Raw genomic sequence first — 272,707 nt, 5'->3', positions numbered from 1 at the left:
TTCTTTACTCTAAAAAGAAACCCCATACGTGTTAGAAGCCACTCTCTGCAATGGAGGATGGCCCAAGTGGGAAACGTGTATTGAGTTTCCAGCTCCTGCCATTGTGGGCATTTGGAGGAGTGAACCAATGGATATGAACTGTTTCTGAGTGTCTGCCTTTCAAATAAAAAAATTTAATCTTTTTTGTTAAAGCTTTATTTATTTGGGAGGTAGAGTTACAAACAGAGAGAGGGAGAGACAGAGAGAGAGGTCTTCCATCCACTGATTCCTTCGCCAAATGGCAACAAAGGTCAGAGCTGTGCCAATTTGAAGCCAGAAGCCAGGAGTTTCTTCCAGGTCTCCCATGTGGATGCAGGGGCCCAAGCACTTGGGCCATCTTCCACTGATTTCCCAGGCCATAAGTAGAGAGCTGGATCAGAAGAGGAGCAGCCAAGACACGAACCAGTGCCCATATGGGATGCTGGTGCCACAGGTGGAGGCCTAGCCTACTACACCACAGCTGGCCTGTTTTTTTAATCTTAAAGAAAGAGGGCAGGTATTATGGCACAGCAGGTTAAGCCCATGCTTGGGATACCTGCATCCCATATTGGAGTGTGGATTCAAGTCTGACACCTCTGCTTCTGATCCAGCTTCCTGTTAATGCAACCTGGAAGGCAGCAGATTATGGCTCATGTATGTGGGTGGGAGACCTGGATGGAATTCTAGGCTCCTGGATTTGGCCTGCTTTAGCCCTGGCTGTTGCTGACATTTGGGAAGTGAACCAACAGATGGAAGAGTTGCCTTTCAAATAAATAAAAAATAAATAAGCAATTAAAAAAGACAACTCAGTGAACACCTCCTCTGGGAAGTCTCCAACCTGCTTCTGCTCTTCCAGGATGGGATAAGGGTTCCTCCTCTCTACTCTTATGCATGAAATAACCCATTATCACTGTGGTTTTTTTTGTCTCTATCTCCTGACCTGGGTGGAATTCTTTACATGCAGGAGCTGTAACTTTTTAATCCTTATATCCCTAGTACCTAGCGTACTATCTAGTAACTAATGGCCTTCAAATGAATGACTTCTACAGATATTTAGAAGGAGCCTGTAAAAAGCCAGTATACAAAGAGATCAGTTATTAGACTACTGCAGTAATCAAATATGCACAAGATAGTCCCCGCCTTTAATGGTGACAAGGCCTAGATAATGCAGAAGACTGACACAGACACATTAAACCAAGCAAATACCTGTCTTTAAAAATATTATTAATGAGGATGGCACTGTGGCATAGCAGGTGAAGCTGCCGCCTGCAGTGATGGCATCCCATATGGGCTCCGGTTCGAGTCCTGGCTGCTCCACTTCTGATCCAGCTCTCTGCTATGGCCTGGGAAAGCAGTGAGAGATGGGCCAAGTCCTTGGGCTCCTGCACCTGTGTGGGAGACCCAGAAGAAGCACCTGGCTTCTCGCTTTGGATTGGCACAGCTCTGGCCACTGTGGCCAATTGGGGAGTGAACCAGCGGAGGGAAGACCTCTCTCTCTCTCTCCCTCTCTCTCTCTCGCTTTCTCTCTCTGCCTCTCCTCTCTCTGTAACTCTGCCTTTCAAATAAATAAATAAATGTTTAAAAATATTATTAATTCGGAGGCTCAGATAAATCAAGGAAGAGGAACCTGAAAACACTTCAGTCTCTCTCCTTTCCCCATCTTCTAAAACAGTGGTACTCAACCCTAGCTCAATTAGGATCTCTTGGGGCAGCTTTCAAAAATGTGGCTGTCTGGGACCCTAACTCAGAGATTGATTTCATTTTTTATTTGACAGGCAGAGAGACAGAGACAGACAGGGAACGCCCATCCTGGGTTCACTGCCCCAATGCCAGAGACAGTTGTGTTTGAACCAGGCAGAAGCTGTAAGTGAAGAACACAATCCAGGTCCTCCTGTGAGGCACAGGGACCCAGTTACTTGATTGATTTTGTCTGGTTGCGTTGGCAGGCATTTGGATGGATCCTAGGGTTTTTGTTTTGTTTTTTTCTTCTGAAGCAAGCTCTGAGAATTCTAAGTCAGGATTGAGCAGCTGTTGTATATAGGAAAATTTCATTCTGGCTGTCATTCATTACTCCTAGTTATTTGGCACTAGATTTGCTATTCAATCTTATGTCCAATTGGAGAACGCCTACCTGCTGTGACTTTTGAACCATTAATTCCTACCTTTGTTCACATGTCTTTGTACCCTTGACATGGCTGACCCATCCCCCTCCTCATTCTCCTTACCCATCTGAATTAGTTTTTGTTTTTTTTTTTTTTTTTTTTTTTTTTGTTGTTGTTGTTGTTTTTTTTACAGGCAGAGTTAGACAGTGAGAGATAGAGAGACAGAGAGAAAGGTCTTCCTTTTCCGTTGGTTCACCTCCCAAATGGCCGCTGTGGCTGGCATGCTGTGCTGATCCGAAGCCAGGAACCAGGTACTGAAATGTTTTCAGGTCCCTCTACCTTGATTTATCTGAGCCTCTGAATTAATAATATATTTTTAAAGATTTATTTATTTATTTATTTATTTGAAAGGCAGAGTTACAGAGAGAGGAGAGGCAGAGACAGAGAGAGAGACAGAGACAGAGAGAGAGACAGAGAGAGACAGAGGTCTTCCATCCGCTGGTTCACTCCCCAATTGGCCGCAATGGCCAGAGCTGTGCCAATCCGAAGCCAGGAGCCAGGTGTTTCTTCTGGGTCTCCCACACAGGTACAGGGGCCAAGCACTTGGGCCATCCTCCACTGCACTTCCAGGCCACAGCAGAGAGCTGGACTGGAAGAGGAGCAACCAGGACAGAATCTGGCGCCCCGACCGGAACTAGAACCCAGGATGCTGGCGCCGCAGGCGGAGGATTAGCCAAGTGAGCTGTGGTGCCGGCCTGAATTAGCCCTTCTTGAAATCTCCTCCCCACGTTAATATCCATACTTAACACTCATTTTCCATTTTTTTTTTTTTAAGAAAGATTTACTTAATTGAAGGGCAGAGTTGAGATAATCTTCCATCTGCTGGTTCACTCCCTAGATGTCCGCAGTAGCTGGGGCAGGGCCAGGCCAAAGCTGGAAGCCTGTAACTTCATCTGAGTCTCCCATATGGGTGCAGGAACCCAAATATTTGGGCCATCTTCTGCTGCTTTCCCAGGCACATTAGCAGGGAGCTAGATTGGAAGTGGAACTAGAACCAGTGCTCATATGGGATGCCAATGTTGCAGGTGGTGACCTAATCCACCGCACTACAATTCCAGTCCCAATTTCTCATTTCTCTACCAGATGAAATTTTATAAGGCCTGGTTCTAATACTATCTCTTTGACAAAATAACTTTTCTGACTGCCTCCCCGCCCCCACCAAAAAAAAAAATACAACCTCTCATAGAAGACTTTTTTTTTTTTTTTAGAGATTTTTTTTTTTTTTTTGACAGGCAGAGTGGACAGTGAGAGAGAGAGACAGAGAGAGAAAGGTCTTCCTTTGCCGTTGGTTCACCCTCCAATGGCCGCCGCTGCAGCCGGCGCACCACGCTGATCCGATGGCAGGAGCCAGGATCCAGGTGCTTTTTCCTGGTCTCCCATGGGGTGCAGGGCCCAAGCACCTGGGCCATCCTCCACTGCACTCCCTGGCCATAGCAGAGAGCTGGCCTGGAAGAGGGGCAACCGGGACAGAATCCGGCGCCCCGACCGGGACTAGAACCCGGTGTGCCGGCGCCACAAGGCAGAGGATTAGCCTATTGAGCCACGGCGCCGGCCAGAAGACTTTTTTTTTTTAAGATTTATTTATTTATTTGAAAGTCAGGGTTACTGAGTTAGAGGAGAGGCAGAGGCAGAGAGAAAGAAATCTTCCATCCTCTGGTTCACTCCCCAAATGGCCCCAATGGCCAGAACTGGGCCAGGCTGCAACCAGAAGCCAGGAGCTTCATCTGGGTCTTCCATGTGGGTGCAGGGGCCCAAGGACTTGAATTATCTTCTGTTGCTTTCCCAGGCACCTTAGCAAGGAGCTGGATTGGAATTGGAGCAGCCAGGTCTCAAACTGACACCCATATAGCATGCTGGTGCTGCAGGCAGTAGCTTTTAACTGCTATGCCACAATGCCAGCCCCTCTCATAGAACTCTATAATTTTCCTATGCAGCTATATTCAAATGTATGTTTTGTTTACCTATACTTTTTAAAAAAAAAGAATTTATTTATTTATTTGAAAGGCAGAGTTAGAGAGAGGCAGAGGCAGAAAAGGAGAGGACTTCCATCTGTTGGTTCACTCCCCAAATGGCCACAATAGCCAGGGCTGGGCCAGTCTGAAGCCAGGAGCCAGGAGCTTCTTCTGGATCTCCCATACAGATGTAGGGACCCAAGGCCTTGGGCTACCTTCCACTGCTTTCCCAGGTCATAGCAGAGAGCTGGATCAGAAGTGGAGCAGCTGGGACTCAAACTGGTGCCCATATGGGATGCTGGCACTGCAGGTGGAGGCTTTACCCACTATGCCACAGCACCGGCCCCACCTTTACATTTCTTAAGTAGAATGAAGGCTACTTGGAGGCAAGAACAAACCCTACCTTGGTGATTTATGTTCCTCCAAATATCCTTGTACAATGCTTTTTTTTTTAATATTTTTTAATTTAATTTATGTTATTTTATTTATTTGACAGGTAGAGTTATAGACAGTGAGAGAGAGAAACAGAGAGAAAGGTCTTCCTCCCATTGGTTCACTCCGCAAATGGCCGCTATGGCCAGTGCTGCACAGATCCGAAGCCAAGAGCCAGGTGCTTCCTCCTGGTCTCCCACACGGGTGCAGGGACCCAAGCACTTGGGGCATCCTCCACTGCCTTCTTGGGCCACAGCAGAGAGCGGGACTGGAAGAGGAGCAGCCGGGACTAGAACCAGCGCCCATATGGGATGCTGGTGCCGCAGGCAGAGGATCAACCAAGGGAGCCATGGCACTGGCCCCTGTACAATGCTTATTAAAGGAAAATGTTTTATCCTATTTCCTACCAGAAATAAGATTGTTTTGTCCTTGAAAACAAGAGCTTTGGTATCTTAACAGCATATTTTATACATGGTGTCGAATAACTTTGTTCTTCACTTAGGTTCTACTAAAACATGTAGACATATTCTTCAGAGCACCTTCACTTCAGTCTGAAATATTTCTCTAGTTTAGTAGCACCAAGTCATGTCAAGTATCACAGCCACCTGCACATCACACCGACTTTCTTTTTTCTTTTTTTTTTTTGACAGGCAGAGTGGACAGTGAGAGAGAGAGACAGAGAGAAAGGTCTTCCTTTGCCGTTGGTTCACCCTCCAATGGCCGCCGCGGCCGGCGTGCTGCGGCCGGCGCACCGCGCCGATCAGATGGCAGGAGCCAGGTGCTTCTCCTGGTCTCCCATGGGGTGCAGGGCCCACGCACTTGGGCCATCCTCCACTGCACTCCCTGGCCACAGCAGAGGGCTGGCCTGGAAGAGGGGCAACCGGGACAGAATCCGGCGCCCCGACCGGGACTAGAACCCGGTGTGCCGGCGCCGCAAGGCGGAGGATTAGCCTAGTGAGCCGCGGCGCCGGCCCACACCGACTTTCTCTTCTCTACATAGCTCCTCTCCAGCCACCCCGTGAAAACTCACTCATACACAGCAGGATCATAATAGGCTTTCATTTACCTCTATACCCACCAATCCACTTGTCGTTTAGCAAGTACTTACTAACCAAACCTTTTACTGAGCCTACCAGATGATAAAATCCCAACAAACCATCAGACATTGCCATGGTAGACTGCAAATAGAAGTCTGCCAGGGGCCGGCGCCGCGGCTCACTAGGCTAATCCTCCGCCTTGCAGCGCCGGCACACCGGGTTCTAGTCCCGGTCGGGGCGCCGGATTCTGTCCCGGTTGCCCCCCTTCCAGGCCAGCTCTCTGCTGTGGCCAGGGAGTGCAGTGGAGGATGGCCCAGGTGCTTGGGCCCTGCACCCCATGGGAGACCAGGATAAGTACCTGGCTCCTGCCATCGGATCAGCGCGGTGCGCCGGCCGCAGCGCGCCGACCGCAGCGGCCATTGGAGGGTGAACCAATGGCAAAGGAAGACCTTTCTCTCTGTCTCTCTCTCTCACTGTCCACTCTGCCTGTAAAAAAAAAAAAAAAAAAAGTCTGCCAGCACTGTCTCACATCCCTCTTATTGCGTGCTGTTTCTTTAATAAAAAATAAAAATAAATAGGGGCTGGCACTGTGGCATAGTGGGTAAAGCCGCTGCCTGCAGTGCTGGGGTGCCAGTTGGAGTCCTGGCTGATCCACTTTCGATCCAGCTCTCTGCTATGGACTGGGAAAGCAGTAGAAGATGACCAACGTCCTTGGGCCCCTGCACCCATGTGGGAGACTCAGAAGCTCCTGGCTCCTAGCTTCAGCCTGGCTCAGCCTTGGCCATTGTGGCCATTTGGGGAGGGAACCAGTGGATGGAAGATCTCTGTTTCTCCTCTGTAACTCTGCCTATCAAATAAATACACAAAATCTTTTTAAAAAATTACCCAAAATACATAGATACTCAAGAGTCAGCTCAGCCTACTGATCACCATCTTCAGAGGTTGGGACGAGGACCCAGAAATGTTACACTAGGGGGCCGATCTCATGGCACAACAGTTTGAGCTGCTACAAGTGATGCTGATAAATGATGAGCACAGTTCAAGTCCTGGCTGCTCCACTTCCGATCCAGCTCCCCACTGTCTGGAAAAGCAACAGCACGTGGTCCAAGTCCTTGGGCCTCTGCCACCTACATGGGAGACCCAGATGAGTTCCAGAATTCTGGCTTTGGTTTGACCCAGCCCCAAACATTGCAGCCATTTGGGGAGTGAACCAGCAGATAAAAGCTCGCTGTCAAGTCTGCTTTTCAAATAAGTAAATAAATCTTTTTTGTTGTTGTTGATTTATTTACTTATTTGAAAGTCGGAGTTAAAGAGAGGAAGAAACAGAGATCTTCCATCTTGGGTTCACACCCCAAATGGTCACAACCATCAGAGCTGTGCTAGGCCAAAGTTAGAAGCCAGGAGCTTCATTCAGTTTTCCTATGCGGGTACAGGGGCCCAAGGACTTGGGCTGTCTTCTGCTGCTTTCCTAGCCACATTAGCAGGGAGTTGGATCAGGAGCAAAGCAGTCAGGACTTGAACCAGTGTCCATACGGGATGCTGGCACTGCAGACAGTGGCTTAACCCTGGCGCCACAGCGCCAGCCCCAAAATAAATCTTTTTTAAAAATGTTGGGGCTGTGGCAGTGTGTTAAGCCTACGCCTGCAGCGCTGGCGTCCCACACGGGCGCCGTCTCAAGTAATGGCTGCTTCTCTTCTGATCCAGCTTTCTGCTATGGCCTGGGAAAGCAGTAGATCACCCAACAGGTGCTGTAGTGCAGTGGGTTAATCCTCCACCTGTGGCGCTAGCATCCCATATGAGCGTCAGTTTGAGTCCCGGCTGCTCCACTTCCAATCAAGCTCTCTGCTGTGGCCTGAGAAAGCAGTGGAAGATGGCCCAAGTCCTTAGGCCCCTGCACTCGCATGGGAGACCTGGAAGAAGCTCCTGGCTTCTGGCTTTGGATTGGCGCAGCTCTGGCTCTTGTGGCCATTTGGGGAGTGAACCAGTGGATGGAAGACCTCTCTCTCTCCCTCTCTCAAATAAATAAAATCTTTAAAAAAAAAAAGTTGTTAGATTTATTTTATTTGAAAGTCAGAGTTACACAGAGAGAGGAGAGGCAGAGAGAGAGAGTTCCTCCATCTGCTGGTTCACTCCCCAATTGGCCACAATGACCGGAGTTGCACCGATCTGAAACCCGGAGCCAGGAGCTTCCCCTGGGTCTCCCACGCAGCAGGTGCAGGGGCCCAAGGACTTGGCCCATCTTCTACTGCTTATCAGGCCATAGCAGAGAGTCAGATCGGAAGTGGAGCAGCTGGGTCTCAAACCAGCACCCATATGGGATGCTGGCGCTCCAGGCCAGGGCGTTAACCCACTGTGCCACAACACCAGCCCCGAACAAAAAAAATGTTAAGCTTTCTAGATGATTCTGATGACCAGTCAAGCTTAGGAAATGCCATCTATTTCATTTATACAGTAATTACTGCATGTTAAGTGGAAAGGTTATCTTACACCTCCCACCTCAATAGTTCCTAGACAGAGAAAATACCCAATATTTCTTGATGAAACTATAAATAAAATTCCATTTTTCTATTATATTTCATCCCAGTGGTGAAACTTTAGAAGTACTTTCAATATGATAGCATTATGGGGCAATTAAAAATTGCCACTTTGGGCCGGCGCCGCGGCTCACTACGCTAATCCTCCGCCTAGCGGCGCCGGCACACCGGGTTCTAGTCCCGGTCGGGGCGCCGGATTCTGTCCCGGTTGCCCCCCTTCCAGGCCAGCTCTCTGCTGTGGCCAGGGAGTGCAGTGGAGGATGGCCCAGGTGCTTGGGCCCTGCACCCCATGGGAGACCAGGAAAAGCACCTGGCTCCTGCCATCGGATCAGCGCAGTGCGCCGGCCGCAGCGCGCCGACCGCGGCAGCCATTGGAGGGTGAACCAACGGCAAAGGAAGACCTTTCTCTCTGTCTCTCTCTCTCACTGTCCACTCTGCCTGTCAAAAAAAAAAAAAAAAAAAAAAAAAAATTGCCACTTTGATACACAAAAGGCCAAATGTCAAAAACTGCCACCAATGAAGTATTCTCACCAGTTTTTTCCTTAAGAGGCCACTGATACAGCTAGATTTGAAGGGGCAAGCGGTGAAGTCTAAATCTAACACCCTAAGATTGGAGACGAATCAAACTTGAAGTCTACGTGAATGAGTAGAAGCAGCATCCACAAGAAATCAGTGTTTGAATATCAAATTCCAAAGATATCCCATTTTATTACAGAGCACACACAAAGCCCTTTATAGGGAAAAGTACTGTTCTTCTCCAAGATGACTTAAGTGCCTCTTCTGCAGTTTCCAGCTTTCTCTCCTACCGGTACTTCCCATGTCGGTTAAAGTGTTTGTAGAGATAACGGATGCGTTTGTTAAGATTGTGCAAGTCATCAATGAACATTCGATTTCCAACCATTCTTTTCTTTCGGATACAACGCTGCAATTCATTTCCCTTCCAGCCTCGAAGCCATCTGGGGCCCCTGATCAGTTCTTTTGGGTGCTTTTCAAAGTTTCCTGGGCAATGTGAAAGAATATATGAATTAGTTTCAAGACAAGAGAACCCCGCCCAGACCAGCTAAGCCTTCAACCCACAGTTGTATCTTCCTGAGCAGTGCCTACAAGGGTCCTTCAAAAAGTTGATGGAAAAATGAAATTAAATATACTTTCATGCAAAAAAAAAACATTGAAATACACAGGGGGTCTTTAAAAACATAATAGAAAATTCATATTATTTAAAAAGTATGCATGGATTTCAACATTTTCCACACTCAAACTTATCCTTTAATTCTGTTTGTCAATTAATGTTTCGAAGCCCCCAAGATGCATTACAGTATGGTATTAAGAGCCAGACTGCTTAGAGTTCAAATTCTAATACTACTATTAACTAGTTTTGGAGAAATTACTTAATCTCCTAGCTCCTCGGTTTCTTCACCTGTAAAGTGAAAAGGTCGTTATAAAGATAAAGGTTAAATGAGTTAATACACACAAGGCATTCAGAAAGGTGGTGAACACCCATGAAAACAGGCACATAAACGTTTGCTCTTACTACTGGGCCCCGTACCATTCCCTACACATTAAAGTAGCAGTTGTTACAGCCTAGTCAACCATTCTGAAATGCGGTGCCACGGAGCCAAGTCTTACCGAGGATCCCGATGTTGTCATACACTCCGAACATGGCCCTCTTCTCGTTCCAACGATCCACTATTTTCGGGGGCGGGAGCGTGAGCCTCACACGGGACAATTCAGGCACACCTAGGGATGGAAAGAGAGAATGAATCTAAGCCGACTACTAAGAAGCCGTTCTGGAGGCATCTCAGCCACTTACCCAGAGAGAAGCTTCTACAGGCCAGGGGCACCCAGCCCCACAGCGTCCTCCAAGAGAGGGCCCCTGCCATTGCTCTGGTCCCTCGCCCTTAGCGACACACCAAACGAGCCCAAAAACGAGAACCAGGCGACTGCTACCGGCAAAGGTCTCACGAAGACACTCGGATGGGGGCAGCCATTTTGGACCTTACCCAGAGAGCTCTGCGAGCAGGGCCCGCCTCTGTCCCGCCTTCCCCAGCCAGAGGCCCCGCCCCTCCAGTTCCGGACAGCGGCGATCTTAACAATTCGCGCCTCCCTTGTACTTCCGGTCTGCTCCCCGGAAGTTTCGATGCGCCAAGCAGCTGAGGGAAGTACCGAGTCGCTCTCTAGGGCATCCCAAAACTGGCATTTCAAAATTCACTTTCCTGCTCTGTTGGAGGTTCCTCAACTATGAGGGAGATGAAGGATCAGAACCCGGGATCCGGAACTTGACAGTGTCAAACCAAGCCTGTGCCTCACCACAGTCTTGCGCTGCAGCTGTTTTCATTAACGCCATTTTACAGGGGGGAAAAATTGAGTTTCAGAGAGTAAGTGACTCTGGATGTCACAGCGGAGATGGCGGAACGTGGATTACGGCCCCAGCCTGGACTTGCCTCCAGTCCAGGGAGTGACTGACAGTGTCACTGTTGCAGGGGCAGCACCATTGCCCAGCAAAGGGACGCGACCACTGTGGCAGGCGCTGCTAGGGCCTCCACAGCAAAAGGGGCAACGCAGGACCCGGTCGCGGCGAGCGCGAAGGTGGTGAGGTGGCGGCCCGGCTGCGGCGGTGAACAGGAGCTGGACTCTAGGTCCCGCCCCCGAGGGCGGGGCCGCCGGGCAGCCCCTGCGCTGTGATTGGCTGGCCCTTCCAGGGAGCATCGCGATTGGGCGCCTTGCAGCCGTTGAGTTTTGAACTCCGTTTTTGTGGCTTTGCCCGCGCGGTGCTTGACTCAGAGGCGGGTGTTTGTCGCAGCCCGCCGAGGATTGCCTGATCGCGCTGCCAACTTGAACACTGCCTCGCTGATTGGCGCGCATCGTGCACTCGTGTTTTTTCCTGCCATTTCAGCCCGACTGCGGGAGCCCAAGGATCGGCGAGTGAAGTCCTCAGGTGATGCGTGGTGTACAGGGAGCGGGGAGCAAAAGCCTGGGAAACTCGGGTGCTGTGTTCAGCAGTAGACAGTAGGCAGGGGGATCTAGTACGCACATCCGTGGGGTGCGATTTGAGAGAAACAGACACAGATCCGCGACGAAATGTGTGCAATTTGGGCAAATAGCTATGTCCTTTTTTTTTAAGATTTTTTTTTTAAATTTATTTATTCGAGAGGCAGAGTTACAGAAAGAGAGAGGGAAAGACAGAAAGGTCTTCCATCTAATGGTTCACTCCCCGAATGGCTGCAACAGCTGGAGCTGAGCTGATCCGAAGCCAGGAACTCAGGGCTTCCTCTGAGTCTCCCACGTGGGTGCAGGGGCCCAAGCACTTGGGCCATCTTCCACTGCATTCCCAGAACAGAAGCAGAGAGCAGAGAGCCGGATCGGAAGAGGAGCAGCCAGCATTTGAACGGGTGCCCCTATGGGATGCCGGTGCCTTGGTGCCTCGGCGCCAGCCCCTAGCTATGCCTTTCTCAACCTCAATATCCTCATTTGTAACCTGGGTTGTATAATTATCGTGTGCATGGGATTAAGATTAAGAGAATTGGATCAAATATGCACATTCAAATAGTTTAACAGAACCTGGTGCAGAGTGAACAGATAGTAAATGTTAATGCTCTCTCCTTCTGAAGCTAGGAAACCCACTAGTCCGTGCTTGGCCACTGTTCTGGCCCCAGGTGAGACAATCTTTCTATCCTTAAGGAATCTGGCACATAAAAGTGGAGATAATACTAACTGTACATGTTGACATACCACTTTACAGTTCTTTAAACTCTTTCATAACCCATTTTGATTCTGGAAGCAACTTTGTGAAATAATCAGAAATTAGGAAACCTGTTTTGGGGCAGGCAGTGTGGTGCAATAGGCTAATCCTCCACCTGCGGTGCTGGCATCCCATATGGGCACAGGTTCTAGTCCGTGCTGCCCCTCTTCATATCCAGCTCTCTGCTATGGCCTGGGAAAGCAGTAGAAGATGGCCCAAGTCCTTGGGCCCCTGCACCCACATGGGAGACCCGGAGGAAGCTCCTGGCTTTGGATCAGCTCAGCTCTGGCTGTTGCAGCCATCTGGGGAGTGAACCAGTGGATGGAAGACCTTTATCTCTGTCTCTCCCTTTCACAGTCCGTACCCTACCTCAAATAAATAAATCTTTAAAAAAAAAAAAAAAAGGAAACCTGTTTTACGGATGAGGCCCAAGTTAAGTAACATGATCAAGTGCAGTTACAATTAGAATTAAATTCTTGTCCAGGGTTGACCTCACATCCTCTTAAGATAATGTTATCAGGGGCCGGCGCCGCGGCTCACTAGGCTAATCCTCCGCCTAGCGGCGCCGGCACACCAGGTTCTAGTCCCGGTCGGGGCGCCGGATTCTGTCCCGGTTGCCCCCCTTCCAGGCTAGCTCTCTGCTGTGGCCAGGGAGTGCAGTGGAGGATGGCCCAGGTGCTTGGGCCCTGCACCCCATGGGAGACCAGGAAAAGCACCTGGCTCCTGGCTCCTGCCATCTGATCGGCGCGGTGCGCCGGCAGCGGCGGCCATTGGAGGGTGAACCAACGGCAAAGGAAGACCTTTCTCTCTGTCTCTCTCTCTCACTGTCCACTCTGCCTGTCAAAAAAAAGATAATGTTATCAGTTTGTTGTGAGGCTAAAAGCCATTATTTATTGGAGGTGGGAAAATAATAGAATCAGATAAAAAGGCAAACCTTAGATACAGGCCCTGATCCCTTAACCTGTTTGGTTTTCAGCTCTGTGAGCCGGTGAGTGAAGGATGTCTCCCCAGCTGTTTGAGTTCCATCTGCCCTTATCCCCAGAGGAGCTGTTGAAAAGTGGAGGGGTGAATCAGTATGTTGTGCAAGAGGTACTGTCCGTCAGACACCTTCCGCTGCAGCTCAGAGGTAAGACTCCACACCTGCTGTTGGGCCTCCCACTTCAGAACAGCATCCCATGTACTGTAGTTACCATTCCTGGTGCAGTAGACCCTGGAGCTTCCTGATGGCAAGGCACCTGGCTTTCCTAGTCTCTGCCGTTTTCTCCCTAGCATTGCTTGGAGTGCATGACCCAAAGAGTGCCTAAGCCCATTAACTGCCTTCTCTGGATTATTCAGTAAACAGTCTTGTACATGGTGACTCTTTGGGAGAAAATTATTTTAGATCTTACCTTTTTATATACTAAAATAAACCCTGGTGGGTTTTAAAAGGTACAAGAAAAGAGAGCTTTCTCATGTCTGAAACCTGGCCTGAACTGTTTTATGTGAATGGTTTTTAGAGTCTGGATACCTTGTTTCCAAGATGTGCAATAATGGAAAATACATATGCCTAAAACTGCAACACAATAGAAAAATGCTGGGAGGAATGCAAAAGATATGCAAAAGACATTTTAGGTGATTTTGTCATTGTGTGTCTATGGTAGTGTTTACTCACACAGACCTCAATGGTGTAGCCTACCACACACCTAGGCTATATGGTGGGGGGATGGGGAGGGCATGGTACATAGCCTATTGATCCTAGGGCCACCACGCATAAAACAATACAAGATTAAATCAAGTCCAAGAGAAAATGACTAAATCAAGAGACTTGATAATGCTGGCCTAATGTGTTACTATTACTATTACTAATGTGCATACTATTTATAGTAGATTTTTTAATAAGTAGGAATATAACCTAAAATAAGTATACAAAATACTTATGTATAGAAAATACATAAACCAGTAACATAATTGTTTATTATCAAGTACTATATACTACATCTAATTGTATGTGCTATACTTTTTTTTTAAGCTTTTAATTATTGGCCAGCACCGTGTCTCAATAGGCTAATCCTCCGCCTGCAGCGCCGGCACCCTGGGTTCTAGTCCCGGTCGGGGCGCTGGATTCTGTCCTGGTTGCTCCTCTTCCAGTCCAGCTCTCTGCTGTGGCCCTGGAGTGCAGTGGAGGATGGCCCAAGTCCTTGGGCCCTGCAGCCGCATGGGAGACCAGGAGAAGCACCTGGCTCCTGGCTTTGGATCAGTACGGTGCCCCGGCAACAGCGGCCATTGGGGGTTGAACCAACGAAAAAAAGGAGGACCTTTCTCTCTGTCTCTCTCTCACTGTTCACTCTGCCTGTCCAAAAAAAAAAAAAGATTTTAATTATTTATTTGAGAGGTAGAGTTACAGACAGTGAAAGAGAGAGAGAGACAGAGAGAAACGTCTTCCTTCCGTTGGTTCACTCCCCAAATGTCCACAATAGCCAGAGCTGCACCAATCCGAAGCCAGGAGCCAGGTGCTTCTTCCTGGTCTCCCATGTGGGTGCAATATGGGGTGTATGTGTCATACACACTGTCTTAACAATTGCCTGCCTATATGTGCTATACTTTTTTCTTTCAAAGATTTTATTTATTTGAGAGGTAGAGTTACAGACAGAGAGGGAGAGACAGAGAGAAAGGTCTTCCATTCACTGGTTCATTCCCCAGATGGCTGCAACAGCCGGAGCTGGGCTAATCCAAAGTCAGGGGCTTCTTCCAGGTCTCCCACATGGGTGCAGAGGCCCAAGCACCTGGGCCATCTTCTGCTTTCCCAGGCCATAACAGAGAACTGGGTGGGAAGAGGCAGCTGGGACACAAACTGGCACCCATATGGGATGCTGGCTCCTGGAGGCAGAGGCTTAATTAGCCCACTATCACAGTGCCAGCCCCCAAATGCCGTACTTTTAGATGACTGACAGAAAGTAAGTTTGTTTACCAGCATTACCACAAACACAGGAGTGATGGCTTGCATTATGATATTACTACAGCTACATCATTAGACATATGGGCCAGCATTGACCAAAATGTCATTTATTGTTAGGTGGTGTGTGACTGTATGTACCCATATGTTATCCACAAATCTATAAATAACCTAAATGAATTGCACATTACTAACAAGACCCCACGATGCCACTGTACTTGTTGGAGATAATCTTGTATTAGGTTGATTTGGAGAGGTTACACAGAGTAAAAACTGTGGCCCCAGACTGCCCAGATTTAAGGCCAGGCTCTAGTGCTCTGACCTTGAACAAGTTACCACTCTGTGCCCCAGTTTTCCCATCTGTAGAGATAGGAATAGTAAGCTACTTTACTGTCTCCTATGATAAAGGGGCTGGTTAGTGTGCAGCTTGAGTGTGACTCCAGCCCGTCTCCTCTTGACCTTTATGTCATGGTTCCCAGAGAAAGCTGCTTGATCTGTTGTCTGAAAGTGGAAAAGGAGATTTTCTATTTTTGTGCTTTTTCTTCTTTTGTTTAAAATACTACCAGAAGTTCCTGACAGCCTTAGCCAGAATTGAATCATGTGCCTATGTTGCTAATTATGGGTAAGGGAAATGGAATTACGGATGGGTTACATTGATCAGGCATTACCTTGGAATCTCGCTTGGCCTGAACATGTCACCATTTGATAAACAAGGAAGAAGATAGAGTGTGGAGGTTGACTGATGGGTGGCCAAACAATAACATCCCTATTATGTAGATATGTGTATCACCAATAGTGGGTGCTGCACACTATAGCAAGTTATTCCTCAGTTATTACAATGCATTATTTTTTAAAAGATTTATTTATTTTTTACTTGAGAGTTAGAATTACACATAGGGAGGAAAGGCAGAGAGAGAGAGGTCTTCCATCTGATGGTTTACTCCCCAGTTGGCCACAACAACCAGAACTGTGCCATTCCGGAGCAAGGAGCTTCTTCTGGGTCTCCCACGTGAACACAGAGGCCCAAGGACCCGGGCCATCTTCCACTGCTATCCCAGGCCATAGCAGAGAGCTGGATTCGAAGAGGAGCAGCCAGGACTAGAACCGGTGCCCACGTGGGATGCCAGCACTTCAGGCCAGGGCGTTGACCCACTGTGCCACAGCACCGGCCCCACAATGCATTATTTTTCAAGTGGATGGTCATTATAATCCTTTTTAGAACAACTACATTGTTTTGGTTTTGCTGTTTAGAATCCTCAATACAATTTCTGCTATAAATATACAAGATCAAATGATTTAAGGTATTCACCAACTATTTACTGATCATGTTTTGGGCCAAGCAGTCTTCTAAACACTGGCAATACAACAGTAAACAAAACACAAAATGACAGAGTTCTTTCTCTCAAGGCTCTCAGCAGGAAATAAATGTGAGGTGTGTTGGATGGTTGTAAAGACCAAGGAGACAAATAAAGCAAGATAAAGAGTGTGCCAGTGTAGAGACTGTCGTTTTATGTTGTATGAACACAGAACGGTTGCTCATAAGTGACCTTTTTTCTTAAAGATTTATTTATTTGGGCCGGTGCCGCGGCTCAATAGGCTAATCCTCCGCCTGCGGCGCCGGCGCATCGGGTTCTAGTCCCGGTCGGGGCGCCAGATTCTGTCCCGGTTGCTCCTCTTCCAGTCCAGCTCTCTGCTGTGGCCAGGGAGTGCAGTGGAGGATGGCCCAAGTCCTTGGGCCCTGCATCCCATGGGAGACCAGGAGAAGCACCTGGCTCCTGGCTTCAGATCAGCGCAGTGCACCAGCTGCAGCGCGCCGGCCATTGTGGGGTGAACCAATGGCAAAGGAAGACCTTTCTCTCTGTCTCTCTCTCTCACTGTCCACAAAAATTTTTATTTATTTATTTGAAAGAGTCACAAAAAGAGAGGAAAAGACAGATATTCTGTTCACTGGTTCACTTTCCAAATGATCCCAAAGGCTGGAGCTGGTCTAGGCTAAAGCCAGGCACCTGGGACTACCTGAGTTTCCCATGTGGATGACAGGCTCAAGCATTTGGGCCATCTTTTGCTGCTTTCCCAGGCACGCTAGCAAGGAGCTGAATCAGAAATAGAGCAGCGGGGACTCTAACCTGTGCTCATGTGGTATGATGGCATCACAGGCAGCAGCTTATTTATTTGAAAGGCAGAGTTACAGAGAGGCAGAGAGAGAGATCTTCCATCCGCTGGTTCACTCCCCAAATGGCCACAATGGCTGGAACTGGGCCAATCTGAAACCAGGAGCCAGGAGCTTCTTCTGGGTCTCCCATGCAGGTGCAAGGGCCCAAGGACTTGGGCCATCCTCCACTGCTTTTCCCAGGCCATAGCAGAGAGCTGGATTGGAAATGGAGCTGCCAGATCTCAAACCAGTGCCCATATGGGATGCTGGCACTCTAGGCGGTGGTTTTACCCGCCATACCACAGCACTGGCCCCAAAGTTAATGTTTTGATTTGGAATAAATATTTGCACTACAGTTATATAGGATTTAACAATATTTAGGTGAAAGGTACAGGAACTGTACTGTTACACCACTTTTTCGTAATTTCAAAATAAAAAGTTAATTTAAAAAGTTCTCAGTTTGCTATAACTTGGACAAGTCACATAAGAACTATGAAGACGTAGTTTCTTTTCCCATGAGATAGGCATGAGTGTCTGCTGGATCTAGCTTAGATGTGTAGTGAAACTCAACTGGGGTTTTAATTGTAAAACATATATATCATTATAATTATTGCAGGTTTCAAGGAAAAGTTTTCCATCTGTCTTTTGTGATTCTAGCCATTAAAGCAATAAACCTGGTTTTCTGCCATGAATAGAATTTACCAAAAAGGTCTCTTTTCCCTTCCAAATTGACCAGTTTCTTTGATCCTTTGTAGCATTTCAGGCTGCCTTCCGAGCTCAGGGGCCCCTGGCTATCCTGCAGCACTTTGATACCATCTACAGCATTTTACAGTAAGTGAAACACCCAGTGGCACATGGTGGCTATTGCCCTGACCTCGCATGCTAGTCCTGAAACTCCAGATTCTAAGTGCACGGATAAATGGTCATAGGTGCACATCTCTACTGATCAGCATTTGCCCAATTTGCTGCTGTATGTATTCCGTTGAGCAGTTTCCCATGTTTGTCAAATGTAGGATTCCTCAGGTTCGATCTGAACTACTACAATGGCTCTGCAGGTTCCTGTCTCACCCTCGCACTTTGTTTCCCTTGTAGTCACTTTCGAAGTATAGACGCTGGCCTCAAGGAAGATACTCTGGAATTCCTGATGAAAGGTGTTTATGGGTCAGAGAGTAGGGGGCGGAAGGTTCCTGTGGTTTGTGTGTTTATTATTTCTTCCATTTTGTCAGCCACATGATGATATCAAGGCTGTTGTGATTCAGTTGGTCTGGCTAAGCCCTGGGACCTTTGACATCTTAAGGTCTGTAATCTTGGTGGGCGATACAGAGTAGTGTGCGTTCGCTGTAAGGGCAGACCAACACAAACTACTGTTTCCTACTTTTGAGCTGCCTCTCTTGAATAGAGGTCAATCTTCCAGTTGCCAGGGAGAATTGGGTAACTGGAGTGAGAGAGCAGGAACAGAGCACGTTCGGGTTGTCAGGAGTCAGAGGTCCCAAAGGACTTAGCTTATAGCATGGCCACTGAGAGATGAAACACAGATCTTTGGTAATCTGATGGCTGCAAGTGCTGGATTTCGTGAAGTTGGAATACATGAAGAAAGCGAATGAAACCGACTCCCGGATTCTCCCCTCACAGTGGTGTCGCGCCACTCCCAGGAGCTTCCAGCCATCTTGGATGATGCAACCTTGAGTATATCAGATAGAAATGCCCATCTAAATGCGCTGAAGATGAACTGCTATGTTCTCATACGCCTCCTGGAATCTTTCGAGACCATGGCCAGCCAGACAAACCACATGGACCTGGACCTTGGTGGGAAGGTAATTTGGAGTCCTGGCTCACTTCCTATGAGGTCTAGGGGGATAGGGGAATTGAGAGTAAAGAAGAGAATCCAATGATTCTGAAAATACTTTTGCCCTCTTAGGATTTAGGAAAAGGTACTCAAAAGTATCCTCACATTTCCTTCCCTGATAAGTAGTACCTGTGATCCTTCTCCTATGTTACCTTCTACCTTATCTTGATACTGGATAGTTTGGGCACTCAGACCAGCAGAGTTTGGCCCTCTGTTTCTTTATTTTTTTTCCTAAGTGTGTATTTATGCTCCTTTTAGGGTAAGAAAGCCCGGACCAAGGCAACGCATGGTTTTGATTGGGAGGAAGAGAGACAACCAATTCTTCAGCTTTTAACGCAGCTACTCCAATTAGATATTCGTCACCTGTGGAACCACTCAATCATTGAAGAGGAGTTTGTCAGGTAGGAGTTAGGAGGGCTACAGCTAAGCCAGAGCCATGAGGGCTCTGCTGCCAGAAATGCCTCTCAAATACTTCACTGTACGCCTCGGTTCTGCCTGTAATACATGCTAGTACAATCGCAGCATGGGACTATTGGAAAGTAGATAACAGAGTGTTAGAGACAAATGTGAATCTCTCATCTCTCATGCCCATTTATTCATGAGATGGTATTTACAGAGAATCTCCTCGGTGTGTGCCTGCCATTGTTATTGGCTCTGTAAACAGATGTTCTTGTCCCCCGACCCTGGAGTTTATAGTACACAATAGAAGACAAATTTTAAAACAAGTAAGAAATATATATATGTATGTTTTATGGTTTATTGCTATGAAACAAAGAAGAGCGAGATGGGTAATTTGATGGCAGAGTGTTGTGATTTTATTATTTTTTTAAAAGATTTATTTATTTGTGGGACTGATATGGTGTAGCCAGTAAAGCCTCCAGCTGTTGCACCTACATCCCATACGGGTGCCAGTTCATGCCCCGGCTGCTCCATCTCCAATCTGCTGCTTTCCCAGGCCATTAGCAGGGAGCTGCATCAGAAGCAGAGTGGCTGGGACTTAGCCTGGCTGGATAGGAAGTAAAGCAGCCAGGACATGAACGAGTGCTCATAGGGGACGCCAGCATTGCAGGTGGCAGCTTTACCTACTGTTCTACAGTGCTGGTGATCTTGAAGGCAGGAACGTACCCAGCTGGGATCAGCAAAGCAACTTGATACAGAAGGCGCTTGGAGGGTGAAAATGAGCAGACTCCAACTTTGGGGGCTTTAGTCATTGAACAGAGGCCCTGATAGGAATGAATCCAGACAGCTGATCTGCTTGTCTATTTTCTGCATTTCTCAGTTTGGTTACTGGCTGTTGCTATCGCCTTCTGGAGAACCCCACCATCAATCACCAGAAGAACCGGCCCACACGGGAAGCCATAACACACCTGCTTGGTGTGGCCCTGACACGTTATAACCACATGCTCAGTAAGTTATCCCTCCACCTGCTCTACCTTTTGCATTTTGCCCACCATTTCTCATGCGCGTACATCCACAGGTGCCACTGTGAAGATCATTCAGATGCTGCAGCACTTTGAACACCTGGCACCTGTGCTGGTGGCGGCTGTGAGTCTATGGGCGACAGATTATGGAATGAAGAGCATAGTGGGAGAGATTGTAAGGTGATTCTTCCTTTCTCAAGTTCCTAATTCCCATTTTCCTCAAGGAGGGATAAAGAAAGATAGGAATTACATTCCTGCAGCAGTAGATTCCATCAGACATTAGACACGATTCTTACCTTCCCTTACTGGGAGCTGAATCTCTGAGCTGCCTTGCTGCAGCTGTGTTTCCTTCGTTTCGTAGAGAGATTGGACAGAAATGTCCCCAGGAGCTGAGCCGGGATCCTTCAGGGGCAAAGGGCTTTGCAGCCTTCCTGACAGAACTTGCAGAACGTGTCCCAGCTATCCTGATGTCCAGCATGTGCATTCTGCTCGATCATCTGGACGGAGAGGTAGGTAGACTGCTTGGAAGTGCTGAGGTTCTCTTGGACACATTAAGTCCGTTATTGAAAGGCTATTTCCTTTTTATATTATTTTAACTTTTTAATTTTATTTGGAAGGCAGAGAGAGTTTAATCTCCCATCTATTAGTTCACTCCCCAAATGCCCACAATAGCCAGGCTTGAGCTGGGGGCCAAGAACTTCATGTGGGCCTCATGGTTCCCATGAGTGACAAGGACCCAAGTACGTGGCCCATCACCTGCTACTTTCCAGGGTGTGCACTAGCAGGAATCTAGAATTGGGGGCTGTGCCAGGACTTGAACCCAGACACTCTGATATGGGATGCAGGTATTCCAAGCAGTGCCTCAACCTCTGTGTCAGATACCTGCCCCAGCTATTTCTTAACAGGATGAGAAAACTTTCATAGGAAGCAACGTTGTTCAGGCTTATCACTAGGGCAGTGAAACAGTTCCAGTTTATTGAACAAGGGATCCTTTATTAATCTTATTTCAGTGTTGTGCTGGGTTTATCCAGGTCTAGCGGGTGAAATAACAGTTCCACAGCTTCAGTCTGTTGAAAGTGACTCGGCTTTGATTCTGAGTGCCCTCCTTCCCTCTTCCTACCATCTGGTTTGCCCTGCTTTTGCCAAACCTGGTCCTTTCTCCAATCAACCCTTGTCATCTCTCATTCTCTCATCCCTGAATGCTGACCTGTCTGCTTCCCTAACTGATGCTGGGCACTCCTAGGCGAATGTCAAGGAGAAAAGACAATCCCCCGTTTATCTAATTCACTTTAACTTTGTAGTCCATGTTCTCTATCTCTTGGCTTGGCAAGAACCCTCTACTCCATTCTCCACCAGATGTTGTCAGGGACTTGACTTGCTTGATGCTCTGGAGCTGTTTTCTGCTGGTTTTTTTTTTTTTTTTTTTTTTAAGCTTTACTTATTATTTATTTAGAAGGTAGTGCAACAGAGAGAGAAAGAGAAGTCTTACATCTGCTGGTTCATTTCCCCAAATGACCACAACAGCTAGGTCTGGGCCAGGCCAAAGCCAGGAACCAGGAGCTCCATCCAGGTCTCCGATATGGATGGCAGGGGCCCAAGGACTTGGGCCATCATCTTTTACATTCCCAGTCACATTAGCAGGGAGCTGGATCAGAAGCAGAGCAGGGGCCGGCACTGTGGCGTAGCAGATAAAGCCCCGCCACCTGTGAGCTGGCATCCCACATGGGCGCCGGTTCGAGTCCGGGCTGCTCCACTTCTGATCCAGCTCTCTGCTATGGCCTGGGAAAGCAATAGAAGATGGTCCAAGTCCTTGGGCCCCTGCACCTGTGTGGGAGACCTGGAGAAGGCTCCTGGCTCCTGGCTTCTGGCTTCAGATCAGTGCAGCTCTGGTCATTGCAGCCAACAGGGGAATGAACCAGCGGATGGAGGACTTTCTCTCTCTCTCTCTCTCTCTCTCTCTGCCTCTCCTCCTCTCTCTGTGTAACTCAGACTTTCAAATAAATAATAAATCTTTAAAAAAAAAAAAAAAAGAAGAAGAAGAAGCAGCAGCAGAATGGCTGGACTTGACCTGGCACTCCCATATGTGATACCAGCATTGCAGCCAGTGGCTTAACCTGCCACACCACAATGCTGGCTCTTGATTTCTGCTTTTCTTTGTCTCAGTTTCCATCAGTAAAGTGTAGGAGGAAAGAGGATATTATCGCTTCTCGGCCTTTTGGCTAAAATCAAGTGTGGAAAGAGGATATTTATAAGTAAGAATTAAAGACGGCCAGGTTGTGACACAGCAACGGAAGCTATTGGCTGCGATGCTGGCATTCATATCGGAGCACCAATTCTAGTCCTGACTGCTCCACTTCCAATCCAGCTCCTTGCTGATGTGCCTGGGAAGGCAGCGGAAGATGGCCCAAATACTCGGACCCCTGTCTCCCTATAGGAGACAAAAGATGGAGGACTTGACTTCAGCCTGGCCCCAGCCCTGACCATTGTAGCCATTTGGGAAGTGAACCAGCAGATAGAAGATCTCTTTCTTTCCCTCTCACTCTCTCACTTTCTCTAACTCTGCCTTTCAAGTAAAATAAATAATAAATCTTTAAAAAACAAAAAAAAGAATTTAAGGCTTTAAGACCTCAGGTGGGGGCAAGCAGGCATTTGGCTTAGCAGTTAAGACACTGCCTGAAACGCCCACTTCCCACATTGGTGTACCTTGTTTGAGTCCTCACTCTGTCCTGAGTTCACCTTCTTACTGATGATCACCCTGGCAAGGCAGCAGGTGATGGCTCAAGTATTTTGGTCCCTGCTACCCACACGGGAGACCTGGATTGAGTTTCTAGCTCCTGGCTTTAGCCTAGCCCAGCCTCAGCTGTTGTGGGTATTTAGGGATTAAATCAGCAGATGACAGATCTGTTTGGAGAGGGAGAGACACAGAGAGAGGTCTTCCTTCCATTAGTTCACTCCCCAGATGGTGGCAACAGCCGGAGCTGTGCCGATCCAAAGCCAGAAGCCAGGAGCTTCTTTCAGGTCTCCCATGCGTGTGCAGGGGCCCAAGGACTTAGGCTATCTTCTACTGCTTTCCAAGGCCATAGCAGAGAGCTGGATTGGAAAAGGGGTAGCCAGGATTAGAACCAGCGCCCATATGGGATGCTGGCACCACATGCGGAGGATTAACCCACTGAGCCACGGCGCCGGCCCTGCTCTCTGCCTTTCAAAAAATTAAATAAATTTATAAAAGGACCTCATTGAAATATAGTAGTAAATGCTTCTCAAATGCATCTTGGTGGATGAATGCTATTTCATGTTCAGTTACCACCATGCTTACCTAGGTGAGCCTTTTGGGAACTTGGTTTGAGCTCTTGTTTTGTCCCTGTGTTCTCCTCTGAGCTGACAAGTCTCTGGGATTCAGCTGTGATCTTGGGCATGATTACCTAGGCCGTTGACCAAAAAAGTCATAGCTGAGCACAAGCAAGCTTAACCTTGACTAAAGGTGGCACCATAGCATTATGGGTAAAGCTCCTGCCTGCGGCACCAGCATCCAATACAGGTGCTGGTTCAATTCCCAGCTGCTCCACTTCTGATCCAGCTCCCTGCCAATGGCCTGGGAAAGCAGTGGAAGACATTCCAAGTGCTTGGACCCCTGTACCCATATGGGAGACCCAGAAGAAGGGCCTGGCTCGTGGCTTTGGACCAGCTCAACTCCAGCCTTTGTGATCATTTGGAAAGTGAACCAGCAGATGGAAGATCTCACTGTCTGTCTGTCTCTCTCTGTTAACTCTGCCCTTCAAATAAATAAGTAAATCTTAAAAAAAAAAAAAGGCCTTGCCTCTTCTTTGTGTCTGGATGGGCGCAAGAGTTTCAGGAAATGAGTACAGAGGTTCATACCTACTTGATTTCTCACCCCTAGAATTTCGTGATGCGCAATGCTGTGCTAGCAGCCATGGCAGAGATGGTACTGCAGGTCCTGAATGGCGATCAGCTGGAGGAAGCAGCCCGAGAAACCAGAGACCAGTTCTTGGATACCTTGCAAGCCCACGGCCATGACGTCAACTCCTTTGTGCGGAGCCGGGTTTTGCAGTTGTTCACCCGTATCGTTCAGCAGAAGGTGAGCATGCTTCTGTGTGAGATATACAGCCAAAGATAACGTCTCCCCAAAGGAAGAGCCTAGAGTTCATTTACTACCAGCAGTAAGTCTTCCTCTACTAAGAATAAGGATGCCTGGCTCCATTTAAGGACTGTAATGTGTCTTACCCACCACAGAGAGAATTCTGCACCTATTTTACGTCCCACATAAAGCTTCTTTACAATGAACAAGTAGTTGGTTCAGGGTACACTCCCAGGTCACCTTGGACAGCGTGGATGCTGAGATGGAAACTGATCCTATTCTGCCTTCCTCCTGTAGGCTCTGCCCCTGACCCGGTTCCAGGCTGTGGTGGCCTTAGCAGTGGGACGTCTGGCAGACAAGTCAGTGCTGGTGTGCAAAAATGCCATCCAGCTGCTGGCCAGTTTTCTGGCCAATAATCCCTTTTCCTGCAAGGTAAGTAGACTTGGTCTCTCTAAAAGAGAAAGAATTTAACTAGAAGGATGAAACTGGGTCACTTAGTGACTCTGATGTTCATTTTACCTTGACAGCTTAGTGATACTGACCTTGCTGGACCACTGCAGAAGGAGACCCAGAAATTACAAGAGATGAGAGCCCAGAGGCAAGCTGCAGCTGCCCGTGAGTATTACCGACTAGCAGTCCTCACCCCCACAGCCGGCAGCTCCGGTGAGAGGGACTTACGTGAGACTGTCATGCAGCTGCAGAACTCGACCCCGCGGAGGAGTGGGAAGCCATGCTGCCGGAGCTGAAGTCCACGCTGCAGCAGCTTCTGCAGCCTCCCCAGGAGGAAGAGGAGATTCCTGAGCAAATCGCTAGTACTGAGACTGCTGAAGACGTGGAGAGACGCATCCGTCAGCTGCTTGCCAAAGCCAGCTACAAGTATGTGGAAGAATCAGTATTCTGTGTTTAGGCGTAGAGGTAGCCTTTGAGAATCTTACACAAGATTTCTTTAACATGAACTGTACTTAAGGTATACTGCAATCGGGTGTTAGTAGGTGTTTGTATATAGTGATGGTCTGATCAAGGCATTGGCATGCTTTGCTACTTCCATAAAGGTTTTAAAAGACTACTCAGACAACTAAATATATTTTATTGTAATTAAACATCAGTCCCCTTCATTTGAAGAAGTCCTGTAGATAGAATTCTATTTGTGTAATCTTGAGTAACTTGCTTAACTTTCTGTATCTTACTTTTGCTATCTATAAAAGTAAAGACATCCATTAACTCATCTCTAATGACTTCCTAATTTTGAACTCTGGGCCAACAAATATCGAACTTGCTTAATATAACTACCTTGGTCTTCAAATCAGCCTTGTATGAGCCCTGGTCTTAGAGAAAGGATCCCTCCCAGAGTTCGTGTGCCTGGAACTTCAAAGCAGTTTAGCGAGCCCTTAGTGAGAGCTGTCCTTAACCCTTAGCCACAGTTGCTTCCCTGATTCTTACCAAATTAGGCTGTTGTAGGGGGAGGCTGGTTTACCTTCTGGCTCTACTATCTCTCCAGTGTCTCCGAATTTTGCCAGAGTATGAGCACTGTAGTTTTAGAACTGCTGCTTTCTTCTTCCTCCAAGCATTCTAGTCTTTTCTCCTATCAACTGGCAGATTTCTTCTCATGTTAAAAATGTTCAGGACCTACATTGTGGCACAGTGGGTTAGGCTGCCATCTGCAGTGCAGGCATCCCATGTGGCCACCTGTTGGTGTCCCGGCTGCTCTACTTCCAGTCCAGCTCCCTGCTAATGCACCTGGGAAAGCAGTGGAAGATGGCCCAAGTGCCGGGGCCCCTGTCACCCATGTGGGAGACTGGGATGAAGCTCCTGGCCTGTTGTAGTCACCTGGGTAGTGAGCCAACAGATGGAAGATCTCTTTCTCTCTCTGTCTCCCCCTCTGTTTCTCTTTGTTAACTCTTTCAAAATAAATAAATAAAAAGAGATTGCACCCCCTCCTTCAGAAATGCTTACCAATAGATGCTGGGATAAGATCTTAATGACTAAAATTTGTGGTCTAACAGCCAGCAGCTTTTCTTCTGCTTGTTGTATAATTTGCTTTAAGTTTGTGTAACTTTGGGCAGCTGATGTTATCAGATTGTCTTGCCCATTTTGCAGACAAGGAAACAGATTGGGTTAGTTGGCTCGCCTGTCACACGCACAGCTAGTAAATAGTAGAACTTGACCTAAGGCTTTAGATTATGAAAGCAGAGTTGTTTTGCTTCCAGCTACTATGTTTTAAACATATTACAACAAAACTTTTTTTTTTTTTTTTTTTTTTTTCTGAAAGACAGCTCTCATCTGCTGGTTCACTCCCCAAATGGCCACAACAGCCCTGGCTTGTCCAATCAGAGCCAGGAGCCAAGAAATCAATCCAGGTCTCCCACATGGGTGGCACAGATCCACCTCTACGGAGTCATTTCTGCTGCCTCCCAGAATATGCATCAGCACCAGCAGGAAGCTAGAATTCAGGAGGCGCTCCAGGGCAGAATGTCAGCACTATGCCAAATACCTGCCCCAAGAGCAACATTTATTGAGAATTATCCTAAAGGTAGCACACAGATAGCCAATCAAACCTATGTTCTTTTTCCCCTTTCTGCACAAGTAATAGAATTCTCTATCCATCGTCCTGGCACCTTGCTTTTTTCAATTAAATTTTTTTAAGATTTTTTTTTTTTTTTTTTTTTTTGAAAGGCAGAGTTGTGGAGAAAGGGGGAGAGAGAGAGAGAGAGAGAGAGAGATTGATTGATTGATTCCATCTACTGGTTCACTCTCCAGATGACTGCAACAGCCAGGACTGGATCATTCCAAAACCAGGAACCTGAAACTCCATCTAGGTCTCCCACATGGGTGCAGGGGCCATCTTCTGTTGCTTTTCCCAGGCTATTAGTAGGGAGCTGGATCGGAAGAGGAGCAACCAGGACTCAAACTGGCTCCCATATAGGATGCCAGCTTTGCAGGTAGCAGCTTAACCTGCTGTGCCACAGTGCGACCCCTCAATCATGTATATATACACAGATAGCTTCCTTGGTTTTTTTATGGCTACATAGAATCCCATTGTGTGAATTTACAGTCATTAGGCAACTATTAAATTTTATTTTTTTCTTAATTTCTTTTTAAGATTTATTCATTTATTTGAAAGAGTTACAGAGGGGCCGGTGCTGTGGTGCACTAGGTTAATCCTCCGCCTGCGGTGCCAGCATCCCATATGGGCGCTGGTTCTAGTCCCAGTTGCTTCTCTTCCAGTCCAGCTCTCTGCTGTGGCTTGGGAAAGCAGTGGAGGATGGCCCAGATGCTTGGGCCCCTGCACCTGCATGGGAAACCAGGAAGAAGCACCTGGCTCCTGGCTTTGGATTGGCGCAGCTCTGTCCGTTGCGGCCATTTGCAGAGTGAACCAACTGAAGGAAGACCTTTCTCTCTGTTTCTCTCTCACTGTCTGTAATTCTACCTGTCCAAAAAAAAAAAAAAAAAAAAAAAAAAAAGCCTTGAAAAGAGAGAGAGGAGAGACAGAGATCTTCCATCCACTGGTTGACTTCCCAAATGGTTGCAATGGCCAAGATTGGGCCAGAATGAAGCCAGGAGCCAGGAGCTTCCTCTGGGTCTCCCACATGGGTACAAGGGCCCAGGCACTTGGGCCATCTTCCACTGCTTCCCAGGCACATTAGCAGGGAGCTGGATAAAAAGCGGAGCAGCCAGGACTCGAACTCGTGCCAATGTAGGAAGTTGGTACTACAAAAGGCATCCTAACCCACTATACCACAACACTGGCCCTTTTTCTTAACTTTCAGTTAGCCAAGTTTTTAAATGGGTAATTTTATGGTTTTAAAACTAGGGGCCAGCACTGTGGCATAGTGGGTAAAGCTGCTGCCTGTATCACTGGCATCCTATATGGGCGCCGGTTCAAGTCCCGGCTACTCTACTTCCACCTGGGGAGTAAACCAGCAGATGAAAGACCTCTCTCTCTCTCTCTCTGCCTCTGCCTCTGTAACTCTGCCTTTCAAATAAATAAATAAATCTTAAAAAAAAACTTGTAAAAGCTGGAGCTGGTGTCTAGCCAGGCAGTTGAGACTCTTGCATCCCGCATCAAAGTTCCCAGGTTTAGTTCCTGCCTCCAGCTCCTGCCTCCAACTTCATGCCAGACATTGAAGGCCTCGATCAAGTGTTTTCGTTTATTTGTTTGTTTCAATTTGAGAAAGAGAAAGAATACTCCCATCCACTGGTTCACTCACCCAGTGGCCTGCGTCTGCCAGGGTTGGGCTGATCGGGAGCCAGGCACCCAATCCAGGTCTCCACATGCAGTGACAGTACTTGGGCCATCACCTGCCTCTCAGGATCTGCACTGACAGGAAGTGGAGTCAACCCAGGCACTCTGACATGGGACAAGGGCATCTTCAGGGAGTGTGTGGGTCCCGCCCCTTCGTGTGTCCTGCTCAGCTGTGTAAGCGTGAGGAGTGTTCCTTTTCTTTGGGCATAGGTCCGGGGACTTGATGGAATCATGAGAGGCTCCCTTGCAGAAGGCTGCAGTGACCCTGTGGTGGGGGCCAAGTTGGTGACAGGCTGGCATCCTTTCAGACAGGCCATCATTCTCACCCGCGAAGCCACAGGCCACTTCCCCGAGTCCAAGCCCTTCAGTCATGTAGACCCAGAGGATTCGGAGGAGACCAGGTTCCTGAATGTCTTAGCGACCATCTTCAAAGGTAATCCCTTCTTCAAACAACATCTGTACTCGTGTTTATGGAGCATTTACTTTATACGCCGGACGCTGGCCAGGCTGACAGAACCTGGTCGGAAAGAGGCCAGGAGGCAGTTGGCAGTGCTTTTGCTCTGAATGGAAGCAGCCCCGGGACCTAAGACTGATAATCACAGGGTAGCTCTCCAGACTCCAGAGGTCCTTGGAGGGTCTTTTTTGAGAAATATTTTAGAGTAGGTTCTAATTTTGTACCTTCACATTGTGGAAGAAAATATTGAGGGATCTTGATAGCTATTGGATTCCCCCATTACCCTTGAACAAAAACCACGCTGTCCTTGTGTAACTCCCAGGCCCAGCAGTTGCCACGCAGAAGAATCCCCAGGCAGAGAACACAGGCCCGGAGCAGCCTGTCAGTACGGACAAGACCAGCGCGTCAGAGCTGGAGGAGGCCCGGGGCAGCGATGACCTGGTGAAGCAGGAGATGCTGGTGCAGTACCTGCAGGATGCCTACAACTTCTCTCGCAAAATTACAGAGGCCATCGGCATCATTAGCAAGATGATGTATGAAAACACAACCACAGGTATGCTGGAGCCACTTTCTATGGGGACTGGGTCCTGGGGTTGGAGCCCTGGTCTTGTCCACATTTTAATGATGATCTGACTGCTTATTTAGAAAGCGAGGACACTTCTGTTTGCTTTGTAAAGCCCCTTGTTGATTATATATTGTAACACACAGAGTTCTTCACAATGAGGTGTTGCAGGAAGCCAGCCTTCTCAGGCAAATGACATATTCTTTCTTTAGGTATTAGGAGCGTTTTGCCAAGTAGATGGGTGACATTTGTGTCTGTCCTCTCAGTGGTACAGGAGGTGATTGAATTTTTTGTGATGGTGTTCCAATTTGGGGTACCCCAGGCCCTGTTTGGGGTGCGCCGCATGCTGCCTCTCATCTGGTCTAAGGAGCCTGGTGTCCGGGAAGCTGTGCTTAACGCCTACCGCCAGCTCTACCTCAACACCAAAGGGGACTCGGCCAGGTGCGTGGAGGACTTTCACCTCTGCTGACTGCGCGAGCCCAGCTTCTCATAGGCCCTTCTAGTCTCTAAGGGAACGGGGAGGGCATTCCTGCAGAGGAGGTGCCAGTCCACAGGCGGGTCCACACTGGGGTCAGACTGGGCAGCGTGTCCAGTGACGCCCAGCCTGAGCAGTGATTTGATGCGATGGTGGGAGAGCCCCGACAACCTGTTGGCCAGCCTCAGCCAGTCCATCTTTACGCCCGCATCTCTTCTGTTCCCCTCAGAGCCAAGGCCCAGGCTTTGATTCAGAACCTCTCCTTGCTGCTAGTGGATGCCTCAGTTGGGACCATGCAGTGTCTCGAGGAAATCGTAAGTCTTCTCACGGTTTATGCAGCAGGTGTTAGTGAGGAGCGCCTGGTCAGCCCTGCAGGGGCTGAAGCTGCTCGTTTCCATAGCCCAGCCTTAAAGGAGACGGCGTCCAGCGGGCGACAGGAAACAGAGCACATTCTTACAGCAGTGCAGCAGGTGGACAAGTGCCAGAATTGGGTAGCACAAGTGATGAGTGACGATGATAATTAGACAACAGCAACACCGCTTGCCTGGCATGTAGATGCCAGGCACTGTTGTGGTTTTCTAAAGTAGATTTTAGAATGTTTATTTTTGTGAAAGGCAGAGAGACAGTGGACAAAGCCCAGCTGGTGTCTTCAGCATCGCACCAGACAGACAGCCCAGGCACTGTTGTGAGCACTTGGCTCATATTAACTTGCTTAACTCTCCCAACTACCCCATGAGGTCCTGCTGGCTGAAGTGTGACCCCAGAGTCAGGCAGAACTCGACAACCTTCAGCTTCTGTGCTGTCCTCAGGAGTGCAGAGCGGGAGGGAGAAGGCTGGGGGTGGCGTGGCCACGGGAAGTCTCCTGCAGGTGGAAGGACCTCTGTGGGGGAAGACAGGAGGAAGAACGCTGCAAACAGAACCTAAGCAAGAGCCCTTACTTACTGTAAGCTCAAGGAAAACGCTTTGTTTGCGGCTCAAAATTCTTAGGCAGAAGAGACGATAAAGTTCAGAATGTGAGTTGGAGCTGAACTGTGAGGTCCCTGGATCCCCTCAGGAGTCCAGGATTTCGACTTTGTTAGCCCGCGGTCCCAGCACTTTCACAAGGCCAACTTGCTCTGGAGCGTTTGTGCTGTGGGGACGGAAGTGGAGGAGGTGCTGGCTCGCACAGTGTCCTTGGAGGAGCACTACCACCTGCCACCTTTCCTCCTCAATGGGGTGAGGCAGGAGCCTGGGAGGGAGCTCATGGGCTGGCTCCTAGTCAGGAGCCCCTACGACAGGGCAAGGGGAGCTATTTCAGATCCGTGAGCAGCGGGCGTGTGGCGGGGAGAAACGTGTCTGCAATAGCATCCCGGCTGCTCCGAGAAGCTGAGGACAGGGCAGGAAGGGGGCTGCCGTAGCCGTGCGGTGGCAGGGGCAGGAGGGATCGCTGCAGAGTTGGACTTAAAAGAAGACAGATCCTCAGCGCGGTGCGCCGGCCGCAGCGCGCCGGCCGCGGCGGCCATTGGAGGGTGAACCAACAGCAAAGGAAGACCTTTCTCTCTGTCTCTCTCTCTCACTGTCCACTCTGCCTGTCAAAAAAAAAAAAAAAAAAAAAAAAAAAGAAGACAGATCCTAAAGGCAAAATAGGAATAAGTATCTGATTCCTGAAAAATGAGGTGACTGGGGTAGGCATTGTTTGCAGCAGGTTAGGCTGTGCCTCAGATACCTGCGTCCCATGTTGGAACGCCAGGAGTGCGATCCTGCCTCCACTTCCAGTCCAGCTTTCTGCTAATGTGCACCCTGGAAGCAGCAGTGTTTGGCCCGCTCCAGCCCTAGCTGTTGCAGGCATCTGGGGATTGAACCAGTAGACTTAAAAAAAAAATCAGGTGACTGAGATTGTAAGCATATGTAACTAGCAGAGTGTTGGTACTGTTGGTAACATGTAAAGGCAAAAAAGGATGTTGGCTTCATTTTAGACAGTTTGAGCTTGTAGTAACAGCAGAAAAACCTAGAAATCTCTAGAATGTAGTCAGGACCCACCTGGAATGCATAACAGTCAGTTTTGATGTGTCACTTGAATAAACAGTTTTCAAAGTACAAGAGTAAAAATGTAGAGACCGGAAGTACCTCCTCCTCAGGCCTCCTTGCTCTCCCCTTATCCTAAGTATTGCTTGCCCCCACTTCAGGTCATTAGCGGCATCCTCAGAGACATGGAGCGAGAAAAGGGAATTGTGAGGTTTTGGCCTGAATCTTTTCTCTTTTCTCTTCCAGCTTCGTGAGTTCGTGCAGAAGGACGAGCTGAAGCCAGCGGTGATCCAGCTGCTATGGGAGCGGGCCACCGAGAAGGTCCCCTGCTCGTCCCTGGAGCGCTGCTGCTCTGTCATGCTGCTCGGCATGCTGGCACGGTGAGGCCCAGCCCGCAGGCAGTCGGGCAGACCTGGAGGAGGCTTCTGAGGAAGCTCTCTGCCTGCAGTGACGGCAGGCAGGCTGGCGAGCCCTGCTCCCTGAACGGGAAAGCAAACAAGGAGGGGGCGGCCCCCTGCCTGCTGGGAACAGTGGCATTCAGTAGAGCAAAAGGGACCCCAGGGCTGCCCTGTGTTGGGGGCTGGCATGTACTTCCATCAGCCTTGTGTCCCCCACATAGCCCTGTCCAGGGCTGCCTTTAACTCTGTGGTTTCCTTCCCCCAGAGGAAAGCCAGAAATTGTGGGAAGCAATTTGGACACGCTGGTGAGCCTCGGGCTGGAGGAGAAGGCCCCGCAGGACTACAGGCTGGCCCAGCAGGTGTGCCATGCCATTGCCAACATCTCTGACAGGAGGAAGGTAAGCAGGGGTGGCGGTGTCCAGGGGGAGCAGAGCCGAGGTCTCCCACTGGCCCTCTGCACGCAGCCACTTTGTATCTCTCTTGCTTCCCTCAGCCTTCTCTGGGCAAGCGTCAGCCTCCCTTCCGGCTGCCTCAGGAACACAGGTTATTTGAGCGACTGCAGGACTTGGTCACGAAAGGTGGGCCAGCAAGAAGGGTGCTGGGCAGAACTGGGCCCCTTGTCTGCAGCGCACTGAACAGCTTTCCCCTCCTCTCTGCAGGCTTTGTGCACCCAGACCCACTCTGGATCCCATTCAAAGAGGTGGCCGTGGCCCTCATTTACCAACTGGCTGAGGGCCCCGAGGTGATCTGTGCCCGGATCTTGCAGGGCTGTGCGAAGCAGGCCCTGGAGAAGCTGGAGGAGAAGAGCCCATCCCAGGAGGGCCAGAGTAAGTGAGCAGAGGCACGGAGGGCCCAGCAGGGGGCAGCCAGCTTCTGCTGTTCTTGCGGGGCCAGAAGCCACTGCCACCAGAGCCCACACTGGCAGAAGCTGGGCCAGTCCCCTCCACCCCCAGCCCCACGCCCACACCCACCCCCCCACCTCTTCTTCACGGGTTTGAGCAAGCAGACAATCAGTAAAGACCAGGTTCAGGCTTGAGGGGACTTGGTTATGTCTTTGCTCCAGAGGAGGCCGTCCCAATGCTCCCCACTTTCCTGTTGATGAATCTGCTGTCCCTGGCGGGGGACGTGGCTCTGCAGCAGCTGGTGCACTTGGAACAGGCAGTGAGCGGAGAGCTCTGTCGGCGGCGAGTTCTCCGGGAAGAACAGGAGCACAAGACCAAGGAGCCAAAGGAGAAGGTGAGCGAAGCGTGGGCAGCTGGGCTTACTCCCGAGGCATGCATTTCCCCGTGGCTTCTCGCGGCTCAGGACAGGACAGGACAGGACAGGACGTTTCCTGCGGGGGAGCTGTGCGTCCCTCCAGTGGAGGGATGCTCGGTCTCTGTTGCTACTGTCCCGGGAAAGTCAGTGTGCACAAAGCGGGAACAGTCTCAGGGTGTTAGAGACCCCCGTGTAAGGGGGTCTGACGGCAGCAGCGTTTGTTGGAACATGCTCACACCCGGCCCCCTTCCCTGCCCGTGCTGCCGGCCTGGCACCTGATGGAACCACTCGTCCTCCCTCAGAGCCAGCTGTCTTGCAGACAGGTATGACAGAGCCTTGGGACCTTGAGCCCTTGCCTGGCATGGTCCTTCTGTTGGCCATTTGCAGCACATTCTTTTGTGAGGCTGAATTAAGAGAAGTAGAAACACGGTGGCAACCTGAAAACAAATATAGGGGACCTAGCTCTTTGCCTGTTTGATTCGAGTCCTTTCTCTTCACACAAGTCTGAATGGTTTGGCAGAACTCGCCTCAGCTCAGATGTGCTCACGCAAAGTGGAGTATCAGGCTGAACGCAAAAATGTTGTTTGTGACCCCCCTGTTTGTGACCCGCTTTCAGAACACGGGCTCTGAGACCGCCATGGAGGAGGAGCTGGGACTGGCCGGGGCTACCGCCGACGACACGGAGGCAGAGCTCGTCCGCAGCATCTGCGAGATGGAACTCTTGGACGGTGAGGGAGTAGCCGGGTGGGCACAGCCCCCGCCCACCAGGGAGGTAACCTGCCCTGAACCTCGAGCTGTGCTCCCGACAGGCAAACAAGTGCTGGCTGCCTTCGTCCCGCTGCTGCTCAAAGTCTGCAACAACCCTGGCCTCTACAGCAACCCAGACCTCGCTGCGGCTGCTTCGCTCGCTCTCGGCAAGTTCTGCATGATCAGGTAGATCGTGGGCCGGCCCCGCCTTCTCAAGGGGGACCGAGAGGACAGGGCTTCCCTGATGGCCCTCTCCTCGCCCCTAGTGCCACTTTCTGTGACACCCAGCTGCGTCTTCTGTTCACCATGCTGGAGAAGTCCTCCCTCCCCACGGTGCGGTCTAATCTCATGGTTGCTACCGGGGACCTGGCCATCCGCTTCCCCAACCTGGTGGACCCCTGGACCCCGCACCTCTATGCTCGGTAAGGATCCCTGACGCCGCCCCAGCGGCCTCCGAGCTCTGGCAGTCTGGAGCTGGCGTGGGAATCGCTAAGACTCTCCCCCTAGACTAGCATTACCTTGAACATCTGCTTGCTACTTGACCCTAAAGGGATTTTTTTTAATTTATTTTTTATTTAGTAAATATAAATTTCCAAAGTATAGTTAATGGATTACAATGGCTTCCCCCCCATAATTTCCCTCCCACTCACACCCCTCCCATCTCCTGCTCCCTCTCCCATTCCATTCACATCAAGATTCATTTTCAATTATATACAGAAGATCGATTTAGTATATATTACGTAAAGATTTCATCAGTTTGCACCCACACAGAAACACAAAGTGTAAAATACTGTTTCAGTACTAGTTATAGCATTACTTCACATTGGACAACACATTAAGGACAGATCCCACATGAGAAGTAAGTACACAGTGACTCCTGTTGTTGACTTAACAATTTGACACTCTTGTTTATGGCGTCAGTAATCTCCCTAGCCTAAAGGGATTATTAAAGCTCCTGTCTGGCTTTCAACTCTAGGCAGCTTTCTAAGTGCTTCTAGAATGGCGTGCTGTGAGGTAACAGATGCCTGCCAGGGCCTCCCCTACCAGTATTACAGGGTAACCCAGAGGGCTGGGCTCCAGTGACTTGAGCTTTCATTCCTAGTCTCCGGGACCCAGCTCCCCAAGTGCGCAAGACAGCAGGGCTGGTGATGACCCACCTGATCCTAAAGGACATGGTGAAGGTGAAGGGGCAGGTGAGTGAGATGGCTGTGCTGCTCATCGACCCCGAGCCTCAGATCGCCGCCCTGGCCAAGAACTTCTTCAATGAGCTTTCACATAAGGTACGCGGCCGCGAGGCGGCCTGGGCTCACTGCACGGGGAGTATGTGGGTCACTGCACCTCTTCAGCGCGACTCTCCCTCACAGGGCAACGCTGTCTACAACCTGCTCCCGGACATCATCAGCCGCCTGTCAGACCCCGAGGCTGGGGTGGAGGAGGAGCCTTTCCGCACCATCATGAAGTAGGTTCCCGGCTGGGCACCTTCCTCACGTAGAGCACGGCCCGCTGCCTGCTCTGTAGCTGCGGCAGCTGCACAGCCTTCAGCACTCGCTTGACCTCTCTGTGCCCTCTGGGGATCAGGGCGTTCTGGAGAATGCACTAAGACAGTTGCTCAGGTGGAGGGAGGTGGCTGGCGGACTTCCTGTGCACCTGCATTTCCGCAGGGGTGGGCGCGCCCGTCTGATACAGGGTGAGGGTGAGAGGAGCAGTGAGGCGGGCCGGGGTCACAGCCCAGTCGCTGCCCTAGAGGGGCAAGGGTGTGAGCGGGAAAGTGGTGCTGGGCGGGGCCCAGGGTTGGTCTTGGCTGGCATCGCACACCCTCCCCTCCCCTTCCCGCAGGCAGCTGCTCTCCTACATCACCAAGGACAAGCAGACCGAGAGCTTGGTGGAGAAGCTGTGCCAGCGCTTCCGCACCGCCCGGTACACAGAGGCGCCCTGTGGCATCCCCGGGGCCGCAAGGGGCAGCAGGGGAGGGCAGAGTCGTCACCCCTGGTCTCACTCTCCCCACACGGCCCTTCCCACGTGCAGAACCGAGCGGCAGCACCGGGACCTGGCCTACTGCGTGGCACAGCTGCCCCTCACGGAGCGAGGCCTCCGCAAGATGCTGGACAGCTTTGACTGCTTTGGAGACAAACTGTCAGATGAGTCGGTCTTCAGCGCCTTCTTGTCGGTCGTGGGCAAGCTGCGGCGCGGGGCCAAGCCCGAGAGCAAGGTGCGCGGGCCGGGCGCCACTGTCCCAGTGCTGCTTCGCGGGGTCCGCTCCCCCAGCCGCGGCGGAGGCTCTGTGGTGCCCGACTGCTGCACCTGTCAGTTCCCAGAGCGGCCTCACGCCCCATCGTCCTGTCTCGGGTTCCTGCTTCTTTTCTCTTAAAGACAGCTTTTGTTTTTGAAAGCAGTTTTGTATTGAAAGCAAAATTGAGCCAGAGTATAGAAATGCCGTGTACCCGTGCCCAGCTCCCCGCCTCACCGCCCCGTTACGGCTAGAACCTGTGTGGGTACGCAGCCCCCAGGCCATCATTGCACCGCGGCGCACTCCACGTGACACGTGCCCTCACGACCGCGTCACAGAGGACCGAGCCTGCCTGTCCTCCCTGTCCCAGCGTGTCCAGGGCTCTGCTTTTCACAGCGGGATCCCGTTGGGGTCCTGCAGTGTGCGGGTAGCCCTCGGAGGACCTTTCCCACTCAGTATTGGGCAGTGAAGTTCCTACCATGTCTCTCATGGCCCCGTAACTGTCTCCAGGCCTGCTCCTAATCTCCTTTTCCCTCCAGGCCATGATAGATGAATTTGAGCAGAAGCTTCGGGCCTGTCACACCAGAGGCTTGGATGGAGTAGAGGAGCTTGAGATGGGCCAAGGGGGTAGCCAGAGAGCCCCGTCAGCCAAGAAGCCGGCCCCAGGTATGGTGGGCAGCCCGGGTGCCACCGCTGGGACCGCCCCTCAGGACGCGGTGCCCGGTCCCCTGTCTGAACCCGGCTCCTTGCCCCTTCCAGCCCCCAGGCACCAGGCAGCCTCAGACAGTGACTTCGCCACGCCCATGGCCCGCCGGCCCACCCGTCGCCAGCCACACACCCAGCAGCGAGCTTTCAAAAAGAAACCCAAAATCGTCTTCTCCAGCGACGAGTCCAGCGAGGACGGTAGGGCGCTCTGTGTGGCCCTGGGGGCGGCTGGTCCTGCGCCCGCTGAGTGCAGATCCACCGGACCGCCAGCCTCCCCCGGCGGTGGGGCTTGAGTTCCGTAGCATGGTCCGAAGCTTCCATCTGTTCTCGGACTTATTTTTTCATGTCTGTGACTCAGCGTTTTCTTCCTCCTCTGATTCTCCCTCTAGAGCTGTCAGCAGAGATGACGGAAGAAGAGACACCCAAGAAGACAACCCCCCTCCGCCGAGCCAGCACCCGCAGGCGCAGGTCCTAGGGCGTCGCCTGCCTGTCCCCTCCCTGCTGTGCAGGGATCTTAGGAGATGGCCGGACCTCAGCCCACGCCCCTGGAAAGTACTCTCCTGCCTCCTTGTGTTTTTAACGCTGAAGCAGCCTTCAGGGCACAAACGTTTCTCTTCAACTCGCCTTGCTGGCCTCAGTCCCGCTGCCTGCACTACTTGTTGACTCCCCGTTTCCCTGTGAATAAATGTGGTTTTTATACTTTTAGATGCTTTTCCTCGACTTGTCTTTGGTTCTTTTCCACATCAGACTGAAGCAGCAGATAGAGGCCCACAGTGCAGAGAAGCCGAGGCCCAGGGCCTATCTCGCTCTCAGACGAGTTTCGTGCTCCCTCAGGCCTCACCTCTCCCTTCCCAGCGTCCTCACCGCTGCACACGTGACAGGATGGCCGTCACGGAGACCTGGTGTCCAGGCCTCCTCAGATCAGAGCTTCCCAAGCTGCAGTCTGCCCGGTCCCGCGGGCGAAGGCCAGGGATGTTGCTAAACATCCTACCTTGCGCAGCGAGGGGACAGCCCTCCCAACAATTATTTGGCCCCAAATGTCAATAGTGCTGAGGTTGAGAAACCCTGTTCTAGACCAAGGGTTGGCGTCCCCTGTCTGCCCTACCCACCCACCCACCTTGTGATCCTGCTCCCCTCGCTGAAGCCTGGCCAGGCCCATGGAAGAACAGCTCTGGGAGACAGAGTCTGTCCCCCAAGGACTCCTCGCCCCCATTAAGGGACTGCAGCAGGTGCAGCGCAGCCCATGCAGGCTGCTGCCGCTGTGCTGCCCTCAAGCCTGTGCACCCTTCAGGTTCCCCAAATCTCTGCTGAGTCACCTGTGCCGGGAGGCAGTGAGCAGCAGTCGTGACCATCCTAGTGTCTCTGCTGTCATGACAACAGCACACCATGTCAGTCACGCTCCCGCTGTTGCTGGCAGAGTACAGTAAGGAAAAGCCGCAAGCAGAGGCCAAGAGGCACATGGTAGCTCGGAATCCCGAAGGCCTTGGCGGGAAAGGGTTAATGCTCCCGGGGAGCCACGGCTGGACAGGGAGGCTGAGTGGCTGAGTCCTGGAAGGCCTCTGCTCCCCCCACTGCACTGCAGCGCTGCCACCCCTCACCATCAGCACGCTGCATTGCATTCGCATTGCGGCACCTCCCAGCCCTCTCGCCCGCCTCCTGCTGCTCTCCAACAGCCTGGGCACCGGCCCTGCAGACAGCTGCCAGACGTGGACACAGCCTTGGCTCTAGGGCCCAAGGAGGGAGGGCACTCCCAGAAAGGCCAGGCCGTGGGGTGCAGGACTTCGTGCTCTCTTCCTTTTAAGCAAAGGTTATCACCAGGCCGCAGGCTAAACTTAGCCGCAAGCTTTTAGGCTAGAAGGGCAGGGGGCGGGTGTCAGGTTCCGCTGGGCTAGCAAAGAGGCCCCAGGATCTCCCCTTCCCCTGCACCTGCTGAAGGCAATGTCCACTCCACCCCACCCACCCCTGCTAACCCAGCGCTCAGCCCTTCCTCCATCCTCAGCCCACCAGCCTGGCCCCGCCCAGGCTCTTCACCTGGCTAGAGGGGAACGGATCCCCTCCTCTGCCTCGCAGACGGGGATATTCCCACTTCGTGCTGAGATCTCTGCTCCACCTTCCCTCCTCTGCTGGACTCGCCCTGCCCCCAACATCCCCTGCACACAGCCACCCTGGCTCCTGGGCCTGGCGGCACGTCCCTGGATGGGGAGGGACTTCCGCTCTCACGTCCCGCTCTCCGCCCTGGGCTGGAGGGGCTGAGAGGGGCACATTCTCCCAGCCCGGGCGGCGCAGCCCTCAGGTTCCAAGAGCAACTTTACCCAGCCCCCACCCTCAGTGATGCCGTCCTCCCCCGGGGCCCCCGGCCCCGGCCTGGCGGGGCCCAGCGGGTGCACACAGGGCCTGGTTTGTCTGCTCCAATTATCAGATGTCCAGGCTGCCCAGGCTTGCAGGACATCGTGACCTTCCGTGCAGAAACCGCCCCCACCCCCCCGCAAGCCTCCTTCCTCTCCAGGCCCCCGCTGCCCAGTGCCCAGGCCAGGCCCCTCGCCCAGTGAGGCCGGCAGCCAGGAGGTGGGGAAGGGGGAGTGGGGGCTGGGACGGGCCCGCGGGAGCCCCAGGCCCCTCCGGGGCCAGTTCCTCAGCTGTGTCACTACCAAAAAACCTGGAGAAGTTCCTCAGCTTGCCCGCCTCCCAGCCTTTGAAAGAATAGGGGAAGGGGGTGGCGCGTGCTGTCCCCAGGCGACCGGGCTCAGGCTCCGACTCCCCATGCCAGCCGCTCCCGGGTCGTCCGTGCGGCCCCTTGGCGCGGCCTGGGCTCCTGGACGTCTCTGGTTCCCACCAGGATCCCCATCCCCGAGTCTATAGTGGCTTGCGTGCCCATAGTCCCGTCCCGGGAACCTTTAGCCATCACTGCCCCCGCGGGCCACCTCGGTCCCCTCCCCCTCTCAGGCCTGGGCCCACATGCCTGGTGCGTGCACTGGGGAACAAGGCGGGCCCGCAAAAAGAAAAACGAGGAGGCCCGGCTACTCGCGGGTTTACGGGCGCACGTAGCTCAGGCCTCCTCGCCCTTGGGCTGGGACTGGGCGAGCAGCACGGGAGGCGGGGCGCACGTCACCCACGCCCCGCCGCCCCCAGTCCCTATAAATTGAGGCTGCGGGTTCCTCCGGTGCTCTCTGCTCCGCCCCGTTCGACAGGCAGCCGCTTCTTCTCGTGCAGTGCTAGGTGACCAAGGCAGAGGCCGTGGGGGCTTGGGGGCCGGCGGGAGGAGGGGGCGTGCTGGCCGGGGCTTGGGCAGCCCCGAGGCGGTGCTGGGCCCCCAGAGCGGAGCCGCCGGGCGGGGTCCCGCATTGCAGGGGCGAGCAGAGTACGTGCCGTGCCCTGGGGTGGGAATGGAGGCCGGGGGGAGGGGCGCCGAGGGCTCTGGCCGCTGGGCTTTGCCGACTGCCCTGATGCTCACTCTGCTGTCCCCACAGCGCGTCCCCGAGACACGATGGTGAAGGTCGGAGTGAACGGGTGAGTGAGCAGGGGCTGGGCCCGGGCGGGACTGGGGTCTCCGCAGTGGCGTGGGGAGGCGGGGTGGGGTGGCCGTACCCCGCAAGGAGAGCTCAAGGTCAGCGCCCGGACGCCTCCGAGGGCCTCGTGTCCCTCACCCCTCAGCCGTGGCGCCTCCTGTGACTCCGCCCCTGCGGAGCCGAGCGTCCCCATCCCTCGCTGTGGCTCCATCCCCCTAATCCCCTGGCCCCGCGCCCCTTTCTCTGCTTTCGCGCCCTGCAGGGTCACGTGCCCGCGGGCGCCCCTCCCCCACGGGCTCCGCGGCGCGGGGGTGCGCGGGGCCTGCTGCGTGCACAGCCCGCTGCGAGGCTGGGTGTGCGGGCGCTCGGCCGCCATGTTGCAACCGGGAAGGAAATGAATGAAGCACCGTTAGGAAAGCTGCGTTCTCGCTTCCTCCCCGCCCTGGCGGTGCGATGACTAACCCTCCCGCCCCTGCCCTGGCAGGGCGGGGCGCCCTCGTCCGGGACGCCGCGCTGCGGCCGGGACGCTGGACCTCAGAATCCTAGCCCTGGTCCAGCCCGACGCCCCCCCCGCCGCCGCCATGATGCTCTTTCTAGATCATTCATCCTCAGCTGAATCCGAGTGGGTGTGTGGAGGGCCCGCCGTGCGCCCTCGCCCCAGCAGCAGTGGTAGCTGTGGCTCAGCGCCAGGTTTGGGGGAGCTGAGTCATGGGTGATGAGAAAAGAAATTTTCCACGGCAAAATGGCTCCTGCAGCAGCCACACCTGGCCCTCCTGTGCGCTCACCTCACAGCTGTCTGCAGCCCAGCCCAGCCTAGCGCTGACCCCGCCCCAAGGGCCAGCCTGTAAAGGTCACCGGGGGGATTGGGTGTCCGAGGGCCCAGGAAGCCTGCCCTGCTCCGCCGTCTGCCTTCCAGAAACCAGATCCTGGCTCCACCCCACTCGGGTTAAATTTAGCTGCCTGACCTTTGCTGCGGCGGGGGGCCTCCCTCCAGCCCCCCAGTAACTGCCCCCCCTCGGGTTTCTGGATGGGGAGCTCAGGTAGATTAGCAGGAGAGGGCTGTGGCATTAGGGCCATCTCCCCAGCTCTCTGGAGGAGGGGCCTGCAGAGGGGGTGGGCTTAGCCTGGCCTGCGCCTCTCTGACCTTTACTCCTGCCCTTTGAGCTTGGTGATGCTGAGTGTACAGCTCTTCCCAGGAGCCAGCATAGATAGCGCAGAGAGGTGATGGCTGCCATGTGCCAAGCTCATGCCCAGCCAATGGGTGGCAGTGGCTCCTGGAAAGACTTGGGTGGGGACCGGGGTAAGGTTGGGGCAAGTCTTCGAGCCTGATCTTAACCTCTTGGATGGAAAAGGAGATTCCATTTCACCGAGTGAAGCCAGGCCAGCCTGGCAGGGTGTCTTAAAGGCAACAAGATTAGGCCCCTTGGGGCTCTGGGGCTGGGGAAATCTTAGACAAGCAGCCCTCTGTACCCAGGGGTTCTGCATCCATGGGTTTAGCCAACTGTGGATGGAAAATATTCCTGAGGTTATGAAATTCCAGAACATTCTAAAAAAATCAGTTTACCTCCCACTGAGTCCGGCAGCAAATCCACGCAGATGAAATGACGTGGAAGCATCCGTAGGTAGCATCCGTCACCCAGATGTGGTTCGAAGTCTGCAGGGGGGCGTGCGGAGGAGATGCCTGCCGCTGGCTGCCACAGCACTTTCTACAGGAGGAAGCCGAGTATTTGGGTTTTGTGTCCAGGGGAAGGGCCTGGAGCCACATCCCCTTCAGATAGCGAGGGAACCGGGCTCTGCTCCCTGGAAGGGTTCGGTGGCCTAAGGACTGCATGCATGCATGCGTGCGTGCGTGCCTGCGAGGACACTCTGCTCATTCTTCCTTGCCTCTTGTCTCCCTCAGATTTGGCCGCATTGGGCGCCTGGTCACCAGGGCTGCTTTTAACTCTGGCAAAGTGGATGTTGTCGCCATCAATGATCCATTCATTGACCTCCACTACATGGTGAGTGCTGCCCCCTGGCGCTGGTAGGAGGAACAGCCTGGCTGAAGGCAGCCCCCTTGAGGGCCCTCGCTTGCTCCCCCAGGTCTACATGTTCCAGTATGATTCCACCCACGGCAAGTTCCACGGCACGGTCAAGGCTGAGAACGGGAAGCTGGTCATCAACGGGAAGGCCATCACCATCTTCCAGGAGTGAGTGCGCAAGACGGACCAGCTTTGGGGCGGTGACTAGGACTGGGGGCCGCCTTGGGCATGGGGCACGTCACATCTCTGAGCTCTGTCCTTCCTCCCCCCCCCCAGGCGAGATCCCGCCAACATCAAGTGGGGTGATGCTGGTGCCCAGTACGTGGTGGAATCCACTGGCGTCTTCACCACCATGGAGAAGGCCGGGGTGAGTGGGCTGGGGACGGGGGCCCTGACCCTGGGATGTGGGGGAGGAGGCAGGCAGCTGAGCGAGCTTACAACCAACTCCTCTGCTGCAGGCTCATTTGAAGGGCGGAGCCAAAAGGGTCATCATCTCAGCCCCCTCCGCCGATGCCCCCATGTTTGTGATGGGCGTGAACCACGAGAAGTATGACAACTCTCTCAAGATTGTCAGGTGAGGCTGGCGGGAGGTGGGCGGAGGTGAGAGGCTGAACCCCCGGAGGGGGGGACTGGCCTTGCCCTGACTTACACCCTCCCTCTCTCATGTTGCAGCAACGCATCCTGCACCACCAACTGCTTAGCCCCCCTGGCCAAGGTCATCCACGACCACTTCGGCATTGTGGAGGGGCTCATGACCACGGTGCACGCCATCACTGCCACCCAGAAGACCGTGGACGGGCCCTCTGGGAAGCTGTGGCGTGACGGCCGCGGGGCCGCCCAGAACATCATCCCTGCCTCCACTGGCGCTGCCAAGGCCGTGGGCAAGGTCATCCCCGAGCTGAACGGGAAACTCACTGGCATGGCCTTCCGTGTGCCCACCCCCAACGTGTCGGTCGTGGACCTGACCTGCCGCCTGGAGAAAGCTGTATGTCTGGGTCGGGTGCTGGTGGTGGGCTGGTAGGCCGGCTGCTACAGCGGTGCTCACGCGGAGCTTGGCTGTCTGACCTGTTCTTACCTTCCTAGGCTAAGTATGACGACATCAAGAAGGTGGTGAAGCAGGCATCCGAGGGCCCCCTGAAGGGCATCCTGGGCTACACCGAGGACCAGGTACTGATAGGACGGAGGACAGGGCCTGGGGCCGGTGTGGCCCCGCTCATGAGGGCGGGGTTCCCACACTTAGCCCTCTCCTCCCCAGGTCGTCTCCTGCGACTTCAACAGTGACACCCACTCCTCTACCTTCGATGCTGGGGCTGGCATTGCCCTCAATGACCACTTTGTGAAGCTCATTTCCTGGTATGTGGCTGGGGCAGGGGACAGGACAAGGCTTAAGAAGTCAGTTGGGTTCTGGTGCCCCCCGGTGGCCTTCTCAGAAAATAACCCTTAACAATTCCCTGATCACCTTCTAGGTATGACAACGAATTTGGCTACAGCAACAGGGTGGTGGACCTCATGGTCCACATGGCCTCCAAGGAGTAAGAGCCCTCAAACCACCGGCCCCAGCGAGAGCACCAGAGGAGGACGAGAGGCCCTCAGCCGCTGGGGAGTCCCTGCCCCCACTCAGTCCCCACCACGCTGAGAATCTGCCCCTCTTCACAGTTTCCATCCCAGACCCCCTGGAGGAGGGGAGGGGCTTAGGGAGCCCTACCTTGTCATGAAACCATCAATAAAGTCTTCTGCACCCAGACAACTCTCTTGTTCTGTCCCAGGGCAAAGGGGAGGGTGCTGGGTGGACAGGGCTGAAGGCTGGTTTCAGGTACCCAAGAGGGATCTGGCACACCCACGGGACCGGCCCTAGGCAGCCCCCCTCTGAGGCTCTGTGTGCTGCAAGAACTGCAGCGGGTCACTTGTGCTTGGCTGAACATGGGAAGTCACGGCTGTGACCTTGGCCTCTGATGCGCAGCACACGTGGCAGTGTGCAGGCCGAGCTGTGACTTCACCTGGGCTGCTCAGGTCTTTGGAGATTTGATGAGGCAGATGGCACAGGCCCCTAGCACTTGCCCAATGCACTAAGCACTGTAGAACCTGAAGGAAGGCTGGTGGCCACCCCTGGTAGGTCAGAGGGAGGTGGCAGGGACACCATCTTCAGGTGAGGTGTGGGTTTAGCTGGCAGGAGCCACTTGCAGGCTCTTACTCTGAGCAAGTTCCTGTAACCTGTGCCTTGTACCTTTACAAAAGGACGAAGCAGCACGCAGCGCGGTGGGGGCTGTAGTGAACAGAAAGTGCTTGAAACTGTGACACAGTGCTCAATAAATACTGCCAGCTTCATTATTATTAACGACTCCATTCAGCTCCGCACAGCCACCTGCACTGAGTGAGTCCTCTGTACTGTCTCCAGGAAAGTCAGCCTGTCAGTCTTGGGGTAGGCCACGCCCCCCGGAGGCGGCTCATCCTGGGCGGAGACCCTGAGCGCTCACGCACACACGTGCACAGCCGGAAGCCGTGCCTGGGAGAAGCTTCACTGCCTCCTGGATGCTGCTGTACCCAGTCCCCCGCATGGCAGGGAGGGCGTCCCTTTAGTGCTCGGCGCCAACACGAGGGGAGGGGCCGACACCCACAGCTGACAACGCGGGCCGGAACGGGCCAGAGCACCAAGGCAGGCCTAGGTGTGGCCCACGCCGTGATGGAACCCCAAGCTGAATCCACTTCATACCAGTGCCTGGGCCAGAGCGAGCTGGCTGGAACCCCAGGCGTGGAGGCCAGGGCCCACGTTCACATGCCTCACACAGCGGACACAGGAAGGGGCTGTGCTTGCTCCAGCAGATCAGCGATGGGCGAGTAGCAGACACCCACGTGGGAGGGCAGTGGGCCCAACCGTGGGGGGAGGGGTTGGCTGGGGAGGGCCGGGCCCAGCCTTGCTCCAAACAGTCCAGTAGCCCGGGAAGGCCCAGGCAGGATCACTCCGTCCCCAGGGGCCAGGGACACATCCCTCTGTGCGCCCCCACCCTCTGCCTCGGTGGGCTGCAGGAGTGCCGAGAGGGAGGGCGGCCCCTATCTCATGGAGCTGTCGGATGAGACGTCGCGATCCGAGTCCTCAGTCTCGCTTGGCGGTGGCGGCGGGTCGCTAAGCGGGACCGCAGTGAAAGCAGGAGACTTTCTAGAAAAAAACACCCACCGTCACCAGGGGAAGGCCCAGGTCCCCAGGGGCAGGCGACCCTCGTCCCCGGGCTCATCCTCTGGCAGCTGAGTGACACTCTGGCAAGGGCAGGCAGCAGGTGGGGTGAAGGAGGGGAGGGTGGGAGCAGAGTTCTCCCCCACGCCACCCTGTCTGTATCCTGGGGGCAGGGCCCAAGTGCAGCCCCTGGGGCCGGGCCTGGTTTGCATTTTCCTGACTTTTTGCTTTTCTAAATCTGCTTTGTTAGTAACTGTAACTTCCACGGGGTCAAACGCATGAATCGAGGTTCCAACTTTTAGATAAAAACCAGCCCTCACATCCCCTCTGCTCCTTGCTAGTTTGTCAGATGCTCCCACCAGGGCAAGCATAGAGCTGGTGGGGGGGGGGGAGTGCCTGGGCACCCTCACATCAAGTGCCACCACCACTGCTGGCCATGGGGCTACCCACCCCCCCACTCCAGGGAGGCCCTTACCGGTCCCCCGACTGCGTGATGAGCCGGCGGCAGGTCTCCATCTGCACGTCCAGGCCCCGCTTCATGCTGCACATCTCCATGTACTCGTGCAGGTGTCGGTTCATGTCGTTCTTGGCCGTGGCTAGCTCCAGCTGCGACAGAGCGGGGCAGGGCCACAGGGGTTAGCAGGCCCAGGGCCGGCAGTGCCCGGCTCCCCGTGCCAGAAGGCTGGCACGCCAGGAGCAGCAGCTGGGCCACAGCCAAGGCACCCAATACATTCTCCTCTCAACCGGTCTCCCTCTCAACCGGTCTCCCAGAGTCTCTGCCTACAGGGCAAAGCTAAGGTGTCTGTGTGAGCTGCATTCCTCAAGAACCTGATAAGGGGAAGAGGAGGAAGACAGGAGGGAGCCGCCACCACTCTCCACTGCCCCAGGCCACCTCTGGGAGCCAACAGGACTCCCTGCACGCAGGAGGCAACCTGAGCGTGCAGCGCATAGGGCTCACTTCTCACCATATTCTCTTCCTTACTTATCGTCCAGACGCTAAGAGGACCACCGCCATGCTGAACATCCGGCTGATTAGGAGATGTATCCCGGGTGGCAGCTGTGGCGAAACAGGCAAGCCGCCACCTGGGACACCTGCATCCTCCCTAAGTCGGAGTATGAGCTCCAAATCCTGGCTACTGTGCTTCCGACGCAGCTCCCTGCTAACACGCCTGGGAAAGCGTAGTACCTGGGCCCCTGCCACAGGCGCGGGAGAGCCGGGTGGAACTCCTGGTTCCTCCTGTGGCCTGGCCCAGCCCCAGCTGTCACAAGCGTCTGGGGAATGAACCAGGGGATGGAAGATCTTGTCACTCTGCCATTAAAATAAATAAATCTTTTGAAACAAAAATAAGATGTATCTCAACTTCAGAAATGTTCTATGTAGAAAATGTGGGGCTAGGGGGCTGCTGTTGTGGTGTAGCAGGAAAAGCTGCTACCCGCGGCTCCCGCATCCCATCTGTGCACTGGTTCAAGTCCCGGCCGCTCCACTTCCGATCCAGCTCCCTGCTAATATGCCTGGGAAAGTAGTGGAAGATGGCCCAAATGCTTGGGTCCCTGCACCCATACGGGAGACCCAGAGGCAGCTCCTGGCTCCTGGCTTTGGCCTGGCCCAGCCACGGTCATTGCAGCCATGTGAGGGAGTGAACCAGGGGATGGAAGGTCTCTTTGTCTCTCCCTCTCTCTCTCTCTCTAACTCTGACTTTAAATCTTTAAAAAAGAAAGAAAACGTGGGGCTCATCGGGATAGGCAGGCTCCCTCCCAGAGCCTGATTCTGCGGCAGAGGCTCCGGGCAGGGAGGCGGCGGCTGCGGTGGGAAAGCTCTGGGCCGGCAACAATCTGCAGCCTCTGTTTTGGGTACAAAGGACAGGGGCCAGGACTGGAAGAGAAGCAAACCGCCTGGAAGTGATTTGCTCAACGGCTTGAGAGCAAAGAGAAAGGGGAGGAAGCCGCCCGTGAGCAATCGGCAGAGGGCAGAAGAAGCCACCCGAGTAATGTGCGCTGGCCGGCGAGGGTGGGAACGTGGGAAAGGAGCGGACGGGTCCCAGGGCCACACAAAAGGGGCGGCCAGCACGGCGGCATGGGCATGCGGGTGCGGCGGGGGCTCTCCTGGAGTGGCAGGCCACCCTCAGCTGGGACTGCAGCCGCAGGCCTGGGGCCACGAGCAGAGCAGGAGGTGCTGACCGTTCAAGCCAGGGAGAAAACAGACGCCACCCGCCCGTCCCCCAGCCTCTCCACTTAGGAAGTCAGCGTGGAGGGCGTGCGTTTGGGAACTGGAGGTCCGGGGCACAGGGAAGAAGGAAACAAGCCAAGCACTTGTACCCAAAGGCTAAGCACCGCCACCAGCAGTCTCTACGTATTTCTACGCCCCTTCTCCCACCGCTCCTGAGTTCTGATTTGTGTGGAACACTTGTACATTTCCACGGCTCCGGGGCAATACTTCCACACACGGAAACTGAGCAAAATGATCAGAGCATCCTCATCCTCTCCTGTGTCTGCGGCCTGAGCTCCAGCTCTTTATCCAGAAGTGCAGTCTCCCCGCTGGGCTGCGGAACCGACTGCGCCTGGGTGCGTGCCCCCCTGCACCCACACACTTAAAGCACAGGCAAGGCAAGGACAAGACCGGAAGTTAGGTGCTGAATCCTTGAATCCTCAACAGCCTCTCCGGAAAATTGCAGCATCTGTGCGAGCAGAGGACTGTGGGTGGGGATGAGAAGGTGGGAGGGAGCAACTGGGCTCCACCATCCACTGACGGGAAAGGCCTATGGCCATGTCAGCAACCCTGAGAGATCAAGGTCACAGAGACCCAGCACCTCGGCTGCGCTGGACGGACCACCACAGGCAACACTGCCGCCGAGGCCACCAAGCCAGCTCCCCTAACACTTCCAGGTTTCATTCTGCAGAGAGGAGCGGAGAGACGCACGACTCAGAACACGGCCCAAAAGGCACACCTCCATCTAGAATGTTCTGTCCTTCCTATCAGGGAGTATGTCAGAGCAGGCACTTCCGGTCCAGGGCAAGAGCCCAGCAGAGACAGCAGCCCCATGTCCCCATGTCATTTCAGTGTGGCACTGGAGGGGGGCCCAGGTCAGCTAAGGGGGCGGGGGACATGGGGAGACACAGGCATAAACACAGGCATGGGGACCAGTCCTAGGAGCACCAATCTGGCTGTGCCTTTAAAACTTAGCGTTTGTCTGTGCAGGCAAAGAAAACCCAGGAGCAGGGCCATCTGGTACGTGTCGGGAGAATGAGGAAGTGGGAAAACAGTTTTGCAACTTCCTTCTCAAAGTGCAGGCGGTGTGAGAGCACTGAGCGCAGGCGAGCAGTGTGGGCTGACGAGAGGCCGGGGAGGCGCACAGTGGTGCCTGCGGTGGCTCCTGGGGAACAACCCAACCCTCCACCCAGGGCAACCTCTGTCCTGGCAGCCCCCGAAGGCCTGCAGGTCAAGCTAAAGCACCAGCTGCACCTGCCCCCTCTCAAGGGCTCCCCCAGGCTCGAGAATAAGAATGGAGACTCCTCCACAACCTCCTAGGCTGAGCTGAGTGCTACAGCCCTGACAGTGCTAACGAATGCTGGCCGCAGCCAGCGCGGTGGCGCAGCAGGTTAAGCTGCTGCCAGGGATGCCGGCATGCCCTAACAGAGCACCAGTTCAAGTTCCACTTCCACTCCAGGGCCCTGCGAATGTGCCTGGGAGAGCAGGGGAAGATGGTCCAGGTACTTTGTCACCCACAGGGGAGACGCTGATGGACTTTTTGACTCCTGGCTTTATGGCCCATCCCTGGCTACTGCAGCCATTTAGGGAGTGAACCAGTAGATCTCTGTCTCTCCCTCTCTCTCTGACACTACGCCTTCCAAATGAGTAAGTCTTTAACAACAACAATGGCCACTAGGGTATACTTATAAGCCAGTCTCAGCCCTACATGAGGACCCTTCTAAAAGTGCAGGAAAAAATGAGATTAAAAGTATATGGGGGGGCCCGGCGCCATGGCTCACTAGGCTAACCCTCCGCCTAGCAGCGCCGGCACACCGGGTTCTAGTCCCGGTCGGGGGGCCAGATTCTGTCCCGGTTGCCCCTCTTCCAAGCCAGCTCTCTGCTGTGGCCAGGGAGTGCAGTGCAGGATGGCCCAAGTACTTGGGCCCTGTACCCCATGGGAGACCAGGATAAGTACCTGGCTCCTGCCATCGGCCGCAGCAGCCATTGGAGGGTGAACCAACGGCAAAAGGAAGACCTTTCTCTCTGTCTCTCTCTCTCACTGTCCACTCTGCCTGTCCAAAAAAAAAAAAAAAAAAAAAGTGTATGGTGGTGGGCACTGTGGCGCAGAAGGTTATGCCACCGCTGGGGATGCCCACATGCCATATCAGAACACCTTGCTCTGAGTCCTGGCTCCTCTGCTTCCAATTCTGCTTCCTGTTAATATATCCTGGGAGGTGCCAGCAGCTGCCTCATATACTTGGGACTTGCCACTCTGCGGGAGACCTGGATGTAGCTCTAGGCTCCCGGCTTCAGTTGTGGGCATTTGGGGAGTGCACCAGCTGATGGAAGAGATCCCTCTCTCTCTCTCTCCCTCTCTCTCTCTCTGTCACTCTGCCTTTCAAGTAGATGAAAATAAGTAGACTTCTTAAAATTTACTTATTTACTTGAAAGTCAGAGTTATAGAGAGGGAGAGGAAGAGAGAGATGAGAGAGAGACAGAGAGAGAAGTCTTCCATCTGCTGGTTCACTCCCCAAATGGCTGCCATGGCCAGGGCTGGGCCAGGATGAAGCCAGGAGCCAGGAGCTTCATGCAGGTCTCCCATGTGGGTGCAGGAGCCCAAGGACTTGGGTCATCTTCTGCTTTCCCAGGCGCAACAGCAGGGAGCTGGATCAGAAGTGGAACGGCCAGGACTTGAATCAATGCCCATACAGGATGCCAGCACTGCAGGCAGCAGCTCTACCCACTATACCACAGCACTGGCCCAGTAAACATTTTTTAAAAGATTAAGTCTATGGATTTGATGCCTTCTTCTGGCTTCTGACTCCAGCTTCCTGCTAATGCAGACCCCAGCAGGCAGCGATGGCTCAAGTAATGGGTTTCTGCCATTCCCATGGGAGACTTCATGGAGTTCCCAACTTCCAGTGCCAGCCTTGGCCAGAACCAGCCCACACAGACATTGGGGGACTGAATGAGAGGAGAGGAGAAGGGAGGGGAGGGGAGGGGAGGGGAGGGGAGGGGAGGGGAGGGGAGGGGAGGAGATCTTCCATCCGCTGGTTCACTCCCCAAATGCCCATTGCAGGAGAGGAGAGGAGGGGAGAGGAGGGGAGGGGAGGGGAGGGGAGGGGAGGGGAAGGGAGAGAAAGGGGAGGGAAAGGGGAGGGAAGGGAAAGGGGAGGGAAAGGGGAGGGGAGGGGAGGGAAGGGGAGGGAAGGGGAGGGAGAGAAAGAGAAAAAAAGAAAAAGGAAGGAAGGAAGGAAGGAAGGAAGGAAGGAAGGAAGGAAGGAAGGAAGGAAGGAAGGAGATAAGTTTATTTTGGTTCAGAAAATCTGAGGGCTGTGCATTGGCTTAGTGGTCCCGAAGCCAGTCCAGATGCCCACACCCCACCCTGAGTGCCCAGCTTCCTGCTAATACTCATCCTGGAGGCGGCAGCGATGGCTCCAGGTTAACTGGGTTCCTGCCACCCAGCCTGGGTTGAGTTCCGGGTCTTGGCTCTGCCCTCAGCCAGCCCCAGTCGTCACAGACATCTGGGGAGTGAACGAGCAGACATGTGCTCTCTCTCTCTCTCCCCCAACCCCACTGCCTTTCGTATAAGTAAATAAAAATAAGCTTATTTTAGCACAAACAAAATGTGAGGGGGTGGCATCTGGCTTAGCAGTTGCCAGCTAGGACAGATGCGTCCTACACTGGAGTGCCTGGGTTCGAGTCCTGGCTCCGGACCCCAGCTTCCTGCCAATGCAGGCCTGGGGAGGCAGCAGCGATTGCTCAGTATGTGGGTTCCTGCCGCCCACTTGGGAGACCTGGTTTGGGTTTCTAGCTCCCAATTTCATCCTGTCCCAGACCCAGCAATTGTAGACATCTGGGAAGTGAACCAGTAGATGACAGCTCTGTGTGTGTGGAGGGGGGTCCCTCTCTGTCTCTGTTTCTTTGCCTCTTAAATAAAATACGATATATTTTTTAAAAGTTTATTTGAAATGTACTCATAGGGGCCAGCACTGCAGCACAGTAGGTTAAGCCTCCACCTGCGGCACTGGCATCCCATATGGGTGCCAGTTCAAGTCCTGGTTGCTCCTCTTCTGATCCAGCTCTTTGCTAATGGCCTGGGAAAGCAGTAGAAGATGGCCCAAGTGCTTGGACCCCTGCACCTGCATGGGAGACATGGAAGAAGCTCCTGGCTCCTGGCTTCAGATTGGCCCAGCTCCAACCATTGCGGCCATTTGGGGAACAGATAGAAGACCTCTCTGTCTCTTCCTCTCATTGTCTGTAATTCTACCTCTCAAATAAAAAAAATCTTTTCATAGTTTCTTTATAATAGATTTTTCATGAACTTTTTAAAACAATTGTATTTGAAAGGCAGAATGACAGAGAGCAAAATCTTCCATCTGCTGGTTCAGGTTCACTCCCCAAGTGGCCCCAACAGCTGGAGTTGGGCCAGGCTGAAGCTAGAAGCCTGGAATTCCACCCAGGTCTCCCACACGGTGGCAGGGGCCCGAGCACTTTCACCACCTGCCGCTGTGGTGCACTTCCCAGGTGCATTAGCAGGGCGCTAGATCAGAAGTGGAGCGGCCATGACCTGAATCTGTGCTCTGATATGGGATGTGGACCCACTGGGCCCTCGAGAACTTTTTGAAGTTCCTTATACCTATGTTTTCAAAATTTTCTGCACCAAAATAAACTTATCTTTGGATTCCGTTTTCCACGAGCTTTTGGAGGTCTCCCCGTGTGTGTACTACCTCATTTGCTGTTCAAAGGAGCCCTCTGGGGCAGGTGTTACTAAGCTCCCTGTCTTAGACATCATAAACTGGCCACAGAGAGAACAAGGAGCTTGTTCGAGTTAGACCTGTCCGTCTCCGGAGGTCCTGAGAGCCCTCCCGGGGTACCACAGCTGAGACCACCCCCACCCTCAAGAGAAGGAAAGGCCCGGGCCACCGGGGCCCCCGCTCTGGGGCTGAGCCGCCCAGTGTGCACCCTCACCTCTATCTGGTCAATGGTTTCCTGGTATTCTTTCTCCCGGGTTTTGAACAGAGACTCCGTGTCCTTGATCACCTTCTCCAAGCTGTCTTCCTGCTGCTGGTGGGCCACGGGGAGGGGAGGGTGGGGGGGACAGGGCCAAGGTGCAGAGAGAGAGAGAACATCGGGTTAAAGGCAGCTGCAGAGAGTGGAGGAGGAGGAAAAAGAAAGAGGGAAGAAGCAGGGAGAGGCTGATGACTACACGGGGGACAGAGCGGGGAGGCAGGGAGGCAGGGAGGCGGGGAGGCGGGGAGGCAGGGAGGGGGAGGGCGGGCGCTGAGGGGCCCCGGGCCGGGAGGGGCGTTACCTCTCCCTGGGCCTCTGCCGCTGCCATGGCATAGCCTGAGAAATCCTCCCAGAGCAGCAGAGTCTCCTCGGTCTCCTCCCAAGTCAGGCTGTCACAGTCGTCCTCAAAATCACACTCCCTCCTAGAGACAGGGAGCCCACGGGTCAGGGGCTGCGGGGGCGCCGGCCTCGGGCTGCGTGGGCTGGGGGCGCTGGGGCGCTGGGGCGCTGGGGCGCTGGGGCGCTGGGGCGGCCCGGCACTCACAGCTGGTTGAGCATGCGCTGCATCTCCTCGTTGATGCTGAGGGCCGTGCTCTCCTCCTCGTCCCCAGCGGGCTGGCGGGGCCCGTCACTCTCCGACAGGGAGGGGTCCTCCTCCACAGCGGCCTTGCGCTCCCGCTTCCGCCCCCCCATGGATGGGACCTTAATGGGAGACAAGTGCAGAGACTACAGAGACGAGGCCGGGTGCGTGAGGAGCGAGGGCGGGCGGGGAGGCCGGGGCGAGAAGCGGGGACCAGCGGGGAGGGCAGAGAGAAAAGACACAGTTATGAGGGCAGCAAGAGAAACACGCAGGTCACCGAGAGACAGGCGGACAGACACGGAGCGGGCAGGGCTGCAGGCTGAGCAGGAAGACAAAGGAGAGAGAGAGAGAGAGAGAAAATAGAGCAGTAAGATAAGAGGAGCAATGGCTCGTTAGGGTCACGTCAGATGTGTAGGATGGCCAAGGAGGAATTTGGTTTTCTAGAAGAAAGTCTGTCTGGTGAGAGGAGACTCAATGGCACAGAGCTCTGGGCTGCGAGGAGGATGAGGCTACGGCGTGACAGAGCAGACCTCGCGTCACATCCAGATCTGGAAAGCCGGGGAGGGGGAGACAGAACGGGGGCCGAGAGCCAGGACACGGAGTGCAGAAGAGACCTGCGCTGAGGGCAAACCCGACGGCCAGAGGGCCTGGGACTGGGACACGAACAAGCGTGCGTGAGGTCAGACTAACCAGCTGCCTCTGTGAGGACGGCACGAGAGAAGATGAAGGAAGAGAGGAGAGAAGCAGACAGAGGAGAGAGAGGGAGACGGCGTTAGCTTCCAAACGCTCTCCTGCGGCTGGCGCTGGCCCCCCAGCCTAGTCCCACAGAGGGTCCCAGGGACCAGAATAAGGGCCCCCCAAAGAAGGGGGCAGGGCCCGTGCCCCTCGGGGCCAGTGTGGGGGAGTCTCTCGCCCCGCCCCACCCCCCCCAGCCAGGGGCAGCGGGGTCCTCACCTGGAACATGTGGATCATGTCCTCGCAGTTGCGCTGCTGAGCCACGTCACAGAGCTTGGCGGTGATGTCGATGCGGCGGCAGATGTCCATGTCCACCTTCATGGCCTTCTCCTGGATCTTGGTGTCCAGCTCCGACAGGTTCTGTGCGGGAAATGGGAACAGGACTCCAGACTGGGACTCGTACAGCTGTGGCAAGATCCAAGATCTCCAGCCTTCCCGCACATCACTGTCAGCTCCACCAGGAAGCCCCCAACTCCCTGGGCAGAATGCATCCCTCTTCCTAGCATCCCCCCCATGGCACTGCACCTGCTATAGCGGTGCTGTTGTCTGACTGGCTCCCTGGCCAGGAGGGGGCCCTGGAGGATGTGGCCTGGTGCCTGGGACCTACAGGGGCTGCCTGGGGCCAACAGCAGACCCCACCCTCCTGGAACTGAGGGTGAGGCGCGACTACCGGGAACCCTACAAGCAGGTGCCATACGGGAATAGTAATCACGGCAGCTTACACTCAGTACTAAACACAAGAGGACTTCACAGCATTTAAAAGGAAAATTTGTTTTGGTGCAGGAAATTTTTGAAACCCATGCATACCAGGGGTCTTCAAAGAGTTTATGGGGGGACAGGCACCTGGCACACCAGTTAAGTTGCCACTCAGGGATGCCCGCATCCTATATTGTAGTATCTCTGCCTCAGATTCCAGCCTCCTGCTAATGCACACCCTGGAAGGCAGCAGGTGATGGCTCAAGTACCTGGGCCCTGCTGCCCTTGTGGGAGACCAGGGTGGAGTTCTAGGCTCCTGGCTTCTGCCTGGCCCAGCCCTGGCTGTTGCAGACATTTGGGGACTGAACCTGTAGATGGAAGGAAGATCTCTCCCTGTCTCTTCTGTCTCTATACCTTTCAAAGAAAATGAAAATAATAAAAACTAAAACAAGAGATTATGGAAACTATACATGTTTTTAATGGCATCCTCCATCTTTTTTTTTTTTTTTTTTTTAAAGATCTATTCAGGGCCCTTCAGCAGATAAAGCCGCTGGGGCACTGGCACCCATATAAGTGCTGATTCACGTCCCAGCTGCTCTATTTCTGATCCAGCTTCCTGCACCCATGTGGGAGACCCATTCCTGGTCATTGCAGCCATTTGGGAAGTGAAACAGCAGACGGAGGATCTCCCTCCCCCTCTCTTGCTTCCTTCCTCCCTCCTTCCCTCTCTCTTTGTAACCCTGCCTTTCAAATAAATCTTGAAAAAAAAAAAAAAAAAAAAAGGTTGATCAAGGCCTAGGGCTGGTCCAAGCCAAAGCCAGGAGCCTGAGTCCCACCTGGGGGTCTCATGTGGGTGGCAGAGGCCCCAAGTATTGGGGCCGTCCTCCACTGCCTTCCCATTCACTTCCCAGCAGCCAGGATTCAAACCAGCACTCAGATTTGGGTGTTGGGTTGCAGGCAGCTGCTGAGTTTGCTGGACCACAATGCCAGGCCCCATCTTGGTTTTTGGGTTTCTTAAAAATCTATTTAGAGGGGCCAGCACTGTGGCGTACTGGATGCCACCACTTGCAGTGCCAGCATCCCATTAGGGCAACGGTTCAAATCATGCCTGCTCCACTTCCGATCCAGCTCTCTGCTATGGCCTGGGAAAGCAGCACAGAATGGCACAAGTCCTTGAGCCCCTGCACCCACCTGGGAAACCTGTAAGAAGCTCCTGGCTCCTGGCTTCAGATTAGTGCAGCTCCAGCCCTTGCTGCCAACTGGGGAGTGAACCAGCGGATGGAAGACCTCTCTCTCTCTCTCTCTGTAACTTTAACTCTTTCAAATAACTAAATAAATCTTTAAAAAAAAAAAAAAAAAAAAAAAAAAACCTGTTGTGGCACAGCAGGCTAAGTCATCACCTGTGATGCCAGCATCCCATATGGGCACTGGTTCATGTCCCAACTGTTCTACTTCTGATCCAGCTGCCTGCTAATACACCTGGGAAAGTAGCAAGAGGATGGCCCAAGCCCTTGGGCTCCGCATCCATGAGGGAGATCTGGAAGAAGCTCCTGGCTCCAGGCTTACATCTGGCCCAGACCTGGTTGTTGCAGCCATTTTAGGAATGAACCAGCAGATAGAAGATTTCTCTCTTCTCTGCTCTTCTCTGTCTTTCCCTTTCTCTAACTGGCAGAGTGGACAGTGGACAGTGAGAGAGAGAGACAGAGAGAAAGGTCTTTCTTTTCCATTGGTTCACCCCCCAGTGGCCGCTGTGGCTGGCACGCTGCGCCGATCCGAAGCCAGGAGCCAGGTGCTTCTCCTGGTCTCCCATGGGGTGCAGGGCCCACGCACTTGGGCTATCCTCCACTGCACTCCCGGGCCACAGTAGAGAGCTGGACTGGAAGAGGAGCAACCGGGACAGAATCCGGCGCCCCAGCCAGGACTAGAACCCAGTGTGCTGGCGCCGCAGGTGGAGGATTAGCCTATTGAGCCGCGGCGCCAGCCTCTAACTGGATCTTTCAAATAAATAAAGCTATTTATTTATGGTGGTGTAGTAAGCTAACCCTCTGCCTATGGTGCTGGTGTCTCAGCTGTTACTCTTCCAGTCCAGCTCTCTGCTATGGCCTGGGAAAGTGGTGGAGGATGGCCCAAGTGCTTGGGCCCCTGCACTCACATGAGAGACCCAGAAGAAGCTCCTGGCTCCTGGCTTCAGATTGGCCCAGTTCTGGCTGTTGTAGACATTTGGGGAGTGAACCAGAGGATGGAAGTCCTTTCTCTCCGTCTCTCCCTCTCTCTGTCTATAACTTTACCTCTCAAATAAATAAATCCATTTATATTTACTTGAAAAGCAGACAGACCAAGGGAGAGGCAGACTAAAACCCATTGGTTCACTCCCAAACACCTGCAACAGCTGGAGTTGGGCCAGGCCAAAGCTGAGAGCTAGAAACTCAATCCACAGGGCTGGCACTGGCGTAGTGGGTAAAGCCACCGCCTGCAGTGCCAGCATCCCACATGGGTGCTGGTTCAAGTCCCGGCTGCTCCATTACCAATCCAGCTCTCCGCTATGGCCTGGGAAAACAGTAAAAGATGGCCCAAGTCTTTGGGCCCCTGCACCCATGTGGGAGACCCGGAAGAAGCTCCTGGCTCCTGGCTTCGGATTGGTGCAGCTCTGGTTGTTGCAGCCAATTGTGGAGTGAACTAGTGGATCTCTCTCTCCGCCTCTTAAATAAATAAATAGGAAGATAGGAAGATAGGAAGATAGGAAGATAGGAAGGAAGGAAGGAAGGAAGGAAGGAAGGAAGGAAGGAAGGAAGGAAGGAAGGAAGGAAGGAAGGAAGGAAGGAAGGGAGTCAATCCAGTTCTTCCATGTGGATGGTAGGGACTCAACTACTTGAGCCATCACCTGCTGCCTCCCAGGGTGCACATCAGCAGGAAGCTGAAATCGGAAGCAAATCTGGGACTGGGACCTATCACACTCCAATACGGCATGTGGATATCCTAAGCAGTGTTCTAACCACCAGGGCACACCTGCCTTTAAATACCTCTTTTAATTTGATTTTCCATGCATTTTAAAAACATTTATTTTATTTATTTGAAAGGTAGAGTTACAGAGAAGGGGGGGAGTCTTCCATCTGCTGATTGACTCCCCAAATGGCCACAATGGCCAGGATGGGCCAGAGTGAAGCCAGGAGCCAGGAGCTCCATCTGGGTCTCCAATGTGGGTACAGGGGCCTAAGCACTTGTACCATCCTCTGCTACTTTCCCAGGCACATTAGCAGGGAACTGGATCAGAAGAGGAGCAGTGGGGACTCCAACTGGTGCCCGTATGGGGTGCTGGCACTGCAGGTAGAGGCTTAACCTGCTATGCCACAGTGCGTGTACCTCCATGATTTTTTTTTTAAGATGTATTTATTTATTTGAAAGGCAGACTTATAGAAAGACAGAGAAAGGTAGAGAAGGAGATATCTTCCATCTTCTGGTTCATCCCCCAAATGGCTACCATGGCCAGGGCCCAGCCAGACAGAAGCCAGAACTCCATGGTCTCCCATGTGGGTGCAGGGGCCCAAGCACTTGGACCATCTTCTGCTGCTTTCTCAGATACATCAGCAGGAAGAGGAGTGGCTGGGACTCGAACTGGTGTTCATATGGGATGCTAGTATTGAAGGCTGTGGTTAACCCACTGTACCCCAATGCCGACCTCTCTGTGAATGATCTGAAGGATGCTTGTGCTCGCCAGGCCCTGCCCTGGATACAGAAAACATTCACGTAATTCTCCCAAGTGCAGGTCTTTTTGCCCCCGGCCAAGGCTGAGGTTCCAGCAGCAGATGAATATTCCCAAGCACTGGATTCGCCCAAGGCCACACTCCAAGCTGCAGCGCCTGGACATGAACCTGGCTGCCGGCTCTGAAGCTGCGCTCTTACTAGGGCTGAACAGCCCCAGTAACATGCAGGCCACACTGCCCATGTGACCCAGCACCAGGCCTTACTCCTTCTTCAGCTCTTGCCTGGCAGCCAGTAAGAGGGAAGGAGTGGAGGGCGGCGCTGTGGCCCAGTGGGTTAGTCCCGGCCTGCGGCACTGGCATCCCACATGGGTGCCAGTTGGAGTCCCAGCTGCTCCTCTTCTGATGCAGCTCCCTGCTCATGTGCCTGGGAAAGCACCGGAGGATGGCCCAAGTGCTTGGGTCCCTGCTCCCACATGGGAGACCTAGAGGAGGATCCTGGCTCCTGCCTACCGACTGGCTCAGCTCCGGCCATTGCAGCTATTTGGAGAGTGAACCAGTGGATGGGAGACCTCTCTCTCTGTGTCTCTACCTCTCTGTAACTCTTTCAAGTAAATAAAATAAATAAATAAATCTTTAAAAACAAGAAAGGGCGGGGCTGAGCACAGGCCCACAGCGCAGCGCTCTAGGAAGGGCTGCCCGCCTGGCGCCAGCAGGGTCGGCAGAGGTGCCGCACTCACATTGCTCATGAGCCCCTTGAAGACCACCAGCTCCGCTTTCAGCTGCTCCACTTTCATGGCCAGCTCCTCTTGGCACGCGTCAGCCTCCTGGGCTTCCTATGAGCGGGGAAGACCACGACATCAGTGGCCACGTGGGCAGAAGCTTACGATGACAAGGAGGCACAAGGAGCCGGCACTGGGGCCAAAGGCCCGTGGGGGGACCCCGAGGGGAGCACAGGCAACAGGCCAGCCGCCCTCACCTCCTGGAGCTCGGTCACTCGGTCTTGCAGCTGCATGCGCACCGTGTACTCTTCTTCCCACCTGACACACAAGGCAAGGAGGGGAGAGAACTCAGGCACTGAGGCCTCCCTGGCCTGCAGTTCCCGGGTCAGGCTCAGCCCCCAGGCGGGGGCCAGCAGCAGCTGTTGGCTGCTTACCGGCTGCCTGCCCGGAACTCCGGGCCACGCCCCAGGACTATATTTAAGAGCAGCTGCTGCTGCTCTAGGCCCTGGCACCCCAGCTCCCCCAGCTGTCTGGCCAGCCTCGACACCCACCACCTGCCCACACCAGACTGCCAGGCCCGCCCGGCCCAGTCTCCCACCTTCAGTGGCACAGATCCGGTCTCCCGCCTCCTGCCCGCACCAGAACAGAGCTTGTCTAGCCCGCTGCCCTGTCTCCCGTGGGACCATTTAACCCTGCAAAGCATCTGCAGGACACACACCATATCAACAGGGCTGTCAGGAGCCTGGGAGGGAGGAGATGCTCAGAGTCCTGTTCCCCCCCCCAGTTCCCCCCAAGCCCCCTCTACAGGAGCCGCAGAGAGGAGGCAGGGCCGGCCCAGGGGCCTCAACTCCCCAGCAGCCTGAAAGCAGTAGACAGCAGGAGGCGGACGGAGAGAAATGCCCAAACCCAGGGGGAAAGGGAGATGAGAGCGGCTGCAGTCCCCACGACTCAGAACGCAGACACTAAGGGGGCCACACGTGGGCTCAAGGCACTGGCAGCCACGGGGCAGGGCCCAGGGCCCAGTGGGAAGGGGAGGCGGGAACGACACCACTGTCACCCCAGGACCTATTCACCTGTCACGCTCAGACCCCCCTCGCTGCCTCATCAGAACGGGGGCTGCACCGAGACAGAAAGCTGGTTAGCAAGCAGCGAGGAGGACAGCCAAGAAATCAAAACCAAGAGTGCGCTCCCAGAGCCGGGATTCCGTCTCTTCATGCCCCTCCCTCCGTGGCCCTCTCCAGGCCGGCCCTCCTCGTGCCCTCCTGTGCAGCTCACCCGCAGCCGCACTGCAGTGTTCCTAATAATAACTCCTCGGCAGCACCTCACGCCCCTCCCGGGCAGGCAGGGCCTCCACCCTGGGCGCCTTGGCTCCCGCCTCCTTCCCTGCCGGCCGCCACATGTCCCTCTCCTCTGGCTCTGCATTATCTTTTCTGGGTCTTGCTTTCTTTATCTACAACATAAAAGATTGGGATGTGGTACCCTCCTGTCCCTGGAGTCCCCAGGTCCCTTGGAAAAAGCCAGCAAGACTGCCGAGGGGACATTACCCCTCGTACATCAGGGGAGGCACCAAGTACTGCGTGACAGCGAGATGAACACATTCCGTGAGATTCAGGCTAATGAAAGCTCACAGGGTAAAAACTGAATCACCCGCAAGCTCGCTGGGATTCGATCTGCCCGGGAGCCGGACTTTCTTCCCCCAAGTGGGTTTGTTGTAATCTCCACTTAAATACGGTCTCTCAGGGCTCCCCTGACACGGGCAGACTTGGAGCAATTTCCATGCATCCTGCAGCTACCAAACATCTCTCCTCCAAAGAAATTCTATCCTTGAGTTGAAGAGAGAAGGCAGGGGCCGTTCCTGTACGGGAAAAACTGAGGCCTGGGGGGTGGGGTCACCCGAGGCAGAAGGGCTAAAAATGGAAGCCAGGAGGCCTCAGCTCCTTCCCAGTTTAGTACTCAAGCTATGCGAGGCCTTTCAGGCTAAAGACAGGAGCTACAGTGTTGCTATAAGGAGACCAGAATGAGGGCAGGGGATCTGGGGTGGAAGACCAAGTAAGTGCCAGCAGCACGTACCACATGGTTCTAGCTATGGGCCCTCTGCACGGCAACCCGCTGCAGAGCAATGAGCTAATCAGTCCCCTGGGAATAACTTTGCTGCCCTGGACAGCTGCACCAAGGACAAATACTCTTTCAGCTTAAAAAAAAAAAATGCCCTGAGAAGAGCAGTTGTTCCTGTGGTTGTGGATGTATTCCAGAACCATCATGTTCCACGGCTGACTGCATTAATTAACCCCCCCCGGGGGGGGGGGGCAGGGACAGGGTTCCGGGTGGCACCTGATGGATGGTTTTCGGACAACTGAGACTTATAATGTGGCCTATGATTAAGGAAGCCAGCACGAAGCCTGGACTCAGCCCCAGGAAGCCTGCTGATCTGCGACTTGCCCGGGTCTGGCAGATTATAGATCCCCAAAGGGCGCCCCTCCCCCAGACTCAGCAATAACTTCCCAGAATGGTCAGCTAATCAGCAAAACCACCCACTGCTAACTCAGGCACCAACCCAAAACGGGTTGGGTTGGGTTGCATCCCCAAACTGCAGAGGCAGTTCCCCGGCCTGTCCACAAGGGGTCAGAGTAGCTGGCTTGAGGCTGGAGGCCCCCAAAACCAAAGCTGCCTGTCATCCCCTTCCTCCTCCACCTTGCCCGCATCCCTCAGTCTGCAGGGCCTGGCTCTGCTGCTGCTCCCGTGCTATGGGCCTGGTTACCAGCCACCCAGGGACTCCACATGGTGCCGGGCCACCACTCTGGCCCCTCGTGTCACCAGGTTGGCTCGGCCCCAAGCCAAAGTACAGTCATAGGGTGTGTCCATATTCTCAACTTCTTCCTACCCAGTTGCTTGCTCGTTCCATGCTCACTTCCTCCGCCTTTGGTGCTATATTTACACTTGCCCGGATTCCCCAAGGGCCCTATGATACCCACCCCTCGCCCTAGGAAATCCCCTTCACTCCTCTTTTTCTTGCTCTTTTGACTTACGGCAAGCAGCAAGGGTTTCCTACGGAGGCAGAAGGGGGTCCCTGGCTCCCGGGGGGGACATTCCTTTGGAGAACCCTGGGACTGCTGAGCGCATCCCCTCCCTCACCACCCTCTTCTGATCTCCCTAAAGTCAACCTCCCAAATTAAAGCTTTGGTAGTGTGTGGTGCTTACAGCCCCAAACCACAATACCCCGGATGCAGTATCTCTCGTCTCACGAAACCCCACAGTGGATAAACAGTCCTCCCAACACTGCAGCCCTGGTGAGATGGGGAGACATGCCAGAAGCAAGCATGCACTCCCCAGCGGTCTGTCCCTGGGCCCATCTATTTCCACCTCCTCCTTACACAGCATCAACTTCACCCCTGCTCAGGAACCCGCGCCAAGCCAGCCCCTTGCATGGAGCCGCCACGGAGCCCTGTCCCCACCCTCCCGGCCCCTACCTCCGCTTGTACTCGTCTCGCTCCCGCTTCACTTTAGCCAGCACGTTGTAGAGCGCTCGGATCTCGGGGGTGATGGTGTCGATCTGGACGCCCACCCCGTCGGGGTGCACCCACGACAGGCCAGGCCCTTGCACCAGCGTGGGCTCCAGTCCCGGGCCGAGCCGGCGGGCGTGCGAGAAGGACCAGATGGTGCCGGGCATGAAGCGGGCAGACGAGGAGTAGGCGGCCGAGGCGGAGGTGGCGGGCGCCGCGGGGGACGCCGCGGGGCCGGCCGGCGAGCGCGCGGGCGAGCCCAGCACCCGCGCCGCCGGGGAGCAGACGGCGGCCGGCCGCGCGCTCAGGGGTAGCCCCAGCGGCCGGATGGGGCTGACGAAGCCGGTCTGCACGGCCTGGTCGCGGCGAGCCAGGCCCCTCCGGCCCTGCTTACCCTCCTCCAGAGCCTGCTGCAGCTGCTTCTCCAGCAGCCGGTTCCGGCGCTCCAGCTCGTGCACCTTGGCCAGGAAGCAGCGGAAGCGGAGGTTCAGGGTCTTGAGCACGTTGATGTTGGAGCCCAGGTCGTTGCGGAGCGCCATGGCTGCGGGGGGCGCCGGGCCCGGGCCCGGGCCCGGGCCTGGCGGCGAGAAGGCCGCTGGGCCGGCGGGAGCGAGCGGCGCGGCAGGCAAGTCCCCTCCCCCGGAGAAGTGGTCGCCCCCCAGGGGTTCCCCCAGCGGCCCGGCCAGGCCCTGCTGCTCCTGCTGTAGGAGGAAGAGGTTGGGCCCGAATAACGGATTCATGGCTGCGCCTTCTGCTGGGAGACAGAGCCCGGTGCCAGAGCCGGGATGGAGGGCGAGCGAGAAGAGCCAATGAGGAGGCCGGGGAACGCGGCCGGCCAATCAGGCTGCCGGCGGCGGGGCAGAGGTCAGGGGGGCGGGCAGACAGGAAGCCAATGAAAAGCCTTCACAGGACACGGGGCTCTGGACCCTTCCGGGTCTGAGGCCGAGCCGGAGCGCCAGACCCCAGCTCCGCAGCTGCCTGGAACCCAGCCAGGGTGGCCTGAACCGCAGGACCGCCAGTATCCCACGGGTCCCTGTGGCAGGAGGCCCCTTCCCCCACTGCCTGCCTCTCCCCGCCCTTGCTCGCACTCCACGGTTCTTCCCTGGAGAGGCCAAGGACTGACGGGGCCTGAAGCTGACCCGATTTCTCGGGGGGGGGGGGGGGGGGGGGGCGGGGACCCAGCTGTTCCTTTTTACAGGTTCCCACTCCCGCCCACCCTCCTCTACCCTTCAAACAGCAAAGGCAGTACCCAGTCCCCGGAAGAAACACAGTAGCCAGAGGCTGTGAAATGCATATAATTTCATGAGCGTGCGCAGTGGGGACGCCATCCTCGCAGAGGAAAAAGTTCCAGCCCCGTGCCCACAGCAGCGAGTCAGCCCAGTGTGGTTCGCGGGCATCTGTCTAGGCCAGCAGGGGCTGGCTGTGGCCCCTGGACCGAGATCTCTTCCTCTTTGCAGGTGGGGGCCGGTTGGCAGTGAGGGAAGGTGCGGTGGGAACCGGAGGTCCTTCAGCAGTGCCATTCTGAGTCTGGACGGCAGCCTTCTTCAAAGACTGCTCTTGCAAATGCTGCTTGAGCCTCTTGGCCCCTCTGGCCTTCCCAAGGGGCTGAGCGCCATCCTTGGGCTTGGAGAAGGTGGGCACGGCAGGTGTTTCTGTGTCCGTGCCCTTGGGAGGGGCGTTCTGCTTCAGGGTGGCGCCCTTCTTGGGGATCTGCCGTTTACGTGCCGGTCGCTTGGGCTGCCCTCTCACCTCTGGCTCCCTGATCCCGTCAGCCTTCTCAGCTGGCTGACGGTTCTCCTTGAGCTTGGGGGAGGCCTGGGCCTTTGTGCCCGAAGGTGCAGCGGCCAGTTCTGCGCCTGCCCTTTTGGCGACGCCGTTGAGCTTCTGGAAAGAGGCCTTCTTGGGATGTTGCCGCTTCTGTGCCTGCTGCTTTGCCTTTGCAGCCCCTGCAGCCTTCGGGGCCGGCTGGCTGCTGCTCTCAGACCTGGGGGTGGCCTGACCCTTCACGTCAGACAAGCCTAGGCCTGCAGGCGTGGCTGTGGCAGAATCTCCTGTGGTTAAAATCAAACAGATGGTTTGAGAAAACAGGCCACAGCACTGAAAGATCACGATCACAGTGGAAGAATTAAGTGGAAGTTATGTATGAAAACCGGGAACTGCCGCCTCGCAGCCAAGTACTCCACACAATTAGGACAGTGCCCCAAGAGATTACCTAGGTTCACGTAACTTACCATCACCTGGCCTCCTACTCAAGTGCTCTTTAAACCTGGTGTTAAGAAAAGGAATTGGTGCCATACTGTGGCACAGCAGGTTAGGCTGTCACCGGCAACACCAGCAACCCAAGTGAACACCAGTTTGAATGCCAGCTGCTCCACTTCCAATCCCACTCCCTGCTGCTGAGCCTGGGAAGGCCGAGGAGGATGGGCCCAAGGGTTTGGGCTGACTGACATCCATGTGGGAGACCCCAGACCAAGCTCCTGCCTTTGGCTTGGCCCAGTCCCTGCCATTGCAGCCATCAGGGAGTTGAACCAGCAGATGGAAGATCTGTCTCATCTTCTAATTTTGCTTTTCAAATAAATGTTTTTAAAAGGGAGAAGGTTGGCCGGCGCCGCGGCTCACTAGGCTAATCCTCTGCCTTGCGGCACCGGCACACCGGGGTCTAGTCCCGGTCGGGGCGCCGGATTATGGCCACGGCGGCCATTGGAGGGTGAACCAATGGCAAAGGAAGACCTCTCTGTCTCTCTCTCACTGTCCCCTCTGCCTGTCAAAAATTTTAAAAAAGGGGGAGAAGGTGGGGGAGGGGGAGAGGTAAATCACTGCCCATCTTTGGGTGGAAAGATTTTGAGGAAGCTGTGCCCCCTTGAGGACCGTAGATAGCAAGACACCCTTTTAGCAGGTGACTCCTAGGGGCTCCACAACAAACCGGAAGCACTGTTAAGTCAGACAACTCTTCATAGGGATTTTGATGAAATCCAGAAAAACAAAGGGGCACACCCACAATAACTAGAAACAAACTAGTAAGACACCAATGAAAACTGACATATTAAATATATACTTAAGTTATAGCAAATTTTGCAATTAAGATCCAGCTCTCTGCTATGGCCTGGGAAAGCAGCGAAGGATGACCCAAGTGCTTGGGCCCCTGCACCCATGTGGGAGAGCAGAAGAAGCTCCTGGCTTAGGATCGGCTCAGCTCCAGCAGTTGCAGCCATGTGGGGACTGAACCAGTGGATGGAAGACCTTTCTCCCTGTGTCTGTAACTCTACATCTCAAATAAATAAATAAAAATCTTAAAAATAAAAGGCTTTTTGCTCTGTGTTAACATTCAGATCTGACTTTTGTAAGGAGCATGATGTGAACAGGAAAACATCCACTCAAATGATGCAGTCTGGATTCAGAGCTGCTCTTCCTAGGGTTCTAGCCCAGCATGCAGCGCTCTCGCAAGCCTGTTTCTGAAGCCCCAGCCTCCCCCCCTTGAAAGCAGGGTCAGGCTCAAGATGGCGGACCGCGCCATCAGCAATTAGTGAGATGGGCTTGGAGAGCGGCCGAGAGTTCTGCAGAGCCCTGTGCCAGCCAGTGCTGAGGCCGCTGGACCAGCAGAGGTGAATTACCAGTAAGTCAGCACTGGGCCAAGAAGCGAGAGAAACCACAGCCTGCATTTGGATGCACTTAGCGCTGAAAGACTGAAGCTGCCTGGCAGAAGAGGGAACGGTCCCTTCCGAGCAGACCTCGAACCTACTCAGGTGGGGCCTGGGCCGGAGCTGGGGTGAAGGAGCCTCTCCTAGAGTGCAGAGGCTGGATGAGGAAGCTTAGCTGCTGCCCTCGCCTCCAACCCCACCGCAAAGCCTCTCGAAAGGCACTTACCTGGCTGGGGCTGGGGGACAGAGTTGGAAAATTTCTTGAACTTGGCAATAAAGAAGCCATCCATGTTGTGGGTGTGAGGGTAGAAGCGCCGGGTAGAACGCAGACTAGGATGGAAGCGCCTTTCCCGAAAGCGGGTAAAACCCTCCTGGCCAAAGTCCAGGCCTGTGGGCACCAGCCGCACGTTCCTCTTCTTCAGGGCGTAGTCTACCACCCACTCGTTCTCTTCCACCTGGGTATGTGGCGAGGACGAGACAAACGGAAAAAGCAGAGTTGAAGCTGAAGGGAGCTCTCGGGGCAAACGGCCTCCCCCGCTCAGCCGCGGCAGTGCCTCACCATGACAGAACAGGTGCAGTAGACGAGGTAGCCGCCTGTCTTGGAGGCGGCGTTGACAGAATCGATAGCACTCAGCAGCAACTCCTTCTGAAGGTGGGCACAGCGTAGGATGTCCTTCTCGTCCTGTCCCAGAGACGGGGCCCCGCACGTCACGATTTCAAAAGGCAGCCTCGGGCGGGCAGGTGGGCCCCTGCCTCCCCGAGTGCTCCTCCACCTCCCGCCAACTGCCAGACCCAGCCACCCAGCTCACCTTGTTTGTCTTCACGGCCGGGTCTTTGGAGATGACCCCAGTGCCACTGCAGGGAGCGTCCAGCAGTACTCGGTCAAAACCCCCCACCACCTGGGGAAAGGGATGGGCCAGTCAGATGTTTTCTGCAACCTGCAATGCGCCAGGAATTGCCTATGGGCAAATCTACCTGTTCTGGTATCAGGAAACAGGGAGGTAGCTGGAAGAGCCTCAGCAGAGACACGGGGTGGGGGCGGGGTCCCACCTTGGGGAAATGACGCCCATCGTGGTGGCTGATGATGGTGTTGGTGACTCCCAGCCGGTGCAGGTTGCCCACAACACTCTTGAGCCGCTCGGCGTTGGCATCATTGGCAAGGATCACACCCGTGTTCTTCATCAGTTGGGCTACAGACAGGAGTTCCACGGTGCTGAGCAGTCAGCACCCCCACACCCATCCTCCACCCCAGTCTCAGCCCTTCAGCCTGCTCCCCTCTGCCCACTGTGGAGGCGTGGCCTGACTGCCCCGGCCCTGGCGACCGGCAAGCCTCCCAGTGCGGTTTTCCCATTACGACTAAACATCCCTCTTGCCTCACAGACTCAAAGACTTCCCTGAGTGCTGACAACTCGTACAATGAGGACGAGTGCTTACTAAGGGCTGGGCTTGTCAGTTCGCCATCTTAATGCTCACAACCCAAGTATAACACAACAGCCAACCCGAGCGCAGCTACGCCCACCCCGCGTGTGGATGACACAAGCCCACCAGAGGCCTGCCCGAGGTCAGACGGGTTGCGAGGGGCACTGGTTGACTCTCCTGTGCTCACCGCCGGGCTGGCTGCCCGTACACTGTGCTCCGGGACTCAGGCACCCGACCCCGCCTCTGGACAGCAGCGAGCCACAGGCATCCCAGCCCCGCCTACCCCTCGTACCTATGTAGCTGGTCTTCCCTCCTGGCGCACAACACATGTCGAGGATCCGCTCGTGTTCCTGGGGGGCGAGGGCCATGACAGGTAACATGCTGGAGGCCCCCTGAAGCATGTAGTGCCCTGCCAGGTACTCGGGGGTAGCACCTGTGGAGGGAGACCGTCCTGGGACAAGCTGGGACAAGGATGCGGGCAGAAGGGCGCAGGGCAGGGAACACTTACCAATGGGCACTGAAGAATCATACACCACCAGCCCAGTCTTTGACCACTTGCCCAAGGGGTCCAGGTTAACCCCACGATTGATCAGCGCCTAGGGGCAGGAAGGACAGTAAGGAGAACAGGACTCACAAACATGGTCCTGGCGGCAGGTCCAGGGCACCCCTGCTCCCGGAGCACTCACTCCACAGAACTGGGCAGCCTGCCCCCCTCTCACTGTAACTTTCAAATAAATAAATTAATCTTTAAAAAAAAACATTTGTGTATGTGAGTCTTCCGGGCAGGAATCAGTCTCCCCAGCTTCTCACTGACCTTCCTCCAATTCCCCTGGGAGGCACAGGCCTGCGCCCAGTCTCAGGAAGCACAGGCTGGAGGAACAAGCCTCCCGGGATCGTGCCTAACCAAGACTGGCTCTGTCCTGAGACCCAACCTGTCCCACGGGACCGGGGGACCCTTGAACTAGCAGAAATCGGTCCTTCCCTGGGACAAGCAAACCTCAAAATCTCTCCCTCACCTGGGCCAGGTCTCGGCGGCGGGTTTTCAAGGTGTTGGTCCGGAGGGTGACGGGCCGAGGCACCTCATTGGCCTCTAAGAACTCCACCAGCTGGAGAGGCAAGAGAGCAGGGACAGTCAGGGTGGCCAGGTGGGGCTGACGCCCTCCTCACTCGGGGCGAGGCCGGGAGAAAATGACAGCGGCAGAGGCGCTGGCCGAGCAGCCCAGTACCTCAGACAGAGGGAAGAGGTCCATGAGCTTGCTAAGCAGAAAGTCCCCGTACGAGTAGTAAGTGGCCAGGTCCTTCCGAAGCCGGCTCAGGTACTCCGCCCGAGACCGACCTTCCTCCCGCTGGGCCCCAAAATCACGCAGTACGCCCACAATGTCCTGGATGCGCTTGTGAATTCGCTGCAGGTCTGGGGCCTGGGCATGTGGGCCCATTAAGGAACTGCTCCGTTGAGTCCTTGCCTGGGGTAACCCCCTCCCAATCACCCCCATCCCTCCACCCCCCCCCCCCCGCCCTGGAAGGATATCCTGCTCCATCTGCCCATCAGGGGGCAGCACAAAGGGCTCTTCCTCATCCACATTGATCTGCAGGCTGGAGTCAGCTTCCTGCTCCTTCGTCGGACCTGATGCAGTGGCCATTTCTTCCTCTTCATCAGAATCTTCCTCACTCCACTGGCCCCTAGACGCAGGTCCAGGAACAGTGACTCACAGAGCCACACCGACATCTCCTCCCTCCTCATAACCTCCATCCCGAAGGCTTCCAAACTCACCCTGCAGCTTCCTGGGCCTTCTGCTTCCGAGCCATTTTTTCAATGGGCAGCAACTGAATAGAGAAAGTGGCTTGGGATGCCAGCCTGCCCTCCTGTCATCCCGCCCAGCACTTTTCCCTAAATGCAAACGTAACACTTGCTGGTAGAAGGAAACACCAGGGAACACTGGCACATGGGCCATCACTGTTAGAGCCCGGTGATGGATCAAGAGGGTGCACTACGTGTTCTGTCTGCTTTTGTGTGTTTCCTTTGTCCTTTCAGAAGCATCTGACACACAAACTCATGGAACCAACCATGCCCCTGGGAGCTGTTTTGCCTTATTTCCTTGCAGACTATGTATACTACTCTTTCATATACCTCAAATCGCACGCACCTGCACATTTTGTTTCTTGCTATCTTAAGCTACCAATTAGCTCACAAGCGTTTTCACAGACGTAATGGCCAACGTTATTCAGCATATGCCTGACTATCTCGGAAGTTCTCAGAATCTGGGGCACTGGATCCACGTGATGCCTGTGCACCTGATAACAGTACCTCCAGTTAACGGGGGTGTGGAAAGGAGAACAAAGGGGGATTTTCTCTTTTTAGTCCACACAACCCGCTATGGTTTTAACTTCTCTAACAACACACTCATGCTACCTGTGTAATAAGTAAATGCTTACATTAATTAAATAAACCCTTGCCTACATTTTGAGACATGTTTTCTTAGGGACCAATGCTGTGGCACAGTGGGTTAAGCCATCACCTGCAATCTGCGTGGGCACCCGTAGAGTCCTGGCTGCTTTACTTCCTACCCAGCTCTCTGCTATGGCCTGGGAAAGCAGAGGAAGATGGCCCAGCTGTTTGGGCCCTTGCACCCACGTGGGAGACCCAGATGAAGCTCGTGGCCATCTGGGAAGTGAACCAGTAGATGGTAGATCGATCTCTCTCCCTCTCTGCCTTTACCTCTTTGTAACTCTGCCTTTCAAATAAACAAACACACACATATTTTATGGAAACGTGGAGCAGCTATGTCCCCACCAGTGGGGCAGACGGGCGTCCAACCTCTAGGGGCGCTGTGGCCCAGCACGGTCAGCTGCCCCTTGTGCTGCTGGCAGCCCGTTTCAGAGCACCAGTTTGCATCCCAGCTGCTCCACTTCCAATCCAGCTCCCTGCTAATACACCTGGGAAGGCACTGGAGGATGGCTCAAGGGCTTGGGCCTCTGTACCCACATGGGAAACCCAGACAGAGTCCCAGGCTCCTGGCTTTGGCCTGGACCAGGCCTGGCTATTGCAGCCATTTGGGGAATGAACCAGCAAACAGAAGATCAATCTCTTTCTGTCTCCCCATCACACTCCCCCATGCTCTTTCAAATAAATCAATCTTAAAAAAGAAAAAAATTGCAAGTGCACTGAGTGAGGAGGGAAAGCGGCAGGGAAACAGAGATGGAACAATCCCCTTCCTCAGTCAGGCGTACGCAGCCACAAGGGTCTACAAAGGAACTGAAAGGCAAGGATCCTTTATGAACACCCAGGGAGGCAACTCTCACCTCTTCATCTTCATCCTCTCCCTCGGAGCCGGAGTCGGCCCCGTAGTCGTCTATGACATCAGCATCACTGTCCTCTGAGTCCCAGAGGCCCCTCTGGTTCTCCACACCATCCTCTTCAGACTTTTCCTCCTCCTCTTCCTCATCGCTGCTGTGGGCTGGAGCGGGCCGCTTCTTGCCCCGAGCAGTGTCAAATGAAGGGGGGGCTCCCTTCTTAGCAGGAGTCTGCACGGCTCCTGCAGAGACCCCTGAGAGTTTGAAAGAACCTAAGACTCAGCCGCCTGCCCCACACCCCTGGGGCCTGTACTCGCTGCCCTTCGGAAATGCTGAGTTCCCTGGAACCCAGCCCCCACCTCCTGTGTTCACTGACCTTTGGGGAGCTTTCCGGGCAAGGACTTGGCCCCAGGAGGCTTATTTGTCTTGGGAGTTTCAGCAGAGCTCAACCTCCTCTTGGCTGCCCTGGAAAAACACAGCAGTGAGGTAGAAGGGACACACCTCCGGGCTCTGCCACATCCCCCAGGCGGAAACGCAGGAGTCCACGGTCAGCACTCTCCATTGACCCATCCCACCAGGCTTAAGACGAGCAGGACCCATTCAATCTTGGCAAATCTGGACCCCACACTTACCTCTTTCGGGCACGACTGGATAGTCTCTTGGAATTTTCGTCATCAGCTGAAATAAAAGAAGAGGCAGAAGAGATTATAGGAGAAGTGAAAACGAGAATTGGGAGCAGAAATAAAAGTGGGAAGAGAATTAGTATAGCCCTTAAAAACGAAGAGGTTGTTAACTTTTTTTTAGAAAGAATTTACTGTTTGAAAGGTGGAGTTACAGAGATTAAGAGAAAGAGACAATGTGCACGCAATTTTCTATCCACTGGTTCACTCCCCAAATGGCCACAATGGCCAGGGCTGGCCCAGACCAAAGCCAGGAGCTAGGACCTCCATCCAGGTTTCTCCGGTGAGTTACAGGGGCCCAAGCCTTTGGGCCACCTTCCACTGCTTTCTTAGGCACATTAGCAGGGAGCCGGACCGGAAGTGGAGCAGTTGGGTCTTGAAGTGGGATGTGCCAGCACAGCAAGCAGCAGCATCACCCACTGAGCCGTAACAGCTCGGAGACTGAAGCTCTCACCACAGCCCCTCACTAGGGACTGAGCCCGGCACAGCTGCACTGCAGGCTGAGACGCTTGCACCCCACACTGGAGAGTCGGGGTTCAAGTCCTTGCTCTGCCCCCATCTAGGCTTCCTGCTAACGACACATCTAGAAGGCAGCAGGTCTCTGTCACCCATGTAGGAGACCTTGATTAAGTTCCTGGCTCCCAGCTTTGGCCTTAGCTGCAGCCACTGCAAGAATTTGGGGTGGGGGGTAAACCAGTAGGCAGAAGCAAGATCTCTCTCTGCTTCTCAAATATCTTTAAAAAGATGTAAGGAGACTGTTCAACAACTAAATCCAAAGTGGGCCTCCCCGCAGGCTTCAAGGAACAGCCTCATCACCAGTCTGACCACATGGATTCTCAAGTTTTCTTCCGCCCTTTCTTTCCCAAGTTCAATGCACTTCACTACTGCTGTTTTTCATGCATTCTCCAAGAAATAAAAGGTTTAAACATCACCCCAGTCATTTCATAACTGCAGGTGAGTCACTTAAAACTCTCAACATCCATCGCCTTCCCGGTGCCTCTCTTCCAGGACTTAGGAGGATGAAGCCCAGAGTTGCGCAGAGCACCTGGGACTTGCTAACAAGTCAATAAATCGCATCTTTCAGCCAATGCCCGACACCCGCTCCCCAGGCAGTCTCCGCCCCCCCTTCCTTTCTCAGCTCCATCCCTCCCACGGGGCAGCTCCGACTGGCCCGCCCCTTCCCCAACTTCCACTTGCTAATAGGTAACCTGCTTTCCAAAACCCAGATTCACGACAACTGTCACAACCCCTCGCTTGGCTACCCGAGTCCCCTCGCGTTCCACGCGCCCACGACAGCCTTTCGCTCGCACTCACCTCCCCGTCACTCACACACAGAGGGATCCACGGACGCTAAAACGGGGAAGCGGTTAACACGCAGAACGGCGAACAGACTAGACTGGGGGTTGGGGGGCCCACGCCCTTACCTGCAGGCAAGAAACGGAGGAGCTCCGTCTCCGCACCCTTCTGCTTTCGGGCCTTTCGGCCCGGCCCGCGCTTCGCCTTCTTTGTAGGGTCCAACTTGCGCCCCATGGTGCTGGAAAGAAGAGAAACGGGGAGGAGGTGGCGCTGCGAATATTGCAACGCGGATACGGGTTTCTATCCCGCTGGGAAACGTACCCCCGGCAGCCCGCTCGAGGCCGGCTAAGCCGCCCTGGCATCCCGAGGGCCGGGGCCCGCGCTCCTCTCCCCACGCCCCGGTCCCGGTCCCGGTCCCAGTCGGCGGGCACCTGTTGCCTTCCGCCTCCCTCCAGGGCCACCCGCAGCCTCCGCTCACCCGAAAGCGGGCTCAGCGCGAGCACGGCGCTCCACGTGCACCCGGGGAACCCTCGCAGGCCTCGGTGCGCGGAAACGGCCCGCGCAGGCGCACGGGAAGCACCGCCCGCGGCCCCGCCTCTTCCGGTCCCGCCGGGCCCGGCCGCGCCGCCGGCTGAGGGCTGCCGGAGATGGAGGTACAGCTGTTCTCGGCGTGCCTGACCGTCCCTCGCGGCCAGCTTCAGTCGGAAACGCTGGTGCGCGAATGCCGTCCCATGCTCTCGACTCCGGCACAACGGGTGCCCCAGGTCCCGCCTCCAGATAGTGAAATTCCCTGCCGCCTCTCCCGCATTCCCAAGCCTGTGGCTAGGAAACCGCTTCCTGGGTGGCCCGAGCCCTGATCGCCCCGTCAGTCCACCCGACCCAGTGCCCATCCGGAGGGCGAGGGAGGCATCTTGCATCCTCGTCTCACACAGCTCAATCTCTGGGCTGCTATTATGGCTCATTGGGTCAAGCTGCAGCCTGTGCGCCGGCATCCCATGAGTTCCACTGCAAACCAGCACCGAGGTGCTGCTCAAACGTTCGGAACGGCTCCCCCCAAGCGCCTCGCCGGTTTTTGCTCGCCGCCCTACGAGGCGGCTGGTTTTTTTTTTTTTTTGACAGAGTGGACAGTGAGAGAGAGAGAAAGGTCTTCCTTTGCCGTTGGTTCACCCTCCAATGGCCGCCGCGGCCAGTGCGCTGCGGCCGGCGCACCGCGCTGATCCGATGGCAGGAGCCAGGTACTTATCCTGGTCTCCCATGGGGTGCAGGGCCCAAGCACTTGGGCCATCCTCCACTGCACTCCCGGGCCACAGCAGAGAGCTGGCCTGGAAGAGGGGCAACCGGGACAGAATCAGGCGCCCCGACCGGCAGTCTGAAGCCCGAAGTGGACTTCGGCGCAGCCACAGCGCCACCAGGCGGCGGTGCCGGGGACTGCGCGTCCGGAGGCACCCCGGGACGGTGCTGGGGGCTCCGGTCTCTTCTGAGAGGGGATGGGGGGATGGCTCGAAGCAGCCCTTAAATATCCGATGAGTTTCAGGGGGGCTCCTGCCTTTCACCTTCACCCAGCTGCGCCTACACCCACACTGAACCAGAGGACTAAAATACAAGGAAACTTTTATTTTCAATTTTGATCAAGAAATTTGTTGCGGTTTTTTATGCTTTTGGTTCTTTTTCCTTTTTTTTTTTTTCCACTTTATTTCACTCTAGCCGCACAGTGGCTGGAGCCGCTGGGTTCCTGGTATTAAAAAGATGCCAACAGAGGTAGCTGTGTCTCACCCAGGGGCCCGGCCCACTCTTGAATACCCCAAAAAGGAGAAAACACAAAATAAACCAGCAAAATAAAACCAAAAGGAGGAAGAAATTCAGATCATTTTCTTCAAGCCCGGCAGGAACCCACAACAGTTTGTGTGTAACAGACGTTACAGTGGGGGAAGCCAGGGTCCAGAAGGCCAGCCCGCCAGCTCCCTGCAGATGGCGCCGGCGCTACTGCTGCTGCTGCCCGAATCTCCAGCAGGAAGGGCACCACTGCCCCGCACTCCCTCCCCTCCCCAGTGCACGGGGGCTGTTCCTTTACAACATGGAAGATGGGCAGGAGGAAGGCGAGGGTCTCTCGGGCCCCCGGGGGAGAAGCCGGGACAAGAGGAAGTGAGGAAGGTCACTGCTCAGCGGTGGAGGTGGTGTCAGGCTGGCTCTTCATTGCTGCTGGGCTACCTGGAGGAGACAAGACAGGGGGTCAGAACTTCACAGGCCACAGGGACCCAGCCTGACAGCAAAGTTACAGCTTCAGAACGGGTCTGTGGGAAGCGCTGGCGTGGAGAACCAATGATCCCACCTGCTGTGGCGGAGGCTCCGGTGCCCGGTTGGCCAGGCGGCTGAGAATGTTACGCTCTGACATCTGTAACCTCACAGCCACAGGAGGAATCCGGGCAATGGTCGCTGGGAGTCGAGTCACATCGGCTTTCATGTCACTGAGCAGCTCTTCCAGCTGTTTGAGAACTGCAGAGGGAAAACGGGTTGAGCTGTGCTGGGCAAGAAAGATGCTCTGGGGCCGGTGCTATGATGGGGCAGGTCAAGTCGCCACCCACGACGCTGGCATCCCACATGGGCACCGGTTCAAGTCCCTGCTGCCCCACTTCCGATCCAGCTCCCTGCTAATGCACCTGGGAAAGCAGCAGAGGCCAGCCCAGCATGGGAGACCTGGATGAATCTCTTGGGTCCTGGCTTCAGCCTTGGCTTTTGCAGCCATTTGGGAGATGGAAGATCTCTGTCTCTCCCTCTAAACTCTGCATTTCAAATAAATAATTTTTTTAAAAAAATGATCTCCCTGGCCGGCACCGCAGCTCACTAGGCTAATCCTCTGCCTGCGGTGCCGGCACACCGGGTTCTAGTGCCGGTTGGAGAGCCGGTTCTGTCCCAGTTGCTCCTCTTCCAGGCCAGCTCTCTGCTGTGGCCCAGGAAGGCAGTGGAGGATGGCCCGAGTGCTTAGGCCCTGCACCTGCATGGGTCCAGGAGAAGCACCTGGCTCCTGGCTTCAGATCAGCACGGTGCTGGCTGCAGAGGCCATTTGGGGGGTGAACCAAGGAAAGGAAGACCTTTCTCTCTGTCCTTCTAACTCTGCCTGTCCAAAAAAAAAAAAAAAAAAAAAAAATCTCCCTTAGTGGACTAGCCCTCACACCCCCTGCTCGCGACTGTCTGCACTTCCTCCACTCGAGAGGAGTTTATTCCTGCTGTTTGCCTTCTGGATCTGTCCCCCACTTCCTTTATGACAGCTGCCTTTTCCTCACTTCACCCTCCACCTCCTCATGCTGTTTTACTTTAAATAGAAGCGAAGTTGGAAAGGGTCTAGAATCTGCAGCGATCTGAAGATGACATCCTAAGGTTCCCAAGTGACACTGGGTGTCTCTGTGCCACTCTGCACCTCAAGAACCTGAATGCACTAAGAGGCCAGCAATGGCCGTCCTTGACTGCCTCTCAGACCTCAGCTTCCCAAGGAGGATGGCAAAGATCCTTGGTACGACCTGTGCTCCCAAAGGGCTCTGAAAAAGGCTTCCACACGCTCTGGGTCGAGGCTGAATGAGCAGGAGGCAGGGGAGCCACTGGCTACCTTTGTGCAGGACTGCATTGGCTGGCTTGTTTCCTGCCATGGACTCCTTGGACAAGTGCTGATGACTTTCCGCTAAACACTCCACTTCCGCAAAGCGAGTGTTCAGGGCCATGGAAGGGTGAGAAGGGTCCTCTGACATGTTCAGGTAGGCAGCTCGGCGTAGCTGTTCCTCAATCACCAAGGCTTGTTCCAAGAGCTGGACAGGGGATAAAGAGACAGAGTTGGAATGACACTTACTTTGCTCATTGTTAACGGACCCCTCAGCTCACCGCTTCCTGTAGGTAATGAGAACTTAGGAAGAACGTCATGGCTGGCTCCCCAACACCACTCCTCACACCCCAGCAGTTCAACATTGCATTGCCGCCTTCCTCCTGTTTGGAAGGACATGCTTTTAAAACCTTTACCTGTTGGGTTCTCTCTTAGACAAAAAGGGTAAAAACACAGAGCTATTAATAATTCATGTTTGTTTTGAGGTTCCATGCACATTTTTTTACATAACTGATATCATACTAAATACATATCCACGTTATATTTTCAGAGTAAGCACCCAACTCCCTTTTACATTAACAACTCTTCAAAAACACACATAATGGTTACATGGTCATCCATCCTATGGATACACCTGTATCATTTAGGGTTTTTTACTTTATAAAAATATTTTTGGTTATCTCCATCTCAATACCATTCCTTCCACCCCCAAAAGGCAAACCTCCTGTAGATTTACTGTGACTTTTGCATGTGCTTTTGAAGATTGGGTGTTGTTTCATATGCACATATCTGATGATGTTTTTATGGGTATAAAATGCTTTTTAATATTTTCCTAATATTTTTAAAGGTCCCTTTGTGGTGTTAAGTGAACATGCATTTTGTTGCTTCTGCTAACGTTCTATGATGTCAAGCCACATTTTACCTATCCACTTTCCCAATGTCAAACATTTAAACTGCCTCCAGGCAACCCCTCTCCCCCATCATACTGCAATGATACTCTTCCACCTGTTGCCTGATGGAGCCACGGGCAAGGTTCTTTAAAATATATTCCAGAGGCCAGCACTGTGGTACAGCCCACCATTTAAAATGCTGACACCTGCTCCACTTCCGATCTAGCCCCCTGCTAAACAGCCGGGAAGGCAGCTCAAGTGCCTGGGCCCCTGCCACTACGTGGGAGACCTGGATGGAGTTTCTGGCTCCGGGTTTCAGCCTGACTCAGCTCCAGTGCTTGTGGCCAGTTGAGGAGCAAACCAGCAAATAGAAGCTATCTCTCCCCTACCACCCACTACCTTTCAAATAAATAATTTTTCAAAATAAACAGGCAGAATATTGGTTTTTTTTGTTTGTTTTTTTTTTTTTTTTTTTGACAGGCAGAGTGGACAGTGAGAGAGAGAGAGACAGAGAGAAAGGTCTTCCTTTTGCCGTTGGTTCACCCTCCAATGGCCGCTGCGGCTGGCGCGCTGCGGCCGGCGCACCGCGCTGATCCGATGGCAGGAGCCAGGAGCCAGGTGCTTTTCCTGGTCTCCCATGGGGTGCAGGGCCCAAGCACCTGGGCCATCCTCCACTGCACTCCCGGGCCACGGCAGAGAGCTGGCCTGGAAGAGGGGCAACCGGGACAGAATCCGGCGCCCCGACCGGGACTAGAACCCGGTGTGCCGGCGCTGCTAGGCGGAGGATTAGCCTAGTGAGCCGCGGCGCCGGCCATAGAATATTGGTTCTTAACTTATGAGAATTATCTTAGAGTCAGTCTATGAGAAGCCAAGAAAAAGTATGGTATGAGAATGGGTTTTTGTTTCTTCCACAAGATCTGACTCTCTCTCCTTCTCTTTCTGTAACTCTGTCTTTCAAACAAATAAATCAGTCTTTAAAAAAATAAAATAAGGGGAGGCCGGCGCTGTGTTGCAGCAGGTTAACATCCTGGCCTGAAGCGCAGGCATCCCATAAGGGCGCTGGTTCGAGACCCGGCTGCTCCACTTCTGATCCAGCTCTCTGCTGTGGCCTGGGAAAGCAGTAGAAGATGGCTCAAATGCTTGGCCCTCCACACTCGTGTGAGAGACCTGGAAAAAGCTCCTGGCTCCTGCTTCGGATTGGCGCAGCTCTGGCCGTTGCAGTCAACTCTCTCTCTGCCTCTCTCTCCCTCTCTGCGTCTCCTCTCTCTGCTTCTCCTCTCTGTGTAACTCTGACTTTCAAATAAATAAATAAATCTTTAGTCCCGGTTGGGGCGCCAGATTCTGTCCCGGTTGCTCCTCTTCCAGTCCAGCTCTCTGCTGTGGCCCGGGAAGGCAGTGGAGAATGGCTCAAGTGCTTGGGCCCTGCACCCGCATGGGAGACCTGGAGGAAGCTCCAGGCTCCTGGCTTCAGATCGGCACAGCTCCAGCCGTTGTGGCCAACTGGGGAGTGAACCAGAGGATGGAAGGCTTCTCTCTCTCTTTCTGCTTCTCCTTCTCTAACTGACTTTAAAATAAATAAATCAATCTTAGAAAAATAAATAAGAAGCTGGCACTGTGATGTAGCGAGTAAAGCCACCGCCTGCAGTGCTGGCATCCCATACGTGTGCAGGTTCGAGTCCTGGCTGCTCCACCTTTAATCCACTTCCCTAATAGCTTTGGAAAGCAGTGGAAGATGGACCAAGTCCCTGTACCCCGACACCCACATGGGAGACCTGGATGAAGCTCCTGGCTCCAGGCCTCAGTCTGGCTGAGCCCTGGTCATTGCAGCCATCTGGGGAATAAACCAGCAGATGCAAGACCTCTGTCTCTCCTTCTCTCTCTGTAACTCCGCCTTTCAAATAAATAAGTAAATCTAAGGGAGAAAAGAGATGCAGCTCCACTGGGGCCTAGTCATTCACCCCAACAGTCTCCTTCACCAACTGCCTCTTTATGCCCTAACCAGTGAGCATATTTCAGGTTCAGCCTTTGGCCCAAAGCTCTTCTGTTAGAACAGTCTCCCACAGTCTCTCCTCTGCCAGCGCCAGCCAGCACCTCTATGCAGCTGCTTCTCAAGCATGCATCTGGAGCACGGATGACTGGCCCCACTCACAGATGGTGCGGGAGCCAGTGGGAAACTACTGACTTGTAAGAAACACTGAACGATTTGTCTAAAACTGAACTTATCATTCTCTTCAAACCACTCCCTCTCCTCTAAAATGGCCATTTAGGGGCTGGCACTGTGGCATAGAGGGTAAAGCCACTACTTGCAGCACTGGCATCCCATATATGCACCAGTTAGCATCCTGGCTACTCCACTTCTAATCCAGCTCCTTGCTATTGTGGCTGGGAAAGCAGCAAAATATGGCCCAAGTACTTGGCCCTCTGCACCCACATGAGAGACCTGACAAAGCTCCTGCTCCTGGCTCTGGCCTGGGTCAGCACTGGCTGTTGTGGCCATTTGGGGAGTGAACCAGCGGATGAAGATCTCTCTTTCTGTGCTTCTCTATAACTCTGCCTTTTGAATAAATAAATCTTTTTTAAAAATAATAAAATAAAAATAAATTGATCATTTAACTTTCTGACTCAGGTTCAAAACACCAGTTATTTTTGGAGTCTCACTCCTTTGTACCTCAAATCCACGAAATCAGGAGTTGACAAACTATAGCTTGGGAGCCAAATCTGCCCCACTGTCAGTTTTGTAGGGCTCAAGAGATGACTCTGGGTTGCATATCTTTAAATGGTGGGAAGAAAGATGATTCCATGCCTTGTGAAAATTACATGAGGGCTGGCGTTGTGCAGTGGGTCACGGTGCTGCTTGTAGACATTAGCCGGCCATATGGGAGTTCTGGTTCCTACCTCGGCTGCTCCACTTCTGATCCAGCTCCCTGCTAATGTGCCTGGGAAAGCAGTGGAGGACGGCTCAAGTGCTTGGGTCCTGCCATCATGTGGGAGACCTGGATGGAGTTCTAGGCTCTTGGCTTTGGCCTGGCCCAGCCCCACCTGCTGCAGCCATTTGGGGAGTCAAAACAGCAGTTGAAAGATCTGACTTCCCCTCTTCTCTCTCTGTCACTCTGCCTTTCAAATAAATAAATAAATCTTTATAGAAAAAAAAATTACATGAAATTCAAATTTTAGTGTCCATATACAAACTTTTACTGGGACACACTCGTACTGATTTGTCTGTGAAAATCACCCATAGCTAGTCACACAACGAGAGTTGAGTATTTGCAGTTTTAATTGTACATCCCACAAAACCTGGAAATATTTAGTATCTAGGCCTATTAATAGCAAAGTTTGCTAATCCGTACAGTAAATCATTCAGTCTTATAAATTCTTCAGTGCTTTGTTTCCTGTAACCTTATCGTTTCATTCATTTCCCTACAACCAGCACAACAGCCCAGGCCCTTAACACCTTGTGAGTTCATCATCTCATGACCGCATTTCCACTTCCCTGGGTCCTACCAAAACTCAGCCCACCAATGGCTCAACCTCCAATGGCTGCCCATTAACTACACGGCAAAGGCCAAGCTCTCATATGCTGCCAACAACCCACCTACTGATTCCTAGCCCTTCCCCCTCTCTTTCCAACAACCTACCTCCCACTGTTAACATAAATGTTTTCTACAGCGCAGCTGGGCTATCTACTACTCACGAACACCTAAGCTTCCTGTCTCCACAGCTCTGTCCAAACTCATCCCTTTGCTTCCAACAGCCACCCATTTCTACCTAACAATCTCCAGCCCATTCCTCAAAACCCAATGGCAACACCAAAATCTCCATAAGCCCATTTGTGTACTCCCTCCCTGCTTCTCCAGTCCCTCAGGGGACCTTCTTAGAGCATTCAGCAGTAGCCCCCCTGAAACACAGGAAGGCAATCACTCAACCACACATTTGCTTCCCCTGGAAACCGAGAGCCCCCTGAGAAAAGGCACCTGCCCTATCTGTCTCTGTACCCCTGTACCAATCATTGTTTGGCACATAACCTCTGAGGGGACGCTGGTGTGTATTTTTTATTTCCCCAATTAAACTCACACTCAGCTTAAGAGACATGTGTCTTGTCCTCATGACACTCCATTTCTCTGCACATACGATGCCCTCAACAAACATCCGGATTCCCAAGTGAGGCTCCCTTCAGTGGCCATAGGCCTTGAGGTTCTGAAAATGGAGCTTAGGGCTGGTGGTGTGGTGTGGCGGGTAAGTGCAGTGCCAGCATCCCATATGGGCACTGGTTTGAGTTCCGGTTGCTCCACTTCTTAACCAGCTCCCTGCTAATGCGCCTGGGAAAGCAGTGGAAGATGGCCCAAGTGCTTGAGCCCCTGCACCCACACGGGAGACCGGGAAGAAGCTCCTGGCTTCAGACCGGTCCAGCTCCGGCCATTGTGGCCATTTGGGGTGAACCAGTGGATGGAAGATCTCTCTCTTTCTCTCTTTCCCTCTGTAACCCTTTCAAATAAATAAATAAATCTTTAAAAAAAGGAAGGGAGGAAGATGGAGCTCTACTTTCACATTTCCACTTCACACCCAGTCCTCTGCTTTATCCACACAGTAGGCACTCTTTGACCCAGAAAAAAAGGGCAATAGCCCCCGACAGCTCTACCTCTTCAGAGATGAAATTCAACACCACCTCTGTATCTCTCCCAAACACTGCAGCCTGCAGGGCTCCCATGACAACCCCCTGCACTAGTCTGCATCACTCACGGACACACGGTCATCTACAGCTCTTTTGCAGTTGGCAGTCAAGTCTGTGCATCTCCCACTTGATATTTAAGGTACTTGGGAGCAAAGCCTTTCATGGGATACAGAAAACTATTGCTCAGTAAATACTGTTGAGTGTGGCTGAATGAACCAACTCTCTTCCCTCACCGACCATTCTTCATGTTAAAGTTCTGTCCCTTAAATGCCACACTCCTCCCCATCCTGCTCACCTTGAACCTTCGAGCTAGGAACTTATTCTTGATTTCTAAGAAATTGCCACGATTCATTTCACCCTTGAAAGGCTCATTGAGGATGGCATAGCGTGGGTCATTCTGGATGTCCTGCCACCGGGCATAGCCGTGGCTATTAGCAAAGTGCTCAGGAAAAACAAAACAAGGAAACTCAGAGCCTCATACTAAGGGACCTTCAGAACCCTTCACCAAAACCTCAGTGCACACTCAGGCAAAGGATACTTGATGATGCCAGCCAGTAGCCAGTAGTCATGCCGCCGATGCCAGATCTCATAGGTCTTCTTGGTGACAGTGGCTGCCCGCTCCTCATTCTGCCAAAGGGAGTGCAACTCTGAGGAGGAATTTAGGGGAGGTGGGAGAGCAGGAAAAGACGAACACCTGTGAGAAGTCAGCCCTCTGTGTACTGCTGCCCTCCCCCCGGGTACCACCCCAGTAGACTTTGCTTCTGGCTAACAAAGAACCCGGAGGGGGCACGATCAGCCTGGCATCCCTCCCGGAGGACAGGTCCAGTTTCTGACACCAGCCCCCACGGCACCTCTGATCCCTCTGACCCCAGCAGGCTCTGCATTTCCGTACCAGTAAAACCACCATCCGCAATATTGAACATGAAGCGCTGCTTAATATTTTTCTTCTGCTTCTCATCATTCAGTTCCTTAGGGGTCTCTCCATTCTGAAGCATCACTTCCTTTTTCTCTTCTTCTTCCTTCTTCTCTTCTACAGGAGATGCGGAAGGAAAACATCAGCTCCGCACTACAGACTACAAGACACTCAGCCCCCTCCACCCTCCTCCTCACAGGTGTCTCTGCAGACCCAGAAAAGGTACCAGCAGCTCCCTGACAATCAAATGCAGGGACGGAGAGAGAGCCTCTTACTTGGGGATAAAAACAGCCACGTAGCTGTGGAAGGGCAGACAGGGGAAAATAAACTCGCTGCCTCTGGTTTTAGAGTCCTTCTGCCCCACCATCAGTTTCCGCACTCACCTTTGTCCTCCACCACAATAGGGGTCAGATCTATTGCTGCCTTCTCCTCCACCTTCTCCACATCAGCAACCCCTGAAGGAGCAGACACAGAGATCCACATGAATGAGGAGCGCTCCCCTCTGTTCCACACTACTATCCAACCACAGCCGTCCCACACCTCAATCTCTGGCATGAAGGTCATGAAGCAGGGCCAATGCTATGGCATAGGAGGTTAGTGCTGCGGCACCAGCACGCCCTATCAGTGCCAGTTCAAGTCCCGGCTGCTCCACTTCCCATCCAGCTCCCGCAATGGCCTGGGAAAGCAGTGGAAGATGGCCCAACTCCTTGGGCCCCTGCACATGGGAAAGACCCGGAAGAAGCTCCAGCTCCCGGCTTCGGATCGGCCCAATTCTAGCCCATATGGCCATTTGGGGAGTGAATCATAGGATGAAAGACCTCTCTCTCTCTGTCTCTCTGTAACTCTGCCTTTCAAATAAATAAATAAATCTTAAAAAAAAGAAAAGAAAATGGGGTTACCTTTGGGCTCCATCTCCATAGGCTCCTCTGTTCTCTCCTTCACCTCTGCCTTTTCTACTTTCTCCTCTCCCTCAGGAGGTTCACCAACGACCTTCTCATCCTCTGAGGCAGGGGCAGAGGGCTGTGCACACTTCAAAAGAAACAGAGACAGAAGATGAAGCAGACAGGCTAGCGTCCATCCGCCTGTAGCGTGGCACCGGCCACCCCGCCTCTCACCTCCATGGGGGCCTCGGGGGCTGCAGGTTTAACCTCCTTTTCACCTTCTGTGCTCTCTTCTTCTTTGACGCTATTTTCCTCTATCTTTATCCCATCCTCTGCAGACCAACAGGAGACAATCAATTAGGAAGGAAGTCGTAGATCAGAGAGGTGGCCACGCCTTCCCCATCTGTCTCATCTTAAATTGTCCTCTCGTGCCTTTAAGAACCAGCCCCATTCTTAGGACGGCCTCCTAAACTGAGAGGGAGAGTACTGTGTGTCCCGCCGGACTCCCCTGTGAGAACTGGGCACAGGTGAGGAGAGGCACAGGCCAGGACAGAGACAGGGACAAAGCGACACGACAGGCAGACTTACCAGCAGGTGGGGCAGGTGCAGGAGTATTGGGTTGTGTGTCCCCAGGAGTAGAGGGTGTAGGAGTCTTTGGGGAGGGCGACCCAGGCTGGGACATTTTCTTGTTTTCCTCTACTTCAGCCAGTTCGGGCATGCTCCAGCGCCCATTAACATGTTCAAATTCCTGAACCTGTGACCACAGGACAAGACACTGAAGACCCAAGTCCAGCCCTAGGCTCCTCTCCTGCTGGCCCCCAGTTTCCCTTGAAACCTTTACTAATGGAGAGAAGTTCGACGCTCACCTTCTTGCGAATCAAGGACATCACACCGATTCTAGTGAGGACATGCTGACGGGACAGGCCTTCTCGGGGCACACCATCGGCAAAGGTCTCAGCCCCATCTGCTCCCGGCTCGCACAAATGCCGCATAAATAGAGAGACATAGGCCCTGTAGCAATGCAGAGAAACGAGTTAAACAGGGAGTGCAGCAACTCCTAGATCAGACCTTTGCCAACCAGTTAGGCCTTGACAGGCAATGACCCGGCTCCCCCTTGAAGTAAAGCCCACCAGCACGGGGAGGGGGGCTGGTCTGCAGGCTCTGTATAGCCCCCCAGGTTCTCTTCCAGGAAAGCTACAAAAACCAGGAACTCCCATTACAAACAGCTTCACCTGCCAACGTCAGCAAAGCAAAGAGCCTGTTTCCCTGGACAGCCCAGACCAGTACCATGCAAAGACCCAACAGTAGAAGTCCTTGCTCTAGACTGGTTGTCCTGGCCTTCAACTCACTTGAACTCTTTCTCTGACTTGCCTCGCAGATCTCTCACGAGCCACTGGGTGGTAAAAGCATCCTGAGGTGGCATCCCATAGCGCATAATTGCATTAAGAAAGGCTTTTCGCTGACGAGCATTAAAACCAAGTACCTGGGGGGAAAGGAAATCCAGGTGAATGGGAGCAGGTCTCACTTCATGGAAGACACAATACCAGCACTTGGCACCCCAATAGAATTGTACAGCACTTACTTCAATATTCCCCCCAACTCGGGCCAACAGAGGAGGCAATGGCTTATCTTTATCGTTCCGCAGGCCCTTGCGACTGGGCCTGCGGGGAGCTGCAAGAACAAAGGGGTGTGTGAGTGACACTGGTGGGATAGCACACAAAGCACTACTGAGCCAACTAGCAAAGCACAGCCCTCACCTTCTGAGCGTTCATCAAAGTCTTCATCACCTTCCTCTGAGGCCACCGAGTAATCGGACTGGTTGTCGGACTGGTCGTCCTGCCAATCTGGAGGGAGAGAGGGCAGATGAGCGGGGCCCACTGCTCTAGTGGAACGGCCCATGGGTGGGGGGCGGGGCCGGCCACACACACCTCGGTCCTCCTGGGAGCCATCATTGTAGTTGACCTGTTTACGGATTCTTTTTCCTTTGCCCAGATTTCGGGCTAGATCTTCTTGCTGCTGCTCATAATGGTGCCGCAGCAATTTCTCCCAGTAGTCAGGATCCACACTTTCTTCCTGTTTTATGATTTCCCGTTCTACCTCCTCTTCCTCCTGGGACAGAGGGTGGGCCAGGACTCAGGGGTGCTGAATTCAGCACCACCAGCTACCCCTGGCCCTCACGGTTCCCATTCTGCTAGCTCCTTTTCACAACTGGCCTCTCGAGTACTTGGCATGCCTGCTGGGACCTAAGAACTTAGAACAGATTAAATGGACAGCACACGGCGCCTCATAATTACGTGGAGTAGGAGTCAACACACTGAAGAAGCACACGTGTCACAGCTGTGATCTCAAGAGAGGGAGGAAGGGACAGTGTGCTTTCTTCTGGCCCTTTCCACTGAGACGCATAGAGTTGGGAGGCACAAGAGGAAGGAAAGAAAGGTTAGCAAGGCAGAGCGGGGAGGCTTCTGTAATACTGCAAAAGAGCTTCAGAGAGAAAACTGAAGGGCCACAAGCCCTGCGCTCTTCATAAACTTCACAGAAGTTTACCAACTATCTGCAAAAACAAAACAACAAGATTATATATATCCTCTCATGCTTCTCGGAAAGTCTTATAGAAGTTGTAATTTTCAGACATTTCATGATCGCTGATTAATTCCTAATCTTTTATACTAGAATTAAGCTAGTGCTAATAGCATAATATTAAAAACAAACCAGGTGGTCCATCATTATGCAACTAACTGAAACCCAAAATACAAATTTATCCAAAATCCAAAACTTGATTCTCAAGAAGATTCAGATCTCAGAGCATTTCAGACTTCTGACTTTCCAATCAGGCAGGCTCAGCTGCGAAGTCCACACAAATATTCCAAGATCTGAGAGCTCCAGCATCTGGAACACTTCTGGTCCCGAGCATTTCAGGGAAGTAACACTGTCCTTCCAAACAAGGACATAATATTCAGCGAGAAATAAGGGGGAGGCGGGTCTTTATGTTCTGATTCCTGTTTATCTCCAAGATCCACTAAGTATACAAAAGCAAGGTGAAAACATTACATACCATGAATTACTTTTGTGCTTGAAAGTAAACAAGGTGTTTGTGTGTATACAGATGTGTGCATATGTGTACATATGGTATGAACATGTGCATGTATAATTTGTAGGCACATAAAATATTTTTGGCGAGACAGGTAAGAAGCTGAACATCAGCTTCCCCTCCCCCCAGAGACGGAAAGGAGGCAGGCAGAGCACAGAGTGAGATACTTTTGTGTCTTCTGAAACTGAGCCATGTGACCACCTTGTATCTGTTGAGATTTAAACCATATGAATTACTACTTATTCAAACAATAAAACTGAAAACTATTTTCAAAGTACACGGCAGCTGTGGTCACTACCCCGACAATAACTTGTACTCTCGTGCAGTCACGAGCAGAGATGACCAAGTGGGCACTCGCTGTCCCAGTCAAGCATGCCCAGGTGCACGCACTGCTGCGGAAAGGCATGCAGGGCGATTCTGATTGAGTGCCGCTGGTCTAGAGAGCTACGTCAGGCTTTTCAGCCACAGGCACACATAAACTGAGGTTAGTAGCATCACCTTCAAGAGCAAAGACAACAGTTATAAATGAGAAAAACACAAGAATGTTTCTGGGTCCAAAGGATGAGAAAAGATGTCAGAGATAACCAAATGCCTCTTTCTGCCAATTCAAAGAACCCCAAGTTCAATGGTTTAACGGAGACCAGAGGAGAAAGCAAACTTTATTTTTCAATAAATATTTTAAATATTTATTTATTTGAGAGGCAAAGGGAGAGACAGAGGGAGAGAGAAGAGATTAGCCATCTGCTGGTTCACTCACCAGTGCCCACAACCAGACCAGGCTGAAACCAGGAGCCAAGATCTCCATATGGGTCTCCCACACCAGTGGTCAGGACACAAGTACTTGGATCATCTTCTGCTGCCTCCCAGCACATTAAAAGGAGCTGAATCAGAAACAGTGCAGCCGGGACTCAGCTGGCACTCTGCTGTGGGATGGCGGTATTGCAAGGGGCCGCTTATCCTGCTGCACCACAACGGCAGCCCCTCATTCTTCACTGTAATACTCTATCATTTATGGAGGGAAAAGATCACCACCTGTGCATTGTTTCTTGGTTTTTACTAAAAAAGACCAAGAAATGGAAAAGAAGTTAAAAAAAAAAAAAAGAGAGATTCTACTCTTTCAAACAAATAAGGGGAGCGGTAGTGTCTGAGGCACTGGGTAGGGAAGCTTGGGCACCCAGGCACAGTATCACAGCACCTGGTTTGAGTGCTGGCTCCTCCGCTTCACATGCAGCTTCCTGCTAATCCAGTCCCTGGGAGGCAGCAGGTGACAGCTCAACACATCAAGATCTCCCCCAACGGGGGAGATGTGGATCGAGTGATGGGCTCCTGGCTTCAGACAGGTCCAACCCTGACTGTTGCAGACATTTGGGAATGATGAGGGCTCTGTCTGTCTGTCTCTGTCTCTCTGCCTTTCAGATAAACAAACACTGGAGAACACTGCGGCAGAGCAGGTTAACGCATCACCTATGATGCCAGCATCCCATATAGGAGTGCTGGTTTCGATCTCTCTTGCTCTGCTTTCAATCCAGGTTGCCTCTAATGTGCCTAAAAAGGCAGCGGAAGATGGCAGCAGTACTTGGACCCTGCCACCCATGTGAGAGACCAAGATGAGATTCCTGGCATCTGGCTTTTACTTGGCCCAGATCTGGCTGTTGCAGCCATTTGGGGAATAAATCAGCTAAGGAAGATCTCTGTCTCCCTCTGTCATGCTGGGGACCAGCAGGTTCATCTGCAGCGCGTGACACCAGCATCCTTTATCAGAGCACCACAGCACCAGTTTAAGTCCTGGCTGCTCTGCTTCCAATCCAGCTTCCTGCTAATGAACCTGGAAAAGCAGCAGCAGATGGCCCAAGTATCTGAGCCCCTGCCACCCACGCGGGAGACCCAAGACGGAGTTCCTGGCTCCGGACCCAGCAAATGCAACCATTTGGGGAATGAACCAGTGGACAGAAGCTCTGTCTCTCCCTCTCTTTCAAATAAACAACTCTTTAAAAACTAGCAAATCAAAATAAAATAAAAAACCCACAATAAGATATTACCTAGGTATATATCTTACCTCTTCCTTTTGTTCCAAAGAGACTTGAGGTAGTATTTGAAACACTTTTTTTAAAAAAACAGAGTAATAGAATGCTTAAGAAAAAATGAAATTCTGGGGTTGGCACTGTGGCACAGTAGGTTAAGCCTCTGCCTGCAGTGCCAGCATCCCATATAGGTGCCAGTTTATGTCCTGGCTGCTCTTCTGATCCAGCTCTCTACTTTGCCCTGGGAAAGCAGAGATGGCCCAACTGCTTGGGCCCCTGTACCCAAGTGGGAGACCCAGAAGAACCTCCTGGCTCTAGCTCCTGATGGGCCCAACTCCAGCCATTGCTGTCATTTGGGGAGTGAACCAGTGAACGCAAATCGGTCTCTAACTCTGCCTCTCAAATAAATAAAATCTTAAAAAAAAAAAAAAAAATGAGATTCTGGAGAAGAGCCAATGTAACTGTTCTGAGTGTGAAATCTGGCTGTCAATTTCCTGAGAGCCAAGCCACAGATACTGCTGCAGCACACCTGTCCCCACCCCAAGGCACAAATGATGCATTTCCAGGCCCAACCCAGGACGTGGCTGCGCAGCCCCTCGTTCCTGAGTGGTGCCTGACACCAGCGCCCTCAGAAGCGCTGGCAGCACCTCCTGCCACCAACCACAGCACGCGGTGGGCTCTCCCAGCTGGCTCTCCCAGATGCTGAGAACCTCGCTTTTGCACACGGGCTGACACCATGCTCCACCTCACAGACGTTCTTGAGCTACTTCACTTCACTGATACAAAACTTCCTTTAACAAAAAGTCTCTGTTTTCAAAGGAAAAGGTATACCAATTCACACGTGAATTTGCATATAGGTATTTTCCTCATCTCGAGTACCGTCCTGGACTCAGTCCAACTTCCAGACCAGTCACCAAGCCCGGCACTGCCCTGGACTCGTACTCACCCCCATCTCTTCTTCCCGCACCACATACTGGGCCACTTTGAATGAGCTCAGATATTCATTCATGCCCTGCAACTCTGTGTCTTCTGTCTCATCCTGGTTGCGGTCCAGCAGTCGCTCAATGGCCTTATCATCATAGTGGATAACACTGCTATCTTCTCCTTCTTTGTTGTCTCCTCCTGTAAGAATCAGGGCCGTAACCCCCAAGTCAGCTTCAGCAACTGCCGTGGAAAAAGCAGGTCCCATGGGAGACCCTCGGCATCAGACACTCCCATCCCTTAGAGGCTGAAATTCAAGTTTGTCTGACCAGCTCACCTCCATCTGTGGCTTCGTCCTTAAACAGTTCCTCAGTGCCAAATTTGAGGATATCATCAAGCTCCTGCTTGGACATGGATCCAGTCTTGGAGCCCAGCCCAGGCCGCACCACAAGATGCGTCAGCATCATCTTCTTCTTTGCCACCTGCGTGATGCGCTCCTCCACTGACGCTCGGGTCACAAATCGGTAGATCATCACCTTTTTATTTTGTCCAATGCGGTGCGCGCGGCTGAAAGCCTGGAGATGAGCAGGAAACAAAGCCAGAGACCTATTTTCCTGCTGCCACATTTGCCTTCATGTGAAACTTCCTTTCACACTCCTGCCCCCAGACACTGCCCTCTATTATCATGTTGCCCAAAATAGGGCCATAGCTAACCCAAGTCTCTAGCTCACAGTAGGGTAAATGACATAAAAAGAATCTGGTATTTCTCACTTAAACAACTAATTCCAGCTGTGGAGTCCTCACAAAGAATCCAGCATTTCCAGCAAGTTAATGCATGCCACTGCTGTGGCCTCTGCTCACCTGGATATCATTATGAGGGTTCCAGTCAGAGTCATAGATGATAACTGTGTCTGCAGTGGCCAGGTTGATTCCAAGGCCCCCGGCTCGAGTGGAAAGCAAGAAGCAGAACTGCTGAGCACCCGGTGCTAAAAAAAAGAACAACAACAACAACAAAAGGATGAGAAACGTGTCCAAATTTCAATTAATGAAAGTAGAAGGAAGTCAGAAACACAAAACTTCATTAGTCAAATACCACAGGAACAATGGTTGCAAGCAAGGTCCACCAGTGGACACTGAAATCCATGTGCAAGTTCAAGAAACTGAGTATAAGCATAGTCTCTACCATCTCAAGACACTTATCACTTGCAACGGAAAGAAGAGGAACTTGTTAAACAGCACCTTAACCAACTGTCATCCAATAATGAGACGTAAGAACATGGTGTCCATCCCCCAAACACAGCATCACTTTCGCAGCCCTCTTGCCTTAATCTAATCAAGAGAAGCCATCAGACAAAACCAAATTAGAGATATTCTACAAAACAAGTGACCAGCATTCACAAGCATTACATCAGGTTGTTGCATAAAGGTTAAGGTGCTGCTCTGGGCTGCCCACATCCCTTCTCAGACTGCCTGGGTTCAAGTCTTGGCTCTGCTCCAGCTCCCAGCGTCCTGCTAATGCACACCCTGGAAGTAACCGATGACAGCTCAAGCGGCTGCATCTCTGCCACCCATGTGGAAAACCTGGACCGAGTTCCTGCCTCCTGGCTTTGCCATGGCCCACCCCAGGATGTTACAGGCATCGGAGTCAGAGTCCAGCTTTCTCTTTGCCCCTCAAATAAATCAATCAAATTTTTTAGATTTAGGAGCTCGCATTTGGCCTAGGTTAAGGCACCAGTTGGGACTTCTGCATCACATTCTGTAGTGTCTGCATGCAAGTCCCAGCTCTCCAGCTTTCTCATCATGCACCTGAACTACAGTTCACTCACTTTCTGACAAATAAAAAAATATACTTTTTAATTCACAGAAAAGCATCTAGAGGCTGGTATTGCAGCATAGTGGGTAAAGCCGCAAACTGCGAAACTGGCATCCCCTGCCACCCACCTGACTCTCCCTAACTCTGACTTTCAAATAAATAAATCTTAAAAAAAAAAAGAAGAAGAAGAAAGAACGGCCGGCACTGTGGCACAGCAGGTTAAAGCCCTGGCCTGAAGCACCAGCATCCCAAATGGGTGCCAGTTCTAGTCCCAGCTGCTCCTCTTCCAATCCAACTCTCTGCTATGGCCTGGGAAAGCAGCAGAAGATGGCCCAAGTCCTTGGGCCCCTGCACCCACTTGGGAGACCCGGAAGAAGCTCCTGGCTCCTGGCTTTGGATCAGCACAGCTCCAGCCATTGCAGCCATCTGGGGAGTGAACCCGCGGATGAAAGACCTCTCTCTCTGTGTCTACCTCTCTCTGTAACTCTTTCAAATAAATAAAATAAATCTTAAAAGAAAAAAAGAATGAATGAATGAATGAATATCTAGCACTGGCATTGGCACTGTGGTGCAATAGTTTAAGCTGCCATCTACAACATCGGCATCCCATATGGGCTCCAGTTTGAGTCTCAGCTATTCCACTTCCAGTCTAGCTCCCTACTAATGTACCTGGGTAAGCAGCACAAGATGGCCCAAATGTTTGGGCCCTTGCTACTCACATGGGAGACTCAGTTGCATTTCCAGGTTCTGCCTTTGACCTGGCCCAGCCCTGGCCACTGTGGCCACTTGGGGAGTAAGCCAGTGGATGGAAGATCAGTATCTTTCTCACTCTCTCACTCTCGCTCTCTCGCTCTCGCACTCTCACTCTTGCTCTGCCATCCCCCCCTTTTCAAATGGAAGGGAGGGAGGGGTGGAGGGAGGGAGGGAAAGGGAGAACAAAAAAGAAAAAAAGTATCAGAATCCTAAAACAAAGGAGAAAAATCAAGAACATCACAGGAGGAGGCATAATAACTCAATGCAATGTAGGATCTGGGACTGGATGATCCTGGAAAAGAAAAAGAACATTAAGGGAAAAAGTGATGACATGCACTTATTTTAGTTTAAAATGTAATTCCAAAATTAACTTCCTGTGTCCATAATTGTATTTTTGCTATACAAGGAATCTTCAAAAAGTACACAAAAATTCGTTTTATGGAAATAAGCATTTAGCCTAACATTTGTTAAAAAGTCCACATCCCTGAGCCAGTGCTGTAGCTTAGTAGGTTAAGCATCCACTTGTGGCGCCAGCATCCCATACAGGCACCAGTTGGAGCCCCAGCTGCTCTACTTCCAATCCAACTTCCTGCTGATGGCCTGGGAAAACAGTGGAAGATGGCCCAGGTACTTGGGCCCCTGCACCCATATGGGTAGACCCAGAGGAAGCTCCTGGATCCTGGCTTCAGATCGGCCCATCTCCAGCCATTATGGCCATTTGGGGAATGAACCAGTGGGTAGAAGACCTCCCTCTCTGTCTCTCCCTCTCTCTAACTCTGTTTCTCAAGTAAATAAATTAAAAAGTTTATTTAAAAAAAAAAAAAAAAAAGTCCACATCCCCCAGAGTACCTAGGGTCAATAACCACCTTTTTTTTTTTTTTTTTTTTTTTGACAGGCAGAGTTATACAGTGAGAGAGAGACAGACCAAGAGAACGGTCTTCCTTTTTCTGTTGGTTCATCCCCCAAGCGGCTGCTACGGCCAGCGCGCTGCACCGATCCGGAGCCAGGAGCCAGGTGCTTTCTCCTGGTCTCCCATGCGGGTGCAGGGCCCAAGGACTTGGGCCATCCTCCACTGCACTTCTGGGCCACAGCAGAGAGCTGGACTGGAAGAGGAGCAACCAGGACAGAATCTGGCACCCCAACTAGGACTAGAACCCAGGGTGCCAGCACCATAGGCGGAGGATTAGTCTAGTAAGCTGTGGCGCCGGCCAACCACTTCTGATTCCTGACTCCAGCTTCCTACTAAAGCAGATCCTGGGAGACAGCAGGTGATGGCTAAAGTAATTGGGTTCCTGCTACCCACATGGGAGATCTGGTCCCAATTCCAGGCTTTCACCTTGGCTTACCACTAGATGCCATGGGCATTTGGGAAGTGAACCAAGATAGAATCACTCTCCTGCCTTTCGAATAATATTTTAAATGGGTATTATGAAAAAACTATGCATAGATTTAAATTTTTGTATCAATAAACTTACCTATTAATTTCATTTTCCATAAACTTTTTTTTTTAAAGATTCATTTTAATTTATTTGGAAGACAGAGTCACAGAGAAAGGTAGAGACACAGAGAGGTCTTCCATCCACTAGGTTAGCCCCAAATGGCCACAACAGCCAGAGCTGAGTGGATCCGAAGCCAGGAGCTCATTCTGGATCTCCCACATGGGTGCAGGGGCCCAAGGACTTGAGCCATCCTCTGCTGCTTTCCAAGGCACATTAGCAGGGAGCTGGACTATAAGTGGAGCAGTCAGGGCTCAAACTGGCGCCCAAATGGGAAGCTGGTGCTACAGGCAGCAGCTTTAACCTACCGTGCCACAGGGCTGGCCCCTTCTTTTGCTTTTTAAAAGAATTATTTATTTGAAAGCCAGAGTGACAGAGAAGAAGACAGAGAGAAAGACCTTCCATCCATAGCTCACGCATTCAAATGCTTGCAACAGCTAGCACTGGGCCAAGGCTGAAGCCAGGAACTCCATGGAGCCTACCACCCCTAAGTAGCAGGAACCCAAGCACCTGGGTCATCATCCGCTGCCTCCCAGGCCCATCAACAGGAAGCTGAAGCAGAAGTGAAGAGTAACCAGGACTGGAATTTGCACTCCAGTACTGGATGTGGGCATCCCAAGCAGTGGTTTAGCCTACTGCACCATAATGCCCACCCCTCCACAAACTCTTTTAAGTAGACACATATAAGTTATTACTAATGGAAGACGGAAGGGTATAACGAACTCTTTGTACTGCTTTTACAACTTTTAAGTACAACATGACTTCAAAATAAAGTTTAAAAAAGTAAGCAGCATCATCTACCTAGACAGGTGAGTCTGCCACTAACTTGTTACTTGAGCTTGAAAAAGTCATGATCCTTCTCAACCTTCAGATACAGTGAGGGACAGATAAAATGCTCTCTTCTTTCTAGCAGAAAGAACAAAGGCTTGACAGGAAAAAAAAAAAAAATCTCCCAGGAATAGTCTACCTCATTCCTCCAACTGAGACATTCAACAACTTTACTCATCCACCTCAACTGACAAAGACCCAGAAGTAAGAGTAGGAAGAAACACAGGAGTACAAGTAATCGGTGCACAGACAGAAGGGGATGAGGATGCCTGAAGTCACACCGCCCCTCTCTTACCATTGAAGCGGTCAATGGCCTCCTGACGCATGTTCCCAGTGATTCCACCATCAATCCGTTCGTATTTGTAACCTTCATGTTCCAAGAAATCCTCTAACAGGTCCAGCATCTTGGTCATCTGTTAAATGAGCAGTTTATGGAGGAGTCGGACGTCATCCTTCTCCTCGTGTCCCTGACAGCTGTGTGAACAGCGCTGTTGTCCAAGCTCCCGGCCTGGCCCACGTAATACCTGAGAGAAGATGAGGACACGATGTCCGCCCTCCTTGAGGTTCTTAAGCATCTTCTGCAGCAGCAGCAATTTCCCAGATGCTCTGATGAGGGCACTGCCGTCGTACATGCCATTGGGCATCTTAGGGGCTTCCTGCGGACAGAAGCAGAGAAAACCCTGAGAGAAGCCCACCTGGAGGATTTCCAATGCGGGAAGGACCAGGAGGCGGCACCAACAACCTACCATGGCAGCCACAGGGAAGAGGTACGGGTGGTTGCAGCACTTTTTAAGATCCATTACCACATTCAGCAGAGAGACCTGGTTGCCACCACCGCGAGCATTGAGTGCTTCAAAGTTTCGAGTGAGGATGTACTTGTAGTATTTCCTACATGGCGAGACAGACAGGTCAGCTGCGAGGGCATTCAGATGCCTGATCACGCAGTCTCCAGACTGAGATCTTCCAACGTGTCTCACTCTGGGGTTAGAAAACCTAACAAGCACCACGACCCGCACCGTCATTTAAATAAGGGAAGGCATAACTCAGAAAGAACTGTGTGCCCAGGTTCCCTGGCGTCAGGTTGCTTTAGGCCTGGCTTGCTCCTGTCACCGGATGCCAGGAAGCTGAGTGGGGGCAGGAGGAAGAAACACCGCAGACTGGCAGATGCCTAACTGTACTCGCAAAATGGACTCAGTGCCTCCTGTCCCTTCCAACTCACTTCTGCATAGGACTCAGCTCCACACGCACAATCAGTTCTGTCTTGGATGGCATATTCTTGAACACGTCAGCTTTGAGCCGCCGCAACATGTGAGGCCCCAGCATGTCATGAAGTTTTTTAATCTGGTCCTCTTTGGCAATGTCCGCAAACTCCTCCAAAAAACCCTCCAAGTTGCTGCAGAAAGAAAGGAGAGAAACTGTTGGAGAAGGAGAAAGACAGGACACCAGAACCACCAGAGTGAGAAGAATTTCAGTCTGCTGACGGAGACGCACTTACTGGAACCTCTCGGGGGTGAGGAAGTTGAGCAGATGAAACAGCTCTTCCAGGTTGTTCTGCAGCGGAGTTCCCGTCAGCAATAGCTTGTGCTGCAGTGAGTAACCATTCAAGACCCGGAAGAACTGGGGGAGCAGATGGAGAGAGGTGCGATTCAGTGATATCTCTGCAAAATTCCAGGCTGTTCCACTGCCCAACAGTCAGGCCTCCCACTCCGTCATCCTTTGCAAAGGCCTGGCCACCAACGGCTGTCACATGTGAGGAAGGCAGAGGAAGACAAAGGCAGACAGACAGCATTCTCCCTTTTCCTCTTCTGAAAGGGTTCCCTTAATGAGCAGGTGGCGCTAGGAGACACAGACCCTCTCTGACCTCTCACCTTAGACTGATTGTTCTTCAGCCGATGGGCTTCGTCCACAATGAGGCAGGCCCAGTCAATAGAACCCAAAATAGCCATGTCGATGGTGATCAACTCATAGGATGTCAGCAGCACATGGAATTTCACAGATGCCTCTTTCTGTGTGCGAAAGTAACCTGGTCACTACTGGGCAGCTCCAGTGTAACCACAGCCAGGGATCTGGCACGGCTCTCCCCTCCCAGGCTTATCCTCTTGCCTCACCCAAGGACTAGGTCACAAGCAGACAAACTAAGCCCAAAGCAGCAACTCTCCATGGAGGGCAGCCCCCTCCCACTGAGATACCTTCATGCGAGAGGCCTTCTTGCCGCCACGGATGGCATTGTCTTCAAAGGAGAACTCATTCTCCCGGATGATGGCACGGCTGTCCTTGTCACCCACGTAGGTTACCACATACATATCTGGAGCCCACATTTCAAACTCTCGCTCCCAGTTGATGATGGTAGAAAGAGGAGCACTCACTAGGAAGGGGCCTTTGGAGTGACCCTTTGAAGAAGAGAAGCAGAGTCACAACCAAGGGCCTCATCAAGCAGAGCCACAGACTGGTACCTGTGCCGCTCCTACTCTCACCGTATCTGTGAAGCACCCTGCCACTCCTTTCCAAAATGCGAAGGTCCACCTTGATGGAGACCTTGAAACCACACTTCTTCAATGAAGTCTTTCCATACTAATTCCACCTTTGATTCTGCTCACCTCCACACAGATTCATTCCCCTGGGACTGAGGCTCTGCACCCATTGCTAGTTCTAGCCATGGCTCCATTCCCTTGAGTCTCTGCTGTATACATGTCTATCTTGCTATCATTCAAGTGTTTTTCAAGGTCAGAGACTGACTGTTCCTCCTTTCTGACTCTCCTCAGTATGCAAAGAAAGACTATAAACACAAAACACCCTCACACAAATCTAACAGCCCAGCTTTCTCACCTCCTTATAAAGGGAGTAGAGGAAGACAGCCGTCTGCACAGTTTTCCCAAGGCCCATCTCATCAGCCAAGATGGTGTCGGTGCCTTGAGCCCAAGAGAATCGCAGCCAATTCAAGCCCTCCATTTGATAGGGATGCAGGGTTCCCCCCGTGGCGTCCAGGTACTCTGGCTGTCGCTCGTACTTCACTGTTGGCTGAAGGATGAAATTATAGAAGTCAGGAGCTGGCAAGGAATTCCCTTCCTCCCATGACAAAGCAGCTGCTTTCTCTGTATCTTCACTAGATCCTCCCAGGAGAGCCACAAAACGTACTGGCAAGAAAGCGCCTCATTGGTTGCTGCCATTTGGTGTTTGATTTTGGATCTAACACAACTAGACAACTAACCTATTCAGTAGCCCTGATCTTGGCCCTACCCTGATCACTGAGGAAAAACCCCTCATCAGATTCCTTAGCAATACTAGAATTCAACTGCTCAGGATCCACTCAGCAAGTATCACACGTCCCTCCTAGATTTATTCTCTTGTCCTTACCTGTCCTCACACTGTGGCACACAAACAGAAATCAGATGAACTGAGCCATGAAGACCCAGGCTGCAACACAAGTTTCAAAGAAACTCAGTTGTGTGACCCGCTCCCCAGGTAATGCTTCCTCACTCACATAAAATACATCATCTATATTGTTTGTGCTTTTTTTCTGATGATGAAAAGGGAGAGTGATCCTAGTGTTTTCTGATTTCCAGAGATGTAGGGAAGCGGCCCTCAAGAAGCACTCTCGGCTCCATTACTTGCTCTAGCGCCACCGAGAGGTGAGAGCAGGTAACAAACAGCCCATCCAGCACTCTCTGCCCCTTCTGCTGACTCACGTCAACTGTCGGAGTCTCAGGAGGCCGCTCCAACTTCCTCAGCTTCACTTTCTTGAGCTTCTTGCCTGGTCGTCCTTCCTCACCCCTCATCAGCTCCCTAAAGCAGACAGACATCACACAGCTGCCCAGGGTCCTTTCAACAAGAAGCAACTTGACTCCTCTCCCCAAATCACTCACCTGTGATTCCAGTAGCTCTGCTTGAACAGGTCATAGTCCTGTATCTCCACATCCTCACTCTCCCAAGACGCCTGATCATAGGGTAAGTCCCGCCACTTGATCAAGTAGTGGACGTGGCCCTTCTTGTCCACACTGCAAGGTCATGGAGAGAAAGTTCTCAGAGCCAGGAGGCAACCCTCCTCCCCTTCTAAGTCAGACTTGCTCTCAAAACAACAGGGGCTGCCGGCATTGTGGCATAACAGGTTAGGCTGCCACCTGCAACACTGGCATTGGTTCGAGTCGTGGCTGCTCCCTTTCTGATCTACCTCTCTGCTAATGCACCTGGGAAGGCAGCAGAAGACAATCCAAGTCCTTGGACCCCTGTACCCACACAGGAGACCCGGAAGAAGCTCCTGGCTCTTGGCTTCAGCCTGGCCCAGCCCCAGCTGTTATGGCCATTTAGGGAGTTAACCAACAGATGGAAGATCTCTCTCTCTCTCCCTCTCTCTTACTCTAACTCTTTCAAATAAATAAAATAAATCTTTAAAAAAAAGGAAAAAACTGACAACAATGTACATTCCAAACCAGACCTGAAAGTATACCAGAGGCCCAAGCTTTTCAGAACCTCCGGTATACCAGTCTTTGGACCAAAAACTACCTCTAATCTATAATCCACTATGGTTCACTCTATCAGGATTCAGTCGGTTAATAATAAAGTGCCTTCCTAGTGTAGGTTACTGGTGACAAAGATTTCCTTTTGTCTTTTAAAATTTTTATTTGTTTATTTGAAAGACAGACAGCCAGCCATTCCTTGATTCACTCCCCAAACTTTGCCTTCAACAGCCAGAGGTAGGCCAGATGAAAGCTAAGAGCTGGGAACTCAATCTGGGTTTCCTATATGGGTGGCAAGGACCCAACCACTTCAGCCACCATCACCTGCTGCCTTCCAAAGTGTGCACTGACAGGAAGCTGCAATTGGGAGGACAGCCAGGGCTTGAACTCAGGCTCCCCAATATGGGATGCAGGTGTCATAACCACTAGGCCAAATGCCGCTCTCACATCATTTTCTTAATCCCTCTGGCACAAGTCCCATAAATGTCCTGTGCACCTCCAAGGTGCCCATCTTGATACCTGTGGTTGAGGATTCGATGGATCATCATCCACTCAGGTTTTATCCCATAGCGATAGAAGCGTTCCTCCATCTCTGCAAATTTGGGGTCCTTGTTCTTTCGCTTCCGGCTCTTCTCTTCATCACCACCAAAGTCCCCAGAGGGTGGCTCATCCATATCATTCTTCCGCTGATAGTTCCGGAACATCACCTGACAATGTAGCTCCAACTGTGTGCAGAGAGAGAAAAGTCAGCCCCCAAGGAGCTGTGTTCATTCCTTCTCCTAAAAGGCTCTTGTTTTCTCACCACCCTCTTCATTATGGCTTCCGCCTCACCAGCCTATCACAGACATACCTGCAGTTCAGACACCCAGGAGCAGTGCCAGTAAGACATGCCTTGCCACTTCACAAAGAACTGCCGCTCTGGCCGCCCCTCCAAGGGCTTGGGTGAAGGAGTGTTGGGATCAGCATCTGGGGGCCGAGGCACCGGAGTGGGAGATGGTGGCTGGCCCCACTTCCAGATTAGGATCTTCTGCACTTTACCCTTCAGAGCTGGACACTGAGGAAAAAGAGAGATAACTCAACCCCGAATCTCAAACAGGGAGGACACGGGACGGCCCACAGCCTCAATCTCATCACAGGATTACTAAATCTCATTTCAAGTAAGACCTAATCCCAGGGCCCTTCTGGAGAGGGAATGCCAGAATTCCCTCTCCTTTCTGAACTTCACCACCACTCCTACTTGCCTAACAGATCCTGTAGCTGGACTTCAGCAATTACCCAGAAGTCCACACAGAAAAATCAGACCTCAAGCCCAGGGACCCTCCCACAAGCGACCTAAAAGCAGTAAGCAGCCCCATTAAACAATCCAAGCACCCAAGACCCAAGTCAGGCGTCAAGGCAAGGACAGACAGAAGCTCTCAGCTAAAGAAGCAGCTCTGTCCCTCTTGGGCAGCTGACAAAACAACAACTCCTCTGTTCAAAGTTAGTCCTACATTTTCCCAAAACAAAGGTATCCTGAGACCACAGGAGGAAGGAAATACCTGTCTCAGGCTGAAAGTCTCAAATTCTCCAATGACCCCCGACACACACACACACACACACACACACACAAACACACACCTCCGCCTCACAACAGCTACACACAGCAGTGGGAAATCCTTCCGCTAGAATGCTCTTCCCAGCTCGCCCACCCCGGCTGAAGTTGGTCACTCACTGTACAGCGGGGGCAGAGCCACTCTCCATTGGGAATCTCGGGCAGCGGCGGGTTGAGGCAGTGGATGTGGTACGACGAAGGACAGGTGTCGCAGCACAGCAGCTCCCCGCCATCCTTGCACACCCGGCAGAACTCCATGTGGTGGTCATCCTCCTCTTCGGGGTCTCCCCCCACCTCTTCCAGGATCTCTTCGCCTTCCGAATTGTCCTCTTTGGCCTCCCACTGGATGCCCTCCTTCTCCTGTAGTCAAGGACCACAGACTCCCATTATTACCACCCCACCCACCCAGGTCCCAACCCCCGCCCATCACCCTTAGGATGTTTCCCAGAGCTCAGGGCCAGCAGCACAACCATTTCCATCTCCACCCTAGCCCCGAAGGGTTAACCCGCCCACCCCCACCTCCACGGGTGCCCAGAGGCCACAGTGGCCAGACACTCACGCAATGTGGGCAGCTCCACTTGCCCTCCGGAGCCTTCTCCATATCCGGATCCAGGCAGACCATGTGGTAGGCGCGGGGACAGGTATCACACAGGATGATCTCGCCGCCTTGCTGGCACACCTCGCAATAGTCCTGGTGGTCTGTCTCATAACCATCCACAGCAGTCACCTCCTCCTCGCCTGGGCAAGGAAGAGGGAAAGCCCAGTTATTAGAAAAAAACCACCTCCCCCCACCCCATCTCCTAAGGGAGATTCTGCCCCAGTCACTCCCACGTCACCCCTCCACAGACAGATGCAGACAGGAAACACACCTTTCTTTTTCTTTTTAGTGGTTCGGAGTTTCTTGCGGCTCCGGCTGCTGCGGCTGGTGGAACCATCAGAAACAGAATAGCTATTGATACTGGCATCATCGAAGTCAGATTCCACATCTAAGTCATCATCCTCACTCTAGAGAATGAAAAGAATGAGTCAGGTTAGAAATGCCAGCCAAGAGGAAGGAGAGTGGTGGAGAGGGGTGCACTCTTTCACCAGGGCCATCAGCAGCCATTAAGGACTCTTAGACAGGGAGCCCAGCTACATGCCGTTCTGTGGCCAAATCCCCACATTCTACGTGAAGGGCGGGTCCCAACATGAGGCAGCACCTTTCTATTAGACACGGCACCTTGGGCAAAGGGATGGGCTGGGGACTCACCGAAGATCTCTTACGCTTGGAACCAAAGCCTCCCAGCTTAATTTTCAGGGGTGCTACTTTCTTGGGTTTAGGCTTCTTGGCATCAGGTACACGAGGGCTACCCTTGGGCTTCCTCCGAGCATTGGGACCTAAAAATCAGAATGCATCCAAGTAGATATCTCACAGGGGTAAAAGAGTACGGAAAATCAAATCTCTCCCTTAGCTTGCTTCACGTGTCGGGCTTCCCCAATCTCCTTCCTAAACTCAAGACCCAGTGCGCCCTCCCATCTGCTACCTCAGGGCCAACAGGGCAGTCCATGCTCTGTCTGACATCCTAAGTCCACACCAGGCCCCTCTCCCACTGCATCCCATCTCACCTTTGCCCTCCTTGGTCTTGGCTTTGCGGATAGGCACCTCCACAGGGGGAGGTGGTGGTGCCACTTCGGTGGCTGTCACCATGCTCTCCACCACAGCCACTGCAGCCGCTGCCGCCGCTGCCACCGAAGCCCCAGAACTCCCTTTGAAGGGGTTGTTGGTACTGAACTCCCGCCACTTAGCACCCAAAACCATCATCATCTTGGAGACAGCAATCTTGGGGTTTTTGGCTGCAATGAGGGGTCTGGTAGAGGAATGGAAGAAAAAAAAAAAAAACACAGAAAAGAGAAAATGTTTAAGAGTAAAAAAAGAGAAAGAGAAGAGAGATCATAGAAGAAGTCTCCTCCCACCAAGCCCCTGCTGGTTTACCGGACAAACTGGCTGAAGGCCTTGTAGTTGGTGAGGGTGCGATAATCCTCCTCCGAGAACACATGGTCAATGTCTTCCATGCCCCAATCTTCTAGGAGCTGAGCGGATGATTTAGGCTCCTGCAGAAGAGAGCAAGGTCAAGGTCCTGCCACCCGGTGCCCACACTTGCTAAGGGAATTTGAGTTCAAACTATGGCTCGTGAGACCCGGGTAACAGAGTTAACAGGAAATAAATAGAAAGAGGTGGACAGAGAACGTTCCAGGGGGCTGCAAGGACAGAAGTTAACAGCTAAGAAAAGGTGACAGAGGTCCAGCACCTTGGAATCATCGTCATCGTCATCTTCCTCCTCCTCCTCCTTCCGTTTGGATTTGTTCTTCTTCTCTTTCTTAGGCCCAAGCTTCTTCTTCTTCTTCTTGCCAGGGGTATAGTCGCTGCCCTCACTGTCTGAGCGCAGAGCCACCTCTTCCTCCTCCTCCACAAACTCCGGCCCCTCCCCAGAGCTGTCCCCCAGCTGCCGGCATAAGAGCAAACGCTGGAGCAGGGAAGGGGGAGAGGGAGACAGACACGCACATGCTACACACATGCTGACCTCAGGACAGCCCTGAGGCTCATCGCCAAGACCCAGCCCGCCACTCCAGAGGAGCCAAGGACCCCGAACCTTCCCAGAGCTCCCCCTCTTCCTGCCGTCCCAGTAACATTCAATCACCCACTCACCTCCTTTTTTTGGCGCTTGCTCTTGGGGATTTTAGGGTCCCGAGGTTTCTTAGGCTTTTTCTTCTTCTTGAGCTTTGGAGTCTCTGCTTCTGATAAATCCTCTTCTGGGTCCTCTTCGTTCTCTGCATACATTGGCCAACAGCGATGCGCAGCGAAGAGATCAATAGCAAAAGGTCAGGCCCTAATCCAGAGGCTTCCGACTTCATTCCCCACCTCCTGCCCCAGATTTTCCTGAAGAGAACTGCTATGCTCTCCGCAGAAGGCCGCTGATCCTCAGGACAAAAACACCGAGAGAGCTGGAGATACCCAAAACAGGCCTGGCAGCTCAGAGCAGGCCCACCTCAGGCCGCTGGCCAGAGCCCAGTCCCTCTTCCCCGTTTCTCCAGCAGACCTCAGGTGCTCACCAGTGCAACTGAACCGAGATGCCTACAGCTCACCAAACAAGAGAACTAGGCCCAAGCCTCCTGCAGCTGGCCACCAAGCACTCTATACACCAGGGAGTGAGAATGAAAGGTCTACCCAAAGGCAAACACTACAGAGCGGAGGCTCAGCGCATGCCCAGAACACCATCAGCTTCGGGGTCCCAGACACCACACCTTTCTGGAATCCCTCTGGGATCATCACTGCTCAAAACAACCAGACTCCACGCCCCAGGTTCAGTTGCCAGCCCAACCTCGTGTCCTCTACCACACACAATTTCCTTCCCCCATCTCAGCCCTACTCTTCTTCCCCAGCTCCTCCTGGGTCAGTAGCCTCTTCTCTCTAGGGGCCCAAATCAGCCCAGCTGTCACCATCTCCCCCTCAGCCAATCCTCCTCCCATCTGGCTCCACCTCCTCCCCTGGCTGGAAGCACACACAAAGCCTGGGGTAATACTGAGAGCTCCTGGGCAGGGATAGGTGGGAAGGGGCACAGAGGGGGAGGAGAGGCCAGGAGGCAGCTCCCTTTGTAGCAGACATTCACACCAGCACACCAGCTCCCTCCTCCCCCCTCCCTCCCTCTTCCCAAGCCACCCCCGCTGGGGGGGGGGGGGGGCGGGGAGTGGAGAAGGGAGTGGAGAGAAGAAGGGAGTGCCTCACCCACTGAGGAAAGGGAAAATGGCTCCTGACCGCAGAAGCCGGCCCAGGGCACCCAGCTGCCAACATAGGACAGACAGGAAGTGGCAGGGGAGGGGGGCGGGGTTGACAGAGGTAGCCAGGAGAGACTGCCCTCACAGGAGACTTCCCAAATAGCTACCTGGCCCCAGGTCCAAATGCAACCCATCTTTAACACCTACTCTGGGATGACCCAGTTCTTGAGAGGTCACACCTATGTCCTAGGCAAGGAAACCCAAGGACACCAACACACACATGAAGGGTCAAACTCTGGGAGGGACTGGACCACTCCTCCAACCATCATCAGGTTTTCCGTCACCAGGGACAGAGCTGAAGTCTGCAAGCGCTCGGCTTCCTCCTTGACCCCATCCAAAGTCCCAGCAGGAACACCGGGAGCCATGTCCAAAGCCCCCAAATTTTAAGAAGGTAGACAGTGATAGGAAACAATGTTTCCTTCAATACCACAAGGAGCTTAGCTCCTGACCCTCCCCCTTCTCCCCCCTAAATGCTTCTGGCTCCGCCCTTCTGGAGTTAACCATATACTAGGGAACATAAGACATTAGGCTGGACAAAGCCCCATCAGCCTCCCCCTCTGACTCAGCCCAGGATCAGGCCAGGTACAAAAAAGCCCCTCACATTCCCATGGGAATAGGACACCAGCCCCAATCATTTTCTTAAGGGCTTCTCTCCAGTAATCCCCAGGTCATCACTCCATCACCACCCACATCTCAGAGACAAGGACAAAGCCACGGAGGCAAGGGGGACATCCTCCCATCCACAGACGACTCCCAGACCTCTCAGACACCACGCTGAAATGGCGAGCGGCAACCCGGCTGAGATACAGAGATTTGGGAAAGGGGCAGGAATGGGGTGTGGCAAGTGGAAAAACTGGGTCATGCTGCAGCTTGGGGCAGAGTTCACCCTGGAAGCCTGCACAACTGCTAGCAATTTGGGGGACAGTCCCAGACCAAGGGCCCAATGGGAGGCCAAGATGCAGAACCAACCGTGGCCAGACAGCACCACTACTCCTCCCAGCACAGAAAAGATAGGCTCTTCTCACCTCGCTGCCACCCACCCCCAGCACCCAGCCCCCACCCTGGGCAAAGGCAAACCCCGCTCTGCACAGCAATGAACCTCAAGCCTAAGTTTCTGACCCAATACCGGGAAACCCAGTAACAAGACTGACCCCTCTCCTAAATGACCTGCTCGATGTGAAGAATTCCAACTCAGAAAATGCCAGATACGAAAGCATCTCTCCCGGACCACCTCAACTTCCAGCTGCAGCTGAGAGAGAAGGCAGAAGTGGAAAACGATTGATGGGAAATAAAACAGGACCAGTGGGCTCCACAGTCAGAAAAGTAGAAGCAGAGAGGATGAAACATGGCCCTCAAGGGAAAAAAGAGGTCAAGAAAACAAGCAGGTGCATTAGATAGGGGCTCTGAAGAGGACGAGGGAGACAGCGCCGAGGTCCATGACATCAGCCCTCATCTGAGGGCAGAGAAGGGCTATTCCAATTGGGCAGGCTGGTTATAACCATACGGGTTTGGCCAGTTCACGGAGCCACCCCAAAACACAGATAGCGCAACCCCTAACACACCCACACAAACATTAGACACTGCCAGCACAAACCCCAGGCTACATCACAGGCAAAAAGCAGCCTCTAGGGAAAAAAGCCAGCCTCATGGCCACTGGGCAGAGAAGAGAGGGGCCCTAACTCCTCCTGCCCCCTCATGGGAGGCTCCTCAGGCTACTAAATCCCCCCCCCAAGGCCCCATCACAGCCCCACTCAAAACATTCCAGCAATTTGCCAGAAGCACTGTAGATCCTGCTAGGGAGCGAGATTCAAACTTCACACAGTTGAAACAGCACAGAAAACCGGTAACTGATCAGAAGCTAAAAATAATCAGATAGCAAGCAACCAACACTCCCTCTGTCTTTCCCACAGCAGTGACCACAGGCTCCTCCGACTGCACCCTCCAACGCCTCCACTACCCCCAAAGAGCCCCCCCCCCCGCAGGGTCCCAGCGACCTGCGGTGCTCCCCAGACCCACGCAAGGGAACGCCTGCCAGTCGGGAGAGCTCCCTCAGCCGGGAACTGCACGGCATTCCTCCAGACAAGCGGGTGCAGCAAGCTCGCATCTGGGCCCGTGGTGCCCGGGAGGCGCATGGCTGCCACCCCCCTCACACAAGAGCTCCTCAAAGGGAACCACTCCCTTCGGATGCCCTTCCACCTCGGGCTCTGCACAGCCAGCCACAACGCCCTGCCTTCGCAGTCACTAGGGAGGGCACAAAGGCCTCCTTCCTGCCCCCGGGCCCCTGGGAAGGTGTTACCTGGGTGGGGTGGGGGCAGGCTGTTGTTCAAAAGTGCATCCATATCCTCCTCCTCACTGCCCGCTGAGCAGGGGGACGGTGAGCCCAGGCCCGACGCCATCCCCTTCCGCTGCTCCCGGCCAGGGAATCGGCCCAGCTGCTCCTGCCTGCGGCCTGGGGCCCTCTACACTGGCCCGAGTCACTGTGCGGGGGAGGGGGGAGAAAGAGAACAGTCAGTGACGCGCACCGGCCCCCTCCCCCACCCCCACCCGTTCTTTCCGCCACCCCCCCAACCCCAGCCACCCCGGCAGGGCACCCGAACCACTCAGGCTGAACTTAGTTCCACACTCCTCGGGGGCAGCCCGGAAGCCGGCGCCCCAACAAGCGCCCCCGCGAAGAGAGGCAGCGACGCCCCCGAGGACAGACTGGTGCAGGCGTGGGGAGGGGAGCAGCCGGCCCGGCCCAAGCAGGGTGTGACGGGGGAGGGGGTCCGAGTGACCGCGGCGCGGGCTGGGGGGGCGGCGAGGCGGCCGGCGGCGAGGCGCTCGGGGACACAAGGTCACTTGGGGGTGGGGGGGCGCCTCCCTGCGCCCTGGGAGGGGCCAGTTCCCAGACAGGGCAGCTCTCCAAGGGCTGTCCTCTGGGACAACTCAGGTTCTGCTCCGGAGCCGCGGGGACCAGGGGGGCGTGGAGGCTCGGGTGCGCCGGGGGGTGGGGGGGTCCGGAGGCAGGGACGTGGGGGGCAGGAGAGCGCCCACCCGGAAGGGGGCCGGGCCACGTGTCCCGGGGGGCAAGTGAGCAAAGGGCGAGGGGGCGGGCGCCGGGCATTGTGGGAGACCCAGCCCGAGCCGGGGGTCGCGGGGAGCGGGGCGGGGGTGGGGGGAAGCCAGGCACCCTGCAGGGAAGGGAAGGGAAGAGTCGGCCCCTCAGGGCAGGGGGCGGTCCGCGGGTCTGAGGAGCCCGAGGAAGGAGCGGCTGAGGGGATGGCTCTCGGGGTTTGTCGGGCTGAGGGGAGCGTCCCTGCGGAAAACCGGCACTCTCCTCACCCTCGAGCCGCCGCAGGTCGTGCTGGGTCCGGCCGGTTGTCACTCCCGCTCCGGCTCCTCCTCGCCGCGGCCGAAGGGGGGAAAATGGCTCCGGCTCCGGCGTCGCCTCTTAAAGGGCCCGAAACACCGGCCGGGAAATCCCACCGCACAGGCCCCGCCCCCCCACGGACAGCCCATAATAACCTCAACCAACTCCAACCCCCCCTCCACTACCGCCACCCTCCTCCCTAGGTCTCCCGGGCAACCCCCGCCCCCTCGTCGCTCAGGCAACCATTGGCCACGCCCCCTCAGAGCGCGCGAGCGCGCGCGCGTCACCCGGGCAACCGCCCACCTCCTGGCCATCCCATAATACACACGGACACCCCACATACACTCACACACACCGATTTCCCCCCCACACTCCTTATACATATATGCGGTGGGGGGGCGGCTGACATAATACTACCGGCCTTTTGCAACTAACCCTCTCCTCTCTCTGACATCCCATAATAACCATCCTTTGCCAACTTCTTCACTCTTGGCTCTAATGCTAACATCCCATAATAATTCATCACCTCTCCCTCCCCAGGGCCATCCCATAATAAGCACCCCTCCCAGTACTTCAGCCTCATATCCCATAATACTCATCCCCACCCCCCCACAGACATCCCATAATAACCACCCTTCATCCACCCCCAGCTTGATATCCCATAATAATCAGAAACTCACCCCCCACACACACATACTACAACGGACACTCGGCCTCCTCCCACACACATCCCATAATAATCAGTCTCCCACTTTCTATACTGACATCCCATAATAACCAACCCCCTAGAGCTGCCCTCAGTCCCAGAAGGCTAGGGTCTAGAATGCTTACAACTCCACGCCCAGCCTTCATGCTCTCCTTCTAGCTCCACTCCCCCCCTGTCAAAAAGATATCCCATAATGATCAGCAGCCCCACTGTCACCCCCCCAGATGAACATCTAACCTTTCCTAACACTGCAAAAACATCCCATAATAATTTTACTCCCCCACCCACACCCTGACATCCCATAATTTCAAGGAACCTGTGGTCAAGCAGACATACCATAATACTCCCAGCACAACCCAGTGTCACATCCCATAATGCTCCATCTCCACTCAGCCAGGCATCCCATAATACTCCTGTGCCTACCTCCCCCACCTGCAGAAGCTGTCAGTCTGTTCTAACACCCAGAGCTGGGAGAGACAGGCTACCCACACTGCCCTGTACCCGCCCCCACTTGCACACACCTTATTCCCTTCCTCGGCCAGAGCAGTATCCTGGCATAAACAGTTTCTTGATGTCTAGATGTCTAAGACCCTATTTTCCCTCATCCGGTCATTTCCAGACACTCAGCAGCTGAGCACCACCAACCTAGGGCTCCACCCCAGTCTCACCAAAATCCAAGTATTTTCCAGATGTTTACTTCCAGCTCATAGTTTTGAGTAAGACTAACCAGATACCATGCTGATCAGATGAAACATTTACATAAAGTTTAATTTGCCCCAGAACACCCCAGTAATCACAAATTGCCATCCAAAGACTACTTCTCAACATTCCAGCCGTCCTGTCTCCACCCCTCTCAGGTCCGGGATCTTTGACCAACACTCTCAGTCCACTCCTATGGGTGGAATACCATCACGTTGTGACCTGAGGGTCCTGCCATATTAACACACCAAGACCCCAGTGAGACCCGTTCTCCCTCCTCTCCCCACTATTCACATCCTTTCAACATTTATTGACAGAGTACCTAGCAAGGCACAGAGCTGGCACCATTAAGAACCCAAAGAAACACAAACTGTGATACAAGTTAGAATGCCCTTGTGTCAAGAGAGAACTACCAACTGCCATTTCCCAATTTCCTGTTCGGAGGATAAAACAAATCCCAACTGGTCTCAGCATAGATCATGTATCAGCAAAGTTCTTGGAGGTCCTTCTAGAAAAGGCTAGAAAGTATTCCAAAAGGACTTACAGATGACTGCTCCAGATAATCTCCTATCTGTTCCCTACATCCTAAGAGACTTCAACTGGAAAGCAATGTTGCTTCTTCCAGCGTTCTTAATACTGAAACCTAGGGTGCCAGTGCTAAAACCTAGGGGGCAGCTGGAAGAAGCTCCTGCCTCCTGGCTTCAGATCAGCCAATCGAGGCCAACTGGGGAGTGAACCAGCAGATGGAAGACCCCCCCACCTCTTCTCTCTCTGTGTAACTCTGATTTTCAAATAAATAAATAAATCTTTATTTTAAAAAAAAAACTCTGAAACGTATACCACATCCTCCCTTCTTAAGGGATTTATCAGCATGCCAGAATTTTACTCTATTCTTGAACACCAAATCTTGCTTATTTATCCTCAATATCTCATATTTTTCAGACACTTTCTTCTTTCTATCTCCTGAAGTCTCATAATACTTTCAATTGCCCCCGTCTTCTTCCTGTTGAGCTCCTTCCTTTTGAGCAAAACCGTGCTTATGGGCTGGAGTTTGTGTTGCCTGCCTGCCATGTCAGAGTCCCTGGGTTCAAGTCCCAGCTCCACCACCAGTACAGTTCCTGTTAATGCACACTCTGGGAGACAGCAAGTGATGGCCCAAGTAGTTGGGTCCCTGCTACCCATCTTGAGTTCTGGGTTCCTGGCTTCAGCCTGACCCAGCCCTGGCTGTTGTGGGCATTTGGGAAGTGAACCAGCAGATAGAAGATCTGTCTCTTTTTGTCTCTTTGCCTTTCAAAAACATTAACAAAAAAAAATTTTTTTAATCTTACTTGTACACTGTTCGCTATCTTCCCCTCCCCATCTGTAGTCAACATTCCAAAATGCCTTCATTCAGTTAGGCTACAAGGTAGCCTTCCAACATAAACAACCCCCCCCCAACTGTGCTTTCTCTCCTGTCACCCTGAGAACCCAGCCCTGGAGTTGAAAGAAACCAATCTTAAAACTCTTTGGTCCTCAGTCTATCCATTTTTCCTTCTTCCTGACCTGGGGAGAATCAGGACCTGCATGAAAACTAACGTCCCAACACCACTGCCTGGCTGCCCCTGACCCCTAAGCCAAGAGAAGGAGTCCCTTGGCTCTCCTATGCCTTTTGCCCTGCAGGAGTGGGGAAGATGGAAAAGAACCCTGAACGTGCTCATGGGAAGGGCCCTTCCTGGCCAGAAGCGGGTGACCTGACCCTCACAACCATCTCTGTGCTCAATTTCCCAGAGAACGGGCTTTTCCAGATGGTCCTCACCTCTTCAGGACCCAAAGGACTGGAGAACTGACAAGAAGCGAGTTCAGGGGAGACAAGAACTTGCTTTCAGCATTCCCAGTCCCGTTCCCCCAAGCAGAGCACCAGGGATGCATCTGACAGGTCTCTGCACCAGCTCCTGCCTGACTGTATTCCCCATGGAACTGTCTTCTTAGGACCAGAGTTTGCAGCATCAAAGACCTCAGGTCTCGCCAGAAGTTCCCACTGTCACCTTTGAAGTTCGTGTTTTCTTTTTCCAACATCCACTCCAACTTCCTGGACCACCCTCTTGCTGCCGTCGCTGTGGTGTGTGGCCATTTCCCGTATTCTGCAAGGCTGCCGTAGTGTCCCTCACTAAATTCTCCTGCCATCGATATTGGGCCCCTCCCTTGCGCAGACCCTCCCCCGTGCACAGAGGACTAGAGGTGACATGTATGCCCTGCAATGAGGGAGAGGAGACATACAACGTGGGTGTGTCTCCTCCCAATGAGTTTCTTCTGCCTACATGGAGTTTCCAGACACCCATTATGGCTTTTTCTGTCCACATTTCCCTAGGGGCTCCAGTCTGTCACTGGACCTCAAATTCCCTTGTGTCGATTTCTGCATCTGCCCCAAACCCTTCCTGTCTTCCACATACCACATTACCACAATGACTCCTAAGGAGTTCTAAGTAGGTAGTCCCTGCATCTTGTCTGTGATGTACAATACTGGCACCTTTTGCCCATCACATTCTCTCTGGCCCCCATCCCTAAGGTTCCACCCCTGTATTCCCTTACTTCTCCTCCCCCCCCTTTCCCTGGTCCCCCCACAAGGACAAGGTCAAATCCCTTCCTCTCTGCTTGAGTTCCAGAGAACCAGGATGTATGCCTGCTGCTTTTGTGGTCTTCATACTTCCAGGGCTCCCCTTCCTACTCTAGCCCCATGCTACCCTACCAGATAAGTTTAATAAATAAATAAATAAATAATAAATAAGTTTAATAAATAAACACTGACATGATTGGCCCACAGAGACTGAGGGTAGGATAATCTCCTAATTAATGCATCCAGGAGGACGCCTCCCCCCCCCCCCAGCCAATTGCCTTAGATTTTTAAAAAAATATTTATTTATTTGAAAGGCAGAGTTACAAAGAGGAAGAGGCAGAGAGAGAGAGGTCTTCCATCCACTGGTTCACCCCACAAAAGGCCACAGCCGTGGGCCGCTGGATCTGAAGCCAGGAGCTAGAAGCCAGGCGCTTCCTCTGGGTCTCCCGTGCAGGTGCAGGGCCCAAGCACTTGGGCCATATTCTCTGGCTTTCCCCAGGCCATAGCAGAGAGCTGGATCAGATGTGGAGCAGCCGGGACTCGAACCAGTGCCCATATGGGATGCTGGCACTACAGGAGGCAGCACCCTGCCTCAGAATTCTGTTTCCATCCCATGGTACAAAAGAACCTTGAATAACAGGTTGTCCATGAAATTTCTGGCATATGCTGTACAATGCCTCTCCTTGCATCCCTGTTCTCTGTGAGCCAGAGAAACCCTGCTCCTAAGAGGTCCGAGGGACCACAGTGTTATGCTCCATTAGAGACGGGGACCAGAAAGACAACACAAGGAAGTCCCAATGACATGACCCTGCACTGGACAGGATGCACAGCCTGTGGGGTCTGGGGACGGGCTGCATGGAAGCAAAGCAACCTGTGCACACCCCCTGCCCGAGTGTTTGTCCTAAGCCTCAAACCCCAGAAGTGAGAGAGGAACAGGAGTCCTTGGGCCCTGTGGTCCCCTTGGTGTACCACCCAGCAAGCACATGGAAGGTCTTGCTTCCAGCAGGCACTGCAGGTCCTGGGCTGGCATCCTGTAAGCTCACCAAGTGGTGAAAAGGACCCAGGTGGCCCAGGGTTCAGATTTGGCTCCCTTGAGCCTGCCCCAGGGGCCCCTTCAAACAGCTGTCACCAAAGAAACCTCTCCAGCCAGTTACTCCTGCCAGGCCTCAGGTCTGGCTCCAGGGCTCACCCCACCCTCCCCAGCGCCTTCCTTCCTTTCCTTCCCCCTCCTCCTCCCCAGAGCTTCACCTACCCTGGACAGCCCCACCCAGCTGTGCAGGGCACATCCCATAATAATCCTCCTCGCTAGCCCCCACCCCCCCCAAAAGAGAGGCGGCCATCCCATAATAGCCACCCACAAGAGACATTCCGCGGTGACCGCCCCCTCCCTGCAGAGCTGCTGGGAGCAGCCATCCCATAATAGCCGGCCGCCTGTTTTACTGGTTACGGCTGTGGAGGGAGCTGGAGAGGAAATGGAGGGGAGGGGGAGGGGAGGTGGCTCTAGGGCCCCCACTTGTGGAAGGGCGGGAGAAGGAGAGGGAGAGTGCAGCAGGGGTTAGAAAGCCAGAGAGGACGTCGTGCAGGTGGGAGGAAGGAGCCCCTGGCCACCCCAGCCCCACCTCGGGGCTTTCGGGACTTTCTCCCCGGTCCCCAGGGGCTGCCTTTGCCCATCGGCACCCGGAGGAGGCTGCTAGTCAGGGAGATGCCAGGATGAGTCGGGGCGCCCAGGGGGTGCGCCCGGAAGGAGATGGCTTTCAGGTGTCCCTCTGAAAGAGAGGCGAGAGGAGGCTGACCTTGGAGAGGCTGGGAAAGGAGTGAGGGGTGAGGGGTGGGGGGCTAGAGAAGAGCTCCTCGGGCCCTCCCCACCCTGCACCACCATCCCATAATAATCCCCCCAGCCCCACTCCCCCTCCCATACGCGACATCCCATAATATCTTCTGGAGAAGCAGTCCCCGCAGTAGGTACAAAGAGCTATCCCATAATAAGCTTCCCCACCCCCACTCGCCACCCCCCCAACCTGGCCCCCCCCTCCGTCACATGCAGCCGGTGCCATCCCCCGCTGCTCCCCCCTCTGGCCACCGAAGGCCTTGCCAGCCCATAATACTCTTGCCTCTGGTCGCAGGAGGCCTCCAGCCCATAATACTCCCTTCCACCACCACCCCCCCTTCCCGCCCCGCACCCCTTCCTCCCGCCTCCAGTTGGAGCCGGGCCTCACCAGCCCATAATATTTCCCAGTCTCCTAAGGCTGTTCCAGCCCATAATACTCTCCCTGTCTCCTAAGGCCTCTCCATCCCATAATACTGCCAGACGCCTGACCTGTGGGCCAAACCCCAGCCCGTTCCACACATCGAGGCTGTGTCAGCGCCGCCGGTCTCCCTCCCCGTCCCTCCTCCCCCAGCCGGCGCGCTCCCTCGCGGGCGCTCTCCCGCCCCGCTGCCCCGGGCCCCTCGCCCGGCCCCACCCCGTGCCTGCCTGGGCCCTTGCTTCCCCTCCAGCCGCCTCCCTTGCCCTTCTCCTCACGACTGGGTTCTTCCGCGAACCCCCTCTTCTTCCAACTGCGCTTCTCCACCTAGCCCTTAGGCCCGTGGGGTGGACCTCAGGCTGGTGGGGCGGGCGGCCCCTGGAGACCGCTTGACCTGGCGCCCTGGCGCCGTGCCCAGCCTGGCTCGGGCCCCAGCCCCCGGCCCTGGTTGCGAGTGGTGGTGGCGGCAGCCCAGCCCCGGGTGAGGCGTCACCTGGAGTCCTGCAGCCTTCCAGCTTGCCTTGGGCATCACAAGCAGACTCTGCCCATGGCATCTCCTCCCATACCCTCCTTGGACAAAGACCACACGTCTTTGGGCCCCTAAAGAGACTTTCAGAGGTGATCTCGTTGACCCAGGACGTGGGGATTAGAAGCCCCATTTCACAGAGGCGAAGAAAGAGGCTCCCGGGAGTTTCAGTAGTGGCTGAAATGGCCCTGCCAAGAAGTGACAGCTGAAATTAGTACTCAAGATGGTCTGACTCCAGTCCTCCCAGCCTTGAGAGCTCCCAGACTTCCTGTGACAAACTCCACCTTCGCTCCCGTCCACTCAGAGTTCCTCTAGAGAGGAGAGCGCGGGGAGAATACACCCATCGCTCTTGGCCCCCAGGGCTCCCCCTGAAAGAATGGAGGAGCAAGGCTCCGTGAGAGATCTGCCCCATTTCTTCCCAGGCACCCAAGTGGCAGGGATTTCCCTCAGGATGGCCAGGACCGAGAAGGAAGCATCTCCGCCCTGCTTCAGGACCCCTCGCCTCTGCCCTCGTTCTCTGAGCCGGTTCCTATTTCCCAAACCGATGATTGTTCCTCTTCCAACACGAGGCATGATGTATCCTGCAAGGAGACAGATGTCCAGGAACTAGAGAACCAGGAGACAGCCTGCTCCCCCATTTTAGCTGATGGGCAGTGGGAGGACTGCCTGGGAGCTCGGGGGGGGGGTGCTGGAAGGAAGCCTGAGCCCCCCTGCCTGTGTGCCACCCACAGGCTACTTCTCCCTGAGCCCTCTATGGGGTGCAGCCTGCCTGTGTCCCCGGGAAGGGCAGGGCAGGGAAATGGATTAGGAACATGGGAAGAGGGGGCAGAGGTGATACAGCACAGGGACACGGGCAGTCGGGAGAGGTGGCCTTGCCTGAGGGGCAAAGAAGAAACCAGCGGTGGTACAGAATGGAGCCAGGAATGAGGAAGGGAGAAATACCAGGAAAAGCAGGCGGCAAAGAGTGGGAGTGTGGGAGCCACTTCCTCCTGGGGGACCTTAAGACCTCAGATTCTCCAAGGTGGAACAGTGTCCCCAACTCAGAGGGTTTGTGTAGTAATTAAATAAGATCTTGCACCGTACGCATTACGTTGAAGTCTTGCCATACAGGAGCATATTTTAAAATCCTGTTAGCCCTCTGACTCTGGCCCTGCCTCTCAAATGTTTCTTCTTCCCCTCCTTTGGGTTTTCCCGCAGCTCACAGGAGGCAGCTCCAGGACCTGGATTTTCTGCATCTTGCCTCCCTCATACAGCTCGCTCAGGAATTGTGGGGAACCCTGGGAAAGTGATGACTGCGACAGATCTTAACCCTCCCCAGCCTGTTCCCTGTAGGGTTCTGTTCAGTCCTCCTCTGCCTACAACCTCTTCTCGCCTCTCTGTTCTCACAGGGGAACCCTTTGCAAATGAATGTGGGTAACAACCCAGCAGCGCTTTAACGCCAGAGATGTCACACTGGACGCAGCCACTCCCATCAGCGTCTCCCATCCACCATGGCACACTTCTCCCAGCTGGTGCAGGAGCTCCAAGGACAGCCCTTCTCCTTAAAGCCGGCCCACCTCGCTTCCCTACACGCAGCGTCCGTGTGAGCAAAAGCCTACCCAGAACCTTCAGGGGCTGCCCATTGTCCTCTAAATTAAGGGCCAGCGCCTTCCCCTGCGCTTCAGCATCTTCTGTCTTGCATAACTGTTATCACTGTCTTTTCTGTGGTCCCTGCTAGATTGCACACTACTTCACAGCAAGAGATGACTGTCCATTCATGCAACAAATATTTATTGAGCACTTCCTCTGTGCCAGGCACTGTTCTAGGTGTTAGGGGGCAGGGGTCTGGGAGGGGATCTCATTAGAAAACCGAAACACAAACATTCTGCCCCCACGGAGCTCACATTCTACCTAGGGAGATGGGTGGGAGGAGACAGGCGAGAAGCTGTGAAAGGGGAAATAAATAAATAAGTACATTACGTGGTATGTTAGAAGGTGACACATGTGGTGAGTTTGAGTTACTTTGGAATTCACTCGTGTAACCTGCACATAAGAGTACTCGAGTAATTGTGGAAAATTGTGTTCAGTTCAGTTTGGATAGGGCAAAGTGCTGAGAGTTGGGACCACAATGAGATCTGAAACTATTGGTGTTCTCAGGGTAGAAAGAGCACTAGTCTTGACCCCTGAGGATGAAGCAGGATGGAGCAGGTGCGACCCATCAGGCCTCTTTCTAGTGCAGGGCGAGTTAAGGGCCTGGCTCAGGCGTCTAACTTCCACCCAGGTGAGAAAGGACCCAGCTGGGAGGTTACCGTCTGAGGAATCTGGGTCAGTTCCTGGGTTTGGCCACCAGGGGTCATTTTACCCCAGTAAATCTCCAACTGTGGCACTCCCAGAAACACACAGGCGCGCGCGCGCGCGTGTGCACACACACACACACACACACACACACACACAAAAGGCTTATTCTGAACTAAAACACACAGAGAGGAGAAGCACACAGCATTGAGAGACAGGAACAGAAATGCATACAGGACCGGTGTGCAGCAACAAGTGCCCTCGCCACCCTCAGAATCTGAAGGTGTCGAAGCAGCAGCTCTACAGCCCCTCCCAGCGCCCCACTTGGGTGAGGAGAAAAGGAAACAGTAGATGGCCCGGTTCCCTTGCCTCCAGCTCGCCAAGAACAGCCCAGCGGTTCCTGTGCTCCCGTCGTGTCTCCCCCTTACTTCCCTGTGAGCTGTCTCCTGGCTGTGGCAGAGAGGCCCCCTCCCTCCCCTCCTAGCTTCACCCCGTCCCAGGGCTCGTAGGTAGTGTTCCACTGGGGGTGCCAGCCCCAGCAGCTCTCAGGAAACCCCAGGCCTTAGGGCCTCTGATTAGCACATACTTTGCTGAGCACTGCCCTCTGCCCGCACAAATGAAGACTGCAAATGTCTGCGATGGCCTGGGAGAAGTTGGACATGAACTCGAACACTAAGGCAAGCGGTTCTCAAAGCATAATCCAGAGACCAACTCTTTGATGAAGCCCCTGAGGTCACCAGATCACGTGTGCCTTCATCCTCACTCCTCACAAGTGGAGCCTCCAGAGGCCTCACGAGGTGCGATGGCACTGTCGCTCTCACAGTTATTGGAACGTGCGTTTGTGTATTTCTGTGTTCCAAGTACCTGTTTCACATCTAATATGGCTAAGTACTCAAAGAACAAAGAATAAGCGAAAGCTATCTGGGATTCTCAGTTTTAAGACGGTGAAAAGGGTCTGAGACTAAAAATTTTGAGTTCTGATGCTTTAGTACAAAAAAATTTCTCCTTACTCTGGACAAAGCAGGTGGAGAAGAAGAGAGAGAAAATTAAGAACCCAGAGTTGAGACGCCCTGAAAGGGTGGTGGTGCCAGAATGGACGACCTAGAAGAGGGAGCAGGGACTAGGATTTGGGGGGGAGCTCTGGCCCAAGTCCCCGTGTAGGGTGTCAGGCCTAAATTGTTACAAGTCCCTAAGAAAGAGGGAACACGATCCTGTCCACGTCGAATAAACAAACCCTGGTGTGTTGCTCAACGCTGAGCACAGGAAGCCTAGGTGGAAAGGAGAGCAGGTGGCCACGCTGGCCCTCGGGTTGGCCCGGAGCAAAGGAAAGAACCTCTCGGGAGCTTGGTGCCAAAGCCCGGAGGCCCTTCAGCTCTCAGACCCTCCAGCCATCCAACTCTGAGGTCCCCATTTTCTGTCCTGCCTGCCAGCTCTTAGCCAGTGCCTGGCTCAAGGTTATGTTTCCCTCCAATGGGAGAAGGGGTCCTCAGCTGTACCCCTGCTGAAAGAAGCCATCCCCAGCAGCACTCTTCCTTTCCTGGGACCCTTGAGCTTCCACACCAACGTGTTTCTGCATTCCAGAGCTGACGTTGGGACCCGGAAGTCCAAGTGCCAGGTCCACGTGCACAGACTGCCAGCCTGCACCCAGGGCTCTGGGGGCCGGGCGGCGTGCATTAAGATGCATTGTCCTTTCAGAGGGCTGAATCCTGGGGACACTGGGTGAGGGGCGCCCCGGGGCCGGACGGCTGGAGAAGCCCCTGACTGGTGGTATCCAGCCTGGTGATGTGGATCTCTGAAGGCCGTTCAGCGAGCGCCCCTCGATCCCCGTTGGTGGCCAAGGTCCTGGCACCGCGCTGAGTGCGCAGGCCGCGCAGGGTGTTGCGAAAACCCTCGGCGCTGAAGTAGTACACCAGCGGGTCCAGCACGCAGTTGGCGCCGGCCAGCAGCACCATCACCATGAGCACCCCGCGCACCTGATCGCGGGCCGCCTGGCTGGCCACCACCAGGTGGCTCCGCAACAGCCCGTAGACGGCCAGCGTGGTGTTGTAGGGCACGAAGCACAGCAGGAAGATGACGAGGTTGGCCAGCAGGAGGCGCACGGTCTTCCGTCGCCGCTGGCTGTGCGTGGAGTCGGGCCGCGCCAGCGTGCAAAAGACCCGGCCCGACGAGCACGCCACGGCCACGAGCGGCAGCCCGAAGCCCAGCGCCTCGGCCAGCAGCACGAGCGGCAGCAGCCTGCCTTTCCACAGCTCGTCGCTGAAGCTCTCGAAGCACAGGCGCACCTCGTGGCCCTGGTAGGTGCAGCGCGAAGGCCTGTGCACGCGGGCGGCGGGCACGGCGAACACCAGGATGAGCACCCACACGCACAAGCACAGCAGGCGCGCCACGCGGGGCCGCCGCAGGTGGCGCAGCCGCAGCGGGTGCACGATGGCGACGTAGCGGTCCACGTTGATGAGCATTAGGAAGATGCAGCTGCCGTACATGTTCATCTGGAAGATAGCGCCCGCCGTCTGGCACAGCAGATCGGGGAAGGGCCAGTAGTGCAGCGCGTAGTAGGAGAGGCGCACGGGCAGCGAGAGGGTGAAGAGCAGGTCGCTGGCGGCCAGGTTGCACATGTATATGCTCACCACCGAGTGCACGCGCAGCGCGCGCAGGAAGACCCAGAGGGCCAGGGCGTTGAGGGGGAACCCGGCTGCCAGGACCAGGCTGTAGACCACCAGGTGCAGGCGGTGAGTGGGCCGGTAGTCAGGGCACGGTGCCGAGCTGTTGGCAGAAGTGTTGGCGGAGGAGTTGGCCAACATCCTGCCCAGGTGGGAAGGGGAGCTAGGCTGGAGGCGTCATGGGGCGCACCAAGGGCCCGGCATCACATTCACCTCCAGCAGGAGGGTCTGCAGGCTGCAGCGAGAGGGTCCCAAAGGCGGCAGGGGCAGGGCATGGAGAGGTGGGCCGTGGCAGCAGGGGCCGGCGACCGCCCCGGCTAGGACGCCTTGGTCACAGCGTCATCAGCAGTGAAGACCTGGAGGAGGAAAGCAAACCAGGAGTCAGAGTTAGGCGGGGACAGGGCCACAGACATAACACACATTTGTCTCACTGACCTGCCTGACGACCTGAATCTTTTTCTTAGGCTCAAGTTTTTCATCGCCTAACCATCTGGCCAAAATAACTTCCCCACAGCACAACTAAATAGCACAAGGTTACATACACGGATTCTAGAGGCTGCCTGGGGTTGTCTCTTTTGTTTTTTAAAATAATGTGAGAGGCAGAGAGAGCAGGGGTCACTTAGCAAATGCCAGGAGCTGAGATTCAACCCAGGTCTCCCTTGTGGGTGGCAGGGACTCAAGTCATTACTGGTGCCTCCCAGGGTCTGCATTAGTGGGAAGCTGGAGTCAGGAGCCGGAGCCAGGAACCAAACCCAGGAGTCCAGGGTAGAACATGGGCATGTTAAGTGCTAGGGTAACCGCCTGCCCCTGCCTGGCTTTAAAGATTTACTTATTTATTAGTTTTTTTTTTAAAGATTTATTTTTTTATTTATTTGAAAGTCAGAATTACAAACACAGAGAGAGAGAGGCCTTCCATCCAATGGTTCACTCCCCAATTGGCTGCAACAGCCAGAGCTGTGCCAATCCAAAGCCAGGAGCCTCCCCTGAGTCTTCCACGCAGGTGCAGAGGCCCAAGGACTTGGGCCATCTTCTACTGTTTTCCCAGGCCATAGCAGAGAGCTGGATAGGAGGTGGAGCAGCCGGGACTTGAACCAGCACCCATATGGGATTCCAGCGCTTCAGGCCAGAGCATTAACCCACTGTGCCACAGCGCCGGCCCCTACTTATTTATTTGTAAAAGAGTTACAGAGAGAGAGAGAGAGGCAGGTGTCGGGGGGTCTTCCATCTGCTGGTTCACTCCCCAAATGGCTGCAATGGCCAGAGCTGGGTTGATCCGAAGCCAGAAGTGAGGAGCTTCTTCCGGGTCTCCACATAGGTGCAGGGGCCCAAACACTTGGTCCATCCTCCACTGCTTTCCCAGGCACATTAGCAAGGAGCTGGGTCAGAAGAGGAGCAGCCGGGACTCAAACCAGCGCCCATATGGGATGCGGGCACCACAGACGGTGGCTTTACCAGCTACACCACAGTAGTGGTCCTGCCTGGGGTTAAATGTTGGCTGTGGAACTGTTGTTGTGGTTAAGCAGGTTAAGCCAACCACTTGCAGTGCTCGTATCGCATATCAGAGTGCCAGTTCCATTCCTGGCTGCTCCACTTCAAATCCAGCCTCTTGCTGATGCACCTGGAAAGGCAGTGGAAGATGGCCCAAGTAGTTGGACCTCTGCCACCCGTGTGAGAGACCGGGGTGGAGTTCCTGGCTTCTAGCTTCTGCTTGACCCAGATGTGGCTGTTGCAGCCATTTGGGGAATAAACCAGCCAACAGAGGGTCAGAGTCTTTCTCTCTCCCCTTCTCTTTCTGTCATTCTGCTTTTCAACTAGATCTTAAAAATAAATAAATAAATGTATGTTGGCTCTCCTGGGGCAGAGGTTGAGATGCAACGGGGTTGAGCCACTGCTTGGGATGCCCGTATCCCAGTGGGATCCTATATCACAGTGCCTGGTTTGAGTCCCAGCTACTCTGTTTCTGATCCAATTTCCTGATAATGCACCTGGGAGGCAGATGATGATGGCACAAGTACAGGTTCCTGTCATCCACATGGGAGACCCAGATGGAGTTCCGCACCCCTGGCTTCAGCTTTGCCCGGCCTTAGCTATGGCAGGCACCTGGGGGTGTGAACCAGGAGATGGAAGACCTCTCTCTCTCTCTCTCTCTCTCTCTCTCTTTCACTCTCTCTCTCCCTCCCTCCCTCCCTCCCTCTTTCTGTTGCTCTGCCTTTCGAATAAATAAATCTTAAGAAAAGGAGAAGAAGAAGTACCATGGAGCACTCCCCTGGACCTGGTGCTCGGCTGGCTCCCCGTTATCTAAAGAATAAAGTTCAAACTCCTGAGTACAGTACACAAGCCCAGCCTCACTCATCACATCCACCCTTGCTCCTGGGTGTCCTGGGTTTGTGGTCACAGCAGCCCGGGCCAGCTTGATTGTTTGATCTAACCCCACTTCTTCATCTATAAAATAGGAATATGTAAGAGTGCTTGTCTGGGCTGACTGCACCCCAGCCTCGGGCAGGCCACATCAGAGTGACCTTGACCGTGCAGTCTTGCCAGGCGGGGGAAGCCCTGTGGGTTGACCTTTTCCAGGTGCTTCCCTAGAGGTTGTAACTAGAAAGTTTCCCAGAGAAGGGTTCTGTGTGGAGGGGAGATGATGGCTTGGTAATGAGGGTTTAAAGGGGACCCTAAGGGGCCGGTGCTGTGGCGTAGCAGGTAAAGCTGCTGCCTGCAGTGCTGGCATCCCATATGGGCGCTGGTTCAAGTCCTGGCTTCTCCACTTCCGATCCAGCTCTCTGCTATGGCCTGGGAAAGCAGAAGAAGATGGCCCAAGTCCTTGGGCCCCTGCACCTTATGTGGGAGACCCGGAAGAAGCTCCTGGCTCCTGGCTAAGGATTGTCACAGCTCTGGTCGTTGCAGCTAATTGGAGAGTGAACCAGTGGATGGAAGACCTCTCTCTCTTTCTGCCTCTCCTCTCTGACTTCCAAATAAATTTTCTTCTTCTTCTTCTTCTTCTTTTTTTTTTTTTTGGACAGGCAGAGTGGACAGTGAGAGAGACAGAGAGAAAGGTCTTCCTTTTGCCGTTGGTTCACCCTCCAATGGCTGCCGCGGCCAGTGCGCTGCAGCTGGTGCACCGCGCTGATCCGAAGCTAGGAGCCAGGTGCTTCTCCTGGTCTCCCATGGGGTGCAGGGCCCAAGCACTTGGGCCATCGTCCACTGCACTCCCGGGCCACAGCAGAGAGCTGGCCTGGAAGAGGGGCAACCGGGAAAGAATCCGGTGCCCTGACTGGGACTAGAACCCGGTGTGCCAGCGCTGCTAGGCGGAGGATTAGCCTAGTGAGCTGTGGCGCCGGCCCCAAATAAATTTTCAATGGGGAACCTAGACCCAGAGAGGGTGGAGGGAGGTGAGGAAGTAGGACCACAAAGGTATTGATGAGGTTCCCAGTGAGAGAGCATGGTAGCCACAGTCCTCATGCAAAAGTTGGCAGATGGGTGAGTGGTTAGCCTAGCGCTTAAGCCACTAGTAACAATGCTTGTGTCCCACCTTGCAGTGCCTGGTTCAATTCCTGCCTCTGGCTCCTGATTCCAGCTTCCTGCTAATGTGGATTCTGAGAGGCAGCAGGTGATAGCTTAAGTACTTGAGCCCCTACCACCCATAGGAGACCTGGGTTGAGTTCCCAGCTCCTGGCTGGCTTTGGCCTGACTCAGCCCCAGTTGCTACAGGCATCTGGGGACTGAACCAGCAGAAGGGAGATTTCTCTCTCTCTCTCTCTCTCTCTCTCTCTCTCTCTCTCCCTCTCCCTCTCTCTTTCTCTGTCAAATGAATCAAAACTTTTTAAGGAGAAAGAGAGAGAGAGAGAGCTATATTGAGCTCCTGGCTCCTAGATTTGCCTTCCCAGCTGTTGCAAGCATTTGGGGGGTCGGGGGTGAACTAGCTGATGGGAGTTCTGTAAGTGTGTCTGTCTACCTCTCAAGTAAATAAATATTTTTTAAGTTGGCAGACAAAGGATATGACTAAGCAGTACAGGAGACAGAGGACAGGACGTGGTTTGAGGAAGACACCTTCCTCAGCCCAGCAAGGCCACAGAAGCTACCCCTCCAGTGCAGCCCGTGATGTTATCTGTTGTTTGTATGTGGGGCACAGTACACACAACGAAAGTACCATTTTTAAAAAGATTTTATAAGAATATATTTGAAGGGCAGAGAGTGAAAGAGACAGAAAAATCATCCATCCTCTGATTCATTTCCCAAATGGCTGCACAGCCAGGGCTGGACTAGGCCAAAGCCAGGAGCCGGGAACTCCATCCAGGTCTCCCACATGAGTGGCAGGCGCCCAAGCACTTGGACCCTCTTCCACTCTCCTCCCAGGCACATTAGCAGGGAGCTGTTATCAGGAGCAGAGCAGCCGGGACTCAAACCTGCACTCCAGTATGGGATGCTACGGTAGCAAGGGACAGCTTTACCTGCTGCATGACAATGCCTGCCCTCCAGTTACCATTCTTAAGTGTAGTAATTCGGTGTCATTAAATACATTCATACTGTTGCATAATCACCATGATAACAGTTTCCAAAAATAGAACTTTTTCATTATCCCAAACAACTGTATACCCTTGAAGCAACACTGCACACCCCACCCCACCCTGTCAGCCCAGCCCAAGTACTTTCTGTCTCTGAGTTTGCCTAGTCCAGATGCCTCATGGGAAGTGTACAATGTTTGTCCTTTTGTGTGGTCCTTATTGTGCTTAGTATAGTGCTTCTAGGGCCCATCCATGTTTGCGGCATGTGACAGAATTTTATTCTTTTCATAGCTGCAAAATGTGTTCAGGGGCAGGCATTTGGTGCAATGCTGGAGACACTGCTTGGGATGCCCACTTCCCACATCAGAGTCTTGGGGCTTGAGTCTGAGCTCCATTCCAATTTCGGCTTCCTGCTATTGCGCACCCTGGGAGGTAGGAGGTGACAGCTCAACTGATTGGTTCCCAGCCACCCAAATGCTGTTGAAAGCATCTGGGGAGTCAGCCAGTGGGTGGGAGATCTCTGTCTGTCTGTCTGCCTTTCAAGTTAAACAAATTAATTGGGGCTGGCATTGTGGCACAGCAGGTTAAGTTGCCACTATGGCCCAGCATCCCATATCAGAGTTCCAGTTTGAGTTCGACTGCTCCAGTTCTGATCCAGCTCCCTGCTAATATGCCCAGGAAAACAGTGGAAGACGGCCGGAGTACTTGGCCCCCGTGCTCACATGGAAGACGTAGGTGGAGTAGCAGGCTCCTGGCTTCTGCTTGGCCCAGCCCCTGCCATGATGACCATTTGGGTAGTGAACCAGCAGGTGGAAGCTCTCTTTTCTGTCTGTCTCTTCCTTTCTGTCTGTCACTCTATATTCCAAGGAAATAAAAATATTTTAAAAATAAAAATTTAAATGATTAATTAATAAAAAAGACAATATTCCATTCATGTATAAACCACATTTTGCCTCTCCATTCATCTGTCAGGGGACATAGGGCTGTTTCCACGTTTTGGCTAATAGAGTCATGCTGCTTGATGATTGTGGCTAGAGGCATCAGGGAGAGAAGCTGTCAGAAGCCCTGAGCCATTACCCAAGACACATGCTGTTCCTTTCTAAAGGCACTCTTGGAATCCTTGCATGTAAACCTGGCTGGCAACAGTTTTCTTGTGGGTTTTTGGTTTGTTCCTCCAACCACCACAACCAGCAGTTTGAGATTTGCAAGAGGTACAATAGGACAATTAAAGGGAAGAAACATCTCCTCCGCGAAACACCAGCGTCAGCAACAAAATACAGTTGGCCCTCTGAATCCACAAGTTCCCCATTCACAGATTCACCCAACTGGGGATCACAGACATTTGGCAAAAAACTGTGCCTGGGCTGAACATGGACAGACTGTCTACCCATCCTTATTCCCTAAACAATACAATCTAACAGCATTTACCTTGTATTAGGTATCCCAAGTAATAAAAAGATGGCTTAAACTATACGGCAGGATGTGGGTGAGTTATATGCAAGCACCAGGCCTCCTTATACAAAAGACTTCAGCGTGCGTGCTGTCTGCGGAGGGCCCTTGGAATCCGTATCCCACGGACACTGAGACATGAAGGTCCCCCGCAATGGGACTTAAAAATCATGCTGAAAAGCAAATAAAAGCAGGCTCCCTGGCCCCAGTCACAGCAAACTCGTCCTGAGTTTGCACATACCTTAGGTTTTCAGGATTCTGCCTTCACGCTCGCTCTTCCACTCCTCTGCATGCCTTTCCTCCCCAGTCATCTCTCTGCAGCCTCTCCTGACCCCCTCCCCAGCCCCTCGGGCAGTGTGCAGCTTCCTCCAAGCTGTTCCTTCGTGTGTGCGGTGATTAGCTGCTCTCAGGCCGCCTTTCCCAGTAGTCTGTGGGCTCCTGGAGGGCGGGGCCGTGGACTGTGGCATTTGCATTCCCCCAGCACCTACCTCAATACACGCTGAGTGAGAAGGAATACACAACTGTCACTGCCCAGTCCCTGTGTCCCAGGGTGCTTTATAGACTTTGTCTCTAATCTTCAAACAGGTGGGTGTTTGTCCTCGTTTTTAGAGGAAAGGAAACAAGCTAAAGAGCTCGCCCCAAGGAGCAGTGAAGTCCAGGGCCAAACCCCGGACCGCCAGGCTCCAAAGTTCGAGCCGTACCCTGCTGTTTGCCACAAGAGTGGGTGGTGAACTGTGTGGACTGAGCTGGACAGAGCACCTGCTCTTTTACAGTTGCCTATAAGAAATCTGTGCCTGCAGTTATTTTACTTCCTTTTTGTTTTCTTTAAGATTTACTTATTGAAGGGGAGAGTGAAAGAGAAAGGGGACAGAGAGAGACCGCACACACACCGCCACTAACCCCTTCAAATGGCCACAACTCCCAGGTCTGGCCCAGGCCAAAACCAGGATCCTAAAACTCCATCCAGGTCTCCCGTATGAGTGGCAGGGGCCCAAGCACTTGGGCCATCTTCTGCTGCTTTCCCAGGCGCATTAGCTGGGAGCTGAATGGGAAGTGGAGCAGCCGGGATCCTTCCCGGCACTGTGATGGGGGGTGCTGGCATTGCACCCCACCTCGTTGCACTTAGCTTACTGTGCCACAATGCCAGCCCCTACTTCCTCTTTTGTGCAACTGAAACAGATACTTTTTTTTTCTTATTTTGTAGATACCCCTTTACAGGTTCAAGAACTTCCTGCTTGCTGAGAGTTGGTTTTATCACAAGGGAGTGCTGAGTTTTGTTGTTTGTTTGAAAGGCAGAGAGAGAGGGACAGAGTTACCATCTGATGGTTGACTCTCAAACGCAAACAGCAGCCTGGACTGGGCCAGGCCGAAGCCAAAATCTAAGCATGGTGTCTAGGTCTCCCACACAGTGGCAGGAACTCTACTACCTGAACCATCACTACAGCCTCCCAGGGTCTGCATTAGCAGAAAGTTGGAGTCAGGAGCCAGAGTCATCGGTAATAAACCCACGAACTCTGATGTGGGATGTGGGCATCTTAATCACTTAGGCCAGACGCCTATGCAAAACACAGACTTTTAAAGATTTATTTATTTATTTACTTGAAAGGCAGAGTTACAGAAATGCAGAGAGAGAGAGAGAGAGAGAGTCTTCCATTGCTGGTTTACTCCCCAGATGGCCACAACAGCCTGGAGCTGCACTGATCCAAAGCCAGGAGGCAGAAGCTTCCTTCGGGTCTCCCATGTGGACTTGGGCCATCTTCTACTGCTTTCCCAGGCCACAGCAGAGAGCTGGATCGGAAGTGGAGCAGCCAGGACTTGAACCGGCGCCCATATGGGATGTCAGCATTGCTTGCAGATCAGTAACACTAACTTATCCTTTTTTTTTTTTTTTTTTTGACAGGCAGAGTGGAGAGTGAGAGAGAGAGAGACAGAGAGAGAGAGAAAGGTCTTCCTTTTGCCGTTGGTTCACCCTCCAATGGCCGCCACGTCCAGCGCGCTGCGGCCGGCGCGCCGCACTGATCCGATGGCAGGAGCCAGGTACTTATCCTGGTCTCCCATGGGGTGAAGGGCCCAAGCACTTGGGCCATCGTCCACTGCACTCCCGGGCCACAGCAGAGAGCTGGCCTGGAAGAGGGGCAACCGGGACAGAATCTGGCGCCCCGACCGGGACTAGAACCCGGAGTGCCGGCGCCGCAAGGCGGGGGATTAGCCTAGTGAGCCACGGCGCCGGCCTTCCATCTTTTCCATGCACACAAATATACCCCGTTATGACTTCCCCTTGAGTTTTTTATTTATTTGGACATGCAGAGTTAGACAGTGAGAGAGAGAGAGAGAGAGAGAGAGAGAGAGAGAGAAAGAAAGGTCTTCTTTCCGTTGGTTCACCCCACAAATGGCCGCTACGGCCGGCGTGCTGCACCGATCCAAAGCCAGGAGCCAGGTGCTTCCTCCTGGTCTCCAGGACCCCAAGCACTCGGGTCATCCTCCACTGCACTCCTGGGTCACAGCAAAGAGCTGGACTGGAAGAGGAGCAACCGGGACAGAATCCGGCGCCTCAACCGGGACTAGAACCTGGGGTGCCGGCGCCGCAGGTGGGGGATTAGCCAAGTGAGCCGCAGCGCTGGCCTCCCCTTGAGTTCTTAAGCACTCAGTTTGAACCCTTCAGTTGTTTCGTGTGTATTCGCTCCACCTCCCCTACTGGATGAGGAGGTTTTGGAGTGGGGACTGCATCCTGCAGGCCCTCACACTTCAGTCTGCACTAGCAGGTCCCAAATGATACTCAACTGGGTGCCTGGTGGGAAACCTGTGCCCCCACCCCAACACACACAGGTGCGTTAGCCCACCTTGCAATCCTGTTACAACAGCTACTGTGTCCCTGCAGTCACATAACCCATTCTTAGCACATTCCTGACTAGTCAAAGACCTTGTACCTTGAAAGAGCTGTCTAAAAACAGCTTGCACGAAGATTTCAGTAACAATTTACAGTCATCACACTGACAGTCCAACGTTCTTAACAATTACTCGTAGGAGCAGCGGCTGCTTACACTTAGGATGCGCAGAGTGAATGAGTGGACAGAGGGATTCTTGGAAAAGAAGTCTGCCTGTTAAAAAGGTGATTACAAGGGGGAGGTGTGGCCACAGCAGGTGAAGCGCCACTTGGGACGCCCACATCCTACATCAGAGTGCCTGGGATTGAGTCCAGCCTCCTTCTGATCCAGCTTCCCGGTAATGCACCAGGGAAGTAGCAGACAATGGCAGTATGGCCCAAGTCCCTGACACCCATGTGGGAGACCCACGTGGAGTTCCTGGTGCCTGACTTCGGGCTAGCCCAGTCATGGCTGTTGGGGGCATTTGGGGAGTGAACCAGCAGATGAAGATCTCTCTCTCTCTCTCTCTCTTTTTCCCTTTGTCACTCTGCCTTTCAGATAGGTAAGGAAACAGCTAACTCATTTGGAAAATATCACAGGAGGCAGGCGTTCAGTGCAGTGGTTAAGACTCTGCTTGGGATGCCACATCCCACACTGGAGTGCCTGGGATTGAGACCAAACTCAGCTCCCTGCAAATGCATGCCTGGGAGACAGCAGGTCATGGTAGACCTGGTTGGAGTTCCTGGCTCCTGGCCTCAGCCTAGCCTGGGCTCAGCTGTTGCAAGCATTTAGGAAGTGAACCAGCCAATGGGAGATGTCTCTGTGTCTGTCTCTCTGCTTTTCAAATAAAGAAAAAAAGAAAAATTTTTTTTTCTAATATACAAATTGCAGTGTGAAACAAACCAAGCGGGACTAAGTGAGCTGCTGCCAAAAGGTAAAGCCGGGAATCCTTTAGCAATGGACGTGGCAATGCTCTTACTCTGTTCCCAAGGGGAGAAGTCCTTGGGCTGCTTTAGAGTGGAGCTGATTTGTCAGAAATCCCACTTCTTTCTGCTAGGACTGCACAAAATGGCCCAAGCTAAGCACTGAGAGCTGCCAGGCCCCTGCCCTTGGTCCCCACCCTGCTCCTCTGCTTCCCGAGCCCTGGGGCTCCCATCCATGGAGCTGAGTGGGCCCAGTGCCAGGCCAGATGGCAAAGATGGAAAAACTGCCAAAGAGGAGGCAAACAGGAAACGGGGGGGGGGGGTGAGTTGGTGTGGGGGAGGGGCAGCCCAGACCCTCGCCCCCAGTCCTGCCTTGAGGAAGAGGTCAGGCTGTTAAAGCAGGAATCAAAGCAACAGCAGCTGCCTTAGGAGAGAGCGAACACTAGGGTCTTCAGTTCACCAGGGAGAAGGAGGCATGGGGGCCCTCGTAGGCTCAGTAACGTCACGCACACCGCCACAAAGGCACACAGAGGTGAGTGCACACTGGGAGTTGTGCACACAGCTCGTGAGCGTGGTGCACGCCAAGATGTGCACGCAGCCTGTAGAACACACATCTGTGCAGCATCAGGCCGGAGGAGGAAGAGAAGGAGATGATCTCCTTTTGCACACACAGACCTACAGAGCCAGACAGATGTGCACTAACAGATCAGAACCTCAGGGCACGGAGAGGCCGACAGAGCACCGTCCACACTGAGGCACCAGCACCAGCTCACTCCACATCAGCGCCCCCGACCCGCACCCCGGGGCCTGCAGCCACCCTCCAGCTGCCCGTGTGCACACCCGCGGGCACCAGGTTGCTTACCTCTCCCGGGTCTCCAGGACCTGAACCATTGCCCTCTGAGCTGGGCTGGGCTCTGCTCTTGGCTGAGATAAGCCAGGGGGGCAGGGCTTTTTCTGCCACAGGCAGGAAGTAAGAACAAGGGAGTAAAAGTGGGCAGGAGGCGAGCTCATGATCATTCCCTCACTCATCCACACACCCTGCCCGTGGTAGCCTCCCCCTTGGCAAGAGGCCACAGGGCAGACAGGAGCCAAGGAGAAAGGACGGGGACAGTGGTGGGTCAGGAAGGGGGAGAAAAATTCTTCCTCCTGGTCCCGCCTATGTGCACCTCCTCTCCACGCTTCCCCGCCCCCGCGCCCCCCCATGTAGGGAGGGAAGGCTTTTTTTTTTTTTTTTTTTTTTTTTTTTTTTTGACAGGCAGAGTGGACAGTGAGAGTGAGAGAGACAGAGAGAAAGGTCTTCCTTTGCCATTGGTTCACCCTCCAATGGCCGCCGCAGCCAGCGCGCTGCAGCCGGCGCACCACGCTGATCCAATGGCAGGAGCCAGGTACTTATCCTGGTCTCCCATGGGGTGCAGGGCCCAAGCACTTGGGCCATCCTCCACTGCACTCCCGGGCCACAGCAGAGAGCTGGCCTGGAAGAGGGGCAACCGGGACAGAATCCGACGCCCGGACCGGGACTAGAACCCAGTGTGCCGGCGCCGCAAGGTGGAGGATTAGCCTAGTGAGCCGCGGCTCCGGCCTGGGAAGGCTTTTTAGTCATTCCCATCCTTCTGTCTCCTTGGACCCCAATTCCTGAGGGCAGGAAGTTGAAAAGAAGGATTCTGGGATCTCTCCATCCTCCTTACCCCTGAAGATCAGCTCTGGGAAGCCCTAACCTCACCGTATTTATTATCACTATTGTTATTTTAAATATTTATTTATATGAAAGAGTTAGAGAGAGAGAGAGAGAGAGACAGAAAGAGAGATCTTCCATCTACTGGTTTACCCCGCAGATGGCTGCAATGGCCAAGGTTGGGCCAGGCTGAAGCCGGGAACTTCTTCCATGTCTCGCACGTGGATGCAGGGGCCAATGGACTTGGGACATCCTCTGCTGCTTTCCCAGGCACATTAACAGGGGAGCTGGATTGGAATGGAGCAGTGAGGACACAAACCAGCGCCCATATGGGATGCTGGCGCCTGGGCGGCAGCTTTACCCATTGCACCACAACACTGGACCCTATTACTGATTTTTGAACATTTATATTTATCTATTTCTATTTTATTTTGGAAGACAGAGAGACAGAGGCAGACAGAGATCTTCTATCTGTTGATTCACTCTCCAGATTGCTCCCAACAGCCAGGGCTGGGCCAGGTGGAACCCAGGAGCCAGAACTCCATCTGGGTCTCCCACCTGGATTGGAAGGACTTAGGCACTTGTAGGAAGTACCTACAGTAGTACAGTACAGTAGTACTGTAGTGGGAAGCGGGGTGGAAATCAGAAGAGCCAGGACAAGAACGGGCACTCTGATAGGGGATGCAGGTGTCCTGGGTGTGGCTTAGCTGCTCAGCCCCTGTAACCTCATTGGAGATGCTCATGGTCACTCAAGGTTTCGCCCCAGACACAAGAAATGCCCCTTCAGTGTGAGTTCTGACCCTCTAGCTGAATTAGCTAAGACCTCTCCCTCTGCCTCTGTGTTCAGGCAACGTTGCCCCTGCTGCACCCTTTCCACACAGACTCAGGTTTGTTTTTTGTTTGTTTGTTTGTTTGTTTTAATTTTTATTTGTTTATTTGACAGGTAGAGTTACAGACAGTGAGAGAGAGACAGAGAGAAAGGTTTTCCTTCTGTTGGTTCACTCCCCAAATGGCTGCCATGGCCGGAGCTACGCCGATCTGAAGCCAGGAGCCAGGTGCTTCCTCCTGGTCTCCCATGCAAGTGCAGGAGCCCAAGCACTTGGGCCATCCTCCATTGCCCTCCTGGGTCACAGCAGAGAGCTGGACTGAAAGAGGAGCAAGCGGGACTAGAACCCGGTGCCTATATGAGATGCCAGCACTGCAGGCGGAGGATTAACTAAGTGAGCCATGGTGCCGGCCCCCACAGATTCAGTTATAAAGGACCCAGGGCCGGGTCTGTGGCACAGCCGTGTAAGCTGCCACTTGCAATGCCAGCATCCCATACCAGATCACTGGTTCAAGTCCCAGCTGCCTCACTTCCAATTCAGCTCCTTGCTAATGAACCTGGGAAGGCAGCAGAAGATGGCACAAGTACATGGGCTCCTACCACCCACCTGGGAGACCCAGACGGAGTTCCAGGCTCCTGGCTTCAGTCTGGCCCAGCCCCAGTGATTACAGCCATTCGAGGAGTGAACCAGCGGATGGAAGATCTCTCTCTCCCACCCCCACCCCCATCTCGCCCTCTGTAACTCTGCCTTTAAAATATATAAATCTTGGCCAGTGCCGCGGCTCACTAGGCTAATCCTTCGCCTTGCGGCGCCGGCACTCCGGGTTCTAGTCCCGGTCGGGGCGCCGGATTCTGTCCCGGTTGCCCCTCTTCCAGGCCAGCTCTCTGCTGTGGCCCGGGAGTGCAGTGGAGGATGGCCCAAGTACTTGGACCCTGCACCCCATGGGAGACCAGGATAAGTACCTGGCTCCTGCCATCGGATCAGTGCGGCGCGCCGGCTGCAGCGCACTGGCCGCAGCGGCCATTGGAGGGTGAACCAATGGCAAAGGAAGACCTTTCTCTCTGTCTCTCTCTCTCTCACTGTCCACTCTGCCTGTCAAAAAAAAATATATATATATATAAATCTTTTTTAAAATTATAAAAATCCCCTCTTATCTGCATATTCAGGGGCCTCAAACAGATCCAAATATGCCAAGCCTCCAGCAGAAGCTTAGCTCACCCTAGAGGCTCTGGGATAGTTCCTCCTGCAGCTTCTTGGGGAGCCCGAATGAATCCTGCTCATCAGCTTCCCCATTCAGAGGGGCAGACGCAATGCGGAGGCGCAAGTGACACAGGGTCAGAGGGCCAGGAGGAGGCCTCCCTGTGGCCCGGGGCCACTTTTCTTCCCAGGCAGGGCAGGCCGGCCAGGCCCAGGTACCTGTCTTATTGCCTGCCTCCCTCCTCCCTCCTCCCTGCCCGGGCCTGCCGCCTTTCCTCCAGCCAACATTCCTGCTGCCGCCGCTCCCTCCCCTCCTGCACCTGAGCCTGTCTCTTCCTGCGTTTCCAACATCACCGACAGCCACGTCTTCTCCCTCCCGGGGGACGCTGACCGCATCCCTCTCCACATTTTCCTGGGACAAGCCAAGGAAGCCAGCCTGGTCTCCAGCCTGCTAATTAGCTTTCCCAGGTGTGTGATCGGATGTCACCTTGCCACCTGCCTATTTCCCTCTACCCTGTTTTCAAGAGCTGGAAAAACAGGAAACAAAGTCCCAACCCAGAGAAGCCGCTGAGACAGGCTGGGCTCCCCTCTGACCTGTGGCCCGCGTCGGTCTCACTCTCTCCCTGTGGACCTGGCAGGGCCAGCCTCTTGGGGACAGATCTGCTGGAGGCCTCTGGACACAGTGACCTCACTTTGAACTTCATGTGCACCACTGGCTTCAGCCCTCTCCTTACTGCTGTCTCCTCTTTGGTTTGCATTTTGTTTTCAATGTCCCTGAACTTATAAAAGTTCTCTGTGTGGGTGGGGTGTACCCGGCAACAGGATGGGGAGGGCCGAGGCAGCAGACATGCAGCTGGGCTCTGGTGTGTCTGGGTGGCCGGGAGGGGAGGCTCACACACACTAGTCAGTTTCCCCATCCCCTCAGTCTTTGCCTCCATCTGCCCTGAGAGCTTCAACTTCGAAGTAGCCCTGGAGACAGGGCCTGGGGGAGGCCGCCACCTTCATGGGTATGACACACAGCCCTCTGGCCCCCAGATATTCCTGTGTTCGACTTCTCAAAGATCCTCATCGCCTTCATGCCTCCATGAGCTACACCCTAGCAGTGCATGGGGGACACCAGAGACCATCCGGTGGAGTCCCTGTTGCGGGAGACTCCTCGGGGTGAAGGCGGTGCTTCTAGAAGATCCCGTTTGGATCCACCTTGGATGGCTGGGAAGATGAACAGTGAGAACCCATCTGTGCCACTGAACCCATTAGCTGAGTTTAACCAGATCAGCTCCTGGTTCAGTAGCAGAGGGCCTGGCCCTGGGGGATGCGTGGGGTATGTGTGGGGTGGGCCCTCCTGGGGAAGCCCAGGGTCCAGCATGACAGTGGGGGTGGAGAGAAAGACCCTTGGAGAGGCTCCGGAGTGGGGGGCCTCCAGCTTCAGGAGGGCACCCAGGGTTAGGCGTGCCAGCTGCCTCAGCCCGCGTGGGGAAAGATGCCTGCTCACGGAAGCCCCTTTGGGCCTTTTACTCTATTCAGACAGAGTTCCAAGGGACGCCCCTCATCTCCATCCCCACCAAGTGCCCCATTTCTCCAGGAGAGCTGCTGCCCCTGGTGCCCCCTCTGCGGTTCAGCCCATCCGTGACACCCCCGTACCTGCGCTCCCTGTCGCTCTGCCGCTGCCCCGAGCTGCCTTCCCCTGCCTGCTCCGGCTGGGCTGGGCTGGGCTGGGCTGGGCTGGGCTGGGCTGGTAGGACCTGCTCCTGGGCAGGAGGGGCACGCCTACCTCCTCAGGTCACGGCACATCCCTCCCAGCTCCTTGCACTCACACACTCAGGCCACGGAGGGAGTGAAGAGCAATTATCGATCTCAGAGGACTTCAGGGACTGGCCAGAGAAGAAACTCCCGCAGCTAATGACTTCATCCAGCCGAGTCGTAAGTCTCCCCCAACCCCTCCGCCCCAAGTCATTCACACACTCCCCACAGTTTCCGGGAACTCTTTCTGGCACACCCAGCTGCCAGAGCCAGATGACTAACCCACTAGCCTCTTGCTGTTCTCACCAGTTCCGGGCTAGCTTTCTTCCTCCCTTGGGTATGGCAGGTGGTTTAGCCCATAGTCCTGCTCAGGACTCCCCTGCAGGCCCGGGCTCTGCTGGACACCTCTGCAGAAGCCACTCAGTTCCTCCAGTACAGCAGCTACCAGGCTGGATGGTTCCTCTTTGCTCATGGCCATTTCCCGTGGGCTCAGAGCTCTGGGAGACACAGGGAGCTCAGGTACCACTTTGCCATAGCAAACACTGTTTTAAATGCTATTAATTCCTGTGAGCCACAGAGCAGGGAGAGAGCCTGGTTTCTCAAGATGCTTGGGGAGAGCCCAGGTGACCCAAGGCCAATACCGGATATTGTCATCTCAACATGCGAATTCCTGCACGTGAAAAGCAAGGGTTTCCTAGCGCTGGGCTGCAGCTCTGCCTTGCTCTGTCCTGGTGAAGTGCAAGCTACACTCTCCCTCCCAGGGACTGGGTCAGGCTCTGGCGCTTACGCTGCAGAGGGGGCGTCCTCCACGCACTTCTGAGGTCCTGGGCTGCAGGACTTCTGCAGCGAGGCGCCCACACTCTCTGGTCTGTGTGACCCCTGAGGCCAGCTCCCTTTCTCCTCCCGGCAGCCGGGTGCTTCCCGGAGTCCCATTGCCATGAGGCTCTCAGGGGGATGGGGCAAGGGCGCAGTGCTGAGGGTAGGGATCATAACCCAAACAGGCCACACCAGCTTAAAAGAAATACTTTATGGAAAGATAGCTCTTTGGGGCGGGGGGGGGGGGGTGTAGAGCGCCCCTCACAGGCTTCTCTGGGAACTGCTGCCCCAACCCAAGGAAAATGTGAGTAAGGGTAGGTAGTGAGGTAAGAGACCCTAACAGGCAGCCTGGAAGCAAGCTGACAGATGGGGTCTCAAAGCGATGGAGAACGTGGAGAGGTCGGGCTGGGGTGGGGGGGCCACAGCACAGACTGCAGCTCATCCAAATTGGCCCAGGGTCAAGGTGCTGAACTCCTGGCTCCAGCGAAGCACCACGTCCTCACTCTTACCCGGGGTCAGCACACTGTAGGTCTCGTTCTGCAGGCACCTCATGCGGGACACCTAGGCAGGGGACACCATGTCACTGCCGGGTGGGGTCAGGAGCCCCGCAGGACAAGGTGGAGGGGAGTGCTGGCATGGGCGCAGGGCAGCAGAGGTGGGGTGCTTGTCACCCAGGAGCCCCACCTCCTTTTTTCAGAAACAAGAGGCTGAAGCCCAAAGGGGAAGTGACTTACCCTGGGCTACCTGGTGAGTAAGACTGGGAGACTCAACACCTCCTGTGGGGCCCCTCGCAGGCCCGCCCTTCGCTCCCAACACCACCACCACAGCCCAGTCCCCAGCCCCTCCCACCTGGGAGGGCCTGGCTGAGGCTGCCTCCTTGGAGGGAGGCGCTGGGTGTGTGTGTGGGGGGGGATGCAAGCAGAGCTTCCTGGCTGCTCTGAGTGGCTCACGTTCACATGTGCGCATGCAGGCTGGGGCCGGTGAGAGGAAGAGGGGCCAGGGGCGGGGTTCACCTTCCTGTTCCGGTTTCTCATCAGGCACTGCTGGCTTTTGAAGGAGCAGTAGTTTGGATACTGGATGTAGTCTGTGTCGCAAACCTGCGGCGCAAGCCAGGAACCGAGAGGGGTGAGATTTCAGAAACCACACAAGACAGTAGCCCTGCGGGGAAGCCGCGGTGGCAGAGCCAGGGACGCGGTATGGCCCGTGAGAAGCAGGCCTTGGACACTGGGCAGCTCTCTCCTCCCTGAGGCGGGGGCCTCCGTGCCCTCTCCCCCTACCCCAGTCACAGATTGCTGGGAAGAATCAGGGAGCCTGGGAGAGGAAGAGGCTGCCCTGTTGGTCAGCTTGCGGGGAAAGGGACTGAGGAATGGGCTGGTTCAGGGTCCAGGTGAGGGATTCTTCTGGTGATGGTGAGAGCATGCTGCCCGGGGTGGGGTGGGGGGCGCTGAGACGACCTCTGACACTCCCTCCACGTCTGGGCTCTCAGCTCGGCCACCACGACTTTCCTGAGCAAGCCCCTCCCTTTGCCTTGCCTTGGTTTTGGGGGACCTGGCCCTCTGCAGCTGCAGGTGATCCCACCTCATGCATCACCTGGCCTTTCACTGGCCAAGAGAGGCGAGTGACTTGACCAAAGTCACCTGGCAGGTGACTGGTGGGGCTGGGGGCAGAACACCCCTCTCCTGCCTATGGCTCCTGTGTTTTCTCGTCACCCGGGGCTCCCACTCCTTCGCTCTGTGGAGTGTATGTGTGTGTGCGGTGGTCTCTTGGAGAGCAGCAGGAGGCTGGGCGAGGACTGCTCCTCACAAGCCAGGGGCCCAAGCCCCCTCCCACTTCTGAGAGCAAGTTAACTGGGAGACGTGGTGGTGAGGGGCATGGGGCTGAGCGTGGGGGAAAGGCTCTGACCTTGGTGGGGTAATCGCCGTCCTGGAAGCTGAGGAACTCGGTCTGGAGCCAACCAGAGACTCGACTGTCCTCGCAGCCCTTTGTGGCCAGCCGCGCGCACCAGAAGTCCATGCGCAGCCCGCCGTACAGCTCCAGCCCATAAAAGCGGCCTCTTTCCGTGGCCCCGACCTGTGGTGCAGGAGATGCGAGAGGCGTGCCCTGCAGGCCTGCCCTGCCTGGTCCTGCCTCCCCCGCTGCAGGCCACCTGCCGGGTACCTGGGTGCCCACGGACACGCTCTGTGCTGTGAGCAGGGGGCTGACGAAGGCCGTCTTGTGGGAGTTGTCACACTGCTGCCGCTGCAGGTTGACCTCTGAGTGGCACTGCTCCAATTTCAGGGAGCAGAAGTCGCAGAGCGGACAGGTGGACGTGTGGCGCCGGCCAAGGCTGTCACAGACCTGGGGCGGGAGGCTTTGATGAGGCCAAGGCCGGCTCCTTCCCCAGCCCTCAGCCCCCCGGTGTTTGCATCCCGGCTCTTCCAGCAGCTTCTCTCCCACGAGTTCCTCAAGGACCTCCCCCCCCCACCCCCGCTCCATGATTTCTTGTCATTTTTATTTATTGTTCATTTGTTTGAAAGGGAGAGAGACAGTTAAGGACAGAGACAGAGGCAAACAGACAAAGATTTTCTATCTGCCAGTTCACTCCCCCCAAATGCCATCAACAGCCAGGACTGGGCCAGGCCAAAGCGGAAACCAGCAACCCAATCTGGGTCCCCCATGTGGCTGGCAGGAACCCAGAGACTTGGAACACCACCTCCCAGGGTGCCCACTAGCAGGAAGCTGGAATCAGAAGCAGCACCAGGATCTGAGTCCAGCACTCCCATGTGAACTGTAGGTATCCCTAGTGACATCTTCATTGCTGCACAAAATTCTCACTCCCAACTCTGTTTCTTCACCCACTTCCTGGCAGATGATCTACACCTATGTAAACCTTGCCTATCCATGGATAACACCTAAATCTTTATTGCCAGCTCTGATCTCTTTCTGAAGCTGCGAAACTTCATTGCCAAGTGCCTGACAGGCATCAGCCATGGCCGACACTTCCCCCCTAACTAGCCCATCTGGAAAGAACTCATGCCCCTCCCCACTTCTCTGTCTCTGCTCACTGTAATGCTACCATTTACAAAGAGGTGACCCGGTGCTGGCACTGGCTACAAACACTCATCTCTTTCTTGGTCATCACAAGGACACTGTAGCAATGGGTGCTGACAACATCCCACTCCCTGCTACCTGAGGCTCAGTGAGGCTAAGGAAGTCACTCAAAGTCACCTGTCTAATAGATGGTGGCAGGCGTGGGGGTGGGACATGGACCCACATCCTCAAACTCAAAAACTATGTTGCCCCAAGTGCCTTGGTTTGAAACCTTCATGTTCTAGAGGGATCCCCTACAGAGAAGAGGTGCCCAGGTGCTTGCTGCCCATACTGAGGGTCCTGAGGTCTGTCAGGAAGATCTTCCTAGGTAGCATTGAACCCTGGGGGCAGCTTGTTAAGCTGCCACCCCTTATCAGAGCACCAGTTCGAGTCCTGGCTGCTCCACTTCTAATCCAGCTCCTTGCTAATGCACCTGGGTAAGCAATGGAAGATGGCCCAAGTGCTTGGGCCCCTGCTGCCTATGTGGGAGATCTGGATGGAGTTCCAGGTTCCTGGTTTTGGCCTGGCGCAGCCCCGTTTGTCATGGTCATTTGGGGAGTGAACCAGCAATATAGAATATCACTTTCTCCGTCTCTCTCTTTCTGAATAAATAAATAAATAATTTGGGGCCAGTGCTGTGGCATAGGTTATGCCTCTGTTTGCACTGCTGGCATCCCATATGGGTACTGGTTCAAGTCCCAGCTGCTCCACTTCCAATCCAGGTCTGCTATGGCCTGGGAAGGCAGAAGAAGATGGCCCAAGTCCTTGGGTCCCTGCACCCATGTGGGAGACCCGGAAGAAGCTCCTGGCTCCTGGCTTCGGATTGGCACAGCTCTGGCCATTGTGGCTATCTGGGGAGTGAACCATCAGATAGAAGACCTCTCTTTCTCTCTCTGCCTCTCTGTAATTCTGCCTTTCAAATAAATAAATAAATCTTTAAAAAAATACAAATGCTTAAGACTGCCATTCAGGATTTCCACATTATATCCTTGACTGTCTCTATCTCCTGCTGCTCTGCTTCAGGTGAAATGGACCAAGCACCCAGCAAGCTCTCCCTGTGACCTCTGAACTTCTCAGCTGTTTTAAATACAACCCTTGCCGCCACCTACCACACTCCCCTACAATACCACTGTACCCAGAGTACCCCTGACCCCTCTACCTGAGCGGCCCCTTAATAAGGGCATAAACAGTGTACTCACCCCATCCTAGCCCCTCCCAAAACTTCTGCCCCTGCTGGCCCGTGCCATGTCCTCTGCCAAGAACCTCCTGCCAGGCCTCTTCTTTTGCCTGGTTAACTTCTTTAACCTACAGGTCTCAGCTCCTCTAAGAAGCAGTCTCCCACCCTCAAAACATGGGAAGCTGCCCCCCACTTCACCTGTTATCTTTGATATTTTGTCAAGAGTTTATTTATTTATTTGAAAGGCAGAGAGAGAGAGAGAGAGAGAGAGAGAGAGAGAGAACGCTTGGAACCACTGTTCACGCCTGGCTGAAGCCAGGAGCCCAGAACTCCATCTGGGTCTCCCGTGTACTTGTCATCCGCTGCTGCCTCTCAGCAGGAAGTCAGAAGCAGAGGAGCTGGGACGTGAACCAGGCTCTCTGATACAGCAGCTTAATCGCTCTGCTCAATGTGTGTGTCTCTGCACTTTGTGCTCATCTCTTTTGCAGAACTGATCCTACCACACTGTCCTGCCTGTTTCGTCTTCTCCGCTTCTAGGTCCCAGGACGACAGAAGGATTGGGCTCACGGTATGTAGTACCAGCATCTCAAATACCTGCTCGAGACTAGTGCCCACTCAATTTGTTGAAGAAACTGGGGAATGCTGACCACGGTAGCCGCCACATTCCATTTTTAAGCTGCATTCTTTGGAATAGACTTGTTGGGTGTTAGGGACACAATGAGACTGCGGTCCCTTGACGGATGCCCTGGGATGGTTTCTGTGAATGCTCTGGGCAAAGGAGAGCCGTGTCTAAGACAAGTTAGGTCCTGGAGGTGCAGACAGGATCAAGAGGTGGCTCAAAGCCTAACAACTCAGGGAGCTAAAGAACGAATCCAGACTGGACTGCTGGATCCCAGACTACGTTTTGGAACTTCCTGCTTTAAGGTTGGCTGGAGAGACCCTTCAAAGAAGGGTGTTCCACTTGGGCAGAATCTCTCTAACCAAGCCTCACGCCTTCTGTTCACCTCCACTCTTATGGCTGGCCTAGAGATCTGCACCAGGCCTGCCAGGCCCCTAGGGTACCCAGTGGCCTGTACCCATCAGATAGCGTGGCAGGCATACCGGCTTCCCGAACCCGAGGACCTCATCCTCGATGTACTTCCAGACCTTGGCTGTGGGGGTTATGATGCAGTTGTTCTCCACAATTGAGTAGCACAGCACCAGCAACGCCTCCGTGTGCGGCAGCTGCAGGAGGCTGCAAGAAGACGGCACTGGCTGCGGGAGGGGCCGGAGGGCTGGGCAGGAGGCCCCCTCCGCTCCTGCTTCCCCTCCCCTGGCCATCTGGTCTTGGTCACACACACTCAGCACGCTTCCTTAGCGTGGGGCCTGTGAGGCCCTCAGATCCGACTGCTTCCTTTGACAGATGAGGAACTGAAAGGAGAAATAGCTTTCTCAAGGCTCCGTGCTAACCAGGGCGAGAGAGAAGACCAGAGCCCAAGCATGGCGGTTCCAGCGCTCATTTTACTACAGCACACAGAGAAACGAACACCCAGGGCCATGACTAAGTCAGCCCTAGGCACTGAACAGGAATGGCTGTGCTTGAGGCACCCCCCCACCCCGCCCCCGCCCCAGCTCTGGGCGAGTCTGGAGGCTGAGGCTGGGGCAAGGGAACCTGGCATCCCCCAAGCCGCAGCAGGACCGGCAGGGCCCAGGAGGAGTCAGAACTTCTTGTACCTCCCGGAGTTCTGGCTCCTCCAGTAGCTGTCTTCATCGTACATTTCATTCATTTCATCCATTTCCTGGGCTGACCGGATGAGCTGCTGGATGTTCTCCATCATCATGGGAGTCGACTCCACTTCCCGCACGTGGGGAGGGAGGGAGGGCGGGTTGGAGGACAAAGCCGTGTCCGGGTCTGTCTGCAGGCTGGACGCGGCCCCCAGGCCCTCCTCGGTGCCCTGCCCCTCTTCCTGCTTCCCTTCCTCCTCTTGTTCCTCCTGTTCTTCCTCCTCCTGCGCTTCCTCCTGCTTGTGTTCTTGTCCTTGCCCCTGCTTGTGCTGCTCCTGCCCTTGGTCCTGCTTGTGATCAGGCGCTTGCTCCTGGCCCCCCAGGGACAAGGAAGACTGCAGCAGCTCCTCCACGTTGTTGCTGAGTCGCTCAGGCCAGGGCTGGAAGGCCTGGCGCTCCGTGGCTACAGCAGGGTTTGGCAGGCACCGAGAAAGAGAAGAGAAAAGAGCCAGTAAGGGGGCAGGTGCGTGGCGAGGTGGTTCAGACGCTGCGTGGAGGCTCACGTCCCACAGCTGAGTCCCTGGGTTTGGGCCCCAGCTGTACCCCTGATCTCAGCTTCTTGCTATTGTGCACTCCAAGAGGCAGTAGGTGATGACTCATGTACCTGGGTCCCGTTCACTCACGTGGGAAAGCCGGGTGGAGTTCCTGGCTCCTGGCTTCAACCTGCCTTAGCCCTGGTTGTTGCAGACATTTGTGGAGTGAACCAGCAATTGGAAAATCTCTATCTCTCCTTTAAATAAAACTAAATAGATAACATGTTTTTATTTTCTTAATTTTATTTTTATTTATTTATGTTTTTGACAGGCAGAGTTAGACAGTGAGAGAGACAGAGAGAAAGGTCTTCCTTCCATTGGTTCAACCCCCAAATGGCCGCTATGGCCACTGCTGCGCCAATCCAAAGCCAGGAGCCAAGTGCTTCCTCCTGGTCTCCCATGGGGTGCAGGGCCCAAGCACTTGGGCCATCCTCCACTGCCCTCCTGGGCCACAGCAGAGAGCTGGACTGGAAGAGGAGCAACCAGGACAGAATCCGGCGCCCAAACCGGGACTAGAACCCGGGGTGCCGGCGCCGCAGGCGGAAGATTAGCCTAGTGAGCCGCGGCACCAGCCTAACATGTTTTTAAAAATTAGAGACAGGTTCTGTGTCCTAGTTCACAGAGGGCTAAACACAGAAAGGCAGAAGCAAACACAGTTCAATTAAAAAAAAAAAAAAGCCAGAAGAGAATGTGCATATAAAAATAAAGGTATATTTCCAGTGTCAGTGTTGGAGTGCAGTAGGTTAAGCCACTCCTTGTGACACCAGCAACCCATCCAGCCTGGAGTCATGGATGCTCCACTTCCCATCCAGCTCCTGCTTTCTTTTTCTTTATCTGAGAGGCAGAACTACAGAGAGAGGAAAGACAGATTTTCCAGCTGTTGGTTCACTCTCCAAATGGCTGCAATGGCTGGAGCTGAGCCAGTCTGAAGCCAGGAGCCAGGAGCTTCTTCCAGGTCTCCCATGCAGTTGTAGGAGCTCAAGCACTTGGGCCATCTTCCACTGCTTTCCCAGGCCACAGCAGAGATCTGGATTAGAAGAGGAGCAGCCAGGATCATACAGGATGCCAGCACTGCAGGTGGAGGCTTAGCCTACTATACCACAGTGCCGGCCCCAGCTCCCTGCTAATGAACCTGGAAAAGCAACAGAAGATGGCTCAAGTGCTTGGGCCTCTGCTGCCCATGTAGGAGACCTGGGACGGAGTTCCTGGCTCCTGGCTCTGGCCTGGCTCAGCTCTGTCTGTTGTGGCCATCTGGGGAGTGAACCAGTGGATGGAAGATCTCTCTCTCTCTTTCTGTCTTTCACAGAAGTAAATTAAATCTTTAAAAACAAGCACTCTTGGGCCGGTGCCGCAGCTCAATAGGCTAATCCTCCACCTGCAGCGCTGGCACACCGGGTTCTAGTCCTGGTTGGGGCGCCAGATTCTGTCCCGGTTGCCCCTCTTCTAGGCCAGCCCTCTGCTGTGGCCAGGGAGTGCAGTGGAGGATGGCCCAAGTGCTTGGGTCCTGTACCCCATGGGAGACCAGGATAAGCACCGGGCTCCTGGCTTCGGATCAGCGCAGTGCACCGGCTGCAGCGCGCCGGCTGCAGCGGCCATTGGAGAGTAAACCAACGACAAAGGAAGACCTTTCTCTCTGTCTCTCTCACTGTCCACTCTGCCTGTCAAAAAAAAAAAAAAAAAAAAAAAAAAAAAAAAGGAAAAGAAAAAGAAAAAGCACTCTTGGGGCCGGCTCCATGGCGCAGCAGGTTAATTCTCCGCCTGCAGTGGCAGCATCCCATATAGGCGCTGGTTCTAGTCCCGGCTGCTCCACTTCCAATCCAGCTCTCTGCTATGGCCTGGAATAGCAGTAGAAGATGACCCAAGTCCTTGAGTCCCTGCACCTGCATGGGAGACCGGGAAGAAGCTCCTGGCTTCTGGCTTCGGATCGGCGCAGCTCCGGCTGTTGCAGCCAACTGGGGAATGACCATCATATGGAAGACCCCTCTTTCTCTTTCTCTTTCTCTTTCTCTTTCTCTTTCTCTTTCTCTTTCTCTTTCTCTTTCTCTTTCTCTTTCTCTTTCTCTTTCTCTTTCTCTTTCTCTTTCTCTTTCTCTTTCTCTTTCTCTCTCTCTCTCTCTCTCTCTCTCTCTCTCTCTCTCTGCCTCTCCTCTCTCTGTGTAACTCAAATAAATAATAAATAAATCTTTTTTTTTTTTTTTTTTTTTTGACAGGCAGAGTGGACAGTGTGAGAGAGAGACAGAGAGAAAGGTCTTCCTTTTTGCCGTTGGTTCACCCTCCAATGGCCGCCGCTGCAGCCGGCGCACCGCGCTGATCCGATGGCAGGAGCCAGGAGCCAGGTGCTTTTCCTGGTCTCCCATGGGGTGCAGGGCCCAAGCACCTGGGCCATCCTCCACTGCACTCCCTGGCCATAGCAGAGAGCTGGCCTGGAAGAGGGGCAACCGGGACAGAATCCGGCACCCTGACCGGGACTAGAACCCGGTGTGCCGGCGCCGCAAGGCGGAGGATTAGCCTATTGAGCCACGGCGCCGGCTCTATAAATAAATCTTAAAAAAAAAACAAAGACTTTCCATGGCAACTGTGGTGCTGTAGGCACGGGTCTTCTTCCCACCTCCCCAGAAGAAGCTGTTCTTCCCCAACTGATGCCCCCAGGGCCACCCCCGGCCCTCTCCCTGCAGAAACACCAGGAATTCTACGTGGCCGGCAACTCATCCTTCGAACAGCAAAGTTGTTAGCTCCGAAAGTCCCAGAGGCCGTCCAGTGCGGGAGTGCCAGGGCAGCAGAAGTCCTGCCACAGGAGGGCTGTCCCTTGAGTGCCCCTTTCCCCACCACCCTCGCCCCAGGGATTGTGGAAGGAGCAAAGGGCGGTCTGCCAGATGCCAGGAGATCTCTCACCTGTGATGTGGGATGCAAGGGAGGAGGCCACGGTGGTGGGTGGGACCTCAGCTGAAGATTCTACTTCCTTGAGACTGCTAGGCGAGAGGATGGACACTGGCTGGGAGCACCGGACTCTCTGCAAGGAGAGAAGGAAAAGTGGGCACACCACGGCCGAGGGAGACCTCTGCTGCAGCCGATCCCTCAGCACCTTCTCCAGCATGCCCGTCTCTCACGGTTCCTGGGTACACAGGAAGGCGCATGGTCCCGGCTGGACACCCCTAAACTGAGGAGCTGTTCCTCTGGAACAGAAAGCCTGCTTCTCTCTGGACCCCACCTTAGACTCCGCTCTTTTTCTTTAATTATTTTTTAATGATTTATTTATTTGAAAGAGTTACAAAGAAAGGTAGAGACAGAGAGAGAGGTCTTCCATCCGCTGGTTCATTCCCCAGATGGCCACAACGGCCAGAGCTGCACTGATCTGAAGCCAGGAGCCAGGAGCTTCTTCTGGGTCTCCCACATGGGTGCAGAGGCCCTACATTGGGCCATCCTCTACTGCTTTCCAAGGCCATAGCAGAGAGCTAGATCGGAAGAGGAGCAGCCGGGACTAGAACCGGTGCCCATATGGATGCCAGCACTTCAGGCCAGGGCTTTAACTTGCTGCGCCACAGCATTGCCCTGGCCTCCACTCTTGTATTGGACTTCAATCACATCCCTGACCTTTAAGAAGAGAGGGAATGGCTAATCTCTGCCTTTTTCCTCCTTTTCTCATAGTACCAGGATTGTTAAGACTCCTGAACGCCTAAGGTGAGACTGTATTGATGACTCCTCTGGGTGAATGACTGGCATGGAGGCACTGAGGGTGGCCCTACTGGAGCCCTGGAGCCGTGGCGCGGCCTCCAGCTCTGCCTTGGTCCCGGGACACTGATCCAGCCCTTGTGCTGGCCTCACCTTGGCATAGTAGACGTGGTTGGAGCACCGGTACTGAGTGAACTGGCAGAACGACTCAAACCAGGAGGCGTAAGGGAGGTCAGAGCAGACGGCGCCTGAGGAAGGGCAGGGGTGAAGGTGAGCACGCGGACCTCCCAGGGCGGGCGGGGGTGGAGGTCCAGCACCCCCTTGGTGTCTGCAGAGTGGAGAACATGGCTTCCAGGTGCGGGGCCAGCCAGACCCTTCCCCGGACTCGCCGACTCACGAGAGCACAGGGAGTCTGCTTTGACCTGTCTCCCCACGAGTGCGGCCCTCACCGTCAGGCACCAAGCCGTGGTTTTCATACTGGTCCAGCTGGACGAGTGTGGGATTCCGGCAGCCATGGGTTGCTCGGAGACGGCAGGTGGTTTCTGCCTTCCAGGTTGGGGTCAGCAGCGCAAAGAAGCGTTCATATTCGGTGGGAGAAAGAGGGCTGCCTGGGGTGGAGGCTGAGGTCGAGTCCTGGGCTGGAGCAGGTGCCAGAGGCAGCAGCAGTACTGTGGAGGGGCAGGGGAATAGAGGGATGGATGGGCCGGTCCGAACCGGCAACCTGCTTTTGGCCAAGGTCACAGCCAGACTGGCAAGCGGGTCCCCCCGTAACTTAGGAGCTGGAGGTGATCCCCGTGGAACTGGGTGAGATTGGGAGACAGAGGCAAAGGTTAGACCCCCGTGTTAAAAAAGCAGGCCCCAAAGAGACCGCCCCAGGAACCGCAGAGGAGGGGCTCTCGGGAGGGCAGAAGACTGGGCCGCGGGAGGTCTGTTCAGCAGGTGCGCGCCTCTCACCCTTGAGGAGGGAGGGAAGGAAACGAGCAGCTAGCTTCCTCATGGTCCCGAAGCTTCGCCGGAGCTTCTCGACCCAAGCGTCCTCTAACGGGCCACAGTCACAGGGAGCGCCGGGCGCGGGGTCAGAGGCGAAGCACAAAGGAGACGTGCCCGGACGTCATAAAGAGCCGAGGGCTGGGGGCGGGGCCTCGGAAACCGCCGCGGAGCGGCTGTGCAGGTCCTCGCGAGTGACCTCAGCTGATCCATGCGCAGCGGGCGGCATTCGCGGCTCCAGTAGCGTAGGCCTTGCGTGGTTCTCCACGCGTACCCCCATTATTTAATTTGCACTCTAAGCCCAGAAAGTGGGTTCTCTATCATCCGAGCATACCGGGGAGGGCACCCGGGCCCAGGGGAGCAGCGTGCCCAGATGGCGGTCTTGCGACCTGCTTGTGAGCACGGACAAGGTTCTGGGGCGAGCAGACAATGTCCGAAACAGAGGAACTAGAGAGAACACCTTCATGCAAGGAGCGGGCTGATGGGCAAGACCAGAGCAGGGTTCACGGTGGGAGAGCTCGGCAGAAAGCCCAGGGAAGGGGGCCCCCAGAGGCCAGGGAGCAATACAGTCCATCAAGGTATGGTAAGAAAAACCCCTGCCTTTTTGTCTGTTTTGCGATAAGAAATCGAGCTAATAATTAGTATAATCGTACACATATATACCACACACGCCCATCATTCATTAGCCACTGAGTGAAAGATGTTTTATGGAGAAAAGAGGCACAGTTGATAACGTTTTTGGAGACCCCAGTGTGAGGCACTCCCTCCCGCCAGCTTTGTCTCCCTCAGCCGAGAAGCTGTGGATTCTGGTACAGAAACTTCTGGTCTCGGGTCTTGCCCTACTTCTGGCATGCCAGCCTCCTACACCTCTTATCCAACCCGCGGGATACACAAAGAATGCTCCCCCATGGATTAGCGCCTCTACAATAAACACAGCAGGCCAACATGTACAGCTTTTATTTACCCACCCAGATGCCTTTAACACGTAAGCCTTCTCCCACTCACAAGGCGAGGATAAATCCCCTTGGCACGGAGGAAAGGGGAGGCCCCAAAAGTAGGGCCCAAGCCCAGATGATGTGCGGCATACCCCCATGAAGAAAGCAGGAAGAGAAGGGAGAAGCAAGTTCGTCACACCTAGCCCCCGAAAAGGGGTAGGGGAATTAAGAGGGCTGGGGCAACTGCCCCGGTCTTTATATACAAAACAAGGGGAACAAAGTGGACCCTCCCTCGGAAATACAGCACCGACGCCAGCACGGGGGCGAAGGACAGTGGGCAAGACCACTTCCCCCGGAGGGGAGGCCAAACGAGAGCACATCTGTTGGCGGCTGTGGCACCCTCCCCTGCTGGGCTTGGGTGCAGCCCGGGCACCAGGAGTCGGGAGTAGAGTAGGGGAAGAAGGGATGACAGCGTGGTGCCATCCACTTCTCCCTGAACCCCTGGCCCCAGCACAGGCATTCCTCTGCCCACGAGCCCAGGGCAGGGGATGTGAAAGAAACTGTTGGAATCCAAGGCCCTTATCTATTTCTTCTTCCGTTCTTGCGAACAGCGTGGGCAAAACCTACGAAGGAACAGGAGAAAAGAGAGGGCGGGCAAAAGTGAGCGACAGGGAGACCACTCTGGACCACTGGGCTCAGGGCAGCTAGCTCCTGCCACATCCTCTCTTACCATTTTCCCCGAGGCTTGGTGGTCAGCCCCACACAGGCAAAGTGGAACCACTCAATGGAACACTGGAAAAAGAGGAAGAGGGACGCGGTCAGAGGCCAGGGTGAGACAGAGCCCCCCCCACACACTGCCTGGGAGTAGCCCTTTAGTCCATCCCACTGGGGGAGTTCTTGGAGGTCCCATGCCCAGCCAGCCCCAACCACCATCCTCCTGTGCTGAATTACCACTATTCAACCATAGGCACCCCCTCACCGCTTGTGCCCACTCCCTTTACGCCCCTCAGCACCCCCATCTGAAGCAAAATGGTTCTCACATCAGGGTTGTCACAGCCAATCATCTCTCCATAGGAGACCTGGTGACAAAGGCAATAGGTGGGTTCGTTGGGATCCACAGGCATATCCAACACATCAGAGGGGTGGACACTGCCAAAGGTCACTGAGGGCATCCCATACTCAGGACTTCTGCATGCCAAGAGGAAGAGAAAGTGTCATCTGCAGAAAGGGAAGCTACAACCTGAGGCGCTCAGAGGTGGCAGGAGGAGACCCCGGTGGGGCCAAGGGCTCAGAGCTTCTCCTCTCTAACGAGCAGAAGCCTAAACGCTAAGGAAGAGAGTTTCTGGCACAGAAGCCAGAGAAAACGGCAAGCGGCAGTGCTGGGGGCGAGTGGGGCCTGGGGACAGAAGAAGAGTGTGCCATCTGGAGAAGGGCGCCCTGCCTCACTCACGTGCGCACTAGTTTTAGCTTCTTCTGGGCGGCCTTGGGGGTTTCCTCGTCTGAGTTTTTCCCTTTGGAACGAGCGCGGGCAGCTTTCTTCTCCTTCTGAGTCCGACCTTCCGGGGGAGAAGTGGGGGAGCCAGAGGCGGGGAGACAGGAAGATGGGTTAAGTCCTCCTTCTCCCCCCTCTTTCCAAACCTGTGCCCCGCCCTCGGGGGTGAAAAGCTGGCTGCTTCTCCCTTGGACTCCTGGCCCCAGGCCTCGTAGCCCCGCCCCCCTCCTCACTCTTTTTGCCTTTGCTGGAAGAGCTGTCATAGTCACTTGACTCAATCTGTTTCTCCTTCAGATCAGCCTCAAAACGGGCCAGGTCCGTGTCCAGTCGCCGAATGTGTTTGTCCACCTGCGTGGGAAGGAAAGAGAAGAGAACCGTGTAAGGCTGGTTCCAATAAAAAGCTAGGCGAAGGCAGATTCTACGGTTCTCCCAGACCCCAAACAGAGCCCAGTACAGCTGAAGGCGGGGTCTAAGACCCTGAGGACTAGACGGGAGGTAAGGTGGGGGGCCATGAACAGGGCCATACCATCTCATAGGTCTGCATGGCAAGCTGCACCTTGTCGTCACCAAACTCCTTGCACTTGCCATAGGCCTCCTGGATCTGTTTGAGAAGGGCCAATTTTTCCTCGGAGCTCAGGCTGCGGGCGCTACTCATATACTCAGTGGCCAACTTGTCAATTTCAGCCTTCAGGTCTACAACAGAGACAGAGGCCAGGTCACAATGGCCCCTGAGTGGCTGGGTGAAACACACTTCTTCTCTTGTTCCTTGGACCTTTGTCACTGACCAAAACTCTCAGACTAAAGCGGGTGAACGTTCACAGGCCCTGTGCCACGTACTCAAGTAATGCAACACAAGAACAATATGCATTTGACAGGAGCCTTCGAGGTGTGGAAAACACTGCTATTATAGTTGAAACTTAAATTACTGAAACTCATCCAGGGAGCCTTTGCACACATTAATAAGCAGCATACTGGCCGGCGCTGTGGCATAGTAGGCTGAGCCTGCTGCATCGGCATCCCACATAGGCGCCGGTTCATGTCCCAGCTGCTCCACTTCCGATCCAGCTCTCTGCTAATGGCCTGGGAAAGCAGCAGTAGATGACCCAAGTGCTTGGGCCCCTGCACCCGCGTGGGAGACCCAGAAGCAGCTCCTGGCTCCTGATCGGCCCAGCTCCGGTCGTTGGGGTCATTTGGAGAGTGAACCAGCAGATGGAAGACCTCTCTCTGTCTCTCCCTCTCTCTGTCTGTAACTCTACCTCTCAAATAAATAAAACCTTTCAAAAAATATGCAGTATTCTTTTGTGGAAGTCTGAAGATGCTTCTTTGCAGGCGTGCTGCTCCTTAACCATGAATTTTGTCTCCAAAGATGCCTTGTTTCTTGTCTCAAGAACATCCCACAGCAGCTCTGACTGCCAGCGGCACGCCAGGCTGGGGCACCTGCAGCTGCTGGCTTGCCAGGTCTGTGCTCGCTCCCTCCCGAGGCGGCACCAGGCCCTACCCCGTCTGGGCAGCAGTTCTCCTGCTCACCTTGCTGCCCACACACGATTCTGCTTGTCGTCAGCCTTCCCATTGTGCTGTTTCTCTTTGTGTGCCTTTGATACTGCTCTGAACATTCTGATACTGGAAAGCCGCTGGTGTCCCAGCACATCCAGACTGTAGATGTTTACTCCCTCAGAAAAAAAGTCCCAGGAAGAGACAAAGTCTGACTCTAACAGATCACAGGCAGGCTCTGTGAACACACCATGTTTATACCCTACTTCACGCCAGGCCCTTGGACGAAGCTGCAAAAGCAGGCAGTTCCATAATCTCCCAGTGCTCCTTCCGTGCATAAACTCAGAGGCACATCTGTGTTATAAAGCAAGCAAGCTGGTTCTCAAGGCTTGGCAGGCAGTGCTCAGGGGTCTGTGTCCAGGACCATAGATGATGTCTCTTTTCATGAGTAAACTTACCCAGAGTAACTCTGGACACAGCTGCGTGTACCCCAACACCAGCTTGTCACATCCGTGAGTGTGCTTACGCGGGATGGAAGACCTGCACAGCCCTCAGTGGGTGTGAGGACAGCTCCAACAGGGACCTTTGATCTTGAAGAGACCAACCTGACCACTGCAGTAGCCTTTCTCTGGCTCCAAGTGAACGTCTCAATGCAGCCAAATTTGCTCAATGTCCAAGGCCAGAGACAGAATCTAATGCTTCTAGGAGGTTGAAGAATATGGTACAGAGATCTTGACATTAATTTCTGCTTTCCTTTCCTTTCCTTCTTCTTTTTTCTCTTTTTAAGAATTTCTTATAGAGCAAAGCTCCTGTCTCCCAAGACGAGTTGCAATCTAAAGCCACACTGATTTCTGTCACAGTGCATTAATAAGCGGTCATCCCATACACATACTGACATACTGAACATGGAGAGTAGAAATGACTCTAGACTCTCAACTTTGTTAACTTGAATTCTTCTTGAGAAAAGTATAAGCAATGTGACATCTTTGAGTTCTCCAGTACTGCCTACATACTCCATTTGTTATGGAGAAACTCATGGAGGAAGGAGGTTCATCATTATCTTTGCTCAGGAATTACGAGAGTAAAAAAAGAGAGAGCAAAGCCACATTTCTCCAGATCATACCAGATGGCCTGGCGACACCAAGCAGAGAAGCAAACGATGGCACACACTCCCCATACTTGTACGCACCTTCTGTTCTCTGGTCCAGGTCCCTCATGAGCTGAAAGTTTCTCTGTAACTCAAAGGGCAGGTTTTCGATGCCTAGGGAAGAGAAGGAAGCCGAGCATCACTGGGCTGTGCACTGCCCTGAAAGCTCCTTTCCAAGTGCAGTTGGGTTTCTGGGATCCATCTGTGACAGCTTTATTCTTTTTAAAGACTTTATTTATTTGGGGGCCACCACTGTGGTGTGGCAGATAAAACTGCTGCCTGCAGTGCCGACATTCCATATGGGCACTGGTTCAAGTCCTGGCTGTTCCACTTCCTTTCCAGCTCCCTGCTGATGCACCTGGGAAAACAGCAGAGGATGGCCCAAATCCTTGCGCCCCTGCACCCACACGGGAGACCTAGATGAAGCTTCTGGCTTTGGCCTGGTCTAGCCCTGGCCATTGCAGCCATTTGGGGAGTGAACCAGTGGACAGAAGACCTCTCTCTCTGCCTCTGCCTCTTTGTAACTCTTTCAAATAAAACAAATAAATATTTTTTTTTTAAAAATTTATTTATTTGAAAGGCAAAGTGACAGAGGAAGACACACAGAGAGAAAGAGATCTTAGATCTGCTAGTTCACTCCCCAAATGGTCACAATGGCCGGGGCTGGGCCAGGCCAAAGCCAGAAGCCCAGAAGTCCATCGTGGACTCCACATGAGTGGCAGGGCCCCAAGTATTTGGGCATTCTCTGCTGCCTTCCAAGTGTGTTAGCAGGCAGGTGGATCAGAAGTAGAAAAGCCAGGACTCAAACCTGTGCTCCTATATGGGATGCAGGCACCACAGGAAACAGCTTAACCCACTGTGCCACAACACCAGTCCCCACTGTTCCTTTCAAACATGAGGCTGTGTTCACCTCCCTCCCCGTCCCAAGCTCATCTCTTCAAATATCCATGGCTATCCCACCATTTTCCTCTCTGGTGACCTTACTCTACTAATAACTCCTGCCTTTTCCTTATTTTATTTAAGATATATTTATTTGAAAGGCACAGTTAGAGAGAGACAGACAGGTCTTCTATCCGCTGATTCACTCCTCAAATGGCCACAATGGCCAGGGCTGAGCCAGGAGCCTGACTCCACCCATATCACCCAAGTGGGTGGCAGGGGTCCAAGCGCTTTGGCCACAATGCCAATCCTGTCCCTTATTCTCAGTCTCTGCCTCCAAACCCTTTACTTACAACCTCCAACTTTCTTTTCTTTTTAAAGGACTTATTTATTTATTTATTTGAAAGGCAGAGCAACAGAGACAGAGATCTTCCATCTGCTGGTTCACTGAGCCAGGAGCCTAGAAACTCCATCCTGGTCCCCATGATGGGTGGCAGGGGCCCAAGTACTTGAGCCACCTTCCACTGCTTTCCTGGGCACATCAGCAGGGAGCTAGATCAGAAGTGGAACAGCTGGGACTTGAATCAGCATTTCTATATGAAACACTGGTATTGTAAGCAGTGGCTAAAACCCACTGTACCACAATGCTGGCCCCACCCTCAACTTGCAAATGTCTTCCTTGTCTCCTAGGACTACTGCTCCTCACCATACACATACCTCCAAGCTACTGTCCATATAGCAGCCTAAATGTTCTTTCTGAAAATGCAAACTGGGGCTTGGCATCTGGTAGCTGTTAAGATGCCAACTGGGGGGCCGGTGCTATGAAGCAGTAGGTTAATCCTCTGCCTGGGGCGCTGGCATCCCATATCGGTGCTGGTTCTAGTCTTGGCAGCTCCTCTTCCTATCCAACTCTCTGCTATAGCCTGGGAAAGCAGTAGAAGATGGCCCAAGTGGTTGGGCCCCTGCACCCACGTGGGAGACCCAGAGGAAGCTCCTGGCTCCAGATCAGCTCGGCTCTGGCTGTTGCAGCCATCTGGGGAGTGAATCAGCGGACAGAAGACCTCTCTGTCTCTCCCTTTCACTATCTATAACTCTGCCTCTCAAATAAGTAAATAAAATCTTTAAAAAAAAAAAAAAAAAAATAAAAAAGGCCAACCGGGTCACCCGTATGCCGTCTTGGAACACCCAGGCTCAAGTCCCAGCTCTATTCCTGATTCTGGCTTCCTGCTGATGGGAACCCTGAGAGGCAGCAGGTGACGACTCAAGCAGCTGGGGCCCTGCCACCTGCATGAGAGATCCAGATGGAGTTCCTGGCTTCTAGCATTAGCCTGGCCCAGCCCTGGCTGTTGCAGGCATTTGAGGAGTCATTCAGTGGATGGATCGTCTCTCTGCCCTTCAAATAAATAATGACAATTAAAAAAAATTGACAACCTGATCAAGTCATTCTCCTCCTTAAGCCTTCCAGTATCTCCTGATTGTTCTTGGAAGCTCTCTACTTTGAGGTCCTTGCACACCTCCCAGCAGCCTCAGCTCATCCTGGTGTCTCTTCACACTCTCTGCTCTGGCTACACTGGCCATCCCTGAGTTGTGCAAACTCACCAGGGCTGCTCCTGCAACACAGACTTCCACACGCTGTTCTCTCTGCCTGCACACACTGCTGGGTTTTCCTCACCCCCCCCCCCCTACGTCTCTTGGGCTTCTTCCTGTTCACTGCTCAGAGGTCAGCTCAAATCTGACTTGCCCAGACTCTCATGAGCAAGTGTCCAGATGCATACTATCAAGGTACTGTATCTCAATTAAAAAAAAAGATTTATTTTATTTGAAAGGCAGAGTTAGAGAGAGGCAGAGGCAGAGAGACAGAGAGAGGGGTCTTCCTTCCATTGGTTCACTCCTCAGATGGCCACAATGGACAGAGCTGTGCTGATCCGAAGCCAGGAGCCAAGAGCATCTTCTGGGTCTCCCACACAGGTGCAGGGGCCCAAGGACTTGGGCCATCTTATACTGCTTTCCCAGGCCTAGCAGAGAGCTGGAATGAAGTGGAGCAGCAGGGACACGAGCCAGCACCCATATGAGATGCCTGCACTGCAGGCAGTGGCTTAACCTGCTAAGCCACAGCACTGGCCCCTATACCTCAAAATTTTTTTTTTTTTTTTTTTTGACAGGCAGAGCTAGACATTGAGAGACAGAGAGAAAAGCCTTCCTTCCGTTGATTCACCCCCTAAATGGCCACAACGGCTGGCGTGCTGCGCCGATCCGAAGCCAAGAGCCAGGTGCTTCCTCCTGGTCTCCCATGGGGGTGCAGGGCCCAAGCACTTGGGCCATCCTCCACTGCCTTCCCGGGACACAGCAGAGAGCTAGACTGGAAGAAGAGCAACTGGGACAGAATCCGGCACCCCAACCGGCACTAGAACCCGGGGTGCCGGTGCCGCAGGCGGAGGATTAGCCAAGTGAGCTGCGGCGCCAGCCTACTTCAATTTTTTTAAAACACTTATCCAGCTTTAGTAACTACACAATTAGTTATTTGGTATCTGTCTCCCTAGCTCTCCACAAGAGCAGAGACAAGTCTGTCTCGTTCACCTATTTCCCTAGTGTTTAGAATTATGCCTTGCATACAGAAGGTACTCAATAAATACTTGTAATAATTTATTTTTCCATAAAGGAACATTTTTTTCTCTTCCCATGACTCTACCTCAAACTTTCAAAATGCCTCTACTGCTTTAACGCACCTCAGGCCTGCTATTGCCAAGTCACTTAGTGCTTCAAATCAAAAATGACTTAGCCAATCAAACGATCTCTTATTACTTCTATTCTAAAAAAAAAAAAAAAAAAAAAATCTGTGCAGGGGTAGATGTTTGGCCTAACAATTAAAATGCAATTCTGGACTCACACACCTGTGTGGGAACGCCTGGGGTGGAGTCCAAGCTCTGCTTCCGCTCCCACACTCCTGCTAACGTGCACCCTGGAAGGCAGTGGTGATGCTGCAAGCAGCCGGATCTTTGACACTCGATGGGGGACCCATAGTGAGCTCCTGGCCCTGGTTTTGGCTTTGACTCGCTCCAGCCGTTGCTGGCATTTGGGAAGTGAACCAGCGGAGGGCAGATTGCCTTCTCTACAATTCAAAAATAACCGAAAAATAAATGTCATGCAGCAGCTGGCACCATCTTCCCTCCTTGGAGTAACTTCCTGCCTCTCAGGATTCACATCTGATTATACACCTCCTGGTGATTTCAACACTGACATGTCTTGGTCTGTCCTTTCAATGTGAATGTTTTCTTGAGATTACACTTCAGTCCTCTCATTTTCTCACTTTGTTTTCCTGAAAAATCTTGTTTGCCCTCATAGCTATAATAACCAGTCCTATGCTTACCTCTAAATGGAATTAAACACACTGTTGTTTCTGCTGGATTTCCCATCTTGCTGATGGTACACATCAGCCTCACTTTCCAGCAGGAAGAAGTCACCGGAAATTCTCCCTTCTTGCTCAACCCCTCGTTCAGTCAGCATATTTAACTCCTGGCATATTTAACTTCTACTCTCTGAGATCAGGCCCACATCTCTGACCCAGACTGTTTTCACTAACTGATCCCCACGTTACCAAATTTATCTGGATCCAATTTATCATACGTAGCTTATTTTCCTTTATAAAAATAACACTGAGGGCCAGCATTGTGGCACAGTGCTGCCTGTGATCCAGCATCCCAAATCAGAGCACGAGTTCCAGCCCCAGCTGCTCCACTTCTGATCCAGCTCCCTGCTAATGTGCCTGGGAAAGCAGCAGAAGACGGCCCAGGTGCTTGAGTCACTGACACCCACGTAGGAGACCCAGATGGCCCAGCCCTAGCCACTGAAGCCACTTGCTGGAATGAACCAGGAAGATCTCATTCTCTCTCTCTCTGCTTTCAGATAAATAAATAAATAAATCTTAAAACAACAAAAATAATAAAAAACCCACAAAGCATTATTCTCAAAATAATCACTGGAGTTTAAATCCAAACTTCTTAGCTTGGATGAAAAAACCTGGCCCAGGGGCCAGCGATGGCGTAGCAGGTTAAGTTGCTGCCTGCAGTGCTGGCATCACATATGAGCACTGGTTTGAGTCATGGCCCCCCACTTCCCGTCCAGCTCCCTGCTAATGCACTTGGGAAAGCAGCAGAAGATGGCCCAAGTGCTTGGGCTCCTGCACCCATGTGGGAGATTGGAGGTTCCAGGTTCCTGGCTTTAGCTTGCCCAGCCTTGGCTGTTGTGGCCCTTTGGGGAGTGAACCAGTAGATGGAAGATTGCTCTCGCTCACTCTCTCTGTCTCTCCCTCTCTGTAACCCCGCCTCTCAGATAAAAAATAAAATAAATCTTTAGGAAAAAAAAAAAAAAAAGAGCTTGCCCAATCTAGCTCTAGCCTCCTCCTTTAGTCTCATTTCCCAAGCTCTCTTTTTAGGGTCATGTGACAGTACTTTAACACATTAATGGAAAAACAGAATACAGAAAAATCGGGTTGAGGCTGGCACTGCAGCACAGCAGGTTAAAGCCACGCCTGCAGGACTGGCATCCCGTATGGGCACCAGGTTGTTCCAGCTGCCCCACTTCCGCTCCAGCTCTACACCATGTGGGAGAGCCAGAAGAAGCTCCTGGCTCTGGCCTGGCCCAGCCCCAGTTGTTGCAGCTATTTATTTGGGGGAGTGATGGAAGACCTTTTTCTCTGTCTCTCCCTCTCTGTAACTCCAACTCTCAAATAAATAAATAAATCTTCAAAAAAAGTTCTGGTCCAGAAAAGACTGAATTCAATGCATATATTTTTCAGAATATGCACTTGCCATGAGCCTTCTGAGGATCTCATATACGCCAGGATTTTAAAAAATAATTGGGTCGGGGCAGTGTTTTGGTGCAGCAGGTTAAGCAGCCTTTTGCAATGCCAGCATCCCATATCAGAGGGCCAGTTCAAGTCCCAGCTACTCCACTTCCAATCCAGCTTCCTGCTAATGTGCCTGGGAAGGAAACAGAAGATGGCCCAAGTCCTTGGGTTCCAGCCACCCATGGGGGAGACCTGGATGGAGCTCTTGGATCCTGGCTTCAGCTGGCCCAGCCCTGGCTGTTGCAGGGATTTGGGCAGTGAACCAGAGAGTGGAAGACCTCTTTCTCTCCCTCTCTGTCACCCAGCCTTTCAAGTAAATAAATGTTTCAAATAAAAAACCTGGACCAAAATAAACACCTTTTAATTCTATTCTCCATGAGCTTTGGGATGTCTCCTTGTATATATCAGACTCTGACCTCATCGTCCCATGATCTTGCGACAAGCACATCACACAATACCTTTGCCACAGCATTACCTTTCCTTCCCCATACAGCAAGTAAACAGTTAAATCTTCAAGATTCTGTTCAAATATTGCCTCCTCTGCAAAGCCTCACCTACATCCCGAGGTAATTAGCCCCTTTCTCTCTACTGTTAACCACTGTACTTATATCTGTAATATTTCCTGCCACACTTTTATAAATATATATATATATATATATATATATGAGTGTTTGCAACATCTGACTTCTACTAGATCACGTGCTTCTTGAGGGCAGGGCCTGTGTCTTCCTCATTTTAAAAAATATCCTCATGAGGCCAGCGCTGTGGCTCAGCAGGTTAAAGCTCTGATCTGCGTGCCAGCATCCCATATGGGAGCTGGTTCAAGTCCTGGCTGCTCCACTTCCAATCCAGCTCTCTGCTATGGCCTGGGAAAGCAGTAGAAGATGGCCCAAGTCCTTGGGCCCCTGCACCCTACTGGGAGACTTGGAAGAAGCTCCAGATTCCTGGCTTTGGATAGGCCCAGCTCTGGCCATTGTGGCCATTTGGGGAGTGAACCAGTGGATGGAAGCCCTCTCCCTCTCTGCCTCTGCCTTTCAAATAAATAAATTAAAAAAAAAATCCTCACTATGTCTGACCCATAGCAGGAACTCAGTATTTGTCGAATGAATGACTGGTGACACTAAGACAAACGTAAGTGCAGCAGGGGCCAGGCTTTGTGAAGGGGTGGGTTACACTAACGGCATAAACAGCACTAATCTCCATTTGAAGGGAATCAGACCTTTACTCCCTGAAGCGTTCCGGTTCACCATCTGATAGCGGTCACTCAACACCACCCCAGCCTCAAGAGAAACCACTTGGGAAAGAACCAGGAGACTAGAGCAGGTCTTGGCCGTTGCTCCAAAAGGCAGTGGGTGACACCGACTCTGAACCACCCCCGGGGGGAACCAATCTACCCCGAGGCTGGGGACCCTAAAGAACTGGAGCGGCAAAATCTTCCGTGTTTCGTCGACCAGCCATTTAAGACAAATCCTGAGACCCTCCGCGCAAGTCCTCCCTCGCCGACCCTCAACCCAGAGGCCTCGACCCTACTGCCCCGCCCCCTCTTTCTTGACACCGTTCAGTATTGCCTCCCACGGAACCCCTGCACAATTAGGAGCTGCTCACCGCCGGGACTTCGGGACCACAGATCCTCTCAGCCCCAATCCCCACACCACTCTACGACCCCTGACCCCCTCCTCCAGCCTGCTCTTACTGTCCAGATAATGTTCCAAATACATCCCCGCAGCCATCTTGGAGCAAAACAAAGCAACTTCCGATTCGCCCCGGAAGCTATTCTTGGGTCATAGTATTTCCGCCCTTAAAAGAACTTCCGCCCTTAGTAAATTACCTGCCCGGACACATCCGCCCGACGTTGGATGTTTTCCTTTTGCGTGAGTAGCCACGAGCGCCCGAAGTGAGGCGGCTGTGGCCGACTTCCGCCCTTACTGAGACTCCAGTACGCGACCGAGACAGGTATGACGTCACTGGAGGTCGCCATTTTGCATTCTCTTGCAAATTTTTTTTTTTTTTTTTCCCCTCCAAAACGGCGATGTGTGGTAATGGGGATAGAAGCTTCTCTTTAGGATTGGGCCCGTAAAGGTCTCTTTTCTTCAAGAAGGGAGGCCAACTTTTTTCTTTTGCAGAGTCTGAGTCTGGTAAGCAGAGGAGGTCCCGGCTGAAACAGGACTTTTAGGCAAGCTAGGAAGTTGGAAAGCAGTATGAGGCTCTGAGATTTAAACGCTCCGTATTTGTGTTCACACGAACACCATCTCCCCTGGATTATTTCTCAAGTTGATTCATTATTTATAAACTTCCTGCTTTTAAATACAATTAGAAAATAAAGGTAATTTTGCACAGCGTTTATCAGCAGCACAAATGTAGTGCTTCTGACCTTACCCTCGTGTCACTGAGGAAATCTCACGTTTTGCTTCCCTTCTGAGTTCTTATGTGATGTTAACATAATTATGAAGGGGTTGGGGCATGGAACTCTTACCACAATTAGGCCAGTTAAATGCCAGCCATCGCCCTGGTCAGCTATAGTCTAGTGATCTCAATGTTTTCCATCAGGGCTGTACCTCATGGGAGAATCAGAACTCAAAACCCGTAACCAACTAGTGGTGTTATATAGTCACCCCGTCCATCGCAATTACTATCAATGCCATGTGGCAGGTTTCTAATATTTTCAGTCACGTAATATAAGTACGTGGAAGGGCAAGGTGGACCCCCAAGTTGGCCACTGAGCAGTGGTAGGGTACAGGATCTCCCCTCTGAAGTTACAGGTGCCTTGCCCTTAGACAAGTAATCTGTGCACTTTTCACTTTCTATACAGTAGGAACAGTACCTACCTCACAGGGTTGTTGCAGTGTCTGTGTATCCTTAAAAAGGTTCCTGTTCTAATATTGGTGAAGACCATCACGCCCTTTTCTGCCGTGAGTAGAGGCAGTAAATGCTCAGGAAGCGACCAAACACTGGCATATTTGGTCACCAAATATACTTGCTAATTGCTCAGTATTGCAGCAGTAGCCATTATCTTGCCTGCCCAGCAAATCAAGTGGGCATTATTGAATAACCAAGGATCTGTGCCATGCCAAACACTGTTTGCCAAGTAGTCCCAGAGATCCACCAGTTGTCAGGTGTTGGAGTTTGGTCACAACTCTCTGTTTAGTCTTCAATTCTTGAAAGTAAATCTTGGAAATTACCAAATTCCTTCATTAACAGCTCCAAGAGGCACTGGGGCCAACACTGGAGGTGGTGGGGTCCGGACCCAGGTATGAGCTTCCAGACCATGCTCACTCCTCAGAACTCCATTCTGCATTGTTAATCCTGCACCCATGAGGGTTCCCACCACTGGGAGCCTCTGGTTGAAGGTGCACAGGGTGTGTGTGTACACGCTTTGCCAACTGCAATTCCTGGAGCCCATCATAGGTCCTTTGGAGAGGCCATTTCTCTTTTTTTTTGATGGTGAGAACTGAAACCCTATTCTCACATATTTAGGCAATGCAAACCTCATGACAGAATTAGTGTGTAGAAACCCTCATAAACCAAGATCTCACTTAAGAGATAATGAAAGGGCATCCTTTTCTGGCTGGGGAATTACACACATGGAGCCTCGTCACACAAGCACTCACTCTTCATACACCCACTGGCGTAAACCCTCAGCACTGGCCTTGAACATGTCCCCAGAGCTTTGTCCCACTTGCTCACATCAGTAGCTCCACTGCCTCTGATCCTTTTACATGAATTTATTTCTATACAATGTTCTAAAAACACCCCTTAGTTTGTACATAAGTTTCTTTTTTTCTTCATTTTTAAACTGCTTTATAACAACTTGTTTCCTGATTTTTTTAAAATTTTCTCTTTTCTCTGAAATCTGCCATGATTTTTTTTTTAAAAAGTCAAAAGGAAACAAAAATGTCATGGCCAGAAGACAGGGTGGAGGAAAAAAAGACAAAAATAAACAAAACATCAAATATGAAAATTCTCAGAGATAATGCATTTATAAACACAGAAATGGTTACAACAAAGATGGCCGTGATGAGTGGGTATATATATATTTATATATAAATCCGTGTCCGGCATCTGACCGTGGCACCTGGGGAGCTAAGTCCAGTCCGTGTGTTTGCCCTGTCTCTCCCCTTCTCTGCAACACCCTTTGTTTTGGAGTTTCAGAGAACACAAAATCCCACAGCTCCTTGGGGTTTGGGATAGGTAGACTGAGTGTATAGGGCCTTGGCTGGCTGAGAATGGGGAGAGGCTCCAAGGAAAACCATAACCCACACTTCCAAGCCACCCTTCACGTCTGGCCCCTTGGAGACCACATCTCAGCCCCTGCCCCCTTAGAAAGAAAAGGTCTAATTCCCCCCCCAAATCGTGAAGTGAGATCATGGAAGGAAGAGAATGCCCTCAGGGATTCGGGCACATGAAAAGCCTCTGTTCTTTTGCCGGCAAGGACAGAACAGGAGGCTGGTTGCAGCTAGGGCTCCCTCTTCTCTGTGATCAGGAAGGGCCAGCCTCTAGTCCACATCAGCCCAAATTTTGAGGATGAGGAGGGTGAGGAGAGGGCAAATACCCACAAAGGGCAAGTTCTTTTGAGGTCATAGCAAATCCTTCCCTTGAGCACCAACCCCCAATTTAAAAGCTTTGCTTGGGAGGGGAAGCTGCTGGATTCACCATCAGCTCAGTATTCCTTTGCCAATCAGGAAGGCTGATGTTCCTTTTGAAGAGTAGAGAATAAGGATGATGTCTTATGATGAAAAAGCCGTGCCTGAGGCCCAAGGAGACGTAGCCAAGGCTTGTCAAGAAGAAGAGGACTTCTTCTACCAAGAGGAGTTGGAGAAAGCAGGGACCAGAGCTTCCTCCTCCTCTTCCCAGTGGGCGGCAGCACGGATCTCTAGGAGCTGGCCAGGTGCTCCACCTGGATGGTGCTGGTGGTGACAGTGAGGCAGATGTCCTTATGATGCTCCGCCGTCTTATAGGGGGTCAGGTCAAATGAACACTGGGGTGGAGGGTTAGGGTTGCTGTCCCCACCACCCCCACCCTGGGGGGCTGCCCCAGGAGACTGGAAGTGTGGTGGTTGTGGCTGCTGCTGTTGCTGCTGCTGCTGTTGCTGTTGTTGCTGCTGCTGCGATGCCTGGGAGGCCTGGGCCTGGGCCTGGGCTTGGGCCTGGGCCTGGGCTTGTGCCTGGGCCTGGGCCTGGGCCTGAGCCTGGGCTACTGCTGCTGCCGCCGCTGCCGCCTGCACTTGCTGCTGGAGATCAGGAGGGTTGTGTTTGCGCATGTGTTTCATAAGGTATGTTTCCTGAGAGAGATGGTAAAAACAAGCTGAGGGATGAGAGACACACAGGTTCCTCACACCTAGCATCTGGGCTGCTATGCATTAGGCTGAGTAATATTTACAAACATTCTGGAGCCAGGAGTCAGCAGAACTCAAGCAGCACTTCCAGGGCTCAGCACCAGACACAGGCAGAAGGCGACCTTTAAAAGTCACTATGGACACTGAAAAGGAAACGCTGCCATTTTTCTTAAAGAGTTCTGAATGGGACAAATTTACAACATTTTTCCAGAATCTACTGGGAAAAACCAAGTCTCTTTCTCCCCCAGATTTCAGGTGGTTTTGTTTTGCCTTATATTTAAGTCAAACGAACAAAGATGATTTATCTATCTCTACAGGCTTAGGGGATTAGGCATCTCCTAAATTCAACTGTAAATCTAATTAATTTCTGAATCTTTAACGATTCTGCCAAGTTGGAGCCAGGGAGATGGGGTATTTGCTGCAACCTGAAAGACTGGGGTGGGGTGGCATCTTGCAGGACTGCGGGAGGAAAGAGAAGAAGCTGAGCACTCACTGATGTATACGCCCGGCTACAGATAGTGCAGGTGTACACCTTGGCGTGCTTCACTGTATGCGTAGATAGGTGGACCTCTAGTGAGGCTGCATCTGTGTACGCCCGATGACAGTTGTGGCACTTGAAAGGTTTATCTTTGTTGTGTTGCCGTCTGTGGGACTGAAAAAATTGGGAGAAACCTGTTGAGTGCACTGCACGCTTTCCTCCTGCCTCCTTGATCTTTACAGAAAGCCCTAAGGTGCGTGTCAGGCCTCCGAGCTTCTTGTTCCATCTGAAAGCAGCAGAAACTGTTTCAAAAGGAACTTCAGGAGCTAGAGGCTAAGGGAGAAAACATGTCATGCAGCCCAGACCAGGATGGAGACAGAATGACAGTTTATGCCAGTTCTCCAAGTGAGGCATGGACGACACAAGAGGGCTTTATCTAGGGGGCCACAAAGCCAAAACTCTTCGAAATGACATGAGAGGGGTCCAGTGCTGTGGCTTAGTAGGTAAGCCTCCGCCTGCAGTGCCAGCATCCCTATGGGCACCGGTTCATGTCCTAGCTGCTCCACTTCCGATCCAGCTCTCTGCTATGGCCTGGGAAAGCAGCAGCAGAAGACCCAAGTGCTTAGGCCCCTGCACCTGTGTGGGAGACCCAGAAGAAGCTCCTGGCTCCTGGCTTCGGATCAGCACAGCTCCGGCCGTTGCGACCATTTGGGGAGTGAACCAGCAATAGAAGACCTTTCTGTCTGTCTCTCCCTCTCTCTCTGTAGCTCTACTTCTTCTTCTTCTTCTTTTTTAAATTTATTTGAAAGATAGAGTTACAGAGACGTAGAGACAGAGAGAGGTCTTCCATCTGCTGGTTCACTCCCAAATTGGCCGCAACGGCCGGAGCTGCGCTGATCCGAAGCCAGGAGCCAGGAGCTTCTTCTGGGTCTTCTACGTGGGTGCAGGGACCCAAGGACTTAGGCCATCTTCTACTGCTATCCCAGGCAATAGCAGAGAGCTGGATCGGAAGAGGAGCAGCTGGGACTAGAACTGGTGCCCATATGCGATGCTGGCACTTCAGGCCAGGGCATTAACCCGCTGTGCCACAGCGCCGGCTCCTATAGCTCTACTTCTTAAATACATAAATAAAATCTTTTTAAAAAATACTAAGAGATCATGCTTTTATGACTGTACAGAGATCACATGATGTGTGTGATCTTGCAACAAACTGAATGCATCAGTTAAGAGAATCTATTAATCTTCTGTTAAGCCAGACATTAAAGAGACACAAACTATTAAACAGGGGTCGGTAGTGTGGGACGCAGGCATCCCATATGGGCGCCAGTTTGAGACCCAGCTGCTCCACTTCCAATTCAGCTCCCTGCTAATGTTCCTGGGAAAGCAGAGGAAGATGGCCCAAGTGCTTGGGCCCCTGCACTCACGTGGGAGACTTGGAAGAAGCTCAAGGCTCAGGCTTCAGTCTGGACAAGCCCTGGCCATTGTGGCCATTTGGGGAGTGGATTAGCAGATAGAAGAACTTGCTCTCTCTGTGTGTCTGCCTCTGCCTTTCAAATAGATTTTCAAAAATAAATAAATTACTCTTCCCGGGGCCGGCACTGTGGTGTAGCGGCTAAAACTGCCGCCTGCTGTGCCAGCATCCCATATAGGTGCCAGTTCAAGTCCCAGCTGCTCCACTTCCAATCCAGCTCCCTACTATGGCCTGGGAAAACAGATGAAGATGGCCCAAGTGCTTGGGCCCCTGCACCCGAGTGGGAAACCCAGAAGAAGCTCCTGGCTCCTGATCAGTGCAGCTCCAGCCATTGTGACCAAATGAGGGGTGAACCAGCAGATGGAAGACCTCTCTCTCTCTGCTTCTCCTTCTGTCTCTGTGTAACTCTGACTTTCAAATAAATAAATCATTATAAAAAATTACTCTTCCCATTAAGTTTTTTTTTTGACATTTGGGAATATATCATATAAGTTAACATGCAATGAATTTATAGTTATTTTTTAAACAGATCACTAAGTACCTTTCAAGTTTCTCAGTTTATGACATCTATGTAGACAGATACAAGGGGTGTTCAAGTTCATGGAAAACATGAAAAAATTACGAGAAAATAAAGAATATTTTCTCTAAAAAACAAAGTTTATGTATATTTACTTGAGAAGAAGTGACAGAGATATTTTCCATCTTTCTGGTTCACTCCTCAAATGCCTGCAGCAGCCAAGGGCAGGCAGGCAGGCTGATGCCCCAAGTCTGGAGCTCCATCAAGTCTACCATGTGGTGACACAAGTACCCAAGTACTTCAGCCACCATCCACTGCCTCCCATGATACATGGACGGGAAGTCAGACCAGAAACGGAGGAAAACAGGACTCCAACTGACACTCTGATATGGGATGTGCTTCCCCAGCAGTGCCAAAATGTCTGCCCCTAAACTTATCTCATAATTCTATTTTTCCATGACTTTTTGAAGCACCCTCATAATTACATAAAACAAAAACTCTTTTGGTTCTTCAGTAACTTCTAGAATGTAAAGGAGTGCTAACAAAGAGAACCACTGAACTAGTCCAGTGTCACTCTGAACCCACGTCTCAGACTCAAGGTCTTCTGCGGAGGGTAGAACATTTACCTGTAGGTTGGAGAGCTGTGTGAAGGCTTTCTCACAGCCTGGGTGTGCACATTTGTACGGCCTATCACCGGTGTGGATTCTGCACAGGATGAGAAGAGAGGGAGAGATGTCAGCAATGTCACTTAGGGACTGGCTCCTTACTAAACCTCCATGAGGCCTCCTGAGGAAGCACACCAGATGGGCCTCCAGAGCTGCAGGCTCAGGCCCTCTCTGATCCCCACCAGGCTGTAATGCCCGGCTTCTGGCCACCACCTGCACCACACAGCTCAAGCTAAGCCTTCTCTCGCCGGTGAAGGAAGAACTGCACCTTGGCACCCAAGAGACAGACAGTTCACAAATTAGCATACAAGTCAGCTCCCGTATTAATTGTCCTAAGGAACATTCAGAAACACAAGGCAAACACGACAGCAAGGAAAAAGAAAAACACAACATTGCTTTCTTGGCCCCTCTATAGTCAGAACCTAGCCCTTCAGCCTTGAACATCGCTTGCAGGGTAAGTTCTGGTATCAAAGAAAAGCAGAGTTATGCTAACTGATGAGGGTAGCAGTGATAGTAAAGGAAACTCAAAGAAACTCCTTGAGACTTTTCCCAGTTTCACTCCCTGATGGCAGGAAATACCTAGTTTCATACCAATTTGACCTCTTGCCCCAGTGCTACAGAGCCCTCTGCTAAGGTGACCCAAGGACCCAAGGATGCACTGACTCCTGCTCCTCATGAGGGTTTCAGAGCCTTCTCTGTGACCAGATCCTTTTCTGGACCTCTGGTAGAAAATCTCAAGGACATCACAGGCCAGGTCTTGTCTCTGTGAAGAAAGTCTGACTTCTCGTTGAAAAGCAGGACGTCTGTTCACTTTAAGGTGACATCACTGGGTCTACAAGAAGCTGGGTGTGAAGGCCTACGGCCAGCAGGAAGCTGGGCTGTGGTCGAACTTGACATGTCACGAAGGAAACCATCAGCTCTCCCAGTCGGCAGGATCACTTCCTCCCAGTCAGTCACTGCAGATCCACGGGGTCAACAGTGGCCACGCTTGACGAGGTGAGCTTTTCCATTTTCTGTTTGCCAGCTTTTGGTGAATATTTAGCAGACTTTGTCTTGGTCTCTTCTCCTGGCATCCTTCAGAGCCTTGCCTGTTGCGTTGTCACCAGGCTGGGGCCTGGCGATGTCTGATTTTATCTCCTGTTTACAGCTGATGCCTCAAGGCCTATAGGTATGGTCTTCATTCAAATGTGTCTGCTTTGGCATCAAGTAGAGAATCTTGCAAGGTGTGTGCATGGATAGTTTCAGGGAGGAAAATGCGTGAACAAAAAGTTGTCTTTGTTCCAGGCGTGTTTCATGTTTCTGCCTCCCACTGATCCATCAATCAGGGAATATTACACAGTCGACCATCTCCCCACTGTAGCTCTGGTCCCAGAAAGGCTATTTCTGTTAGCGTCCACTTTGCGTTGCCAGTGTTGTTGCTTGGTCTTCTTTGTTCCAGATGCCAGCCAGGTCTCTCCCCCGCCCCCCGCATGCGGGTTGTTGTGTGTGTCCGGGGCGGGGGTGGGGAGGGCATGCCAGCGGGGCAGGGTCAGTGGCCCGCCACTCTCCCTTACCGTGTGTGCTGCTGGAGGTGGGAGAGCTGGCGGAAGGCCTTCTGGCAGTAGGAACAGTTGTAGGGCTTGGCCCCCGAGTGGATACGGAGGTGCTGGGCCAGGTAGGAGGTGTTGGCGAAGGTCTTGGAGCAGTGCGGGCACTTGTGGGGCTTGATGGTCTCCGTGTGCATCTTGGAGTGGATCCTGCCGGAGAGGAGAGGAGGGAAGGGGGGAGGAGGAAGCAGTTCGACACCACGGGCTCAGCTCTCTGCTGGGTGAAATGATGTTGCTTGACGGATGAGAGCACCCCTCCTCCCTCCTCCCAAACACACTCCGGCCTGGAGAGGCTAATGAAGAGGACACCCAGAGCTAGGTTGTTGCTGATCAGAAGTCGGTGGCTAGAATGGCAGTGAGATGATGAAGAGCTGTAACCCAGGGCTCCTGGTAATCTTAAAGCATCCAGTCTCGTCAACCCTCTGCTTTTTCCTAAGGTTACACACTCACCACAGTTACCCTGCTTCCAAATAGCAATCTGAACAAAGACCAATACCGCCTGGTCCCCATGGACCTGAAGTTGAATGCACACCTTGGCTCTGAACTGAAGCAAATAGTAAAAGCAGGGCCTGCTCTGCAGAAGATTTCCAAACACAGACACAGAGAGAAACCACAAAAATTGTTCCAGACTTTGGGATTGAAGACCACAATTTTCAAGGCCCCCCCCAATTGCTAGGATACAGTTTATTTTTCAGGCAGTAATAGGAGAGATTTGAGGCTCCCAAAGGGAAAGGTGAAAGGGAAAAAAGAATACATGTGGAGACAGGAGTAGGTGCAGGCATCATGGCCTTGGGGTGGGGATCATGGCCAGGTGGTGGGGTAGAACCAAGAGCAGCCTTACCGGGTGTGCTGCTGAAGGTGAGAGAGCTGGCGGAAGGATTTCTCACAGAAGTTACAACTGTAGGGTTTAGCCCCTGAGTGGATACGGATATGCTGGGCCAGGTAGGAGCTGTTGGCGAAGGTCTTGGAACAATGTGGGCACTTGTGGGGCTTGGTCTCGGTGTGTGACTTGGAGTGGATCTGCATCTCCGACTTTGAGTAGAATGTCAGGGAGCACATCCGGCACCTGGGCCAAACGAGGGCAGCGGTTAGAATCGTCCCCACCACCAAGGCGTTGCTGAGCCCTCCCCTCCATTTCCAAGAGAAGCCTTCCTATCTGATCTCTCTCCTACTCCTAACTACATTGCGAGCGAGGCCCTTGAGAGCAGGAGCTCTCTTTTATTTACTTCTATAGCCTGAGCCTCTTACATGGTGCCCTGAACATTATAAACAATGTTTGCTGAATGCCTGGATTCCCTAAAATGTGCAAAAACAAGAATTCAACCAGATGAGGCCAACACGCATGATGGGCTCTGGGAGGATGTGGATTTCACTGAAACAGAGTACCAGCTAACGTCTGTTTCCCTCCTGCCTATAACCTGATTTCAAACTTTCAAAGAACTCCACTCCCCAGTTTCCCCATGTATAAGGCACATCCTTTGGTATTTCTCAAGCCCCCTTGGAGATGAGGAACAACTGACTAGATTCTCTCCTATCTTCAAAGTTTGCTTCTCTCAGTTTCCTTTACTTTCTGTTTGGCAGTAATTCCTAGAGGGGTGGGGGTGAGGAACTGTCAGGATTATTTGAAGTGACTTTTCCCAACCCACGGATGTCTGCTCTCCACCATTCATCTACCACCCTCCTATAGCCCCTTGGTGATCAAGGGGAGAAGTACTCTTCCAAAGAGTTCAGGTATCTGTTGGGAGTGGGTTACATCCCTTAAGTATCTAGGACAAAAGGTTTGTGAAACAACAGTCTTCCATACTTTCCTCTTTCCTAGCACAAGGAGTCAAGGTCAGCACGTGAATGTACTTTCAGTTGTCACCTGAGTTGGTAATCCTTCTTCCTTCTCTGACGCTGTCCAACAATATCAAATAAGGAGGCTTCTGTGTAAATTAAGGCATGACTATTTAGTCTCTGCTGGGTAAAAGCTCTCTATATGGGTGCTGGAACCTTGTCATTTTCATAAACAACCCAGCAGGTCTCAACGTGAGCAAGTAAGACAGGGGCCTGGAAGCCAGGCAGCTACAGGTCTCTTTTCTGTAGGTTCTCCTAACTTATCTTGCAGCAGGGTCTTGGGATGGTGTGGGGTGTTGACTTTTCATCCCAGGAAAATTTTTTTTACAGAATAACCAGATTCAAGATTAAACAGAATACAGAGTTCCTTGGAGAAACTGGTATCACTGTTAGTTGGGGTATGGACCCTGCATTAATGCCTTAACTGAAATTTCAATCATTCACATCAATTTCTACTTCTTTGGTCACCTGTTAACTCTGAAGGAAATCCCTGCTGTTGTATGAGAAGCCTCATCACCACACCAGAGGAGGAGACGTTCTGTTTAGATGCAGCATGGTCCAATGGGAGTCTAGACACCTAGGTTCTACTCACAGTTCAGTTACAGACTTGCTCATTAACCTAGACCTCAATTTTCTGGTCTGTAAAATGGAGAGCTAAATTCTTGCCCCTGAAATACCCAGCAAGCCAGACAGTCAAAGGCTTACCAAGTGTTCTCGAGTAGTAAAAATCCACTAGTGCTAACAGCATCAGCGCTGACAGATAAGCTCATTCTACTAATATTTTACTAAGACTAAGGCTAGAAACTGGACACACTGTCACTTGGAAAGCAACGCTATTAAAGTTGCAAAATAACTTCCCTTGATTGCTAAAATTTCTCAAATGGGTAGAACATGTTCTCAAATAAAATCTCATTAGTTTATGTATGAGGATGTCAACATACAACTGTGCCCTTAACATGAAAGTTAACTAATAAGAAAGGGATCGGCATTGTGGTGCAGCAGATTAAGCCACTACCTGGGACACCAGCATCCCATACGGGTGCCAGTTCAAGTCCCGGCTGTTCCATTTCCAATCAAGCTCCCTGCCAATGTGCCTGGAAAGCAGATGTCCCAAGCACTTAGGCCCCTGCAACCAATGTGGGAGACCAAGATGGAGTTCCAGGCTCTTAGCTTCGGCCTGGCCCAGCCCCAATCATTGCAGCCACCTAGGGAGTGAACCAGTGAATGGAAGCTCGCTTTCTCTGTAAATCTCAAGTTCACTGACAGCAGACTGACGACAGAACAAGCAGTCTCAAAAGGTACTTGGTGTAATGGTGATGGTTAGAATAATGACAATGATAGTAACTGCTGTCTGCTATCTGGTGTTGCCAGGCTCTGGGTTAAGAGCTTTAAATACATTATTTCACTCCTCACAACAACCTGGCGAGTATCATTCCTGTTTGACAGAAGCAAACACAAAGGCACAGAAAGCAAGTGAACTGTCAGAGGGCGACGGACTACGAAGTCATGACACCTCACTGAAGGCATCTGACAAGCACAGGCCGGACAGTCATCTGCCAATGAACGTAACCAGTGAACGACTCCAACTCTTAAATCCCATGAAGCCAAACCACAGGGTCAAAGTCCTTAAATGCAACGTGTTAGGTGGTCAGAAAGACGCTGATTTTGGAGTTGTGGCAGCAGGCAGCTAGCAGGGGACAGAAAAGCCAGCACCCCTTATCACTGTGTGCATTACTCCAGGGAACACCATTCACACCCAGCACAATGAGAACAGTGCCCCTTGGAGGCAAGTAACAGGATGGCCTTGGTCTCAGAGACAACTTTGAATTAACATCCCATTTATCCCCTCCCTAAAGATATTCAAAACAATTTTAAATACTCTGAATTTTTCCTTAAAACATTTCCACATGATAAATGAGGTGACTGATCTTCCCATTTCATAGATGGGAACAGATACAAACATTGTCTTCTCAAAGTAACAGAACTTCTTGCCAGAAGTAACTCAACACCCAGGCAAATGCTAGTGATCACTGGAATGGATGTGGTTGACCTGGCTGACCCACACATGCATCAAAATAGATTCTTTGTGATCAAGAAACATTCCTTTGGAACTCCAGTTCTGAGTTTCTGAAGAAATTCTGTTTACTATGATACAATTAGTCAGCCTTAAACTGCTGTCACCAGGGCATAGGATCTTCCAAGGATTTCCAAAGCACTGAAGGTATGGAAAGTCCTTTAAGACTTCCTTCCAATAGCACATTCACATTTCTTTTCATATCTGGGAAGTCCAGAGATAGCTTTAATGTGGGTCCAGAAACAAAGTCAGCAGAACCAGAGGACCCTGAGGTAAGTACAAGGACTCCAGTGAGTGTCACAAAACCCTCCCACTACTCCTGCAGCCCTGCATTTCATATAGGTGTATCTCCAGGTCACAGTGACCTCACGGGAAGCAGACACATAAAAACCCAGACCTCTACAAAATCACCTTAACAAAGTAGATTTTCATTTTATGAAGTGATATATTTACAAAGGCCTTTAAATGAATCAAACTGTTCAGATACCTTTATTATATGACATGATGTAAACATTTTCCAGGAACACTTTTATTGTATAAAGTGGGGTACACCTGTAATAATAAAGCTGCAATGAACTTTGGGATTATGAGCTGGAATTCTGCAGTGCTCAATACTTTCTGCATAGCATCACTGTCCTCATTTCACTAATAAAGAGGGATTTAAACACTATAGTCATGACTGTTCTCCACAGAGAAACTGGTACAACAAAAATAAAAATCAAGACTACATGCTGACTATTTATCTTGCTTTAGAAGTTCCCAACATTTCAAATCTTATCTGATATATACTCCCAACAAATGGGAGGCATAAACAGAATTCTCCCCATTTCACAGATGAGGAAACTGAGGCCCAGAGAGGGGGGAAAAGGACTTGCCCAGGGTCACACAGCAAGTTCGTGGTGGAGCCAGGAACTGAATCCATGAGCCCAAGGCTCTGTCCATTTCCTGTGCCGCAGTTCCCTTCGCTCCTAAAATGGGAACAACATTGCCCATCTCGGTACACTAAGGACAGACCCATCTCCCAGCCATGCACATCTGCCCCTGTCTGTATCAAAGCTGTGACAGCAGTAATCCCACTCTGTCCTGGGACCAAACCCACAAGGGCCCAAAAGCTCTCAAGGGGATGAAAAGATTTTCAGCTTTCAAAGAGCAGGGAGCTTACTTATGTAATTACAGCACCACATGCAAATATGCATGTAATGCTTTTTTGGTCATGGACAACTTCGAATAAGTGAAGAACTGAAATGACTTCCAAGAATTAGAAGGTAAATAAATAGTCATTTTATAAACATATATTCCAAAAAGGGGGAGGTATCCTATTCCTCCCACCTTTGTATGTAAACCCCTCCCATCACCCCAGCCATGCAGGGTCAGGCAGGCTCAGTGCTCCAATATGGCCCAAGAACCAGTGGACGGCACACAAGTTACATGAGGTGCTTACCAGAAAGATTTCTTGGAAAAATAAGAATGGAGAATGGAGAAAGCAAAACGGAGCCGAAGACAGTCTCAAACCCAGTCTAGAGCCTTATTGCAAAAGAGAAATTTCTACTCTGTCACTCTAAAACAAGTCCATGCTGATGGTCACCAAAACCGGGGCTTACAAATGGAAGGGGTCCAAAGGGCCTGCCCTGTGGGGGACCAGGCACGGGAGGCATGCCAGCAGCTCTGCCTCCCGACCCCATGACAGAACAGCTGACATGCAAGTGGCTCTGCGGCGGAAAGCTCCGGAGTGTGGAGCCTGACTGGGGCCGGACATGAAGATGGCAGGGGAGGTCGAGGCAGTGATCCTCACCTGCGTCTTGCCCCTGGCTCTGAGTCTTACCTGTAGGTCTTGCCGTCCTTCTGATGGTCATCGTCATCCTCAGGGGAGAGGACATAAGGGTCATTCATCTCAGGCAACCCCGACTCCAGCATCCGCTTCTTCTTTCGACCCCGGGGGGGCTTGGGAGCCACACTGCCACCTCCACCTCCGCCTCCACCTCCTTCCTCTGTTAGGGTTGATGCTACCTTCTTGGAGAGATCAGGGACCACCTGCAGGGCTTGTGAGCCAGGGGGAAGAGCTGAGACAATCATGGGAGCCGAAATGGGGAAGGTCTGAGCTGATGAGGCTGTGGTCACAAGAGAGCCTGAGGGGGACGTGATTACCAAACCCGGACCTAGGATTGGGAGAAAAAGGAGATGGTGTCACGTTGTTCAGTTCTGACGCTGTCTTTTTCATTTCCCCCAGAGCATTGTCTAAAAAACCCCTCACCACCACCCCCAGCCCACAGTATGTAGGAAACCCCAAGCCCTGTAGAAAAAGAACGGTCTCCTAACCCCTGTCCCCGCCCCACCCCCAGTAACAGTGAGATTTACCCCTTGATTGACTCCCTTCTCTTCTCCACCTCTGAGAACAGGAGACTCCTTGATTCAGAGAAGGAAAGAATGTCACCTCCTCAAAGGCAGGGACCGCATCTTCTACTTCTTTGTATCCCCCACAATGCCTAGCACAGTGCTAGGCACACAGTAGGCACTTAATAAAAATTTGAGTAATCAAACACATATCCCACTCCCCACGTGCTTGGAGCCCTCCAGCCTGGGGTACTGATCATGGAAGATCAACACCTCAGATTGGAGTTGGCGGAGTCGCTCACCAGCAGTCATGAGTCCTGTAGACGGCACAGGGACCACCGTGATGTTCTGGGTCACGGACGCCTGACTGTGTGGAGTCAGCTGGTCTGACTTGGACTCTGTCTCCATACTGATGCCCGAGGGCAAGGACACCGAGGCAGGCACCGTCAGCAAGGTGGGATAGTGAGGCGGAGCCAGCCCGCAGCCCTTCTCCGGCAACAGCTGATCCTTCATCTTGTTGATGAACATTGTGTTCTCAATCTGAAAGAGCAGAAGGGGTCTTCAGACCGATCGAGTCTGCTTTCATCTGTTCCCTAAGCACTCTTCAGTGTTTGCCCTCCTTACAGATCAAGGAATGGGTAGTTTACGCCTTTCTTTCTAGAAAGAAGTCAGCGAAAGGGGATCCAGTGAACAGCATGTGTTTTAGCTCGCTTGTCACCGCAGCAACAGAACTCACTACTCCGAACTGAAGAAAGTAAATGATGGGGAAGAGCAAAAAGTGAGTACCACTTACCTGTCCTGAGACCGTGGGGATGGAAGGCCAGAAGTATGGGTTAGAATTGAAGTGAGATTCTTCCATTCTACCTGCAGACAGACAGACCATATCACACATTGAATAAATGTGAAACTCAGCCATGGAGAAAGCGTGTTGGGAGCTCCTGGTCTCTTCTTTGGCACAAGACCACCCGGCTAGGAATCAGCAGCCAAGGTCCTTGTGTCCACCTGTCTGTCCTCTTTGTCAGAGCCACTCAGCACTATATCCTAATCCAACAGAGAGAATCTGAGTTAACCCTTATGAAAGACCTTAAACACATCTCATTGGTCCATGCAATGCTTCTCTCACCCTGAAGAAATAGAATTGATATGACTTTCCTTTGTTGACAGGAGAAGCTGGTCCTAAGAGGGGAAGGGATGTACCCACAGTCACAGGCAGCAAATCACTGACTGACTTGAAAACAGCCAGAGTATCTCTCACTGTTCCTCTTTTCCCCTTATCCCTCAAATCCACCTTCCTCGAAACAAAAATGTCCAGATCCAGTCAACACATGTGTGCTTCTGTACAACTTGGTACCACAATTGCTGGGCTGAGCAATGAGACCTGGAAGATGGCCAGTTTAAAAAGCAGTGTTTTGGGGGGCCGGCCCCGTGGCACAGTAGGTTAATCCTCCGCCTGCTGCGCCGGCATCCCATATGAGCGCCAGGTTCTAGTCCCGGTTGCTCCTCTTCCAGTCCAGCTCTCTGCTGTGGCCTGGGATGGCAGTGGAGGATGGCCCAAGTGTTTGGGCCCCTGCACCCACATGGGAGACCAGGAAGAAACTCCTGGCTCTTGGCTTTGGATCTGCGCAGCTCCGGCCATTGCGGCCATTTGGAGAGTGAACCAATGGAAGGAAGACCTTTCTCTCTGTCTCTCTCTCTCTCACTGTCTGTAAACTCTACCTGTCAAATAAATAAATAAAAAATCTTAAACAAACAAACAAACAAAAACAGTGTTTTGGGGGCCAGTGCTATGGTGCAGTGGGTAAAGCCAGCACTTGCAGTGCCAGCATCCCATACGAGTGCCGGTTCGAGTCCCGGCTGCTCCACTTATGATCCAGCTCTCTGCTATGACTTGGGAAAATAGCAGAAGATGGCCCAAGTATCTGGGCCCCTGCACCTGCGTAAGAGACCCAGAAGAAGCTCCTGGCTCCTGGCTTTGGATAGGCCCAGTTCTGGCCATTGCAGCCATTTGGGGAGTGTATCAGTAGATAGAAAACTTCTCTCTTGCTTTCTCTCTACCTCTCATGTAAATACATAAATCTTAAAAAACAAACAAAAAAACATGCTTTGGCACCAGACTTAGCACCCAGATTTCCACCTAAAGGGTTTTGGAATAGGGAATGGTAGGCCAGGACACATACATAGTACTATACTCCTGCTTTCTTTCTTTCTTAATATTTTATTTATTTATTTGAAAGAGTTACAGAGAGTGAGAGGGAGAGACAGGTCTTCCATCTGCTGGTTCACTCCCCAAATGGCTGCAATGGCTGGAGCTGCGCTCATCTGGAGCCAGGAACCAGGAGCTTCTTCTGGGCCTCCCACTTGGGTACAGGGGCCCAAGGACTGAGCCATCTTCTACTGCTTTATCAGGCCACAGCAGGGAGCTGGTTCAGAAGAGGAGCAGCTGGGACTAGAACCAGCGCCCATATGGGAAGCCCACACTACAGGCACAGGATTAGCCTACTGCCCTGGCCCCTCTATTTATTTTTTAATTTTTATTTATTTACTTTCTATTTAAAAGGCAGAGAGAGAGAGAGATCTTCCATCTACTGGTTCACTCCCCAGATGCCTGCAACAGACATGGCTGGGCAGGCAGAAGCCAGAAACTCCATTTGTACCTCTCACATGGCTGACAGGGATCCAAGTACTTGAGCCATCACCTGCTGCCGACCCAGGTAGGCACCAGCAGGAAGCTGGGTCAGAATTAGAAGAGTCAGGAATCGAACCAGGCACTCCACTACGGCATGCAGGCATCCCACACGGTAACTAAACTGCCACCCAAATGCCTGCTTTTGCTTTTTGTTTCTTAAACACTGCTTCCAAGAGTTCAAACTCTTCTAAGTGTGGATGATAATTAAGCTAAATGTTCTGCATGAGGAGTAAGCTGCAGGAAAAGTAATCCCTCAGTCGTGTTGTCAAGCCACATGTGGGTACAGAATCCAGGCATCCCACCACTGGTGTTCACACTGCCATCACTTCTAGCAAGCCTTTACTGGTAGTAAGTGGGTAATGAGCAGCTTCCCAAAATCCTGGACTCGTAGGAAAAGATCCAGCCTGCCTAAGGCAGGTAAGAAGGAGTATGAGATGAGGGGAAAGGGAAAATGAAGAACGGCAGGAAATCAACATGATGCTGCTACTCTGAGCCAAGATCAACCACAGTCTGGGTGGGAGGAAAGAGCCGTGACTAACAACGTGTTAGAATCACCCCTAGGTTAGAGCCTTGGAGAATATGCTGGAGGCAAGCACCAGTCGCACTAAGAGTTAGAGGGAAGAATGCCTCTAGTGGCGAAGGCAATTAGGCAATACCTTCAACGAAGGTGATGCCGAAAGGATAGCGCCCTAAACGTCACTCTACTTCTTGTCTTTCCCCAGAAGGCTCCTCACACTTTTTCCTCTATTAAACGGCCCTCTCAATTTCCCTAAAACCTACAAAAGGGAGAACTGATTTCAGCCTACTTTAAAAACAGTAGCAAGAGGAATGCTCTGATACAAATAACAGCTTTGCAGAATTAAGTTCAATGTTAAGTGACTGAGGATCAACAACAGGGAAGTCCTATTCAGAGTTATAAAATATAGGGGCCGGTGCTGTGGCGCAGCAGGTTAACGCCCTGGCCTGAAGCACTGGCATTCCATATGGGCGCCGGTTCTAGTCCCAGCTGCTCCTCTTCTGAACCAGCTCTCTGCTATGGCCTGGGAAAGCAGTAGAAGATGGCCCAAGTCCTTGGGCCCCTGCACCCGAGTGGGAGACCTGGAAGATGCTCCTGGCTCCTGATCAGCGCAGTTCTAGCTGTTGCAGCCAACTGGGGAGTGAACCATTGGATGGAAGACCTCTCTCTCTCTCTCTCTCTCCCTCTCTCCCTCTGCCTAACTCTGACTTTCAAATAAATAAATCTTAAAAAAAGGGCCAGTGCCACAGCTCAATAGGCTAATCTACTCCGCCTGTGGCACCGGCACCCCAGGTTCTAGTCCCGGTTGGGGAGCCAGATTCTGTCCCGGTTGCTCCTCTTCCAGTCCAGCTCGCTGCTGTGACCTGCGAGGGCAGTGGAGGATGGCCTAAGTGCTTGGGCCCTGCACCTGCATGGGAGACCAGGAGAAGCACCTGGCTCCTAGCTTCGGATCAGCGCGGTGCACTGGCTGCAGCGGCCATTGTGGGGTGAACCAACGGAAAAAGGAAGACCTTTCTCTCTGTCTCTCTCTCACTGTCCACTCTGCCTGTCAAAAAAAAAAAAGAAAAAAAAATATATATAGTCATCCCCCAGTATCCACGGGGCACTGGTCCAAGGCACACCCATGCTGTGGACACCAAAATTTGCAGATTCTCAAGTCCCTTACATAAAATGTTGTGGTATTTACACAAAATCTAGGCACACTCTTCCATATACTTTATTTTTCTTAACTAAATAAATAATAATAATAAATAATAATAATAAATAATAAAATAATAAAATCTATGTATGTATTTATTTGAAAAGCAGAAAGATACATAGTGCAGGGGGGCAGATTTTCCATCTACTAGTTTACTCCCCAAATGCCTTCAACAGCTGGGGCTGGGTCTGGTCAAATCTAAGAGCCAGGAACTCAATGGTGGGGACCCAAGTATCTGAGCCATCATCTGCTGCTTCCCAGGGTACTCATTAACAGGAAGCTGGATTAGAAGTGGAGCCAGCACTTGAACCTGGTGACTGGGATGCAGGTGTCCCAAGTGGTATCTTAATCAAATGACCCCCCTATATAATTTAATTCACCTCTAGATTACATATAATGCCTAATACAATGTAAATGCTATGTAAATTGTTTTTATACTATGTTGTTCAGGGAGTAATTACAAAGAAATAAAGTCTGTAAGCCTACTACATAATATACAACAGCAATTTAAGACTGTTTTAGTTGAGTCTGTTGATCGGAACCCAAGATAACTAGACAGTAAAACTAGACAGTTTTGGACACAGATGCAAACTTAGCCTTTGTAGCCCTAGTTTTGTGGGGATTTTTTTTTTTTTTTGGTCTTTACAGGGTTCAGCCCTGCAAAAAAAAAAAAAAAAAAAAAAAGTTAGAGTCACAGAGAGAGAAGGAAAGACATGCACTGGTTCACTCCACAGATGGCAATGGTCAGGGCTGGGCCAGGCCAAACCCAGGAGCTTCTTCTAGGTCTCCCACATGGGTAGCAGGGGCCCAAGCACTGGCGTTGTCCTCCACTGCTTTCCCAGGCCATTAGCAGGGAGCTGGATCGGAAGTGGAGCAGCAGCCAGGACACGAACTGGTGCCATATGGGATGTCAGTATTGCAGGTGGCAGCTTCACCTGCTAAGCTACAATGCTGTCCCCATAGCCCTACCTTTATTTTTTTTTTTTTTAAGATGTATTTATTCATTTGAAAGTCAGAGTTACACAGAGAGAGGAGAGGCAGAGAGAGAGAGCAGGAGAGAGAGAGAGAGAGAGAGAGAGAGGTCTTCCATCTGCTGGTTCACTCCCCAATTGGCCGCAACAGCCAGAACTTGCCAACCCAAAGCCAGAAGCCAGGGTCTCCCATGTGCGTGCAGGGGCCCAAGGACCTGGGCCATCTTCTACTGCCTTCCCAGGTCATAGCAGAGAGCTGGATCAGAAGTGGAACAGCTGGGTCTCGAACCGGTGCCCATATGGGATGCCAGCACTTCAGGCCAGAGTATTAACCCACTGTGCCACAGTGCTGGCCCCAGCCCTAGCTTTATAAAGGGGTCTCAGGTCCTCCTGAGGCAACAGAATCAAGAAAAGATCAGTCTGAGGAGATCCAATCTTGCCCAGCTTTTTGGGAGGGATGACTTCTACACGTTTCTTCCCTTTGTCCCTAACTAAGGCTCATCATCCAAGAAGCAATATGTAATGAACCAAACAACAGTGTGCTCTACACACGAGAAGTAAAATAGACGAGAAGGTTGATGGATGGTGGAAATGAAGTAGAAAGTTACACTAGAATGTAAAAGGAAGGCCTAGCATATAATTTCTTCCTAAAGAATGTTGGAAATAAATGCATTATGGTTGTGAAAATTTAGGAGGGAAGAACAGAAAATCTGAAAATAAGAACAGTCCCATATAAGATTCTAGTGAACAAACTGCCTTCTTCTATCCCAAAAGACAGCATCCATTCATACTGTCCTACAGGTGGGTCAGCTGAAACAGGCTTTCTGAGGGGTTCTGAGGCTACCCTTGTAAATTTTTTTAAAAGATTTATTTATTTATTTGTAAAGCAGAGTTAGAGAGAGAAAAGGAGAGAAAGAGCTCGTCCATCCCCTGGGTCACTCCCCAAATGGCCACAATGGCCAGGCTGAAGCCAGGAGCTTCTTCTGGGTCTCCCACATGGGTACAGGAGCCCAAGCACTTGGGCCATCTTCTGCTGCTTTCCCAGGCACATTAGCAGGGAACTGGACAGGAAGTGGAGCCGCCAGGACTCAAACCAGTGCCGACATGGATGGTGGCCTTGCAGGTGGCAGCTTAATGCACTGCACCACGATGCCAGCCCACCCTTATAAAGTCTTACAGAGAGGACGTACAAAGTGATGTGGTGGACAACATCACCACTACCATCATCATGAATATTTATTATGTGCTTACTGTCTTCAAGGTAGTGTTCTAAGTACTTTCTAACTTCATCATTTAATCTCCCAAACAGCTCTATATGGTAGACACTATAACCCCATTTTTCAAATGAGAAAATTGAAGGCACAGAGTCAAACAGTAAATAGCAATGCAAAGATCTCAACCCGGATACCAAACAGCACGTTAAGGAAAAGGGTTCACAAGGGACCAAAACAGCTGAAGGACATACTTTCTGACCTTATAGTTTGACCCAGGAATTAAAATTTAGAATATTTCCAGGAACTAACTATACATTCTTCAGGAAGGCCACAATTAAGTATTTTTAAAATTGAAGTCCTGATAACAGCAAAATGACAAGCAGCTCAAGATCATATTCTCTGTCCACATCCTGTGAAACCTCTCTTGGCTCAAGATAAGTGATTTTAAAATGATGGGGTCTGGACAAAAAGGCCATTCACAGGAAAATAAATAAAAGGCTCTCCATTTCCTTGGATACCCAGTCCATCACTCTGCTTTGGTTTGTTTTACTTTTAAATTTTTTGTTTTCTAGTTATTTAAAGGGAAAAGAGACACAAAGAGTAAGGCAGACATACAGAGAGAGATCTTCCATCTGCTGGGTCACTCCCAAATACCCCCCAACAGCCAGGGCTGCTGAAGCCAGGAGCCAGGAGCTTCACCCAGATCTCCCACATACGTGGCACAGACCCAAGTACTGAGCACTCATCTGAGCCTAGCAGGAAGCTGGAATTGGGAGCAGAGCAGGGACTCGAACCTGGGCACTCTGATAGGGAACGCAGGTATCCCAAGCAGTGTCTTAACCACCACACCAAATACCTGTCCCTGCTTTGGTTCTTAACAGAAAAAAGCTAAATGTCAGAACCACAGCTGGTCCTGGGCCAAGATAAGACAATATATGTGCCTTATGGGCTTTTGACAAACAGGTCAGCCCAAAAGCAGAGCACATGGAAAGTACTGCTCAACCAACCATAAGCAATATTTACCTACAAAAGGACATCTGAGAAATGCTGTAGCACTGTGCTACTGGTAAGCTTGACTCAATCTCTGTACTCCTCAAAATGGGCTCAGGTGAAAAGCCAAGAATGAAGGCTATTGTCAGAACACAATGTAAATGGTGCTCCCTGGAGTTGTGCAGCAGTGCGCCCAGGTGCCCAATCACTCAACCACCCACTTACTGTCCATTTTACCACTTACCCTCTCACCCTATCTTTCACACAGGAAAGCTCACCTTCCCAACACACCAGCATTCGTACAACTCAAACCCAAACTCATCTCTATACAGAATGCTGGCTTTGATGATTATGCCAATTCTCAGAAGGGGAAAAAACAAACTGGTTGACTCTACTCTGAGCAGAGGAAGACTTTCATTATAGCCCCAAAAAGCAAGCAAGAAATATATAATAGAAAGAAGAGGCCAGCGCCGCGGCTCACTAGGCTAATCCTCCACCTTGCGGCGCCAGCACACCGGGTTCTAGTCCCGGTCAGGGCGCCGGATTCTGTCCCGGTTGCCCCTCTTCCAAGCCAGCTCTCTGCTGTGGCCAGGGAGTGCAGTGGAGGATGGCCCAAGTACTTGGGTCCTGCACCCCATGGGAGACCAGGAGAAGCACCTGGCTCCTGCCATTGGATTGGCATGGTGCGCCGGCTGCAGTGCGCCGGCTGGGGCAACCATTGGAGGGTGAACCAACGGCAAAGGAAGACCTTTCTTTCGGTCTCTCTCTGTCCACTCTGCCTGTCAAAAAAAAAAAAAAGAATGCTGACAGATTGAAAATATGGGTTCTAATTTCAACTTCACTATTGCACCAAGTCTCAACTGTGCTGTTAATAAGGAGGGGCATTTACTATAATTAGGTTGGATGATACTCTTCTTTCTAGAGGTTTAAGGAACTACGTATTTTCTCCAGTTTCAAAAGAAATATTGGAAGACCGGGGAGGTGAAGAAGAGAGAATATTAAAGTAACACATGCAAAACACATAGTAGGACTTGAATTCTGGCACCAGAGCTTTGCTCACCTACCCAGTCTTCCACGGTACTACAACCAACCAAGGGTAAAGGTATCATGGCTTCTAGTTGGTTTTGGCAGATATGGTAAAGATCACCACTTATTTGCCACTTGCAACTACTGTTTTTTTACTGCTGCTTTTCAAGTAAAGCATTTTTTTCTCAATTTCCTTAATACAACCAATCTTTAGAAAACTCATGAAATATATGCACCCATTAAATTTGCATGAATCAAGTTCAGTAGCTAGAGAAGAGACCTAGGAATCAAAATGTGGATTCTAATTCTAGGTCCAGCACAATAATTAGCTATCCCTCTATGCTTCTAGGTATTTATCAGCGTGGAGAATGGAGGTGAATGAACTCTTTACAGCCAGTTCATACGGTTTCTTGTGAGGAGATGGACGCAGCAGAAAAAAGAGAAAGAATAAAATGCTCAAAGTGCTCATAAAAAGAGTCAGAGAAATTCTTCCACATGATGAGGGTGATCAGTTACAATTAGTGAAAATTACATGAAGACTACATAATTACAAAGGAACGACCCCCAAAGTAATGGGTCTATAGCCTCTAGCTTAGTAATCATCTATAAGTAGCATCAGTTATAAAAAGATGCAAAAAAACAATCAATTTGAATTCAACTGTAAGATCTTAAGACACTCTACTGAGAGAAATAGTTCCAGAATGAACAACTGTAGAAGGGCTGCAATATTAGCTAAGGACACGAAATGAGGAAACATAGAAAACCATTGGCTTCAGTGCCAGTGCTATGGCATAGCTGGTAAAGCCACCGCCTGCAGTGCCGGCATCCCATATAGGTGCAGGTTCAAGTCCAGCTGATCCACTTCTGATCCAACTCTCTACTATGGCCTGGGAAGGCAGTAGAAGATGGCCCAAGTCCTTGGGCCCCTGCACCTCCATGGAAGACCTGGATGAAGCTCCCGGCTTCTGGATTCGGATCGGCACAGCTCCCGCCATTTCAGCCATCTGGGCAGTGAACCAGCAGATGGAAGACCTCTCTCTCTCTGCTTCTGCTTCTTTATAACCCTGCCTTTTAAATAAATAAATAAATCTTTTAAAAAAATCAATTTTTTTTCTCAATAAGGAGACAAATCTTTCAGGATCCTACTACAGGTCGAGCACCTCTAATACATAAATCCAAAATTTTAAATGCTCCAAAACTCAACACTTTTTGTATGCTAACATCATGCTCAAAATGTTTCAGATTTGCTAGATGAGTAATATCAACAGGTTAACGTCTAGGCAAATATTCCAAAATCTTAAAAACTCTCAAACCAATTATTTCTGACAAGGGATCTTCAACTCAGCCTGTACTATCTGTGAACTCTTCCAAGTGCAAAATAACTCAGAACACGTTTACTTCAATGATACTGGGAAAGACCATCACACAACACACAAACAAATCAACAGATCCATGAGTATCAGGCAGCTCCTACACTGCTACCACTGGACCATCGTACCCTGTACCCTGGTGAAAGGCAGCATCGTGGTTCTTCCCGACCTGCTCTGCTAGCAATAATCTGCCAAATGTAAGGCAAAATACAATGGGCATTTGGCTCACCTGCATACAGTATCAGAGTACCATGGTTCAAGTCCAGGCCCCACTCCCTATTCCAGTTTGCGGCTAATGTAAACCCTAGGAGGTCAGAGGTGATGGCTTAAATAGTTGGGTACCTGCCAACCTATGTGGGAGACCTGGATTGAGCTCCTAGATCCCGGCACTGGCCTGGCCCAGCCCCAGCTACAGGAGGCACTTGGGGAGTGAACCAGCAGATGAGGAATCTCTATCAGATAAAATGAAAAAATAAACAAGGAGGAAAGAGGAAATATGCACCTAGTATTTAATCATAAACTTGCCTCAGAAACCTATGGGGAACAGATTTTATACCAATCCGGAATTGGTTCTTACACACTATCTCCGGGGCATGGGCACTGTGGTGGAGCGGGTTAAGCTGCCACCTGGGATGCCTACATACCCTATCCATGTGCCTGGGATGGAGTGCTATCTCTGCTGCCAATCCACTTTCCTGCTAAAGCACCTAGGAGGCAGCAGAAGATGGCCCAAAGTACTTGGGTTCCAGCCACTCATACAGGAGACCCAGATGGAGTTCCTGGGTCCCGACTTCAGGCTGGCCTAATCCCAGCTGTTGTGGGCATGTGAGGAGTAAACCAGGGGATGGAAGATATTTCTCTGTCACTCTGCCTTGCAAATAAATCTTTTTTTTTAATTTTTAAAGATTTATTTATTTATTTGAAAGTCAGAGTTACAGAAAGAGAAGAGGCAGAGAGAGAGAGAGGTCTTCCATCTGATGGTTCACTCCCCAATTGGCTGCAACAGCTGGAGCTGCACCGATCTGAAGCCAGGAGCCAGGAGCTTCTTCTGGGTCTCCCACTCGGGTGCAGGGGCCCAAGGACTCAGGCCATCTTCTACTGCTTTCCCAGGCCATAGCAGAGAGCTGGATTAGAAGAGGAGCAGTAAGGACTAGAACCGGCACCCATATGGGATGCTGGCACTTCAGGCCAGGGCGTTAACCCACTGTGCCACAGCGCCGGCCCCTGCAAATGAATCTTACATAAATTCTTTTTTTTTTTTTTAATTTATTTTTTTGACAGGCAGAGTGGACAGTGAGAGAGAGAGACAGAGAGAAAGGTCTTCCTTTGGCGTTGGTTCACCCTCCAATGGCTGCCGCGGCCGGTGCGCTGCGGCCGGCGCACCGCGCCAATCCGATGGCAGGAGCCAGGTGCTTCTCCTGGTCTCCCATGGGGTGCAGAGCCCAAGCACTTGGGCCATCCTCCACTGCACTCCCTGGCCACAGCAGAGAGCTGGCCTGGAAGAGGGGCAACCGGGACAGAATCCAGCGCCCTGACCGGGACTAGAACCCAGTGTGCCGGCGCCGCAAGGCAGAGGATTAGCCTAGTGAGCCACGGCCAATCTTAAATAAATTCTTTAAAAATTACAAGATATCTCTAGGATTACAGCTTTGAAGCCTTTTAGGTCTGTACATTGTTATTTTCAGGCAACCTAAAACTCTATCACTACTAGGCTTCATAATTTGAATTCTTCTAGACCCATTCCTGGGGTTCAGTCCATACAGTTTTATCTTCTTTACCTGAAACATGCAGTAAAAACCTCACCCTGCCACACCAAATTCAAATAATCCTTTGTCTCGGATTCTCATCATTCAAGAGATGCACTTCAAACACGCCACTGGGATATTAAGAATAGGAACCCCCCTCTGAACTCAGCACTGCTTGTTCTAACTACAGGAACCCCTAAGCTCTGCCATAAGGACTGCATCCGCAGTTAGGGCCCATGTGCTCCAAAGCAGAACGAATTTCTCCTTGGGACACAACACAAAACTCCTCAGTGGTTTCACTTGAACATTTCACCTTGCACTCCCGATGAGTGCTAGTGGGAAAGGAAAGTGACAGGAGTTTAATGCCAACTTCTTAGCCACAACTTCCTGGGACCCCTCAAAAGTTAAGAGGAAAAGGCTAATTTTCCCTCCCACCACAACACCAGTATTACAACTGCCGTTACTTGAAGTCTGTCATACTGTCCAAAAAGAAAAAAAAAATTCATCTTTTCATAACCCCTTCTCCCCCAAAACCAGAAAAGCCATTAGCCCAAAGATTGTCTTACCCTCTCTCTCTCTTCCTCCTCCTGTCGTCTTATTCCTTCTCCTTTCCAGGGCTCCTGAACTTTCTGTAAACAAATTCTCTAGGTTACAGGGGCCAGTCAGGGTGCAGTCGCCAGAGGACTGTGAAGAACCTCAGGAATTCTTTGTCGGCAGTGGGTCTGGAAGGCAGGCACACCCCTGACCACCCGACAATTCAAGAAGGGAAAGATACAGTAGCAGAAGCCTAGTGCCACCCAGTATCTGCATACAAGGGAAATACATTTGATTCCCAGAACTAAGATCAATCCTATCCCCCGGGTTTGGCTTCCACTCCTAGGCTCAGGCACTGGGTCTTCCTTTCCCGGCCACAGGTAACCAGGGGTCAGAGAACAGAACAGTTGGGAGAAGAGGAGAGTCCCCGCCCCCGGGCAGGGGCTTCAGGAGGTAGGCTGAGGACAGGGGGGATGCACGGGCCCTTGTGTCAGGCACAGTGCCAGTTCAGGCCCAGCCACTTCCTCCAGCCTCCCCTCCACACTTCTGCTAGGACTTCGCCCCCTGCCTACCCAAGGCCTTGTGCCAAGAAGTACCTCGCTCAGTCTGCACAGCGGTCTACCTACTGGAGACCCCAACTGTCCCCCCCAGAACCTTCGTTCCCCTGAGAGCGCCCCTGGGAGCCTCCTCCTGATGTCGCCCCCCACTCTTTTCTCAAAGACCCTGCCTTGGGACGACCCTCCTTCCCCTCCAGGGAGCTGAACTCTGCCACCCACCAGACAGGCACCCGCCCCCTAAAACCCCCCCATTCCTCCCCATCGCCCGCTCCTCCACAACCACTTCCGGTTCCGGGACGGACACACATACAGTCACATCGTGTCCCCCCCCCTCCTCGCCCTCCCAAGGAAAAGGGGAGGGGGGAGGAGCAGGGAGCTTGGCGCGCGCCGGCTGCAGCGGCGCGAGACTCACCCGGCGGCGACGGCTGCGGCGGCGCCAGCGCCTGAGCCAGAGCGCGGGAGGGGCGGCGTTTGATGGGAAAGGAGGGAGCCGAGTGGGGTGGGAGGACCAGGAGGGGGCGAGGGAGGGGGGGAAAGCGCGAGGCGGAGCGCGCGGGCACGCACTTGAGGCGCGAGACAGACCCACACACTCACACGCACGGAATGCGCGCGAGACACCCGCAGGGCGGGGGCGCGAGGCAGTGGGTGGCCCCCCTCCCTCCCGCCCCTAACACTCACCCGGAAGTGGTGCTGCAGCTCGTGCTCCCGAGAACCCCAATTCCTCCACGCCCCCCTCCCTCCCTCCCCCCCACAGGCTCAGAGAAGACTGCAGCCGAGAGAAGGCGGGAGCGCCGGAAACGAAAAGGGGGGGAGGGAGGGAAATAGCAGCGTGTGGGGGGGCGGTAAGGGGGAAGGGGGGGAGTGCAAAGGCCGAGTCACTTCCGGGAGCGGCGAGATCACATCCGGCGCTCCTCTAGCTTCGGGATACTCAGGGCGGAAGTGACGACAAGTAGGGGCGGAAATAGCTTCTGCCACAGGACTCCGGAGAGCCCTAAGTGTATGTGACGCCAGAGCGGAAATGAAGGCGGGTTCTTCTCAGGGGTAGAAGCTGAACCTGCAGAAGTGCGGTTCCGGGCTTTCGGAAGGGACTTCAGGGGAAGTGGGAGGGTGGGAACGCGACAGGTTCATGAATTATGCATCAAGGTACGGAGGAAGGTTTGGATTTTTAAAAGACTAGGGTCCCGTTTTCCTTCCCTGAGGGTGGAATAGGCTGTTATGGGAAGTTAGCATTATTTTTTCTTGTATGTTGGAGAATGTCTCGATGCTTTGAATATGTAGGATGAGATAAAAAGGTTCAGTAGTTTTCTGAGGTCCGTGGAAGACCTAAAAAGTGACAGTATCTCCCAGCCATTAAAACCTTGCTGACGGCCGCCTTTACTTTCTGTGCTTGGATCTTACTGTCCTCATCCACACCTATATCCCTTCACCCTGCTTTACTTTTAGGAATTCCATCCTGGTCTCCCACCTGGGTGGCAGGGATCCAAGTACCTGAGCCATCACCCGCTCCCTCCCAGGTGCACATGAGCTGGAAGCTGGCATTGGAAGCAGAGCCACAACTCCAAACCAGGCACTAGGTGTGGCATGTAGGTGTGTTAGCCACGGTGCCAAAGGCCATGCCTGCTGCCTGCCTGCTGTTCACTGCTCCCACTAAAGTATTGTCTCCATGAGGGCGAGGACTTTGAATTCTTCCCTGTGTACCTTCAGAGCCTAGCACATAGTAAGTGGTCAGTAAACTTTTGTGGTTTTTTTTTCCCTAAGTGAACTAGTTTATGGTGTACACCTAATGTGAACTCTTTGAGGAAGAAGTTTCCCCGATTACTTTAGCCCATAATGGTCCCTTTATTTCTCTTTATTCCACAGCATTTAGCTTGTACTTTTTATTTCTACTTTATTTGATATATGTGATTCCCCAGCTCCTCAAGGAAGAAACTACTCACATGGTTTTACTGAGCTCATAGTAAATGCTGAATGAATATGTTGTCTGAGTCAGTGAAGTTGCCACACCGACTGATCTGGCTGGAATTCCTCTGTGCTCAGCTCTGTTTTGGCTGAAGCAAAATTGAGATCTCGGCCGGCGCCGCGGCTCACTAGGCTAATCCTCTGCCTAGCGGCGCCGGCACACCGGGTTCTAGTCCCGGTCGGGGCGCCGGATTCTGTCCCGGTTGCCCCTCTTCCAGGCCAGCCCTCTGCTGTGGCCAGGGAGTGCAGTGGAGGATGGCCCAGGTGCTTGGGCCCTGCACCCCATGGGAGACCAGGAAAAGCACCTGGCTCCTGGCTCCTGCCATCGGATCAGCGCGGTGCACCGGCCGCAGCGCGCCGGCCGCGGCGGCCATTGGAGGGTGAACCAACGGCAAAAGGAAGACCTTTCTCTCTGTCTCTCTCTCTCACTGTCCACTCTGCCTGTCAAAAAAAGGGAAAAAAAAAAATTGAGATCTCTCCTCTTAACGGTAATAGCCCTTGCTGAGGAAGAGAAATAAACCCTCACAGAGATAATTATAATGGTCATTTTACAGATACGAGAATAACACTGAAGGTTTAAGGGGATTTTTCCAAGGTCACAGCAAATGACATTTTTTTACTTTTTTTTTAATTTTTATTTTTTATTTTTTATTTTTATTTTTTGACAGGCAGAGTGGACAGTGAGAGAGAGAGAGAGAGAGAGAAAGGTCTTCCTTTGCCGTTGGTTCACCCTCCAATGGCCGCCACGGCCGGCGTGCTGCAGCGGGCGCACCGAGCTGATCCGAAGGCAGGAGCCAGGTGCTTCTCCTGGTCTCCCATGGGGTGCAGGGCCCAAGCACTTGGGCCATCCTCCACTGCACTCCCTGGCCACAGCAGAGAGCTAGCCTGGAAGAGGGGCAACCGGGACAGAATCCAGTGCCCCAACCGGGACTAGAACCTGGTGTGCCGGCACCGCAAGGCGGAGGATTAGCCTGTTGAGCTGCAGCGCTGGCCGCAAATGACATTTTTAAATTAAATGTTTAGTAGGTGATGCACAATCTTACATTGCTGAACAATGGGAGACATTCTGGGAATCACATTTTGTGAACAACAAAGAGTACACAAACTAAGAGGGTTATGTCACTAAGTGTGGTGGAATGAGAAGGCCATGCCAAGATGGCCGCTGGCAACGGAAACTGCCTGGCAGCAGGCTGTGATTGGATGGCTTCGGATACAGCCTGGCAACAGGCTGTGATTGGTTAGGGCATAAACCGCCCCTTGACCGGATTGGCTGCCTTGGCTATTTAAGCTGATATATCAACTGAAATAAATGAGTCTGCAGGCTGCTTGCCTCAAGCCTGTTTTCACTCGGCTCCCGGGGTCTGTGTGGTGACTCCGCGCCTCTTGCCCCCACCACGCTCTTCCTCTCAGAGCAAATGAACAGCAACAACTAAGCATTATAATCCTATGGATCCATCATTGGTATATGAAGTCCATCACTGGCCCAGATGTTCTTTTTTTATTTTTTAAAGATTGATTGATTTGAAAAGCAGATTTACAGAGAGAGAGAGGTCTTACAGCTGCTGGCTCATTCTCCAAACAGCTGGAGCTGGGCCAGGCTGAACCCAAGAGCCAGGAGTTTCTTCTAGGTCTCCCATTTGGGTGCAGGTGCCCAAGCACCTGGGCCATCTTCCACTGCTTTCCCAGGCCATTAGCAGGGAGCTGGATCAGAAGTGGAGCAGCTGGGACTTGAACCCATATGGGATGGTGGCACTGCAGGAGGCTGCTTAACCTGCTCCACCACAGCACCGGCCCCACCCCTGTCTCTTTTTCTTTTCTTATTTTTTAAAGATTTATTTATTTATTTGAAGGAGTTATACAGAGAAGGAGAGGCAGAGAGAGAGAGAGGTCTTCCATCTGTTGGTTCACTCCCCAGATGGCCACAGTGGCTGGAGCTGCACCAGGAGCTTTTTCCAGGTCTCCCACAGAGTGGAGGGGCCCAAGGACTTGGGTCATCTTCTACTGTTTTCCCAGGCCATAGCAGAGAGCTGGATAGGAAGTGCAGCAGCCAGGACTCGAACCGGTGCCCATTTGGGATGCCGGCACTGCAGGCGGTGGCCTTACCCACAGCTACGCCACAGCACCAGCCCCATCCGTCTCTTTAAAAGCATCTGCTCACTTTATCCCATTTTGAGGCTCAACACTAAACCTGTGTGAACTGAGTGGCGACAGTTGACAGAACAAGGGACTTGATGGCCCAGACGTGCCCAGAACTGATTGCTGCACAGGTTGGAGATTGCCGACTTGAGAAACCTTAACTTTGAAGGCTCATAGGGAAAAGGGGGAGCAAAGTGGTAGTAATCGTTCTAAGCCCTGGTTCGCCTCCTCTGCTTACATCAACTGGCCACTTTCCGTGCCACAATGTCTGTCAGCCCTCTGCTGCCCTTGCTATAAGAAATATTTTTTAAAATCTTAGAGGCAGACAGGTCCCAACCATTGGTTTACTCCCCAAATGCCCTCAACATCAGGAACTGAGGCTGGCCAGGAGCCAGAATGCAGTTCAGGTCTTCCATGTGTTGGCAGAAACCCAATAACTGGAGCCCTCACTGCTGCCTCCCAGGGTCCGCGTTAGCAGGAAGCTGGGAGTCAGGAGCTGGAGTCAAGACTAGAACTCAGGCTCTGGGATGCGGAACTCAGGCATCTTAACTGCTGGGCTGAACACCCACTCCAGAAGGGAGTTTTAAGTGCTTTGAACTCCTTAGAAGCTTTAGAGCCAAAAATGTGGGGCGGAGGGGGAGGAGGGTTGTTAATTTTAGCCTAGGGGTCTCCAGCTGGCACACAGTTTCCATCTTGAATCACTTCCACACTCTGAGCTATATCCAGGAGATCCTCCTCCTGGGCGCCTTCCCCATTCCCAGGTTTGGTCAGAGTGACAGTGGTGAGCATTCTGGAAAAATGCTTAAGAGAAGCCTACCTGAGTAATTGGCTTTACAGCCCAAGAGGCAAAGAAAGCATGGTGTTGAGAGACTGCTTCCAAAGGTGCCCGTAATGTGTGGTCCCCGATTAGAGGTGCAGTCTGGCTGCTGCTTTGTTCTTGGTCAGTGACTGCTCTGTGATGCACAGCTTTCCGAGGGCCTCATGGTCTCTGCAGCAACTCCAGGAGAGAGAAAGTGAGGGCTCTTCCCTAGGTCCTGAGCTCTTCATGGTTAGCATGACCTGTGACTTCCTCATGGGACAGTTCGGAAGTCTCGCACCGTCTCCTTTCTCCTTCTTTCTTTGCCATATGACTTCCCATGGATAAGTAGGGCATTTAGGGAGACAGAATGAGTGAGGATTTCCAGTCTTCTTGGTGTATTTTAATTTATTTAAATTTGTAGAAACAGCAGTCTAATCAGGCAGTAATTAATTCCCTCTGCATTAGGGCCTTCATGTGTGCCTTTTGCATATGGATGAGCCTCGAGGTCACAGTGTCCCTCTGAAGGTGACAGCCCAGTGTGCTCTCCGGGCAGTCGAGCGCCTCCCCACTTCTGTGCCAGTGCCATTCCTCTATCCCCTCTCAGCCCCCAAAGACTAGAAGCCTGTGGGATCCCAGCAACAGCACGCCCTGCCCCCTCCCTCCCACCAGTTGCCTCTTCCGGCCCCCTGTTAACTCAGGCTGTCCTCAGCAGCTTGTTTGCCTGGCAGCTCTGCTTTCAACTGGGTCCTCACTGTGGCCCCTGTCTGCTGCTTCCGGCTACAGCTGTCTATTTCTTAGGGAGGCGGATGCCCTAGACACACACTCTGCCCTGCTCCTGAGATACCCGCCCCCTCCTCCTCGCCATCACCATTATGTTCTGCATGGACTCAGCCACGCATCCCTGGGCACGCAGTAAAGCTCCCGGCCCCTCAGGCACACAGCACACACACACAGAGTCCTGGTTCTAGCTCCCAGGCTGGATACCCGGAGGCACACAGTCCAGGGTGCCCCAGACTGCCCTCTGGCCCCCGGCACTGCCTTCTGTCCTCCTTGGGGCTACCCCACTTCCAGGGAACAAGTGAGGCACCGATGGGGGTGGTGAGAAATGGGACCTGGGTGGTTACCATGGCAACAGGGCCTAGCTACAGCTGAGAGGCTGCGCATTGCTGTGCTGGCCTTTACAGAGCTGTTATAAGAGCCAGACCTAGAACTGGGGTCTCAGAGGTGACGGGTCCCAGCTGGGCAGCCTGTTCCCTCCCCCACACCGTGGCCATGATGCTTTCTCGGAGACAGCAGAGAGAGGAAAGCTGATGAGTTAACCACAGGGCTTCTCGGGCTGCCCGGCTTTTGAGGGGCAGCTGTGGGTGGGGGCAGGTCAGGGAACAAGGCTGAAAATAAACCAAGCAAGGCTGCCTCTTCCCTGCAGCTCCCACTCAGCTCCCTCTCTCTCCTTTCACCCTTTATCCTCTGCCTGTGTCCTGAGCCCTCTTCGTCTGTCTCTTGCTTGCTTCCCTGCCTGTCCTACCTGGTTTTCCGTCTTCCCATCTCCTTTGTCATGGGCTCTTGTGACCTTAGCCAGTGAGGAACAAGCGATGCCGGTTTCTCTCTTGCACCAGCCGCTCCTCAGGACTGCTTCCTTCCATCCATTCTCTGCCTTTCCTCCCCCTTCCATTCTGTCCCAAGGTGAGGCCTTTTGTTGATCCCCAGCTCCAGGTCACAGCAGACCAGGTCCCATGGGGTCTGGAGGGGTCCTACCTCCTCTGTTCCGCCCTCCAGGCTGTCCACCCCACTCCCCTTGTCCTCTCTACAGGGGTCACAAGGCAGAGCCAGGGACTCTAGTATCTTGCAAAGGCTTTATTTGAAAATTTTGAAACTTACATCCCACAAGAATTCAAGATTATCACCACAAGAAGAAGAAAGAGATAATACAAAAATATATATCACAGCATAGGAGCCAGGGAAGAAGGGAGGTGGAAAAACTGGTGAGAAGTAGGGAAGAACCTGAGGAGCCGTGAAGGGAGGAGAGTGGAGGAAGGGGGGACAAAGGAGGGGCATGAGGAGGGAGCCCAGGAAGGAGAGGGGTGGATTTGGAGGCAGAGCTCCTGATGGCCTTGAACCAGCTGGCTCCAGTCCCGGCAGCCTAGGTGGAGTTAGGGAGGCCCCAAGGAAGGCTGGGAAGGGGAGAACAGGCTCAGGGGCTCTGAATTCCAGAAAGTCTCACACACACGCACACACACACACACACACACAGGACAGGACAAGAGGGGCCTGGGAGGAAGGGAAGGACACGGGGAGTCCCTTTCTCATGTAGTGCAGCAGGCGGTGCCCCAAACCCATCTCTCAGACAACAGAATTTAGCAGTGGGGCAGGGGAGACACTGAGAGGTCTCACCACCCCATTCCCAGGGGGGAGCCCTGAGGGCCCTTGGAGTGGGACAGAACAGACAGACATGACATGGGGTGGATGGGACTGTGACAGACGAGGGCACGAGGGGCCCCCAGCTCACCTCCCACCCACCTCTGGGTCAGCATGCAGGGACCACAGAAACAATTAGTGGGAGTCCCGCAGGGCCAGGATGAGCATCACGCAACACCACCACACTGGGCCAGGAGATGCACGAGAGAGAGAGGTAAGGTGTGCCTGGGCTCGGGTCACCGAGGGGCCGAGCCGCGCACAGAATGGCGGGGGAGAACGTGGACGTGTGCCACAAGAGGGTAACCATAAGAGGTCCACTGAGCAGACAGGTGTGGATTGGGAGAGGGTGCAGGAGACGGGCCACACAGGAGCACGAGTATACGCAGCGGCCTGCGAGGGTGGAGGTGAGTGTGCAAGGCTTTCATGTGAGTGTGCAAGGGTGGAGATGGGGACCCAAAGCCACAGGTATGCGAAGCCCCCACCTACAGGAGGGCAAGTAGGCTTGCCCCCGGGGCCAATGAGTGTTTCAGGGTGGTGAGCAAGGGCAGAAGGCGGGGGCACCTGTGGCCCCAGTCCCCCACAGTGGCCCCACGTCAGTGGGATGAGGGCTGTGCCGGCCCCTTGGCCTCCTGCTTGGCAGCACCCCAACATTGGGGAGCATCACAGATTCACCAGGGGAATCCTGAGAGGAAGAGGGAAAGGGAACAGTCAGGAACCAAGGGGGAGGCCAGAACCAAAGGGGAAGTCCAAGACAAAGCAAGGGCATTGAGGTTAAGAGGGCAGAGTCGGAGTTTGGGGCAGTGTGAGAACAGGACGCAGATCTTGAGACGATGGGAGAAGGAAGCCTCCCATCCCTGGCTTCAGGAGGGCCTGGGACTGTGGGAAGACCAGACCTGCCCTCCTTGCCACCCACCCAAGTAGGACCCCCACCCCAGTTCTGGATACCTTAAGTCACCTTCCCTCCTCACCCTCCCTTCCCATTGCCCCTGCCCTCACCGGTTCAACTGGAAGGCTGGAGCCCCCTTGGACTGGGGCATCCCAGGCCGGGGTCCCCCTCGGGGTTCCTCGTGGTCAGGGGTGGGGGTAGGCGAGTCCCCGAAGGCCCCCAGCACAGTGACTCCAGCCGGGGACAGGTCTGTCAGTGGCTGCTGGCTCTCCTCCTGCCTCAGGGCACCTTGCTGCCCCGAGGGCCGGCGCCGCTTCTGGCTGCGGTCCCAGCTGGTGCACAGAAGAAAGGAGATTCCCTCACGTGCTCCCGTAGCCCTTGCCCTGCCCCCCCCCCCCTCCAGCTAAGGACTCCCAGCATCCTCCAGCAAAGAAACTGGCCTCCAGCATTTCCCTACGCCACATCTCCTGGGGGTCTGAGTCCATAAAACTCTTCCCTCATTCCCCAGGGGACTCAGGGATCTGAACCAGCCTCCCAGCCCCATCCGGATTCCCCCACCACCTCTACTGCCCGCCCTCATGCAGATCCAGAAGAGCCATTTCTGTCCTCAGCAGGCTCCTGGCAGCTTGAGTTCTAGTTCAAAGTCAGCTAATGACCTGGACACCTGAGTCTAATAGTCTCTCGGTAAGGTGTGAAGGACTGAGTGACCCACCATCAGATGTGTGCAAAGAAAGCTCCAACTTCCTTCCTCCGTCCCACCCACTGGCAGCCCTAAGAAGGGCTCTGCAGACTTGAGTCAGTTCTCCATGTCTTGGAGGAAGTGGGGAGGCAGGATGACCACCAAAGCCCCTGGTACACACAAATAATTCTCCTTCCCCTGCTACTACTCTTGACCTTTTTTGGGAGAGGGGATGTGCCCTGACTTCTGGCAATCCTCCCCAAGTCTTGCTTCCATCCACCCCTTCCTACCCCAGCCCCAGCCCCAGCCCCATCGCTGCCTTTGCCCCCTCCCTGCCTGCAGCCTTAATTGCCCAACACTTGGTGTCCAGCTGCCAGCACCTCCTCCCCACAGCTTACCAGAACTTGAAGATGATACCGGTGGCAACCAGAACAATGATGATGGAGATGGTGATTGTGACATAGAGCTGGGGGTCCACACCTGATTGAGGCAGGGAGAGAGTCTGAGGGAGCGGGAGGTGGTAGGAGCCAAGAGTGGGAGGTGGGGCTAGGTCTGGGTTCAGGTCTTGCCATGTGATTTCACACTGCCCAGCTCTGCATCTCTAGAACCTCTCTGTCCTTACCGCCAGTTTGCCCCCTGAGGTTTCTGCTCTTTTCTGTCACCTTCCCAAATGCATTTCAACATAGCCATGAGAACAAGCCTCCAAAATCAGAACTGGTCTGTGTACAGAACCTAAGGGTGATGAGACTTAGTCTCTGCCCTGGCCCAAGCCCCAAACTACTGGCCCTGATCTTCCAGTCACCCTGCCAGTCCCCTTCCTCCACTGTGTTTTCAAGGCCCTGCTCCAACGTCAGTTCTTTGAAGTTGTCACGATCTCTAGGCAGGTCTCGCCTCTATTTTCCTGAAAACGAGCTGCCCGTGCCCCAGTCGGAGCATCTGTGAGGTTGCCTCATGCTGGAGTGTTCACACATCTGTCTCTGTTAGGGAACTTGAACTCTGGGAGGGCTCCCACGGCATCTCCATCCTGCCTGACGCATTTGCTGAGGAAGCTAACACAGAGGCCTCTACTCCTGCCCCTGGGGGTCCTCAACCAGCCACCCCCGCCCTCAGCCCTCCCAGCCTCTACTGCTCACCTTCCCCACGGCCCCCGAACAGGAATGGCCGCAGGGTGGCAGGTGCTTCTCCAAGGATGAGCCCATCTCCATCACCCCGCATGGAATCTGAGTTGGGGTGTGGGGTAGCCAGCCCATGAGGGGCTGCAAAACCATAGTCCAGGGGCAGGAATCCAGGATTGGCAGAGTTGGGGTCACCTCCATCCTCTCGAGACACCGTGGGGCCCCACACAATAGCCCAGGGGTACTGGGATGAGGGCGGCCCCTCCTCAAAGCCAGATGGGGTGGCAGGGGGCGCAGTGCCCGGCAGGACTTGCCGACGTGATCTTGGGACCCTAGGGGATCGGCTTGGAGGAGGTGCCCGCTCCCACACACACACGTGGCGTGGGGCCGAGGGGCCTCCCCGGGCACATGGGGGGCGGGCTGGGGCCGGTGGGGTTCGAGGGGAAGAAGAGGAGCCCTGAGCAGGCGGCGGCAGAGGCAGCAACAGCAGAGGCCAGAGAGGGAGGAGATGGGAGAGCAGCAGCACAGGCCTGAAAGAAGGAGAGAGAGTGGGTGGGCTTATGCGGAGGAGGGCATGCTCCTACAGGGCTGCTTCCCTCCAGGGGTCTCAGTGAAAGCAGGTGGGCCTTGGGGAGACTCTGGCCTCTTTTCCTGTCTTGGCTGAGGCCTAACCCTTGGGATGGAAGGCCCTGGGTGGGGGCCTAGGAAGGAGAGGGCCAAGACCCCAGGGGGAAGGTGGGCTCCAGGCTCCCTCTGCTGGGCCAGACTTACCACATCCTGTACTCCATGTCTGAGGTCTTCCTCAGCTGTGACCCAGATTTTCAGCCTTCACTGGGGGAAAAGGGGGCTGTCACATGGTCACATCGCAGCCCTACCCCTGTGCACCTCCCCACTCCTTCACCACCAGCCTAGCCCAGCCTCTCTCCCAGGCCACGCAGCTGCCAGCCAGGAGCCACTGCTCCTCAGCACCCTATTGGGAGAAAAACTCCCCTAGGGGTTCCCTGCCTAGCCCCCAGCCCCGCCTACAACTTCCCAGGTCCCTGTCACCTTCCCACCCAGGGTCTACCCTTGCTTCCCTGGCTTCCTTCCTTTTCACTTCCTCTGCCCACAGCACCCGGGCTTCTCTTGATCTTAATTTAGAGCCAAGAACCTTGTGATTCCTTGAGCACCCACCGCGAGGGAGGGGGAGGGGAGGGGGGGAGGGAAAGTCAAGCTGGGTGAGTGTGCAGGGGCCTGCCTGCCAGCCCTGCCGCTTGCCCTGACACTGACAGGGACGCTAGTCCCTGGTGTCCCTGGCGTTCCTCTTAGGATTGGCCCCAGGAGTCTGCCTCTTCAGGAGAAAGGAAAGACGAGATGGAGGAATGGAAGGAAAGAAGCAGAGGGGGCGGGTTGAAGACACACACAATATAATGTTCGCTTTCAGTGTGCAACCATCCAAATGCATAGGTACCCTTCGAAAGAAGGTGCAGTGGGAAGAGGCCACCCCCTCAGATGTAGTTCTCCTGGGCACAGACAGCCGGGGGAGTCTGCGTGTCGGGGGAGTCTGCGTGTCGGCTCTGAGCAGGTCCTCAGAGCCAGGGATGGCGGACTCCCTGGAGGGAATGAGGAGGGGGCAATTCTGGGTCCCTGGATTTGCACCTGAATGCTCCCAGTGGAGTAAAATAGGCGAGTCTGGGGGAACAGGATGAGGGGGCTGGCAGGGGGGAGGTTGGTTCAGGTGAGAAGGGGAGGGAGAGGTGAAGGGGCAGGGGGCTCAGCGTGCCCGGTGAGGAAAGAGGCAGTCCTGAGAGTGTGGGCTGGCCAGAGGAGAGAGGGCGCAGGGAGATGGGAACTGGCGGAGGCGGAGGCCGAAGGGAGACAGAGCCAGGAAGGGGCCAGGCTGGAAAGGCAGCCAAGTGGAGAGAGTGGAGGCCAGGGGAGAGGTGGGGAGGGGTACAGCAAGCACCACACAGATGACAGAATGAGAAGAGAAAAGGGACCCGCGAAGATGGAGGGGTGGAAATCATCTCCAATTTGCAGGGAGAAGGAGCTGGGGATGGGGGCACGGTGGGGACAGGGAGGCTGCAGGAGGGAGGAAGCACCGCTAGAGCAAACCGGTGACGCGGAGAAGGGCTCCCAGGGACATCTGTGGCCCTCTGGCTCCTGGACTCACTTGCCGCTCCGCCTTGTGCCTCCCCAGCCGCCAGCGTCACCTCCAGCCCCTGGACCCCGCAGTCCCCCGGCTGGCGCGCCACCCCCCAGCCTCTCCCCGCCGCTCACCGACCTGTTGTGCGCAGGAGACGCGCGGGGGGTGGGGCGGGAGCCTCGCGGTGGGGGAACCAGGCCCCATCCCCGACGTGGCCCCCATCCCGCCCATCCCACGGGCCCGCACTCCCCGGGCAGGGCTGGAAAGCGGCGAGAGTGCGGGGAAACGCGGAAAGGGAGGCAGCGGCGAGAGCAGAAGAGGGACCGGAGCAGAGGATGCTGAGCCGAAGGCGGGGATGGCGACTGCCGCACCGAGGAGGGCAGGGTGCAGGCGGGACCGGCAGAGGGAAGGCGCGCTTGCGGCTGCAGGCTCGACCACCGGGGTAGGGCGCGGAGTCGGTGAGAGGGCAGGGCCGAGCTCCCTGCGGGATGGGGTACGGGGGTGGGCGTCCCTGTCACTCACCTGCATATCTGGCGCGGTGGTGAGATGGCTGCGGGCGGCCAGGGCTGCGCGAGGCTGGGGGGTCGCGGCAGCGCGTGGAGCGCGGGGCATGGTCGGGAGGTTTGGCCCGCGGCTGGGAGCGGGAGCTGGTGGGGGGCGGGCGCCTGGGGAGCGGGGCGGCGGCGGCGGGAGATGCTCGGCTCGGCTCGGCTCGGCTCGGCTCGGCTGAGCTCGGCGCGGTCTCCGCCTCTCGCGCTCCCGCCCGTGGGCTGCGCGCGGTTTAACTCTCTCGCCGCCGCACTGCAGGAGTCGCGCCGAGCTCTGTCCTTGGTGGAGGGCTGGAGAAGGCGGCCGGGAGGGCGAGGACCACCTGCCTCGCTAAGTTCTGACCGCGGAAGTCTCTACCGTCTGCGCCGCAACGCCGTGGGCACCCGCGGTCGCCCGATGAGTCTTCCAAGCTCTGCGTCTCCTACTCTGTTGTGCCCTCACCCCCGGTGGAGATCCGTGCCCGAGGTCAAGGCCGGGAGCCGGGGGTAGGGGTGGGGTGTGTGTGTGTGGAGCAGAAGACTCCTCGGCGACAACGGATTGCCCCAACAGCCTGAATCCTTTATTCCCCTCTGACCCTGCTACAGAGCGTTTTCCTCCGAAGCAACCCAAATGGTCTTTAAAACAGGGAGATGGAGTCGCAATTACTCAGCTCAGAAGATCCAGGCCTAGCTCCTAGGCAGCCTTCTACCTCCTTCCTGAACACGTCTATGCCTCAGCCACAGCCGACCTGAGAGGTGGCCTAGGAGACAAACCTAGCCTGCCTCTGCGCCTTTGCACTTGGCGTTCCCGTCAGAAATGCTCTCTCCTGGGCTCGCACAGTGATGCCCTCGGTTTTTCCCAGAGCTCCAGGGGCCTCTCCCCAGTCCCTGCCCACCGAATGACTCCGTGATCCCAGGCTGCACTGCTGGGACCCGGCACTGCCCTGCTTTCCTTCAGCCTCACCGACTTCTTTCCCAGGCTTGACCTCTAAATGTTGGCGCCTCCCAGGGCTCAGTCTTGGCGCTCTTCTCTTTCCACATTCTCTGTCCAGTGATCTCATCCGGTCCCAGGGCTTAAATACTATGTAAATGTCAGTGAGTCCTAAATTTATATCCAGAGCGCCAGACTCATTTATCCAACAGCTACTTGACATCTCCACTTGGATGTCTAATAGCCATGCATAGCAAACGTGACTAAAATGGATGTGTTGCATTCCCCCACTCCCGACCCATTTCTCTCCCTGTCTTCCCCATCCTGGAAAATAACAACTCCTAGCTGTTCTGCCTGGAAACCTGCGAAGCAGCCTCCCTTTTCCCCCTTTCGCTGATTCCCTTGCTGGTATTCACCAGCAAGTCCTACAGGCTTTGCATCCAAAATCCATCTACTTTATTGCCGAAACTCAGACTCACAGCGTCGTCTCACAAGTGGAGTATTGCAATAGCTCCCACGCTGGTCCCTCACTTCCACCCTGCCTTTACAAACCAGCCTTCACAGTATCAGTTATATTTTCTGTGTTTAAATCGAATCATGATGTTCCCATTTAAAATAGTTGAGTGGCAGGGGCAGTGTTGTGGCACAGCGGGTGAAGCCTCAGCTTGCGACACTAGGGAACACAGTGGAGGATGATGGCCCAAGTGCTTGAGTTCCTGCCACCTTTATAGGAATCCCAGATGGAGTTCTGGACTCCTGGCTTCAACATGACCTGGCCCAGGCTGTTGTTGGTATTTGGGAGAAAACCAGCAGATGGAAGATCTCTCTCTCTCTCTCTCCCCCACCCCCAACACTCTGCCCTTCAAATACATAAATGAATCTTTTTTTTTTAAAGAAAAAAGATTTATTTATTTTACTTGAAAGTACAGAGAGAAGGAGAGGCAGAGAGAGAGAGGGAGAGAGGTCTTCCATGCTCTGGTTAACTCCCCAATTGGCCGCAACAGCCGGAGCCTTGCCGATCCGAAGCCAGGAGCCAGGAGCTTCTTCCAGGTCTCCCACATGGTGCAGGGGCCCAAGGACTTGGGCCATCTTCTACTGCTTTCCCAGGTCATAGCAGAGAGCTGGAGCAGAAGTGGAGCAGCCAGGTCTCCAACCAGCACCCATATGGGATGCTGGCACTGCAGGTGGCAGCTTTACCTGCTATGCTACAGTGCCAGACCCAAATAAATCTTTTCTTTAAAAAAAAAAATAGTCAAAGAGCTGGCGCTGTGGTGTAGTAGGCTAAACCTCTGCCTGCAGTTCTGGTATCCCATATGTGCACTGGTTCATGTCCCAGCTGCTCCTCTTCTGCTCCAGCTCTCTGCCATGGGCTGGGAAAGCAGTAGAGGATGACCCAAGCGCTTGGGCCCCTGCACCCATGTGAGAGACCCAGAAGAAGCTCCTGGATCCTGGCTTTGGATTGGCCCAGCTCTGGCCATTGTGGCCATTTGGGGAGTGAAGCAGTGGATGGAAGACCTTTCTCTCTGTCTTTCCCTCTCTCTGTAACTCTATGTCTCAAATAATCTTGAAAAATAAAGAAAAAATAGTCAAGTTTTCATCGTACTTGTAGTGATTTTAACTTCTTGTAAGGAGAAGCCCTCCAATTTGTGTCCTGCTTCATGCACAGGGCTCCCGCCAGACTGGACTTCCTCTTCTAGGACATCAGAGACCATCCTCCCAGCATCCCTCTCCTTTGATCCCCCTCCTGGAATGCTTCGCCACCCCTTGCCTGGCTGACTTCTTCATGTCACTCAAGTGTCTGCTCAGAATCTCCAGCGGCCCCCACTCTATTTCATTACCCAATTTTGTTGCCTTTCCTACTTATCCCTTCTGTTTGTGCAGTGTCTATTGTCTGCGTCCTGTCCCCACATATCCTGGAGTGCCCGGACCTCACTGGCCTACTTCACTACTACATCCCAACTCCTGCCACAGTGCCTTGGGACACAGAAAAGTGACCACTGTTTATTATGTAGTGAACCTCTCCTGGGCCCCCTGCCCGCTCTGAGCTGTTTGCGTTTCTGTCCTCTGCTCTCCACCTCTCCACCTGCCTTTCCTCCCTGGCCTCTGCCCCTCCCAGCACTCCCTTCCCATGTGCTGCGTTAGTACTGCCATTAGCCCTGCACTCCCGCCTCCCGGAAGGAAGCATCCGCAGTGCCGCCCTCCGCTTGCCTCTCCCTGACAGCCCTTCATCTGAGGTCAGAGCAGCAGTGTGAGAGCCGTCCTCCCATCGGCAGGAGAGAGCCGGCACACGCAGGAAGGAATCTGGCCACAGGGCCGTGTGAGGCATGGTGCATAGCTCCTGCCATATTCTGGCCCTGGTGAGCCTTGGTGCATCCTGAGGAGGCGAGACAATGAAGTACAGAGTGATGAACGTGTCTTCAGATGCGTTTCCAGACCTTCCCACGCTCCACAGTCTCCACGTCCTTGCCGGGTCTCCAGCTCTGCTGGGATCTCCACCACTACCTCTGGACTTGCTCAGGGTTCCTGGCATTTGTCAGGGAACATTTCCGTCTGTCCTCAAATGTCCAGTGTCCTTTCTCTGAACTCTCTCTCAGTTCACAATCTTGTTGCTTTTCTGAGAATACACAAGTAAGCTGAGGCACACGTGTCCATCCCACCATCACGTCCCAGCCCCACTGATCCCCCTGTGGGGCACCTCTGCCCCTGCCACCTGCCCAGGGCCATCACTCCAGGGGCTGTCGTCCCCTGCATCTGATACTCACTGCCAGCTGCACACGAGCACGCTGTGGTCCTCCCGTGGAAGCCAGGTCCCCTTATGCCCACCTCCAGCATCTGCCCTTCTCTGCCTCCTTGTACAGCAAAGCTGTCTCAAAGGATGATTTCCAGCCATTGTCTCCTGGACGTCTCTGCCTGTTCCTTCTCCATGATCAACTGGAGTCTAAGTATTTAATTTCTGTGGTTCTTTTCTTTTCTTTCTTTATTTTTTAATAAGATTTTATTTATTTATTTGAGAGGTAGAGTCACAGACAGTGAGAGGAGAGAGGTGAGAGGAGAGAGGAGAGAGAGAAAGTGAGAGAGAGAGAGAAAGGTCTTCCATCCACTGGTTCACTCCCCAGATGGCCACAGTGGCTGGAGCCGGGCTAATCCAAAGCCAGGAGCTTCTTCCAGTCTCCCACGCAGGTACAGGGGCCATCTTCTACTGCTTTCCCAAGCCATAGCAGAGAGCTGGATTGGAAATGGAGCAGCCGGGACTTGAACCAGCACCCATATGGGATGCCGGCACTGCAGGCAGAGGATTAACCTGTACCACAGCGCTGGCCCCAGTTCTTTTCTTTTTTAGCAATTTATTTATTTGAAAGGCAGGGTGACAAAGAGAGGGAGAGAGATATACCATTTGCTAGTTCACTCCCCAGATGACCGCAATGTCTGAGGGTGGGCCAGGCTGAAGCCAGGAACCAGGAGCTTCTTCCAGGTCTCCCACGTGGGTGCAGGGGCCCACACATTTGGGCCATCTTCTGTTGTCTTTCCAGGCACAAAGCAGGGAACTGGATTGGAAGTGGAGCAGTCAGGTCTCCAACCGGTGGCCACACGGGATGTTGGTGTTGCAGGTGGCACTTAAAGTCTCTCTCTCTCTTTCTTAAATAGAACTGTTTTATGAAAGTGACAAAATTTTATTTATTTGAAAGGAAGGGAGGGAGAGAGAGAGAGGAAGAGAGAGGTCCTCTATTTGCTTGTTCATTCTTCAAATGCCCTCAACAGCCAGGGAGGACTAGGCCAGGCTGAAGTCAGGAGCCCCACATGGCAGCAGGGTTCCAAGTAAGTACTTGGGCCATCATCTGCTGCCTCCCAGGTTGCACACCAGCAGGAAGCTGGAGTTGGAAGCAGAGAGAGGACATAAACCCAGCACTTATATATGGGATGCAAGTGTGCTGAGCAGATCTCAATCACTGTGCCAAAGCTCACCCCTCTGTTTTCTTTGTCAATTCCTCCTCCTTCTTTTTTTTAAGATTTTATTTTTAAAATGTTTTAAGTCAGAGTTACACAGAGAAGAAAGGCAGAGAGAGAGAGAGAAAGGTCTTCCATCTGCTGGTTCACTCCCAACTGGCCACAACGGCCGGAACTGCGCCTACCCAGAGCCAGGAGCTTCTTCTGGATCTCTCACTTGGGTTCAGGGGCACAAGGACTTGGGCCATCTTCGACTGCTTTCCCAGGCCATAGCAGAGAGCTGGATTGGAAGTGGAGTAGCCAGGTCTTGAACCGACGCCTTTATGGGATGCCAGCGCTCTAGGCAAGGGTGTTAACCCGCTGTGCCACAGCGCTGGCCCCAAAAGAGAGGCCTTCTGTTTGCTGGTTCACTCCCCAAAAGGCCACAACAGCCAGTACTCAGCCAGGGTGAAGCTAGGAGCTAGGAACCCCCCATTTGGGTCTCCCATGTGGGTGGCAGGGACCCAAGCACATGAGCCATCATCTTCTGCCTCCCAGGTTCATGTAGTAAGAAGCTGGGCTGGAGTGTGGAGTAGTGGGGACTCAAACCAGACACTCCGGGCCAGTGCCAGGGTTCTCTAGGCTAATCCTCTGCCTGCGGTGCCGGCACCCTGGGTTCTACTTCCAGTTGCTCCTCTTCCAGTCCAGCTCTTTGCTGTGGCCTGGGAGGGCACCAGAGGATGGCCCAAGTGCTTGGGTCCCTGCACCCACATGGGAGACTGGGAGGAAGCACCTGGCTCCTGGCTTCGGATCGGCACAGCACTGCAGCAGTAGTGGCCATTAGGGGAGTGAACCAACGGAAGGAAGACTTTTCTCTCTGTCTCTCTCACTGTCTAACTCTGCCTGTAAAAAAGAAAAAGAAAAAAAAAAAAGCCAGATACTCCGATGTGGAATGCAGGCTTTCTAAGCACCAGCTTAACCTGCTGCACCACAGTGCTTGCCCCCCAGCCTCATTTACTAACTAGTCCTTCACTCTGCCTTATTTGTTTTGCTATCTCTGTTACATATCAAAGTCCTGTTATATATGATGATATATTTGTTCCATTGGCCAACTTTTGTAAACTTGCACTAATAACACATTCTGTAAAAATCTGTAACTGTAAAATAAATCTTGGTATCTCTCTTAGTAAAGATCACTTTGCTGATAATATACTCTCCTTCAGTAGTATCTTGTCATTTCTCAACCCTTTCTCTATTTGAAAATCAGTTTGCAAAGTTCTGCAGGATTTGTACTGGAATTGCATTGAATCTAAAGTCCAATTTGAGGCAAATTGATATCTTTAAAACTTTTAAAACTAAAAATTGATATCTTTAAAATCTTAAAACTTTAGGTCTTCTTTAACATCTTTCAATGGATATGTATAATTTTCTGCATACAGATGATACATGTCTTCTGTTTTAATTATTCACATGAATTTTTTCTGCTCTGGTATTTTTTTTCTTTCATTTCATTTGAAAGGCAGAGAGACAGAGAGATATCTTCCTCGGGCTCATTCCCCAGATGCCTGCAGTGAGGGGGCTGGACCAGGCCAAAGTCAGAAGGCAGGGACTCCATCATGTCTTTCACATGGGTGGCAGAGACCCAAGTACTTGAGTTTTCATTAGTTGCTGCCTCCCGGGTGTACATTAGCAGGAAGCTGGGATCAGAAATGAAACAGGGGGGCTGGGGCTGTGGCACAATAGGTTAATCCTTCACCTGCAGCGCTGGCGTCCCATATGGGTGCCGGGTTCTAGTCCCGGTTGCTCCTCTTCCAATCCAGCTCTCTGCTGTGGCCTGGGAAGGCAGTAGAAGATGGCCCAAGTGCTTGGGCCCCTGCACCCACATGGGAGACCAGGAAGAAGTTCCTGGCTCCTGGCTTCGGAATGGCACAGTTCCAGCCATTGTGGCCATTTGGGGAATGAACCAGTGGAAGGAAGACCTTTCTCTGTGTATCTCTCTCAGTGCCTGTAACTCTACCTCTCAAATAAATAAATCAATCAATAAAATCTTAAAAAAAAAAAAGAAATGAAACTGGGGCTCAAACCCAGGCACTCCTATATGGAATGGGGCGTCTGAATGGCATGTTTACCACCACACTAAATACCTACCCCATAAATGGTTCTCGTTCTTTTTAAAGATTTGATTTTATTTATGTTTAAAGAGTTATAGAGAAGGAGAGACAGAGAGAAGTCTTCTAAATGTTGTTTCACTCCCCAAATGGCTTAGTCAGCGCTGGGCCAGGAGCTTCCTCCAGGTCTCTCACTTGGGTTACAGGGTCCCTACCACTTGGGCGATCTTATGCTACTTTTTCAGGCCATTAGCAGAGCACTGGACTGGAAGTGGAGCAGCTGGGACATGAACCAGCTTCCACATGGGATGCTGGCATCGCAGGCGGAGGCTGTACCCACTACGCCACAATGCCAGTCCCATAAATAGTACTTTTTGAAGATTACATTTTCCAAGTGCTTTTTGCTGGCACACAGAAATACAATTGCTTTGAGAGGCAAGCACATCCCCACACAACATCATTCATTTTGTGTGTGCTTCCAGGTGTGGGGGCATCTGACAAATGTTATCAATTCACCTAGGCTAATTGTGTGTTTCAGAACAAAGGACAATAAATAAATACACACCCACATAAAAAAGAAGAAATGCAATTAATTTGCATTATTTATTATAGAGCCAATAACTTTGACAAGCTCTCTATTCTGTGTGATAATTTTTCTATAGACTTTATGAAGCTCTACAAACCAGTCATGGAATCTGCAAGTGGCAGTGGTTTGCTTTCTTCTTTTCTTCTTCTTCTTTTTTTTTAAGATTTATTTATTTGAAAGGCAGGGTTGCAGAGAGATTGAGGGGGAGAGAGAGAGAGAGAGAGAGAGAGAGAGAGAGAGAGAGTCTTCCATCCACTGGTTCATTTCCCAAATGGCTGAAATAACCAAGGCTGTGCCAGGCTGAAGCCAGGAGCCAGGAGCTTCTTCCATTCCCATGTGGGTACAGGGGCCCAAGCACTTGGGCCATCCTCTACTGCTTTCCCAGGTGCGTTAGCAGAGAACTGGATCAGAAGTGGAGCAGGGGAGACTCGAACAGCCCATTTGGGATGCTGGTGCTGCAGTCTGGAATTTTAACCAGCTGTACTACAGTGCCCGCTACACACACACACACACACACACACACACCTTTTTTTAAGATTTACTTATTTATTTGAAAGGCAGAGTTACAGAGAGAAAGAGGGAGAGACAGAAAGAGAGAGATCTTCTATCTGCTGGTTCATTCCCCAAATGGCCACAAAGGCCAGGGCTGTGCTAGGCTGAAGCCAGGAGCCAGGAGCTTCATCTGGGTCTCCCACGTGGGTGACAGGGTCCCAACACCTGGGCCATCCTCTGCTGCTTTTCCCAGGCCATTAGCAGGGAGCTGAATCATAAGTGGAGCAACCAGAACTCAAACTGGCACCCATATGGGATGCTGGCACTGCAGAGGGTGGCTTTACCTGCTGTGCCGCAGCACTGACCCCTAAGTTCTTTTTATTTTATTTTATTTTATTTTATTTTATTTTATTTTATTTGTAATAACTGTTATGGGGGCAGGATTTTGGCCTAGTGGTGGAGATGCTCCCGCCCCACATCAGATTGCCTGCTTTGCTACCCAGCTGCAGCTCCCGATTCCAGCTTCCTGCTGATGCAGACCTCAGGAGACAGCAGCAATGGCTCAAATGATTATGTTCCCATCACCCACATGGAAGATCTACATTGAGTTCTGAGCTTCTGGCTTGGGTCCCTGCCCAGTCCTGGCCATTATGAGCAGCCTGAGAGGGAACCAATAGACAGGAGCTCTCTGTCTCTCTGCCTCTTAAATAAACAAATATAAATTTAAAAATTATAAAAGGGGGCTGAGTTGTGACACTGCAGATTGCTACATTGCTGGTTATGTCTGCATCCCACCTCAGTGTGCCTAGGAGTGAGTCCCAACTTCAAATCCAGCTTCAAATCCAGCTTCCTGACCGCTGGCTTTGGCCTGGCTCAGCCCTCTCTGTTGTTGAGGTGAACCTAGGATGGAAGATCTCTCTCTCTCTCTCTCTGTCTCCCTCAATCTCAATCAGAGAGAAAGGTCTTCCTTCCGTTGGTTCACCCCCCAAGTGGCCACTACAGCCGACGTGTTGTGGCCAGTGTGCTGTGCCGATCTGAAGCCAGGAGCCAGGTGCTTCCTCCTGGTCTCCTATGTGGGTGCAGGGCCCTAGGACTTGGGCCATCCTCCACTACCTTCCCGGGCCATAGCAGAGAGCTGGCCTGGAAGAGGAGCAACCGGGACAGAATCCGGCACCCCAACTGGGACTAGAACCTGGGGCGCTGGTGCTGCAGGCGGAGGATTAGCCTAGTGAGCCATGGCGCCAGCCCTCTCTCTCTCCCTTTCTAAGCATATTACTTTGCCTTTTCAATAAATAAAATAAATTAAAAATTTTTTTGAAAGCTTAACTACTACATTCTAAGGAAGACACCTCTTATCACTAATTTGCTAAGAGTTTTATCATATATGGGTGTTGAAATTTACACTTTATAAAATGCCTTTTATTATGAAATAAAGCACACATAATGAGAAGTGCAGCAAAATGTAAAGCATAATGAGTATTTACAGGGAAAACACACATAAAGGGAATATAAGCACCGTCCAGGCCTTGCCTGTCCTCCAAAGGGACCCACGTGTCTCTGTCCACTGACATGCCATTCTCACCTCGCCAGAGACAAGCCGAAGACTGATTTTAGGACAGTAACTTCCTTCCTTCTTTTTCATAATTTTTTTTTTTTTGGACAGGCAGAGTTAGACAGTGAGAGACAGAGAGAAAGGCCCTCCTTCCGTTGGTTAACCCCCCAAATGGCCGCTATGGCTGGCATGCTGTGCTGATCCAAAGCCAGGAGCCAGGTGCTTCCTCCTGGTCTCCCATGCAGGTGCAGGGGCCCAAGCACTTGGGCCATCCTTCACTGCCTTCCCGGGCCACAGCAGAGAGCCGGCCTGGAAGAGGAGCAACCGGGACAGAATCCAGCGCCCCAACCGGGACTAGAACCTGGGATGCCAGAGCCGCAGGTGGAGGATTAGCCTAGTGAGTCGCAGTGCCAAAAGATTTATTTATTTTATTTATTTATTTGTGTTAATGTTGTCATTATTTCATTTGAAAGAGGGAAAGAGGAGAGAGGGAGACAGGAAGAGAGAGAGAGGGAAAGAGAGAGAGGAAGAAGTAGAGGGGGAAAGAGGGAGAAAGCTATTTTATTTATTTGAAAGGCAGAGTTACAGAGAGAGAGAGAGAGAGAGCGAAATCTTGCATCCTCTGGTTCACACCCCAAATGGCCACAACGGCTGGAGCTGAGCTAAGCCAAAGCTAGGAGCCAGGACCCTCTTCCAGTTCTCCCACATGGGTGCAAGGGACCAAGAACCTGGGCCATTCTCTGCCACTTTCCCAGGCCATAGCAGAGCTGGATCAGAAGAGGAGCAGCCAGGACTTGAACTGGCGCCCATATGGGATGCCTGTGTCTAAAGCAGCAGCTTAACCCTCTGCACCACAATGTTGGCCCTATTTTTGTTTTTCTTATTGATAGAGACACATCTGGACATATCCTTTGTCACTTATATGCGTTCCATACTGTGCTTTGTCTTTTGAATAGAGGTCACCAAATTTGTCAATCTTTTCCTTTATAGTCAGTGTATTTGAATTCTAAGAAATATTTCCCCATTCTAAATTCCTGATGTTATGGATTGAATTGCACTTAGCTCCCAAATTCATGGAGGTGTTTAAACCTTGAAGTCTATGTTGCTGGTTGACACATTAAAGGTAGAGACTGATCTGTGATGGCCTCTGGAGGTCAGTACGTCACTGGGGCTGGCCCTGTGCAGATCATTCGTGCTGGTGGGTTACTTCTCTGAGCCAGCCTGGTTTCTTGTGTCTGCTTTGCTACCTGCTCATCTCTTGATTGTTCTTCTGCACCTGCTCCACCACGGCCAGCCTCCACCACATGCCAGACTAATGAGGCGACCTGATCTTGAGCTGGGAATCTCCAAAAATGTAAGCCCAAATAAACCTTCCGCTACACAAGAAGTTCTCCTGTATTTTATTTCAATTAACAAAGAGCTGATAATACACGTGAATATATTCTTCCATATTATGTTACAATGCCTTTTAAGCTGCCTTTTACATTTAGTCTATCATGTAGTGGGAATCATTTTTGCATGTGGCTTAACTTGGGGGTTCAGTTTAAATTTGTTTCTTGTCGATACCTAATTGTCACAGTGTCATTGAAATGTGCTTTTTCTCCTGCTCAAAAGTGCAAACTCTGTCATAAGCCATGTACTATGCACATGCATATATGTTTCTGAACTATGTATTATGTTCCAAGGGTTAGTTTATCTTTGCGTTGTACCATACATCTTAATTATTATGGCTTTGTAATTGTGTCCTGGAATCTGATAAAACAACTCTTTCCTCCTTGTTTATCTTCAAGAGGCTATTCATAGTCTTTTACAGGAATCTATTTATTGGTTCCACACACTCACAAACACCTTGCTTATATTTAAAAAAATGCCTAATATTAGATAGGTGGATTGCTGGCCTGGGTAACTGAGAGGAAAGTTTGGGACAAAAGCCTGGATTTGAGAATGGGTGGGCAGAACGCCTCACGCCGTCGTCCGCTGCTCCCCAGGATGCACCAGCAGAAAGCTGAGTCACAGGTGGAGCAGCTGGCACTCTGGTGTGCAGTGCAGGTGTTCCACACAGCAGCTCAACCCACTGTACCACACCCGTGCCCGCCTTGTTCAGCTCTGACAACAGTTATACTGAACCTATAAATCACTCCGTGGAAAAGTGACTCCCTCATGATACAGTCTTCTAATCTAAAGGCATGATATCTTTCTCTTTTTTTAATATTTATTTTATTTATTTGAAAGACAGAGTTACAGAGAGAGGTAGAGACACAGAGAGAGGTCTTCCATCCGCTGGTTCACTCCTCAGATGGCCGCAACGGCCAGAGCTGCACCGATCCGATGCCCGGAGCCAGGAGCTTCCTCCAGATCTCCCACACGGGTGCAGGGGCCCAAGGACTTGGGCCATCTTCTACTGCTTTCCCAGGCCATAGAAGAGAGCTGGATCAGAAGAGGAGCAGCCAGGACTAGAACCGGCGCCCATATGGGATGCTGACACTTCAGGCCAGATGTTTAACCCACTGGGCCACAGTGCTGGCCCCCACATGATATCTTTCCATTTGTTAGGTCTCCTTCTGTGTCTCACAATAAATTATAATTTGCTTCAGATATATCTTACACATGTTCTACCATAAACATATATCAGTATTTGGTATTTTTAATGCTATTAAATACTTTTTTTTTAAACAGGCAGAGTTAGACAGTGAGAAAGAGAAAGAGAGAGACAGAGAGAAAGGTCTTCACCCCCCCCAAGTGGCCGCTACGGCCAGCGCGTTGCAGCCAGCGCACTGCACTGATCTGAAACCAGGAGCCAGGTGCTTCCTCCTGGTCTCCCATGCAGGTGCAGGACCCAAGGACCTGGGCCATCCTCCACTGCACTCCTGGGCCACAGCAGAGAGCTGGACTGGAAGAGGAGCAACCGGGACAGAACCTGGCACCCCAACCGGGACTAGAACTGGAGCTGAGCTGAGCTATTCCAAAGCCAGGAGCTGCTTCTGGGTCTCCCACGGAGGTGCAGGGGTCCAAGGACTTAGACCATCTTCAGTGGAAGGCCATAGCAGAGAGCTGGATCAGAAGTGGAGTAGTCGGATTCAATCCAGCACCCATTTGGGATGCCAGCGCTGCAGGTGGAGGTTTTACCCGCTATGCCACAGCACCAGCCCCCCTCTCTCCCTTTCAAATAAATATCTTTTTAAAAAGAGTTAAATAAATAAACACTGGCACACAATAAAACAAATATTGGTCCTACTCCCATTCTTTCCTCTTAATTTTTCTTTCTTTTTAAATATTTATTTGACAGGTACAGTGAGACAGAGACATCTTCCATCTACCGTTGAAAGGCCGTAACGGCCGGCGCTGCAGCTCACTAGGCTAATCCTCCGCCTTGTGGCGCCGGCACACCGGGTTTTAGTCCCGGTCGGGGTGCCAGATTCTGTCCCGGTTGCCCCTCTTCCAGGCCAGCTCTCTGCTGTGGCCAGGGAGTGCAGTGGAGGATGGCCCAGGTGCTTGGGCCCTGCACCCCATGGGAGACCAGGAGAAGCACCTGGCTCCTGCCATCAGATCAGTGTGGTGTGCCGGCCACAGCGCGCTGGCCGCGGCAGCCATTGTAGGGTGAACCAATGGCAAAGGAAGACCTTTCTCTCTGTCTCTCTGTCTCTCTCTCTCTCTCTCTCACTATCCACTCTGCCTGTAAAAAAAAAAAAAAAAAAAAAAAAGCCAGGCTGAAGCCAGGAGCCAAGAACTGCATCTGGGTCTCCATGTGGGTGGAAGGAGCTCAAGTACTGGGCTGTCATTAGCTGCTTCCCGGGCACATTAGCAGGGAGCTGGGTGGGAAGTGAGAGAGCAGCGGGCACTCCAGCCAGTGCTCTGGTATGGGATAGGAAGTCCCAAGAGTTGCTTAACTTGCTGCACCACAGTGTGTGCCTGCTTAGATTTTTCTTTTTCCTACCCTCTTTTAAAATGATAAGCTTGGGGGCCAGCCAGTGCTGTGGCATAGCAGGTAAAGCCACCACCTCCAGTGCTTGCATCCCATATGGACACCGGTTCTAGTCCCGGCTGCTCCACTTCTGATCCAGCTCTCGCTATGGCCTGGGAAAGCAGTAGAAGATGGCCCAAGTCCTTGGGCCCTTGTACCCATGTGGGAAACCCGGAAGAAGCTCCTGGCTCCTGGCTTTGGATTGCTGCAGCTCCGGACATTGCGGCCAATTGGGGAGTGAACCAGCTGTAGTATTTTGTTATGCCTTTGACTCCTTCTCACTTCCGTTTTCTCTCTTCCACTCACTTCTCCTCCCCTCCCCCTCCTTCCTGCTCTCTCTCCCTTCTGTGTTTATGCTTCGCATTTTTCTACCACAAACCAAGGGATAATGACCATAAGCTCTTTATTTTTTTAAAAAAGGTTTATTTATGTATTTGAAAGGGAGAGTTACAGAAAGGCAGAGGCAGAGAAAGAGGGGAAAGTCTTCCATCCTCTGGTTCACTCGCCCAGTGACCACAACGGCCTGAGCAGGGCCAATCTGAGCCATCTGAGCCAGGAGCCAGGAGCCTCTTCTGGGTCTCCCGCGTGGGTGGTTGCACTTGGGCCATTGCCTACTGCTTTCCCAGGCCATAGCAGAGAGCTGGATCAGAAGTGGAGCAGCCGGCGTTGGAACCGGAGCGCATATGGGATGCTGGCACTGCAGGCGGCGGCTTTGCCCACCACACCACAGCAGCAGCCCCATAAGCTCTAGTATTTAAACCCTTCAGCCCTAGCGGCCCACCAGTCCTAGGATTTTGTCTGGTTTTGCACTTTCTCATCTTTCCCCTTCTTGTGCGTTACTTAACTCGGCTGGTCCTCAGTTTTTCCATCTGCAAAGTGGAGATAACTACTAGATTGTTGTGAGAATCGAATGAATTAGGTAAAGCTCATAGTTCAGTGCTTAATATAACAAGCAGCCTCTAAATTTTTTAAAGTGTCAGAGGTGACGTGGAGAGATGATTTTGAATTCAAAAAGACCTAAATTCCAAGTTAATCTGATTTTTACGAGCCTCAACTTACTTATGTAAAAATAGGAAAGATGACATTCGGCTCTCTTCCACCTAGGGTTTTCTCCCTCTCGCCTCTTGAATTAAGTCAGTGAGCCAGAAACATCACTGAGTACATGACGTCATCACGGTAGGGGAGTCCAGGAGTCAAACGGGGTGCAGAACAGCTGTCCGCACGCACAAGTGATAAAGATGCCTGCTATCTCTCCTGCTCCTCCAACAGGTGAGCGGTTGGCCTCCCCACGTGCTCTCGGCCGCAGAGCTTCTACGATTGCCTACTGTTTCCTCCTCCACCTCCCTGTCTCCTGCCATCACCGTTTTCCTCTCGCCCCGGCCACGCGGCGCTGCCCGGATGCCCAGACCGCCAACCACAGCCAGGGACCAGGGGTCCCCTCGGTATTCAGTCCCTAGCAGTCTTCCACTCATAAAGTTTTATTGAAACAGAGCAGAAAAAAAGGCTCCCGTCATTCTTTCCCCGGCAACCAATCCAAAGAGCAGGCTCTCGGCGGCCGGCGGGGCGGGGCGGGGCGCGTCTCCTCCGACACCTGCGTCGCCGGAGCGGAAGTACGGCCGGAAGCCGGCCATCGAGTTCAGTGGCCAGAGCGGCCCTGCAGGGAGGTGGCAGGAAAGGCTTGGAACAGCTGCCGGAGGTGACGGAACGACGGCCCCGCCCGGTGCGCTGGAAGACGAAGCTTCCAGGTAGTGGCCCGCAGAGTCTGGCCCAGGGTACGACGGGACAGTCGGCGGGAGCCCATGGTCCCTGGGCGGCCTCTTTAAGGGAGGAGGTGGAGCCACGTGTAAGGATCGTGGGGGTGAGGTCACGTGGTTGGGGGCACGTGTGGGAGCGAGTGGAGAACCGAGGGGTGCGTTGTCGTTGGGGTGCATGACCTGTGACCCCAGCCGTCGCCGCGCTGCATCCTGTGCCTTGGGGTTCACGTGGTGTGCCTTGGGAGTTAGTCCCAGGGGCAGGGGGAGAGGGTGGGCGTGGCAGCCCTGTGAGGCGGCTGCCTTTAGGGTCCACGTTCCCCACTGCTCCTGCTCCGATTCCTCCCTGCAGAAATGGCTTGTTGCTTCTACGGTCCGGCCCCTTGCCCTCGCCTTTGCCATCCCGCCAGTGCTCAGGGACCTGCAGTTTCACGTCCTCTTTCCTTGCAGCTCCAGACATCCTGAGCCCAGGTCCCCCAGCTCAGTACAGCCATGAGTGCGGAGGTGAAGGTGACAGGGCAGAACCAGGAGCAGTTTTTGCTGCTGGCCAAGTCGGCTAAGGGGGCAGCGCTGGCCACACTCATCCACCAGGTGTTGGAGGCCCCTGGTGTCTACGTATTTGGGGAACTGCTGGATATGCCTAATGTTAGAGAGGTGGGTTGCTGGCCTGGGTAGCCCCTCAGGGAAGCATGGGGCATAAGTCTGGCTTTGAGAATGGACTCATTTCGCAACCCCACGAAACCATTTTGTTGAACAAGAACACAGTGATGATTAACTGGCGCGTTGCAAAAGTAAATAATAAGCAAATAAACGTCTTAGTTTGTCTGTCGTTGTAACAGAAAATGCAGTATTTACATTTGTAAGCAAAAGAGCATGTCATTGCAAATAGGAAGGTTGGGTTCCAGTCTGTCCCCCCCAGTGTAATACCTCCTGACAATCGGGGCGTCTCGTTGAGGGCCTCGGTTTCCTCTTTTAAAGATGGAGATGATACTTTTCTCGACGGTCACTGTAGGAATCCAGTAAGATCATGGGAAAGTGTTAGGTCTGATGCAGATGGAATGAACAGGTTAAATTAGCAGACAGTACTCTCCCTGGGCAGCCTGTGCTAATGCACCTGAGAAAGGAAAGAAAGGAGGTGTCTTTTCCCCCCAGAGACACATGGCAGACTGTTGGAACACAGCAGAGACTTTCACACAGAAGTGGCAAGGTTCAAAGTCCAGGGCGGATGAGTCACCAAGATGTGTGATCCCCACCCATGCCCTGAGACGCTGTGACAGCAATGTGTAGGTAAACTGTTAGCCAGTTTGTGAGGGCTTGTGATTGAGTCAGTGGATATGGCTTTTTGAGGTCACTGTGATATGGAAAAAATTGGGGCTTTTTTCCCCTTACTTTCATCTGCAGTGGGTCCAAAAAAGTATCCGTTAAGGGGAACACAGAGAAGCACTGAGTGCCCGTGTGGCCCTCTGCTGGTGTTCAGTACCAAACAGGAGTCTTAGGAACCAGTGGAAGAGATGAGATGATGGATAGTGCCATATAAATCATTGGTTCAGCAAGCATGTACTGAAGGGCTGACCACACGCAGAGGTCTGTTTTCTCTTAGAGGGATACCAGACTTGGTCTGGAATCCTATTGAAAGAGATTCTAATTTCAGACCCTTCTGCAGGGATTGATGGCTTAAATGCCCAAATGAGTGATCAGATAGAAGAGGAGGTATGGGTAGGCTGGACTGGGTGATGGAAGACCACCTCCCACCGATGCAGGGCTGCGACAGAGACCACAGCTCAGATGCCTGTTGGGTGTGCAGCTGTCAACAAGGGACTCTGGTGAACGGAGGGGTCGGAGACGACTGCAGAGGGATGCTCAGATTCAGGAAGGGCAGACACGCCCACAGCCAGACAGTACAGCTGGCCGCTTCTGGTGGCTGTGTCTTACAGTTGGAACACTGAATGTTTTCAACCTTGAGTTTACTGGAGGGTGTGTATGCATTGGGAAATAGTCCAAGCAAAGGTGGAAATGAGCCCTACCTGTGAGGAGAGTGATCAGAGAGCCCCTCTTGGTGAGCTGGGGGGAGGGGCGACATTTTCCAGGAAAGGTGGGGCTGGAAAGAGTGAGGGTGTCGAGGGAAGCCCTTGCCATCACCACGTCTCTTGCCTCACCTTGCAGCTCGCCGAAAGTGACTTTGCTTCCACGTTCCGGCTGCTCACCGTGTTTGCTTATGGGACGTACGCTGACTACTTAGGTAACCAGGGGGGCTGGAGCTGTGCAGTGATGGGAGTGGAAGAAGGGCGGTTTTTGGAGGCACTTTAAGAGAAAATTCCTGGGATACCCCACATAGGTCCCCTGGGTGCACAGTTTCAGGGTCAAGACCTGAATCAGATTGAAAAACTCAGAACAAAACAAAAAACAAGGGTGAAGGAAGTGTAGGCTTCCCACAAAACTGCAGTCGATTTCCTCCACTTTGTCCTCTTCCCCAGCTGAAGCCCGGAACCTGCCCCCACTCACAGAGGCTCAGAAGAATAAGCTTCGACACCTCTCCGTGGTCACGCTGGCTGCTAAAGTCAAGGTGAGTGGCAGTCTCCCAGGTCTAGGCATCCTTCTCTGTGTCTGGGAGGTGACACTAGGATGTCCCAGGACCAGACTTGCCTCGTCCTGCCCCCCTCAGGGTCTGTCTGGAGTCCATCACCGAGCCATTTAGGCTGAGCCTTCTCTTAGTTTTCTCTTTGTAAGTTTTCAGTCACCTTAAGTTCTAAGTAAATATCTTTTGTATGCTGCTGAAAGTGGCAACGAGGGTGCCATGCATGTGTTGTACAATTACTTCCGTTCCCACGGCCTCAGCTGGAATAGGCTCTCTTCTGACAAGGTGCCAGGCTTCTGTTTGGTGGAGTAAGACATGCATATAACGCAGAAGGATCTCTGTATTCCTGCTGGCCTCAGTTTCCTGCCACACCCCCCAAGCTGAGGTTTCCCAGTTGTTATTTGACTGTCTTGTTACTGTCCTGACTTGATTTAAACCGAGCTCTGCATTGTGCAATGCCTGTGCAGAGGTCAGACTTCTCCCCTGCCGCATATTCCCACCGTGCCAGGGTGATCTTGATGCAGGGCTGCCTGAGCTCCTGAGCTGTGGCCAGAGGAATGACCCCAGACAGGTGTCGCTTGCTTGCTCGCTCTGGTCTGGAGAAATAGGGTGGTAAGGGAGCTTAAGTCTTGTGTTTTATTTAAGATTGGCCTTCTCATGCTGTTTTCTTGAGGTGGGAATACATTTACTTATTCTGCCCTAGAGGAAGTGGTATAGGAACAGAGCGGAGGGCAGATGAGCCAGGGCGGAGGGAAGATGATTTCTGGAAACCCCTTCCTGCTGCGGCTCCTCACAAATCCTGGCCTCCCGGGCCCAGTGCATCCCATACGCAGTGTTGCTGGAGGCGCTGGCCCTGCGGAACGTGCGGCAGCTGGAGGACCTGGTGATCGAGGCCGTGTACGCGGATGTGCTCCGCGGCTCCCTGGACCAGCGCAATCAGCGGCTGGAGGTGGACTACAGCATCGGGCGAGACATCCAGCGCCAGGACCTCAGCGCCATCGCCCGAACCCTGCAGGAGTGGTGAGAGCCGAGGGCGGCACTGTCCCTCCCCTCCTCACCCCAAGAAAGGGAGAGGTACTTCAGGGCAGGAGAGAGCAGGGGCTGGGCTGGGCTGCGACCCAGGAGGCTGAAGCAAAGTGAGCCATCCCTCCAAAGGCGTCTGAGGCAGGGATGGAGGCGGCCCAGGGAGGCAGGAGGCAGTGTCCTTGGTAAAGTGCATGGGGAGGGAGCGGGGATGCTACCCACGTCGGTCTTCTGTCTAGGCTGGATTCAACTCATTGGTTTGTGACCGCCGTTGGCCACAGGCCTCTGCTTTGCTCCTGTCTAACCTCACTGTCCGTCCTCATTCATCCCCCACCCCTTTGGTTTTCCGCTTCTCCTCCGACTTGCCCAGCACTTGCGGCACTTCCCTGCCACTCTCCTGTCCCACCTGAGGGTCTGTCTCACTGGGGGGACTGCTGTAGGTGGTTGCCAAGGCCCAGCTCGGACAGGGGTTAGATGCTGGGAGCTACGGGTCTTTTGGAGTCTGTCTGTCATGAGTGTGCTCGCAGCCCTCTGTGCTGACGCGTCTCCTCGTCCCACCCTGCAGGTGTGTGGGCTGTGAGGTTGTGCTGTCAGGCATTGAGGAGCAAGTGAGCCGGGCCAACCAGCACAAGGAGCAGCAGCTGGGCCTGAAGCAGCAGATTGAGAGTGAGGTGAGCAGGGCTCACCCACACTGCCCCAGCCTGGGCCACTTGTCTTGTGCAGAGGCGTTTGGACCATGGCTGTAGCAGACAGGTCAGATGGGCAGAGTCTATCATGTTCCGGAAACTTCTTTGCTCCCCCCTATGGCTTTCATCCTGGTAGGTTGCCAACCTTAAGAAAACCATTAAAGTTACCACTGCGGCAGCGGCTGCAGCCACATCTCAGGACCCTGAGCAACACCTGACTGAGCTGAGAGAACCTGCCGCAGGCACCAACCAGCGCCAGCCCAGCAAGAAGGCCTCAAAGGGCAAAGGGTGAGCCGGGCAGCGGAGCTCTTGCCCTGGGGCACTCCACTCAGCTCGGGGCCCCAGCTGCTCTTACATCCTCTCCTTTCATCCTTTGCATGGGGATAGGGAGTTGGGGGAGGCTTTGGGGGTAGGGAGTCCCTGCACCCATTCTCTTTCTCTTCCCCTTGCCAGGCTCCGAGGGAGTGCCAAGATTTGGTCCAAGTCGAACTGAAGGGACTGTCATTTCTTCCTTGGGACTGTGGGTCCCAGCTGCCTGCCTGCCCTTAGGAGTTCTCAGAGAGCTTTCCTGTGCCCCTGGCCAGCTGATAATCCTCAGTTCATGACCTTTCACCCCCACCCCCCACCCCCAAGCATAGATCACACCTTCTCTGGGGAGGAGGCAAGTACAGGTCACATTTTTATTGGTACTTTTGTTTTATGTGACTTTCTAATGTGTTGCATTGCCCCCTTCCCCATCGTGCTCTGTTTCTTTAAGAGCTCGACATCTATCCTGTTCCTTACATCTGTCGCCAGGTAAGGGGCTAGCTCTGACGGGGCTTGCTCTGTCTCCAGCATAACCCACAGGTGTTCCTTCTCCTGCCATGTTGCTGCATGCCTGTCCCCCCCATCACTCCCTACCCCCACCTATGGGTGGCATCTCAAGGGCCATGGGCCCTTACCTTTATGCCCACCCTGAGAGTTTGGGAGCCGGCTTACCATTCTGAATGACTGGACACTTTCATCCTAGAATTCTCTCACACTACGGTTGTCTCCTCTCCTCCTTCTTCCCCTTGGATCCTGGGAGTGCTGCAGCTTCAGTAACCCCAGAGCCCAAGGAGGGCAGCTGTTATTAGGATGCTGAGAGATGGTTCTGTGGGCCCTGACCATCTTGGGAAGCCTGGTGGCAGTCTTGCAAGGCTTTATGTCCCCTGTTGTGACTTTGGTGGGGAAGGGAGGGCATATAGATTGTATTTAAAAAGGTGTATATGCATATATCTATATATAACATGACACAGAAATAAATCTATGAGAAGTCTATCTACACACATGTCCTGCACTGGGTATCTTCTGTGTTTGATATTTGTGGATGGGAAGAAGACTCATTCCCAGTCTACTCTAAAAAAGGGCTGGAAAATGATGAGAACCAGATTCTAAATCCCGAGTCCTGGTGCCCTGTGACTTTGGACAGACTGCTTCATACCTGAGCACTCCTTCCTGAGCACCCACGTGTGCCGGTCACGCTCCCTGCCTCCTGCATCATCAGAGAATCCTCAGGGGAAGAGTTGATGACGAACTTGGATTTCACATCACAGTCACAGCCATCGTATCTGGCAGGAGCACGCAGTTGGGCTCCTGCCCTTCTTCCAAGTTAGGACTTCGCAGGAAGTCTGCTAGCCTGGCCCAGAGTGCTGCCGTGAACGCCTCGGAACCGGGAGGCTGTGGCGGAGGCGGCAGGGAGCCCTCTCTGCAGAGCTGGTGCTGGTTGTCTAGGTGGAGGCTGAAGAGAGACCACTCCACACCGGCCCTGCAGCTGTCAGTCATGGAGCCAGCAAGTAGGAGTGGGGTCTTGAGGTTTTGATTAAAAGTAGACTGGGTGAGCTTAGTGGGTTTTTTGTTGTGTTTTATGTTTATTGTCACCTACTTGACAAGCAGAGCTAGAGAGGGAGCTTGATCTCCATTTGTTAGTCTGCTCCCCAGATGCCCTCAATAGCCATGACAGCGCCACGACAAAGCCAGGAGCCCAGAACTCCATCCAGGTCTCCCACAGGGGTGCTAGGGACCCACGTACTGGGCCATCATCGGCTGCCTCTCAGGCGCATCAGCAGGAGGCCGTTTTGGAAGCACAGAGTAGCCAGGACTGGATTCAAGCACTCTGATTATGGGATGTGAGCATCCCGTGCAGCCGTTCAACACAACTCCCACCCCAGGCTTCCTGTCCTGTGAGGGGAATGAAGACCTAACGGGACCCGTGCAGTGAGCCTCATTTCAGCACACTTGGCTTCTCAACTTTGCCCTAGACAAGCTGTTTTGAATCGGGTTTGAACCTGTTTTGCATTGGTTCTCAGCGTCTGCCTCTGAAATCAACCCCGTCTTCCTCTCCCACTCAAGTGTAGGAATTGTGAGTTCCTGGTACTTTCAACCTGCGCCTATCGTCCCCTTTTCCTGTGAGCTGCCCCCAGCTGAAGGCCCCGTAACTCTCTAGACCCCTGGTTCCAGACTCCAGTGCGTGGCTCTGAAGGCCTCACTAGAGGCTGGCCTCTGACTGTTTGGCTTTATACCCAGAGAGGGAGAGGAATCGTTCTCATTGCCAGGGCCATGCAAATGCAATTTGATTTACAAAGAACAAGCTCTTGGCTATCAAGAATGGAGGAGAGTCAGCAGGTTATTTGGAAAGTAGTGAAGGCACAGTTTTTGACCAGGAAATTTGGTTCAAGATTTAGGGATTCGAGAGCTGGCATTGTAGCATGGCACTTTAAGCCTCTGCTGGCAAAACCAGCATCCCATATCTGCGCTCCGTTTGAAGTCCCAGCTACTGTTTTCCATCCAGCTCTCTGCTAATGTGCCTGTGAGAACAGTGGGAGACAGCCCAAGTTTTTGGGCCCCTGCCACCCAAGTGGGAAAACCAGATGGAATTCCAGGCTTCTGGCTTTGGGGAATGAACCAGTGGATGGAAGATCCCTTTGTTCCTACTCTCTGTCATTCTGCTTTTCAAATAAATAAATTTTTAAGTTGCCTACCCAAGTGGGTGTTGTGGTGCAGTGGGTTAAGTCTCCGCTCAGAACAAACACAAATCATAAAGAGTGCCTGGGCCGGTGTCCTGCCCCTGCTCCTGATCCACCTTCTGTTAAAGTTCACCTTGAGAGGCTTCTGTTAAAGTTCACCTTGAGAGGTAGCAGGTCCTGGCCACCCACTTAGGAAACCTGAGAGATGTTCCTGGCCACTGGAACCAGTTCTAGCCCATTATTTGGGGAGTAAACGAGCAGATGAAAGCTCATTTCTCTTTGTCTATCACAGACAGTGTTTCTATCACAGACAGTGTTTCTCTGGGCCACTAGCATCAAAATCATTGGGGTTAGTTGTCTGGTGCAGTGGTCGGGACCCCCACATGTCCTGTCAGAGTGCCTGGGTTCAAGTCCTGGCTCCACTTCCACTGCTGATGGGCACCTTGGGAAGCAGCAAGTGATGGCCCAAGTGCTCAAGTCCCCACCACCCTCACGGGAGACCTGGATTGACTTCTGGGCTCCTGGCTTTGCCTGGCCCAGCCCTTGATTGTTGCAGGCATTTGGGGAGTGAACCAACACAAAGAAGATCTCATCTCTGTCTTTCATATAGAAATAAAAATTCAAAATTATTAGAGTTTTGGAAAATGTGTCAATTTTGTCATTTGACCCTGCCCGCACCCTAGTTCCCAGCAGATTAGATTGTCCAGGATGTGAACTGGAAATGCACTGTCATGGATCTCAGTCACTTAGCTCTGAGCTGTGACACCCCTTGTACGTAAGCACCCTGGCCCGGATTGGTGCCTACTTGGGTCAGCTGACAAGGCTTCTGCAGGGCCTGGAGGCTGGGGAAGGGGCCCCGGTCACCATATGGAAGAGGAGAGTGAGCAAAGGCAAAATGGTACAGGGCAAGAAAGGACTTGTCCTGTCCTCTGAGGTCCTGCGTGCTGAGTGCTCGGAAGTACTGGGGGACACGAAAGCATTCCGTTGGGGGTGTCTACGTCTTGCTTGAGGTTGGAAAAACCTCTGAAGACATGATCTTGAAACAGCCTAGAAGCCCAAGTAGGAGTTTGCTTGGGGATAAGGGTGAGCTGAAGGCCTGGAGGAGCAGACTGCACCCCGCGTCTGCCTGCCTCTCCCCTAACAGGACGGGCATAATTTGGGGGATGGGACCAGCTGTCAAGTCCTGTACATATGGGTCACTTGTCATCCAACCAAATGGTATATGTATCTTGACTGAAAGTCTGAAATGTAAACCATAATGATTGCGTTACACTATTTAGGCATTCATTTTTATTTTTATTTTTTTGACAGGCAGAGTGGATAGTGAGAGAGAGAGAGACAGAGAGAAAGGTCTTCCTTTTCCATTGGTTCACCCCCAAACAGCCGCTGCGGCTGGCGCGCTGCGGCCAGCGCACCACGCTGATCTGAAGCCAGGAGCCAGGTGCCTCTCCTGGTCTCCCAAGGACTTGGGCCATCCTCTACTGCACTCCCAGGCCATAGCAGAGAGCTGGCCTGGAAGAGGAGTGACTGGGACAGAACCTGGTGCCCCAGCTGGGACTAGAACTTGGGGTGCCGGCGCTGCAGGCAGAGGATTAGCCTATTGAGCCGCGGTACCAGCCTAGGTATTCAGTTTTGAGTGACATTTGTCTGTTGTTTCTGCAATTGTTAATAAAAGCTAATATTTATTGGGTGGTTAACTGTGGTCAGGCCATATTCTAAGTGCTTTAGATGTATAAATTTATTTAATGCTTCTGAGATTGGTACCACTATTATCCTCTTCTAAAAATGACAAGGTAGGGGCAGGCGCTATGGTGTAGTAAGTTAAAGCACCAGCCTACAGCACTGGCATCCCATATGGGGACCAGTCCGAATCTCAGCTGCTCCACTTTCAATTCGGCTCCCTGCTAGTGCACCTGGGAAAGCAGCAGAGCATGGCCCAAGTATTTGGGCCCTTGCACCCACATGGGAGACACAGAAAAAACTCCTGGCTTTGGCCTGGCCTAGTTCTGACCATTGCTGCCATTCGGGGAGTGAACCAGCTGATGGAGGACTTCCCTCTCCCTCTCTCTGTAGCTCTGCCTTTAAAATAAATATAATCAATCTTTAAAAAAGGTTGGGGGGGGGGGGCGGCACTGTGGCACAGCAGTTTAAAGCAGCCTGAAACGCCGGCATCCCATATGGGCACTGGTTCAAGTCCCGGCTGCTCCTTTTCTGATCCAGTTCTCTGCTATGGCCTGGGATAGCAGTAGAAGATGGCCCAAGCCCAATTCCCACGTGGGAGACCTAGAAGAAGCTCCTGGCTCCTGGCTTTGGATTGGTGCAGCTCTGGCCATTGAAGCCATCCGGGGAGTGAACCAACGGAAGAAAGACCTCTCTCTCTGTCTCTACCTCTCTCTGTAACTCTGTCTTAAAAAAAAAAAAAAAAAAAAAGCTGGCACCGCGGCTCACTAAGCTAATCCTCTGCCTTGTGGCGCCGGCACACTAGGTTCTAGTCCCGGTCGGGGCACCGGATTCTGTCCCGGTTGCCCCTCTTCCAGGCCAGCTCTCTGCTGTGGCCAGGGAGTGCAGTGGAGGATGGCCCAAGTGCTTGGGCCCTGCACCCCATGGGAGACCAGGAGAAGCACCTGGCTCCTGCCATCAGATCAGCGCGGTGCGCCGGCCGCAGCGCGCTGGCCGCGGCGGCCATTGGAGGGTGAACCAACGGCAAAGGAAGACCTTTCTCTCTCTCTCTCTCTCTCTCTCTGTTCACTCTGACTGTCAAAAAAAAAAAAAAAAAAAAAAAAAAGAAATAATGACTCTTCTTGCCTGGAAGCAGAGAGCAAGGGTCAGTGTGGTCTCAGCTGAAGTTAGCTACCACAGATTAAAGCTGTTAAAATTACCCCCACCCAAAAAAAAGATCCCTACATTCTATGCTGGAGTACATAAAATTCTGAACCCAGTGAAAATAGCAATAAGGAATCAATGTGAAATAGAAATATTCTCAGGTGGGGGAAAAGTAAAAGAAATTGTCACCAGCAAACCTGCTGTAAAACGCTAAAGGAGGGGCAGTTTTTTGACATAGCAGTTAAGACGCCAATGGGACGCCTGTATCCCCATCAGAGTGCCCAGGTTCAAATACAGCTTCTGCCGATGTACACCCTGGGAGGCAGCAAATCCTGGCAAGCAGCTGTGTATTTCCTCCGCATGTCAGAGACCTGGACTGAGTCTCCAGTGTCTGGCATCAGGCTGGCTCAGCCCATCACTGCAGACATTTAGGGAGTGAACCAGTGACTGGGAGAGATCTGTTTGCCTGTCTCTCTTTCAAAATGAATAAATCACAATTTTTAATGCTGGAATAGTCTTTGTCACAGGGTTAGGGCACCATTCGGATACCTAGGCATCATCTCAGAGTGCCTCACTGGAGTCCCGGATCTACTTCTGATTCCAGCTTCCTGCTCAGGCACACCCTGGGAGGCAGTGGTGATGACTCAAGTACTCGGGTCCTCGCCACCGACCTGGATTGATTTTAAGGCTCATGGCTTTAGTCTGGTCCAGGCTACACTGTTAGGGCATTTGAGGAGTAAGCCAGCAGATGGAAGATTGCTCCCTCGAGTGCATGCTCTCTCTAATAAACTGAAAAATTTTAAAAAGGTATAGTCAACTCAAATTTAAAATATAATTAATACTAAAGAATTCCTACAGACCTAAGGGAAATGACACCAGAGGAAATTTCAGACGTCACCAATGAAGGAACAGGGATAGGCATTGTGGCGCAGTGGGATAAGCCACCACTTAGGACACCCGCATCCTATATTGGAGGGCTGGTTTGAATCTCAGCTACTCTGCTTCCAGTACAGCTTCCTGCTAACGCATCTGGGGAGGCAGCAGGTGATGGCTCAAGTGCCTGAGCCCCTGACATCCACGTGGGAGACCTGAATGGAGTTCTGGGCTCCTGACTTTGGCCTGGTCCAGCCCTGGTTGTTGTAAGCATTTGGGCAGTGAACCAGCTGATGGAAGATTCTCTCTCTCTCTTCCCCTCTCCATGTCCGTATATGTCTGTCTCAGTCTTTCAAGTAGATGAAATTAAACATTTAAAAAAAGGCGGGGGGGGGGGGGGTTGGCTGACGCTGTGGCGCAGTGGGTTAAAATCCCAGCCTGCAGTGCTGGCATCACATATGGGCACCAGTTCTAGTTCCAGTTACTCCACTTCTGATCCAGCTCTGACGTGGCCTGGGAAAGCAGCAGAGGATGGCCCAAGTCCTGGGGCCCCTGTACCTGTATGGGAGACCCAGAAGAAGCTCCTGGCTCCTGGCTCTGGATTGGCTCAGCTCCAGCAGTTGCAGCCATTTGGGGTTGGGGAGTGAACTAGTGGATGGAAGACCCCCTTTCTGTCTCTACCTCTCTCAGTAACTGTCTTCCAAATAAATAAAATAAATCTTTAAAAAAATGTTTCTTACAGTTGAAAATAAAAATTATAAATTTGATGTTTGTTTCCTTAAGAGGAAATTCTCGTTATAATGTTTCAATGTACTTATAACTTTGTCTACAACTAAGAATTCTAAGCTTTCAGTAAGCGAAGTTTCAGTATTTGTTATTTGTATGACAATAATGTATAAGGAGAAAAAGTAAAGGGGCCAACATGGCAACAAAATATCCGTGTTTCACTTGAAGAGGGAAAACAAATTCTAAGTCGACTGTGGCAAGTACACATTTTGTAATCTTTAGAATAGGGCTTAGGAAACCATACGCCTCGGGCCAAATCCAGCCCACTGTCTGTTTATGTAAATATAATCTTGCTGGAAGGTAGGTAGGTCTTGTTCAGTTACATATTATACATGGTTGCTTTTCATGAGGAGTGTTGCTGCAGAGCCCAGCATGGTTATTATCTGGCCCTGTATGGAGAAAACTTGCCAGTCAAGAACACGACACAGGGATTTAGTGAAAAACAATTCATAGCAAAAGTGGACTCAATAACATCAACTAACCCAAAGCAAGGCTGGAAAGTGCAGAGGAATTATAGAGGGAGCAGAGAGAAAATAATTTTAAAATGACAAATCCAAACATTAATAATAATGTTAAATGTAAAGAGACTTAGGCAGGCAGTGTGGTGCAGTGGGTTGAGCCCCTTCTTGGGACACCCGCATCCCCTATTGGGGTATCTGGGTTTGGGTCCCTTCTACTCTGCTTCCAATCCAGCTAGCAGCTGATGAGTCAAGTGCTTGGGATCATCCACCTATACGGGAGACCTGGACGGCTCATGGCTTCACCCGGTCCTACCCTTGACTGTTGCAGGCATTTGGGGGTGAATGAGCAGAGAGAGAATCTATTGGGTCAGTGTTGTGGCATACTGGGTTAAGCCACTGCTTGCGATGCTACCATTCCATATGGGTGTGGGTTCAATTCCTGGCTTCTCCACTTCCCATCCAGCTCCCTACTGGATGCACCTGGGAAACAGTGAAAGGAGTGGCCCAAGTACTTGGGTTGCTGCACCCACAGAGAAGACCTGGATTAAGCTCTTGGCTCCTGTCTTTGGCCTGGACCAGCCCTGGCTGTTGTGGCCATTTGGGGAGTGAACCAGCAGATGGAAGATCTCTCTGTCTCTCTTCTCTAACTCTGCCTTTCAAATAAATGAGTCTTAAAAAAAAAAAAAACACCTTTCTCTGCCTTTCAAGTAGATAAAAATAAACATTTAAATGTAAATGGACCAAATATACATTTAAAATACAGGAATTATTAAGGTAATTTAAAAAAAAAATTAAGGCCAGTGCCGCGGCTCAATAGGCTAATTCTCCACCTAGCAGCACCGGCACACTGGGTTCTAGTCCCGGTTGGGGCGCCGGATTCTTTCCCGGTTGCCCCTCTTCCTGGCCAGCTCTCTGCTGTGGCCCGGGAAGGCAGTGGAGGATGGCCTAGGTGCTTGGGCCCTGCACCCCATGGGAGACCAGGAGAAGCACCTGGCTCCTGCCTTCGGATCAGCGCGGTGCGCTGGTCGCAGCGCGCCAGCTGTGGCAGCCATTGGAGGGTGAACCAACGGCAAAAAGGAAGACCTTTCTCTCTGTCTCTCTCACTATCCACCCTGCCTGTCAAAAAAATAAATATATAAATAAATAAAAAATCCAAGAGGCCTGTGTTGTGGTGTAATGGGTTAAACTACCAGTTGCAACACAGGCATCCCATAAAGACACCAGTTGGAGTTTTAACTGCTCCACTTCCAATTCAGCTCCCTGCTAATGCACCTGGGAAAGCAGCAGCAGATGACCCAACTCCTTGGGTCCCTGCACCTATGTGGGAGACCTGGAAGAAACTCCTGGCTCCTGGCTTTGGCCTGGCACAGCTCTAGTTGTTGCAGCCATCTGGGGCATGAACCAGTGGATAGAAGACTCTTTTCCTCTCTCCTTCTCTCTCCTCTCCCTCTCTATAACTCTGCCTTTTGAATAAATATTTTTTTTAAAAAAGATCCAACATGTGCTATCTTCAAAAAACCCTCTTTAAGGGGTAAGCAATTTGATGCACACCAGGGCAGCAGTTAATACACACTAGGAATGCCTGCATCCCTTACTGGAGTTCCTGGGTCCAAGTCCCAGGTCTACTTCCCATTCCAGCTTTCTGCCAATGCATCCTGGGAGGCAGCAGATAATGGCTCAAGTAGTTGGGTCCCTGCCATTCAAGTGGTAGGCCTGCACTGAGTTCCTGGTTCTTGGGTTTGGCCCGAATGTGAAATGTGGAGTAGCCAGGACTCAAATTAGGCACTCTGACATGGGATGCTGGCATCCTAAGTGTCAGCTTAACTCACCAAAACACCATACGTGTTCCAGAGCGAAGAAAATTATCAGTGATAAAGAGGGACATTACACAATGATAAAAGGTTGTTTTTTCTTTTTTAAAATACTTATTTATTTAAAAGGCAGAGTTACAGAGAGGCAGAGGCACAGAGAGAGAGAGAGAGAGAGAGAGAGAGAATTTCCCATCTGCTGGTTCACTCCCTAAAAGGCCACAATGGCTGGAGCTGGGCCGATCCAAAGCCAGGAGCCAAGAGCTTCTTCTAGATCTCCCACATGGGTGCAGGGGCCCAAGGACTTGGACATCTTCCACTGCTTTCCCAGGCACATTATAGAGATCTGGATTGGAAGTGTTTCAGCTGGGACTGGAATCAGAGCCCATATGGAATGCCAGCACTGCAGGTGGCTGCTTTACCCGCTATGCCCAGCGACATCCCCACCCTGCCTTTTCTTTTTTTAAGATTTATTTATTTTACTTGAAAGGCAGAGTTAGAGAGAGAGAGGAAGAGAGAGATCCATCCACTGGTTCACTCCCTAGATGGCCGCAACAGCTAGGACTGGGCCAGGCTGAAGCCAAGAGCCAGGAGCTTTCTCTGGGTCTCCCACATGCGTGCAGCAGCCCAAGCACTTGGGCTATTTTTCACGGCTTTCTCAGGCCATTAGCAGGGAGCTGGACTGGAAGTGGAGCAGCAGGGACTCGAACCGGCATCCCTGAGATGCTGGCAGCATCGCAGGCAGTGGCTTTACCTGCTGCTGGCACCCCACCAGTGGCCTTCTAAGAATACAGCTTTGTTTCCTTTCACCAAAGCATTCCCTGCTCCAAATCACCTTGACCTTTCCCTGCCATCCCTTTTTCAGAGACCCAACCCCACCCCTGCAGTCATTTCCCAGGCCCCTTCCCCCAACCCCCCAGCTTCAAGTGGCCCAGTGTGCTTGCCCCAGGCCCCTCAGAGACTGGGTTGGCCATGTCTTGAGGATGATGATGGTCTGGAATTGCAAATTCTGCAGGTGGCAGAGGGAGAGGAAGGGATGGATGTGGGAGAAACCAGGAGCCCCTCACTCTTCCCATCCAAAAGGCAAGGACCTCAGGGCAGAGAAGAATCCCAAAGCAGGGCAGGCGATGTGGTGTAGCAAGTTACGCTGCTGCCTGGGATGCCTGCATCACTCATCAGAGTGCCTAGGATCACATCCTGCCTCCACTTCCCATCTATCTTCCTGTTAACATACCTGGGAGGCAGCAGATGATGGCCCAAGTACTTGAGTTCCTGTCAACCAACATGGAGGCTCAGTTGAAGTTCCAAGCTCCTGGCTTCTGCCTGGCCTACCCAAAGCTGTTGCAGACATTTGGGGGAATGAACCAGCAGATGGAAGTTTTGTCTCCTCCTCTATCACTTCCTTTTTAATTAAGTAAATCTCCTTTTTTGAAAGGCAGAGTTACAGAGTGAGAAAGGAAGAAAGATCTTCCATCTGCTGGTTCACTCTCCAAATGGCCACAACAACTGGGGCTGGGTCAGGTCAAACCAGGAGCCTGGAGCTTCATCCAGGTCTCCACATGAGTGCAGGGAACCAAGCACTTGGGCCATCTTCTACTGCTTCCCAGGCCATAGCAGAGAACTAGATCGGAAGTGGAGTGGCCGGGACTTGAACTGGCGCCCATTATGGCCCAAGTACTTAGATCACCTTCTGCTGCTTTCCTAGGCACATTAGCAGGGAGCTGGATCAGAAGTGGAGCAACCAGGACTCGAACTGGCATCCAGAGGACGCTAATGTCATAGGCTGTGGCTTAACCCAGTGCACAACGCTGGCCATGAAGTAAATAAGTCTTAGAATCTCAAAGGACAGAGGAATCTCAAAGGGAAGGAACCCTCAATGTGGATCCAGCTCACCTCAACTCAGGAATAGTCCAAGGAGTTTGAGCCTAGAGACCTGGTTTAAGAGCAGACCCTGGGGCTGGGTAGGCTCAGAGCCATCGCCGGCCCTCCATGGTGGAGAGGGCTATTCTGCACCCCCACCCCACCCCTGCCTGCTAGCCCTCTGCATCCCCAGGTCCCTTGTGCCACCCTTACAGTCAGCTGTGCTGGCTCCACGGTTCCCACCTGCTGAGGCTCACCCAGACCAGCTGGGAGGCTCCTTAGCAGAACCAGCGACACCAGCTCCTCCCAGTCTAACCAACCTCCTCTTCGCGGCCCTCTCCCAGGGCCGCCTCACCTGGCTCCCACCTCTTCAATCCAAAGACCCTGTCACGCATAAGCGCAAGAGAAGTACAGGCTGCTTTCTTATCCCAGCCCAACTGCGATGGCCTGAGAAGGAACCCTTGACCCGTGCTGCCCCTTCAGCCCCTGGAACGACATTTCCCGGACTGGGAGCCCACAGGAGCTAGACATGGACTATGTGTGGGTTAGGCAGCCAGAGCACTGGGTTCTGGGTGGCTTTACCCTATCTGGCCTGGTTATGGGTAGGAAAAAGGGAGAAGGGGAATGGCTAGGACCTGGGTCTCTTAAAACAGTTGGGGAACAACTGTGTGGGGCTGAAGCAGTGACAGGACAAAAGACGTCCTGCGGCCCGAACACCAGGAGAACGGAAAGAATAAGGAAAAAGTAACTGGGGAGGAATTCCAGCAATGCACTGCGCTCTCGGGTGCGCTCACTCCCTGCTCACATTCTGGTGCCAATGCCAGAAGGGCCCAGCGTAGAAAGTAGGGAGCCGATGTTGAGCGAGATTAAGAATCTTCCCTAGACAGGGTGAATGCTTCATGCAATGGTTAAGAACTCCTTGGGATGCCCACACGACACAGCTCCACCACTTCTGATCCAGCTTCCTATCATGTGCACCCTGGGGAGCGGCAGGTGATGGTTCAAGCACTTGGTTCCCTGCCATCCACATGAGATACCCAGATTGAGTTCCATGCTCCTGGCTTCAGCTTGGCCCAGCTCTTGCTGTTAGTATGCATTTGGGGAGTGAACCAGAGGATGCAAGACCTGTCTCTGCCTTTTAAGTAAAATGGGAATAAAATGAAAAGCATTACTTTAAAGGGAAAGAAAAAGCTTTGCTACTGTCATTGCTACTACATGGGGGAGTCGGGCCTTGCTCTTGCCAATGAGCATGCATGAAGTCACTGCTGTCACTCTGCTTTGTCTCAGCCCAAATACCAGCTTCTTCCCACCAGTAATTATCTGGGGCAGGGGAAATAACGTGAGCCTGCCCACGTCCTCCACCCACGTGCTGGGCTAGGACTGAGGGGCGGAGCTGGGAGCCTGCCTTCCCTCTCTCTGCTCCCTCATCCTCACCCCGCAGTGGCAGACAGGTGAGCAAATGCCAGGGGCTGGTTCCTGGGCATCTTGCCCCACCACTGCCAGCACCTGACCCCCACATGTATCCATGCTGAGAACCAGTCACAGGCCCCAGGCTGAAGTGTGGGCCTCACCAGAGTTGGGGGGCAGGGGTGAAAATTAGTCCACGTGTACTAACAAGAAAACTTAGAGCACCCAGGCCCGCCCACTGAGACTGAGGTGGGAGCTGCTACCCTGCCCCAACCCCCACTCAGAACTGTGCCTCAGTGTGGGCCCTGGGACAGAAACCAAGCTGATAGGCTGGGCATGAACTTTTTTTTTAATTTTTTTTATTTTTTTATTTTTTTTATTTTTGACAGGCAGAGTGGACAGTGAGAGAGAGAGACAGAGAGAGAAAGGTCTTCCTTTGCCGTTGGTTCACTCTCCAATGGCCGCCGCTGCAGCCGGCGCACCGCGCTGATCCGATGGCAGGAGCCAGGATCCAGGTGCTTTTCCTGATCTCCCATGGGGTGCAGGGCCCAAGCACCTGGGCCATCCTCCACTGCACTCCCTGGCCATAGCAGAGAGCTGGCCTGGAAGAGGGGCAACCGGGACAGAATCCGGCGCCCCAACCGGGACTAGAACCCGGTGTGCCGGCGCCGCAAGGTGGAGGATTAGCCTATTGAGCCACGGTGCTGGCACTTCTTTTTTTTTTTTTTTAATAAAGACTTGTTTATTTGAAAGGCAGACTGACAAAATTAGAGTATTAGGAGAATCTTCTAGCTGATGGTTTGCTTTCCATATGGCTGCAACAGCTAGGGCTGGGGCCAGGTTGAAATCAGGAGCCAGGCATGGCTTCGGATGGGCACAGCTCCGGCTGTTGCAGCCATCTGAGTGAACCAGCAGATGGAAGACCTCTCTGTCTCTACCTCTCTCTGTAACTCTTTCAAATAAATTAAGTCAAGAAAGGAGAGGAGGCCGGCGCCGTGGCTCACTAGGCTAATCCTCCGCCTTGCGGCACCAGCATACCAGGTTCTAGTCCCGGTCGGGGCGCCGGATTCTGTCCCGGTTGCCCCTCTTCCAGGCCAGCTCTCTGCTGTGGCCAGGGAGTGCAGTGGAGGATGGTCCAAGTGCTTGGGCCCTGCATCCCATGGGAGACCAGGAGAAGCACCTGGCTCCTGCCATCGGATCAGTGCGGTGTGCCGGCCGCAGCGCGCTGGCCATGGCGGCCATTGGAGGGTGAACCAACGGCAAAGGAAGACCTTTCTCTCTGTCTCTTTCTCTCACTGTCCACTCTGTCAAAAAAGAAAAAGAAAAAAAGAAAGGAGAGGAGCTGAGGGGAGCGGAGGGGAGCAGAGGGGAGGGGAGGGGAAGGGAGGAGAAAAAAAAGGGGCGGGGGAGGAAGGAAGGAAGGTTGGTCAGGAGCCAGGAACTTTATCCTGGTCTCTCCAAGTACCTAGCCCATCTTCCACCGCCTTCCCAGGCACATTAGCAGGAAGCTGGATCTGAGCCAAGGCTCAAATTGGCACTCTAGTAAGGGCAGTTGGTGTTGCAAGTGGCCGTTTAACCCATTGTGCCACAGAGCCAGCTCCATAGCCTAAAATGTTGTACTAGAAGGATCCTAAGGAACAGGTTAGTGGCAGGGCTGGGGCCCAGGCCCCTGGTCTCCCACCGCGTCCTCCTCACAGGGGACTGCTGACAGCTACTAGCTCCCAGAGGAAGTAGTTCTTGCCTATCCAGACAGAACACACAGCTGCCACTTCAAGAGAGGCCTGTGGATGCCTTCAGCCCTGCCGTCCACAATTCAGAACGCAGGGGGAGCACCTCGACCTGTCTGACTTCTGGGACTCCTCATTCCTTTGCGCCACTGGGTTCCCCTGACCCAGTCCATGCATGGTCAGCAGCACTGTCTAAAGAGCTTCAGGAACTGCACTGAGCTAGACAGGCTCAGTTTCGCCTCTGCTGGCTGAGGACTGGCCATCTACTCAGCCATCAGAATGGGAAAACCCACCCTGCCCTGAGGACCCAAAGCTGTAAGCATCCTTCTGTCTTTATCAACTAAAGAACTGGACTCCCTTCAAGAGGGAGTCCCTGGACTCTCGTACACAGGCACTGGGATTAAGTAGCCACCCGAGAGGAGCGGGGCGACCCATTTGGCCGGCATCACGGGAGCAAGCACCTTCAGAAACCCGAGCTCCTCTGGCTCTGCCAGGACCGCTCAGGTTCCAGCTTGCTGATCTTTTCCGTCTCCTTCCCTGGGCTCAAATTCTCCACAAGTGGGGATGTGGGGTTTGTAGAACACTCCTGACCCCAGAATTCTCTCCAGCCCCCTCAAAGGCCTGTGTAGGGTTATCTGGGCTCCTGCCCACTCTGAGGAATGTTCTTGCCACAGTCCTTGGGAGAGACTCTGCTGAGGACAAGGGGCAGTCAATCTCTCAGACACCGGTGACATGGGCCCTTGTCCCCTAAGAGGGCCACATTCTTGCCTAACCCTGAGCGCAGCCTGCCCCACCTGCCAGTGCTCTGACGGCCCCCTTGTTCTGACCCTTGAGGTCCTGGGCTTGAATTCAGTCAAGGAGGTCACGCATGGAGACAGGAGGGGGACACAGGGAGGTGACCAGACTCCAACTGAACGGGAGGAGATCAAAGCGCAGCCAGACCCTACTTGGTCTTTTTTCCCATTCTCCTTTATTCCATAACCACCTAGTTACAAGTTGCACAAATCAAAAAATAAAGGCAGAGAAGGGTGGAGGGAAGATTTCTGTGATGTGTGCGTGGGCGGGAGGGGGAGGGAGAAAGAGTCGGGAAGCAGTCCCTGGTTCCACAGCCCTGGACAGGGCTATGTACGGCCCCTGCCATGCGGGCTCGGAGCAGGAGCTGGGCGAAGATCCAGGGTGGCTGAGAGATGGAGGAGGCCCCTGAACCTAGAGCTCACCCCCAAAGACCCTCGGATGCACAGCAAGGGTGGAATGGGAGCGTGAGGAGCTTCGGAGATGGAGCAGCGATGTGGAAAGTCAAGTTAGATCCAGGGCGGGTGCAGCGGCCGTGGGAAGGGATGAGAAGCAAGAAGTAGGTCGAGGGGGCCGTGAAAGGCTCTCCCTGAGACCCCCAGGGGGAGGTGGGGGCCAGCCTGCCTGTTAATTTAATATTAAATTGGGGGTGGGGGTTGGAGAGGAAAAAGTAATTTCAGGGGATGGTTTCTCAGCCTCTCAGCCTGCACCTGGATGGGGAAGAGAGGAGCACAGGTCAAAAGGAAAGAACGCTAGGAAAGCCGGGGGCTGGTGCAGTGAACGCAGCTCCTCTCTCCCGCCAACTGGAACGTGCTCTACCCGAGGGGCAGCACAGCGGGGCCCCAGCGCCCCTGTGCCAGCCCCTGTGCGGCTCGCCTCGCGCAGCACTGTCCCTCCCTCCCTCCCCACTACTTACAAGAGAGGCCGAGGGCCCGGGGCCCTCACCAGTCGTAGCGGCGGGACTGTCGGGAAGGGGAGTCCTCAGGTCCCTGGATGGCCAGGCGAGGCGGCCCCTCGGCCCTCCGGCCGCCAGCCGCTGAAGCCTCATGCCGTCGGAATTCCAGTGGGCGCTGCTGCCGGAATCGCGACGTCTCCCGCCGCCACTCATCATCAAACGCGGCGGCCTCGCCTGCGGAGCACACAGAGCGCAGCTATGACGCTATGACGCCATGACGCTGGCACGCAGCAGGGCTGCTGGACGCACATGCGCAGAGGGAGCCCCAGCCTTTCAGCGGGTGAAAGGCCCTGTGCTTGGGGGAGGGGAAGCAGCAACTTCCTTTAGCGATTTCGCTTCCACGTGGTCCCTGGCGGCCACTGGCAGGCCTAAGACAGAAGGAAATCGGGAATGGGATAATTACTGAGTTGGGGATCCAATGGTATTTCATAACTGTTTTTATTTTAAATAAGATGAAATCAAGGGAGGAGAAAGAAATCCTGATCCAAATGAAAACGGGTAGAATGGTATCGACACCATTCTGGTTGGCATCAGTGACCAAGCCGGCCCTTCCCTCCTTGGGAGGCGGCTGCCAGCACTCGACTCAGTCCCTGGGCTGACACCAAGGCTCCCAGCCAGAGCAGATCCCCACAGCTCTGCCGGAGGAATCTCACTGGGGAGGGCCAGCTGGCATCCCCTAGGAAGCAGACCAGGGCTGCTGGCCAGCCAGCGGGGAGAAAGGCTCACTCTCGTCCAGGTTGATGTAGTCCTGCCGCTCCTCCTGGTCGCCTGTGCGGTGGTTTCGGGAGCGCTGCAGGATGTGAGCCCTGTCCCGGATGTGATGCCCAATGGACATCTGCTCAAGTCCGCTGTCCGAGTCCCGGACGGTCCTCCGTGTCTCCCGGATCTGGGGAGAACAGAGCCTGCTTGGTTAGCCTCGACAGAGCCCTGGCCAGACCGTCCCGGGATACACACAGCAGCCACACAACCCAAGCCTGAAGAGAGACGGTAGGGCTTCTCCAGGTGTTCTTCAACCCCGCTCCTCCCACACTTACCCCGCCTGGCGCTGAGCGCATCTCCGATGTCTCTTGGTAGACCTTGGGGGCCCCGTCACCCGTGTTGGAGTAGGAAATGACAGTGGAGGACGAAAAGGTCTGGCAATTGCCTCCAGCTGTCATGTGTTCCTGGGGAGGAGAGGGGGCAGTCGGACAGAACGGAGGGGCAGGGGCTTGGCGCCTACATCCCATCAGGGTGCCTGGGCTCCCATCCCAGCTCTGCATGTTCCCAGCTTCCTGCTCATGCACTCCCTGGGAGGCAGCAGGTGATGGCCCATGTAGTGGGGTTCCTACCACCTACATGGGAGACTCAGTTTCTGCCTCTGGCTTTGGCCTGGCCCAGCCATGGCTGGTGTGGGCATTTGGGAAGTGAGCCAGTGAATGGAAGATCTGCCTCAGTCTCTCTGCCTTTCAAATAAGTGACAGTGCATAGTTTTTTAAAAAGGGGGAGAGTGTTTTAGCACAGTGGGTTAAGCCTTGGCTTCAAATGCTCACATTCCATATCAGAGTACCTGGGATCTAATCCTGCCTCCTCTTCCAATCCAGGTTCCTGCTAACACACATGGGAGGCGGCAGACAATGGCCCTAATACTTGAGTCCCAGCCATCTACTGGGAGACCCAGAGAGAGTTCCTGGCTCCTGGTTTCAGCCTGGCCCAGCCCCATCTGCAGGCATTTGAGGGGGTGGATGTAAGATAACTCACTCTCTCTCCATCTCTGTCACTCTGCCTTTCAAATTAGAGGGAAAAAAGAGAGAGAGAAAGAGAATGGGGAGGATTCCAGGCCAGAAAAGAGATTTCACTCTTCAGCTGCCCCTAACTTCCTCTGAGCTCAACATAAGCAAGAACGCTGGTAAGAGGCAGAGCTGTCACTGCCTACTTAAGAATGCTGCTGCTGCCGCTTCCCACTCAGGCCTGAGGGCAGACCGGCTCCCAGCGTGCTGGGTTCCATCACACTCTCCAGTGCCAGCCCTTCACAGCACCCTCTCCTCCCGCAGCCCCAGAGGACTTGGGGGCCCCCAGTCATCACCGAGAACGAGGCTGGCGAGGGCCAGGGGGCGAGAATCTCACCATGTTTCCAATCATGTCATTCATCATCCCAAACATGTCCATGAAGCCACCAGACTAGAGAAAGAGACGGAAAACAGGACTTCAGGGTCAGTGCTCGGAGATGACCCGTAGGCACCCCCCGGCCACATGGCCCCCGTCCCCCTGCTCCTCTTCTTTCACACCCAGCAGCTGCTTTCTCTCCATCAGAGTGACCAAAATGCTCAGGTTTCTCCCGTAGACTGCTGACCTCCTTCTCCGTCCCCCTGGCTGCTCTGATCCAATGCCCTTCTCCTGACTGCCACTTCAGCCCCTATCTTTAAGAAGCAAGCCGAAGTTAATGGGAGTCTAACTGCTAAGAAATTATTAGAATCTACTGAAAACCAAATCTCGTCAGCCATTCCACAGTTGCCCCCTCCTCTAAAGACCAAACTTGGCAAGATAACTCCATCTTCCTAAGGGTATGGAGTTCCAGGAGCACAGGGGTAGGCACAGAACTGGCTCAGAGTTCTGTGAACTCAGAGATGCAGGGCCTGGCGCTGTGCTGTAGAAGCCTAAGCCTCTGCCTGTGGCTGGTGCCACATCCCATGTGGGCACTGGTTTGGGTCCCAGCTGCTCCACTTCCAGTCCAGCTCCTTGTTAATGTGCCTGGGAAAGCAGTGAAAGATGGTCCAAGTGTTTTGGCCCCTGAACCCACATAACAGACCTGAAGAAGCTCTTGGCTCCTGGCTTCAGCTCAGCTCAGCTCTAGCTGTTGTAGCAATTTGGGGAGTGAACTAGCAGATGGAAGACCTCTCTGTCTCTCTTCTCTATATCTATAACTCTACCGCTCAAATAAATAAACCTCTAAAAAAAAGAGAGAGAGAAGATCCTGGGGTTACCTGTGAGACTACTCCAAAGCAACAGATTTGGAATGATACCTAAGGTTACAGAATGAACGAGACAGAAGGCCACCAGGAGACAGGCACTCACCATTCCCAACATCCCGAAGGGGGAGACAGCCCCAGCCTACAGGAAACATGGGAGGAACCAAAGTGAGACAGCCACATCCTGTCGTGGTACAATCCCCAACTTTCAACCCTCCTCTCAAAAGGGGTCAAGCAGCCTTTTTCCACACCCCTCCCCCACCTCCTCTAAGATCATTTCGTTTGCTAGGCTGGCTGTGGTGCAAGAAAAATAAAGTGCCGCGTGGGCATCTGGTGCAGCGGGTCAGCTGCCGTTTGGGAGGTCTGCGTCTGTATCCCACGCTGGAGGGCCTGGGTTTGGGTCCTGGCTCTGCTTTCCATTCAAGCTTCCTGCCAATGCACAGCCTGGGAGACAGCAGGTGACAGCCTAAGTAGCTGGGTCCCTGCTGCCCAGGTGAGAGACCTGCCCTGGCTCCTCGCTGTGGCAGGCATTTGGGGAGTGAAGCAAGCAGTGGGTAGGGGATCTGTCTCTCTGCCCTTGAAATAACAAGCAAATGCACACAGTGAATAGAAAATCAAGTGCGCTCCCGCCCGCCCTCTGGCCTCCCCGGGGTCTGGGGTATGTTTCACACGGTCACCTGCATCCTGCGGCTGGCAGGCCTGGCCCCCGGCACGCTGCCATCTGTGATGCTCAGGAAGGGGCTGTATCCGAAGCCGCCGGACAACATCCGGCTCATGTGCTGGCGGTGAATGGCGAAGGGGTCCCTGTGGAGTGAGGATTCTGTAGGACCGGCACAAGGGCCGCGCTGTCAGCCCACAGTCACAGGGCGCAACTGGAGCACGCAGACCCCACTGCCCTGAGTCAGAGCTGGTGCTGAGCGCCCAGGGGCCTGTCTGCCCTGTTCCCAGCGGAAGCCGAGCCGGCAGTACTCACATCAGGAACATGGGATCCTCGGGCTCCACGTCCCTCATGAAGCGGAACATGCTGATCTGAGCTCCAGGGGGCTCCCCGCTGTAAAGATGCCCACGCTCGGTTACTCAGAGGTGACCAGGCTGCCGCACGTTCGCACAATGTAGTACTCTCAGCGCACCGTCCCTTCCACATACTGACGCTGACCCCCAACTCCCGGTACTCCACACAACCCCCTTCAAACCTCACACTCTCGGTGAGGGCCATGGAAAATTTTCCGAAGCCCTCAGTCTTCTGCCTCCCCCGCCCAGGGCCATCTTCTTCCCAAAGCCCGAGGCAGGAACACCCTCCCTCTCCCATCCGTGCCCCGGACGACAACCCCAAGTGCTGGCCCTCCGCCCCACTACTGACCCCAACCAGCTCGGCCTCCCTTCCCCCCCCCCTCCATCTGCGGCCGGGCCTGGCCCGGGCGGACCTCCTGCGCCCCCCGCGCCTGTCGGCTGCCCCCAGCGCCTGCCTCCCCGCCGGGCGACCCGGAGAGATAGGCCCGACCCTCTCCCCCGTCCGCACCGCCGGCCCCTCGCACCCTGCAGTCCGCGGGCGCGCTCCCGCCCTGCCCGGGCTGCCTGCTCTGCTCTAGCCTCACCGGTCCCCGGCTCGGGCTCAGCGGCCCATCCGGCCGGTTTCGCTTCTCGGTGCGATGCAGGCTCAGGGTCGCGGCCCGGGACGTGGGGATTGGTCGGGGCTGGAGCTCCTCGGCCGCCCGCACCGCCTCCTCCCACAGCTGCCACCTCCGTACCCCCGCCCTCGGCCAGGCCCGGGCGGAAGTGACGTCACGGAGGGACAGCCCACTCGGGCCGGGCGGCGGGAGCTCCGCCCGCTGGGGTTGGGGGAGGGCAGGGCCGCGTCCCCGGGGCTAGCGAGGGGGGAGTCAGGTCTGGGGCCGCGCGGGGTCCGCTGGGAACGAGGGGCGGGGAGGCCTCATTAATAACCTGGATTTGGGTCCCGGTAAGGGTGGGGGGTGAGGAAGAGGAGTCCTTTCCTCGGCAGGGGACAGGGCACTGAAGCTCGTTCCCTTGGGGGCCGGAGGAGGACGCGGGCAGACACCCCTGGGCCAGGGGCGGGCGCTCTGTGGGCGACTAGGTGTGGCAGATCCCTGCGGGGAGCTTTAAGCAGACTTTCTGCAGAGGCGTTCAGGCCTCGAGGAAGGAAGGGCAGCGTTTCTCAGGCGGGAGGCGCCCGCGCCTGCCCCCCCCCCGAGGGAGGAGCTTTCCTGACAGGGCGGGGTCCCTGGAGTGACGTAAAAGCTCTCCAGCCCAGGTCTGGTTCACGCTTGGGAAAGTCGGACTGGGGCATAGAGGCCAAGGTTGAGGGGCTGGCCGCCAGGGGGCGCTGGTGGGCCAGGCTGGAGCTGTAGCGGAGGCGGCTCCTGGACCCCCTAGTTATCCCCTCCGTGAAGGGTCGGACTGGGCAAAGTCTAGTTCTGAAGTCCTTCAGTTATGTGCTGATCTTCCCTAGCTGTTGTATCCTTACAAGCTCCTGATCCTGCACGGATCATTTTTGCCTCTAGTTAGACAGGTAGGTCAAGGGTTTCAAGTTTGGGAGCAGAACGGGGTGGAGGGGATTACTCGGAGGCGGGGCTCCAGACAGGGCCCAGGAGACCTGACTCCAAGGCTAGTGGCTGATACTTTGACATATTAAATGTCTTGCATAAAATCTGGCTCTCCTGGAGACAAGGGCCCTCCCCTGTGGTGTCAGAAGATTTGGACTTTCTAGGGTGGACTTTAGACCAGACTCATCCAAACTCCAGCTCTCCCTGGTTCTTTACTCTGGCTGTTAGTCATATTAGTGCTGTGGAGCCTGACCTGTTCCCAATAACTCCCTGGGGGAGATGGAGGAGAGGGTCGTTGGTGACTCGGAAAAGGAGCTGGGAGCAGGGCTTCTCAGGTTTCTTTGGACCCATCACTGTGAAAGAGGAAGAAACAGTAGTGGGGATGGGCGCAGGGGCAGATAAGAGGTAAACCAGCAGACTGGCAAAGTCCAAGGAAAACAGAAAAAAGAAATTTTGTCATTACTATTTCTAGGGAAGAGAAGTCATAATATCTTTTAAGTTTTTAATCATCCAGATGCCAGTCTGTTTAATCTGTGACAACCCTGAACACCACCTATGGTAACATACATGACAAAAGTAGCCCAGATGGCTTTAATCTCGACAGCCAACATGCAACCATCCCTTTTCCTCTTGCACCAAACAAAAGCGGTTTGACATGTGACCAAAGGATTCTGGGCCCAGCCTTAACTAGGGAGATCCTATCCGATTTTTTTTGTCCTCTCTTCCTTCCAAAGGAAGTTCTTTATTGACCATTGACAATGTTTAATGAGGCCTTGCACTGACCTAGGTGCACTGTACTGAGCATAAATACAAAATTATAAGACACAATTCCTACTAATTTAAGGCATACAAATCTCCTAGCCTCTTTTGCATTCTCTATTAAAAAAATTATTCAGGCAGGGGCTCACTTGGCTAATCCTCTGCCTGCGGCGCCGGCACCCAGGGTTCTAGTCCCCTGGTTGGGGCACCAGATTCTGTCCCAGTTGCTCCTCTTCCAGTCCAGCTTTCTGCTGTGTCCTGGGAAGGCAGTGGAGGATGGCCCAAGTCTTGGGCCCCTGCATCCGCATGGGAGACCAGGAGGAAGCACCTGGCTCCTGGCTTTGGATCGGTGTAGCGCGCCGGCTGTGGCAGCCATTTGGGGGGTGAACCAATGGAAAAGGAAGACCTTTCTGTCTCTCTCTCTAACTCTGCCTGTCAAAAAAAAAAAAAAAAAAAATCATCCATTGAAAGGCAGAGCAAGAGTGAGAGAGAGAGGGGGAGAGAAAAATATCTTCTGTGCGCTGGTTTCCTCCCCAACTAGGCCAGGCCAAAACCAGGAGCCAGGAACTCCATCTGGGTCTCCAACCCAGGCAGCAGGGGTCCCAGTACTTGGGCCAACCCCCACTGCCTCCCAGGTGCAGGAAGCTGGATCGTGGAGCCAGTGCTCTGATATGGAATGGCAGCATGGAAAGCAGCGGCTGAACCCACTGAGCCACGACAACGGCCATACTTGCTGCCTTGGCTTCTCTCCATAGCCCAAGATTCTAATATCAGGCATCTTGACCTCTGTGTGATGTTTAACCAGTGTATTAACTTCTCCTAGGAGACAAAACTCAAAACCTGGGTTTTGTTCCAGATTTAAAAATTGTTCAGCAGGTGAGAAAGGAGGAGGAGAAGCAAGAGTTCATTGTCAAAGCCCCTGGAGACAGCCTGTGGGCAGCTGCCTGCTCCTGCAATTGAAGGGGGTGTTATCTTACAAGAAACCAGAGTTTCTGTCTTCCACCTCTTCTTTCCTCTCTTCCTCCCTCTTCCCTTCCCCTCTCTCCCCACCTATCGCCCTTTTCTGTCCAGTAAGTCGTCATGAATGGGAATTCCTCAGTCTAGAGTATCCCATAGCTCCCAGATGCTAAGACACAGGAGGAAGCAGGCCCTACCAGCGATGAGGCTGACAACCAGGAGGATGAGGACTGCTGGGAACGCAGAGAAACAGAGTGACTTCTGCCTTCACTGCTTTGTCTGATGGGGCCCAAGTGGGGAAGTCCTTGCGAGGGTGGAGCTGGGCCAGAAGAAAGGGCCCTCTTTAGATGTGAGGTCACGCATCTGGAGCAGTCCCAGGGCACTTGGATATGTGAACAGAGCGAGGGTGGAGCAATGGTGTTGGAAGTAGGGAGACTATAACAGTCCAGCTATATTTTAGATGCATTTCAGGAAGCATTTTTAAACTTCTAGAATATGCCAGGTATGGAAATGGGTAATATGAAAATTCTCAAAATCATGATTAAAAACCTTAAGAACTTAAAGTCAGTGAGGGATGCTGATGCTTTGAGTAGATGCAGGGGTATGCTTGGAGAGGGGCCTTCAAGGAATAAGAAGGAGCTAGTGAGGGAAAGAAAAGTCCACGTGAGGGTCCGGCACTACAGCCCAGCCACTTAGGCCACCTCTGGGGACACCAGCTTCCCATGTCAGAGTGCCAGTTCGAGTCCTGGCTACTGAGTGGCAGCAGATGATGGCTTGGATGCTTGAACCCCTGCCACCCATGTGGGAGACCAGGATGGAGTTCTGAGCTCCTGGCTTCAGCCTGGCCCACCCCTGGCTATTGCAGGCATTTGGAGAGTGAACCCCCACTCCTTGTCTCTCCGTTGTGCACAAAAGTGGAGATGAGGATCACTCTTTTGCCTGAATGAATGGGTGGAGGTGAGCACCATAATGGAAATAGGAAACACGAGGGGCTTTCAGTGGGAACATCAAGGAGCTGGGCTGCGTTCAGGGAAGCAGAATGGAATGAGGGCCATGACTCGGGCTCAGGAGTTAAGTCAGTGTGAGAGAACTGAGTCATCAGTGTTTGCTGTATGTTTTGGCAACACAACTTAAAACCACTGAAGTGTGTGATAGAACACCCTTTTTATTTGAAAGGCAGAGTTAGAGAGAGCGAGAAGAGATACAGAGAGAGGTCTTCCATCCATTGGTTCACTCCTCAAATGGCTGCAACAGCTGGGGCTGGGCCAGTCTGAAGCCTGGAGCCTGGAACTTCTTCCAGGTCTCCCACATGGGTGCAGGGGCCCAAGGACTTGGGCCATCTCCACTGTGTTCCCAGGCGCATTAGCAGTGAGCTGGATTGGAAGTGGAGCAGCCAGAACTCAAACCAGAGCTCATAAGGGATGCCGGCACTTCAGGCCATGGCTTTAACCTGCTGTGCCACAGTGATGGCCCCAATTAATTAATTTGAAAGACAAAGTGACAGACAGATCTTCCCTTTACTGGTTCACTCCCTAAATGGCTGCAACAGCTGGCGCTGGGCCAGACTGAAGGTAAGAGCCTGGAACCCTATCTGGGTCTCCCACACAGGTATCAGGGGCCCAAGCAACTGGGCCATCTTCCACTATCTTCCCAGGCACATTAATGGGAAACCAGATCAGAAGCTGAGTGGCTGGAACTCAAACCAACAGTGTGATATGGGATGCCAGCATGATAAGCAGCTGCTGAACCCACCACCCCACAGTACCAGCTCCTCCTGGTTATTAAGTCTTCCCTTCTGGGCAAGACAAGACCTTAGCTCTCCTTCCTGGTGTCATTTTCCCTAGCCTTTTCATGTTGACTTTCCTGGTCCTCTGGATCAACCACACTGTTTAAACTACAAAAAGATCAAAACTCTGTGATAATGTATGTGACGACAGTGGATCAAATGATATGAAACACAGCCGCCAGGGTTGCTCTCTGCCTTTCTACTCACAGATCCGTGGAAGTGAGAAAAGAGGTAGAAAAAGAGAAAGTTGAGGGCCAAGGTCTAAGTAGTGATGTCCAGCATGGCAGCTGTCAGCCACACGGAGCACTGAAAGGTGATCAAAATAAAATCAAATCCAGCTGCCTAGGTTGCACTAGCCACAAATTCAAGTGTTCAATATCCTGACAGGGCTGTGGCTATTACATTAGAAAGTACAAGGGCACTTCCAAATGTCCATGGAAAAATGGAATTAATACATACATTTATTTGGTTGTAAAAAACTTAAAATTCATGTTTTTTCATAATATGCCATTTTCCTGAGCTTTCGGAGACCCCCATATAAATAACATTTCCATCATCATGGAAAGTTTTATTTGACGGAGCTGGAAAACAACTTCTGGACTTTTTTTTTTTTTTAATAAAAGATCTATTTATTTGAAAGGCAGGGTGACAGATGTAGGGACAGAGACAGCGAGAGAGAGAGAGAGAGAATCATCCATCTACTGGTTCACTCCCCCAAATGGCTGGGCCAGGACCTCCATCTGGGTCTTCTACATGGACGCAGGGGCACAAGTACTTGGACTATCTTCTGCTCCTTTCCCAGCCCGTCAGCAGGAAGCTGGCTCAGATGCTGGCCACCCAAGCAGGGGCTTAACCTGCTGCACCACAACACCAGGCCCCTGCGTCTGGACATTTTAAGGGCCCTTGAAGGCTTTTTTAAGCACACATGTAGGGGAGAGAAACTGGAGGGAGGACAGGGGAAGGCTGGGCAATAGAAAACTATTCTAGGTGTAAAAGCAAAGGAGGTCATAAACTCACAGAGAATAGAAAAGCCAAGCAAAGAATCTGAAGGAGGTATAATGGTGAAACCAACTGTTCTTGCTGGAGAGAAGGCTCATGGAGAAGCAGAAGAAGAGAGGCCACAGAAAGTTCAGTTGTGGGCTGGCAGTGTGGCACAGCAGGGTAAGCCACTGCCTGAGCTCTGGTTCAAGTCCTGGCTGCTCCACCTCCAATCCAGCTCCCTATGTAATGCCTGGGAGAGCAGCTGAAGATGGTTCAAATGCCTGGAGCCCTGCTACCCTTGTGGGAGACCCAGGCGGAGTTCCAGGCTCCTGGCTTCAGCCTGACACAGCCCCAGTTGTTGGGGCCATCTGGAGAGTGAAATGGCAGATGGAAGATCTCTCTCTCTCTCTCTCTGCAGTTGCCTTTCAAATGCATAAATAAATCTTAACAAAATTTCAGTTATGATGTTCAAACCACAAAAGACAGCGACCACCAGGACACCAGTAGTTAATGAGATCTCCAACGAGACACCGACAACAAACAGGCTGTGTTCTCCCAGCCTATTTAAAGAACTCAGGTTGACTCTGAAATTTCTAGCCCAAAATGGTATCTCAGGCTAGTGAGGGCTTCCTCTTTTGTGCCTAGCATTGTGCTAGGTATTTACTGTGCCACAGGGGGAGTTGTCAGTGACAGCAGAATGCCGACCGAGGAAGGCGGTTTGGTGTCAAGGAAGCTACAGCAACAGATGCGTGGTCTTCGGAGCGCCGTGAGATCAGGGAGGTATTCTGGATCCTCAGGGAGACCACACAGTGCGTTGTCCAGCAAACAGTCCTGGATGCGTGGCCCTTATCACTCTGTACTTTGATCTACTGAGCTCTCCCCATCGATTCCTTCAGTGCAAGGACCATGTTTTTCATTTACTTTTATTTCCATCAGAGTCCAGTGCCCAACACCTAACAGGAGCTTAATAAAAGCTGAAATGCCAGAGCTCGAGTTGCACGTGGAGGGCAAAAAGGCACATCTTTATTTTTAACTTAGACGTGAGCAGAAGTGGCCCTGGCCATGATGGGCTATACTGACTAGTAGTGCAGTACGCATGGTGTTTATGCCTTACTGGGATCACCACAAACAGGTCAAAGTTGGGTGGCTCAGGTCCCTAGCAATCCCATCTCCACTGACCTGAGTTTTGAAAAGATTGAAGCGGGCAGTGGGGAGGGGGAATAGAAAACAAGTCACTAGGAGTGGAATGGAGCTACAAAGTATAATGAAGAGGGAAGATGGCCCCACACTCAGGGCTCTTTCTCAGCACCTAGTCTATCAAAAAACAAAACAAAAACAAAAACAAACAAACAAAAAAAACAGGCACGCTGAAAAAAGTGTAGGAAGCTGGAGGGAGTGAAGGACTCCCCAGGAAGGGCTGCAGGTACCACCGCAGTGAGGTTCCTTTCTAGGCTGTCGGGCCAGAAGTCAGAGTTCCCAGGGGCTCAGGCCGCCCTTCTCGCCTGCTCGCCTCTTTCCCACCTCCAGAAGACGTGTAAGCAGCACAGGCGACTAGAGGGAGAATTTCTCAATTGGACTGTGGAGTAACTGAATTCTAGGAACAGGCAAGCCTCCACAAAGCCTCAGAAACAGTTCTACGGAAAGCACAGGCATTTGGCACCATTGGCCGGGGACACTAACCCCGGCGGCTGCGGGGGTGGGGGGAGGGGGCAGCTAGCTTAGCATCGCACTAGCTCCAAAGTCATGCTAAGTCTCACTTTCAGCTGCTTTCTCACGAAGAAGCCAAGACTTCCAGGCCCCAGTCTGTTGTCCAACCAGGTAGGTTGGACCACAGCCCAGCCCCTTAGCTTGTGCGGGACAAGGATCCGATCCAGGCCTCTATCTTCCCAGGTCTTTTCCCAGGGGTCCCTGTGGACCCTGGTGTCCCGGCTCTGATTCCCAGTGCGCTCTCCCTTGGGCCTCGGGACAGGATTCTCATTCTCTGCCTCTCCATCTCCCTGGAATTTTCCACTGCAGCTGCCTCTGCTCCCAGACACCCCTCCCCGGGAAAAATTCCCGGCTCCCTCCGCCTCCCCTTCCCTAATCACACCTCATTCCCACCCCCAGCCCAGAGGCCCAGCCCACAGCCCGGCCCACCCCACACTAACCCCAGTGGTCCCAGTGAGAGAAATGAGAGGCCTGGCCCCTTATAGAAAGGGAGAAGGAGGGTCCCCGTCTCTCTTAGGGGCGGGGAGAAAGGACAGTGGAGGGGCTGGTCCCCTGTGGGGCTGGAGTGGGGGGAGTGGCCCTCCTCACATCCCCATATAAGGCAGGGCAAGCAGCTAGGCTCCTGGATTGGCTGATTCAAATGAGCATTCCACCTGGCAACAGGGTTTCTATTGGCTCTCAGGAAAAATAGGAGGAAGGTGGATGGAGGTTGTTAGTGGCGGTGATTGGAGGGGGGAGGGGAGTGGAGGTGACCGGAGTAGGGGGCGGTTACCAGGGCAACAGGGTAAGAGCCCAGCAGGGTGTCCGAGACAGAGGGAGGGGCTGGGAGGTGGGGGAAGAGGAGCGAGGAACAGGAGGGCGGGAGGGAGAGGGTGCGCGACTGGGAGATGGGGGGGGGTAGCCAAGGAGGGGGGAGAGGGAGATAAATGAAGCCCGAGAGTACAGAGATAGAGATGGGGAGAGATCACTAAAGACATCAGCCAGTGACTCAGAGAGACAGATTGAGAGAGGGAATGGAAAAAGCTCAGAGGAAAGATGGACCGAGTCCCGCAAGGAAGAACTGGGTGGGGCCCCCAGATCTCTGAAGAGACGGAGACTGAGAAGCCGGGAGAAGACTCGGAGAAACTGAGCGGTGTGGACACCAAGGACCAGACGGCGGTGTATTTGAGCATGCAAATGTCAAATGACGATGACTGATCGGCCAGCGTGTTTTTTTTTTTTTAAGAAAATGAACTGGACTAAAATTTAGATGAATATTGATGACAAACATGGGAGTGTACACACACCAGACACACCTCTTGCCAAACCCCAGCCTTCCACCCACCCACCTTCCTGACCCCAGCCCCCACCCCTGAGATCCCAAGAAACTGAGATTGAGGGCAAGGCGCCGGGGAAGTGTGGGGTTCCAGCAGGACAAGGCTGGAGCTCGGGACCTGGCCTCCGCAGGATATTTGCAAAGGAGGCACCTGAATTAAGGACAGGCCGGGGAAGATGGCAGCAAAGCACAGAGAGGCAACTGTGGGAAAACGAGGGCAGGAAGAGTTGAGGGAAATCGGCAAAGGACAGAGAGCAGGTGGCGACTGAGTGAGGGCCGGAACGCACAGGGGCGCGGGTGGAAGAGGGTGGGCGAGCCGCGGAGAGGAGGTGAGGTCGGAAGGGCAGATGTGCCAGGCAAACGGCTGCGAGGGCAGTCAGGTAAGTCTAGGAGGGCTGCAGAGAAAACAGAGGGGCCCAGCGCACAAGTAGGTGAGCTCGGGGACAGGTGGAGGGTCTGCCTCCCTGCAGGTCACGGGAAAGCAAGAGTCAAGGGGGAACCGAGCGGGGGTCCCGCGTGTCGGTCTCGGCAGCGGAGAGCCCGGCGGTGCCCTTGCTGCTCTGCCACCCCCTCCCCAGGCCCCCGAGCCTGTAGAGGGAGATGACCGCCGACAGCCAACGTAGTGTGCAAGCAGCCCCGCAGCCCTCGGCCTCTCGTCGGCTTTGGCTTTCTCAAATACCTGCGCTGCCTCGCCATCTGCTACCCCACCCCGCCCCACGGGATCACAATGTCAGGGCTTTTTCGGGGTTAGTAGGATCCTGGCCACCTCTCGAGTCCGCCCCCAGAAGACAGACTCGGCCTTCGCGCAGGCAGTAGGTTGGGATTTGGGAGAGGTGCCTCCCCGCAGGAACCCCACCCCTTCCCACCTCCTCGCCCCACTCCTCCCTCCGCGGCCGTCAGTCTCTCCATTCCCCCCTCCCGGGCTCGGCCCTGCCTCCCGCCCCTCGCTCTCCCTCCCCTCGCTTTCATCCTCCTATCCCCACCTCTCCAACCTCCTCTTTCATCCTCCTCCCCGCTCCCGCCTGCCCCACCCCTGGGAAGCCCCTCCCGTCGGGCAGCGCCGCCTTATAAGCGGGTTCCCTTCCCGGGGGCGGCAGCGGCTGGTCGGCGGCAGCTCTGCTGGTGCGGGGGCGGCAAGCGCAGGACCGAGCGACCGCGGCCAGAGCGCGCCGGCCACCGCCCGCACCGCCCTTCCGCCCGCCCTCCGGACGGCCGCAGCCCTGCGGGTCTCCGCTCCAGACCCACCTCCGCCCCACCCCGCGCGCCTCTGCCGCCTCTTCCAGAGACCCAGCTTGCAGAGCGGCCGCCTCTGCCGCTGCCGCCGCCGCCGCCACCGCACCAGGTTCCGGCCGCGGCCACCCTCCGCCGTCCAGGGCCCCTCCGTCTCGGCCCCGGGACCCCGGCTTCCCGCCAGCCCCGGCCCCGGCACCATGTCGGAGAAGAGCGTGGAGGCAGCGGCCGAGTTGAGCGCCAAGGTACGGGCGGGAGCGGCTGCGGTCGGGACCCCGCGCGCCCCCCGCGGATGTGCGCCGGCCCCCGCCCCGCGCCGCCCCCGACGGCCCCGCACGGCCCTCGCGCCCGGGTCCCGGCGGACCCCAGGGCGCCCTCCCCCCAGCTCCTGGCCTGGCGCTGCCTACCCCGCTGTACGCGCCCGCGCCCTCTAGCGGCCCGCGCGCCACGCCGCGCCCCCGGCCTCGCCAACAGCCTGCCCGCGCCCGGCGCTCGGAGCCCGCCGCCGTCCCCACCCCGCCCCGGCCCACTCGCGGCCGCCTGGTCTACCCCTGCGGTTTCCCGTCGCAGCGCTCCGGGGCTTACTTTGCGGAGCCCCCTCCCCTCGACCTTTCCCCGTTTCTGCTTCCAGTCTGACCTCCCCTTACCTGTGCCGGGCGGTTGGGGAATCCGAAGTGTACGCGGGACGCTCCCGGGAGGCGGCCGCCCTCGGCCCCTCCCCTCGAGGCCCGGCCGCCGCTGGCTTCCCTCCCCGGACGGCTGCCGCCTCTGTGTTCTTCCCTCCTTTCCGCCCTCTGCTCCACTGGCGTTCAGCTTTCTCTTCCTCGGCGCCCCCCTCCTCTATTAAATAATTTTGAATCCCTAAAAACCTGCAGGAGGGCGGGAATCGCCTTCGCGAAGGCCGAGGCTCGGCATTGCGTGGCTTTGCCTGCAGCTGCCCTCGCTCCCATCCGTTTCCTGGCCTCGTCCCTGTGCCCTTGCGTCTCTTCCAGCCTCCCTCTAATTTCCCTAAGGAACCTGCCTCGTGTCGCTTGGGGAAATTAATGCGGCCAGGGTTTGGGGGCTGGGAGCCCGCTCTCGCCGGGGAGGGGGTGCCGGGGCCTGCCAGGGAAAAGCGGGGAGCCTGCAGGACGCACAAGGCGTTGGGAGGTGGGCCGTGTGTGAGATCCCACGAGGTGTGCCAGTGTGGCCCTCGGTGGCATGTGGCATGTGACTTCGCCGTGTAGGTGTCTTTGTGTGTCTGAGATCCGGCGGCTGTGTGGGGCTTCCTGTGCCAGGTACATGTGTGCGGGTGGAGAACGAGCTGTTTTGGAGCCATGTCGCCGCTTTGTGGGTGCGAGTGGCAGTGGCTCAGCCAGGCTCCCGTGCCCATCGCAGGAGTGGGTGCGGAATGCCCCTACGCGGGCCATGTGGCCACCCATGGCGGAGCACTCCTCTCTGGCTGTGTTGGCTGGCATCGGCGTGTGTCCCTGCATGGAGGCCAGGGAGCCGCTTAGCACAGACCTAGGGCCCAGGTCACAGGCCCTCCTGGAAGAGGGATCATGGAAGGACAGTGGCCAGAGGACAGGACAGGGGAGGGGGGCCCCGCCCCTCGGACTTTGCTCTCTGGTGTTCTGCCTCCTTCCATCAGCCCAGGGCCCTCAGGGCAAAGCTGACCAGCCCCTGGTTCTCCTGGCCCAGACTGTAGGGGAGAGCTTGGTAGAAATGCCATCCCGACCTTGTGGCAAAGAAATGGAGACAGCAAAGCAGCTGGAGGGGGAAGGGGGTTGGAGACCCTCCCCTCCTGCCCAGTTCCCGCTGCACCAGGCCCCTCTCCTATTCCCCGTCCTGTTCCAGATGGGTCATGGCCTCCCGGGTGATCTGCCCACCCAGGAAACTTCAGCCACATGGAGTCGGTGAGCATCACCAGATCAGATCACACAAGGACACCTACAGTGTCACCCAGTGCCTGCCAGAGGCGGGCTGGGGACAGGACTGGAATCTGAATTTGAAGTCTGGGGTGGAGTCCAGAGGGGACTCTCCTGTGGCCAGCTCCTGCTGGCCTATCAGGCTGGGACATCGCGGCTCTGCCCGCCAGGAGCCAGGGTGCAGGAGGCCCGGAGCTGTGTGCTGGGAAGCTGCCTAGACAGGCGCCACCTGCATCTGCGTGCATCTCCCACCTCCTGCCCAGGCCTTGTTGCCCGCTGCTCCCTTCCACACTCTTCCATCCGACTTTACTCCTCTTCCCCCACAGCAGTGCACGTGCCAGGGGAAGAGGACCGTCTGGGGTGGGGGTGGGAGGAAGTGAGAGGGGGGTGCTGGGAACGCGCTCGGGTGCTCTCGCTGTTCCTGTGGTGTTTGGCCAAGCGTGAGGCTCGGGGAGAAACAAAGGCATTATTAGAAGCTGGGAGGGATGCCCAGGAGACAGAGCTCAGGAAAAGGCTCCAGAGGTAGACAAAGGGCAGAGCTGGGTGGGCCTGGGAGGGACCCCGGGGAGGGCGTGGGCACCGGGCCAGATGGAGGGACTTGTGTTGCCGAGCTGACCTCTAGGGCCAGCGAGGTTTGGAAGACCTCGATGGTGGTGGGAACCGACCTACTGCCCTTCCGTGGGGACTTGGGGAAGGAGGACTCCGTGCTCAGTCCCTTTGTGGCGCAGACATAAGGAGCTTGGGACCCTTGTTCTGTCGCTCAGCTGTGGCCCCTTCTCCATGTCACTCTCCTAAGCTCACTGCACGGGGAGAACCAGGGTTGGAGGAGCTGAGGGCTGCAGGTCAGTTGTGGTGAGTGACAAGTGACATCTTCCCTTGCAGGACCTGAAGGAGAAGAAGGAGAAAGTGGAGGAGAAGGCCGGCCGGAAAGAGCGGAAGAAAGAGGTGGTTGAGGTGTGCTGGGGGCATCGGGCGGAAGCCACCTGTACACTCCCTGTCACTGTCCTGCCAGTTGCTTTGGGGGGGGGGGCTCCTGCCTGTCCCTTGGTCCCTCCCAGGTCCTTGTTGTCACCCTGTGGTGGTGGGTGACCCGGCCTTGTCGTCTGTCCTCCAGGAGGAGGAGAACGGAGCCGAGGAGGAGGAGGAGGAGACTGCCGAGGACGGAGAGGAAGAGGATGAAGGAGAAGAAGAAGGTGGGGAGGGGCAGGGGAGGTCGGGCTCAGAGGCTCAGCAGTCAGGGTGGGTTTGCAGGCCCGAGCAGGGCTGAGGGTGACCGCAGGGGGTCCCCGCCGCAGCTGCCTGCCCTTCCCCATTGACCCATTTCTGGCTCCTCAGATGAGGAAGAAGAAGAGGAGGATGACGAAGGGCCCGCGCTGAAGAGAGCTGCCGAAGAGGAGGTTTGGGCTGGGCCGCGGGGGCCAGAGGGGCTGTCAGGGATGCAGCAGGGGCTGGGCGCCCTGTGGATGTGGGCGCAAAGCCTGTGGCAGCCCGGGTGGGGGCTGGCGCCAGAGCCGGGGGAGGCCCCCGTCCCACCTCGCAGCCACCCCAACGCTCTTTCCTTCCCTACAGGATGAAGCGGATCCCAAGCGGCAGAAGACAGAAAACGGGGCGTCGGCATGAGCCCCCTGCCAGTGGCTGGGGCCAGAGGCCCTGGGGGCCCGGAAGGGGCTGGGGACAGACAAGTGCAGCCACTTCACCTGGCTCCCTGCTCTGGGCCCTGCGCCAGAGCTGCCACCCTCTTCCTTCTCCCTGGCTTTCTCATTTCCCCTCCTCCAGTCACTGCCCCCTGCACCCTCACTCTGCCGTTGTTGCCACCTGACCTGCTCCGTCCATCTCAGTCCCCAGCCGGTCCCCAGTGCCCCCCGCCTTTCTTTGCTCTCTTCCTCCCTGTCCCCCACCAGCCCCCGCCTCCCTCTGGTGGCCTCTCCTACGTAACCGCTGCACCCCCCAACCTCACACCCCACCCCGCCCCTCTCCTGCCTGATCCTTGGCTCCCCGTCAGATCCCCTCCTCTCAGACAGCGCCAGGCCGGGGTGGGGCCGGGGTTTGGGGCCGAGCCCCACAGCTGCCCCCCTCCCCTCCCCTTTTTGTATAATTTAATAAAGAAACGGTCGCGCTTCTGTTTTTAATCTGTCTCCTGCTTTGCCAGGCTCCAGTCAGTGCAGGTCAGGGCAAGGGGAGGGGGAAGGGGGGACAGCAGGTGGCTGACCTCAGGCTGCCAGGGCCCTTCTGTTAAAAAAAAAAAAAAAAGCAGAGCTCTGGGCAGGAGTTTGGCACAGTGGTGACGTCGCCACCATTTGGGACTTTGGATCCAGCTTCCTGTTAGTGTGTATCCTGGGAGGCAGCAGGTGACGGTTCAAATACTTGGGTCCCTGCCACCCATGTGGGAAACCCAGACTGAGTTCCAGGTTCCTGGCTGCAGCCTGGCCCAGCCCCGGCTCTTGAGGGCATTTGGGGAGTGAACCAGCTTACTCTGTTGTAAATTCGTAAATAGTTTTATAAAAAAACAATACTCCTACCACCCATGACTCAAGAAGACAAGATCAGCCCTCGAGGGCGGCCCATGAGCCGGCCCTTCTGAGAGCAGACATGTCCTGTTTTGGATTCTTGGGGATGCTCTTCCCCAGCGATACCAGACATTGCTGAGCCCAGTGGAAAGCTACCAGCTGTATTGTGCTGAACCAGGCAAATATTAACAGCCCCAGAGACAGGAAGTCCCGCCCCTGGAGTGGGAGAGGGCAGCTGGGCCTGGGTGTGAACCCCTTGGGATCTGGAGTATAAGCTGCCTCTGCCTCTGGCGTGCAGATCAGGCAGGGCTTCTGGTGGTTCTCAGGCCTGCTGTTCTTGGCAGCTACCCTCACCTCACCCAGTTTGGTTCCTTGGGCTGGGCTTGGGTGGAGAGCCGGAGCTGTCTCAGGCTTCCCTCCTTAGTCCCTCCCTCTCCCTCCATCCCCCTTGCTATCTTGGCACAGTGGGGACAGAGGTTGACTCATGGGCGGTACCATTCTCCCCAGATGTCACCTTTTAAGTCAAGTGAGGGGCAGGCCCATACAGCACTCACAGCTTACACCTTCCTAGTCCCCAGCAGGTTACTTAATTGCTCTGAGCCTCAGTTTCTTCATCTATACAATGGGCAAGGAGGATATGCGATTTCATGAATTAAAGTGAGATGTTCCAATGTAGTACCTAGCACAAAATGAAGGTTCAACACACTAGTGATTCTCACCAGCCCAGTTACACCTGATTTATTTGAAAAGCAGAGTGATAGAAAGAGATGATCCAGCCGCTAGTTCACTCCTTAAATGCCCACAAGAGCCAAGGGCAAGGCCAGCCTGAAGCCAGGAGTCAAGAACTCCAACTGGTCTCTCATGTGGGCTCTAGGAACCCAAGTACTTGGACCACCATACACTGCCTTTCCTTTGCACTAGCAGGAGGCTGGATCTGAAGCATTGAGTAGTGGGATTTGAACCAGCACTCTGATGTGGGATGTGGGTATCCAAAGGAATGGTTTAATCCATTGTGCCACTCATTCGCCCAGACTTACCTTTAAAAAATAAAATATTTGAGAGACACAGAGGTCTTCGATCAGCTGGTTCACTCCCCCAAATGCCTGCAATTGAGCTAAGCTAAAGCCATGAGCCTGGAACGCAGTCCAGGTCTCCCACGTGGGTGCCAGGGACCCAGCTTCTTGAGTTATCAGTGCTGCCTCCCAGGGTGCACATTAGCAGGAAACTAGAAACGGGAGCAGAGCTGGCACTCCGACACGGGATGCAGGCACCCCCAGTGGCGTCTTAGCCGACCATTGTTTAGGGTGTAGTAAAGCTTCGGTCCACCTTGTTCCCAGGAGCCCCTGGGGATGGGTGGGGATGATGAAGGTCTGGGAGGTTAAGGGAACAAAGGGGGAGACTGAGAAGCAGGCCTGAATCCTGGAGCTGGGAAGCCATGCAGGGATGGCGAGTGGGCAGTTCAGGCAGAAATGCTTGGCAAGGAAGCCTAGCAGGCCTCTGGGAATGGGCAGAGTGGGTGGGGCGGGGGAGGGGAGGGGGCAGTGGGGAGACCCGGGGCTGAGGAAGTAAACAAGGGGAGCGAGGCCACAGGGGTGGAGGGTGATGCTGCTGGGAATCAACCCCCTCAGACTTTCCACTGCGAAGCGAAACCGTGAGCCCCGGGGTGTGGGGGGCGGGCAGCACCGGGGAGGGGAAGTGGGGAAGGTGAAGGGAAGGCAGGAGGACACGGGCCAGGGCCCTGGGCGCAGCAGCACTGCATGCCGCCTCGCCAGCCTCTGCTCTCTGCCACCTCCCTGCTGGGTCCAGGGACCACAACCCCCCCCCTCCCCAGGCTGCCTCTCTGGTCAGCTTTCCCCCCAGCCCAACCTCTGGTCATTGGTCCTCCCCTACTCTGTCTCCTAGCACCTAACCAGTACCCCCCTCTTTCCTCCACCTCCCTCCTGGCAGAACTCTGCCACCCCTCCCCCCTCCCTGACCTCCTCCCTCCGGTGGGCTCCAGGCAGCCCAGGTCCTAGGGGAGATGTGGGAGGCTCGGCTCCTGGGCTTACTGCTTCTGCAACAGCTGTGGGTGGCTCCAGGTAAGGAGGGGGTGAGGGAGGGCTGAGGTCTCCAGGATCTCCCTGGGGTCTCCCAGGTCCATCACGGAGGTCCCGAGCTCTGTGTTGGATCCTTCTGACACCTTTAAGGGGGCATTTCTTCCACCTCCCAAGCCTCTCTTCAATGGCAGGGAAGGGACAAGGACACAAACTGCTCCCCTGCCACTGGGGGTCTCCCTCAGCTGACACCCAGGCTCCTTCTTTCCCCCTTGGCTCACCGTCTCTCCCCTTGGCCTCTGTTTTGATTCCCAGTGGAGGCTCCAGCGCCCGGGCCAGAGGTCCCAGTGGTGTGGGCTCAGGAGGGCGCCCCTGCTCGGCTCCCCTGCAGCCCCTCAGCGCCCCTCCAAGATCTCCAGCGAAGAGGAGTGGTCACTTGGCAACATCAACCAGACAGGTATGCGCCCCAAACTTGGGCAGCAAAACCTCCATTCCCAGCATCGCGGCCTCCAGACTCGCAACCCCACACCCAAGCCAGCCGTCTGCCCTCTCCCCTGAGTGGCTCGGCTTCCCCTGCCGGCACGAAGCCCTCCTGCCTTTCCTCTGCAAAGGGCTCCCTTCACACCTGCCCACCATCCGATGCCCGCCTCTGCATCTGTGAATGGTGCCGGCCCCGGGAGGGGGTCAGGGGCGGAGGCTCGAATGGCCGCCAAGCGCTCTCCTAGGGAGGCTTCCTCGTCCTCAAAGTGTGGCTTCTCGCCCCTCCATTGCCCCAATTCGCCTCTCTCTCCCACAGCGACCCGCCCGCGCCCGCCGCCCGAGGCTCCGGGCCCCAACGCTACACGGTGCTCAGCGTGGCGCCCGGAGGCCTGCGCAGCGGGAGGCTGCCCCTGCAGCCCCGCGTGCAGTTGGACGAGCGGGGCCTCCAGCGCGGGGACTTCTCGCTGTGGCTGCGCCCGGCTCAGCGCGCCGACGCCGGCGAGTACCGCGCCGCCGTGCGCTTGGGCGACCGCGCCCTCGTCTGCCGCCTCCGGCTGCGCGTGGGCCAGGCCTCGAGTAGGTGGGAGCGGGCCAGGGGAGGGGGCTGGGAGGAGGGCTCCCCGTTCACCGCCCGCCCCGCTCCGGGGGCAGGAAGCACCGGGCGCGGCTACGCCCTAGGCTCTGCCTGAGAGCTTCCCCAAGGATGGAGGGAGGGGGTGGGCCGTGGAGAGGCTGTGGCACCTCTTAAGCTCCCCTTCCCCCACCCGCACTGGGGGTGCCTTGGTGGAGGCGGGCAGCGTCTGGGGGAGGGAGCACTGTGTGGAGTGATTCATTTCAGACACCTGTATCTTAGGGGGTGGGCCGCTTGGGGGTCCCTGGCAAGCACCTTCAGGTGCCAGGCGCTGAGGGTTTGGGATGGAGAAGGTCTGTGTTTCTAGGACCTTCCCAAGTGGTTCCCTGTGGTGCTGGGAAAGCGTGGTGGCCGCGGGTGGGGCCAACCCTGTTGTCTTTGTCCCTGCACAGTGACAGCCAGCCCCCCACGGTCTCTCAGGACCTCGGACTGGGTCGTTTTGAACTGCTCCTTCAGCCGCCCTGACCACCCATCTTCTGTGCGCTGGTTCCGCGGCCAGGCCCGAGTCCCCGTGCACAAGTCCCCCTTGCACTACTGGGCTGAGAGCCTCCTCTTCCTGCCCCGGGTCAGCCCCTTGGACTCGGGGCCCTGGGGCTGCATCCTCACCTACAGAGACGGCTTCAATGTCTCCATCTCGTACAACCTCACTGTGCTGGGTAACTGACTTCCCTGGTCCTCTCTGACCACACCCGCTTCCTGTCTCCCCCTTTCCTGCCCCAACTGCGCACCCCCAAACCAGGTTCTTGACAGCTAGCGTCGCCCCTCGTGGCTCTGGCCCTCACTGTCTGACACGCTCAGCTGCCATCTGCCCTTCTGGCTTTTCCCGGGGCTGTTCAGCCTCCCTTGCCAGCTGTGGCCTCAGGCTGGCCCAGCCACTGTCTGGATTTCTGAGCATCTGCAGGTCATCCCCCTTAAGAGCTCTGCTCAGCCAGATCACCTGCTTCGCTCTTCTGCCTCCCCTTCCCTACTCAGCTCTGCCACACGCCCCCACTCCCCACCCTGCCCCACCACAGGCTTTAACTCTGGGGCTTTCCTTTTCTCTCCAGGTCTGGAGCCCCCAACCCCCTTGACCATCTATGCTGGAGCAGGTTCCAGGGTAGAGCTGCCCTGTCACCTGCCTCCTGGTGTGGGGACCCCGTCTTTCCTCACTGCCAAGTGGGCCTCTCCTGGTGGAGGCCCTGACCTCCTGGTGGCCGGAGACAATGGCAACTTTGCTCTTCGACTAGAGGCCGTGAGCCAGGCTCAGGCTGGGACCTACACCTGCCGCATCCATCTGCAGGGGCAACAGCTCAGTGCCACTGTCATCCTGGCAGTCATCACAGGTCAGCCCCAGGTGGGAAAGGAATAGCTCTCATCCCAGGGGAGCAAGGGCAGGGTGGGGGGTGGGGGGTGGGGGGCTGGCTGGGCAAAGACTTTGCAAATCCACCCCGCCATGCCTGTCCACCGCTTTTCTCACCCGTGTTATAAACCGAAGTGGGACACCTTCCCCGGAGTCGCACAATGAACGTTCCAGTCTAAGGGACTCCCCCTGATCTGAATTGGCTGGAGGGTCTGAGACATTAGGAGGAGGGGTGCAAAAGTTTGAATGGTTCCAAAGACATGGAATACATGTCTAGAATCTTTGTCCACTTTGGGGCCAGGGCTTGGGTTCAAGTTGCAGGAAGTGGCCTGGGTTTGGGAGGAGCTGATAAAGCAGTGCCTTGGTCAGCAAATATTTACTGAGCGAGGGTTTTCCAAGACAGTATAAAGCAAACAGAAAAAAAAAAAAATCTCAGAAAAACATGTGTTCGTTGACTGGTCATTGTCAGCGATGACAGATTAACCATGTCTGCTGTGTTTACCTGTGGCCACTGAATAGTAGCGCCGCATAGTCGGTGCTTAATAATATGCAGTGGTTGAATGACTGACAAATAAGCTGACAGATAATACATCGGTCCTGAGGGCCAATCGTGAATTTCCTCGCATTTTCTGGATGTCTTCACCTAGATATTATATGTACTCCGGGCCTCCCTCTGAGCCCCATTTTTTTCTGACACCAGCCTCGGCCTGGGAGTAGCCCCACTGGTGTCCCCTCCTCCACAAAGCCTGGGGTCCTTCTGTACACAGTCCATCCCAAAGGCTATCGGTTCTTTCTGTCCAGTGTCTTCTTAAGGATGGGCTGTTTTATGTACAACTCAGTAAGAGAGATCATGTGACCCACCCCTGTTTTACAGAGGAGGAACTTTCTTACACAGCAAGTGTCAGGCCAGGGTCTACACTCGGGTGTCTGTGTCACCTACTCCTCGCTGCCCCGGCACCTGCTCGGCCAGATGGAGGCTCTCCACGCCCTGTGTCTCACTGTGCCGCTTTGAGAATGCTCTGTCACCAGTGGGACACTTTGGTGTTCTCTAAACATCCAGAAAGAAGAATGAAGTTCATTTCAAGGGGGCTCCACAAGGCACAGGCCCTGGTGTGACTCGGTTATTACGGAAGGGGAAACACTGCAAGGTGTATTCAGGGCCTTCTCACCTCACAATATCTGTCACTGCAGACTCTCAGCCCTGGAGCAGAGGGTGATGTAGAAGAGGGGTGGAGTTGCACTCAGTGCAGTGGGTTAAGCTGCTAACGGCCACACCAGCACCCCCTATCAGAGTGCTGACTTTGAGTCCCGGCTGCTCTGCTTCGGATCCAGCTCCCTGCTAATGTGCCTGGAAAGGCAGCAGAGGATGGCCTATATCCTTGGATCCCTGCCCCTCCAAGTGGGAGACCCAGATGGAGGTCCAGGCTCCTGAAGCAGCAGATAGAAGGTGTCTTTTCTCTGTCTCTGTCACTCTGTCTTTCAAATAAATAAAGTAAATCTTGAGAGAGAGGAAAGAGAGAAAGAGAGGGAGAGAGAGAGAGAGAGAGAAAATCTAAATTAAGATTTCTTATGTGGTCCTACAGTGTCCTAAAAGGAGCCTGAGAAGTTTCTTTCTTTCTTTTTTTTTTTTTTTTAAGATTTATTTATTTATTTGGAAGGCAGAGTTACAGAGAAGCAGAGGCAGAGAGAGAGAGAGGTCTTCCATCAGCTGGTTCACTCCCCAAATGGCCGCAACAGCAGGAGCTGCGCTGATCTGAAAACAGGAGCCTGGAGCTTCTTCCTGGGCTCTCACATGGGTGCAGGACCTAGGAACTTGGGCATCTTCTGCTGCTTTCCTAGGCACATTAGCAGGGAGCTGGATCAGAAATGGAGCAGCCAGGACTGAATCAACGCCCATCTGGGATGCTTCACCCGCTACGCCACAGCGCCGGCCCCCTTGCAACATTTCTAAAGCAGGCAGTGATCCACTAGAGTAGGGCGTTGTTTTTTGTTTGAGAGGTAGAGACAGAGAGAGGAAGTTTTCCCATCTGCCCAGGTTCATTCCTTAAATGCCCACAATAGCCAGGGCTAGGCCAGGTTGAAGTCAAGAGCCAGGAACTCCATCTGGGTCTCCCACGTGGGTAGCAGGGACCAAAGGACTGGAAGCTGGACTCCAAAGCAGAGCTGGGACTCGAACCCAGGCGCTTCTTTATGGGATGCAAACGTCCCAGGGGACGGCTTAACCACCGTGTCTCATGCCTGCCCCTGGAGCATTGTCTTGAGAAGATTAATTTGGCCATGACTTCTGATCTCCTCTCTCCAGCCTTTCCCAGTCAGAACCCCAGAGCGTGCAAAGTGATTGCGATTCGGGATTTGAACCTGGGCTATCAAGGAAATGGGTTGGACCCCTGAAAGTTCTCTTCCCTCTGATTTTTTTCAGTGACTCCCCAGTCCTTTGGGATCCCTGGCTCCCCAGGGAAGCTGCTGTGTGAGGTGACTCCAGCATCTGGACATGAGCGCTTTGTGTGGAGCCCCCTGGGCAACCCGTCCTGGAGGAGCGCCCCGGGCCCCTGGCTGGAGGTGCACGAGGCCACACTGCTTTCCCAGCCCTGGCAGTGCCAGCTCTACCGTGGGGAGAAGCTCTTGGGAGCAGCAGTGTACTTCACAGGGTCGCCCAGGCCAGGTCTGAGGCCCCAAATGCCGTGGCCCAATCCCCTTCCGGATCACTTCCCTGGCCCCCTTCCCGGTGGTCTTTCTTTCTTTCTTTCTTTCTTTCTTTCTTTCTTTCTTTCTTTCTTTCTTTCTTTCTTTCTTTCTTTCTTTCTTTCTTTCTTTCTTTCTCTCTTTCTTTCTCTCTTTCTTTCTCTCTTTCTTTCTCTCTTTCTTTCTCTCTTTCTTTCTCTCTTTCTTTCTCTCTTTCTCTCTTTCTTTCTCTCTTTCTCTCTTTCTCTCTTTCTCTCTTTCTCTCCTCTCCTTCTCTCCTTCTCTCCTTCTCTCCTTCTCTCCTTCTCTCCTTCTCTCTTTCTCTCTTTCTTCTTCTTCTTCTTCTTTTTTTTTTTTTTGCCAGTCAGAGACCTCAAGCTCTTGTCTAGGCCTGACCTACTTCTGCCACTAATCAGCTGAATGACCCTGGACCAGTCCCTCAAACTCTCCGGACCATACCCCGCCTCTGTCCAGCACAAGGATGTCCTTTGCAGGCCTGACCTTGTGGCTGATCCTGTCCTTTCTCCATAGGAGCCCGGCGCTCTGGGAGAGCCCCAGGTGCCCTCAAAGCACCTGTCTCTCTCTCTCTCATCCTCGCTGTCCTCTTGCTGCTCCTCTTGGTGACTGCAGCTTTTGGATTTCACCTTTGGAGAAGACAGGTGAGCTAGGGACGACGCCCCTCCCCACTTCCGGCTTCCTCTCTCCTCTAGGGAAGATGATCAAGGTGGACCATGAACCTGTCTCTGCACTCCAGGGCCTGCTTGTGCTTGGGGAAGCTTAAAGGGGTGGGGAGAAAGCTGGGGACCAGGTGAAGAGGGCAAGGGGGCTGAGAAAAACTTGGGGGACTGAGCCCGCTTCCTACACCTTTTCCCTGGGGCCCTCACGCCTCCTTCTCCCACCCTCCCTCCCTTTCTTCATCTCTTCCCATAGTGGCGACCAAGAAGATTTTCTGCCTTGGAGCATGGTGCTCCCCCCCCTCAGGCTCAGAGCAAGATAGAGGAGCTGGAGCTGGAGGCGGAGGCAGAGCTGGAGCCGGAGCCGGGGCTGGAGCCCCAACAGGAGCCAAGGCAGCTCTGACGGCCAGAAGCGGCCGGATCTCGGCTGCTCCCTCCAAATAAACCCCCTGTCAGCAGCAAGCCTGCCTGTGGCTGTTTCTTGTCCAGTGCCGGTTCCTGTCCCTTCCCTGCCTCTGGGGGCTCCCTTCTCCCACCCCAGCCTCCTAACCTACTTTCCCCAGCCAGTCTCCTCCTCTTCCCCCTTTTTGTTTCTGGCCGCTTCCAGTGTCTCACCCTCACCGTCTCCTGAGGAATCACTTCTCCCGGGCTGCGTAAAGCCCTCACCTCTCCCCTCTGCAGCCCTCCCACCCACAGGGTGCCAGCTGCCCTGGTTTCCTTTATATTGTCATCCCTCTGGCCGCCCCAGCCCACGCTCAGCTGCACTTTGTCACTGGGGCTAAGCAGTAGGCGGACCCATGCATACGTGTGCGTACACACTAACACACACGTACACACAGAGGAGACCAAGTCCCACAACCTTTCTGGAAAGCCAGCTGAGTTTCCTCCCTCTACTCCCCCTAACCCCCCCACCCCACCCCCCATCCTCAGCCCTGGGTGGTTTTCCTGGTCCCAGGCATGCGAGCACACTGCCATCCAGTGGTCACTGCGTGTCACACCCCACCCAGGTCACCCGGCCTGCTGTGGGAGCTGGAGATGGAAGGCTGCAGTGGCTGAGCCAGAGCACAGATGGCCGCGCGTGCAGGCACCGTCTTTGTGGCTGCAGCCTCTGTGGGCAACGTGCAAGGGTGCACCCCACAGCTGTCACATGTCCTCAGTCCCCTGCGGCAAGAGGCTGAACAATGCAAGCTTCAGGAGATGCAGCCTTGGCCCTGGCAAGGTTTTAATCCAAGTCTGACAAAGTGGAAGACTGTGAACAAAGACTGCACGTGGGGACGAGACCAGCCAGCAAGACAGCTGGCCGGGGCTTCGGCTGTGGGAGTCGGGAGCCCTGCTTCTCGTTCCGGCTCTGCTGATGCCCTCTTCGCCAATCTCCCCGAGCCTGTTTCCTCACCTACTAAATGGCATAATGGTAATAGCCCACCAAAATGGGCTGTTGTAAATATTGGGTAATAAAGGGGCTTTGAAAGCAGAAGCGCTCCCAACACGTGGCATATGGTGTGTTTGTCTGATTTTCCATTGGGGAGGAAAAAGCCAGCCTGCTCTGGTCATGCTAATAAGGAGACTGAAGACCGACAGTCCATCCATGCTCGCTCGCTCTCGCTCTCTCTCTCTCTCTCTGTCTTTGCTGGAGGGGACATGCACAGGGGCCAATTGAATAGCTCTTTCCGCCTCAGCCTTTAGCATCCTCAAGTCTGCCTAGAGACCAAGCCCTAGCCCTGCTGTGGGTGTGGAGCTTTGGGATGTGGCCCCCGACAGCTGTGTCAGGGAGCTTCAACCCCATAAAGGGGAACAAGCCATCAGAAGTGAGCAGGTGCCGGCCTTCAGGAGCAGGGTGCGGGGTGGCATAGGCGTTGCTGTGGGGCTCAGCTGGTGTGCTGTGTGTGAAGTGCCTTGAGAGACAAAGCATAAGGCTGAACACCCATCCCTAGGGATGGAGAATGGAGAGTGGGACACCTTAGCTCTGGGCAGAGCCCTAGGGAGACGTGGTGTGGGCACCTTCAGAAGCCTGAGTAATGAACCATCTTAGGCAACTGAGACTGAGCCTCAGGGCAGTGGAGACTCTTGCTTTGCCACAGGGAGAGAAACTGTGGCACAGGAAAGAGGAGGTGCAGGTCCTGACCATGGGGTGGCCAGGCTGTAAAGTCCCGAAGTCCCCTTAGGCATTGTGGCATTGTGGCATTAAGCTGCACCTGCGCAGCCAGCATCCAATACGGGCTCCGGTCTGCTCCACTTCTGATCCAGCTCCCTGCTAATAACCTGGAAAAGCAGTGGGGGATGGCCCAAGTCCCTTGGCCACTGGACCCATGTGGGAGACCGAGAACAGGCTCCTGGCTTCAGCCTGGTTCAGCCCCAGTTGTAACAACCATTCGGGTGGGGCGGGGTGGGGGGAGTGAACCATTGGATGGAAGATTCTGTCTCTTTCTCTCTCTTAACTTTGCCTTTCACATAAAATGAAAAAAAAATTTAAGTAGTCTCCATAGCATGCTTCCCACCCTTTGCTGTGGGCTGGAGGCAGCTGCCCCAGGACCCTGTTTCCCCACAGCTGCAGTGGAAGACCCCAGGTTTTCACAGGGCAGGGGTTTCCTGGAAAGTTCTGTGGGTGGCATTTTTCCTTTCTGCTCACTAACGTCCTATGCCCTTTGGGCTTATGAGAGGAGTCATCGAAGATTCTTTGTGGGGACTTCCCCTGGCTCTTTCGTGAAGGGGGCAGGGAGGGGACAGAGTCAGAGTAAGGAGGGGCCACCCGGATCCCACCTTCTAGAGAAGAGAGGAGCAAAGGAGGTGGGGAGAGGGAGGAGCTTGTGGGCTCACAGGGCTGTGCTGTGGGGTCTCACCTGAGAGGCGGCTTTCCTGCTCCCACACCTTGTCCCCACCGGACCTCAGCTCCCAGCCAGCGGGGTAACCTCCAGCCCATGCTGGTCCTCTGAAGGCCTGCAGAGAGCTAGGTTAATTCATTGCCATTTCCAAGTTTACCTGGAAGCCTGTGTTCCAGGATGGGTACCTGGGGGGAAAGGTTATTGGGAGGCAGGGAGCTCAGGGAGCTACAGCAGAGGGGAGAACGATCCCAGATCCTTGTCTGGGAGGAAGCAGGATGTGTTAATTATCACCCCAAAACTTGGATTAAAATAATACACTGCTTGGGGCCAGCACTGTGTCGTAGTAGGCTGTTTCTGACTGTGGCACCGGTATCCCATATCAGCACCGGTTCGAATCCTGGCTGCTCCTCTTCTGATCCAGCTCTCTGCTTATGGCCTGGGAAAGCAGTGGAAGATGGCCCAAATGCTAGGGCTCCTGCACCCATGTAGGAGACCTGGAGGAAGCTCCTGGCTCCTGACTTCAGATCAGCTCAGTTCCAGCCATTGTGACCATTTTGGGAGTGAACCAGCATTTTGAAGATCTCTCTGTCCCTCTGCCTGTAACTCTACCTCTCAAATAAATAAAATCTTTAAAAACAATTAATGTACTGCTTGGGACTCCTGCATCCCCTGTTGAAGTGACGGAGTTGGAGTCTATTCTGCTTCCAGTTTCTTGCTAACGCCCGCTCTGGGGGGCAGCAGGTGAGGGCTCCAGTGGCTGAGCCCCTGCCTCTCACCTGGGAGGTCCAGATGGCGTTCCAGCCTCCTGGTTTCATGCTGGACCATTCCCAGCTGTCTGTGCACTTAGGAAGGGGGTGGAAGATCTCTGCCTTTCAAATAAAAATTAATGAATTTCAATGTTAAAATCAACATATGAACGATCTTCAAGAAGTTCATGGAAAAAGCATGATGTGAAAATAATTATGCATGGGAGACCAGGAGAAGCACCTGGCTCCTGGCTTCTTCGGATCAGCACGGTGCGCTGGCCGCAGTGGCCACTGGGGGGTGAACCAACGGAAAAAGGAAGACCTTCTTCTCTGTCTCTCTCTCTCACTGTCCACTCTGCCTGTCAAAAAAGTAATAATAAATAAATAAATTATGCATGGATTTCAACATTTTGGGGCATCAAAATAAACTTGCGTTCTAGTTCTTCTTTTCACTGAACTTGTTAAAGTATCCTCACGTTCTCTCACATGGTCGGAAGTCGGGAGCAGTCTGGCTGAGACAGTGTGGTGCAGAGTCTCCCGTACTCTTGCTGCTAGGAAGTAGGCCAGGGCTGATGTCTTCTGAAGGCTGGTCCGAGGCTCGAGAGCTGCCTCTCAGAAGGTTCACTCTGGAGGCCAGCAGTGTGGTGTAGTGGTAAAGCTGCCACCTGCAATGCCAGAATCCCATAGAGGGACGAGGCCTGGCTCCTGGCTTTGGCCTGGTCCAGCAGTGGCCATTGAGGCCATCTGAGGAGTGAACCAGTGGACGGATCCCTCTGTCTCTGTAACTCTTTTAAAACAAACAAACAAATATTTAAAAAAAAAAAAAGGCTGTGGGCTAGAGGGCTTCTTCATTCCTCCCTGTGGACTTTACCATGGCAACTGGCTTCTCCCAGAGGGACAGAGTGGACAAGACAAAAGCCACCATGTCTTTATAGCCTAAATCTATTTATTTATTTATATTTAAGAGACAGAGATAGGAAGAGAGATCTACTGTCCTCTGGTTCACTTCCCAAATGCCCACAACACTCAGGAGTCTGGAACTCAATCCAGGTCTCCCATGTGGGTAGCAGGAACCCAAGTACTGGAGCCATCATCCGTTGCCTCCCAAGGTGTGCATTAGCAGGAAGTTGGAGTTGGGAGGGGAGCCCGGACTCAAACCCAGGCTCTCTGATACAGGAGGAAGGCATTTCAAGCAGTGTCTTAACCGCAGCACCAAGTGCCTGCCCCCATGTCTAATCTTGAAAGCCCTGTGCCATCATTTCTGCTTTATTCTATGGGTCATACAGACTAACCAGGCAGAGTGGGTGAGAGGACAGCCTAAGGGGCTGAGCTGAGGAGGTGGGAATCCCCAGAGCTGCCCTGCGGCCTGGCTATCAGGCGGAAGGAGAGACAGGGCTAGAGAGTGGAAGGGGCATCTGCCTCCCCAGCCCTCCCGCGGACCTGGCAGCCTCCACCATTGTCTGCTACAGAAGTGTTTGGAGGGCAAAAGCAGCCCGGGGCCTTGTCAAGTCAAGGGTGCCAGGCAAGAAGCATTGAGGCCTGGGGTTCTCGTCTGCAAGGCTTCTCAGATCCCTGCCCAAGGAGGGGCAGGGGCCTGGGCAGGTGGAGAAAGCTCCCTGTCCCACCTGCCCCACCAGAAAGCTAGATCCAGACCTGAGCCCCTGTCCTGGAAGGGAGAAGGGCAAAGAGCTTAGTGTCCCTGCTCAGGCAGCTCAAGGCAGCCCCCGCCCCCCCTGCTTTGCAGGGAATGGGGCTGGGGTGGGGACGGGGTCCATCTGCTGCACTCTGCGGCTGACGGTTTCTCCAAGGGGCTGCAGGTGTCAACTAGCTGAGCCCAGGCTGAACTCTGAGTGTGCCTTTCAAACTTCCCACAGGGTGTGGCGAGACCAGGCACCACCCTTTGAGACTTGTAGGAAGTGTTATGGAGATGGGGACACTGTGGCCAGAGTGGGGTCGGCTCCCCACACTGTGCTTCCCAGAGAGCAGCCCCCCACCCCGGTTCTGCCCTCTAACTCCTGAGCCCTGCCCCCACCCCGTGCCCTTTGCAGGGGTGGCAGAGTAGCTACAGATGGCTCTGGTAAGGAGGCCACCGCAGGGCTGCACCTGGGCTTTCTAACCCCCTACGCAGCTGGCTGCCCTGCTTTGGCAGTAACGTGGTCTCCAACACTCTGTCAGTTGCCTCTGACGATGTAGGAGTCCCCCGGCATCCCGCCTTCCCCCTTGGCCTCCTCCAGCCGGGAGACCCATAACACACAGCAAAGTCAGCTCTGGGTCAGGAACCACAAGACTGCTGGAAATCCCCGTGCTCCACAGCTGCTGTCACATGGTGGGGTGGGGAGCTTAACTCCAATTTCTTCTCTTCCTTTTCTTCTTCCTCCTTTCTTCTTAAAATATTAATTTCTTGTTTATTTATTTGAAAGTCAGAGTATCAGACAGAGAGAGAGAGAAGACCAAGACAAAGAGATCTTCCATCTGCTGGTCCACTCCCCAAATAGCTGCAACAATTGGGGCTGGGGCAGGGAGCCAGGAACTCCATCCGGGTCTCCCATGTGGATGCAGGGACCCAAGCACCTGGGCCTTTCTCTGTTGTCTTCCCTGGTGCCTTAGCAGACAGCTGGATTGGCAGCAGTGTAGTTGGGACATGAACTGGCACTCCCATATGGATGCCAACATCGCAAGCAGTGGCTTAACCTGCTGTGCCACAATGTCATCCCCTCTAGTTCCTTCTCCTGCCAAGTGAAATCTGGCATGTGCCGATATGGGTGAAAGGGCCTTGGCAATGAAAAATAGTCCTACAGATGTGAGGATCATGGGGCTGTTAAGCCTCAGAACTCCCAGATGAGGCTCTCAGCCTTGTGTCTCCTCCACTGCTATGGAAGAAGGCAGAGGAGAGACAGTATGAGGAGAGGCACATCTGAGATTGGGGTCCAAGCAGATGAGTTCAAATCCCGGTTCTACCAGCTCTGTGACCTTTAGCAATTTGTAAAAATAAGTAAATAAATATTTCTTAACTTAGTTATTTTTATTTGAAAGGCAGAGGTACAGAGACAAAAAGAGAGACCTTCCATCTGCTGGTTTATTCCCTAAATGCCTACAACAGCCAGGGTTGGAGCAAGCCGAAGCCAGGAGCCCGGAACACATGAGTCTCCCCATGTAGGATCAGGGACCCAGCTACCTGAGCCGTCCTCACCTGCTGCCTGCCAGGAAGCTGAGGAGAGCAGCCCAGGCACTGGATACGGTATCCAGTGAGCTGTGGTGCAACTCAGCTGCTGCACCACACACACTGCCCCCATTTTTAAAAACCTCTTGATGTCTCAGTTTCCCCATCTTCAGAATAAGCCATCTGGAGAATACACCACATCCTGTCATTCTTGTGAGGATGAAGCACAATACAGTCATATAAAGCACACAACAGTTCTTGCGGGGGCTCCAGAAAGCTTGTGGAACTTTTCTTTAAAAGATAATGTACAGGGCCGCCACTGTGGTCCAGCAGATGAAGCCACCGCCAGTGATGCTGGTAACCCACGTGGATGCTGGTTCAAGGACTGGGTGCTCCACTTCCGATCCAGCTCCCTGCTAATGCACCTGGGAAAGCAGCAGAGGATGGCCTGAGTGTTTGGGCCCCTGCACCTATGTGGGAGACCTGGAAGAAGCTCCTGGCTCCTAGCTCCTGGCTCCTGGCTCTTAGCTCCTGGCTTCAGCTTGGCCCAGCCCCAGCTATTATGGCCATCTGGGGACGAACCAGCAGTTGGAATCTCTCTCTCTCTCTCTCTCTCTCTCTCTCTGCCTCTCCTTCTAACTCTGACTTTTGAAATAAATAAAATTTTTTTTTAAGATAATGTGCATTGGCTGGTGCCGCGGCTCACTAGGCTAATCCTCCGCCTTGCGGCGCCAGCACACCGGGTTCTAGTCCCGGTCCGGGCGCCGGATTCTGTCCCGGTTGCCCCTCTTCCAGGCCAGCTCTCTGCTGTGGCCAGGGAGTGCAGTGGAGGATGGCCCAAGTGCTTGGGCCCTGCACCCCATGGGAGACCAGGATAGGTACCTGGCTCCTGCCATCGGATCAGCGTGGTGTGCCGGCTGCAGCGCGCTGGCTGCGGCGGCCATTGGAGGGTGAACCAACGGCAAAGGAAGACCTTTCTCTCTGTCTCTCTCTCTCACTGTCCACTCTGCCTGTCCAAAAAAAAAAAAAAAAAAAAGATAATGTGCATTAATTCTATTTTCTTGAGAGCTTTGGAAGCAGCTTTGCAAATATTCACTTTATAAACTCATGAACTCTCTTTCTTTTCTTTTCTTCCTTGGAAATCCCAGCAGGAAAGCCAGATTCATTCTCCCTCTCTCTCTCTATTTATTTATTTATTTATTTTATTTTTTAACAGGCAGAGTGGACAGTGAGAGAGAGAGACAGAGAGAAAGGTCTTCCTTTGCCACTGGTTCACCCTCCAATGGCCGCCGCAGCCGGCGCGCTGTGGCCAGCGCACCGCGCTGATCCGATGGCAGGAGCCAGGTGCTTCTCCTGGTCTCCCATGGGGTGCAGGGCCCAAGTACTTGGGCCATCCTCCACTGCACTCCCTGGCCACAGCAGAGAGCTGGCTTGGAAGAGGGGCAACCGGGACAGAATCCGGCGCCCGGACCGGGACTAGAACCCGGTGTGCCGGCGCCGCAAGGTGGAGGATTAGCCTAGTGAGCCACGGTGCCGGCCTTTATTTATTTTGTTTTTATTTATTTTAAAGGTAGAGTGACACAGAGAGAGAGAGAGAGAGAGATTCAGAAAGAGAGAGAGATCTTCCAACCACTGGTTCACTCCCCAGATGCCTGTAAGGGTTGGGCCAAAGCCAGGAATTGGACCTCTACTTGGGTGTCCCACATGGGTGACAGGGACCCAAGTACTTGCGCCATAATCAGTTGCCTCTCAGGGTGCATGAGCAGAAACTAGACTCGAAGCAGATGTAGGACTCAATCCCTGGCACTCTGATATGGGGTGCTGGTGCCCCAAGCCATGGCTTGACCTGCTGTGGCACTGTGCCCACCCTGAGCCAGGGCTGAACCTGTTGACTCCCAGGAACCCATCTTCAGAGGCAGTCACAGCCACAGGCCCTCTGTGAGAAAGTCTCAGAACATCTACCTGGCCCACAGGTGACACACTGGTGGGCCTGAAGCTGCAGGTGCACCTGGAATGCTTTGTTTGCTCTATTCAATGTTACAATAAAATTAAACACTCATTGCCAGCATTAAAATCAGGAGAAATCACGTAGGAGTGTGGTTTCCCACCTTCTCTCAGAATTCCAGCTGTTCTGGTAGCTGTGGTTCACATTCTGGCGTGGCCTCTCCTGGCAGCTCAGCTGGAGCCTTGGGGCAGCGACAGGCCTTGTGCCATGAGCTGGCCGTCCTCCTGGGGGCCTTGGTCCGCACTCTCTCTCCCAGCACTGCCAGCCGGCTCTCCTCACTCGCATTTAAGTTTGTGACACCCACTGCGCTCGTCCACTCTCTTCATTCACTCACCCAAAAGTGAACAGGAGGCAGGGGCTGGGGGGAGGAGAGAGTGAGGAGTGCGGGTTTAATGGGTAGAGTGGGGGGAGGTTGCAAAAGTTCCAGCGATGAACAGTGCTGATGGCTGCACAGCCATGTGACTGTCCAGAGCTGTGCACTTACACTTGGCTCACACACAGCTTCTACGTGTACTGAGGTGTCACAGGGCACCCCATCAATGTGTATCATTTTCATACGTTGGTTAGAAACAACTTTTTTTTGACAGGCAGAGTTAGACAGTGAGAGAGAGAGACAGAGACAGTTGGGTTCACCCCCCAGATGGCTGCTACGGCCGGCCCAGCGCACTGCGCCGATCTGAAGCCAGGAGCCAGGTGCTTCTCCTGGTCTCCCATGCAGGGGCAGGGCCCAAGCACTTGGCCCATCCCCCACTGCCTTCCTGGGCCACAGCAGAGAGCTGGCCTGGAAGAGGAGCAACTGGGACAGAACCGGTGCCCCAACCAGGACTAGAACCCAGAGTGCCGGTGCCACAGGCGGAGGATTAGCCTAGTGAGCCGCGGTGCTGGCCAATGCGTATCATTTTCATACGCTGGTTAGAAACAATTTTTAAACATTTTTTATATTTATTTGAAAGGCAGAGTTACGGTGGGGGTGGGGGAGATCTTCCATCAGTTGGTTCACTCACCAAACAGCTGCAACAGCCAGCTCTGGGCCAGACAGAAGCCAGGAGCCCACTTTATATAAATATATATATTTACCTGCTATATATATATATATATAATATATATATATTAATTTGACAGGTAGAGATATAGACAGTGAGAGAGAGAGAGACAGAGAGAAAGGTCTTCTTTCCGTTGGTTCACCCCCCAAATGGCCACTACGGCCGGCGCTGTGCTGATCCGAAGCCAGGAGCCAGGTGCTTCTTTCTGGTCTCCCATGTGGGTGCACTTGGGCCATCCTCCACTGCCCTCCCAGGCCACAGCAGAGAGCTGGCTGAAGAGGAGCAACCAGGACCAAAACCCGGCGCCCGTATGGGATACCAGCGCTGCAGGCGGATTAACCAAGT

At 53.4% G+C, this 272,707-nt stretch overlaps 15 protein-coding genes, 2 long non-coding RNA genes and 2 other non-coding genes across 119 annotated transcripts; 7 read left to right on the top strand and 12 right to left on the bottom strand.

Moving 5' to 3' along the window:
- Positions 1–8,810: 8,810 nt before the first annotated feature.
- On the bottom strand, positions 8,811–10,147 carry MRPL51 (mitochondrial ribosomal protein L51). The gene is made up of 3 exons (XM_002712868.6): positions 9,946–10,147; positions 9,762–9,872; positions 8,811–9,134 (listed from the first exon to the last, which is right to left on the bottom strand). The coding sequence occupies exons 1-3, from the start codon at positions 10,013–10,015 to the stop codon at positions 8,938–8,940; spliced, it is 378 nt and encodes a 125-aa protein (XP_002712914.3). The 5' UTR covers positions 10,016–10,147; the 3' UTR covers positions 8,811–8,937.
- A 100-nt stretch (positions 10,148–10,247) lies between these two features.
- Positions 10,248–38,098, top strand: NCAPD2 (non-SMC condensin I complex subunit D2). Of its 15 annotated transcripts, none has more exons than XM_002712870.6 (32): positions 10,248–11,070; positions 12,851–13,000; positions 17,714–17,789; positions 18,051–18,109; positions 18,591–18,772; positions 19,063–19,205; positions 20,084–20,211; positions 20,282–20,405; positions 20,587–20,734; positions 24,124–24,321; positions 24,619–24,753; positions 24,849–24,936; positions 25,017–25,197; positions 28,873–28,997; positions 29,341–29,571; positions 29,847–30,021; positions 30,285–30,369; positions 32,306–32,439; positions 32,723–32,855; positions 32,951–33,035; positions 33,117–33,284; positions 33,521–33,693; positions 34,331–34,442; positions 34,524–34,647; positions 34,728–34,883; positions 35,564–35,741; positions 35,826–35,920; positions 36,298–36,378; positions 36,487–36,670; positions 37,228–37,354; positions 37,448–37,591; positions 37,783–38,098. In XM_002712870.6, the coding sequence occupies exons 2-32, from the start codon at positions 12,874–12,876 to the stop codon at positions 37,866–37,868; spliced, it is 4,185 nt and encodes a 1,394-aa protein (XP_002712916.4). In that variant the 5' UTR covers positions 10,248–11,070; positions 12,851–12,873; the 3' UTR covers positions 37,869–38,098. The 15 variants fall into 15 exon arrangements, with proteins under 15 accessions (XP_002712916.4, XP_089160685.1, XP_089160686.1 ...); XM_089304564.1 differs by having other exon boundaries at positions 10,251–11,070; positions 29,903–30,021; XM_089304559.1 differs by having other exon boundaries at positions 35,564–35,920.
- On the top strand, positions 18,184–18,514 carry LOC127492229 (small nucleolar RNA U85). Its single transcript, XR_007921388.2, has one exon. It is a non-coding gene; the product is annotated as a small nucleolar RNA U85 (small nucleolar RNA).
- LOC138843858 (uncharacterized) lies at positions 35,169–39,563 on the bottom strand. Its single transcript, XR_011378978.2, has 2 exons — positions 39,425–39,563; positions 35,169–38,068 (listed from the first exon to the last, which is right to left on the bottom strand). It is a non-coding gene; the product is annotated as an uncharacterized LOC138843858 (long non-coding RNA).
- A 1,006-nt stretch (positions 39,564–40,569) lies between these two features.
- Positions 40,570–44,652, top strand: GAPDH (glyceraldehyde-3-phosphate dehydrogenase; the record flags this gene model as incomplete). Its single annotated transcript, NM_001082253.1, is given in 10 exon segments — positions 40,570–40,609; positions 40,861–40,900; positions 42,800–42,899; positions 42,982–43,088; positions 43,197–43,287; positions 43,379–43,494; positions 43,593–43,905; positions 44,004–44,087; positions 44,176–44,273; positions 44,387–44,652. Coding segments are annotated over 9 exon segments (1,002 nt in total).
- Positions 44,653–45,223: 571 nt separating this feature from the next.
- On the bottom strand, positions 45,224–64,018 carry IFFO1 (intermediate filament family orphan 1). Of its 11 annotated transcripts, none has more exons than XM_051850193.3 (10): positions 63,189–64,010; positions 59,979–60,039; positions 59,740–59,835; positions 54,825–54,965; positions 54,561–54,569; positions 53,835–54,016; positions 53,592–53,712; positions 53,249–53,344; positions 46,565–46,695; positions 45,224–46,074 (listed from the first exon to the last, which is right to left on the bottom strand). In XM_051850193.3, exons 1-10 carry the CDS (start codon positions 63,959–63,961, stop codon positions 45,969–45,971), a joined length of 1,716 nt encoding a protein of 571 aa, XP_051706153.1. In that variant the 5' UTR covers positions 63,962–64,010; the 3' UTR covers positions 45,224–45,968. The 11 variants fall into 11 exon arrangements, 8 of the variants coding, with proteins under 8 accessions (XP_051706153.1, XP_089160694.1, XP_089160693.1 ...); XM_089304568.1 differs by lacking the exon at positions 54,561–54,569 and adding an exon at positions 60,320–60,424 and having other exon boundaries at positions 53,835–53,992; positions 63,616–63,632; XM_089304567.1 differs by lacking the exons at positions 54,561–54,569; positions 63,189–64,010 and adding exons at positions 60,320–60,424; positions 60,997–61,134 and having other exon boundaries at positions 53,835–53,992.
- Positions 64,019–64,500: 482 nt separating this feature from the next.
- On the bottom strand, positions 64,501–74,093 carry NOP2 (NOP2 nucleolar protein). Of its 2 annotated transcripts, none has more exons than XM_008259733.4 (16): positions 74,024–74,093; positions 73,674–73,783; positions 72,202–72,247; positions 71,946–72,034; positions 71,579–71,823; positions 70,050–70,102; positions 69,807–69,958; positions 69,505–69,704; positions 69,295–69,384; positions 68,787–68,874; positions 68,571–68,711; positions 67,910–68,049; positions 67,669–67,758; positions 67,419–67,541; positions 67,086–67,314; positions 64,501–65,272 (listed from the first exon to the last, which is right to left on the bottom strand). In XM_008259733.4, exons 2-16 carry the CDS (start codon positions 73,777–73,779, stop codon positions 64,623–64,625), a joined length of 2,442 nt encoding a protein of 813 aa, XP_008257955.4. In that variant the 5' UTR covers positions 73,780–73,783; positions 74,024–74,093; the 3' UTR covers positions 64,501–64,622. The 2 variants fall into 2 exon arrangements, with proteins under 2 accessions (XP_008257955.4, XP_002712919.4); XM_002712873.5 differs by having other exon boundaries at positions 71,579–71,811.
- Positions 74,094–75,139: 1,046 nt separating this feature from the next.
- On the bottom strand, positions 75,140–108,872 carry CHD4 (chromodomain helicase DNA binding protein 4). 25 transcript variants are annotated; one of them, XM_051850176.3, is made up of 40 exons: positions 108,587–108,872; positions 107,562–107,742; positions 104,139–104,260; positions 103,741–103,956; positions 103,425–103,543; positions 103,058–103,299; positions 102,702–102,829; positions 102,322–102,457; positions 102,012–102,190; positions 101,573–101,812; positions 100,712–100,915; positions 100,381–100,586; positions 99,271–99,402; positions 99,094–99,190; positions 98,234–98,425; positions 97,597–97,797; positions 97,276–97,413; positions 96,903–97,024; positions 96,627–96,800; positions 96,154–96,295; positions 95,932–96,063; positions 95,703–95,820; positions 91,379–91,503; positions 90,855–91,092; positions 90,543–90,718; positions 86,416–86,596; positions 86,245–86,331; positions 86,070–86,158; positions 85,837–85,970; positions 85,354–85,498; positions 85,076–85,241; positions 84,722–84,819; positions 84,506–84,635; positions 83,990–84,061; positions 83,586–83,723; positions 83,232–83,340; positions 82,989–83,121; positions 77,144–77,342; positions 75,875–76,038; positions 75,140–75,753 (listed from the first exon to the last, which is right to left on the bottom strand). In XM_051850176.3, the coding sequence occupies exons 2-40, from the start codon at positions 107,659–107,661 to the stop codon at positions 75,736–75,738; spliced, it is 5,742 nt and encodes a 1,913-aa protein (XP_051706136.1). In that variant the 5' UTR covers positions 107,662–107,742; positions 108,587–108,872; the 3' UTR covers positions 75,140–75,735. The 25 variants fall into 25 exon arrangements, with proteins under 25 accessions (XP_051706136.1, XP_051706137.1, XP_051706138.1 ...); XM_051850177.3 differs by having other exon boundaries at positions 77,147–77,342; XM_051850178.3 differs by having other exon boundaries at positions 86,416–86,593.
- On the bottom strand, positions 84,905–85,040 carry LOC127492220 (small Cajal body-specific RNA 11). The gene has a single exon (XR_007921379.2).
- Positions 108,873–117,130: 8,258 nt separating the features above from the next.
- Positions 117,131–135,676, bottom strand: LPAR5 (lysophosphatidic acid receptor 5). 6 transcript variants are annotated; one of them, XM_089304540.1, is made up of 3 exons: positions 135,388–135,507; positions 125,537–125,669; positions 117,131–120,671 (listed from the first exon to the last, which is right to left on the bottom strand). In XM_089304540.1, exon 3 carries the CDS (start codon positions 120,454–120,456, stop codon positions 119,347–119,349), a length of 1,110 nt encoding a protein of 369 aa, XP_089160666.1. In that variant the 5' UTR covers positions 120,457–120,671; positions 125,537–125,669; positions 135,388–135,507; the 3' UTR covers positions 117,131–119,346. The 6 variants fall into 6 exon arrangements, with proteins under 6 accessions (XP_089160666.1, XP_051706133.1, XP_051706131.1 ...); XM_051850173.3 differs by lacking the exons at positions 125,537–125,669; positions 135,388–135,507 and adding an exon at positions 135,561–135,676; XM_051850171.3 differs by lacking the exons at positions 125,537–125,669; positions 135,388–135,507 and adding an exon at positions 135,518–135,654.
- LOC127492053 (uncharacterized) lies at positions 133,716–145,719 on the top strand. 2 transcript variants are annotated; one of them, XR_011378975.2, is made up of 4 exons: positions 133,716–134,753; positions 135,569–135,666; positions 137,000–137,049; positions 140,094–140,316. It is a non-coding gene; the product is annotated as an uncharacterized LOC127492053 (long non-coding RNA). The 2 variants fall into 2 exon arrangements; XR_016213477.1 differs by lacking the exons at positions 133,716–134,753; positions 137,000–137,049; positions 140,094–140,316 and adding exons at positions 141,037–141,116; positions 145,056–145,719 and having other exon boundaries at positions 135,530–135,666.
- ACRBP (acrosin binding protein) lies at positions 136,501–148,301 on the bottom strand. Of its 2 annotated transcripts, XM_002712881.6 has the most exons (10): positions 147,469–148,301; positions 146,964–147,182; positions 146,668–146,762; positions 145,738–145,855; positions 142,262–142,715; positions 141,650–141,782; positions 138,460–138,639; positions 138,205–138,372; positions 137,316–137,399; positions 136,501–136,863 (listed from the first exon to the last, which is right to left on the bottom strand). In XM_002712881.6, exons 1-10 carry the CDS (start codon positions 147,509–147,511, stop codon positions 136,741–136,743), a joined length of 1,617 nt encoding a protein of 538 aa, XP_002712927.3. In that variant the 5' UTR covers positions 147,512–148,301; the 3' UTR covers positions 136,501–136,740. The 2 variants fall into 2 exon arrangements, with proteins under 2 accessions (XP_002712927.3, XP_089160665.1); XM_089304539.1 differs by having other exon boundaries at positions 138,205–138,639.
- A 141-nt stretch (positions 148,302–148,442) lies between these two features.
- Positions 148,443–160,046, bottom strand: ING4 (inhibitor of growth family member 4). 7 transcript variants are annotated; one of them, XR_016213476.1, is made up of 8 exons: positions 159,897–160,046; positions 152,609–152,680; positions 150,455–150,621; positions 150,171–150,276; positions 149,887–149,992; positions 149,477–149,515; positions 149,167–149,228; positions 148,443–149,059 (listed from the first exon to the last, which is right to left on the bottom strand). XR_016213476.1 is itself a non-coding variant. In XM_008259740.5 (8 exons), the coding sequence occupies exons 2-8, from the start codon at positions 152,634–152,636 to the stop codon at positions 149,020–149,022; spliced, it is 666 nt and encodes a 221-aa protein (XP_008257962.1). In that variant the 5' UTR covers positions 152,637–152,680; positions 159,897–160,046; the 3' UTR covers positions 148,443–149,019. The 7 variants fall into 7 exon arrangements, 4 of the variants coding, with proteins under 4 accessions (XP_008257962.1, XP_069905439.1, XP_002712933.1 ...); XR_016213474.1 differs by having other exon boundaries at positions 150,162–150,276; positions 159,985–160,046; XR_016213475.1 differs by having other exon boundaries at positions 159,985–160,046.
- Positions 160,047–162,243: 2,197 nt separating this feature from the next.
- On the bottom strand, positions 162,244–188,296 carry ZNF384 (zinc finger protein 384). Of its 29 annotated transcripts, none has more exons than XM_051850158.3 (12): positions 188,068–188,247; positions 186,865–186,927; positions 175,375–175,445; positions 174,884–175,121; positions 174,606–174,653; positions 174,073–174,406; positions 173,126–173,218; positions 169,182–169,406; positions 168,308–168,490; positions 166,716–166,794; positions 164,117–164,275; positions 162,244–163,569 (listed from the first exon to the last, which is right to left on the bottom strand). In XM_051850158.3, the coding sequence occupies exons 3-12, from the start codon at positions 175,438–175,440 to the stop codon at positions 163,162–163,164; spliced, it is 1,833 nt and encodes a 610-aa protein (XP_051706118.1). In that variant the 5' UTR covers positions 175,441–175,445; positions 186,865–186,927; positions 188,068–188,247; the 3' UTR covers positions 162,244–163,161. The 29 variants fall into 29 exon arrangements, with proteins under 29 accessions (XP_051706118.1, XP_008257964.2, XP_051706120.1 ...); XM_008259742.5 differs by lacking the exon at positions 188,068–188,247 and adding an exon at positions 187,802–188,054; XM_051850160.3 differs by lacking the exon at positions 188,068–188,247 and adding an exon at positions 187,700–187,719.
- A 5,826-nt stretch (positions 188,297–194,122) lies between these two features.
- PIANP (PILR alpha associated neural protein) lies at positions 194,123–200,317 on the bottom strand. 4 transcript variants are annotated; one of them, XM_008259750.4, is made up of 6 exons: positions 200,026–200,317; positions 198,150–198,209; positions 197,397–197,908; positions 196,662–196,743; positions 195,695–195,916; positions 194,123–194,454 (listed from the first exon to the last, which is right to left on the bottom strand). In XM_008259750.4, the coding sequence occupies exons 2-6, from the start codon at positions 198,164–198,166 to the stop codon at positions 194,424–194,426; spliced, it is 864 nt and encodes a 287-aa protein (XP_008257972.1). In that variant the 5' UTR covers positions 198,167–198,209; positions 200,026–200,317; the 3' UTR covers positions 194,123–194,423. The 4 variants fall into 4 exon arrangements, with proteins under 4 accessions (XP_008257972.1, XP_002712939.1, XP_008257974.1 ...); XM_002712893.5 differs by having other exon boundaries at positions 194,123–195,380; positions 200,026–200,272; XM_008259752.5 differs by lacking the exon at positions 200,026–200,317 and adding an exon at positions 199,642–199,781.
- Positions 200,318–215,293: 14,976 nt separating this feature from the next.
- On the top strand, positions 215,294–220,924 carry COPS7A (COP9 signalosome subunit 7A). Of its 5 annotated transcripts, none has more exons than XM_002712894.6 (8): positions 215,294–215,329; positions 215,786–215,989; positions 217,499–217,574; positions 217,810–217,898; positions 218,728–218,930; positions 219,499–219,604; positions 219,756–219,907; positions 220,073–220,924. In XM_002712894.6, the coding sequence occupies exons 2-8, from the start codon at positions 215,828–215,830 to the stop codon at positions 220,110–220,112; spliced, it is 828 nt and encodes a 275-aa protein (XP_002712940.1). In that variant the 5' UTR covers positions 215,294–215,329; positions 215,786–215,827; the 3' UTR covers positions 220,113–220,924. The 5 variants fall into 5 exon arrangements, with proteins under 5 accessions (XP_002712940.1, XP_008257978.1, XP_008257976.1 ...); XM_008259756.5 differs by having other exon boundaries at positions 215,294–215,356; XM_008259754.5 differs by having other exon boundaries at positions 215,294–215,427.
- Positions 220,925–235,377: 14,453 nt separating this feature from the next.
- On the bottom strand, positions 235,378–251,530 carry MLF2 (myeloid leukemia factor 2). Of its 3 annotated transcripts, none has more exons than XM_017343412.4 (9): positions 250,984–251,530; positions 240,014–240,091; positions 239,718–239,844; positions 239,147–239,182; positions 238,199–238,252; positions 237,130–237,258; positions 236,822–236,981; positions 236,057–236,269; positions 235,378–235,850 (listed from the first exon to the last, which is right to left on the bottom strand). In XM_017343412.4, exons 2-8 carry the CDS (start codon positions 240,061–240,063, stop codon positions 236,082–236,084), a joined length of 744 nt encoding a protein of 247 aa, XP_017198901.1. In that variant the 5' UTR covers positions 240,064–240,091; positions 250,984–251,530; the 3' UTR covers positions 235,378–235,850; positions 236,057–236,081. The 3 variants fall into 3 exon arrangements, with proteins under 3 accessions (XP_017198901.1, XP_008257981.1, XP_002712941.1); XM_008259759.5 differs by lacking the exon at positions 250,984–251,530 and adding an exon at positions 240,576–240,771; XM_002712895.6 differs by lacking the exon at positions 250,984–251,530 and adding an exon at positions 240,636–240,771.
- Positions 249,454–254,372, top strand: PTMS (parathymosin). Its single transcript, XM_089303320.1, has 6 exons — positions 249,454–249,486; positions 250,165–250,581; positions 253,126–253,197; positions 253,358–253,436; positions 253,579–253,640; positions 253,813–254,372. Exons 1-6 carry the CDS (start codon positions 249,454–249,456, stop codon positions 253,861–253,863), a joined length of 714 nt encoding a protein of 237 aa, XP_089159446.1. The 3' UTR covers positions 253,864–254,372.
- Positions 254,373–256,484: 2,112 nt separating this feature from the next.
- Positions 256,485–264,075, top strand: LAG3 (lymphocyte activating 3). 2 transcript variants are annotated; one of them, XM_008259760.5, is made up of 8 exons: positions 256,485–256,828; positions 257,099–257,240; positions 257,580–257,839; positions 258,287–258,550; positions 258,941–259,216; positions 261,653–261,895; positions 262,447–262,574; positions 262,846–264,075. In XM_008259760.5, the coding sequence occupies exons 1-8, from the start codon at positions 256,771–256,773 to the stop codon at positions 262,990–262,992; spliced, it is 1,518 nt and encodes a 505-aa protein (XP_008257982.4). In that variant the 5' UTR covers positions 256,485–256,770; the 3' UTR covers positions 262,993–264,075. The 2 variants fall into 2 exon arrangements, with proteins under 2 accessions (XP_008257982.4, XP_089160658.1); XM_089304532.1 differs by lacking the exons at positions 262,447–262,574; positions 262,846–264,075 and having other exon boundaries at positions 256,633–256,828; positions 258,941–259,227; positions 261,653–261,786.
- The last annotated feature ends 8,632 nt before the right edge of the window (positions 264,076–272,707 follow it).

The sequence above is a fragment of the Oryctolagus cuniculus genome, chromosome 9, assembly GCF_051225735.1.
Source record: "Oryctolagus cuniculus isolate XC-2025 breed Fujian yellow rabbit chromosome 9, ASM5122573v1, whole genome shotgun sequence".
Taxonomy (NCBI): domain Eukaryota; kingdom Metazoa; phylum Chordata; class Mammalia; order Lagomorpha; family Leporidae; genus Oryctolagus; species Oryctolagus cuniculus.
Note: the sequence above shows the minus strand (reverse complement) of the source record. Positions and strands in the feature narration are given on the sequence as shown.

Coding starts and splice junctions, on each gene's coding strand:
- COPS7A (XM_002712894.6), top strand. CDS start 215,828: ATGAGTGCGGAGGTGAAGGTGACAGGGCAGAACCAGGAGCAGTTTTTG. Junction 218,931..219,498: donor GCCCGAACCCTGCAGGAGTG/GTGAGAGCCGAG, acceptor CCCACCCTGCAG/GTGTGTGGGCTGTGAGGTTG. Junction 219,908..220,072: donor AAGGCCTCAAAGGGCAAAGG/GTGAGCCGGGCA, acceptor TCCCCTTGCCAG/GCTCCGAGGGAGTGCCAAGA.
- ZNF384 (XM_051850158.3), bottom strand. CDS start 175,440: ATGGAAGAATCTCACTTCAATTCTAACCCATACTTCTGGCCTTCCATC. Junction 174,654..174,883: donor TACAGGACTCATGACTGCTG/GTGAGCGACTCC, acceptor CTCTGAATCAAG/GAGTCTCCTGTTCTCAGAGG. Junction 173,219..174,072: donor AAGGACGGCAAGACCTACAG/GTAAGACTCAGA, acceptor TTCCCATTTTAG/GAGCGAAGGGAACTGCGGCA.
- IFFO1 (XM_051850193.3), bottom strand. CDS start 63,961: ATGAATCCGTTATTCGGGCCCAACCTCTTCCTCCTACAGCAGGAGCAG. Junction 53,345..53,591: donor CGGCAGAGGCCCAGGGAGAG/GTAACGCCCCTC, acceptor GTGGCCCACCAG/CAGCAGGAAGACAGCTTGGA. Junction 46,075..46,564: donor ATCACGCAGTCGGGGGACCG/GTAAGGGCCTCC, acceptor GTTTTTTTCTAG/AAAGTCTCCTGCTTTCACTG.
- LPAR5 (XM_051850173.3), bottom strand. CDS start 120,456: ATGTTGGCCAACTCCTCCGCCAACACTTCTGCCAACAGCTCGGCACCG.
- ACRBP (XM_089304539.1), bottom strand. CDS start 147,511: ATGAGGAAGCTAGCTGCTCGTTTCCTTCCCTCCCTCCTCAAGG. Junction 142,716..145,737: donor CCTTGCATCCCACATCACAG/GTGAGAGATCTC, acceptor ACCCTGCTGTAG/CCACGGAGCGCCAGGCCTTC. Junction 137,400..138,204: donor ACGGCGATTACCCCACCAAG/GTCAGAGCCTTT, acceptor CTTGCGCCGCAG/GTTTGCGACACAGACTACAT.
- PIANP (XM_008259750.4), bottom strand. Junction 196,744..197,396: donor GTTCGGGGGCCGTGGGGAAG/GTGAGCAGTAGA, acceptor TGCCTCAATCAG/GTGTGGACCCCCAGCTCTAT. Junction 195,917..196,661: donor GGTATCATCTTCAAGTTCTG/GTAAGCTGTGGG, acceptor TCTGTGCACCAG/CTGGGACCGCAGCCAGAAGC.
- MRPL51 (XM_002712868.6), bottom strand. CDS start 10,015: ATGGCAGGGGCCCTCTCTTGGAGGACGCTGTGGGGCTGGGTGCCCCTG. Junction 9,873..9,945: donor CTGTAGAAGCTTCTCTCTGG/GTAAGTGGCTGA, acceptor TTCCATCCCTAG/GTGTGCCTGAATTGTCCCGT. Junction 9,135..9,761: donor TGACAACATCGGGATCCTCG/GTAAGACTTGGC, acceptor CACATTGCCCAG/GAAACTTTGAAAAGCACCCA.
- NCAPD2 (XM_089304551.1), top strand. CDS start 12,874: ATGTCTCCCCAGCTGTTTGAGTTCCATCTGCCCTTATCCCCAGAGGAG. Junction 20,406..20,586: donor ATAGTGGGAGAGATTGTAAG/GTGATTCTTCCT, acceptor TTCGTTTCGTAG/AGAGATTGGACAGAAATGTC. Junction 34,443..34,523: donor CGAGATGGAACTCTTGGACG/GTGAGGGAGTAG, acceptor TGCTCCCGACAG/GCAAACAAGTGCTGGCTGCC.
- LAG3 (XM_008259760.5), top strand. CDS start 256,771: ATGTGGGAGGCTCGGCTCCTGGGCTTACTGCTTCTGCAACAGCTGTGG. Junction 257,241..257,579: donor TGGCAACATCAACCAGACAG/GTATGCGCCCCA, acceptor TCTCTCCCACAG/CGACCCGCCCGCGCCCGCCG. Junction 258,551..258,940: donor GTACAACCTCACTGTGCTGG/GTAACTGACTTC, acceptor TTTTCTCTCCAG/GTCTGGAGCCCCCAACCCCC.
- NOP2 (XM_008259733.4), bottom strand. CDS start 73,779: ATGGGGCGCAAGTTGGACCCTACAAAGAAGGCGAAGCGCGGGCCGGGC. Junction 70,103..71,578: donor GAGAGGATGAAGATGAAGAG/GTGAGAGTTGCC, acceptor TTCTCTATTCAG/TTGCTGCCCATTGAAAAAAT. Junction 68,712..68,786: donor TGATTCTTCAGTGCCCATTG/GTAAGTGTTCCC, acceptor CTCCCTCCACAG/GTGCTACCCCCGAGTACCTG.
- MLF2 (XM_017343412.4), bottom strand. CDS start 240,063: ATGTTCCGCTTCATGAGGGACGTGGAGCCCGAGGATCCCATGTTCCTG. Junction 236,982..237,129: donor TGCGCTCAGCGCCAGGCGGG/GTAAGTGTGGGA, acceptor TGTTCTCCCCAG/ATCCGGGAGACACGGAGGAC. Junction 236,270..236,821: donor CTACATCAACCTGGACGAGA/GTGAGCCTTTCT, acceptor TGTGCTCCGCAG/GCGAGGCCGCCGCGTTTGAT.
- ING4 (XM_002712887.6), bottom strand. CDS start 160,021: ATGGCTGCGGGGATGTATTTGGAACATTATCTGGACA. Junction 152,681..159,984: donor TTTGGAACATTATCTGGACA/GTAAGAGCAGGC, acceptor TCTCTTCCCTAG/GCATCGAAAACCTGCCCTTT. Junction 149,625..149,886: donor AAGCTAAAACTAGTGCGCAC/GTGAGTGAGGCA, acceptor CTTGGCATGCAG/AAGTCCTGAGTATGGGATGC.
- CHD4 (XM_089304542.1), bottom strand. CDS start 107,661: ATGGCGTCGGGCCTGGGCTCACCGTCCCCCTGCTCAGCGGGCAGTGAG. Junction 97,414..97,596: donor AGAAGGCCTCTCGCATGAAG/GTATCTCAGTGG, acceptor TTTCGCACACAG/AAAGAGGCATCTGTGAAATT. Junction 91,504..95,702: donor GGCCATTGACCGCTTCAATG/GTAAGAGAGGGG, acceptor TCTTTTTTTTAG/CACCGGGTGCTCAGCAGTTC.
- PTMS (XM_089303320.1), top strand. CDS start 249,454: ATGTGCCAGGCAAACGGCTGCGAGGGCAGTCAG. Junction 253,198..253,357: donor GGAAGAAAGAGGTGGTTGAG/GTGTGCTGGGGG, acceptor TCTGTCCTCCAG/GAGGAGGAGAACGGAGCCGA. Junction 253,437..253,578: donor GGATGAAGGAGAAGAAGAAG/GTGGGGAGGGGC, acceptor CTGGCTCCTCAG/ATGAGGAAGAAGAAGAGGAG.